Source organism: Camarhynchus parvulus, chromosome 7, assembly GCF_901933205.1.
Source record: "Camarhynchus parvulus chromosome 7, STF_HiC, whole genome shotgun sequence".
NCBI classification, from domain to species: Eukaryota; Metazoa; Chordata; class Aves; order Passeriformes; family Thraupidae; genus Camarhynchus; species Camarhynchus parvulus.
In genome coordinates this window covers 11,668,660-11,957,017 of record NC_044577.1, presented here as the reverse complement: position 1 = coordinate 11,957,017, position 288,358 = coordinate 11,668,660, and the positions used below count along the sequence as shown (strand labels likewise).

Here is a 288,358-nt window from a genome sequence, read left to right as displayed (position 1 = left end):
AGATCCGGAGTTGGTCACTTAAGACATCCCAGAAACATGATTGGGAGAGTCCCAGGATCCTCTCCCAGCTGTTGCTAGAATCTGATTTTGAGTTTCAAGGAAACATAAGTGATAAAAGAATAGAAGTGTGATAGTCAAATGTAATGCATTATCCAGATATCATGGAAATTATGGGAGGAAAAGAAAGACCTCAAGAGGCTGTCTTGGCAGAGCCACCAATATTTAGATCACTCTTTACAGCTGTATCTGCCTAAAGCCTTTCAGCAACGAAGACTTCACAGCTCCCATGCAGTCTAATCCAGCACACTTCTGTTCTCGCTGCTGGAGTCACTCCTAAGCTTTGACCTGAACCTTTCCTAAGAACATTTCAGTTTACAAAATAAGTTTACGAAACAGAGAAACTGTGAAATCGCACACTACAAGCTGCAGAAAAGTACATCACATTTCAGAAGTGTGGCAGCTTAGCATAAAAGTTAAAAGTATGCCAAAGGAACAGAAACTGAAATTTTCACCCTTGACTTATCTCTTTAACATAGGGGATGTCTACATACACCGGGAAAAGGATTAAAAATATATACCTGTCTGTTAAAAAGAAAAATGCATCAGGCTTAAATTAAAATTTTGCTGAGTTCAGATTCTCTTCTACTTACAGCACACATAAAGAGCAAGGTCTGTTTCTAATCCAAACTCTTTGTAGAGCAAGCAATTGTTTAATTGGTCAAAACTATGGGTGAGAGGTGGTTAATGATGGCATCCCAGTCAGCAAATGACAGAGGGTACAAAGCAGCTTTTTCTTCCTTAACTGGCCAAGGAATCCATCCCAACATCATTGTGGACACAGGGCCATGCTGATCACAGCTGTACCTGGAACACATTGGGGTACACTACTTGGTGACAACAGAAGGAAAACAGTTGTGTTCAGAAGTCCAAAGCAAGCTGTGACTCCGAATAGCCCCAGTGTTCAGATCAGAATCACTGTTCATGTCTCTGGATGAGGAAAAACATTTCTCTAAGCTTCCACAGGACAGAAAACCATGGCTTTGCACACAGCAGCTCCTGTGTGTGTCACATCAGGAATTGTATAAAAATACACACCCACATGTATGCACATAAAAGCCAGGCCCTGCCCTCAAAGCACTTACAATTTAAACCAGCAAAGCAAACACTGCTTTTTACAGTAACTGCCACATATCGTCCACCTGAAATGGGACAAGCTGTGTTTTGGAGGAGCCTCCCATACAGGCTCCCTGCCCACACTGCAGACCATCCCTCTGGCCAGAGTCTGGCTGCAGGTGCCAGGGCTGCCAGGAGGAGAGAAGAAACCAGGAAATCCAGCAGGAGCAGCTACCTGCCCCACTGCCCAGCCTCCAGAATGCAGCTTGAGAAAGCTCAAGCTGAACTGAAGAGCAAAAGGGGAAGGCAGAGAATTGTCTGCCACAATGGGAGAAACAAAAGGAGCAAAGTATCTGAACACATGCTGAAAGGGTGGTGGCACAATTATTTTAGATGACTTCTGAAACAGAAGCTTCTCAAACAAGTCAATATTATGAATAAAGGTAAATAAAACTTTCTTCTTGGTATATCTTTGTGTTCAGTTGGCGAGCAGTATAATTCTGAAGAAACAAATGCACAGAATAAGTGAGGTGAGGGGGAAATGCAGGGACTGCCAAACACTGGCAGACAAGGCAACGCTGGCAAAGGCTGCCAGTCTGTGCAGTGGGAAGGCAGGACACATGCACTGGGTTATGTGTTTCCTGATCCACCAGGAAGACAGGAGATAAAAGGCAGCAGTGGCTGTGCTACAAGTTGAAGTCGCTTTGGATACATCACATTAATATGATTATGAGGGCAATGTGTGATCAGTCAAAGCTTAACTATTTGTCAGGAGGGTTGCTTGCCCCCAGAGGTTTCCTGATCCTTCATTCAAAGACTGGAAGTTACTCATAGTTCCCTTGCTCTATCAAGGTGATGTTTTCACAAACAAATGGACAGCCAGCTGTCCCCAGAGAACAACACCTGCAAAGGCCTAGACCAGAGCATCGACCCAGCCAGAGGGGCCCACTATGTGCAGAACAGGGCTATTGCTCACAGACTACTTTCAGAAGCAGCACATGTTGCCCAGGGGTCTGTGACCACAGTCCCTGTGTCTGACCTTCACAAAGCATTTCTGAGCCCACAGTACAGCAGGAGAGGCAGTCCCCTGATCTCTGGCACACGCTGAATTGCAGCTCTGTCCTGACCCCATCCCTCATCCTGGCTCCCTGGGCTGGCAGAAGTCCAGCTCTGAAGGCCCCACTGCCCAGACCCATCTGTGCCTCTGTGCAGCACAAACCCCCAGCCCCCATTACACACAACAGAGAAGTCAAGTCACTTTGTCTTCCTGTTCGGTCAACAAAAACTCCCTGTATGAGAACCTACTTCCCAGCATGAAGGAGGGTTGAAACAAACCAATCCCATGGGAGAGCAATGTAATGAATGTGGTGTTGCAATATATGCTTTCATATTAAAAACCAAACTAGAAAAGTGGCCAAGGGAACAGTGGCAGAACTTCTCAAGTCTGTTGAGAGTTTTAACCCAGAGATGGTAACCTGAACTCGTGACTTGTAATAACTTTCTGTTTAGGAAACAGAGCAAGACCAAAAACTAGACATGAAAAAACCCTATTACAGAACTAGAGTTTGTTCCTGAGAGTTGTTCAAATTACAAAAGACATTAGTAGAAGGCTCTGGCTGGGACTAACTGAAAAGCAATCATATACTGATTAGACAAGGAAAGCATGGAAGACCCCTCCTAACTCAGACTGTGTCATTTCCGCAGATGTAATAACCCAACAACTTTAGCGGGAACTAGGGGAGAGGTGTGTAGAAACAGAAGGACAAATGAGTTAGCTGTAATCCACCAGCACTTCAAGTAACCCCTGCAACAGCCTTCCACCCACCCAGGAGATCAGGGCCACAGAAATACCCAAACTGTGCATCATGGCCACATAAATCAGCACTGAAGTCTGTCAGATATGATGAACTTTCTGGACAGGAAAGAAAAAACAGCACAGTTTTCGGACATTTCTGAGGTCAGTGAGTGTTTGTTTTGAGGGCAGGGCTCCTGTCAGCATTGCTAGGTAAGAAGCAAAAGGTACTGAGTAAGACCTCCATCCCTGCAGGAGTCTATGTTGTGAATTTGAGTGAGAGTCATCAAACTCCTACCCTGTCTGTGCATTTTTACCAACTTCTAAAAGTGCAGTAGATGTTTACATAGAATGGAGATCATAAATACCTTTGATCACCTACATTAGGACTGTCAGAACAGACAGTAAAAGGAATACAGCTTGCTGAGCTTTCAGATACACCGTTTTGCTCAATGTGAGAAACTGCAAAGGTTAAGAAGTCTAGATTCTCAACAGTGTCATGGTATATTACAATCACATAAAGTGTTTCTGGATTAAAATACTTTTTAAATTAAATTTGCCACTCTGAGTAATTCCTACCATATGATAATAAAAGAAAAATCTGACACAGTCTAAACAAAAAAAAAATCCCTTATTAGGATCCAAGATAATGGAGAATCAAGGATATTTTAACAGAAGCTATCCAGAATCTAAGAGTAGGAAGATAAACCTACACACATCTTTGGGTAGATATTCTGCCAGGTCTGGCACAAGGTGCAATCAACCAGAGGCATCATGTAACAGTGTGCCTGTAAACACTGTCAGTTCACGGTGGCTAAGTGAGCAGGGAATAAACACTGAGATGGGAACCTGTGAAATATCCCCAGCACTCCTGAATCCTCACATTAAAACCTGCAATTTCTTCAGGTATCAGAAGCACTGGAGGAAACTTGGGTTATTATCCTCATAAAGGAGAACCTGCTGCTACTGCTCTGCCTAAGAGCCTGGCCACCAGGGTTAAGTATTCCAGGTAAAGTGGCAAAAATACTGTAAAACTCAGGTTCTGTATTCTTGCCACTGTGAGACAAGCTAAATTTGCCAAATGGCTTTGTGACCTCACCCTTGTAAATCAGCTTGTTAATCATTATCGTCATAGAGGTGATAAAGTTGTTTTATGAGCCAACAGTGAAGCAGTAACATTAACTACTTATGCAGGGACTGGTGTATTTCTCTGCAGATAACATTTATTAGAAGGTACTCTCTTTAAAGACACAGGTTTGCTTCATAACCTTCTTTTGAAGCACTGAGCAAATCTGTTCCTCTTATTCCTCCAGTCTGATCTACGTGTCAGACACAAGTGATGCCTGGAGGGTATGGGTTAAGTGATACGAAATCCCTAAAACACCTTGAACTACAGGTTCAAATCTAAACTGGATTGTCCTGGCCTCTCCTCCTGACAGAACAAAATTTATGATTATTTCTCAAGGCCAGACACACATTTGGCTCTATCTGAGAGACAGACATAGACAGAATTTGCCAGGAGGCACTGACACAATGCAGAAGAGACATGAAAGGCCAAGAGGCACTGAGAAAATAGAAGGGGTGGTGGACATGAAACTCATTCATGATCCCCAATTACATAAATTGAAGAGATAGAAAGTACTTTAATTCACAGGACTAATGTCACAGGCATGTCTGGCAGAAGGAAGCCACCTGAATGAGCAGTCAACAATTGTGCACAGCTTTCCATCATCCTCTGCAGAAAAGGTTTCTGCCCCCATTGGCTGTTTTCTTTCTACTTCTCTAGAAACAGCTAGTCTGAATCATGCCTTTTCCTAACAAATTCAGAGGTAAGCTCCAGCTTTGCCTGGACTTAAAAGCACCACAGAGAACATGCTTCCTGGACTGAATAAAAGGCAGATAAAATATCCTGAAGAGACTTGTCTTCAATTCACCATTGGATGCTCCCTACCCTCCAAATTCCACCAGTGGAAGCTTTGTGGAGGAGGTCTAAACACTCAATAATCTTTCTTCACCTCCAGGACAGATGAGAAATATGCTTTTAAATGAACTACCAATTATAGAAGAAAACAGGTCTTGAAAAAACACCTTTAGAAACATCCAGTTTGATCCTCACCCTCCAGCACAACCAAAATTGACTGTCTGACTTCCTTAAAAACTTCTTACCAGAGAGACACCACAACAGTCCAGTGCTCAGAACTGGAAAGTTGTTCCTAATGCCTGCCTCGGATCTTTTGCTGCAGTCAGGATCTTTACTTTACACTCTACCTCCTATCCTTACATTGCAACATCTGTTTCAGAAATAATTTTCTGACAAATTCTCTTGTCTGACACAGGTAATTCTTTGTCACAAGTCAGGACAAGCAAAAGTGGACTGGGGGTGCAGGAAAAATACAATGATTGCCTTTCCCTGTTTGTTTACTGGATAACAAGCAGGTATTTTTTGCATTCATTAAACATGCAAATTGGGCATTAAAGCTGAAATGGTAAATGCAAGCTTTGCCCCACAAAGATTTCAGTGGGGTCAGGACTTCTGTGATAAAAACACAGACTTGGAAACAAGCATGCTACAATATGCTTAGCTAAGGATAATACAAGTTGCAGAGAAAATAAAGGGAAAACATTCCCTGGCTGGGAAGTTCCCAGTCATTTATATCTAGGGAACAGACAATGCTTGTGGACTGCTAATTTCCTTGAGGATTTTTTCTCTTCCGTTCGCCAGATTCTTAACATCACAAATTCTTGTTATAATTTCAATGCACAATTAATCTTTAGTTCAGAGGAAAAGGAAATGGAAGGAGGAAGGATGATCATGAGGTAAAAGTTGCAGAGAGGCAGATATCAGATCTTTTGTACAATATACTAATCAGCTGGCTTTCCTTGCTCCATTTTGACTCCCAGTCACCTCTTTCAGAGTGCCTGTCTTGTTTATTTAAATTACAGGTGATTTAAGGGAAGAATGATCTCTTACTATTTGTGTGCATGCACACTACAATCAGTCACTGTGCACTGCTATACAACAAATTAAAAAAGAATATAGCAGCAACTTCATTTGTGACAGGCATGCTATGGGCCACAATCCCAGCTCCCAACAGCAAGAGTGATACCACCCCACCCTCTCCCTCCTCTTTCCTTTACACCCTCCAGGTCCCTCTCTGTCCCAAAGCCTGTTCAGCCTGTGGTACAGGCGACAGCAGGGTGGGCAGGAGCAGGTGAGCCAGGGACTCTGCTCACCCACTGCTGACACCAGCGCGCATTGTGCTGCACCAACCCATCACACAGGGCAGAGAGCAACCCGAAAGGAAACCCTGCAATAAACACTGCAAAGAACAAAAAGAACCCCACAAAACCAACTGCCAAATAAATCAAACTAAAGCAGAGGAAACTGAAGGAGTGAGATTTGAATAAACAGAAATCAGAAGCCCCTTTTAACTAGTTTGCATCAGGCAGTCTGTGCTGATGGCAGAGCCATTTGCTGTTCACAGTCCTTCCAGAGCAAACCCCTAAATATATTTCACTTTAATTTGCTATTAGAGAGATACTCCACAAATTAGCCTCTAACTAAAATAGGCACTGGGAAGAGGAAGAATTACAAGGTCAAGAGCAAACACTGCTAATCTCTGACAAGCACACATAGGCAGGGGGCAAGGTGAAGATGGAGTTTTACATTGGCTGGGGGAGAGGAAAAACAAACTGGTGACAGTTCAAGTCAATTTATAGCAGGAGACAGAGAGGATGACAAGGTTCCTCCAAGCCCTCCCCCACTCTTCTCATTTAAAGGAAGAAATGCCAGAAATTTCAGCAGGTCTGTGGATGCAAGCTGACACAAGTGAAGAGGAGATGGAATTGTCTCAGTATAAACAACATGCCAGGAAATCACCTGTGCCAGCTCCCCCACCAGCTCTGCAGCAAGACTCATACTCACTGTGCTTCAATCCTCTTTCCTCCTTTCTCCTTCCCTCAAGGTTTCCAGGCGGCTACATGTCAATTTTGTCACACCCCAAGTTCTCCTGATCTTGTTGCAGGGATGAATTATAGGTTGTTTTAAGAAAAAGGTATTCAAGCAAAGGTTAAAGGCTGTTTTAATCAAACAAGGTTGAAAGAGTACCAGGAATTTGGCTAGTAGAAAACAGAAAGCACATTACTTAGCTTAAAAACATACGTGACTCTAAATACAGGAGCAAATATGCATTCAGGCAGAAAGTATATATACACTTTTTTTTTTAAGATTAAGCAAGCAATTGCATGCAGAGATATTGACTGACTCTACATGCCCACTGAGCAAGATGTTATTTCATGAGTGATAGCACAAAATTAGAAACTTTCCTGCCTTGCATAGGACTGCATATGGGCATTTTAAAGATCCATCTCTGAAGGATTTTAGAACAAGAAAGCAACATACCAAGAAAAAGGCTAGGGCTACTCTGAAAAAAACCTCTGTGAGTATACAGTATATTTAAAAGAAAAATCTAAAAAAAATGTTCTTCTCTCATCCAAGCGGGTAGCCCTGAGACACTATTTTATTTCTTGGGAAATCTGTTTTTTCAGGATGTTAGTCCTGAAGGAAGACCCAGCTGGCTCTCCCAAATCATCATTTTAAGTGAAGTAGAGCAATGAGTTCAGAGCCCAATCTTTCACACTGCTAACCCGCATTTCCAGTACTGGGCTTTTCATTCCGCACAGCAGAAAATAACAGAAGAAACCTGTTCAGCACAAGGCAGCAGAAAAAGAGTAACTTATATTACTGCTGCTGCTTCTACAGACTGAAAAAAAATTAAAATATCTCTGGAGATCTCAACTCAAAAGCTCCTGTGAATCCCTGGCACCACTACTGGGTCATTTTAAACAGAATTTCATTCTAAAAAGCTACACTTAGCCCAAGAGGCCTAGATTACATGTTCACAAGGAAAAGGACTACAAGTATATAAAAAGGACTACACGTATTTAATAAACCCTGTTAAAAATTCTGGTTTCATGCAGTGCTGGAACAGTCCTACTATTCAAAATATCTACTAACAATCTAGCTGGATCTCTAGACTTGCCTGCAATACCTAATTCAGATGAACTTGTCTTCCTGACAGCCACCTGCCAAAATGCTCCTAACCAGCTCTTCATGCCCTAGCCTGGCTGGCTCTGCCCTGCTCTCTGCCTGAGAGCCACTGTGAATGACAGCAACTCCCTTCCCCAGCAGAGCTGAGGCAAAAGGGAAACGCCAGTACCATCACTGCCATTACCACTGATTGCAACCAGAGCTGTCAGCACTTTGAGAATTACACACACTCAGGGAATATCAGCTAACCTGAAGCTTCCTGTTCTGCTGAAAGGCAGCTCAGTGCTGGCAACCTCCAGGGAGTGACAAAAATAAATGATGTGCCAGGTGCTTTAGGATGACCCTGCTTGAGCAGGGAGGTTGGACCAGATGACACACTGTGACGTTTCCAACTTCACCCATTTTGTGATTCAGTGATAAAGGAGCCACAGCCACAGGAAAGTAGACAAGCTGTTTAACTGCTGCTTTGCTATCAAATCTTTTAATATTTATGAAGACAGATATTGTATGTTTTTCCCATCTTAGGACTATTTTCATATTCCTCTGCTAATATACTTAGTTTAGAACACTGTCAATCAGGCACAGCTCATAAAGACAGCTATTAACATTATGCCATTGTGGGCTAAGGTGCATCCTTACATAATTCATGTAGGCAACTATCTGGTATTATTACAGTGGTAGTAACACACTGCAGGCTTTACACCTCTGTCACACATGATGTGTCAACCCTTACTTGGGAGGCTGGAGCTGTGAATCAATGTTTTCCCAGCAGTGCTGAACTCTCAGCTGTGGCTGCTATGGCACAGATGATGCGCCTGGCATTTTACTGCCCTTGTTGAGCACAGTCAATTCCCACAGAGAACTGTGACAGACAAGTCTTCAGTCATCTCAGCATAGCTAGGCCTGCCCAAAACCTAATTCCCCTTCTCATTTCCACCTCTTGCCCCTTAAGCAGAAAAAGAGCTTGCCTAAAATTAAAAGAATTTGCTGGTACAGCTACATAGGTAAACCTCTTTGGTAAATAGAAGCTTAAGATGATACAGCTTATATTGAATCACTGAATGACACAAATGACAGCAACAGACTCTCTCACTGATGTAACTCAGTTTGCACTCATGATTTCACAGGCTCAGCTACATACACCAAGAGCAGGAGGGCGTTTGTCCTGTACCTAATTCAGCAATACTTCTGAAACTACAGCAAGCCCAAAGTATGTCAGCCACACCCCATTTTTTTCAACCAACACAGCCACATGCACAGCTTCTATGTGGGTTAGATGCTACATCCCATCCTTTTACTGTATCAATAAAAAGGAACTGCTGGGCAGGGACACCACCACTGATGGGCTTGGAATTCATCAGGCTGTATGTTACAAATCTATACTAAGCATCTATCAGCAGTGATATGAGGACTGAGTTATCAGAAAAGAAGTTTTACTTCTGAAAAAAACAGCAAGTAAAAGGCAAAAGAAGTCCATATCTTGCATTCTTTGCTATTGTTGGGACTGATGAAACAACTTGTCTAAATCAACCTAAAGCTTTGCATGTACAAAAACAGTAGAAAGAGCATCTCTGATCTACTCCTTCACTTCTATCTAGGAGGTGCAATGAAAGTACCGTGTGGGTTAAAAGCCTGGAGGAGTGAAGGAGATCTAATGATTTCTTTGCTCTTCTAAGACTTTCTAATCCTAATCTAACAATATAGTAGGCTCAAATCAGGCAGAACTTTCGTTTCATTGAAGTTCATTTTTATTCCCCACACTCTTGTTAGGGAGCCTTATGTGCAGAAAAGCTCAACCAGAAACATTAAGATTTCCCAGTGAGGAATGCTTTTGTGAGACCAACAGTCCAGCAAGCCCAAAATGCTCCCAAGAGCTGTAATCAGTGCTGGGTGTAATCAGTGTTCCAAACGTCAGAGGAAGATGAAATCATTGATCTGTCTGTCAGTAGGGGAGACATCTTCCTAATCCCTTCAGTATAGTATGTCTAGTCTGAAATCCTATAATCCCTTTATTTTATGTACTGTAACTATGGATATTCTCATTATGGATACTTAATCCTCTCAAAGATGATACATTTCTGGCCTCAGTGACACTATCGTGGCATTAAACTCCTCATACTCATTGTGTTTTGCAGAGAAACATTTCCATTAAGGATTCCATTGGATTTTTATGCATCCCTCATACTCACTGTGTGATCTGTGCCATATTATTGTGAGAACAGGGCTCTCCTGTTCATCCTTTCTCTGCCCTGTTCTTCACATTATTTGTAGGTTCATCGACTGGTAGTCAGGAAAGTTGATCTGAAGTCAATAATGTTTTAACTAAATTTCAACAGATTAGTTTATCTGCAATGTTAAAATGGATAAATTATACTACATTAAATCCCTGTATGAACACACACATTTCAGAATGAAAATGGCCTTAATGCAATTTATGTCACTTTGCTTCCAAAGTAAATGGAGATAAACCAAATGAAAGCCACTTATATTTTGAATAACAGTATTTACACAGTGATTTAAAGTAATTCAACTCATCTTTTTAAATTCTCATATTTTGTCACCTCATTATTTTTCCCTGAGTGTTCCTGTATAAATAAGTCTTCAAATTATCATATGTTTAAATCTCCCATCTTGCTCACAATTTCCATCCTTGGCATCCAGTAATTTTTGCCCCTGTGTGGATCCTTTTCATTTTACTGTATCTTTTAGAGTTGGTATAACCAGGATGAAATAACTGGCATGGCTAAGAGAGTTTCTACAGTAAAGACCATCAGAGAATGACAGAATGTGTAAGGCTGAAAGGGCCCACAGTGGGTCATCTGGACCAACCTCCCTGCACAAGCAGGGTTATCCCAGAGCATGTGGCACAGAACTGTGTTCAGGCAGTTCTTGAATATCTCCAGAGAGGGAAAACTCCACAACCTGTGGCAACTGCACAATAAAATTCTTCCTCATGTTCAGGTAGAACTTCCTGTGCATCACTACAATAAGTTTTGTGCACTTGTGTATCTTGCTATTTAACATAAAGAAGAGGCAAGACATTAGTTAACTCTCTATGAATGAACCATCTGAATTTGGAAATCACCACAACAGTGCCTTCTAGTCTTTTACTTCAAAAGCTCCCATCAACATGTTATGTAGTGTAAGGAGCCAGAATTACTTTGCATAAGAAATACAAGACTCTTGTCCGAGTCAACTTTGGTCCAAACCAATATTTAACAGTGTAAAAATTGTCAGTTTTAATACAAGCAGCCCCATAATCTCATCTGTAAAATCTAAACGGACAGTTTTTAACTCCTGTTGCACAAACTCTATCCATATATGCACAGAATTATCAGTAATGTCAGCAGGGAAGAGTTCACACCTCCAGCAGGTTTAGGATGAAAATATCCTGGACTGTAACAGCACATCAGTCTATAAAGCAAATCCACTTTTCCAGTATACTGCGTCTGCTAACACCAGCAAATTCAGGAGTGAATACTTGCTTCCTAGCAAGTGGAGATCTCCCTCTTGAAAGCTTTAATTGACTGGAATAACCCTGGATAAACTGCCTTACAGAGATGCAGAGGGTTATGGGTGATGCAGGGCAGATGACACGAGGCTGCAAAGACAAACAAGTGCAGCCAGTGAGGCAGAACAGCAAGCTGTGGGGTTTGTGCCTGTTAAATCACACTTGGTGTTTCTGCCTATTCAGTCTGAACACAGCTCATCAGTTATCTTGTCTGCTGACACCAGGATTCTAAAAGCATCTACCCCTCAGGAATGCCACAGATAGACTTCTGTAAACTTTAATGTAGTCCCTGGGGCCTCAGGCTGCAGCAAAACCTTCTGGAGTCCAGGTATGCATTTGTATGTACATACAAATAAAATCTGTCACTTGCTGCCTCTTTGGTTACTCACATCTGCACTACAAGCATTTGTTAACAATACAAGTACTAGCAAAAACTGCTGCCTCACCAGGATTTGGGAAGTTTCCAAAAGTAAGGACACCTTGTTCCAATTTTTTTTTTTCCACTCTGCTTTTAACCTCACAAAAAAATCTCCCACTAGAGCCCAATCCAAATGGATCCAAGTGACAACCATCCCCAGACCACCAGATAGCCCAAGTATATGCTCTGCTAGATTCATAATACCTAGGCCCTGTTAGGCTTGGAAAGAGATTGATATTGGATTTTATTTTAGAGTAGTATTATAAACTGCTTCATCTACTGACAAACAGGCATTTCAACCTTTTTGAACTAAGAACAGACCCTCAAACCCCATTTTTGAAACTCAGCTGCTAGGTAGGAAACAACCATATTTTCTAGGATCTTGAAAGGGAACTTGGCTAGGAAGCAAATCAAAATTGAGCTGGGACTAACCAGGGTAAAGGTTGCTTATATCTGCAGATTACCCCTCTCTGCTTTTCTAATTCACTCACCATGCCTTATCTTTCCATTAATCTTTAATAAACCTTTTAGTTAATTCCCCAAACACATGCAATCTACATGACAGCAGGAAACAGTGAAAAAGCAGTCCATGGATATGAGGAAATATGCAGCAGAGGAATCAAAACGAGGAAAAACTTTCAGGATTAAAACTACCCAAACTGCAGGTCAGTGGAAAATGATGAGCAACTGGAAGAAAGCAGCAATAAGGGGCAAAGCAGACAGAAGTGAGGGGCTGTTAAGGGTATTAGTATTTATCTGACCATTGGATTCATGCTTTCATTGGGCCCTCCTCTTATCCACTCTGGATCCACTTGGACAAAAACAGGCAATCAGATTTCAAACTTGGAGCCTCTGAAATGTGGAAAACCCTCTCCATGCTCACAACAAGGATATAGCTAGATTAAAAGGTAAATGTAATTTAACCCACCCCGGCAGAAATTATAATCAAATTATATTGCCTCTAAATATGATAAGTTTGGGACTGGGCGCCTCAGGGGAAGAGAAGGTGTATTGCAAACACAAACACAAAGAAACATGTTATAGGAAAGTGCTAAATCAATGCATGAATTATGATTTCTACCCTCCTTCTCTCCCCCAGGGTGCTTGATAAGCTGCTGCTTGCTTCTAAAATATCTACTACCAATGTTAGGAACTGATTAAGCAGCTTACAAAGCACTGGGGGCTAATAGACAGGCCCACCAGGGAGACTGCAGCTCTGGAGTTAAGTAGCTCACTTTTTCATGGCTTGATTATTAAAGATGAGATAGCAGAACACGCTGAAAAGATGTGGAAGCAGTTTCAGACCTCAGGCAATTGGCCTTTTTATTTTATATATGGAATCATTTCTAGCCTGTGATTTTACCAGCCAACAAAAGCCACATTTCCTGTTGTTCTGTAGAATCCAGCTCTGAGGGGCATCTGAACTACCTCAGCCTAATGTGTCAACTGAATATCCAGAGCTGACTATGCTACTCTTATCCTGCAGAAAAGGCACCACTAGAGAAGGGAAACAGGTGAAAGAAACTTAAAATACTGTTTTACACACCACTGGCAGCAGCATTAGTGTGAACACGGAGGTGCCCAGGTCAGTCAGCACACCTCACCTCCTTGCTTCCTCCACTGTGCATCTGAGCATTGCAGCACACTCACCTTAGATTCCCTAGTCTCCCCTTTTCAGCTTTTTTTTCCCAAATTCTTCTTGTTTAAACTGTTACATAATAACATTCTGCTGTTCAGGTAAATATACTTCAAGGTTCCTGCTTAGCTGGATCAGTAACAACACAAAGACAAATTCTGCTGGCACATTACCTCTTCCATGGTCCCATCTGTCATGGTAACACTGCACGGCTCAGCTCTGTGTAGTAGGCTGGCTGAGGTTTGGGGGGAAGGGAGGGTGGGGGTTAGGTTCCACCCTGCCTCCTCCTCATGGCAATGCTCAGCAGATTTGTAAATAATCATGTTGCATTAGGGACTTTACAAACTTCAAAATTCCCAAACAACTACTCTTTCAAGCAAAGAAATAAATACTACTTGTTACCTATGGGCTGAGACTGATGAGAATTTATTGAGCAGATGAAAAAATTCTCATAGCAAAGTTCTCTTTACAGTTTTCTTTCACAGTCTCTTTCCATCCCTATTTGAACACTGATGCTCTAGGCTTTCATCCCTAATCAATGCCACTGTTAACCCCTTTTTATACGAAACTACAAACCACAGACACAGCTTGCAAGTACAGGTATTCCCTTAGAAGGGAAATGTACAATTAGCTCTGAAGGTGAGAATAGGCTCCACGTGTAACAGGTAGAATAAACCAAAGACACTCACCTGCTGAAGGTCTGCCAGAGAATAAAGATGGACTTGTTGAAGAAGATACTCTCTGGGAAAGATCCTGAAAAGAGACAAATGGGTATGTGTCACACATTTTTGGTTGGGAAACTCCTAAGCTTCCTCTCCACACCAAATAACAGCAGAACAGTGACGTTAGAGAGAAAGAAACGAGAATTATATCACTCTCTAAGCACCAGCTATTTTTACAGTTTTCTGCATGGGCACAACAGTCCCACAATAAGAATAATTTCTGTGCCAGTGTCATTCTCATATTGTCAGGTCATATACTGAGACATTAACAGCCACTGAAAGCTCTTTCTGACCACAGATGATGAGTCTTTAAACAATTAATGCAGCAATAAAAATAAATAACACAAACAACACATTAGAAGTATTTCTTATGGTCTCAGACAAGATTCCTGGTCTGCGACAAAGCTGTAACACTTAGTTTCACATGTGATTTATGGTTTTGTAACTGAAATAACTATACTGGGGAAAAAGGCCATGCAGATACTGGTCTTCCAACATCAAGTTGAGTGATATCAATTCCCCTTTCCATACAGAAATATATGTATTGGTATAGACTCTATAATGACTTACTTAAGAAAGCAGTATTACCTTACATAAGCCAAGGTTCCAGGGAAGACCATTGCTTATGTACTGACAGACCTGATAAGTAAAGCTAAATTACAGGAAACTGAAGAGAAAAGAGATGCCCTAATTAGACTGATTGGCAATAAAATGAAAAACTGGGTTAATATAACATCACAGAGGTAAAAAAAAGGACATTGGAACATTAAGTGGATATTAACTAAAAACATTTATGAAAATGTATGTATCTGCTATAAAGATGTCAGGAACAGAAAAAGAACATCTATCTTTCTGTGCATGCACAGAGAAGCTGCAACAACATAACTAGCTAAACCACAGATCAAGAGAAGAAGACTACCAAATGCAATCTTTCCAGAGAACATGGATTCTAAGAAATAATGAAAATACCTCTGTTTCTGGTATTCCATTAGTTGTCTTAACAGCATTACACTGATAGTTTTCAAAGCAGTATGTACTGAAGGGGCTAGGACCTCTCACTGCTGCTAAGGTGGGCAGTACAAATAATTCATAATTCTTTTTGTACTTTTGAAAAAAAATTTAAGATTTATTGGGGTGGGAGGAGAAGAGGCAAGGCACTGACAACTGCAGACCACCATCTCATAGCACTCTGCTGGAGCAGGACTGTGCCATTGCTCCTTCTCACTCACCAAGCATATTCTACTCTACCCACCCAATTCTCAGCTGCAATCTCACTAGGGCATTGCCATTTTCCCCTTTCAGCTCTCTAGGTTTTACTATTGCTCATTTTTCAGGGGACTGTGTTGCAGTGGCTCTGCTGCATCACACCTTCAGAATACATTTGGCACAATGTCAAAGACCACTGCAAAACAGTCAAAATCCAGACAACATACGAGACTGGAATTGCTCATTTGCACATAGCAGACTTATTAAAAGATAAGGAGTCAACTCCAAACAGCATTTTGAAGCATTAGTACTTTTTCAGCTCAGATAGAATTTCTTTCATTAAAATTTACCATCATTCTCCCCTAGCATACAGGCAGGCACTAAACAGCTTTGCCAGAAACTGTATTATCTGCTGATGCCCTTACAGCCCTGCTAAGGAAAACAATTAGCTAATGAAACATTTCTTGTTCAGGAAATAGCATGAATAGCCCATAATGCAAAAACTGTAAATGACTAGTATTGATGACTAACATCACACTCCCCTGCCTTCAAGGATGGCATTTTATTTCCTTATTTCCTGCAAGTTCTAACTCCTAGTAAAAAGTGTGCAGGTGAAAAGCAAACTCATGATCAACCAAATTCCTTCGTCAGACAAGTCTCAGCCAGCACAGGCCTGGTGACAAATCCCTATATCCGTCCCCTTCCTTAAAACATGCTGATTTGCAGCAATAGCTCTGCAGAGCTGGTATCCAACACACACCTCCTGCCTTCCAAATCTCCTTCCAGGAAAAAAAAAAAAGTAGGCATTACCCTCCCAGTTTTATGCAAAGCATTTATATACATATATATATACTCAGCACTCAAGGGAGGGGAGTGATTATTTCCATTGCTACAGAAATTGAGGCATAAAAAAGCCCCAGTAAGTAAGGCTGGTGCAGCTTCAGATGTGCAGTCCTTCTACTGACTTGAACAATTAACATTGGTTCTCTGTGGTAAGCCACAGAGGAACAGCCGGGCAGCCAAAGCTCACAAATGCAACAGCATTTACAGAAGTCATGAAGTAACCGGGCCAGTCCCTGCATGATTCCCAGTAAAGGCAGAGGTGCAAAATACTCCTTCAACATTTACTCACACCACCAAAGGTGGAAACCATAGAGCCCCATGGCTGTGGAACCCTGAAATTGCCTAAAAGGAAGCAGCTCAGGCCCCAAATGAAGTGCTTTCACCACACCTGTGGCAAGCTGAGCAACTCTACAAAAACAGGTCTTGCTGTGCTGCATGTCTGCAATTAAGTTCTCCTCCAGAAAATTCCTATTAGTCCTGTTTGGAAAGAAAAACCCAAAGCTCAACAGGTACTTGAATGTAACTGGTGAAGCCACCTCCCAAAAATGTGTCTGTTCATTGCCAGTTTTTGTCAGCCTCTAGTGGGTGGGGAACAAGAGTATAATAGGCACCAAAATACCAAACCCAAACACATTTTCAAAAAAAACCTTATAAAATGCAAGCAAATCAGTTGGGGCAGGAAATTCATTCAGACCAAGTCCTCCAGTGAGCACGAAAATGACTGATGGCCAGTTTCCAGCCGTTTGCTTGCCTTCACAGGTTCTCTGAGCCCAATGAGGTCATGGCTGATATAAAGTCCTTTTGAGTAAGAAGCACACAGGACTAATTCAGAGCTTCTAATTTTTGCTTCCCAACACAGAGGCCTCCTCCCATGCAGCCAGTAGGAAAGTAGTGTCTATGCTGCTATCTCTGTCCCTCTGTCACCTACAACTGAAATTGTTCAAAGGAAACCAAAGTCAGTAGAGAACAGCAGGTGAGATGGGGCTCACACAAATGCCACGCCACAGCATTCGCATCCAGACAAAGTACCACAAGGCATCCAGATCAACCTAAAATCACGCTCATGTCCAAAAATCTCACAGAGACTCAGAGCAGGCTAAGATAATGACACTTAGGAACACTTCACTAAAAAATATTTGTTCCATTTCTGCACAAGGTTGCATCAGGAGCTTTGAGCATGCTTAGATTAATACAAGGCCTTAATAGAAAAAGACCAAAACATGCCTGAATATTACTTTTCCCTTAATATAAAGATCTTTTATAAACACCAAATGGGAAATCTCTGATTAGTCATTTGAAAGCAAAATAAAATATGTCAGTTTTGTAAATCTTTTGATTGACGTGGTACAACTAACTAGATTTCTTTTTTCTAAATTGGTCAATTAAGAGCATTCAATAAACAGTGGCCTTTCAGTCAAATCTTAACACAGAAAAGAAACTGGAGTGAATTAGACAGCGGTCAAACGCAAGACATTAAGACTCATCACAATAAAAACTCAAACCTCTGCAGCTTCAGAATGTGACCTGTGACCCCTGAGAGGCAAATGGCATCAAGTGTACCTCCCACTAAAATCACCTCCTAAGCTTCCCCAGCTTGGAAACTCCCGGACCAGTTTCACCACTGGTGAGTCACAGGACTGCTGTGCTGTAAACCCTGGCTACCAGACAGGGCTTAACCTGCAATGAACAAACCAAGTTCAATGCTAACCAGCCTCTAGCTTTGTCAGCTACTGTGAACAATGAAAACCAAAGTCCTATTGGTTAAAGGTCTCTAAATTGCTTTATTGTTATATCCTAGATATAAACACAATCAATGCAAGCAGAAAAGAAACACATCATCCAGAACTTTTGATCCAACTAAATGAAAGAAATGAGCATTCTCAGTTTCTGATTATTATTCTTTTTTGCTTGATACTTTGTAATCTGAAGTACAACCTTCAGGCAAGCCAGAAATTTCTTCTGTTCCTTCTAGGATGATCTTATCAGGTAAGTATTTGCACAAAGGTTATCTTTTAGTGTCCTCCCGCAAGCAGAACCACTGATAAAAGTTTGCCTTTTGCATTTGGATAAAGTGTGTAGTCACGGTGCTTTGTTAGCACTAAGTAATTGCTCTGCATTGAAAGCCTGTTTATCACCAGCCTAGGTAATTTTTCTTCAATGGGTTAAATACCCTGACAGCTCTGCTTAAGCTACAACCAATTAATCTGCCTATGCCTGACACTATAACCAAAGTACAAACGTGATAAGCAGGGGGAACTCTTCTTTTTATAGTGCAATCAAAAGAAATCAAGTTAGGCGGCAGGTGGGCACAACCAAGTCTCTTTTATACCAAAAAGCCTCTTAAAACCTAGGATGTGAGGGGGGAAGGGAGGGAAGGTGGCACCAGGGTTTCATGTGCCAGCCAGGAGTGTCTGGTTTGACCAGGTTGAGAAGTGTATGACTGAGCTGTGACGCACAGGGGACGCAGATGACCTGGTCCAGCACAGCACTGCATTCAGCCTCCCCTCCAGCCTTGTGCAGGAAGCTGCTACACCCACAGCTGGCACAGCACCAGGGTACCAAGTCCTCTTCCTCATGCAGCACAGCTCATACCCTGGCACTGCAGCTTACACCTTTGGAGCTCTGCACTACCCTGCACAGTAAAGCAGCTGAAGGCCAGCACATGCTGATGAGCACTGTTCCCGTGGCTTTTTGGCCCTGAACAAGGGGCAAGAGCCCTCTTTTGCCCTGAGCCTGCAGCCATGCACCAGCTGCAGCCACGTGTGGGGCAGGCAGGCAGGACCTGTGTGCAGTCTCATCTCACTTAGAGCAGCTCCAAATTTTCAGACTAACTATTTGCTTCTAGAAGTACAGAGGGCTATCAGTGAGTTGCTAGTTATCCCAAATACACATGGCAAGGTAAATAACATTTCTTGTTGGGTTTTCTCTTGCAATTCATTTGATATGGACATTGTCAATTTAAGGTAGAGAACAGCATCAAAAGTGAGGGGGAAAGGCAGGATTTTTTCCAGTGTTGCTAATTCTTATAGCTTTCTTCAGGCTTTTGATTTTGTATTTCCTTGGAAATCTTAGCTCCTGTAAGTTTGCTGGGAGAGAAGAGCCCAAACTTTCCAGCCAACTAAAGTTATTCAGAAAAGTAGGGCTTTGGGAACTTAATTATTTTAAAGTCAAAAGGTAAAAATAAATGAATTAATTTTAACCAAACCAAAACACTACTCATTCATTTAGTTCTTGTGGCACTATACCAGATTTTTTTTCTAATTCTATGAGCTTATGCAAAAAAGCTTTTGTGAATCACTTCACATTCATGAGGTATAAACACTTCTGGTTACGTTCTGGGAACAGTCACTCCCACATATCTTCAGCCCACACTAAGTGTTAGATTTATTAGCAAGCATGTCCAGGTAAGGTATTATTTTACGTTGTTATGAAATTCCCCATGAGCACCCCTATGTTAAAACAGTTACTCTTATCGTCCATCAGCAATCCTGAACCAGTTCATAAACTTCCTACTAAAATGCAGTACACCAACTCCCTCTCCCTTTGTGGTTCCTTGAGCAAGGTTACAGTAACATTGTGAAAGACAAGAATTACTACAGATCTAACTCATGAAACAAGCAGCACTGTTACTAAAAGCAGAACAGAGAATTAGAGACGTAGTTTCATTTTTAATCGAAATAATTTAGAGCCCCTAATTAACTTGAAATTAAGAATAAGAAAATTGTCTCTGCTTTCGTCAGTCACTCTTGAACCTTTGCACTTTGCTGCTGGAAGTTCTGATATAAAAACATGGGGATAAAGATGCACAAACCATATTTAACATGGTGCCCACATCTAACAGGAACTTGTTTTTAAATAATTGGTTTTTTTGACAGCAACCTGGTATCAAAAGGTGAATGGAATTTACCAACGTAAAAAAGATGTAATATCACTCATCTCTTTGACAAGGAGATACAGGTGTGTGTTATCATCTTACTGTAAAAGTTCCATACCTTTTCAGCGATTTCTCATGGGCAGCTCCTCGCAGCACTGACTCCTCCTTCTTCATAGCACAGCCAAAAAAACTTCAGCTCCCTTCTGAACCAGCTAACCCACTCTTTTATAGCACTCATCCTCACTGGACACAGCTATGGCCTGTTAAGGGCAGGTCTGTTCCTAATCTTTGGTAATTAGTACAGCTGCAACCACTCAGGGGTGAGATTGCCTTTTGCACTATTCTCTTACATTCTAACCCTCCACAGGTGTGTCCTCTAGACCGTAAAACACTAACATGAACTGAAAGACCCACCTGTCTTCTGGAAGACTTACCATGGAAAGTTCTGGCAGGTTCCTCAGCTGATGCATACCATGGTAGAGCATTAGCTTGTGCTTTTGACCTTCCCTTGACATGAACAGACAGCAGCACTGCCTCCACCCTGCCTGCTCTGGCACACATCTCAATGCTTCAGCTGTTTCTTACCTCTCGTTGAAATGAAAACTCAGATTCCACCTAACACCATCCCCTCAGTTTTAGCCAAACACTTTTTAAGATGCTAATTTGCAAGATCCTGCATGCACAGTTACATCTTCCAAAAGAAAGACCCCTCACTTTGGGTTGTTGTTTGGTCTTAACACTTGTTCCTCTAAGGATATGTATATATCGTCTTTGAATGATTTTCTCTCTCACCCTCTTTCCAACCACCCATGCAACAAATTTTCTTCTTCTGTTGGTCTTGCCATTATCTCAGAGCCCCGAAACCACATCCTTCTGTTTCATCCCTGCTCAAACTTTCTTTTTGCAGTTTACTGCTTTCAGAATCTGTATCTTTATTCTCCTGCTTTGGAATTTTCCACTCCCCAAATGGCCTAAACATTGCAAAGAAAATGGAAAGTCTCCTTTGACAGTCTGGAGATGCCTTAATGACCTTCTGTTGTCCTTGGTCTGAAAGATGACATAGCTCCAGCTTCACATCCATGAGGTATTTGGAGGTATAGTGATTGCATTAGATCAATCAGTATTCCTGTGATGTGTTTAGACAGGTTCCCCAATTGCCACACAAATATTTTGAAAGTAATCTATTCCTGTGTCAGAAGTGTTATGTCTAAGGCCTCAGTGTAGGAACTGACAGGACTCTATTGTTCAGCATAACTGAATCTGGGCTTGTTCCACCCCGTGCTGACAGACCAGCAGGCTCAGCCAAGAGCACACATCTGCAGCACTGGAAGTGTACATTTAACCTCCTGCTGCTATACAGGAACACCAAACTAGAGCCTGCTAAGTGATGCATCTAGCACTGGAGTTTTGCTGGGTAAAACCGATGTATTGCTCTTCTGGAAATGATAGACAAATGGTATCAGACTGACAGGAGTAACAAGAGGGAAGTTTTTCCATATAGTTTCTCACCACCATTCAGATTTACTTACAGAACCAGGGCACTACACCAAGCACTAACGCATAGGGGAATGTGCTGCAAAACATTTACCTTGTGTCACTGCCATCTGTCTGAAGTATCTGGGCTAGCAGCACCTGAACTGCAAGTTTAGATGTACAGCTGAGAGAGCAGAGAGCCCAGAGGGCTCCCCAGATGGAGCTCCAAGGTTGGCCTAGGTTACCCTACACCCTACAGTAGATATGCAGGCATCTGACCACTACCCCAAAAATCATTCTGCCAGTTCCTTGACTTGAAGAATCTTCAATCATGACAAGAACAAAGCAAGCCCCGAACAGAACTTGCATCATTCAGCACAGTTTCACAGAATACCCTAATTATTTAATGGACTCAGGATTATGTTTCCTTCCCAGCCATCCATTTTATTGACTCCATCTTGGTTTGCCTGGGCCATTCATTCCCCATCTGCAGGTGGTGGTGGGATCTGTACAGCTCCACTTGCACTAATTCTGTTTTGGCTCTAGGTTTCAGTCCTGTATGCCTCTGCCTGAACAGCATCCACACGAGCAAGGCAACAAAAACAAGCAAGAACTTGTTCAGTAAAGACATTTTAGTCAAATTATGTGTTGCAATACTGACAGTTACAGCTAACTAGGCATAACAACATCCCTTGTAAAACAGGGAGCTCAGCAACAGGCTGGGAATCTCATCTGGCTAATATCAGAGGAACACTGCTCATACATGCTGGTGGAGGGCCTTATTTCACCTCCCAGACAAGTCCATGCTCCTTATTTTTCCCCCCCTTGCAAAAATAAAAGCATAGAATTCAGTGGAGCAATAGGTGAGAATAAATCACTATAACTGACGAAGACCCTTTTTACTGTGAGCCTTCTACCTACTTTAAGGATTTCTTCTGTCTTTTCTTTCCTTCCTTTTTTTCTTCACTTTTTTCTACTTTGTCACTTGCGTCTTCAAGGTTCATGACATGGTTTCAGTCCTGAGTTCCCTGCTAGATGCCAAGTTTCAAAGTTCCCAAAGTACCTATCTAGGCACACCAAACATTATAAATAACATTTCCACATTTAAGCTAACTGGATCCTGAGCTAACCTGGTTTATAGCCATCTGGAATTCTTCAGAAAAAAAGTGACTGTAAGCATTGTAAACAGTTTTGTCTTCACAGAGGACACCAAGAGTTTCCAACTTCATTGCCATCTTCATTTTGTGATCTGGGCTGAAGAGCAAGGTATAGATTTAAAGTAGATGATAATGCAAATAGTATTAATAAAAGAAACCTCAGAGTGATCTGCCTTTCCCTAATAAGGCAGGCTCTATCAGTGTCTCAGAGGCAGCAAGGTGCCAATACAATTAATCAGTCTGTTTTTAGTTCTCTGTAGACAGCAATATTAACAGTTTGTTTCAGTCTGTTTATATGGGCCTGACAGGTCTTCAAGATGCTGTGTTCACCCTCTTGTGATTAATAGTCATCCACATACTAAGGTGAAGCCCAAGCAGAAAAAGAATGTTTTTAGAGGAGGACAGATAACTGTATTCTCTCTCTCTATCTTTCACTTCTAATTAGGAAACAGTACTAAATTTAGGAATGCTGTCTCATCATATTGTTTAAACTCCTCCTTTTCTTGCAACTTGTCCCTGGGATGAGCCAAAGGAAAATTTAAAATCACCTATTTTCTTTGTTTACTTTTCAGCTGTGCTCTATAAAGTCATCACACTGGTAGTGAACATCTGCACACTGGGATACTGGATGAAGGCAGCAAAGCCATTGGGGGCATTTTGTGCAAGGAATAAATCCTTATGGGAAAAGAACTTCCTTCTTCTCATCTCTGCACACCTCTTAGGTGACATCTGAGGGAACAACTGAGCACCAAAATCATCTCAATAGAGACTGCACAAACCAAGAACGAGCCAGACTCTAAGGTGTGTATTGTGCATTCCTTCAGGGGCTTTTACACTTGTAGCAAGTCCTATCGAACTGGAGATGCTTCCCCAGTACAAAACCAAACCTTTCTTGGGCTGGGGCCCTTCTCTTCACCACACAGCTTTAACTGGAGATGGTGTGAAGAATAAGAAAAAGGAGCATCAGGAGCATTGTTTCCCAGTTTCTCCTTCTAGCCATTTCATTTTTAACTTGTTAGAAAAATGCAGTAGCAGATGAATGGACTAAGGTACAGCACTTCTAAAATGAAGTTCACCTTTTATAAAACTGTTTTTACCACAGCAAACTCAATATGAAACACCTTTTGCTGTGCTGTGACCATGTATTTGCCAATAAACAAAATTTTCAGTGCAGCCATCTCATGGATAATGGCTGAGCAAGAGACCAGCATAAATCATGTGCTGGGTCAGGTGCCAGGGGACTGCATCTGACCTCTGCCTTTGGCTGAGCTCATACCACAGAGGAGAGCAGAGGTGCTGGAAAGGTGGTTGACTCTGACCCCCTCATGCTTTGCCACAATGTGAGGCGTTTCAAAGGTCCCAGCAGTGGCTACCTCACTGTGATGCCATGGCAGGGGGCATGAGGTAGCAGATCCAACTGAAAATACTCACACAAAGCCAGGAAAGCCTGAGGAGGAGTTAAAGATGCTCACCACAATGTGTGATGCCCCGGGGCTAATAGCTGTCAAGAACAACTTCAGATATTCAGACCCTAAGACATCATTTTAACCCAGCTCCCCAGAGAAGTCAGAGCATAACATCTTTCTAAATGGGTAACGCCTTCAGAACCAGAGTGTGAGAGAAAGCAAAACAGGCAGCGGGAGAGGCAACATGCCAAGGAAGCTCCATCCTTGTGCTGCAGGCTGGCTGTGGCTCTTACCTTCTACGCAGATCCTCAGCCACTGCTGCCCTGCAGCTGAACAAGTAGGCTCGCAGGGACTTCAGCTGCTGTCTCAGGCGGACAACAGTTGCCAGAGGTTCAGCATGATTGTACAACATGGGATTTTCCTGCTGGATATCAATTAATGGCTCCTCATAAACATATTCCAGGAACTCTTTGGCTTGCTTTGACACCTAAAAAATAAAGCAGTTTAGTTAGGCTTTTCTGCTAACTCTTTTTAAGCAGATCTCCCCCTCTGTGATCTGTCAGCTATTCTATGCATCTGAAAACTTAGTCTGTTACCCATTAAAAATGGAGACAGAGTTGAGAGAGATCCAACTCTCTGCTTATAGCCAAGTCAAACTTCATCAAGCCCTTCAAAACTGAATGTATGAGATAGCTACTTACCCAAAGTACAGTGATATCTGCAGTCACATATGCTTTTACTGCACAGTAACACAGCTTACTAGATTTTTTTAAAGTCTACAATCTGAATAACCAGATTGTACCAGCTTTCTTCCCTGGTAGTATTTTTGTTTGCTCGCTGCTTTCTTTTTGGCAAAAGGCAAGTTGTTGTGCTTTTTAAAATACAGATAAATAAACCTGAATCTTAGTAGTATTACTCCCAGAGTTCTATCTGCAAGAAGTTTTTCATGCATTTTTCATGACAGTGCCCTGCTTTATCTCCACCTGCAAAAAGCTACTGTAATCTCGATAACTGAACAGGACTCTTGTTCCTTAAGTGAAAAGGCCAAATTCCCTCTCATTCCTGATTTGTGCATTTTATCACAGCTGGAAAAGAGAAGATGGGATTACATGAAATGAGCTGCAAATCACCTGAAACTCTGCTACAGAAATATTACTGCTTCCATGATTCAATTAGTCCTCCTGGACCTCTAAGTCAATGTTCACACTGAGACAAGGGAAGGATGAGTTAGGCTAACAAAAGTATAAAGGGCACACATGCTACAGCCTCTTGAGATTTAGGAAGTTATTTCCCTTCTGGGGCTGTAGGTAAGAACAATACTCATCCTTATAAATAGCACCACTTCCAAAAGCAGCACGAGTAACTAGCTACTGACAGGGGAAGCTAGCCCCGGATGTAACCTTTCCACAACATTTAATACAAATTTAAGAAATATGCCAAGGCCAGCCTTCCACCAATAACTACACAGATTACAAGATGTGCCATTTTAAATATAGCAGACCATAACTCCACAGGTTTCCCAGGTCCTGAAGCTGTATTAAATATCCCACCTACTTACATTAAACACCCCCCTATTTTTTTAATATCCTGCATGTACAAAGAACTGTGCCATCTGAGTGGAATCAGAACTAACACAGCAACACAAGCACCTCAGATTTTGTAGAACAAACTTCTATAAACTCCAAACATATCAAGTTTTTTAACACTAGCAACACTGATATTTTATTATGCTTATTGCAGTGCATTAAAAAACTGCAGTTAAACAACCTGCTTTTATAATCATTAACTATCTGACTGCAATATCTCAGCAATCCCTCGGCAACTTCCGTGTCTATAGTAATTATTAGTCCTCTTCCACCAATGAGCAAATTAAAGCATGTATTCCATGATTCCTGAGGAGGTGTGTGAATGCCTGGCACAGTGACCAGCTCCTCCCATCAGGAGGATCAGGTGCTCAGTTCTGCCTTTGTCCATCTCCTTGCTTTAAGCCTCTGTTGAGGTGATGGGCTCCTCATCCACCTGCGCTGCTGTCTTGGGAACTGGGGGGTGGTTCCTGTCCAAATACTGCACTCACACCTGTGCACACCTCTGCCGCACGTTGGGCATCTCTCCTGAGGCATCAGGACCACAGAAACAAAGAGATACCACAACTGAGGTCCCCTGACCAAGCACTACTGTGCAGCTGCATGGTCTGAATGCAGCCTTTAAAGGAGAGAAGGGCAAAGCAAACCCTTCCCTCTCCTTGACAATAAAATGAACCCATGGAGTGCTGATTGCAGGAAAAGCAGCTTTGCCCAGCATCATTGGCTGACAGATAGGTGTCAGTCCACTCTGCATGGCTGACACAGGCGCACACACACCTTGTAAAACATTAACTCACATTGCCAAACACAGCAGTGTTACAAGAGGCTGAAACACACTCTTGAAACAGGAAGGGCTGGGCAGTCACAGCAATTCAATATTTTAGTATGGATCCTAGCATACTCACAGTCCCCCAGTTTTACTGGGCAGTAAAACAATCCTATTAAATCAGCCAGGAGTGAGAAGATGCAAAGTGCAACAGGGTTTCAGCTTTAAATGTCATAAAAGGATGGATGCTAACATTTCCAGACCTTTCCTTTCTAAAGCCTGCAAACTTACAGTTCAAAATTCAATTTACTATAGGTCAGCTTCTCCTGAAACCTTCTGGCACAGGGAGTTCATTTCCTACTGTGTTTGTCTGGCATTTTGTGCAGGCTGAAAGCCACCTGAAACAAAGTGCAATATTTAGTGGGCTTTGCATGCAAACAGGGAAAACACTTGGCTTAAGCAAAAGGAAGAAAGAGTGTTCACAAAACTGCCTCTTTTCTTTTACCTTCACACAAACACATGAAAAATACAAATATGAAAACAGTAGGAGAAATGGGGAAAAAAGCAAACCTGGGGACTGAGCTGCAGCTTTGGTTTGACAGAAGAAACATGTCTAACTGCCAAGTCCTTTCAAAGAGCTTCTATTGCAGCCAAGAAGATTTCTCTTTTCCTACCCACGTGCTACCAGATGTTAAGATGTTAAGTGCATTGTTGTTTTTCAGGATCCTGGGTACGGGAAGAGACTGCTCTAGAGAGGTTCATTGTTTCTGATTTTCATGACCTGTCTTGCCAAAAGCAGACAAGAACCTCTCAATTTCCAAACTTAATTGATGTCACAGCTTATTTTACAGCTGCTGAGCTCATGTAACATAAAAAGAGAGATATACCCAGTTACACTGTAAAAGCTCATGTCCTACAGTACTTTTTGGTGCTTGCTTTACCAGAAACAGGACAGACCCCAGAAACACCTGAGGAGGCAGGGAATAAGTGGCAGTGAAAGGAATGCAGGTTTGCAAACTCTTCATTCAATTTTGCTTCCAATTTGGTGGACTGACAGACACATTTCAGACTGTGTAAAACAAAAATGCTTTTGAATCCTGGAGCCCTGTCTCAGTCCTGATCACCAAATGTGGCATTATTTCCTGTTAAATGTGTGCTTATTTCCTGCAGGACCTCTTTGGGGTGTGCAACCAGAAGTACAGCCAGGAGCACATCCCCCTCTGCAGAAGCTCCACTTGCAGGCAGTGCTGTGCTACCTACAAGGGGCAGGGCAGTGTGCTTATCTTCACCTTCCCTCCCTGCCTTAGTTCCTGCTCTAATAGGTGGGGATGATGTTGTTTTTTCCTACCTGAGGGGTTATGTTCCTTTCTTAAATTCACCTCTCTGAGCACTTTCACACAAAGACAGGTAAAGCAGCTGAACAGAATTTGCTTGTGTTCCCCAGGCACCTCATACCTGTTCTGTCTACAAAAAGTGCAAAACAAAATTTCTCACTATTACAGTGAGATGACAATAGATTAAGTTTTCAATGAATGCTTAAGCTTTAAAGTCCTGCTTCTTTTTGTGTCTCAGCTACCTATACCACAGGAAACAGACTAGAGCATAATTTTTATGCTGCAGGTTTAGAAAAATACCCTTCTAATTTTCTTGGCAGTATTACTGACAGCTTGATACGAGGTCTTTGCCTTGCCATCCACTAGCCCCATATCAGGTCTGCTTATACTACCATATGGTAGCAAGTTTAGTCCTTGGTAAAAGCATCCAAAACAAAGAACTTTTAAATATTCCTAACTTCTAGGCATAGGAGGGCTTTTTGTCTCCACACCTTGGAGCTTTGCAACTTTGAAGAATCTTGCATTTCACAGAGCAAGACTATAATTTTCCTGATAGCAGGCTCTGGCTACCTTTTAATAATCTCCCCATCTGACAAATTTTCTTCAAGAGACCTGCTTTTCCCCTAATAGGGCATTTACAGGTTATTTTTTCCTCTACAAATAGCACATAATAATAATATTTGCAGACACAAAACATCAAACAGCCTCTCCTAACAGTGGCTGCTAGGTCTGAAGCTCTAGCATGGTCTGGATTCCTTATGAGTTTGTTATTCTTTCAGCATATACTGCCTGAGATGGCAAAACAACACTGTTACTGTGTTTGCTGGTATAATGCTTTGAGGCATGTCATCAGGGCCCCCATCTAGCAACCAGCCACCAAGGCAGCAGCAAATAGCAGATTATAAAAGTTTTAGAAAAGCTCTTGTGTGGCAAGTGAACAACTGTAGAATTTTCTTATTATGTTACTTTCATCTGTTTGGTTCAATCAAGGGCTGCAGCAGTGTCCTTCTAGTGTCCTCAAAATGCTCATGCCAAGAGACAGGACATACTGGGCCTCACAAACATTGCATTTGGTAAGCCAGCTTCCTATAGGCATTCCCACAATTTAGCATCCATCAGTAAACTGTGCCAATCCTTAGTCCCTGGTGGTCATGAAACAGGTACTCCTCAAGGCTCCAATAACCACAAGAATTAGAGCTGTTGTTGTGTGCTACCTGTCCCTTGAACAGCCAGATAAGCAATGATGAAAAAGATGCCACCAGGAAGGAGGAGCATGGCTGCTCCTGTGGAGGAACATTTTCGATCTGGCCAAAGAAACTGTGATGAAAACAGGTCTTGTTGAGAGAGCGAGGCTCATTTTGTCAAGGGGGAGAAAGGCAACAGTATTAGCAGTCAGTGCCTGCAGCCTTCAGGCTGCTGTGTTTCTATCAGCAATTCAGTTCACTTGCTAGCACTCCAGCCTGCAGGGAGATTACCTTGTATTTGGAAGTGTCCCAGTTATGAACCAGTCGTGCAGGGATAAGGAAGTTGTCATCCACATGGCAGGTGCTGCAGTAATACCATCCACTGTAGCTGCACACCTTGGCTTTGCCATTGGACAAACCTATAGAGCGCTGACAGCCTAGAGAAAAGAGAGGAGCAAAAGTCTGGGTTTGTACACCAAGCCAGAGATACACCTTCAGGATGGAGTCAGAAAAGTATTCCTCCACTTGAGATCCTTTTATTTTATTTATTTTACCCTAGAGACATTTCTCATTCCATTTAAAAAAAAATCGAGAAATAAATATCAGTATTCTTGGACTAGCACTAAAAAAAATCACACCTAACTTGGGCATCTGTGACAAAGAGTTCAAACAGCAGTCAAAAGATACTTAGCACTTCTCAAGAAACAAAGGCAGAAGACTTGCTTGTGAGACACTGGGCATTTAAAAGCCATGGCCATCTGAAAACCATGGCCTGAAGCTTAGACAGGCCACATTCTACTGCATACTTGCTCCAAAGAGCTCCCATTTTCCCCATAAGAGAATGGGCCAGCACTGCCTGCCTGCAGGGGTGCAAGCCAGCTCCTGCTGACAGCCAGAAGGGATGCTGACTTGGCAGGTAAGACTCAGCCACAGAATTAGCACCGCCAAGGCAAACCATAGTCAGATCATGAATAATAACTGAGCAGCAGTCACACTGAGAATGAGTAGTTCTTGACTAGCAGTAGTGACACAGCTCAGCTCCCAGCAGGGTTTTTTTTCCTTACAATTGCATTACTCTGTGTCTTACAAGTCTGAGGTCTGCCTGACACTTTTTTCACAGCTAGATCCCTTGCCTCTTCCCATGCCCTCTTGCGTGGAGTCCCTGGGGAAAAACAATGTATTCATCAAAAGCTGCTGCTTTAGTTGGAAAGAACTAATGCAGAGATCTTCTTCACCTGACCACCTGTTTTCACAAAACACATAAAAACTCAATGTACTTGACACTTCTGTCTTTCAGTGGTGACTAAAATGAGCCAAAAGGTTCATATGATATTAGAGTGGATGGCTGAAGACAAACAGCACAGTCACATTAAACAACCTGCTCAGGAAGTGAAGTTAAAATTTTTGGGTAAGGTACATCAACATGTCTGTGGCTGTTAACAGCTCACATGACAGAATTTCTGCTTGTCCTTCAAATGCCAGTGTCCCCACATGACATTTACAGTTTCAGCCAGAGCACCAGAGCTCCACTCTGGCACGTGCTGTATGCTCAGATGGTCTCTGCTGCAGCTGGTTAGAAACACTGAGTAGCAGAATCTTTGTACATCACTTTTACTGCAAAAGCATTGGTTAAACAAGGGTTTTTCAAATAGAAGTCAACTGACCAATTGCTTTTGTTAACATAATTAATTTCATTTAGTGCAATTATGTGACTTCTCCAGCTGAAAGCATCTTTTCTCCCCAGTAGAACTTACATTGATTTGAGGAAAGATTGCAGGTCAGCTATTCTAGGCATAAACTGAGCTCCTCCTTTCCCACATCAAATGATGTCACCATGTCCCCCTCTGCTCTAATAAAAATCATTAGAATAACCTAACCAACACAATTAGCTCATTTCTGCCTCTTTCACACTCCAGAGCCATTTGGCCACTGATTCTCTGCAATACACCCTACCAAGTGAATCAGAATGAGACAGGTCCTGTTTCCATCTCCCTCTTCCCCTGCCCTCTTGGAAGAAGTAAACATATACACTGGTCAGTTGATAAACGAGATAATTATGTTCATATCTTCTCCTTTACTCTTCGTAAGAGCAGAGCATAAGTATTAATGAGTTCTAGTGGTACAGCTGTGTCTGAATGCAAACAGTCTCCCAAGTCAATCTCATCGAAACCTCCTAAACACTCCCCACTACCAACACTTACTTGTCTGGGGATGAGGATGGGACAGGACATACTGATTTCACCTAACAAGCACCATGCATTCCACTGGCTGCCACCTTGTCTTAATGCCCTAACTCCCGTCTGCTAGACTGAAGGTAAGAATAAGCAAGAGTCCAATTTGAACTGCCAAAATTCTAGATTAAAACATTTGCAGTTGAGAATTAACCACTTTAAGGCCTAGTTTCTTGCAGCCTCCCAGAGCCAGAAACTCATTCCAGTCCATGGAGACAGTTTTCTCAGGAGAGGAGTGACAAAGCAGAGAAATGCTGGGGGGGTTTCTCTCCTCTTCCCTATATCCAATCCCTAAGAACTGAAGTCTCCTCTCAGGGTGAGGAGAGTCTCAGCAAGCAATCTCGGATGCCCTCCATCTTCAGAAAGGGTGGTTTTATGAAGAGGAGGAAGTGGAAGAAATTTGTACCCAAGCAGCATGCATTGCTTTCTCCCTTGTTACAACCCTTTCCTGAGCCTGCATTTCCTCTTTACACCTAGTATTTTTCATTCCTCTTCATATCCTCAAGAAAATATGCTCTGCAAAGCTACATAACAGTTGTGTAGCTGGGGTTTGTTAGATGATAATGTGGCGCTGGCATCCACTTTACATCTTCCCCTACTTTCCAAGCTTTGCTGTTTGAAAATCACCATCTTTTCCATTCCTCTCTGTTGTGATTCATAATGATGGCTATTTCTACAACCCTTTCAAATCAAGTTATCAAAGCACTGATTTTCTTTGATGTTATGCAGTTCAAAGTGGTGTAGTGTGACAAACATATTTCTGTGGCATAGACCGCTTATGCTACTTTGTTTTTTTTTAAGATGGAAAAAAATAGATCAAGAATGACAGAGAAAGAAGAGGAAGAAGGAACAGCCATTGGCTTAATGACCTTGGAAATCTTGCACCTGGGCATTCAGGCACATCAACTTGCCATGATGTTTACCAGAAGCAAAGCTGGTACTGATTCCTGGCTTGAAACTCCTGAGCAGCTCTCCCAGCAGGACAATCAGATGTAGCTGACCACCTCCAAGATCGATAACACAATTCAACAGATTTGGGAAGGGTTTGGGAAGGGACCATGTTTGCAGAGAGAACATTTAACTGCCTACATAACTAGAGAAAGCACCTTGCAGAGGATAGGAGAAAAAAGCAGTAGAACTTTCACCAAACTTCTCTCACCTATTCCTAATGCTCACACAGAATATGATCTATATAACATCTGTACAAAGGTCTGGCAAACCTGGAGCCTAATGCAAAGAGATCATCCCTCCCTAAAGAATGTTACAGAGCAAGCTACAGAGGGAAGAAGTGCAGCTGTAAGGTATACTGTTAGCAAAGAGAGGGAAGGAATCATCCCAAACCTTTCATCATGGAAAATACAACAAAACAGCCTTGGAATCAAGGAAAGAAAATAGGGGTTAGAAAAAATAGCAGCAAGAAAGTGCTCTTGGGCACTGATGAATCCCTCTCAACATGTCTGTAAGCAGAGCAGGAGTATCAACATCAAGAGGCTCATGTCCAAGTGTGAAGCCTTCAGGAAGAAAATAGTACAGAAGGTGAAGTTAAAAAGTTGTAACAAAACTCTCTCCTTGACTTAAGGTGGTAGACTAGCATGGAGGAGGAATCCAAGACCTCTGAACACAATTCCTCTTCTCTGAAGCATGGAAAACACCACTTTCAGATTGCTGCATACTCTTGTGGTCAAAGAAGACACACACTACTATCCTTTTTATCCAGATACCTTTCTCTTTAATCTTTTAGCAAGAAAAGAGTGGAGCAGCTCCACAGTAAACAGAGAAAGTGAAAGACCAAATTAGAATCAAGTACACAACTGTTTTCCTTATTCAATAAAGTTCCTTGCTTGGTAACAGGAAAAAGCAAGTCCCTTGTGATTGTGTGCTATAATTAAATCTGTGACAGATTAGCTTAGAAGCTAATTCATTTAGAAACATCATACAATACAAAGAAAAGAAAATGATCCACAGACTTCAAAAGGCTTTCAGCTTGATAAGGCATAAAGCAGACTAAGCAGAAGGAGCACAGCAACACATTTTCAGTGTTAGATCAGACATACAACATTGCTCTATCAGCTCAGCACCAACAGAAATAAGGTGAGAATTACTTCAGTTGCTTACCTCTCTATTCCTGTGCATCTATTCCAATTCGGTCCACCATGGGAAAACTCAAATTCACAAGGAAGATACACAATAACATACATAACAATCCAATTCAGTTCTCTCTTATGCCTACCCAGGTTTGCATTACACTTTGTCCTTTTCCCACCATTACTTTCCAACCCTTCCAGTTGGCCTCTGGTTTGTTCTGCAATTTCTTTTATGTTGCCCCTGATTTGATCCACATGCAATAGTTCTGCAATAATACACTGCTTTGGCATGTGACAGAAGAGGGAAAGCCTTGCCAACACACACACAAATGCCTTAGTTTTGCAGCAGTGGACTGACCCTAAAGCAACCATTTTCCTTCAGTGTTTGTCCCTCAGGGCTGCACATCTGCAAGGATGTTCTGATGCCAAACAAATGCAGAGTGCACTTCACAGGATTTTTTTTCCAGAGCACCATTAGGAGGGGCTCCCTGTGATGCTGGCTTCTGTGACACCTCTGAGATGCACACATCTTTGCTACCTCTTCTCCTCTGTTAAATTTTGTTAGAACAGTCAAGCTCCAAATTTTATGGAGCAAGAGTAAAACTGAGCAAACAGCATTGGAACATAAATCTTTGCTTTCTTAGGAAACAAAATTAACAGCCATGGTCCAAACCAACTCAGGAACCTGGTATAAACTGCAACTGCAGAGAAGGTGTCGTGCAGATGCCTGTCCCTTTCTGGGAAGGTAAGGTCTTTACTAGCAAAAGCTGGTTTGACTGATTTAAAAGATGCTAGCCTGACAAATAAAGCTCCCTCTTGCACACAATTCACAGAGAAACTGAGTTCTCCAGAGAAGAACTGTGGGGGAGTGCTCGGAGTTTTCAGGTCTGAAAAATACTTCCTTTTGTCCAGATGTAGCTTTTTTCCCATCTCAACAAAGGTGAGACTTGGACATTTAGACTGCCTGGTTTGGGCATTCTTTTCTTTGAACTCTATTCCAAAAGATCCCTCAAGATTAGTTTCATACAACAAATGGTCCAAATACGTAGATTCATCAGCCAAGACAGTTGTATCAGCAGTTCCTCTTGCAGGGCTGAGACAAAGAAGTCAAACACCAGTTGATTGTAAAGTGCACATCAGGGCACAGAACAGGCACTGAACTGATCAAGTACTTATCTAAACTGCACTCCAGGCAGCAGCAGGCCAACTCCAAACCAAATCCCACGAAGAAGAAAATCTCACTCTGTGGAGGTGCCAGCCAAATCCCAGGAGGGTGAAGGACCCAACTTCTCCCAGACAAAGCTGACAGTTTTCACTGTCATTTCCTCTAGTCATGCCATCCTAGAACTGCACTGAGGAACTCATCAATGAAGATTAAATGGCCTCTATGATCATAACTGATCACTGATGAACAGGTTTAACCAACCCAAGTATGTGATATCTTCCAATCTTTGTCCAAAATGAGCTGTCATATGGCAAAGCAATGTGGCCCAGCAACCTTGTGTTTTGAAACATGCAGGTCCACTGCAAATAAAGTGCTCCCTGCCACACAAACTCCAGTCACCCTTGTTTGGAATCACTCCCCCCACTCCTCCCCCAATAAGTCAGTGACCTTGTTTAAACATGGTGCATTTTCCAAATACTAACTTAGACCATTTTTCTGCTCAGCTGGTTTAGAAATCCCACTGCTAGCAGTGGAAGTTTTACTTTTAAATTAATAAAAATAGGGCCTGAAAGTCACATGCAAGACTAGAAGACTAAAACCTAAAGTGAAGATACCTAAACAATAAAACCTTTACAGTGCAAAACATTCCTAGGGGATTTTACAGAGTCTCAAATACAGGGAAGGTAAAAAGCTGCTGAAGCCCTGGAAGAAAGAGATCAATTGAAATGAAACCAAGCACAAAACAAATACAGCACTTAGAAAAAGCACAGTCCTAAAAGCCCTGGACAGGTGAGAACAATGGTTATTCAGAACTAAAATGTGACAGGAGTGCTAAAAACCTTCCGAAGGACCTTATGGTATTTTATTTTTGTGCTGCATTTTCTAGATTTATCCTCTAGCATTTTTATTTCAGTGACATGCTACAAAATAAATGTTGGGTGTAATGATGGCTCACTAAGTATTTGCTAAATTCAAGGATGCTTCTCAACTATCTTTATTTGAAAAGTTTCAACTGTAAGGCTTTTTGAGAAGTTGAACAAAGTTGACATTGCAAATGACTATTTTGTTTTGTTTTTAAATTACACTTGGTGGCTTGCAATCTATTAGGAAATACTTTCTTTTCACTAAGGAAGGGAAAAAAAGGAATTTTATTTTTACTGCAATAGGGACCGAGATAGAGCAGAGGTTGCATGACTCGTGCATGTTGCACAGGGCCGTCCCCCAGCAACACACAGGATCACAGCACTCGGTGCAGAATGATTCCCTGAAAGACAACAGCTCTCCACCTGCTGCTTCATTTGACAGGCCTGCAAGCTCAGGAAATAGCACATTTACTAACCCTGGCTTCTCTGCACCTAGTGTTGAGCTCAGCCAGCCAAGTCATTCAAGCCCTAATAGCAGTATTTATCGTTTTGGCAAGTGAGGAGACATGGAGAAGCAGGGAGGCAAAGACAGAAGGCACCCTAGAAGAGGAGCAAGGAAAGCCACACAGACAAATGAAAGCATGCAGAGCACATTTTCCTGAAGGCTGAAATTCCCACATCCATTAGGACTTGCTGTCTAAGTAACAGAGCTCCTGGCAGACACAACTGACTTCTCTGGAAAAAATGTCTGTTTTAATAAAGGACAGGGGGAAAGAAAACAAAAGGTGAAACAGAAGAGAGCCATCAAAAGAACAGGAGCTATGCAAAAACAGGGGGCAAAGGCCATTTGTCTTACCCATCTATAGAAAGGTGACAAAGAAATAACGATAGTGAAGGGCACCTGGGGATATTTGCTCCTTACAGACCTCCAGGAGAAATGCCTGCCTTTCCCTAGAAGCTTTTCTCTAAGCCAAAAAATATAAATAATGGCCACAAAATTAAAAGGGTTTATCAACTCCCTGCCTCTCCATTGCTAGTCAGTGGTCCGTTCATTCGTTTTTTTCAAATTATAAGTAATGCCCTGCCCTCTGCAGTCAAACAAAGTTAGAAATGTGGAGAAAAGCTTTTGTGTCTGCTGATCAAGCAAAAGACAACTTTTTTCCAACTGCCCTTCTGACTCCAGGGTATCAACACGTTGTCTTCTCTGCCCCATGACTACATCTGACACCACTGCCCTGGCTTATATCACGAGTTGAAAAGCGCTAGCCAGACTCCAAGATAAACCTGTCAATAGTGAGGCACAGACATTCACATTCCTCCCTACCTGCTTGTGAATATCAGCTGTTTGTTTGGGACCAATTCCTTAAAAAGCTTTTACTGAGGGAGAAAAGGAAAGGGGGATGCCAAGAGCATTTTAAACAGGAAAAAAAAACCAAACCAAAACCAGGGAGGGGAACCCCACAAAGACTGCAAAGAGAAAATAAATTTTAAAAGCCTGTCCCCATCAGGTCCTCCCAGCAACCTTCTTTATCAGAGGTTCATTGTCAATCAATTAGCCAAGGCAGCAGGGGTCTGTAGGAAGGGGGGTAGCTCGAGAGACAATGGTCTGCCCTGTTGTATTACTATTTAATCGCTTTTCCTAAATAAATAAAGCAGCCCTGAGGTGCTGTCATGTCAAGGGAATTTATAACAAAAAAACCCTTCATTTTTCATTGGTCATTACTTTTCCTTCCCTCCCACCCCTGCAGGACTAGAGAGGGTTATTACTGTAGCCGTAAGTTCCATCTTTGTGTTGCTTGCCTTTGATTCCCACTCGGACCTTGCCACTTTCTGGCACTAATTTGTCAGGCTGAACAAAGGAGGGATTTGTACCTCCTGTAAGGTCTCAATTAGGAAAGGCTTCTGCTGTATTATGTGCCATTGGGACAGGACACAAAGACGGTAATTACAGGAATTTGCACTAAATGGCTGAAGAATTCACAGCAAAACTTTTCTTCCTCCCCCCTCCTCATCTTTCTCCAAGCTTTACCCCTCCCGGCAGCCCTGGGGAAAGCCGCTCTCAATGCCTGCAAGCCGTAATTACCAACAGCAGGCCCCTCAGGTTAAACAGCAGCCCATGCTGAACGGCACAACTGCCTGCAGGGAGCAAGAACAGCGAGACACGCTCAGCCTGCCCTGTGCCTCCTCTGCACCAACTTTTCTGAGCCAAACAAGTTTCCCCAGTTTCTCCCAGTTATAACTAAAATTACTTCTTTCTCTGCACCATGGTAACAGCTCCAAGCTCCAGCCGGCCCGAAGGGTCTCAGGAACGGCAAAGGAGTCGCTCCTGCAGAAAGTGCTGTGAATCCTCATCCTCGGGAACAGAGAATCCCAGGGACCAGCTTCCCACAGACCCACCACAACTCAAGAAGAGTTTCTCTGCACAAGAACATTTGTTCAGTTGGGCAGACTAAAAGGAGACCACAGGAGTACTGGGAATGCCTCAGGTGTATAAGGAAAAGACACCATACAACCCTGGTCAGAGCACCTCATTTTTGTGGGGAATACATGAATGAGTGGATATTAATCATCCCAAGTTTGGGAGAGGGAATCCACCCTTTCCCAGAGAAAACATCTGCTCCCATACTACATAAAGCAAGACTAAAACCTGTTTCACTTGGAGACATATATTTTGTTGCCATCTCAGGGCCTGATTTTAGAGGAGGTAATTGAAAATATTCACTTGAAACTCTCCTGAATCTCACTCAGAAGATTAAGCAAAATATGAAACGAATTATATCAAGTCATCCAAATGTGGCCAAGAACAGACCTGAATTCAGGCAGAAGCCCAAATACTGTGACCAAATCATTAACTGCAATGATGCCAACCTTCATGATGCTGCAGCAGCCATGTCGGTGCCATGCACTGTGGAGAGATGAGCAGGAATATGACCTGCAGGTGGCTACCAGAGAAGGACAAACCCAACTGCATCCACAGACAATTTTGAGGGCAGTCCAGTACTTCAAGGGCCCAGGTGTCCCCTGAAAGGGATTCAGGCCAGCCAGCAGGTTCTGGGCCCAAACAGATACTCCCTAGAGTCATGTGTGGTTCCAGAGCAACATAAGAACCACACCCCAAAGCAGTATGAAGAGGAGGCAGGACCATCACAGCTCCCATAATACAAGAGAAAAAGTCTCCAGAAGAGCTGCTTCTGCTTGAGCTGACAATTTCTAAGTGAATGTAACTAAAGCAAGTCAGAGACTACAGTTTAGGCATAAGGTGCCCAAACTTGCTCCACACAGGTGCCCTTGCTAAAGTAAAATGACAATGTACTGCATTCAGACACGTTCTCTCTATTTTCACTTCCTTCCCAAACTGGATAAAAACACGATCTTGCCTATAGGACCAGAGTCAGATAACAAATGAATTCAAATCCCTTTGATTCTGCACCACCTTTACAGTGTCCTGAATCAAGAAAACAGCTCAGCCACCCTACAAGGCAGCCCTGGCCCACGTAGTGGTCTATGTGCAGCACTGCTCATCAAAAGCAGATGAACCTCTGAATATCCCATAGGTTTTTCTCCACAGCTGACAGAGAGAAAGGCTAACTACAGCCACAGTGAGAGGCAGGGAACAGCTGTGCTGCTAAAACACACACATGCTCTTTCAAGTGATTTTCTTTTCCTGTAGAGGGGATGTAGGTGCAGATGCTGCAACCTGGCTGCTCACCTGCACACTTGAAGCTCTGAACTGTGAGCCCTCTCTCTAGGGACAGTGTGGTCAGGATGCTCAGGAAGCTGGTGGTCACAGACTGCCGCTTGCTCTTTCTAAGGTCATTTCCAAAGGGCCGATCTCCAGGCTTGTTCCTGAGTGTGACCTGTGGGTTCTGAGTCAAACTTCGAGTAGCATTGGCCGCTGCTTTCAGTGCCTCCATCCACTCCTGGGCCCGCTGCCGCGTCTCGGCACGCAGGCGCAGCACATCCTGGGGAAAAATGACCTGAAAGCAAGAGTCACAGCCATCCTGAGTATCTGTCTGCACGGACAGGCACACATCCACATTGTAGCTCAGCAGGGGATCTTCATCAAGCCTACCAGGCTGGAATGCCATGAGATAAGACCTGTTCAAGACAAAAGTAAATGCCTTCCAGTTATTCTGGACAGTTAGTCTGTAAAGAGTCCCTGATTTCAGAATATTTTGGTACTCTCTAGTGTTTTCAGTCAAATTCATGGATAGGAAGAGCTCCATAGGCTTCTCTAATAATCCATTAGTTTGAGAAAGGTCACTGTTATTTTCAGGCTTTGGCACATTCTCCAGTTTCTCCTGCTGTCTTGTAAAAGCTGGCCCAGAAGCATGCACTGCTTCCCAAAGTTTCTGTCCCCAGTCCAAAGTCTCCCAGGAGGACTCTGCCTTCAGCTGTAGCTGTGAGCTGTCTGACAGGACAGTGTCCACCACCTTGGTTTCCATGCCACCAGTAACAGCAACCCTTTGAAAACGCATCAGTGGATACACGGTGGGAAGGGTCTGGTTGCCACTGCTGTCCAAGCAATACAGGTACAGTTTGTACTGAGAGAGTTCAGCGTAACAGGTTTGCCAGTAGCTGTCATTGTCTCTTCTGATTTCCAAGTATCCCTTCTTCAGAAGATTTGAGAACACTGTCTTGTGTTCTGGAGGAAAAAAAAATTAGAATATTACTATTATTTTTTAAAATTGTCTCAAATTACTACATCATTCTGGCTTCTACTTCTCTACTACCCATACATGGCATATCTGAAGATAGGGTCACACAGAAAATCTTCATGTAATAGGTTATAATTATCAAACACAAGCACTAACTCTACTTTTGAGCCACCAAGAATACAGCACTTTTTTACCCAGAGGTATCAAAACACCTTACAAAAAGGAACAAAGAAACAGAGAGACAGAAAAACAAAGCAATTTTCCTGAGATATCCAGGACAACAATGGCAGAGCAACAAAACACTGCAGGTCTCCCAGAACCTAGTCTAGAAGTAGACAATACTATCAAGTAATCCACTGCCAGCTAAAGTAAGGTTTTAACAGTGAAAAACACATAGAAATTAAAACACCTTACCCTCTCTTTCCTGCTCCTTCCCAGGCTCAACTTCAAGTTTTCACAGACACCTCTGCCTCCCTCATCTTAAGCAGCTCAGAGGGAAAGGGCATAGTGGCATCTGGTCAGCTCCTCTCTGCTGCTCCTTCCTTCTCACACATTTCCCCTGCTCCAGCATGGTCCTCTCCAGGGGCTGCAGTCCTTCAGGTTAAATGTATCCCTGCATGAGCTCTCTGGGCCACAGTTCCTTCAAGGAAATCTCCACATACTCCAGCATGGGGTCCCACATGGGCCTGCAGGGGGATCCTGTTCCACCACGCTCTCCCCAGGGGCTGGAGCACATTCTCATCCTCTGACCCTCAGCTGCTCTTGACACAGCTGCCAGTGCTGTCCCTTCCTGGGATGCGTTCTGCCAAAGAGGCCCCACCTTGGCTGATGGGCACAGCTGTGTCCTGAGGAGGGGCTGCTGGAACAGCCCTGCTGCAGCCCTGCGTACAGCACCTGGCACCTGCACTGCCCCGCTGAATGCAGACCTGTGCCCAACACAGCAGTTTCCTACCACATTCCAGCATGACCTGGGACCAGAACATTTTGTGCGGCTCTGTTTGCTCCAGAGTTTTGCTGATTTATGAGAATCAGATTCAGGAGTAGCAGACATGACCAAAAATGAAAAGTAAGAGGCTGCCCAGAAGGATTCAAACACATACACCTGAGCATCTCAGCACTTCAGGGGCTTTGGAGCAGACCATTTCACAAACCCCAGCCCAAGGCAAAGGCAAGGGGAATCTTCTTCATCCACAGAAAACAAGTCACTCCAAGCATTAAAGTGATGCAAATTTAAAAGGAATTATCTAAAGCATTTCTGAGTTTTAAAAAAAAGTTTCCAGACAAAATTTGTTCTAATCTGATCTGCACCACTTTAGCCACCACAGGCAAGATGCATATTTTCACCTTGAGCTAGGTGCGTGGCTCTAGGCAATTTTTGTTGGTCCCTGTATAAATTCAGAGGGATTCACTGCTACAATGTAACACTTGGCACCCCAAAACAACGCAGGCCTGAGGAACAAGCTCCCATTTGAGTTCTACTTCACCCTTCCAGTAAGGGTACCTGTGCTGGATCTTGACTGACTTACAGTGACAAAATTAGCAGACACAAGTAAAGGTTTCTGCCTCTAATTGCCTATCTCCCTTAGAGCCTGCTATTCCTGGCACAGGAGCAAGGTAGCCACCTGGAAACAGCTCCTCATCCACTGCCCAGCAAATTAGGTCACAACAAAATCAGCATCAATTGACTTTAACACACAGCATTACAGACCACAGCAATATAAGAGCTGGTCTACTCTAGATTTCCACCCTGGGGCTGACAGCCTTTGAAACAGGGATAGCTGGAGGCATAAAACGTTTTCAGCATCTCAGCTTAACCAGTTACACTCATGTTAACAGGCCACACTCTAACAAGCTTTAGACATCATCTCTGAGTATACTGAGGATATCTACAACACAGAGCTAAGAGAACATAAAATATCTAGACTGGATGAAACTTGGAAACAAAACTAGACAAAAGTGTAGAAACTACATGCCCACGTGTACTGGGCTTCCCAGCTAATATGGCCAAGATTGCTGGCCAAACTGCTCTCACCACTGCTGGATAAGGGGTGAGTTTGTCTGTCCTCCTGGAGCACAAGGAGAGTCAGGGACTCATGAGTATTTGACGAACTTACTGCCCAGGGGCTTCTGATACCAACTGGGGCAACCTTGGACTGTAACCTTCATTCTAAGAAGATGCCTCTGCCTTTGGCTGCAAGTACTCCTGTAGCTAATTCTCAGTTTCTTCTGTGGGCAGAAGAAAGAATCAGAATAGCAGCAGTGTAAAAGCTTTTGCCAGCTCTTCAGCAAAGACCAGCTTTTAAGGATTTTTAAGGATTAAGCAGACAAGCTCCAGTTAAACTTAATGAACATACATGAAAATTAATTGTTTGATATACTTAATGTTGGTATGGAAATCTCATGGGGGTTAAAAATGGGGGAAGGACGCTACCTTGAAGCCACCCTAACAAAAAGGAGGCACTTAGGTTTCACCTTGACAGCTCAGCTTCCCCATTTACCCATATACTCAGAATGGAGCCTGCTTTTAACATCACACTCAAAGGACTCCATCTACAGAGATTTCCTGCAGATATGGCAAAAACCACAACAACAATTTCAAAAATTACTATTTTGGCACTAGGTCTAAAAAGGTCAGTATAACTATACCCTGCATATCAATAAACTACTCGAGGGTATTTCAGCTAAATATGAAAACTGAAAGCCTAATCTATAACCCAAAATGGTAGAGAAAAAGCACACTTTGATAGCCCAAATGGATAGATGTGCACACACATGGACACATTGAAAGAGAACCAATTTTGTTCACCGTATATCTCTGGCCCTGACATTCATTAGTATTTCTGCACTAACTCAAAAGCCATTAATTTCTCTGAAACCCACACTAATCCCTTTGTAGTGCAGATAATGGACAGCCATTCTAGAGTCATCTTCCCTTTCTATTAATCCAATCAGGGAGGCAGCACTTCTGCAGCTCCAACTGCAATCTCTCTCGCTTCCATCAAGTACAGATGACTGTTCAAGCTTCTCTATAATAAGACAACTCATAACCTTCCCCCAGCCACCCCTCCTTCATCCACACACAGGTTTGCTTGTCTTTTGTTGAGTTAGAGAAAGGTTATCTCTCCCTGTCTTTCACAGAGGCACCCCCCTCTCCCTCCTTCACCCCACTCCTTCCCTTCAAGCTCTGTGAAATCGGCTCCAATGGCTCTGCTCAAACTGGGACAGAACCAGCAGCCACCGTGATTAACATTCAAATGCCTCGTATTGTTTAGGTCAGGGCCATGGATGCTGGCAGAGACAGGTTGAATTCATATGCTGAACATACACACACATCTCACAGCTCTGCTCCTTTATCTCTTCCACATGCACTGTGCCAGATAATACCCTTTTACTCAGAGAGCAAATGGTACCATCTCTCTATCCACCTTCCAAACAGAAACTGCATCTCTTTTCCTCCTTATGGAGACAGGCAGAGTAAATTGAAGAAGAGTAAAAAAAAAGAAATAATTACAGTAAATGGCTCACATCTGAGCCATTTGGAGTTATAATTTCAAGGAAAGAGGTGGAAGAAGGCAGAGAAAAACAAAGAGACTCTCAGCAGCTGGGGACAGAGTAATATCTTCCTCAGCATCTCTCTCTCCATTGGGAAATCCCCCTTGTCCCAGATAGGAACCCTGCACACAGCACTGAAACCAGGCCAGCCTAGCACCCACCTACCACTGGCCACACTTGGGGCAGCTGGTGCAACCAGCACCCCTGGAGATGATGTGTCAGCATGTCCAGAAGATACACGCTCCAGAACAACTGACTGTACCTGCATCTCAGTTGGCATGGCAGGAAAGCTTACTCTGTTTTTCCGCCACTGAAGCATTTCTGACAACAGTCATTCCAAGCAAATTGGAAAAGAGCAGAAGCAGAGATGCCCAGTTCTTGAGGAGCTGGAGGGGGTACTCTTGAGGGGGCACTTCTCTCTGAATTCTCTAACGCTTACTAAGTGATGAGTGTAAGTTACAGAGTTTTTGCCTGTAGTTTTCCTCTCGGATTTTTAAAAAACTGAATATTTTTACAAAACACGTTTGGAACCTAAAATGCTCTCAAACTGGGTTGGGCTAGTCACCTTCTTGGTGGGATTTGCTAGATCAGGGACAAACTGTGCCTCAGATCCACAGTGTTCACTATCTTCCTACTTAAAAATACAGTCTTTTCCTCCCACCTGGGTCTGCAGATATGTATCCTTCAGTTTGTCAGCATGCAGGTGCTCAACACAGTGACAGCTCTAGTTCCCCAAGCTCACAGACACAGCAGGCAAACAAAACAGCTCCCTGGAAAAAGTACTGTAGCACCCACACTGTCAGGAGTGGCGGTGTTTGAATAACACCCACATGACCATCAAGCCGTGCTGTGTTTAAAACACTGTTTTAAAAACCCAAGCCAAGCTTCACTGTATATTACAGAAGCAGTATTCTCTCTTTGTCTGCCAGGCCACATGCCCAGAAATACAAGAGCCTGCCTTGAATTTGCTTACAACTTCTGTCTTTGCTAGCTCTGCTTCCTGCTTGTACCCCATAGCACAACAGAGATTATTTCTAGCACAGGAGCTCTTTCACCAACAGGCCAAAGATATTGCCTCAAAAGGCACAGCTTCTTTTCAGGTCCTTTTCTTTCTCAACACATGGAAAGGATTCAGTGACATTTTATTTGTATTATAGTTTAGGGGTAGAGTCGGCAGTGCTGGGTTAAGAGCTGGAGGAGATAATCTTAATTTAGGTTTTTTCCAACCTAAATGATTCTATGATTCTATAAAAGAGCAAGCAGCAGGAAGAGAGAAGCCCATAGTAATGGGTACACTATGACAGTAAGGAAAAAAAAAACAGTGAAGAGTTCACATAGGCAGCAACTGGGACATCTTTGGAGGACTGGGAGACCTCTGCAGGCTCCAGAGGGAAGTCCTTTACAGCAGTGAGGACTGACAGGAGTTGCTGAAGGTCCTCTCAGTATCTCACAGCATTCATTTAATTTGGATTAAAACCCTGAAAAGGGATGTCTTCTAAGGATGCAACCACTATGACCCCTTCAACAACTGCAGTAGGTTTTATCCAATCTCTAAATACATTCTTCAGTCTTTTCTGAAGAATAATTAGTAGCCACAGATACATGTCTGCAAAACCTACTTTCTTGCTTTTGCACTTCTTTTTTCAGGTCAGCTCACAGTAGCAGCAAACTCTTTGTGAAGTTCTCTTGTAAACACAGAGGGAAGAAATAGCACAGCTACCTTGTAAAATCTGCACAGCTGCTGAACAGAACAGGTAAAGGAAACAGGTTAAAAAAGTATATTTTCAGAGCACAGAAGCTCTCCTTCCTCAAAGAAGGTACCCCTGCCTTCCAGCATTCCAAAGAGAAAGCTCGTGGAGGGCACACAGCAAGCACGGACTACCTCGAGAAGTGGGTCCATGGGAATTTCATATCACAGAATCATAGATTAAGCTTAAAACACTATCAGGGACATGTACAGACCCTCAATGGCTCCATTTTAATGGAATTTCTGTGGGCATATGAAGTTGTTACACAACAAACCCAGGAGATGCCCAGGATACAGCTGACAAAAATGAAGAGCTCTGTCTCCAGACTTGTGAGTGCATTTCTGTTCTGCATTCTTTTCACAGAAAGATATAGAACAGAGATCCCACCCTACAAGAAGCAATATATCTCCCTAGACAAAAGTAACAGCAGGTGCACTTGCCTTTGTCAACCAAGAACACCCTTCTTTGGGCTACAGCAACTATGTCACAATGTAACCTACATGTTTGTACCTATATATACACTTATACATACTTACATGTTATATATATTTGTACACACACACATCTCCCCATACACAAACCTGCTTTCCATGTTACAATATAGCTGACTTACCTGGAAAACCCAACACAAAAAGTTTGTTTTAACCCTAAACAGGCCATCTATTAATAACTGGAGTCAAGCCACCGTATGCATACATGCACCCTTTCACAATCTCTTGATTTTTAGTTAAGCCCTGCCTTTACTTAGATTACAAAAATCTTTGTGGCACTAGCTGCTCTTCCTCTCCATAAGTGCCCAGCCCATTTCTGACACCTACAAAATAAATCATGGAGATGGAGACACTGGGGCAGTGTTTCCAAAGTCCTGAGCAGAACCTCTTCAGTGCAGTGCTTGGGAAAGGAAAATGAAGAATACCACCTGCTGAAACACAGCTTCATTTGGCTCACTGGAGATGCCTGCCTCAATCTGATAACAGCACTTCCTGTGTCCCACACAATGCTGGCAGGAATGCCTTCATATTGACAAATTGAGTGCTTTAGTTTCTGTTCCTTGCTTATGGACTGAAAATACAGCATTATTTAAAGAAAGAGAGCAGAGATGTTGGGCCTTACAGTAAAGCTCTGTACACACTCTTTTTAATGGCTGCTCTTTCACTTTATGAAAACTGCTTTTGTTTGGATTTGCCATTCTCCCAATAGCTTTAGCATTCAAAGCTTTTTTTAAGTTTGGGAAAATCATTCAAAGAAATGATCAGAAATATATAGCAAATAAATAATTTTTCCTGAGTCAAACCGAATAAGACAGAAGCAAAAAGTAAAACAACTTTAGATATTTAAACCATAAAAAGAACAGAAATCAAGGTAAGTAAGTTTAAAAAATGATCCTTAGGCAGGCAAACACACAAAGTTACATCAAAGACAAAAGAGCCATACTGATTTTCTTCTTTTCTTCACCTCACAGTTGGATTTTGAGTGGGCTTTTTGTGTTTTTTAACACTCAGCTCCTCTTTCAAGACAAATATTAAAATCAGATAGGAAACTCCTCATATAAACACAAACAAAGCACCAGCACAAACCTGTGTTTCCTTGGATATCCTCTCCCTTGGTTAGTGCCAGGTAGGAAAGCAGAGCACAGTTATTGTCCTGACCAGCTGCAGGTGGCTGCTGCAGGGAGGTGCCTGTGAAGACCACTCTCCAGTTCACGTGGCTGATGTCAGAGCGTGACCTGTTGTGACCTGGTTTGAACATAGAGGCTTCCTCATTCTGCACCAGGATGTCATTCACTGAGCGAGGCCTATCCCTCCGCCGCTGGCAGATCTTGAAGATATTAAAAGCTGTGGTGTCCCCTTCCCCTGCCCAGGCAAGGTTGTCAGCAGCTGTTCCCCTCTGCACCATGCACTGGTCTTTGGCAGGGAACACTGTCTGAGCTTTGCTTTCCAGGAGGCCATTTTTGCAGTGATCCCAGATGAGGCTACTTTTGGCTAAGGAGGCGACGTTCCTCAGGTTCCTGCTCTCTGTTATCTGATCAAATACCTCATGCCCAACCAATTCCGGGACCTCCTGTACACCATACACCTCAGAGGGTTGCACAATCTTTTCAAGCTTAGTATCAAAACTATTGAAAAAGTCTTCAGTCACTTCCAAGGCAGGGCTAATGTCATCCACTTCAAGAGCCTCCATGTCCTGTGCTGCTGTGGGCTCAAGGCGGCGCGATGAGTTAAGCAGATACCACATCAATATGGACCCAAAGACCTGCTTCACATCTATCCTTGGCACACCATTAACTTGCACATGGTGGGCAAGCACATTCACCAACTCCAACCCATAGTGGTAGGAAGTAACCAACTCAATTTGTCTTCAGAGGGAAGATCTAACACTCACTGATCAAGTGGGCTATGGTCCCTGTACAAAAACAGCTCATAGGATGAAGAGTACCTGTAAAGAAAAGCAAAACATCACATCAGTAAGAGTCTAACCCCATGTAAATATGTTTAATCACATAGCCCCTTTCACAGTCATAATCCCCTTCATTTAACTTTCTCCTTCAATTGGCACCAAAATTACTGCATATGAAGAAATCCTTTGTGGTTTCTGTTGTTCACTCTGTATGAACTCTGCGTATAATCACTTTTTGAACTGAAAGCTGCAGAGAGCAGGATGAGACACCAGATGATGGAAACCAAAGCAATATCATTTGTTAACCAAGCTTCAGAAAGCTGCATTGAGAGGTAGCCACCTAAGGAATGCTTCACAGAGTTTCCCTTAGGCCTTTCCCTCCCTTTATTTTTTCTAAGAAAAAGTTGATAAACTACAGGGTCATGACATAGGCTAACCGGCCCCAAATAGTTTGCCTTTTTGTCCAAGATTGCTTGAACTTGGAATTTTGTGGAGACCAACATGAGTTTTACAGCAGCTACCTTGCCTACCCATCTACATGAACAGAACTGTGACATTTGCCAAATAAATCAAGTCTGCTGCTGTCTTGAAGCTCCATCCGCAGTGCTGCCATGCTGAAGGGAAAAGCAAAGTAGGTATGTTTAAATTGGGGTAACCTGGCAAATGTCTGCGAGCTCTTGGGACCTGGAGACTGGGCATTTGTACTGGCAGGAAAATAGCCCTCAAGTCTCCTAAGACAAATCACAGTACCCAGAGCCTGTACATGCAGAACAGCTTAAAAGTCAGAGTTTTGAACACATCAGCTCAAGTCCTAGAAGCAGCAAAGCAGCATTAGCTCAGAGCTCTACCTAGATTATTACACTCCTAACAAAACTAATTAGCTGGGCTGGGCCAATAATTAGCAGCTCATTAGCTTGTAAATGCTGCTGAAGTGCTACCAGGACCCATGAAGATTTATGCTTAGCAGGAAAAAAACATCTATCAAAACCAGATAATACTTCTATTTAAGGTGGGTTTTTTTTTTAATCCTGAACAGTCTTTTAGCCTAATTTCTGTTAGGAAAGCTGCTTAAATAGGCACCCTTTACTATAGCAAGCCAGAAGAAGAGGGGAAGGTGGCCAGCAACCCCAAAAGGAGGGGGCACAGAATTCTGTAGCACAAACCAATCTCCTCCACAATCCCCACAGTGGCTTCCTCCCAGCCCTGCTTCAGTTGTAGCCAGCCATGACACAGTTGTGCTCAAAGGCAGCAGCTCACCCTCCCTCCCAGTGGATCTGCAGTTCAGACTATGACATCCACAAAGACACTCCAACTAAGTAACTTTCAAAAGCAATAACTAATCACATACACAACTCTGGAACATCAAGCCTTTCTGCGGAGATCTTTCTCCCCTTAACTCTTTGCAAGGAGTCACTTTACTAGTCTCATAGTGAATCAGGGGTAGGATCAGCTTCAATTATGTGAACACAGAGTAAGACACTGAAGATAGAGACAAAACCACAACCAGAGGGCTGAACAAAACAGACCTGGAGTTATTTCAAATCAGAACAGCCTGGGAGCAGACTCTTTGCAAATATGTGTAACTGTGCCAGTTGACAGCAGTGGGAAATTAAGTCATCCTGGGCACATCTGCATTGTCAGCTTAATGCAGCACTGAGTTTACTCTTGAAGCTCAGTCCTGCCAGCAGACCCAGAACAGTGTTCTGCTCCCTGCTACCACAGAGCTTGGGAGCTCAAGAACAGCCTAAGGGACACAGGTGGTGAAACCTGTCCACTTATTCTACACCTTTCTGTAGCATATTTTTACAGCAAGAATGATATTTTGAAGTTGCAAACTGCAAGAAGCATTCACTTGAACAAAACTAGCACCAACATAACCACAGGCCTGCAGTGAAGGCTACAGCCTGGTCCATTCAAAGATGCGGCCTCATGGAGTGGCAATCACTCCAGAAGGGCTTGTGACATGCCACTGCAGCACTATAGTGACAGCAAAACAATACTGGCCTGTTCTTTAAGTCCCTAGGAAAGGTGGCAAGCAAGGATAAAAACTGAACTTACGTTTAACAAGTTCATGTTTAAATGCCAGAGGCTTCAAGCAGCTGAACGTTTCTCTGGATCCTGCGAGACTGGAGCTGCCAGCCAGCCAAGTGTGGTGATGCCAAACTACAAACTGACCTCACAGCCAGGAGGATGCTGAATCACATGGTCGTGAGAAGATGACAGGCCCCTGTATCACATAGTCCATAAACTGCAGCATTCATATCTTCCCAGCTAGTCTGTTTGCCCTGCTCAATGAAGATGTGAAAGGTGACATCAGTGGTGGCAGGCTCATCCCCCCCTACACCACCAAAAGAGTTGTGCCAGTAATTCCCACTAGCACTGGGATCCTGCAATTACATATCCTCCATAAATGCAATTAGGCACTTTCTGACAGCAGCACTCAACAAAAATTTAATTGAGATGTCTGCATGGATTTGGTGCCAAATGAAAGGAAACTCTGACACGGCAGTAAACAGCTTCATCACAATCTCCTCCAGGAGGGAAGCAGTGAAAATCACTTCCTTCATGGGAATGGTAAAAAAAGGCAAACAACAGAATAAGTTAAACTCTTTTTAAGTTACTATAAAATGCATTGCTTTATGTATTGTTTCTTGAAACACCTTAAATTTTCCAAAGACATTCAGTCTAAGGCAATGAATATGAGAGAAAAAACAAAGCATCAGCCCAAACTATTATAGATTGATGAAGCTGTGGACAACCATAAGCTTGGATTTGTGCTCATCCAGGACCCTGGGAACTGGTCTTAGTGAAAAAAGGATGAAGGAACATGCTGCATTGTACTCAGCAAAAACTTTTGGACACAGGGATTGCAGCAGCTGAAAAACAGTTTTCTGTACATCTGCCCAGCATGAACATGCAGCAGGCAGATAATTAACGTGCACTTACAACACAAGAAGTCTTTACTATCACAAGTTTATAGCAGCCCCATCACTCACATGGCTGAGGTAAACAGCAAGGATTACTGGTCATAGCACATGAGACACTGAAGTTCAATTTACTAAAGATTACCTCCCTTGGAGAAGCCACATGGGCCTAACTTGGGTGACAGCACAGTCTGACACAGAGAAAAGTCATGAATGACAAATACCAAGGAACATACATTGGAAGAGATCATTTCACTTCCTGATACGTTTTCTGGATCCTCATGGGTTATGGAAAATACCCAAGCATTGCATGGTAAAATTTAAAAAGCACAGAAAATGCTGTGAAGCAGAGGGGAAAAGCAGAAAGGAACAATAGGAGACTTCACACAACTTGATAAGCAATCTTGTTGGTTTTGGTGCTCAGAAAACTTCCTACCTCTCTTCCAGATAATAGAGATGCTTAACACAACAAGTGATACACAAAAGATAAATAGAGACTTCACCTTTCCTCTAGCATTTGGAGAGAGAATCAGAAAGGAACTATCAATGATGTTCATGAGGAAATGCATAAATTACAGGAGCTCTCAGTCAGTAAAAGGTAGCCAGAGACAGGAAATATTAAAAGTCCCTCAAGTTTCACTGATTCTTAATGAGTCTTGAGCTCAGATTCCTCGCAAAGACCAGGGTTTCTGACAATTTTATCTCAAGAGCACAAGAGGAATTCTACAAGCTACCTGTATGCAAACAGAGAGCAGGGGTGCCTCAGGCACTGGGGAGCTTGCCCTATCCCCTTCCCAACACACTGGAACCTCCTGTGGGAACCAGCTCTGCTTATCTCACACTGCATTACAACTGTGGGCTGGAACTCCAAGGCCAAGAAGGAAAACAGAGAGAGATTCTTTCAGTTGTGTAACAATTGGGTAGCAGAGCAAATTCAAGCAGCCTAGGGACTTTTATTTCTCTTATGTTGTAGGCCTGGACCACTACAGTCCAGTTCATGGGCTATGTGTTGTCCAGACAAACCTGGTCTGAACACATCTGAAGAGTCTGATGCACTGTCTCTGAATGCAATCCACTGGGGCTGGCACAGCTAAGTACCTACTGAGCTTTTCTACCTGTCAGTCTGAGCAACCTCCCACTGTGACCTCAATGTCCTCCGGTGGTGCTTCAAACAATCACAACCTACAGGTTTTGCTGCTTCAAGATTTCTGACCTGCTCTGTAGCTCACATCAGACAAGTGTTGCCCTGAATCTAAACAGGGCACACTTAGGTCAATGACAGTCCCTGAAAACCAGGCTCTGCTGTGCAGAATCCTTGAAAGAAGCTATGAAGCTGATGACTTAGGTGCTACCTAGTAATTAAAAAGTTGAGCTGTATTTGTCAGGTGGGCACACCTGAGTGGACAGAAGAGAGAACAAGGATGCACAGGTGGCTGTCACACACATAGCTTTTAGCATTGCTTATGCAGTTCTGCACATCACTGGCACAAAGTGCTTGCACAAGGAGCTGAAGAGTCCTGGTTCAAGACACTTCCCCTCCGAATGGTTATGAGCCCCAGGCAGTGCAGTGACCAGCTCTCTGAGCAGCAACTGAAGGCTGCACTCCTGCTTGCCTGTCACACCCAACCTGGAGAGGCAACTGATGAGGAATTTCACAAGGGACAACTATAGAGAGTGAGCATCAGCTGGGACACAGTCCCTGTGCAAACTATCACATTCCCTTGGATCCTGGCTGTATTTGTTCCCGTGGCACACAAGGCAAGCCTTTTCCCAAGTGATTCCAAAACCCCAGATGATGTACTGCCATGTACATCAAGTGAGACAGAGCACACAAGCTTGTTAGATTCACCATTTCAATGGCTGGAGGAAATTGACAGTACTTCAAAAGGAAGAGAAAACTACAAGAAACTTTTCATATAGAGGAAACCACAATTTCAAAAGTTGCCATATAACAGTCAGTGGTTAGTTCAACATCACCTAGGCAATTGTCTTTAGATCACATTTTTAAAGCCTCTCTCCAAAGGCCTCTTTCCCCAACAGACAAACAGAAATGCATTGCTTACATTTTTCAGACCACTCCAACTTTAAAATGTCTTACATAAATATCTTTTGACTGATATTCCTGCACAAACCCACTGGCAATATTCAGGAAAAACTCACAAAAACTGTAGAACCCACCTGTTTGCCAGTCTCATTATCCTTAAGGATGAAATTAACTGCCAACGTTTATCAATGAAGAAGAGCTCCCACATCCTGTCTGCTAGACCCAGGGAGAGGCAAGCAGCAGTTACACTGCAATTAACCTGGGGCCTAATTACAGTCAAGCTAAAAGAAGCTGTGATCTCTTCTACTCTACAGAAAACAAAACAAAAAAAAACAACTGCGAAAACTTGAACTGAAGAAAGAAGTGAAATCAGGTAGGAAGAAGAATGCCACGTTCTGGGAAGGGAAGCAGACCCTTAGCAAGGACACGAGTCTGGCTCAGTGAAGCACAGATTTTCCCCAGCTGCTGATCTCACCCTTTAACAAGGAAGCTCCCCAGGCATCCTCCCTGTGTGGAGAACCAACCTACCACAGCTCCAGAACAGCTCACCCAGTCATGCACAATAAACAGTGCTTACAGTATACATTAATTTTAACTGTCATTTGGAAACACTGATCAAAACCCAAGAAATACTAAGCTGCAAAGAGCCCAACAGCCTGCACTAGAACAAACTGGGGCCAGAGACTGAGGAGCACCCAGGAGTGGAGGAAGACAGACCAGCAGAAAGATTTCTTGTCCTTCAACTGACTGCTGGACAGCTCTCCCAAGATCTTCATCACTCATTCGTTTGCCTTGCAGCAAATGACACACATCCCTCCTGGCTGGGGAGCACCACCAAGTAATGAAGGGCTGTGTCACTTCCTGGGGATGAATAACCATTAAAAATCTCAGCAGCTGGACTGTAAAGCTTTGCAGGATGAGGATCGTTTGTGGATATTTGCAGAACAGATCAGAGCAAGCCATGATGCCCTACACAAATGTACACCCGAGTTTCTTCCCTCACCTCTCCCCGTGCTGCCAGTGACCCCAGCATTCCTGCTGCTAACTCCAGCTAGCACACGTTCATTCCCACATAACACAGACTCCCTGCAGGCCTATTTGATCCCAGAAGGTGTAACTCCACTAGCTGTGTCTGGGTGCCTGCTCCTTAAAAGAAGCAATTTTACTGCAAGGTAAGACCACGGCATTATGTCACACTCGGGGCTATTAAAATAGAGAGGGATGTCAGCACCCTGTGCCTACACATACTGGAGTCTGACTCGAGGAGCACCCAAATTCCTGACGAGACCGTGAGCCGGGTGGGGAAAACGAAAGCAGGGGGTCTTTTTATGCAGAGGGGAACATGTCCTTCCAGACGAGCACATGACTATAGCCGTGTTTGTGCTAGAAATGCGAACGCGGCCGCGCCCGGGCCCTCGCACACAGCCCCGCACACTCGGGCGGGCAGGCAGCGCGGCCAAGGCTGCGGGAAGGCCGGTCCGGCCGCCCGCCCGGAGGGGCCGGGGAGCCTCGCAGCCCCCTGGGGCCCCGCCCCGCCCGCGGCCCGAAGGGAGGGTTTGTTTATTTACCTGCGGCCGGGCCGCGCCGTGCCTGCGCTCCGGGAGGGGCCCGTGCTCCGGGAGGGGCCCGCGCTGGCCCTGCCCGGCCGCCCCTCCCGCCGCCGCGTCCTGCCGCAAAGCCGTCCCGGCCGCCGCGGGAAACGGCTCCGCGCACCAAGGTTCCTGCCGCCGCCAGCGCCGCGCCCGCGGAGCGCGCATCGGCCGCCGCCCGTCCCGGCAACCCGCCAGTCTCGCTTCCCTTAAAACACGGCACTAGGAAAACCACGGATTTCCTGTATAAACACCCAGGGTAAAGCTACACCTTTCCAAGTTTAAAGCAGCCGAAGTTCTCAGGGAGCTGCACTTGGCTTCAGGAGAGATGGGAAACACAAATCCTAACGGGATTTCAACAGTCCCAAGGGCGGGCTCGCTCACCTAGGCACGAAGGCTGCAGGAGCAGCGTGGTGCATGAATCCATATCGCCACAGGGCAGCAAAAGGATCTCCAGCAGAACCTGTTGCCCAAGGAAAACAAAGACAAGACAATTACAAAAGGCTTGTTTCAGGTAGCATGGCAACCCACCCGGCAATACTGGTCTGTAAAAATAACCTCACGGCAAGAAATAGCCACCTCTGGATGAGGGATGCACCTGAATTTTGACGCCCCATGTACACAGACCACCTCTCACCAGCACCGTGCACAGGTCTGGGCTCAGGGGGGGCTGGTGTCTCGCTGGCTGTGCCGCTGGAGAGTCGGTGGTGCTGTGCTGAGCTGCAGAGACCAGGCTGGTGCTGAAGTGAAACCACAAGATGTGGTGCTGAACTGAATCCATCAAGCAGATTCACAATCCACAGCAAAAGGCAGCAGTTAGCTCAGCTTCAGTAGTTTTTCATCTCTTCACACATCAACCATTTAGTGTATACTGCAAAATGCAACTGGCACAATTAACTAAGTAGTATTTGAATGGGTTATCTCACTTCAGTGACAGCAAGGATAAATGAGAGCCTTTGGCATACAAAATACCAGTTAATCTGGCTGAAAACTAATTAATCTTGGCCTCCAAAAATAACATATTACTAGACCACCATACATTCCAAGTCCTGCTCCCAAAGATGAATGGCTTCTTCACTGGGTAACAGTCAAGGATTGGTTTTTTTTTAATTCCAATTCAGCTGTATCCACCTAGATCTCACAAAGGACAAGGCAGTATCATTACCTGTTATTTATCACCATCCATCCTTTTGTCAAATGGTACTTAAACAGTTATGTCTTGGGCCCCTCAGAAGGAAAGAGACTCTCTAGAACTCCTGTGTCTGACAATGTTTCAGAACTTTGCCTCTCTTCCAGTTACAAACTAAACATTTCCTTTCAGACCCAACCAGAGCGTGCACAGGGCATGCTGGTCCATTACCTGGGGGGGACACAGCTGTCAGGGGGAAAAAGCAGGCAATGTACACAGTAAAAAACCTCTCTCTTCCTTGCTTCTGATTGCTCTAGTCGATTTCTCTAGTAGATATTTTTCTTCCTGCAGCCTGTTTGCCAATGGAGAGAGGAAAAAAAAAAACCCCAAATATCAACACTATCTTTCAAAGTTGCAGAAAAACACTCTCAGTTCTGAAGAAATAGGGACCTTTGAAAAATTGTTGTTGTTGTTATTACTATCTATATCTTTCAGAATGTAAGCTTTACATTTTGCACTTTTCATTTTTAAGCATATCATTGTCCCTCAACATGAAATCACAAGCTGTTTCCAGTAAGATATACTGGTTAAAGACATAGTGGTGGCTATCTATCAGAACCTTCCTCACAGCTTGACTTCCAGCTTTGTCCTTGTTGCTCACCAACCATCAGCACATGGCCCAACGCTGAACTGTGCATGAAGCCATATGGTGGTTACCTGTATGAGTAAAAAAATTGTACATTGTTTTTCCATATGACAAACACATAAAGGAACTCATCTTCCTGCTACTGGGAATGTGTCAGATGTCATTTTTTCCTTAGTTTCAACAATGTGTTGAAAGAGGGAAAAAATGTCTCTCTTTAGCAATACTGGAAACAGCTGCTTTCCTTGTGGGACAGTTTGCAGGACCAAGTGCTCCTTCAATCTGAACATCTTCCATGAGTACTCCAGAATCATCTTACAAAGGCCAGATCATTGCACCATGTATTCCTAAATTTGGCTCCTGCTCACAAGAATCCAAACCTCCTTCTCAAACTGGGAAAGTCTCAACAACCCTCTGGGCACATCCTTTGCTGGCATAATGTGGAAAGAGCAATGCCCATTTATTGCGGCCATTGCCCGACTTGACAGCTCATACCAGCTGAGCATTAGACCCACCAGTCTTCCACTGCCTCTGAAAAAGTGGCCTTTTTTCACACGTTTTAATTACTGACTCCCTACATAGAAGCTATTTCCTCACAGAAAGGCCATTAACTGGAGCGTTCAGCACAAGATGAAGCCTTTCTGATAATTGTTGCTGGAGTTTGTGTTTGTGAAAATAAATATCATCAGATGATTAAATTAAACACCACAGCCAGCCCGGCTATACACTATTTTCACTTATCATGCAGAAGGGGAGATCAAAGAGAAAGGCTCAGGTAGAATTATCCCAACTCTTCCAAGTTTGGCTGATAGCTACCCATTGAACACACTAATTAGCTTCCTGCTTGGGGTGTGCAGCACAAAATTAACCCTCCCAAAATTGGGTGGTACACCCATTTTCATGCTCTGTAATCAACTACATGCAGAAGGATGAGTGTCTCTGTATAGTAAAGCAGCAGCTCTGCCTGATTCTGATTTTGGGGGCTCTTGGGCCTCCATCCCCTTAGGAATTTTGTGTGGGCACGAGAAGAGCTGTGCCTGGGGAGCATGAGGAAAAGCTGGAGGCACTCCAGTCCTGCGGGGTTTCTGCCTCCCAGCCCTTCCCTTCCCTCCTGGTAAGCAGCCATGCCCGGCTCTGCGCTCCTGCAGTGAGTAGCAGCGCGGCTCTCACAAGCCCCTGGTACGGGGAGATTAAACAGGGAGATGGTTTCTGAGAGGGAGTTTGGCCCAGCACTTGCAGGCTTTGCTTCCTTAGGCCCTGGAGGGCAGGGGAGAAGAGCGAGGCAGTGGGCAGCGTAGTGTGTTCCCACTGCGAGCCCGCTGTCCTCCCGTGAGCACACACACCCACACAACCAGAAAGCTCTGCTATTCTTCTGCTAATGGGATTGGCACCGCTTAAAGCAGTCTGCGAGGGTATTGTCTGCAACCACAGCAAGAGAAACATTATTCAAAGGCTATTCAGGCCCCAAAAGAAGCGGCAGAGCAGAGTAATTATCGAAGACTCTCCATTAACGAGGGCATCTTTGCTCTTTGTCTGTGTTGGTTTAATAAGGGCCACTAATGGGGCCGGGGGAGGGGTGCACTAATGCTTCTAAACAAACCTCCTTCCCTTCCCCACCCCCGCCCTGTGAGGAGAGCTGCCTTTATGGGCACTGACAGCCGGGCTGGGAGTTACCATATTGCAGAGTGACCTTCGGGAAAACTTAGTGAGAACCCAGCCGCGTTCAGCCCCATCCCCACCGAGCCGCTTGGAGCATCGTTTGGGTAGCTGTTCTCTTTTTAGCCTTTCCATATTTCCCCATGCTTGCCAGACCTTTTTGTACACACCCTGCCCGACCTCTCTCATGTCATCTTGTGACCCTTCATGGCTGGACACGACGGCACTGAGTGGCAGTAATGAGGGACGACAGTGCAGATTAAGTTCTCGCAGCAAAACCTGGGGCTGCTGTCCATTATCCAGCAGCTGTGACTGGGAGATGCTGCTGGGAAGGCACGACTGGAGCAGCCTCCTCTTCCCACCCTGCCAGAGAAGGGAGGCTGGGATTTAGCATGGGACCATGTCTCCTACCTTCTGGCTGTGAGCTGTTCTCTGGTGATGAAGAGATGGACAGAGGCAAAAGCAGGCATGAACCTCTATCCCGACATTCTTCAGAGCCACTTTCAGGAGCATGCAGCTGAAATTCTTTGGAGGGCTCCTAAACTGCCCCCATCTTCAACCACCAGCTCTAAGGGGCCAGCCAGTTTTTGTGGCAATTTGCAATATTACAGGGTCAGATGCATGCTAGTCACTAAAACACTGAAATGGGGCCAAGAGGTCTCAGGAGGTGTCTGCAAAAGACAGCACTGAAAGAGAGACCTGTAATGGTACACACAGATAATGAGTATTGAACAATACAGCCTGTTCCAAGGTGGTGTGGATACAAGGTTAAGAACTTCTAGACTCATTTTTAGCCAATGAGGAATCTCAAGAACAATAAAAGGAAATTATTCCCCCAGCACTTGGGAAGGTCTTTTACTGAAGCCAAGCTAGGGACACCATGCTAGTCTATCTCACCTTCAAGTAGATGGTTGTACTGCACAACCAGTCCATGGACTGCAGAGACAAAGCAATGCCTTTGTGCTTGTACATGTGCAGGGCAGCAGTCTTGGGAACCTCACTGCTGAGCTTCTTTTGTTATGATAAATTACTTCATTCAGCTGAGGTATGGAATAACAAAATTCTCTGCACAGGCATCACCCAGTCCTCTCCGCTTAGGCAAATATCCTGGTGCTAAAGGTTTATCACAGAGGAAGAAAGATATGTGGAGACAGACTCCTCACTTAAACCACCCACCTGGTTTGAAGAAACAGCCTCCACAAAGGAGTTTCCTCAGAGCTTGGTAGTTTTGAAATTTTCATGATTTTTGCCTTTACAACATTTTACCAGTAACTGCATCTCTTCTAACAAAAGAAACTTCTCTGAGGTGCTCCTCTGAACACCATCTCTATAGGATAAAAATGTCTCAGAACAATCTTGCAAGTCAAAGAAGGAACAATCACCCTTTACACACAGAGAGCTAAGCCTCAGTGAAATTAAATAATACCTGAAGTCATTCTTGCCATGGCAGAGCTAGGAAGTTGATACTGTTCTTTCTCCAGAGTCCTACTGCAGCATATCAAGATCACTGGTATTCCTTCACCTTCCTGAATCGCACTTCAGGATCAGACTCCTCATATAGCAAATCCATCCTGTTTTCAGAATTTCCTTCTTCCTGTTAATCACTTTCTGTTTATATTCTTTGTTTTCTTCTTAAAAGAATAATCATTAAACATGCATAAAGTAACAACTACTAGTAGCACAGCACCTGGCCTTTGGCATGGGTTTTGCTTTATAAGTGTTTTTAAAAGTCCTCTTTCTTTGCCACTAGCAGATAATACTGCCACCTTTGTTGCAAATGAAAACAATATTTGAACAAAAAGCAGTGACTCAGAAGAAGGAATTGAAATCTCATTGACATTCAAAGCAAGGGGAAATTAACAGAAAGGTGGGGAAAAAAAGTAGGTTTATGTTTATGGCTTAGACGATATGGATACCATAAAACAAGTAATTGCAGCATGTAAAGGAGAGATGGTCAAGCAGAGATTTGTCATGAGAAGGGGGAGTCTTTAGACTTCTCACGACAGAAAGCTCAGCGAGCAGCTTGTGCACGGCAGGCTGAAAGGAGGAGAGCTCACAGTATCCTATCTCCCGGTGACAGAGATAGGATGGGCAATGAGAGACTTGGAACTTCAGACACACTAGGACAGCTGAAGGTGAGGCATCAGGTACAAAACAGATAGAAACTCAGCAAGTAAGGTCTTGGAAGCAAAGCTTTGGTCTAAGAGCCACCATCTTGTCTGCAAGTCTTTGTCCAATTTATCCTCCTCAAGGTCTAGTTCCTGCAGTGAGCAGGGAATGACTACATCAGATATCATCAACCCAGTTCTGTTTAGACTCACTCATTAACACCTATAGTTTGGTACAGAGATATTCTCTCACCACCCTCCCCCTTTATTTGTTTTTATTATTATTAATTTTACTAGCACTTGAAGCTAACAGACAATGAGTGCAAGTGAATTCCTCCAGGTTGTTCTACTTCACTGTACTGCTGTTATCCTGTTACAGTAGGATAAACTATCTAACTGGGATCTGATCTGAATCCTACTAAAACAATGAAAAGGCCTTCATTGGCTGTGCAGTTTTGGATTTTGCCTCGAACTGTGTTTGATCTTATTTAAGGTAACTTGAGCCATTTATTCAATTGCACCTTTGTCTTGAAACCCAGAGGAAACTGGACTGGAGTAAGGAGGATTAAAGTATGCATTTCCAGAAAATCTTTTGTGCATGTTTGCAAGGAGAAGACATATTGTATGGGACAGGAAGCAGCTATTAATCTCTGCAAGTGCCATCCTGGTTTTGTTCAATGCAACTTCCCTGCTTTGTCTTTGTATCCTTAGAGTTCTTCTTTCTCTACTAAATAGGTCTTGCTCTGCCAGTTTAGCAAAAACCTGTCCCTCTAATGCCCTCAACTGGTGCTTCCTGCACCTCCTTTTCATTCCTGCAGGCCATTCTCCTGGATAACAGGAGTGGCACAGAGAAGCACTGGCTCACTCAGCAGCCTGGTAGATCAAGGGTTCACTAGAATGGGGGGACACTAGCAACTGCGTGACATTTTTACCTCTCCATGCAGCCCCATTTAGAAAGGTTTACAGGCAGGAATGCCACATTAGGGTGATGACTTTGTTCCTTTATTCCTCTGGTATGCCACAGGCTTCCTGTGCGAGTTTAAGCGAGCTGCTTTAGTCTACACATCTCCATTTCATTGTCCAGAAAGGGAAATGCTGCTGCAAGGGTACATTTGAGAACACTTAAACTCTACACTGATAGGGACTGAGAAATCTAGTTTTCTTGAACTCCCGTCTTGACTAGGAGCGGCTTCTGTATCCCTGCACCATGTTTAGCCTCCCCATCTTATGGAGGTATAGGCAGCCTTAAGGGATGCAGCTGAATGTTCAGTACTCTCATTTCCTGACATGTCTTCTGCTCTACTCCACTTGCCTATGAACTCTCCCTGCCTACCTCTGCTCCAAGCCCATCTCTCTCCTTGTCTTGGCCTTTTCTGGCCTGTTTTGGTGCAGTCCATGGTTTCCTCAACTTCCCCATAATAGGCACTGGCCTTATTCTGGTGTCAGGACATTGCTCACTTGCCCTGTGAGGTCTTTAACATGGCAGGAGAGAGGAAGATCTACACCATGGGAGGCAGCTAAGTGCAGAGATTCCCCTATCCAGCACCAATCCCGCCAGCTCTGGGACTGGGACGAACACTGACACCTCAGTGCTGTCTGTGCAACACCTCACTCACCTATCTGTGGGGCCCTGTGAGCAGCCATCCTGCACCCAGAGCCTGGGCCAGTCCCTCTGCATGCCAGCACAACCCTGTGGAGCCTCCAGCCAGTTCAGGGATGTCTCACAAGACACTGCTTGCATTCAATGTAGATACAGCCTATGTGAGCTCCTTGCTGGGATGCTGCAAATGCTGTGGGAAGGAAATATTGAAGCTGGAGTGAGAGGAGTGAACAGATGTTTTACAGCAATAACTTCCACCCCAATCCCCCTGGAAAGGTTTGGATAGAGCACCCTGACCCAGATCCCATCTAGAAAAAGTCTGAGATGCCAAGGCTTTCACAAACATAATCTATTGACTTCTACCTTAAAAAAAGTCTACAACAGCTGGCCACTTGTAATTGCTGCTGCTAGCAAGTTGCTTTTATTTTCTCCTATGAAGTTACAGCCAGACCTTCAGTGTCTGCCTCTGTACTTCTCTACAGTGACTCTTCATCTTAATGCTAATTTAATTAGCAAATAGCAGAGCAGGAGACTCTGGTTGATGTTTTAGCCTTTCAGGTGAGCTGCAGTTCCATGGAAGTTAGAGCAGCCTCAGGGCTCTTTTTCTTTCTGGTATAAGGGCCAGAGCTCTCAAGACCATAAATGTGGCCCACAGGTATAATTTTCCCATAGCTACAACTGCTAACAAATATTATCCTGGGACCTAAAATCCTCTTTACTCCATCTATGCATCATGCTACTCATGTTCAAAGTACATCCAAGAATATGGTCAGCCTCAACAGTATGGGTTGTAACAGTCTCAGCCTTTTTCGTTTTAACTTTTAAAGCTAGGACACAAATAAAAAGAAGGGGAAAAGGCTGATAGAATTAACAGGGAATCCAAGTAAATAAAAGCAATGTATTGGTGTTCACGCAGATTAACCTGTTAGGTGATAAAGGAACATAAGTTTGCCTTGGGCAAAGGAGTCACCTACAAAAGAGGAACCGCTTTTAGTACTTACTGCATCCTGTAAGAGTAAAGCCCAAGCAGTCAAGCTTTAGATAACTGTGTCACAAGATACCAAGGAGAAAAGGTTAGGCACTCAATTTCTCAGTATACCCTGAAGAGGACTAAAGTATCCTCTATTCCACAAATCAGACTGAGCTGCAAATCAAAACTGTAGTACTTATGCATAGGTATCTATGAAGTCAATGCCACTGTAATGCCTTCCCATCTTCTGCCCTTTGCAAGAGCCCCCATGATCTGGCTTCCTTATAACAGGATCTATATCCATACTGGGACTTGCATTTGAGTGATGATTTTGTGTCATATCCAACATGCACCTGTCTATACGGACCTTCCTATCCGATATATGACATTTTGCCCACCATGGCTACTCTGCCGGAGCCCGTGGCCAGGCATCACTGCCCTCTCCCGGCAGAGCTGCCCCAGCACGAACGCCAAGCCCGGCTCGCAAAGCTCTGCACTGCAAGCAAGCCTGCTTTGCCTCAGGCACTGGAGGGTATGATTGTCCTTTTGCTGTTGCCCTGACACTTCAAGTAACCTCACCGAGCAGTACAGTGACAGCTGAGCTTCTCCTGAAGGAGTAAGGATTAGCTGAAATATAGCTAAACAGATGAGAAGTGGTGCCCACTAGGATTGGAGGTACACATACCAAGAATTCTGAATGATGAAATGGATGCAATATAAATTAAAGTTTGTTCTGATTAGGGTAATCAGCTAATATATTTAAGCTAGGCCAGTTCAAGTGTGGTTGCATTTTAGCCTCCAAAGACCCCAAATTCTGGTTGCTAACGTGCTGTCAACTGCACTGATACAGTGACAGATCCCTAATGAAGAACGACAAGGAGATGGCAAAAGAGTCCGTCAGTATGTTTCACGATGTTACCTTGTGGTTTCAAGTCTCCTCCTTGGTGCTCTGGAGAATTTTGTGCATATATATACACACACATAGTAATACAGTGCTCCCAGTGTTACAGGTCCTGTGTATTCATAGGGATACAAGAGAGAGAGAGAACTTATTTCTTCAGAGGAAGTTGGGAAGATAAATCCAGTCACAACAGGGAGGTGCTCAGATATAGAAGAAATGGCAGCTACAGCATTTCAACATCTGAGTGTCTCTGAAAGCCATGTGTAATTTCCTAAGCAGATACATTCAGCCCTTCTAATTTTGCCAGTGATGGAAAAAGGTGCATTATAGTCATCAACAGCACTTTACTTTCCATCTGTGTTTCCTCAAGAATTGTGCAAGGTATCACGATTCATTCTGACTGCTCAAGCCATGAGCTCCCTCTAGCATCAAAAAGGATTAATGCAGTTGGTACCTTTGTCATCCTAAAAGAACAGAGAGCAAATATAAGGAAATATCAGTAAGATAAAGGAAATCTGACTCTTTTCTTCTTTTTTTTTTTTTGACAAAAAACCCCAAAACCAACCAACAAAACAAAACCAAAAAAAAAAAAAAAAAAAACCAAACCAAAATCCTTTAAGCTAGTTATGTGCACATAGGTAAACCTTGTCACCCTAAGAATGATGAGGCAAACACACTCCCAGGACAGGAAAAGGCAGGATATTAGTTTACATCCTAATCCATGAAATACAGGTACAGATTGTGCGAGTCCACTCTGGTTATTAGCTTTCACAGGAGACCACTATAAACTGGCAAGATGATGATTCTGGCCCTGGAGCTGTGCTTATTGTTTAGACAAGCATTGTCACCAGAAAATACATAAAAAAAGAAAACAGAATGAACTTGGATAATAAGCAGGCGAAATTATCCTTTGGGGTACCTCAGATCACAATATTCCAGTTGGCTATTTAGAGATTCTCTAGTCTTGCCTTCCATTTTACAGCATTTGGGAGCAAAACAGGATTGTTTCAGTGGTGTTAGAGCTCCCTTTCCCCAGGGGTACCTAAATGGTGTTACTTGAGTAAATCACGTCAGTGAGAAAGGCATCTTTGGGCTACGGTTTAAATCTTCTAGGGTGTGTTGGCAAGTTTCCTTTCCCAGAGCCAGGGAAAGAAGAAGCCATGTAGCCAGCATATTTTTTGGTCACATTTGGGAGTGGTTGTGGAGATGACAAGCACAAACATGCTAAAGCCTGTATGTCTCTGCTCCACGGACTCCAGTATTTCTGTTGTGCCTGGGGCACAGGAAGCCTCTCTCTATGGCACAGCAATTCTCTCAAAATACAGAGAGAGCAAAGAATGTCAGAGTGAGGCAAAACTCCTGACAAGATAGGAAATGTCAAATGGATTTGCTGCTACACACAGTTGCTGGTGAAACCTGCAAGCCAAACTAGTACATAGAAGTAACACCAACCTTTATACCAGTGCTCAGTAGTTTAGAGAGCTCCTTCTTCCATGCTCAGAAGAAAACCACAGCTCTGTAGGCCAGGCAGGCATTGCAGATTTCAGTTGTTTGTGACATTCCCAGTGATTCTGCACCAGTGTCTGCTGTCCTGTGTTGTTGTCTTATTGCAGAGGTTCCATACTGTTGTCTCCTTATCTCAAAAGTTTCACACCTTCTTGGTGTTTTCTCATGGGCAGCTCCTCGGAGCACTGACTCTTTCTTCTTCACAAAGCAGCCACCTGACTCCAGTCCCCTTCTCAACCAGCCACCCCACTCTTTTATAGCACTCTTCTTCTCATTGCTTACAGCTGTGGCCTGGTAAAGTCAGGCCTGTTCCTAATCTTTGCTAATTGGCCCAGCTGCAACTCCTTAGGGGTAAGATTACTTTCTATACTATCTTTATTTTCTTATTTTCTATCCCCCTACAGTCCTGTCTTTGACATCCAAGTCTTGTCCATCAGTGCCACCAATATTCCAGAAAGATCAAGCACCTAATTGAACTCCCTATGAGGCTTCAGTTTTGAAGCTGTTAATGCAAGAAGAATCTTTGTGTTAAATCCAAACTGGTCCAGTCTTGCTGGGATGATCACAGACTTCATTCAAGGTTGCAAGGTGCAGAATAAGTAGCACTGAAGTCCAGGAATCTCTCCTTCTCCCTTCATACAGTCTGAGATGCTTTAACTTCATGCACTCATGTTGAGGCCAGAGAGTCCCAGTGACCCACACACAAAACACGTGTTGTGGCTTTTCTTAGGAAAAGAAGAGCATTGTGCTAAGCAGGGACACTGCAGCCTCTGCCATACTCCTGCTCCTGCCAGGGCAGGGGGAAGGACTCAGGGTGAAGTGCAGGGCAATCAGCTGATGTGGAAAATCAGGCCAGGCCAGGCTGAGATAACCACATCTCTGCCAATGCTGATACTCCAGAAGTGGCTCCTAATGATGCTGGAAATTGCTTAGAGCTCATCTACATTTAGAACTTTGGCACTGCCTCTCCCTTCAGTGCTACTTTTTCCGATGTCTTACATGTACCACCTCATAGACCTCCTGTCTGATTGCATGGGCCACCCCACTGCAACCCCTCCCTCTCCACCTGTCTGCAGAACAAAGCAATGCTGGACACTGGCTGACAGAAGATATTAGTACAATTTTTCACTCCTCAAATATCTCAAGACACTCAGCTGTGTAAAAAATTTAAATATGCCAGCTGTTGTCTCTGTTTCTGGGCTTAAACAAAACATTTATCATGGACTGTCATCTTTTTATCATCTCACTGGTATGTCAGCAGCAAGACACTGAATAATGAGCACAAAGTATTCCAGGCATCTCAGAGCAGGCAGCATCACTGCCTCACACCATGCTATCCTTGGCTATGATGCCAGTCAAACGCCTCTGGAAATCTTGTTGATCTTTGTAACATTATGCCCAAAAAGTGGTGTTTCTCTGAGTGGCTCCAGAGTCTCTTCTTTTTGGAAAGAAAATGGAAATTCTGGGCATTCAAAATTAAATACAAACCTGGTTTCCCTACTTGAAACCATTTTAACTGCAATCAGGAATCTACAGTTCACTTCAAAATAGTAATTTCATTGCTAAAAACTCCTGACAACTCTCAAAGAAATGGGAATTCATCAACTCTGAAACACAGACAAATAGTGCAAATATAGCACGTGAAATCTCTCTCAAATGTCTCCTGATAATTATCAAGAACATGCAACTTCTACTATTTGTTAGAAAATATATGAAATATCATATCTTGCCATGAAGTACTTGTGTCTTATGCTCTAAGTATTAAATATTAACTTATTTTAACTTACTCTACATAAGAGATCAGATAAAACAGACCCTACAATGGATGCACAAAGGAATGAACACCAAATAAAAGCCTGACAAAGCCAACAGAAACCAAACCACCACAGACCGGCATTTCAGAAAGTGCTTTATTTCCCAGTTCTTTCTGCAATGGCTCATAAACATTATTTTTGTTTGCAAGATCAGAATAAACATCAGTGTACCATCAAAAGTATTAGGCTGTAGTTAATCTCTGAAACTTCTTACCTTACTAATGTTAATTATGCTGGCTGACTTTATGGTACATCTTGTTAGCACCTGTCCCCAGTGAAATTTTTTCCATTTTTGCAGTTATTAGCTAATCTCACTAGCAATCTCTCATTTTGCAAAGGAGTTCAGAAGTCTGAAATAAGAGGAATCGAGAAACTTTTGTTCATAGATTAAACTAGATGAATAAAACCATTTCTCTATGAAAACATCAATCTTTTTTACAATTGCAACTGATGAACCCTAGGTCATAGCTCCTGAAAATGCTAGATTTGGTTCCAGCGTAGTCTGCCTTTTTTTTTTTAAGATGTTAAATTCACTTTGCCTGATCTAAAGAAAAATCTCAAGTTTATGGAATACTTCAGCATAAAATATTTTTGGTAGCTATGAAGCATGGATAATCATGGACTTTTTCAGAGCAGCTGGTGGCTAAATAAAAAAAATTAAGAATTCCTTTCCCTTTTATAAAACTTAAAAAGAAAAGACAATTGCCATATGTATTACTTCTAGGGCCCTGACATGGCCAGAAAAGCTTAACAAATAAATTATACAGCAAATAAACAATAATACAATAATCAATAGTGAATGATACAATTGGAAGAAAATACTTGAAGTTACAATGACAATAGATTCTTTTCTGAAGCTCATCTAACTAATTATCAAAGAAGTCCTTTTCATCCAACTGTTGATAAACAGTTTTATGGACAACCAACAATTCACCATGTTCCCTTTAACAGAGACTCTTCCCTTTACAGTGAAATGTGAAGAGAGGATGAAAAGATTATTTTAGCTAATGTTAGGAAGCTATCCATCAATTTTATATTCCAGTGCCCCTATTATAAACCGGTAAGTGTGTCATGTCACCTAGTACCCTGTCTAGGTACCCTTGGTGTCCAGTGCCAGGTATTTTCCAAAGGTGGTATAAGAACATACATATAAAACTTACCCTCTAAAGGAAGTTCCCTTCTTATTCAGGAAAATAATCTCTGGAAAGCACAAGAATATAAATCTCATTGCCAAACTCTGCTTATTTCTTTTCCCAAAGTTAACAGCACTTTCACTAAAGATGCCACTCACCACAAACTTTGCCCCATTCTGAAGCACTGCTAGACAAAACACTGGGAAAATACCACACCCTTAGCACCTGTAAGAACAGCTTTACCAAAGTATATAAAGTAGAATCTACTGCTGCAGCATCCTCTCCTCAGAATGACTCTCCCATGCTCAAACCTGTAAAAATATGTCTGGTATTGTTTTCCAGCTGAAATGTAAGGGATGAGACGTGTTCCTGAGTTAATTCTCCACCTGAGATCTACTCTAGTGGAGTGAGTATGCTGGACTTGAAAGGCCTAACCAGAATACATCCAGAAATGCAATTCCTGATTCAGACAAGGTACACTACTTCCTTCACACAAAATGAATCTTAAAAATAAAAAATTAAAGGCAATAGTGACTTGCAGTTATCAAACAGACATCAGGATTTTCCACCGTGACTTGCATCCAGATGTAAATTGCAATATTTGAATCAATATGAGGAAAGCTAATTTAATTTATTGCCAATTAAAATGGATTAAAGCACTGAGAAACGAAAGCAAATTCAAACAGCACATTCCCTTCCTGTTGCCCTCTTTCCTCTGACTCAACTTCACACTTTGAACACCCAACTTCTCGGTCTCCCCTTGTCCAAGGCAGCACAAGGCACAGAGGAATATGGACATTGCAGTCAGTCAGTCTGTAACAGCTCCTTTCTGTTGCTCCATCATGGTCCTCTCCACAGGCTGCAGTCCTTCAGCAGAAACCTGTTTTGGCATGGCTCCTCTCCATGGACTGCAGTTCCTTCAGAAAAATCTGCACCTGCTCTGGCATGTGATCCTCTGTTGTCTGCAGGGAACACACCTGCTCTGGCACCTGAAGCAATTCCTCCCTTTCCTTCTTCTCTGACCTTGGTGCTGAGAGGGCTGTTTCACCTCCTTCCTCACTCCCCTCTGCCATGCAGCATTTTCCCTTTCTTGCAGACCCCTCCCCAGAGGTGGCCCAGCTTCACTGATATGCTCAGCTGTGTGCTGTGTCCATTGCAGAGCTGCCTGGAACCAGCTGCGTCCCGCATGGGGCCACCCACACCAGGGCACCTGAACTCAACACAGAAGCACAAACTCAAAGCTGAACATTAAGAACTTCCTGGCCATCTCCTGTGCTCTCTTTCAAGTTGTGCCCAAAGTGTCATTTGTGGGACACAGTGGGGCAGACCCACAGACTGATCTGGACTCACAGCAATAACTTTGTACTGATAAGGTGCTGGTGCACAAAGTGCGAGACACTGCTGTCATCACCCCAGCTCTGCATTTGTGCTGACCTGTGTGGAGATGCAGGTGCAGGAGCAGAACCTGCAGCAGGTGCTTCCTCTGAGGACTTCTGGAGTGAAGGGGGCAGTGGAGCTCACCCCAGTATTTCCCACTCCTTAAGCAAAATGCAACGATATCTTACATTTCAATCATGTAAGAAATCAAACTCCAGCACAATAAAGCAAAAACAAAACCCCAAGATAGAGATTTTTTTTTAAATGAGAAATTTCTTTCTGTGCTGTTCTGGGTATGAGAAAGAGGCAACAGGAGAAAGGCAGAAAAGTGGAAAATCAGAACATGTTAAAACTATTTCCCCACTCCCAAACAGCAATGAGTACAGCGGTAGGAGACAACAAAAAATATGGCTAGGCCAGTGAGAAGCAATTTTATGGCTTGTATTATGTGCAAAGTTAGAGATGCACTAGCACCTGACATGAAAAATCTGTACAGCCAAGAAATTATTGTGAGGATATTGATTTTAAACCAGTAAAGGCCTCTTTCCACAGATCATCTGTTCTCAGTAGAAGTCAGGTCAAGAAGGTTCCCACTTCCTCCATCTCCTTCCATGTACAGAACACCTCAGATGTGATAACAGCTTTGTCAACAGCCAAAACCATGGAGCTATCAGACCAGTTTGCATTCAGAAGATAACCAGCACACTGAAGATAAAAGTAAAATACACAATTACCATTCTAGCTTTTATTAGATGTGAGCTCAGAGCATAAGTAGTAACAAAATCAACAATTAAAAAGCGGTATATTAAAAAAACATTTACCATCTAAAGTGAGCCATTTCAGCCATAAGAAATTGCAGTCTTCAGCTGTAACTTTGAGAGCTTTCTATCTCCTGCAAGCAGTTTTTGCAAACTTGTCTTCCTCTTCTGTTCTCTGCTCTGGTCTCTTGACAGTTATCTGGAGTACTCTCAGAGGTAAGCGATCCTGAGAAAACAGCAAATGAACTAAGAGATAAAAGTGGAAGACAAGGGGGAAACACCTGCAACTTCTGACAACTGAAGTGTCCTCTGTTAGAAACAAAATTTCCACTTCTCTTTCACATTTAATTTTAGCTTTAAAAGAAACAGCTATGCAAAAAAAGTCAAATCTATGTAACTTAACAGTGACCTGATAAAGCAATACTGAACTTAGATCTAGGATAGATTTTTAGGCCCAACTTGTGATTAATTTGCAGAAGCACTGCTAAACTGGAAGCTGGCTGTGGGGAGAAATTGAGATTTGTTTTCTTCTCACTGCTGACCAGTGTTCGTCAAGGAACATATTTAAGAAAAAGTATTGTGTAAGGGCAATGCTATGTAAAGAACAGGAATGCCTACTTTCCATGATATTCTTCAGTTTCTTATTCCTTCTACCAGCTCCTATTTCTAAATTAAGGACACTTGAGTGTGACTGTTCTAGGCACTCCCAACTCTCTGTGCATTTTCCACCAAGTTTTCATACACAGAGACTTTATCTTCCCTTAAGCTGGAAAGCAGAATTCCATGAGCCATCCTTCAAGAGATTAATATCAGCAGCTTTACATCAGGCAGAAACACAAATGCAGCTGTTCTTGGGAGCTGGAAGATTTCTCTTCTGCTCAACAAGCACTGCAGAACACAGGGGCATGGTCTCAGAATTCGTCCCTAGCTCAGACAGAGCTCAGACTAAGATCAAACTCACAACAGAAGGCTCTCAGTTCATGAGACCTGACCATTTTTGACACCACTGGTATCACTAAACCAATGCAAATTCCATGCACAAAGAAAATTTGCCACATCTAGAACTGATGTGACAGAAGTTAACCAACAAAAGGTGGTTTGCAGAAATTGTTACTGACATGCTGTCAAGTGACCAGGTAGATCATGCAAATGAAAAAGTGCCCTCATGTGATGGGACAGGTGTTAACTATGGAGTCTGGTGTTAGATGCAAGACACTGAACACAGCACAGATGGAAGATCACCTACAGAGGAAGAAAAGTGCCAAACCTTTCAGGCTCTGAGTGTGGTGGTTTTGAGGGGTAGTTTGGAATGCTTCATGTTCTGGATAAAAAGAAAAAAAAAGTGAAAAGGCTTTGGTTATTTTAGGTTATTAAAGGGTTAGAAATATACAACATGATTAAGTTAAAGCTTACTCTATAAAAAGTGTATATCTGAAAGACTGGATAAAAGCTCTCTGGTGTTTCTTTATAAAACAAGCTTTCATTTACTTTAATAAAATGCACAGAGACAATAAAAAGATCAAGGAGGTGCCACTGGCCTATAGTTTCAGTATGACATGCAAAGATGGCAATGTATGAATGAGTATTCATTAACATTTTGGGAACACACTCATAAAAACATTGAGATCTGTCCAAACACTAGGCATTTTGTTGAGCAGACCAGAAAGAGTCAGCAATAATACTACTATTCTGAAAAGGAAGATTTACTTTATTCTCTATTGGAAAATCCTCTTCCTCCCACCAAAGAAAGTGCATTACACAGAAGTCATGTCATCAAACTTTAATCTCCTCTGTTTCATTCCTGCAGGTCCTCTCACAAGATCTTACACACCTTCATGTTCTTCCTTGAAGGCTTGTAGAACTTCTTGTGTGAGCAAGCAGAAAGAACAGCTATGTCAGCACAGAGACAATCACTGCTTGTCCAGGCTGCTTTCAGGACTAGCACAGAGAACGTTAGTCTGGCACAAGGACACTGGCACTGAACTCCCTCTCTCACTGATCTGCCAACACACACCTCACCGCTTCTGGCTCTCCTACTGCCATTTGAATACCACACCCAATTATGTTTTAAATAGTATCTACAGACAGAAACTGTTCTCCAAAGAGCAGAAATATTCCTATGATCTTTCCTGGAGCCATTGAACTGTCAACACTTGACCAAGGGAGAGAGTTGAAATGTTTACAGTATTTTAGTGGCAGTTTATGCTGTATTGACACTGTCCTGCTATAGAAATCCAAGTACATTAGACAAATGTCCAAATGGCAGATCCAATAGTATGTTAGCTTTTCCTCTCTAGCTCCTTCCTAGTGAGGACCCAGAAATCAACTCTTGTGAAAGCACTATACTACAAACAGATTTTCATGATGAGCCATATCAATCCCTGTTAGAAAAAAGATCAGGAAGAGTGAGAAATTTAATTTGCTTAGAACAGCATGCTCTTGTTTAAACAGGCAGAATGTCATTAACAGAAGCCAGTACATGCCAAATGACCAACTGAGCCACACTGCAGAGAGTGAAGGATGGTTGCAGTAAAAACATGAATTCCAATTACCCACATTAAAAGATCTGACTACATGTGCCCTAAAATATCTGCATCATTTCACCACAGATAAGTGTAATTAAAATGGTATTAAAGAACTATGTGCAAACAACTATAGTCATCTCCATTTTATTGTGAGCTACATACATCTATATATGTATGCATATGTATTTTAAAACTACAAAGTATCCAAAGGTAACTTGTCTGAGGGACTATCATATACATGCTTTTTGCAAGGTTTCTGCTATCTATCAGAGGCTAACTGATGAGAATTACTCCCACAGCTCCTATTTTCCTGTCCTGGGAAGACTCCTTAGGACAAGGACACTCCTTGTAAAGCTTTCCATGCTTTTAAAACCCCTTCTGTACAAGAACAGGATGGGGTCCTAGTTGACAAACATGTACCAGTAGTTTGTATGATACAACAGTACTATTTATGATCACTCCTTTGAAGACTCTCCAGAAAACACTTCAAATTCCTTCAGAAAATAAACATGTCATTTGTCATGTGCATCAGAATGGAATGGGATACTAAGATGTAAGAGCTTATATTGGAAAAAAAACAAAACACAAGCACACACACTCCTGTTATTTGCTCTTCCCTCCTTTCCCCCCCAGACCATACCTTAGCTGCTGTTGTTGGGTAGGTCAGCTGGATAGCTTCTGACCTAAAAAATTAACACCACCTGTTTTACACAAGGCTTGTTTCATTCATTAATGAGGTGCATTGTTTTGGGGAGAAGATAATTGTTACTGATGGAATGGGTCTGAAGTCTATTCCTACAAGAGCTTTGTTCAGAAAGGCAAGGCAGATCAAAGATGATTTTCTCATCAGAGACCCATAAAGAGCAGTAGCTTTTCCCAGCACCATCCTCAGCTGTATCACACTTTCTATCCCTAATGGAACAGAATCTTCCTACCTAAACATCTGAGAACCTATCTGCTTGAATAGGCTTAAGGGAGAAAATTCCACTTTTGCCAACAGATAGACAACTTAACAGGCATCTACTATCCACAGCCAGAATCAGGAATTCAAGTGGTATGAAAGAGGCCAGCCCTAACAGCTGGCAGAAAGCATCCTTTCCTCCTTGTTTTATCAAATCTTTTCAGTTGCTGTGAATGTAAATGGTCTGTGAAACAGGGCTCCTTCATACTCATCCCAGTAACGATGATAAACCCCTAAGCAGGCAAGTAAAAAACCTTAATGCAATTTAAAGGAACTTATGATTGTGGGGAAAGAGGGAGAAAAACTGATGGGGCAAAGCTCACCAGTGTTTACCTGTGCAGTGAAATCAGCAGGTCCTTCAACAGCCCAACAGTGAAACACTGAGAATTGGAGGGCCTGAGGGCATGGGATTTCTGTGGAAGCCTTAATAAGTCTGAAGAAAGAGACATTTGGGCAGATACTGAGCTGTAGTCAGTGGGATGAGAAAAGCAGCAGGTTAATTCAGTTGGAAAGAAAAGGTTTGTTTTCCTTGGTAACAGGTAAAGAAAAAGAGTCTACAGCCCTGGGCTGAAGCTCCAAGAGGAGTTCTTCTTCATATCAGAAGCTAAGAATGGGCACCTCAGACTATGGGGAGTCATTTATCTGCCTCTGGTGCTCACCAAAACTCAAGCAGCTTTTCTGTTTTTAAGGGCAGGGTAGGCTTCCCTTCTCTTTGTACCTTTAAATTCCTACCAGTAATTCACACTATCCACTACTGGCATAGAAAGGACTATGGATAGACTCAGGAACTACACTGAGCCCTTGGGCTCTCAACCCCAAAACCCCCCAGGCACAGCCCCCATCAGCCCTCCACACAGGATCCTTGCTTTTCAGGAACTTCTTCCACCTGAAGAAGTTCTTCCACCTGAAGCTTCTCCCTGAAGCTGTCTTACTTGTTCTCCATCATCCTTAAAATCCACTGCCCTGAAAGAGCTCTTGCATTTTTCCCCATGAGCCCCCATAGCCACAAAATAGACCAGTATTTTAAAAGAACAAGTAGCTTACACTTGAACAGGAATATTATACATTAAGTTACTATAGAAAAAAATATACATACACATACATACACAGACATTTGTGCCTCTAAATTTTGTGGAAACTGCAATAATTTTGTACCACAAAAAAAGCATTCATTACCAGTATTGGTTTCCATCCAAGACGCCTCCAGCCTTGAATGAGAGCTATAGATGTGTACCTTTTTACACCTTCTCTACATTTTACCAAAAGGTTATCTTTGCATGCACATACAGAAGCACATCTCTTGTAAAGCAACCAGTCACTCTTACAGACAACCAACAACAAGGATAACTGGAGAATCAGTTGTTCATTTACTGTACTGTTGAAGGTCAGGAATTCTAGGTTTGCAAAATAAGTGCTTGCACAAAACAACCACAAGAAAACAAAGTAAACATCCGCAATTCCAACACAAAGTAATAACCAAGTACTTTGCATCAAGCTACATAGATTACTCTGAAAAATCAGCCTTGAGTATTCTATTTAAACAACTTTAACCATTACAGATATCAGCATTTACTTCTGATTTTTTTCAGAAACATAACAGTCTTCTCTGTAAAATATAGGTGGATATTAGTGAAAAAATACATTAAATCAAATATAGAGACTGGACATGGGGGTGAGTTCATATTCCTCCTTCAGCAACATGCACAAAGCAAATGTAAAACACACTTTGAAAAACAATGATTACATTAAATTAAAATAAATGACACATAAATAAACTGAAATATATATCTGGAAGACAAAGAACTGAAATTCTGTGAAAATTAAGAAAACTGAAGACAAAAATGTGAGTACTGACTCAAGAATAATTTAAAATAAATTTTCCAATAAACAGAATAACAGAATTGCAAGTCTAATCCCCAGCTTTTAAGAACAACTAATTCTTTATTGCTTCTTTGAAATTCTTCCATTTTTTTCTTCTATTGTTTTCAGAGTAGCATGCAAATCAGGGTAGAATACAAAATTAATTTCAGAACCTGCAATTCAAGATGGTTTTCTCCAGCTGTGGCACTAGGTCAAAACCAGAAACACCATCAGAAATACTGTGTGGCACAGGATGAGACTGTAGCTCATGGCGGAAAGAACTGTGCAAAAACCGGAACTGTTAATGAGGGAACTAAGCAAGAACTGATATAACTTCAAATATAACTTGACTTTCCTTAAGCTATTACTCCAATCACAAACGTATTGTCTGCTTTGAAGAGAACTGAAATAGAAACAACCTCTTGCTGGTAATCTTTAGCTGTAATTTACTCTTTTGAAAAGAACAATTCTCAACAATGAGGAAAAATTCTCCAAAAAAGAGCAATATAGGGAAAGAGAATATAGGTTGGAATGCAATAGTTTAAACTTAAAGAAAAGCTGGCCATGATGGAATTATTGAACACAGAAGCATGGAAGGAGGTACCCATTCTGGTATGCAGTCTTAGAGCTGGAAAAGAGAAGGGGACTGCTGACTGAGTGCTCCAGAACTGACACTGCAGCAGACAACATCCATCTGGGAGATATTTTGACAATTAGCAAAACAACCTACCAAAAAAACAACCAACAAACAAATAAGGTAAGATTAAAAACCCCAACCAAATAAATAAATGCCACAGCTGAATCTTGTGGGATTTTTCCTACAAGGAAAATGAGTAAAGCATACCATAAAACAAGTCAGTGTAGATACTAAATATTAGGGGCTCTGAAAAAAACTGAGATTTTTTTAATGCACTTGCATGATAAAATACTGGCTCTTGTTTAATAAGAGCATAATCCTGTTGGAAAATTCTAAAGGGAACTAACCCATAAACATTAGCTTTAAACAAATAATGTTTATAATGTTAGTTAACCTCAGAGAAGTTGATATATGTTAAGACTAAGATATAGCACCTAACAGATTTTGCACATAAAGGCATTTGGAACTCAAGTTCAATGTAAGGGTTTTGAAAGTTTTAGCTTTAAATATGAAAAGAAAATTTAAAAATAATTTTAAATGGCCACTGTTTAGAAGATGTTTGTGAATGCTTGAATGTAAGGTAAAGTAACAACATTAAAATGTTAATATTTTGGTTCATATAATATTCACAAGACTTTCTTCTCTACATAAATGAACTAATAAATTTCCCTGGGGTTATTTGTTTGCCTGTTTTCAAGTCTGAAAAAGAGAGAAATCCTCACACTGGATTCTTCCACAGCATGCAGAAAAAAACTCTATTTTATGATCAAGCTCTCAACTACTTAGCAGGAACTAATAACAGAAAGGCTCCTATTGCTGTATAGAAACTACTCGGAATGTTGCTCTAGGAATTCAACATCTGAAGCAAACAATGCAATTGCTTAACTTGATGTCTATGTTGTTATCAGTTTCACTTCATTTACAGCTTTAAATTGATTTCAAATTATTTGTAGGTGCAATTTTTTTTCTAAAGGAAATGTCTGTCACACATTACACAGCTCAGTGCTTGTCACTTACTATGGCTTTAACTCAAATATTACTAAACCTTTATTTTTATCACATTCAATTTTCTAAAGATTCCTGGTAATTATTTTAATTATATGGACCACATAAGCCTTAGAATATGTCACCTTTAAAAACTATTAGTTTATTTTCTGAATGCTCTGGTGACAGCATACTTGGACATATTGCTTTGATTACTTCCTTTGTTTTCTCGGGCTTCTCTTTGTTACGAATGTATCCACAAGCCCTGCATACCAAACAACAGCAGCTTAAATCACATTTGTCTGAGCTGATAGCTTCAAGTGCACAAAGCAAGAGGTAGATAAGCTGAAATGGCAGCATTAATCATTTTACATGAGAAAGACTCCTACATTTAGTTGTTATGATCAACTGCAATTACAGTACCGCTGCAAAGGAAGGCTGCATGCATCAATGAACCTCATTATAAAGCCAGAACTTAAGTTCAAAGGTGTCAAGTCAAAAACATTCACTGTTACAATTCACACACTTTTCTTTATCACACAACCTTACGTTCACCTGGAAACCTCACCTTTCTCCTCTCCTTGATCTTCACACCATTAACATTATGATCAGGTCAAAGTGGCATTTTCTTAAGCATCCATGTCCTTTATCACTTTGAAGTTTAGCATCCTGGACCTTCCTTTTGTCACAAAACCATTGCCATACTGATCCACTTTGCTGTTGGATTCTGTGATCTTGGAGCTGACAGATTCTATGGTCTCTGTAGTACGATAAAAGTCAAGGGTCTCAAGCAGAAAATGTGAACCCAGCATTGTGATCCACATTCTAAAGCTAAGGAATTAAATTGTGGAAGACCTTCAGAAACAATGAACAAAATGGGCCATTTGGATAGAATCCAAATTACTCAAAACTTGAAACAGAAGAGAGAGGTGGTGTTCCACGGGGCAACTGAATGACCTGGAGTTGGCAGAGAGCCCCATCAGTCCAACCAAAACAGCTTTCTATCAGAAGTACTCTAAAATATGCTTAGTCTGAATGGCATACAGAAATTAAAAAAGAATGGCAGTACTTTGAGAGCACCTGCCTTTCCTTCCAAGCCATTTAGAGTTCTCCAATTTGAAAATCCTTCCAGGCTTCACAGGTGAAGGCGAAGAACTATGGTGAGGAACTGTGGCAGTCTCTGATTTTATCTGTTTCCATAGACAATGCTTTTTCTCCTGGTTCTTGTTTAACTTGGCTCACACAAGTAACAACACCCTCTGTATTTTCTTCAGCTTAAAAACAAAACAAAAATCAAACACTGAAGTTCAAACTCCATTGACAATGCTTCAGCCCCAATAACTGTGCATTTAAAAGAAAAATATTTCAGGAACTCAAGCTAATAGTTAAGGCATATATGAAGGTTACTGCTTTTTAGCTTGATAGCCAGTTATATCACCTACTGTACTCTAAAACATTGCAAGTTGACATGAACTTACTGCAGTAAGGGTCCCCTTGAGTAACAATATTTAAACCAATTTATAAAAAAAAACCAAAATGTTTTTAGATATAAAATCACTTTCACAAAGAAGCTCTTTCCTCTTTCCCATGGAAAAATAAAAACACTAGTTAGAATTGTCTGAAAGAAGTCTGTCTTGGAGTTCCCCACTATCAACACATTTGTCTCCTTTCTTCAAGACACACAGAACAAAATCCACTGTATTTTCTCTATTCTAATATTGACATATTATTGAGAAAACTACAACTTACTAAGTGCTGGCTGGCTGTCCACAATCCGTACTGGGATAGTCTGCACATCTCCCAAGAGAATCTGCTGCACTCCTCCTTCCAGGCTTCTGGAGTCATCCACCCCTTCAGCTGGTACCAGCTGGCCCATGGCAAGCAGACTCTGATCAGAGGCAGGCAGAGCCCCAAAAGCAGGCACAGCAGCACTGTCCTGTGTCAGGCCAGCACCTTGCAGACTGTGGCCCTGACTCAGTGCTAGAGAATGGCTGCCTATTGCACCCCCCAGGGAATCCAGGAGACCTGCAGGGCTGGGAGGTGAATGGTTATTTACAGCTAGAAGGGCTGTTGATCCATTTGTCGAGGTAAATGCTGACTGCAGCTGTAATCCCTGTGAAAGAGAAGGCAGAAGTACCAACCTAGCAGTATTTACAGCCGAAGGAGTTTGCATTTAACAGCATGTATTGTCTAGGTGCTTTCTGACTTCCTACTCATTAACTCTTCTGAACACTCAATCCCAGCAACTCTAGGCTCAAAATGTACTTGAAAACAATTTGGACAATGGAATCCAGCAGCATTTAGAAGATTGCTTATGACCATAAAGTTCTAATTTTGGATAGATGTTCAGTTTCAGGACATTCCCCAGTACTGTCCATTCCCACAAGGGGTGGGTACTACAAGCTAAGCACACTGCTTTAAATAAAATTATGTGAGATGGAGTCAGGCCATCCTCAGAAAGAGAAGAAACAGCAAGTAGAAGAGAATCTTACTACAGATCGTATTTCTAGGGAAAAGATCACGCATTTCGTTGGGGTTTGGGAAATATGAAGGCAGATTTTCAAAGTAGTTAAGGAAGAGGGATAAGAGAGCCAGCTTTGAAGGGAGATAAGCTTTAGAAGAAGCTCTTTTAGCACAACATTCTTATTCCCTCCCTCTCCAGCCTTTCAACCTTCAAGTTTACAGCTCTGAGCTAGGAGCAGTTTCAGGATTTTAAGATATTTTCTTAAGAGGCTGGAGAAGGATTTAAAAGGAATAAACAAGTCTGTCTTATCTCCCTGCAGTTTTGCAGCATTTTCATTATGAAATGGCTGGACCATGTGGAAAATGAACAGGTACTTGGTTTGAGGTACCTGTTACAGGTACTTGGTTTTGATACTTCAAAGTGTCAAAAGATGGTAGTGGGATCCCCTGCACCACAGCTACATGGTAAGTGTGACATGCAAGAGCAACCACAGTAAGAGCTGACAGCTACTTCCAAGTGCATGTTACCCAGCTACGTTTGGGATCTGCTGAGAGGGAACGTGCTGTTCTCAGCTCGCCTCCAGCACTTCCAGCACAGCATGTTTGATGTTCTGTACATGACCTGACTGTACCTGAAGCTGTGCAAATATCTTGGGCTGAAGTGAGGAGAGTGAAGACAACAGCTGAGCTGTTTCTGGTATCAAGGACTCCCCGCTCTGGTTGGATTCTGCTTTGGTGATGACTGACTCCACTCCTGAGCTCCCTGTGGTGCCAAAGTGAGGAAACAGACAGTTATGATAAATCTCTTCTTCCTGTTTAATAAAAGCCTCCCCTGTGAACCAAACTCCCTTCAATCTCAATACAGATATACAGAAGACATATATATACGTATATAGATGCTGTTCTCTTTGCAGAACTTGGATGCTAAAGAAAGAAGACTGGGTATGACAAAAAGGCAATACTGCAGGAAGTTTGTATGTATCTGTACAGAGCAAAAACCAGAGGCACCAAGAAAACTGTTCTTGAGAGCAAAGTAATTGCACCCTACACTGTGCTTTGAATTTGCAGTCATAACATAAAAGCTGGAACATTTCTAGCAAAGCAGCAAATAATTTGACAATATCTATACCTGAGTAAGGGCTTAAAAACACACAGGTATCAAAAGAAAGGGTTGTCTTTCAAAATAAAAATCTACACAGGAAATTTTCTAGTGGGAGTCTCACCACTCTCTTCCCATCTTTGTGAAATTAGCATAACTTCTATGCAGTATCACCTAAAATCCATTCATCTGGAGGTCTTTCAGCCTACAGATTATATAATATCCTCAAAATTCTTATTTAGTGCAAGAATGATGGACTTTATTTCCAGAAGTTTGGCAAAAACTGAGATTTGCTTATAACAATTTCCGCAAGAAAACTTCTCATGAGATCATTCCATTTCCTGTTTGAGCTGCCCAGAAGATTTTGGTTAAGCTTTATGCAGACACGGGCAGACAGTGCTCAGCTTCTTATTTCTCAGCTCCATGTTATGGAGGTAATAGAAGAACTTGCCCTGTGAATGCAGATTAGTCTGGTGAATGCAAAAAATTGAAAATTATCAATTGCAAAACATTTTCTATCAGAAAATCACAGGAAAATTTTCCAGCAATCTGAGCGGAGGTAGATTTTTCAACATATATAATGATCTGCAGACTCTTAACGATCACAACTGACCAGAAGACACATACAAACCTATAAATCTTCTTGAACACAAGTACTTCAAATATTTAAACTATTTTGAATATTATACAGAGATCCCATATGCATATGTGAATGTTCATATGCAGGAAGAGATAGCACTTCTCTCCCTGGGTTGTATTCTACAGTGACACCCCTGGGAAAAAAGGTAATAGTTAAAATCTCTACTTCCTACAAAGAAAATTGTATCACATGGAAATAGGAGTTCTGCACAAGCAAGTTCTGTTACTGCCTGATTTCTTAAATGTACAGTTGTCTCCATTTGGGACAAGTTGTAATTAAAACAAATCTGTATATTAAAACATATATGTATATATTATGTATATATACATATATGTTGAAATTAAAACAAATACGTATACAGAGTTGATATAAAAGTTCACTAAAATTTCTGTTTGCTTGAAGATGCTAAATAAAAGCCAAATTTATAATTTTAATACTTCTGCCAACACCATCATGACTACGCATATTTTTTCCACACATGCAGTCAAATACAAAAAAAAAAAGTAAACCAAAATAGTTATAGCAAAATAATCCTTCTTAAGTTCACCTGAGTGACAGGACATAACAGCAACCTCCTGGGAAGGAAAATGAACTTGGGTGACTCAGCTAATAAAAGACATTTGGAGACACAGGTTATACATGCAATCCTACCATCTGAAGGTGCTGAGGCAAACGCAACCGTCACTGTTTCTGTGAGGACATTCCCACTGTCTGTGGTCCATTGCAGCTGAAAGGAAAAAGAACTCAGTTCTCAGAAAGGGTGCAAGCTTGACTACAGGAACACAGGCTCAATACAGGACTGATAAGAAAACAGTGTCTAAAACTACATTTTCATACTTCTGTATAATTATGCATTTTAGGACCTCTTGATTCACAAAAAAAAAAGTACTGCAGAAGATTTTTAAACATGCACTGTGCATCAGGAAGATTATCTGCTTCATCTGCTCATAACAGTTTAATAGACTTTAAAATAGAAGATAGTCAAACCATTTGGCTAATAACAAGCACACTCACTCACTGGGCTACACCAGTGTAGGGGGAGGGAAAAGACTGATGACAGCATGATTTAACAGTACTGTTTGTCAAAGCTGATTTTAAATCAGCCATTTCCTAGCAGTTAGTCTCATAACTGGGAAAACTAGGACCACTGTGTACCCTTTATTACTCAATACATGGAAGAAAATTAAGGAACAAGATTTAAGAGTTACTGAGCATTCAGAAGATTCAACTCCAACCTCACTGCAGTTACTATAAAGTGCATTTATTACTATTAACACATTCACAATGTTTATTAAGCCCTAATTTAGACAGCACCTGAGACACACTTCATCCCCTTAGTGACTTCTTCAAAACATAGACAGTGACAAAGCCACGAATAAAATTTTATGCCACATGTCAATTTTTCTACACCAATGGCTTCCAGTTCACGCAGTCATCAAGAAGTGCTAATGTTGTGTAATTTGTCAACCAACTAACAGCAATCTAATGCTGACAAGATAAATACTGAATAAGGTCAGAAGGTTTTATTCACATTTAATCCAGTCTTACTCAGCCACAGATTCCACTGAAAATATTGCTGCTGCAAATATAAAGTCACAAAAAATTTTGGATGAAATACAGCTAAGTGGTAAAAATTAAGATTTCCAGTATTGAACTCCAAAAATCAAAAAGATACACAAAGGCCAACATACCGTTGCTGGGATACTTTCTGAATTATACACCATCTCTCCACTCCTTAGGGACTTCTGCACTTCATGAATGTGGTTCTTGATGTCATTCACAGTGGGGAAGAAGGACAGGTTATGTCTTTCTGGCACTTCATCAGGTGTGAACAATTCTCTTTCCACATACTTTCTGTCATATGTTAAAGGACATTTATTACCATAATTAAATATATTCCACTATTTCCTGCTGTTAAGAGACCCTGTTACCTTCTCCCTCCCCTTGTTGCAATGACAAGACAAAAGCAAGCTACATGATCTACTGAGCCAGTTCTTTGTGCATTGGCTACAGAATTTGGAATTTAAAACCTCCATTTATTCAAGTAACTGTAAAGAGTACAGCAGCTCTTAATAGCTACCTACAATGATATGAAAAGATATCAAAAGCTGGGAAAAACAGATTTATGACATCTGGGAATTAGATTCAGTAATGCACCAGCACTGTCCTTTAGCTGCAAACCAAAGTAATCAAAGACAAAAGTAGATATAGCACTATGGACTGAGCACTGCAGACATTTCTGTACCTTAGCTGCTTCCTCACTGCATAGACCTGCTCCACTCCCTGAGACACCAGCTCTCGGATCTTGTCTGCCACTTGAGGATGAAGTCGAGAAGGCAGAGTACTGTTCTCATCTCTAATGACTTCCTCCTCCTCCTCAGGAGAAGACACAGAAAGATGGGACGGTGAAGGAGGGAGGCAGGAAGTTTCCACTTCATGATATTGGTGGGCTTGCTGAGTAGGTAACTGTACATACCACCTAGCAAGAAGGAGAGAGGTTATACACACAATTCTCAAACAAAGGCAATAAATTAGTGTCTTGCGGGAAGAGTCTGAGGACTACCAACAACCTAGTCAGTGTGACAAGTTTTTACAGCCCCTGAGCAAGAAGATGTCTTTCAGAACTCAGGGCCCTCTCATACCTTTCAATGCAAAACAAACTAGATCAACCCAAAAACAAGACAACTATTTCTATCAATACCCTGCATGGAAACACCTGCTGAAGTTCCATAGCTTAGCACTTAACACATTTACCAAATTAATACTTCACTGCCACAGAAGTCTTACTGATATAGTGGATTTTTTTACTATTAACAAGTGATTAAGTAAAAAAAAAAATCAAGTAAAATACTGCTCTTTCTGCTTCATTTGTGAAAATAAAGAAAAAAGTGGAAGTTTCACCTGAGGACACCACCAGCATCTATCAAGTTCTTCTTCAGCATGTTGAATGCTTTCTCCTGCTCCATTCTTATGATTTTCTTGTCAATTTTAGGGTCAGTAGGAACCCTGTATTCTGGAAACTTTTGGACCTTTTTAATATAGATCCTTCCAAGGAGGAATAAAAAAAATTCTCCATCAGTATACTTTGTCCTTGGGAAGGGAAAGGCAAAAATCCCACTTACTTCATATCAGGCATTAATATAGAAAAAGTTCAAGCAGAGTGATGTCAGGTGTGAGGAGTCTCTAAAAGAACTGTATTCTTAAGGATACATTAATAGATATGGATGCAGACAGACACACTTCTGGTCTGGTCTGGAAGCCACTCAGCCAGAGTGATTTTACTCCTCAACAAAAGCCCTTGTCCCTCACTAGAGTAAAAGCACAACACCAGTTGTGAACAAGCTGCAGTTCACCCAGCTATGCAGAATTGAGCACATACAGACCTAGTTGCAACTATCAGCAAGCACACTCAGCTCAGTAAAAACTGAACAAGCACCCAGGAGAATGCTCAAGGGTGAGGAAAAAAAACCATTAGTGTTGAAGAAGGAGAAAATCCCCAGTGAACTGGAAGAACTATAACTCCTTCAGCACACAGGACATGTGCTATATTAGGATATTTGACTGATATCAGTGCAATTAAAAGCCTGAAGAAGAAACGACAAATAACATGACAAAGTTTTAGAAGCAAAAAGAATTACCACAATAACTTGTGAATGCTCAGGTAGATAATGAATCCCACTTGTATTTCATAGAGTGATGTACTGCTACTTTGCATTCAGAGGACCTATCAAATTTCAGCCTTATTCAGTCAGACAGGACAGCATTTCCTCCTTACCTCTAAATGAGTGTTAACCTCAAGTTATCAAGGAGATAAAGCAAAAGAGCTACTGTAAGTATCAGCTACCATCCCAAACCAGTGCTCTGTCATGGCTCACAGAAAGAATGCTTTCTTAGGATGCTCAGTCACTCTTACAGCTTTATATATAATTCTTACCTTGCTGGACAAGTGGCTTTGTACAGCTGGCTAGAGGTGCTTTCCTGCTCACCAGCTTTTTTGGGCTGAAATCCTTTTCTCCTTGGCCCATATTGGCACTCCATTACAATGGCTCTGCTTCCTGGTAACAGGAAGTAATGCACTCTGTTCAAGCAACCACCTAATTCATTACAGTAAAATACTAACTACAGAAGAGATGAGAGTTCTGAAGCAGTCATTTCTGCTTGCCATCAGACTCTTCAGAAGGCAGAACCCTCAGGAACAGCAAGCAAATAAAATGTAAATGCTTCTCTCCCAGCATGTAAGAACACAAAGCACTTTAAACCACTTCTCAAACTTATTACACCTCACAGCACTCCTCACCATATGTGAGGGCAAAATATTGTACTTTGCCCTGGTGAGCATCAACACTTTACAAGATCAGAAGTCTTGCAAGCTACCAAAGGAGCACAATACTGGTAATAAACATAAAAAGCAGAATCCCCAAAACAACGGAGAAAATCCCCTGCTGAAATCAAAGGTGTGATGGCTTTGGCTGGGATAGAGTTAACTTTCTTCACAGCAGCCAGTGTGAACCTGTGTTTTGGATTTGTGCTGGGAACGGTGCTGATAACACAGGGATGTTACTGCAGAGCAGGGCTTACACAGAGTCAAGGTCTTTTCTGCCTCTCACCCCACCCCATCCCACCAATGAGGAGGCTGAGGAACACAAGAAATTGGGACAGAACACAGCTGGGACAGCTGACCCGAAATGACCAAAGTCAAATTCCATGTCATATGGCATCCTGTGCAGCATATAGGGAAGCAGGGGGAAGGGAGGGCATTCAAAGTTAGAGTGTTTGTCTTCCCAAGTAACCATGACAAATGTTGTCCTGCGGATGGGAACCTGTGAATGAATTCCTTACTTTGCTATGCCTGTGTGTATGTGGATTTTCCTTTACCTTTTAAACAGTTCCTATCTCAGCCCATGAGTTTTCTCACTTTTACCTTTCCAATTCTCTCCCCATCCCACTGGGGGAATGAGTGAGCAGCTCTGTAGTGATTTCCAGCTGGGGTCAAACCACGAGACAGGGTCAGCAGACATTTCCAGCCTCTTGGCTTAAATCAACACTTCAGACCATGCTGTCCCATAAAAGCTCAGCCTTGCAGTTAAGAAATCTTAACTGCTAAATAACAGTTTCAGCACAGCACACCCATACAAAACCAGACAGGCTCAAACAAATATTGCTTTGCTCTAAACTCAAATTAAGTGACTTCTTCCAGTCAGACCTCTAAGAAAAGGGATTGACAAGCAAAGCATTAAAGTGGTCAAGAAAGGAACATCTTCCAAACTTCTTCCACATCATGTTTAGTTATATTTTGTTTATAGTTTGTGTACTCAAGTATGCAGGCAAGGAGCTGCCTATGCCACAAGTGATATACCCAGAAACTTCTGAAGTATTATATAACAGCAACATAATGTGTTTCCATAAGATACCAAATGATCTAGATGAAACTAAAGATGTCTCATACACATGTTGGGAAAAAAAAAGAGTAAGCTGCTCTGATTTTATTTCTTAGTTTTCTTTTACCTCACAGTTTATGGCTGAAGCTTTAAAACTGGTGCTAACATTTCCCTTTTTCAGTAACTTAGAGGGAAAAAAAAAAGGAAAATCCCCAAACATAACTTACATTCCTGTCACTCCTTTTCTCTATGTAGCAAGTAAAGCCCATTCATTTTATATCCAAATTTCACATATGTACTGCATGAGCTAAATATGTAATTACCAAGCTGTGAAGTCTACATGAATATTTCAAAAAGAACCCCAAATGCCAAAAGTCTCTCTGCTGAGGTCTGTTGATGTTTATCTTGCTTGTTTGTTTGGCATTTTGAATTTATTTATTTATTACTTTAAGGTTTGCAATTTAAATAGTTTATTGACTCCTGTGGAACAAACTCTTCTAAAGATCTTCAAGTTAGGCAAGAATAATGGAACAAGCTCTTACCCTTACAAGAACTTTCAGGTTCTAATAGAGCAGATGGGACCTCTCCCTAAAGATCTCATCACAAGAACCCCCATCAAATGGTATTTAGGTAATCTCTAAAGGACAAAAGGAAATAATCACAGCAAAACATAAAAAAGGAAACAAGCTCCTTCAGACTCTCACAGCAATGTGCAAGCTGCTCCTTTTTTTATGTTTGTGTCTTGACCTTATCAGAACTAAGGAACAACATAAAGATTCTTCTTTGTGGCCAGTTTGGAGCTGATGTTGAAATTTTGCAAGTAGTTATTAAAACAAAAGTTAGTTACCTGCATTGACAAAGGGGATCCCATCATATGGGACATACTGGGATTTCCACATCAAGCGTGTGGCGGGTTTGGCGGGGCTCGGAGACTGGCGCGTGCCCCACACGCTCTGTGTCTGCTGCTTGTGGAGCGCCAGGACGCTCTCTAACTCTGCCTCGCTCACACAATAGCCGCGGTATGAGTCCCCAATTCTCTGCGTGGAAAGGACGGGAAATAACAGCATTATTCACCAGCTGACTGCTTACACTACACAAGAAAGCACTCAGGGACTCCAGCAGGTGAGAACATAGGCCCAGATTTTTGGCATCCCATGTTTTTTGTCCCCACAGTAGTATCCTCATAAAGAGATTTATCATAGGATCTAACAGAAGAGTGGTCCCCACTGAGGTCAGGAGTTTGTCAGTCATTCAAGATCCGAAGAACACCAAGAGCCCCTAAAAAGGTTACAGTCACTGTCAACTCTGATTTCCAGAGGACAACTTCACTCCTGTGGTTTACCCCCAACGTACACTTCAGTTGCAGTCACTGACTAGACAAATTATTATTAGATTAAGTTTTTCACTTGACTGCCAATAATTGTCTCTGCATCTACTGCAACACACACACTGCACTGAGCTGGAGCAGAATGCACCTGCCCATACCACCAGTAACTGTCTCACGTACTTAGTGCACTAACTCTGAAATCAATGTCTTACACAACATCCCTCCCAACCTTTGAGGCACTCTTGATTCTCAGCATTACACAGAAACTTACTATATCAGATTTGTCATGTGCAAACTGATGATAGTTTCATTAATGTCAGGGCATTAATTTCTGCTAATGTCAGGGCAACGCCACAAAAACTGCATCTAACTTGACTCAAAGAAGTTATCCAGCTACTCAGTAGTTGCTGCTCCAGCTACTCAGTAGTTATCCAGCTACTCAGTTCCACTGCAGTTGGTTCGGTGCTGGTCTGCCAAGCCCAGCCAACAAGCAACAAAATTACTGGAACAGAGAAGAACTTTTCATCCAAACTCAGAATGCAACACTTGCTTCTGTTCATATGCAGCTGAGGGTTAGGCTGGCCAAGTAGCTGTAACAGTCAGAGTAGTTTGCCAGCTCAGTCTTAAAGTGTAACTGTGGGACAAACACATGGTGAATGAGTACTAAGGTGTGATAGATTTGTTTTGCCACCTTCACTGACAGAACAGCTAGAGGTTTAAATAATACTCATAGCAAAAGAGCAACAGTGTCTCTCCAAAGTTATCAACAGATACCTTAGCAACAACTGCTTAAAACCTGCCTCACGCTCATCTAAGAAAAACAGAATGTCTGTGGTTAGCAAGACCTGAAATCAACAATGAACCAATGAAGATCTTGTGAATGAACTGGGCCAGCACAGTGCTGCAGCTGGTGCAAAGGCAGACACGGAGGGTTGTGTGTCCACTGGGACACGAGCTGTTCACACCACAGAGCTCACTGCTCTGCAGGCACTGCTGCAGCAGCTGACCATGTCTGCACAGGCTGCACTCACATGCCTGTGGGAGCAAGAGACATTGGCAATTGTTTAGCTAGAAGTTATAAATAATACTTCTGAACAAAACTTGATCTGAAAAATTCAGGAGAAGCAAAGTAGCGTGAGAAGTACCAGAACTTCTTTCTTTCCAGAAGTCTGAGATGTTGCCTTTCAGAAGAGGGATTACAGCACCACTGCACATAATAATGCTGCAAAACCAGCTGGGTTTTTTTCCCATACTTTATACCTGTCAGTAAAAATAGGTCACTGACTTTATTCTGGGGAGATGAGAAGACTGACAAAACCGTTGTGCCGGAAAAGTAGCAAAAACAGTTAAGGAACTCTCTCCTATTCTGGCTTTTGCCCAAGTTAGATCATTTTCCCTAAACTGGTGGAAGGGGAGGAAAAGGACAAGAAGAAAACCATACAGCACGTAAGCTCCCTGCTTTCCACAGGCTTCACAAGTAGGAAAAAAATGGACAAACAAGACTACCTTCCTCAGACAAATAAATTAACTTAATTTTGTATGGTTAATTAATGCAGTTTTAAATTACATTTTATTTCAGTAGGCTGATACACGCAGGAAATGGATTCTGATCAGACCACTGAAAACTAAATACAAGTTATTAAAAGAAACTGTCTAAATTAACTCTGCAACAATGTAATTACCTTGAAGTAATCACATATTCTTCAGCCTTTTAACTCCAAGATTCAAGCAAAAAAATTGAGTGATTCCTTCTTTCTCCCCTGGCCTTGTCACAGCAAAGTACATAAAAGCTAACCTAAAGTACACACACCAAGACTGCAGTTTTTCTTGAGGAAACTCACAGCAGCAGGGTACAGAGGCACTTTGCAGTCCAGACACAGCAAGTGTAAGCTGAACATTTTGAGGCAGACAGCTTTTACTGCTCTGTGTTTGCCCACAGTCCCAACTTCCAAAGGAGCCACTGGCCTTTGGAGTGCAGTGGCTTCACCTGCTGACACCTTGTGTGTCACAGAGACTGCAATGCTGTTTTAAGCTTGTTTCAATTCCGGCAGACAACTGAGAGTGGAGTTGTGAGCTGACATATTTATCAGCATCTCTCCAAACTGATCTCCAAATTTCAGTAGGATCCCTCAATTCTGTTACTAGTAACAAAACATTTTGACACCTGAAAGATAATTGACACCTCAAAATCCCAGTGTCTGTGCCCAAAAAAAGGCACAATAGATCCCAGCACACTCTGGTGGATCAGGGAGGATTAATGCATACAGCCAACAGTTCTGCTGAACAGCAGAGGGAGATGTTGGTGTCCTCAGAACATATTCAAATAGACATTATTTCTGTTTCCTTTTCTTTAAAAATAAGAACTTTTCTATAAATGTCACTGTGATTTTTAAACACAGCAGGTGACATTTCTTGTAATAGAGAGACAAAACAGATCCTAAGTCCTTTGATACTATGATACCAATAATAAATGATTCAGATATGCCACATACAGGAAAGAATCTACCACCTAGTGCTAAAAACACAGTGAATTTTATGAACTAACTGGCCAACTGATTTAAGCAACTGATTCTATAAAAATGGTATCTCCACCATGGAAGAATTCAAGCTAAGAATTTTCTGACTTCTTAACATTTATGTGGAGAGAAGAGTACCACCTGTATTAAAGTACCATCTGTATTAAATATTAGGGTGTGTTAAGTCTCAGACTTGACACTGGCCAATCACATGGATTTTGATTTCCATGTGATAACACAAACCACATGGACAATTGCAGAAGTCAGCAAAGTTTGCAGTGTCGTTCAACAGCAAACCCTGTTAAACAACACATGGCACACAATGGCTCTTCCCAGCACTACAAGGTATCAGGCTTTCAGCAGCACTTTTAATTCAGGAGCAGTTGATGGTCAATTATTCTAAAATTCTCAAAATAGAGCAGGATTTCACAGCGTTTTATGTGTTTAACTGCACTAGCAGTACCAGTGCTATATGCCAAGAAGCTTGAACACTTCTACAGCCATGAATTATTCCTTTCAAGGAATAGGAACACTGTCTCAGAGGTAGATGATAGAACATTAAGTCAGAATTCTTTGTGGCCCACCTCACCTCACAGTTCCTGAGACGGCGTGCCCATGCAGGTGTATTTAGTGGCAGTGGCTGAAGAGGGACAGGAAAAGAATCTTCCACTGCCCTGAAAAAAAAAATAATAGAAGTCTATACAGACATTCAGAAAAGCAACAACTTAGTCTAAACTACAGGTAAGATCAAGTCAGTGTATTTATGTATAACCCTAGAGCATGTGATCAAACTATGGATATTCTATCAACATGCCTTGAAAACCTATGGTTTTCATTTTCATATTCTATTTCACTGTTAAAATAATTTACAGTGAGTAAAAGTATTTTAAAAACCCATTGGTTTCTACATTCAAGTCCTCCAAACATTCAGTACACTGTGTGTTCATAACCTCTTTTCCATGGCAATTTTATGATAACCATTGCAAAAACAAACTGCAAGAAAAAAAGGCAGTGCTAACAGTGGATCAGAGTAATTGCTCATCCTTTAACCCCTGACCTACCTGGTGGTTGTTTTTTTTGATACAGTGAGAGATGCCTGTGGATGTAGAATGTAACTGCTTGCACTGTCTGCTATGGAAGCCACCACCACAGTCTGCAGGTTCCCATCACCACACTTCTCTTCTGAAATATCTTCACCAAAAAAAAAAAAAAAAAAAGTAGAAAAGCAGCTTCCTGGTTAAATACTGAATGTAGAATGGAGAAAAACAAGCTATGATCAAACTTTGTGTGTTGTTAAAGCAAGCCTTTTGATGTAGGAGAGAAGTTTTATAGATGATAAAGTAGTCCAGTAATTGTGAATCAGTGCTCAAACTCCTGGCACACATATGAAGATACACTTGATAAGGCTGCTTATATTTAAGAACTATGGTAATTGTGCTTCTACTTATGAATCCTTCCACAGCAAGGCAAATAATCGGAGCAATTTGCAAATTACTCTGCTTTCAGGAATCCATATAGGATTGCACAAGTATTTAGTTCAGCTGCAAGTCACATACTGGTTGCTTTTAAAACAAGAAAAAATGAGGTAATGATATTGGTTTGTACTTAGAAAAGAACACTTAAACAAGAAAAACAGGCCTCTTGTAATTGAATCTGACATGCTGTTAGAACAAATGTTTTAGCCTTTCTTGGTAATGGGGAGCAATCCACAAGCCAAAAATTGCTCTTAGATTGAAGCCTGTGTGTACAGTTAAACAAAAACATAATGGAAAACTGTGAAAGCAGACATTCAATATTTTGGTCTCAACATAAACACATGAGGTGTCTTTAGATGAGGGATTTTTGCCCTTCAGTTATGAAAGCTTCTTTCTCTCATCCAGAGAGAGTGGTAAGCCATTGACACAGTACAGAAATGGATCCACACAAAGCTCCATAAGAAGATTCCTAAGTGTGCACTTGGATTAACACCACTCTGGCTCAAAGCACTGGTTCCTCCTGCAGAGACGTACCCTTAAGACACTACAGGCTACCCTGAAGTCTGCACCATTCTATGCATAACCACCATGTGCAGACAAGTGAAACTCAGGAGCTGACAGGCCACTCTCCTCTCTCTTTCACCTCCACAGTAAACTGCTGGCAAATCTTCCCAACTGTCTTTTAAAGACCATATCACTACAAAGTCTCTTACACAGTCAGTGTCTAGGAAAAACAAATAAACAAACAAACAACCCCCCAAATGACACCTGTAGCACTGTTGTAGAACATGTATTCAAATACTATGACACTGAGCCTCATGTTGAATGAAAAATGGAAATGCAAAATTACTATTCAGTATTTCAACTTAGTGCTTACAAAGAGTAGCAGCAATTATTTTGTAACTAAAGGCTCCCCATCAGCTTTAAAGCAGAGTAAGACCCTGTAACCAAACTGTAACCAAACTTGGTTTTATCCCTGAAAGAGCTGGAGAGAGAGGGAAGGTTGAGCATTAGGGTAGGAACAAGTTTTTCAATGCAAGGTCAGGAAAACATATTGCAACCCTAAGTGAAAAGAGCTAGATCACTACTTGAATCCCAAATCTTTCATCTATCCACGCAGCACCAGGACTCTATTCTTATTCTGAGCTATCATTCCACAGGAACACTTAACCAGTGCTCAAATCTTGAGAACTTTATAGAGAGAAAGAAAAAACTGTTTAAAAAACATTTGAGAGTTTAACAAAATGAGACCACCTCGTTCTCAGTCTCACTCTATGAATGCAACCTAGTACACAGTGTTTTGCCATCCAGCAAGGATTGCAGATAAATAATCAATGCTTTCAGATTTCAGTATGTCCATTTTCTAGAGAAAACCTGAAAATTTGGCTTCCATTGTATCTCAGCACATGCTTAAAATGTGACAACTAACACATCCCAGTGAATGGAAAGTTACATCTTATTTTCCTTGACTGGGAACTGAATTTCTACCTAAATGATTCATTCCTGGCTTCACAGAAGATGCATCATCACCAGTGATGTCTGGAACAGAAGATTTAATGTTCTTCTGGCCTGTCTGCACTACAGGAATTAATTACTTCACTCACAATGAAGTAAACAAATACTGAAAATTTGAAGCCAATAGTACAGTTGATGGCACAAATATCCTTATTAAAGCTAAATAAGGCAAGAAACAACTCTGTGCTTTATATGTCAATCTACCCATCACATGCCCTTCAAAAAGGGGGCATAATAGCTCTCATAAGCTTTCATTATGCTTTTGCCCAACAGAAAATGCGGTGTGTGAGGCACCAGATTCACAATCAGAAAGAAGGTTCAGGGTGCATTTTGTCTTACAACTAAGGAAAGGAAACAAGGTGCTTAAAAAAGAGCATGGAGGATGAGCTTAGTCCCAGGAGCACAAACCCTCAAGTCCCACCGGTTAAACTCACCCTGTGTGCTGGTCACATCCAGAAGCTGACCTGGAGGAATAATTACTTGGGTCACTCCTGGCTGGGCAGAAGGAATGACATGCAGCACCTGTCCATTTTCTGACTGGCTGGCAACAATCATCTGTAAGGCAGTCACACAGAAGGATGAATGGCTCCAGTTTGTATGGTGATCATGCAGCATGACTGGGTTTGATTATTACCAGAATAGGAAATATTTTGCTTAGAGTTAGGGACTGTATATTTACTTGACTTTACATAATAAGAAAACTGTCTCTTTATTGTCAATTTCTTAAAATTACTTTCCCCTTTCAAAATAGGCCGTTAATTAAAGAAAGAAAAAAAAAACAGTACTTTACCTGATTCTACAATGAATGACACATCTATTTGAAACTGACAACCCCATTATTACACACAAACACCTGAAAGCCATGCATAGTTGGATTCATTGTACCTCCATTCATGGACTAGCAGAACTAATAATAACATAAAAATTGTGAGCTTTACTTCTAAGAAACTGACCTCTATGGGCAGCATTTCATGCAAAAGCAGAGACAAGAAAAAAACAATACCAATTAAATCACCTGGGATCTGAAAAACTTGAACAACTCCTCATGGTATATTTACACAAGACATAATTACACAGGACTCTGGGTGAGAGAGTTACCTTTTTTACAAAATAGGTGCTACAAATTACGAAGCAACATTTTAAGAAAATTAACTGAGGGCTGGGGGAAAGGTGAAACATAGCGACTTAGCTTACTGCTAATGTTCTGATTCCCCCAAAAAACTATAGATTTATCCAGGGGATATAGAGAAAGTAGCAGCAGTAGAAATATAAGATCTTGTCAAACTGCAGCATCCAGGCTCAATACTGACAAAAAATATCAGTTTAAAATTCGTAATGGCTGCAGACAGGATTTCCCTCCCTGAAGAAGGGCAACTGGAGCATGCACTGTACCACTGAAAAGTTCCACCTTGTTGCTAGACATAAAGGCTGAATCAGCTGTTGCTACAACAAACCAGCAGTAAGAGAGTTCTTCAGAGAGCTCCCTGATGTGTGAACACAGCCCCAGGCCTGTCTGCAGAACACTCACCATGGGTGCACTGGGCCCTCCCAGGGGCTGCAGCTCACACAGGGGCTGCCTGGGCTGCTCTGCCCCGTGCAACTCCTCGGCAGAGCGGGACCGTGCCTGGGGAGGACTGCCCGACAGGGGGACTGTGATGGGCAGGGCTGGGGGAGAGTCGCTCTGGCCAAACAACAGATCCCTGGAATCCATGCACCTTAGTCGCTTTCACAGAGGAAAAACAGTAAAATGTACTTTGAGCAGCAACTCCTATGAAGAAAAAAAAAACAAAACAAGAAAGAGAAAAGAACATTTAAAACCAGTGTGCTATAGTGTATACTCAGAGGAGCTCTTGTCCTTCTGGACCGAGAGGCTAACACTAGCAGTTCTACTTTTGTTTTCTACTTCCATGCTGAAAATTATTCATATTCCTGCTGCCTAGAATGAAGTCTCTCTACTAAGACAAAATAAAATCCCTTTTCCTCAAAATCTGCTCCCCAAAACCATGAAGCACCTCAAGTCTGCCCAGAAACTGAGACTTATACCAAAAACAAAACTGTAAAATATTCACCAACTTGATTTGAAATCCTAGATACTATTCCACTTGGCCTTTCCATACATGCACTTAGATATGAAGAAAAAAAATCTCTCCACATTTTAAAAAGTCTTTACCACAGAAGAAACACAGGCAATACAACCTCCAATTCAAGGCCAAGAATTGTACAGCATAAGGCCAAAAATCAGATTTTCAAAATCTTAAAAAAATAGAGTGTATCTTCATCAAGTTTGCAGAACCAAAGTCTTAGAGTACATGCCATTTTCATTAAATTTAAGAGCATAGGCACAAATGCTTGTCTTGTTGAAACTCTGACAACACAAACATTAAGCATGTTAAAATGATGGAAAAATAGGCAGTCCTTGTGACAATAACATGTCAAGGTGTCATTTGGCTAATGCAAGAAGGGCTGCAATTTGTTCTCTCTCTTGCAGCAACTGCACAAACAACTCTGATGTTTTTGCAACAAAATGAATACACTACAAATCAAAGAATGAGGAAAAATGTTTCTAAGTTTTATCTAAAGTCAGATTTGATCTAAATAACCCCGTCAAAAATTCTGCAGGTATAAATCATCTGTGCTGAAACTGTCTGTGGTGAACTACACCAGAAAAGCAGCACCAAACAAGTGGTATCTGTTGTGTTAAAGACATTGTGCAGAGACCATAAGCACACAAGTAAATCACTACCTGAATGACATCTTATGTCAGAAAAACATTCTGCAGAAGAGGATTCATGCACAGAAATCTCCCCAGAGAAGAAGACCTGGCAATATCTGATAAAAAATACACGAAAGACTCCTCTCCCTCAATACATACACAGGTGTCCTGAGTCCCTGGACTCTTTATCTGTCACATTTGGTCACTAAGCAATGCCACCTCATTTTCACCTGTTCTGACCCTCTCCTACTCCAACATATGTCATAAAGCATTCTTTTTTAAAGAGTTAACAAAAGAAAACATGCATTTCTTCAGCACCATAGCAGGACATAATTACTGAAGGTTGTCATTACATGTAACATCTGGATATTCATCAGTTCAAAACTGAATGGCACAGGAATCCAAGGGAAGGATGTACATTCTTAAAAGACATGATGTATTACTCTAAAGGCAAGAAAAAAAACCCTGCATTGATGAAATAGCATATTTTAAATCCATCAGAGTGGATGTAAAGGAAGCATCTACAAGGACAAAGCATTCATAACTCACCTGAAAAATCTGATCATTTGTTTCTGACTCTCCTGTACCATTACAGCTGCCTATGAACAAATCATTAGATCCTTCCATAGCAATATCATGGCCAGCTCCACTCTCTTCCATTACAAGGTGACCTGAAAAGGTTATAAAAGTTCATTTTAGCCTTCTGCCAGGAGATTGCCGCAGGTGTTGTCTTCAGGTCTTACAAACTAAGTGTTACAAGTTCTAATGCTGTTGCAAGATAACAGCAAAGCTCTCCAGAAATCCTTGCCTCCTTATCACATTATTACTCACTGCAGAAAAATTCCAGTGTGTTGCTCCAGGAGTAGAGCTTAGCCTTTTATATGAGACAATTTGCTTGATTTGTCATTGCATACACAGATACAAAACACACATACACCCTCCCACGATTTTCATCTGAATATGTCCAAAAGCACTGAACTAACAACCACACACATCCAGAGAACACTTGATATTTAAGCACATGCCAGCAGTGCTTTATAAATACATTAGTCACCTTCTTCCATAATCACCAGACAGAATTTGCATTATGCAACTCTGTCATGCAGACATCTTGAAGTAAATCAATTTGTTTTAAAGGCTTATAAGAGAGCATGTAAAAGAAATAAAATTACTATTGTTAGTCTACAGTGGTATGCTTTGGGCAGAAAAAACCTCCAGATATGTAAAACAAAATCTGGCATTAATCACGTGGTGAATGACAAAAAGACAGAGTTCCCAGCACTCCAGAGATCTACCTCCTAGCCCAAGGAAGCTTCAAGACACTCAACTGCCCATTACAAACCTTCAAACAGACAGATAATATTGGGCAGTGAATTGCCACATCCACAAGACAATGCTCTCATGCACACAGCACACCCTTTAAAGCAGCAACCAATCCCAAACATTCACAAGCAGCAGGACAAAATGACAATTAACTTGGCCCCTGCCTAACAAGAGTTAACATATAAAAGACTACACACACAACATACCCAGCTGAATAGAAGAAAACTTAACTCCTGAAGTTTGGGGTGCAGGAGGGGGAAGGGTGGTCACGATTTTTCCCTTCAGTATTTTATTTTAAAGGCAGGCTGCATTATATTAGCATATGACTCCTACCAGCTGTATCTTCTTCACCACACCACGCAAGCAAATTCCTCAAGATGGACCCTCTTGGCTGTGGTATTTCAACTGTTTACAGCTTTTGCAAGGAGACTGTAACAGGCTAGAGAGTAACTTCAAAAGAACTGTACAACTCTTAAAGCACAGATTTATTCTGCTTTGCAGAGGTATAAAGGACACAAAGGCAAAGTAAATCCACATCTCCTTGGCTTTTGAAGCTGAATAAAGCATCCTGCTGATACAAACAACATTGAGAAGTTAAGCAGCTCATATGCTCAATATATTAATACTTTAATCTAAAGCAGATTTATTTTTCCATTCAATTTTCAAGTGATGACACTCCAGACCAAGTTCCAAATGAAGTTACCTCATGTTTACCAAATATTTTTGAGCTTTGGATCTGAGAACAATTATAAGATGTTTCAGTTAAAATGTCTGAAGCATCTTAGCAGCAAGTGGAAAAAAAAAACAGAAAGCTAGATTTCATCATCACTCAACCATTTCCTCTCAGTTCAAAGATGTAAAGAAGAGACGGCAGTTTTGCAAAAGCAGCACAGTTAGTTCTCTGAGATAAACTGAGGTTGTTCCAGATACTGATAACACCGACTCTGAGCATGCTGGAACCCAACAACAGAACACAAGGACAGCTCTATGGGGACAGACCAATGACCCCAGCAGCCCAACATCCTGTAGCTAACAATAGTTAATAACAAAGCTCAGGGGGAAAAATCCAGCAGTAAGGTAAATACACAGTGATATTTATCCAGCTTCCTTTCATAAGCAGCCCATATATTTTATAATTGTGTTTAAAATAATCCCTGTGGTACAATTTTGCCCCATGATTTTGTCTGATCACTGTTGTAACCCAGGCAAACCACTGGCACACACATCACTTGGAAAATCAGCTTCATGGTTTAACCATCCAGGTTTCGTTAACCAAAGTGCTTGTGTGCAACCACAAACAAAAATTATTATTTTTTTCTTAAAGAAATATGCTTCTACAGAGGTGTACAAGTACATGCACAGTTAATAGATCTTATGGTTGTAAAAATATTGCCTACCAATTCGCCAAACAGGAGAGTTAAATCCTGTATATTTATGTATACATAAGTATAGGGATATTTTGTCAGGAACGTGTAAATAACATGTAAGTATCATTTCATAAACATTAAGTGAGCGCCACAAAAATTCCCACTGTAACACCAGGGTATCACACGTTTAACAGCTGGCTGAAGGAGAAATGTGGAAGTTTAATGTTAGTGTACAGTGGGAACAAGAGCTGCATCCTCAAAGCACACAGGCCGCTCTCCGTGCCTCAGCTTTAGCCTTAACACAACTCCACTCCCCACCACTTTAATAGGCTGCTTCCCGAGTCCAGCATTCCAAGGCCATTTCCAACACGTTAGTGTATTTTAGTGCCACAGGTCTATTTCCTTCACCGTGCTTCCATTTAGGAAGCACTTTTCCCAAGTAAAGGGAAATCTACGGCCATTGTTGTCCCAGGTTCACCTTTACAAAGACAGCAAGCAGCCACAGAAACTCCTACCAGAGGCAAACATGATAACCACATGAGCACTGTATGCAGGGTGTTGGTTATACTTAACAGAAAATACATACAATTGAATGCTTCACCATCAACCTCTTTTGAGTTTTCTGCAAGATGTTGTAGAGGTTTTATAAGACTTCAGATAACTGCATAGCAATCAAAATTTGCTGTCTGAAGAAGCTGTCTCTGAGGGCATTTCTCTACAACCATTCCCAGTGGCACAAATTCACAAGGGCGTGAATCACAGCAAAATATATCAGGGAGGAAATTAGGGCATAGTGATACTCCCCAGTAAAGGAGTTACAATCAGCTTTGTCAACTTGTACCAGGTTTGAGATTTAGCATTATCTCTATCATGGAAGAGGAGGCACATGCTGTTAAGAATACAGAGAAGATCTGGGGACTCATATATAAAAGGTTTCTCAAGTCAGTTTTTGGTAGACAACGCCAATAACTGGAAAATGCACCTGTGTCAATTTCTCTGACAAACAACGCTAGGTCTGTGAAGTATGCTTAAGAAATAGATGAGATTTCCGAGTCTCACGAAACAGCAAACACCCAGCACCCGCCCGCTCCAACACCGAGTCACCACTCAGCGAAACCCCGGGTGTTCCCCAGAGGCCACGAAGGACTGTCAAAAAAGTGGGGGAAAAAATTTATAAACAGCGCCGCAAGCACACAGCATGTCCTCACACAAGCAGCCTTCTCCCAGAACACCAAACTCACTTACAGCTTCTTTTTAAGTCCACCGCGCGATGGGTTTATTACATCTAGTAGGCAGTTTATTGTGGGTGTGTCGCTTGACATGCAGAGAAAAAAAACCCGAGTGACTCCGAGCAGAGACCACCGCTCCAGCGACCCCGGGTGGCACACGGGGCACTGCCCGGCCCGGGCACAGCCCGGCAGAGCCCGGACACAGCCCGGCACGGCGTGGGCACAGCCCGGACACAGCGCGGCACAGCCCGAGCACAGCCCCAACACAGCGCGGGCACAGCCCGAGCACAGCCCCAACACAGCGCGGGCACAGCCCGGACACAGCCCCGGCACAGGGCGGGCACAGCCCGAGCACAGCCCCGGCACAGGGCGGGCGGCCGCCCTCAGGAGCGGCCCCAGGAGCCGCTCCCGCACCTGCGAGGGACCCCGGAACGCGCCCCAGCCCTGAGGAGCGCGGAGGGCGCCTCAGCTCGCACCCGTCGCACCCCTCGGCACCACAGCCCCGCGGCGGGGGCGGCGGGAAGCACCGGCCGGGGGCCCGTCGCGGCGGCCCGGGGGGAGATGCCGGAGCCGCGTTACTCCACCTGGGCTCGGCTCCCGCAGCCCCGCCGCCATGCGCGCCTCAGCTCCGCGCACGCGCGCCCGCCCTCAGCGCGGAGCGGGGCGGGGGGCGCGCGGGGGGCGCCGGGAAGGCGGCGGCGCGCGGCCTCTCGGGAGCGCGGCGGGCGCGCGGCACGCGGGCGGCGCGCGGTCCCGCGGGGGGCTCGGCCGGGGCGCGCCGCGACACGTGCTCGGTGCCGGTGCCGGCGACAGCGGCGGCCATGGCGCAGCTCACGGCGCGGTTCCGCACCGAGAACCGCAGGTGAGAGGCCTCCCCTGCCGGGCCGGGGGTGGGTTCGGGAGCAGGTGAGGCGGGGACGGTAACGGAGCGCTGTGCCCGCAGGTTCGCCGTGGAGGATGTGCCCTTCTCGGTGCCCGCGACCTCCGAGATCACCGATCTCAGCCACCTCATCAACAAGCTGCTGGCCGCAGCGCACGGTAGGTCCCGCGGCCGCGGCGGCCCGTCGGAGCCCGGCGTGCCCCGTGTCCCCAGGCCGGGCCCGGCCCCGCGCGGGCTGTCACAGCCGGCGGCACCCGCGGGGCCCCGAGCCGGTCCTGCCCCTCTGCTTTGGCCTGGCTGCCTGCGGTGAGGCAGTCCTGGAACTGATCTGAACGAAACGCTGCGGTACCGGCGCTGCTGGGCATTCCCAGAGAGATGGACCAAAGGCTGGAATGCTGTGTGTGCCCGGCACCGCAGGCCAGGCTGCCGCAGCAGATGGGAATGGAACTGTTTCTCCAAACCTGGCACAAGAACTAATAAAACCAGAGGTTTCGTTTTTATAACAGCCTTTAAGAAAACCGCAGCTATTCTGTCGGTGCTGAAATGGGCCGACTGACTTGAAAGCTGATCTGGGAAAGACAATTGTCTAACGTTGTTGTAAAATCCCATTTTCTATGAGAAACTGGGTCAGTGGTATTATACCCTGCTTCTTGAACCTTTTGCAAGTTGCTTTCAACCCATGACATTGCAAACAATCCTGAACAGAAAACTGGTCCACAGTGCAGTGCCTCTGCCAAAATGCAGAGCCTTTGTCATTTATGCCATTACAAAGGGAGAAATATGAACCAAAAGTTCTTAGGATTTTCCTACTGTTGCCACAAATACAGGGCTCTAGCTGGTGGTAATGAGAATGGCAAGATCCCTACAGAACAGTCAGGAAGCACCACTGGGGCTTGATTACACAGAGCTACAGAGAAAATACAATAAGAGGCAAACAACTCTTTGAATCCCAGCAGCAAATTTTCCTTCCTCTTAAATAATCCTGTGGAAGTAATGGGCTGCCCACCTAAAACTGGGAGAAGAAACTAATTGGTTGAGGTTTTTGTTCTTGTTGTCATTTGTATTGGGGGTTGTTTATGTTTGGGTCTTTTTTAAACTCTTCCTGGCTCCGTTTCCTGAACCATTCACAAAATTAGGCCATTCTTCATGGTGACAAATAAATAGTGATACCTTGGCATTGATTTTCCCCATTTGTTTCAGAGGATCACAAGTATGTGGAATTTGACTTCCTTATCAATGGCCAATTCTTGCGGTTGCCGCTGGTCACACACATGGAAATGGAAAACATTTCCACAGTAAGTCATACTCAATGTCTCTCCTTCTTGGGCAGTAGAACATATTTCGCCAGTTTATTTCAATCTGATTTAGATATTACACTGTTGGTGGGTAGATTGAACTGAACAAGATTTCCTTGTTTAGTTTCATTTATTTTTCAGGAGAATTCCCTATATTTTTAAATCCATTACGAACTGGAGTGATTAGAGACTACAGACAGGGCAGTGCAAGGATGTTATCCAATCTGTTGTCTGTGTACAGTTCAAAGGGGAAATTCTTCTCTTATTCAGTTCATCATTAATACATTTTTGTCTCTTATGGTGGGGGATAATGGAGATGTTTAATATTACCTCCAGAAAATGTTGCAGTGTTTTAGACACCAGTTTTGTATTAGTAAATATAGAAGAGGAATGTAAGAAGACTGAAATCACTTGCTTTTGCTTCCAGCTTGCTATTAATAGTAATTTGATAAAAAGATGGAAAGCAGTGTAATTCACACTTTTTTTCTAAATACTTTTGTTCTACTGATGTGGCGAAGGACTTGGATACCAAGTCCTTTGCTCAATAAACTTGATATATTTGTGCCACACTACAATCAAATTTTACTGTTAGTGATTAAAAAAACCAAAACCACGCTACTAATCACTAAATAAGTATTTTGTCTGTGAGCTCAGGAAGAAGTGGTGGAAATAGAGTATGTGGAGAAATACATGGCCCCTCAGCCAGAAGAATGCATCTTCCACGATGACTGGATCAGTTCTGTTCAAGCCACTGAAGAATGGTACCACACTAAGCCAGTTCTAAGTTTTGTCTTGCTTATTCATGTTCCTCCCTGGTATCAAATAGAGTGGTATTTTCTCTTTAATACTCCCTTGGTGTGTTTTTTTCCCCTCTTTGCTTTATTTTTTTTAACCTGTCAAGTCAGTCAGCTATTTGCTTTTGTAAGCAGTTCACTTGTTATGCTGTCACAACAGTGACTTTAACACAGGTAGAAAACAGCTAGAGACACTGAACATGAGATATTGCTTATACAAATGAACAAAAATGCTGTTTAGTATCCTTTTTCTTACAGGAAAACAAGTTTTCCTCATTACTCTTTTGCTTAAACCCTTGACTTCCAACATGACACCCATCAGCAACAAATAGAATAGCATACCTTTCTGCAGAGATTTTCCTGAAAAAAAGCCAAAGAGGCATAATTGCCCTTTTCTACTGTATTTTCACGTTTATTTCCCAATGAGCTAGGTAATGTTCATATATTAAGTAGAGATTTGAAAATGCTTTGAGAACCTCTGGCAACATGCTAAAACTAACAAATTAAGTTTTGAATTATGTAAATTATAGAAGGGATCTTAAGTCCCACCAACCAGAACACGCAGTACTCTCACTGCTTGTCTTTCTAGCCTGTACTCTTGGCCCCCCAGTTGCAAGGCTTTAACGAAGCTTTGCTCTGTAGCAAAAAGATATTTTTTCCTCTTTCATGCTATTTCTTTTAAACCAGTTACTCTGCTAATAGTTTTGCCAAGTTTTTGGTTGAGGCTTTATTTCATAAAAACATTTATTGGTCTTAAAGATGTTTCCAATGCTGTACCTGCAGGATATTGACTGGCTGCTACGACCAGACTGCTCGGATCTGGTCTGTGGAAGGAAAATCCATCACCACAATAGCTGGGCACACAGAAGTAGTGAAGGATGTGGCATGGGTGAAGCAAGGTCAGTATATATAGCAGGGGAGTAGTAGTAGTTTGACTTACTGGGGGGGAAATGTTAGCATTCCTTAACTATGAATATTTAATTGTCTAAATGTAATTATTTCAATCTCTGTCAGTGGTGTAAGAAATGAAGTCATGGTGTGCATAAAATCGTCCTTTGACAATAATGAATATAGTCACTTTAAGATGGTTGTTGTCTATCCACCTTGCAGTCTCCATCAGCAAATATGGTGTATATGTAGTTACAGGAACTGTACTTGCAGGTAATGTGATGTAAACTGAAGCACGTATAAGTTTCTGTCTATCTGCTATTTCCTCTAGGATTAGAATAATTATTTATAAAGACTTTGGAAAGCTGAGTTGGGCATGAGTGTAACTTTTTTCTTCCTCAGATAGTTTATCATGCCTGTTACTCAGTGCTTCCATGGACCAAACTGTCCTGCTCTGGGAGTGGAACGTGGAGAAAAACAAAGTGAAAGCCCTTCACTGCTGCAGGGGACACGCTGGCAGTGTAGAGTCTGTGGCTGTTGATTGTACAAGAACCAAAGTGAGTGACTTCTGGAAAGAAACCTTTGGGGTTTGGGATTTAGCAGCATGTACCTCAAAAATCCTGGTTTTGTCCTTGCATGGGTATTCATCATCATGATTTTATGACACAGTGATAATTTTCCAGTCTTGTTATAAGTGGTGGTTATCAAGGATTAGGAGTGTCATGTCAATGCTAAGCCATAGAATCACAAAATAATTTAGTTTAGAAGACAAGTTAAAATTTAAAGTGTATTTTACTTTAAATGCATGAGAATTGTATGCTATAATGAAATATTTTCAAATTTGACCTAAATTTTTGTGGGAAAAAAATTCCAGAGTTCTTGGAAAAAGCAGGTGGTAAAGAGGTTCTTTCCCTTCACCCAGGAATTCAACAGTTATGAGCACTCCTACCTAAGGTGGAGTCATTGCTCCCAGCTTGACTCAATATCAGACAGTTTAAAGTCAAACTTTTTGGTGCTGAAGGAAATAGGTATTTTGTAGATATTTTTCCTACAAAGGAAGTAAAAAGAATAATTTGATGCATGCCAGACATTTGGGGGGGGATCTTAAGAGCCCAGCACTGTTATTTGTGTGTTATAACCCATTTTTCAAGCAGGTCTCTCTTCCAAGGTCTATCTGGATCAACATTTAAAAAAATGTTTCTGTTCATACAGTTCTGCAGTGGATCCTGGGATAAGATGTTAAAGATCTGGTCTGCAGGTAAGATGTAAGTTTGTAAGGTTATACGTCACTACTGAGTTACCGGTTTGGGTAATTACACAGTTTCAGATCTTGTTATCAGCTGCATGGTGGTTGTAGGCACCATAAATATGGGAATTTACTTAATTACTTACATGGAGATGAAATTCAAAAATCTGTAGCTCGAGTCTGCCTGTCTTCTGCCCCAGTACCTACAGATGAAGAGGATGAACTGGAAGAAGCAGCTAACAGGCCACGGAAAAAGCAGAAAACAGAACAGCTTGGACTAACAAGGGTAAGATGAGCTCTGGGTTTGTCCAGGATGTTTCTTTGGAAGTGTATCCACAAGAAATAATTTCTCTTTGCTAAAGGTGACTTTAAAACTGCTGGTATGTCTCAGGATAATCAGACTCTTTTATTTGTTTGATAATTTACTCAGATCTGTCCCCACTAAATTCTAGACTCCCCTGGCAACCCTCTCTGGCCACACAGAAGCCATCTCCTCTGTGCTGTGGACAGATGCTGAAGAAATTTGCAGCGCATCATGGGACCACACCATTAAACTCTGGGATGCTGAGACTGGAGATCTCAAATCAACTTTGGTGAGATCATTATACTCTGGCTGTAGGTTCAGCTGAGTCCAGCTCAGAGAAAAAGGAAAAGCTGTGTAAAATAGTAGCTCCTGTCTTAGTTACTATTTTCTTTCCTGACAGACAGGAAACAAAGTGTTTAATTCTGTCTCCTACTCACCCCTGTGTCGGCGTCTTGCGTCAGGGAGCACTGACAGACATATCAGACTGTGGGATCCTCGCAGCAAAGGTCAGCTTAAACATGCATGGTCTCAAAGATGTTCTTCAGAATCAGAATTTTGTCCTGTCAAGAGACATCTCACAAACTCTTCTGGTCCCTCTGCTTGAAACCAGCCATTTGGGGGCTTTCATTAAATATAAAGTTTACATCTATTTTCTGTATTCTGATGCAAGACTTGTTTTAATGTCTTGCCTAAGAATTTAGAAATTATTCTTTTTTTTTTTTTTAACTTACTAATGAATGTTCAACTGTGCAGTTGCAGAATGGGGTTTTTTTGGTAAGGTTCAGACTGAGGCTGGTCTGATAACCATTAAAGTGAAACAGTAGTCACTTGGACATGGTACCATATTTCATAAACAGATGGAATTACAGATATTATGACTGAGCCTATCAGATTTATTGTCATAGACACATTTCATAGAATGGTCTGAGTTGGAAGGGGCCTTAAAGATCATCTAGTTCCAATGCTCCTGTCCTGGGCAGGGGCTCCTTCCACCAGAGGAGATTGCTCAGAGCCCCACCCAGCCTGGCCTTGAACACATCTCTTTTTGTAGGCTCTGTTCAGGTACTGAACAGGGAAAGCCAAAAATAGTAAATAATATTTACTTGTTTGACTTCTGTAAATCTAATCCGAAGTTCACCAGCATATTACATGTTGTTAATAAAAGTAATTTTTTTGTTTGCTTTTAAAAAAAATCTTTGAACAGGAAGTTTAGTGACAAGAAAATACATTTTGAGTGGTTTCAGGTTGGTTTCTTTTTTGTTTGGTTTAGTTTGTTTTCTTCCCCAGAACTTCTGTGGCTTACATTTTTGTTCATTTTATTTCGAGCTCACTTAACACTTAACTTGAACTGCAATTGCACTGGATTTTATATACATTTTCAAAGTGCTGGTTTCAGCATCTGCTGATGTCTGTATTTTTTCCTCTTTCTATTCAGATGGCTCCTTGGTTCTCCTGTCTCTGACTTCTCACACAGGCTGGGTGACATCTGTGAAGTGGTCACCTACTCACGAGCACCAGCTGATCTCTGGTTCTCTGGACAACATTGTGAAGCTTTGGGACACAAGGAGGTAAAATGAACCTGTGTTTCTTGCTGTGTAAAGGCATGTAAGCTTGCAGGGTGAGCTACCCCTCATAAAATGGCAAAAGCAGTCAGTCAGTGGAAACACCTGTGGCATTTGTGAAAACCCTCTAGGTTTTGGAAGTCAACCACGCCGTAAAAGGGAGAAAAATACATGTAGTACCATAGGGCTGGAAAGCATATGCTGTCGAGCAGCATCTACACGTGGAAGAAGGAAGCCATAATAAATTCTTCCCAACAAGTGATTGAATTTCAGTCTCAAAGTTGTTTGCAAGCAGATGAAAAATGTTGTTGCTTTCCTCTTTGGGAATGTAGGAGAGAATAATACTGATGTGATTGGCTCTGGGGAAAGCAGAGGAAGCATCACAGATGGTCAATGTCTGTACTCTCTCAAAGTGTTTATAACTGCTTGATCACATCTGTTTGATAGCATTGGGATAACATTTCTCCCTGGGACCAGTTGTTGTCTGCAATGGTCACATAACTTCAAACCTGTTTTTCACCAGTTGCAAAGCTCCTCTGTATGACTTGGCTGCTCATGAAGACAAGGTTTTGTGTGTGGACTGGGCAGAAGCAGGGGTAAGAATCTGAAGAGCAAGTTACTTGATTTATATGCATGGTGTTTAAGAAGAGAGCTAAGAGCAGTCGGGGCTGTTACCTCCTTATGCTTAAAGCTAGAGGAGAACAGGCAGCTGTAGTTGTGCTGTGTTTGATGTCGGGGTGGTGATGTCCCAGGCACTGCAGCATGTCCCCACACTCTGCAAAGAGGAAGGGTGGGAGCAGGAGCTCTGTGGCTTTAACTGAGCATTGTAGTGATATTCCAGACAAGGAGAGATGAGAACAGCACTGCACCTTACTCAGAGAACACATGTTCCAAGGTAACCTCCTGCCATGGGGACTAAAGCTGGGGCGTGGCAGTCAGTATATGTAGAAGAGGAAATTGTATAATCCTCTAGAGCAAGCTGTTCTGCTGCTGCAGTGGTACACACATATTTAAAATTACCAAAAACCCCCATTCTGTGAATGTTCAAGATTCTCAGTGTGGCTCCCGTTTGCTGTAAAAGTCAGGAAAAGCTTTAGCAGCTTTCCTACTCAAGTTTCACTTCTAATTTTAAGAGGAGAGTAAGAGACAAAGTTGCTTTTGCACTCTGATTCTGGGATTTACTCATGCATTAACTGTTCATTATTCACTACTACTTTATAAAAAGAAAAATTGAGTCCTTAACTTCTGTGTACTTATTTTGCTTAGTTCTGATATTAATCACAGTTTCCTTCTCTCATCAGTTGTTACTGAGTGGAGGAGCAGACAACAAACTGTATTGCTACAGATACCCAGCTACAGCCTCTGATGTTGGGGCATGAAGGTCAACAGCCAGAAGACTTTTTTTAAAAAAGAAAGATTATTGCAGCAGTTGCTCTCTATTAGCATCTCTACACAACCAACTTCTGAAGAAGGGAGGAGTTTGTTGCTCAGAGAGCTGTTCCTGGTTTTGTATTGGTAACCTATATCCATATTTGTCACAGAAAAATAGCAAAGCCCAAATGGGATTCATGTGAAACAAAGCAAAGGTCATTTCCTCCCTTTTGGATGGCTTTGAATTAATATCTTTTAAATTAATATTTGTATAGCCCTTTTAATAAGAAGTAAACTGTTTGCTGATACTTACAGAAAAACTACTCAATGACTAAATTATTTTTTGAGTTTACCTGCTTTATGTTGGGAAAAAAAAAATAAAGCTTTTATCAACAGTTCATTGGTTTAGTGTGTCATTTCAGATAAAAATGAGATTTCAGCTCTCCTCTCAGTCTGGCTGTTGGCAGTTCTTGTGATTTAGTCCTTAATTAAGAACCCAGGCTTCTTTCTAGGATGAAGACTTGGTATGTGCGCAGTATAAATAGCATACATTTATATGATGATATACAGGAACTTGACAGATTTATTGGCAGATGAAATATTCCATATTTTAGTAGCTCATAAATTAGGGTTGTAGATTATAAGAATGCCAGCCTTGCACCACAGTACTTGTGCTGCAGTACCACTGATGTGGTGTCTTGGACCTAAGGATGTGTAGAAACAATGGTGGATCACACAGAGAAGGCAGAAGTAGAAGGAGTTTGTTCTTACAAAGAACAGATACAAAAAGGTGCAAAAGCTTTTAGGTTGATGGAGAATAAGCACTATTCAAACATGCTCAATTTCTCTGCTGGTGGTTTTGCTTTGAGTTCAGCATTCAATGCAAAAGCTTTGCTGCAGTTTGTTAGATTACATACATGTGACGTTCAACCAGCACACTGTTACTGTGTGCAGACCTCACTTGAATATCATCACCAGTGCCTTGGCTTTCAATCAGTGTAACACCTGTACAGCACTAACAAGTCAAATGCTTAAATTAATAACTTTTCTTTGAAGAGTGGGAACTCTGACCTCCAGGTTTTATGATATAGACATATATATATATATCATTATATATAAACTATATATATACTTCATATATCGTTCTGAGTAAGGAGTTTTAAGAAATAACAAAGAGCAAAACTGGTGAAAATGGCAAAGGACAGGGGAAGGATCTCTGATCCCTTTGCTCTGCAAGTGAAGTACTGTAACTGACAACTTATATGCTTATATCTAAAGACTCATTAAAGCAAGGTAAGTAATCCTAATATGGTTTTCTTGCCTTCCCAAAAAGATTTACAAAACACTTTTTAAAAAAGATCATGTTACCCGAAGTGTCAGCTTCTCTTAGACTAATATTATTTAGATTCAGGCAAACCCAGTGGCATGAGTTGTTTTAGTTCCAGTGAATCCATCAGATCTACTGTTACCTGTAAAAAAATACACAGAATGTATCTAAAAAGGTGGGTTTTGATAGACCAGAGTGAAAAGCAGGACCGTTTTTATACCCTCCTCTAGTCTGGAAAAGTACTGTGGCAAAGCAACAGCCAAAGAAGGAACTAAGTAAACCATATTAACGTGAAGTGATACCAGTGTAAGTACAATGTATTTTTGGAATATATCTGTATTACCACTGTCCATAAATTATCCTGAAACTAAGGCATTTTACATTTGGCAGACAGTTCTTTCAATAACCTGTAATCTTAAATAAAATGTTTTAATAAGACTTCCCTTTTGAACATGCATTCCTTCCATTTAAAATAATCATGTGAAATTACAGTGATCAACATGAGTTGATTTTAAAACTGCAGAAGAACTGAGTCAAAAACATGGTAATCCAGAGTCAAGGTGCTGATGGTGATTCTACTCACAAAAAATAATTCTTTCCTCCTCTAAAAACCATTTCTGCACATTCCTAGTGCCCTAGTAGCATAATACAAAACCGTAAGGAATTTTTATGTACTAACTGCCAATTTTGCTTAAATATAAAAGTGATTCTACAAGGGAGGGGAATAAAGACAATAATCAGCTACTGCAAGACTGACCTACATTTGTTTTTTATTGATGGGAGGTGGGGGTTGGTTTGTTTTTGAGAGGCTGTGCAATACACATTGTTCTATTTCTATCCTTTCATTCTGCACTGATACCTGCCATAAACTGTCCACCAGCACACATGTGCTGCCTCTAAACACAGCTCAAACACCAGCATGCACTGACACACACTAAAAGCATTAGCTCAAGACAAGGTTTCACCTGCTTGGTCCCTGGTTTAGTGTCACATTTGCATTTTGTCTTCATGTGTTTCCTTTTACCCAGCTGGTTCTTTCAGCTTTCTTCTTGCTTTGAGAATTTTGTCTTTGCTTCTGGATGGCTGCCATCCCTTCCCTACAGCCAGCCCTGGCAGAGCACTGGTTTTTCTCTCTTGTTGGCATTTGGTTTTTTTAATCCGTCTTCTCTCAACTGCAAGATTGAATTACAAACAAGGGAAGGGGGAAGGAAACATTAAAGTAAATATTCCAGTGACACACAACCTGAATGTGTGTGTGTGGATAATGTGGACACAGGAGTTTGGGCCAGCAGTGCAGATCTCCAGCCAGCACTGCTCTGCCTGTCCCTTTCAACCTACAGTCCAGAGCCTGGGGTGAGGTTTGTCCGTAGTGAAGATAAACTTACTGAAGTTTTGATTGCTTTTGTACAGGCTGATACATTTCCAGGATAAACTCAACATACTCCTCTAGATCATGCATACCTTAGGAAACAGATCTAACCACATATGCTTAAAGTGACTTCTGCAATTTAAACAAAAGTGTTTCACTGAGTTTAGAAGGCAGCACAAAGATAAAGGAACACACTTCTAATGAAAACTTCTAAGATGTGAGGTTTTCTTCTGAATTTTCTGTCATTTCTGCAACAGAAAGCACTAGAGAGGCACATGCACAAATTCCCCAAAGGAAAAACATACTTTTTTTTACACTCCTATGTTGATTTAAGTCTTATTAAATGTGGATATAACTTGAGGAATTGCAGAATTTTTAAAGGCTTTCTCATTACTGAATTAATGGAGGGTACAAATTATCTCCAAAATTGTGTGATGATAAACCTGATTCTTAAAAAAGCAAACAACCCCCCCAAACAACAACAACAACAAGCAAAAGTCCCAAACAAGCAGAAGATGTGATTTAGGCTGATCTGTTCCATGACCTCTCTGAAATTTCAGCATGTGCTCTTTTCCCTTGCTGTGGAGAAGGCAAAAGGTTTTATCAGAACAAAACTTAATGAGAAATAGGTAAACACACTTCAGACTTCTACTCTCTGTCAGAATGCGACTGCCAAGCTGGCCCTGCCACACCCCGGTCCAGGGGTAAATGCAGTTTATGGATTAACACCCTGTTTGAATTTGAGAAGAACAAGGCTACAGTGACCTGCACACACACTTCATTGGCTAATGACAAATTGCAGCAGCTTACATTGCAATTTATATGCCAAAACAAGTCCCATCAAGTTTGAATCACCAATTTTGTTTGATGTAAGCTCATTGGCAGAGATCTCAAATTACAGGCAAAACTTGGGATGAAATTGGTTGTCATGAAAACCAATATAAATTGCCCTGTAAATTGCATTAAATAAGTAGCTTTTCAGCTGCCAGTGAGAAGTTGGCTAAGTCTGGTCTAGGAAAGACAGCTGCTCAGTCTGGATGAGTCTATCAAGCCATTCAAATCAAGACATGTACCGTAGGGAATGCTGGAAACATAACTCAAACCACAAAAATGTAAATTTCTGTAGCAATTTCAGTATTCATACTTAAAACTTCAAAATGTTGATTTTCCATGTCTTTGCAATCTATTCCATTGGACAGCTAGCAGCCTGTGACCAACAGGGGATCTTGGTAGAAAAATACAGTGGAACTAAATAAACATTGAAATAAATGCTCTGTGATTAGTACTTACACTTTCAGCCTGTAATGTATAATTTAAGCAAAGAAATTTCTTTAAATGCTTGAAATTACCTCTGAATGCAAACCAGAACTCACAAAAAGCTGTATAGAGAAACATGATAAGCCAGTTATAGCAAAACATCCCAATAATCTACATTGCTTATCCAAAAGTCCCCCCCATCACACTTCCTACTGTCTATGGTCTATAAATTTAGAATAGAGAAGTACTGATCTTCAGTCAGTCCACAGCTGTTCTAAACTGCATGTGAAAGACAGCTGAAATGCCTTGGAAGAGCCTTCAGGAAGTGCTCAGTGAATTCATTCCTCTCCTTTAAGTCTCTCTCTATCCCAGTTCTTGAAAACTATTCAAGTCTGTTATACACACATGCACAAACCAGAAATGTCTCACGGATTTCTGCTCCCAAGACAGGTCAAAAAGTAGCTGACAAAGCACAGAAGAAATACTGGAAATGGAAACATTCACCAAAGAATGAAGATGATTATGTGGTAACATCTGATGCAGAGCTGGATGCCAAATCAGTGATAAACCTATGGACCATGAGGAGAGACAGCATGAATTGATAGTTGGAATATGAATACATGAATACATGCTCCCAGCCAATAACAAGTACTAGGTTACTTTCAACAGGGCACCCTCAGTTGCCTGTATCATTTGAAAAACCCAAAAAATGCTATCAAGTGTTAGAATGACATTGTTGTTTGCTGAAGCTGTTCAGCACCAGAGAGGAAGGCAATCTTAAGCTGTTTTCCCCTCTCAGTGGTGTCAGCACCATACCTGTGTACACATCCCTGCACACACATTTGGTGGAACAGCTTACCAGGTTTGAGTTTGCTTCAGTAACCAAAGTGGTACTGCAGAGTCTGGCAGCCAGGCTGAGAAATCTTTGTCATGTGGGCTTGTTGGGGGATCAGCAGGGTGACAACACCAAATAAGCTACACTCTCCTTTTTTAAAATACTTGCAGCATTGAAGGCTACCAGGTGATATAAATTCCTTGTTTGTGTCATTCCAAGCCTTAGGCACACTGCTGATTGAGCAGTGGATGTGGACACCCAGAGCCATCTGCTCAAAACACAGAATGAACCAAAGTCTGAAAGGTGTGGCATGGCTGTGCATTTGTGGGAAGTGTTGTTCATACTATGATGCTTGGGATTCACAACAAACTTGTTTTCTAATGTCCCCTGTTAAAAGCCACTAATTAATTTTCTAATTTAAAGAGCACAAATTTCTATCTCTCTCCCATTCTTTTCCTCTCAGGTGTTGCATAAACTTTAGCTCAAGTGTGAAAAGATTTGTGCAAATCTGCAAAAACTTTTTGATATTAAAAAAAAAAGAAAGGAAATCAAAATTTGATAGAATTTCTATGAGTTCCATTGGAGACATCTTATCTCTCAGGTCTCAGATTGGTAGTTTGTTGTTCTGGTGGATTCTGAGCATAGGATGAGCTGTTAGAATTCACTGGCAGTAGGTTCTGAATACGTAGAGTAGAAACCAAGGCTACTTTTGATGTTACACAAAAGATCTTGTTTCCATCTTACATCAACATGCAAATGGTCCTCTTGATATAAGCATAGGATATGGAAGAATAATGGATTTTAAAATCATAATGTTTTGTCTTTAGATTTAAGAGTATACAGAGATCTTCAATGGATATTCTCTGCTGCTTCTCAGAACATAGTACTTATCTCCTGCAGCTACAATGCTAAACAAAGTGTTTCCTAGATCTAAACAGCACAAATTTGAACAGATCGTGGTTTCAGCTAACCTGCTCTAATTCCAGAGCATGTCAGTTAATACAGTGAAGCCTACCCAAATCAATGGCATTAACACAGATTTTAAGAGAAGCTTACATGCAGCCTACCTGTGTGCAATTTACAATAATTAGATCTTGTATCTTAACGTAGCTGAAAACTGAGTCAACCCAATCTCCAAAAAATCAAATACTCCATGTCAGTGAAGGCTTTTCTGACAGGAAATAAATAAGATTTGTCTTCATAGTAACTAAACTTTGGAAGAATGGTGAAGGGGAGGAGATGATGGTTTTTCTCCCCTTCTAATCCAATCTACTTAAACAGAGGAATCAAAACAACAGCTGTTTAGTACAGTGCTGGCGCCACAGAACCAGCATGAACTCACCAAAGATGAGGCGATACAGTCTCCCTATTTCAGCTTTGCAGTCTCTAGGTTGCTGTGACTTAAAGGTGCAAGTCCAAATGGCCCTGTTAAAAAGTAGCCATGACTTTTGCCAGGAGAGCTGTTTCCAAGCTGGGCACCATCCCACCATACACCACTCTGAACCTCTGCAGTATCCATAAGGATTGCTTGCTACATGTAAACAGATGATTATGAGACAAATCTGACCGGATCATTGTTGAGAATAATATTATAATACATGCCAGAGAAGTCTGTCTTAATGAAAGAATTATCTATTTCTAATACTTTCTCAGCCTGCTGCAGTATAGTGCAGCAACTGAAAAATATTTTCACTTTTGGGATGTCTGAATTGTAATCTCTTATATCTTGGCCGACATATTTGAAGGTAATAATTTTGCTTACCCAGCTCAAGTATAGCATTTGCCATTTCCTACCATCCTTCTGTATTTATTTTTTATAATTTGTGATACAACAGTTTGTAGGGCTGGTATTTAAAAAAAAGTTGGAGAGAAACAAACTTTTTTCATTTCCCTCTGTAGCAGTGTCTTGTCATTTACTGTTATTTTGCTATCCACTCCCTGGTTTATAAGCAAAGTATCTAGTTTCTTATTCCTCACAGGAGCCTCAGGATCAAGAAGGTAAAATCCTCCTCTCTTTAAATAGATCTTTAGGTTAACATTCCAGTTTAGCAGACCCTCTGGACTCCCAGTGCCATGTCACCATATTTCTCTCCCTACACACATTTCTGAATCCCTTGTGACAGAAGAGCAGGGGTGAGTTCCAAGGAAGCACAGCCTTAGCTCTGACGCAGCCCTGGCTGCTGACATCAGCCCTGCAGCACCAGCAGGCCCTGGGAGGGACCACTGCCCGCAGTCAGACATCTGCACACCTGGGGCTGAAGCCACCAGCCCCTCCCCAGGAGCTAATCCTCCCTCCTGGCTGTGCTCAGAATTACTCTTGGTGAAAGGCACAAGGAGCTTGGATCATCACCCTTCTGTGACTTCTGTCTTGGTTGCACTTCATAAACTGCCTACAAGTAGCACTCAGCACTCATCAGTAGTTAAGTTCCACTCTTGTTTCTGTTCTTCATGTTGCTGGGAAGCTTGATTGCTATGACATAAAAGAATGCTTCTATATTTTAAAATTTCTACTTTTACATTCATACTGCTCATTTACATGCTTATGTAATTAACAGCAGAACTGATTATGTCCACCAAATAATAAATCAACAATTTCCTTCTAAAAAGTGTTATTTTTTTAATGTTCTTCCATTCAAATGGCCTGTACAGATATCTACTACTGAGCAGTAGAATACTGCTGGGGACTTAATGGTACAACATACATCAAAAAGCTTTTCCTAGGTTCAGATTATTCTTTCTTCTCTCCTTCTTTCTAGCATTCTTGTTATTTAAATAAGTACTGAATGTGTAACATTAGGGATATACATCCTTAGATATACATTTATACCATATAACATCAGGGCACATTAAAACAGTTATGGCTCCCTGAGGGAGTCACCGCTTGGGATTGACCACAGAGATTAGGTTTGGAATTTCTTTTAAAAATACATTAATGCTGCATTTTCACAACTAAAAGAATAAAAAGTCCTCTGTTAAATATTCAATCCAATTATACTTTGCAGGGACTATTACCAAAGCTATAATTGTAATGAAGAAAGAATTTTAAAATGCTTGAAAACTTCAATAGCACATTATACTGAAAAACAGTAATTATGGATTAAAAAAGACTTTGTGTGTCTTTCCAATTAAAAAATTAAATTCCAGCATAATAATATGCAATTGCTCATGTGCTATTATTTATAAATCATACAGTGTAAAATAACAACTAAGGTGGAAAAATTGTAGAAAAGAAACTCCCCCTCCACTACACCTTTACCTCTTAATCCTTAAAAAAAAATCACCACCAAAATCACCTTGGGATAGCAAAATCAATATTTTACAGATATTTTTAAAATATTTATGGGAAATGGGTTGGAAACAAATATTTTAAATTACATTACAACTGCATAGCCTTTTAAACTGCTGTTTTCAATGAGCATTTCAAAAATGTTAATCAAAATTATCTAAAATGCTTAATAATATACACATAAAATCATTTACACATGTGGTTTCTCATTTATTTTTAACTTTTTGCATTTGGTGTTATTTTGGGAATTATTTAGATATACACTATAACTTACATATAAATCTATTTAGATATTATAATTTTTTTATAAGCTTCCGTCAGTTACAAGAAAAAGAACAGAAAATTTACCTTATAAAGTTTCTGGAAACATTACTGGGAACATCTTAAATCCCTGCATTCAGTTAGAGACATTTTAGTAGAACCCAGCAAACCCCACCATGTTTAATAACATGGTAAAATATTTACATTTATCTTCCTTTGTAACATGCCTATATATCCCTTAAACATTTTTTCTTCCCAATGCCTATCATGTCACCATTGCCTCATATGAAGTCTGACAGGTACAGTAGTGACATTTTTTTAAAAATTTCATTCTTCCCCCACCCCCCAGGTACCCCACATCTAACTGCAAACATTGCCAAAATCTGAGGGTTGTTTTACGCACCTCAGCAGTTTGGAGCAACGTGCTAGTTCAGCCACCCTCAGAGCTCTCATGATGAAAATTGTTAATAAATTGGAATTGCCACACATTTTATTTTTCAATTACTTATTTTATAGCCATATCTGCGGAAGAAAATAAGGTAGAGCTCTTATCAATGTCTCAGATTACAATGTAAGTCAATCTGGATGCAAAGACATGTCATCATTAGCTGAAATACACACTGAGGTATTTATTGTATCTCAAAAGTGAGCTCAGCAAACAAAATAAAACTAAACAAATCCCCTCCACAGCTGGAGAACAACCAGCTTCTCTATATTTGTTATTAAAACTGAAGACTGTGCTTACCACCAGGAACAAGCCACCATAAAAGAAACCTTGCAATGACTTTGTTACTCATTTAGACAATTGCCTTCCAAAAGCCTCTCCTCCATCTTCTGTCCCTCCAGCAGTTACTCTTTAAGTGCTTTTTCTGAGCAAACAAAAGGGAGAAGAACTTTCTTTTCTGCCTGAAACACTCTCCTCCAGGATGACAGTGTAATTACATGCAAAGTGCACAGTTAAGTGTGGAAGATGTAACAGGGACTTGGTAACCAAAAAGATTGTGTTGCTACGGGAACAGGGGCAAAGGGGTCTGAGTGGAAAAATTTGTACAGACCTTTGAGATCTATAAATACTGTGATTAGTGTAACAAACTGGCCTTGCTTGCACTGCATGGCCTGTGTGTCCCAATCCCCACAGCCAAGATTCTGCAAAATAAAATGGATATAAGCCAAAACTGCACATCTACTGCAAATAGGTTACTGTAAAAGATTACCTTCACTCCTCAGTTTTCCCTTTTAGGAAATGGTTATAATTACTATCCCGTGTTTATACATTTTTCTCAAATAGCTGGTCAATGTCTGCACAATAGACATGATTACATCACATAAGCATAAAAAAACTCATAACAATAGAGATCTGTAGGACTGAGACTTATTCTCAGTTGTTTTAAATTCAGATTCTCTAATCAGAAACAGTTGCAGGTAGTATACCATAGAGTAAGAGTCAAAGACTGAGCTTCTTTTGCCTTTGCATGTTCCACCTTCCACAGGTTTAGATGCAGATGGAAGGAAGGGCTACTAAATCTGAGTTTGAGAAGCTGAAGGGCACAGGCTGGAAGGTGAACCTGCTTTAAGGCAGTCACTGTACCAGTTGTCACATTTCCTGTCAGTCTATTGGGTATCTGCTCTATCCAGACCCCTCCTGCTCACCTGCCCTTGCCAATTCCCCATGATTTGAGTGTGCATCTTCCCATGGTAGGCATGGACCTGATGCCTTTGTCTGTCTGCCTGCAAGATTGACCTCTCCTGAGCTGCAGTCTTGCACACTTTACTCATCTTATTCAATGAAAGAGAGCAAATGTAACTTCAGAATTTAAATTTTTTTTTCAACTAAGAAAAGATAATAGAAAGAATTCTGCAGAGCTTTCTGGGAAGCAACACAGGGAAAGGTTAAGCCCTAATTCCTTGTCTTCTTCCAAGCAAATAGTTTCTGTGCTCATTCACCCCTGAATATTCCAATTATCCTTCTATCCAAAAACTACCTGCACAAGTACCTGGACATGAGAACTGCATTCTCAGTAGTGAGTTTTTCAATTTTAGAATATTTGAAGACTTATGAAGAAGTGGCTATAAGATTGGATTGTATTTTTCAAGCTTGGGATGAAGCTTTTTTAAAAAGTTAATCGAATAGGAAGCCAACTGTTTGAGATCTCCATACTGTAGAACCAAACAGTTAAACAAAATGCAAATAGCAGCCAGCTTTAAACTGGTTCAATGAATTCTTCACCTGTGGTTCTGCAAACTGATTGAGCTCATGTCCAAAGGCCTTGAACAGCCTGTGGACTCCCATCTGCATCATTCTGTTGCAAGCAGGCAAATTTCTTTTATACTAAGAGAGGCTTTCTTACAGATAGGAAGTTTCAGAAAAGGAGACTGATGAATTCAGCACACTCAAAGTCATTCCCCATGGTCATTTGCCAATGTATACAGAAAAGCAGAACATTTATTCTCCTTCACCCTCACTTTTTCCTCTTTCAAATCTCTCTGGCCATATTGTTTATTAAAATTCCACCTATAAAAGTATTTTTAAGGAATTAAGAAACCAGATGAAATTAGTACATGGCTGTACAGCATTGTAACTTAGAAAATGGAATCTTAACTGTGACCAAAATTTTGGCATACCATCATCTTCCTGAGGAAATACAAACAGTCCTCGTGTTATGAAGTACAACCAAAATTTCTGTAACAGTTTCTAAACACATTATTGAAACTATTTTTACAAGCAGAAACTTGAGAGAACATCATCATCACACATTGTGCACTGGAAGAATCAATAAATTGGAGAGATGGAACAAGAGGTCATTGTGTTCTTTCTTTCTCAAGAAAGATTTTTTTCCTAGCCATTAGAGAAGTCTCCCTTAATCAACCCCAGTGAGGAATGTGGAGAGGAGAAAGATGACATTTCCAGAAATATCAGTAAGCAACAAGCACAAAAAATAAACTACACTCTAGAAGAATCATAAACATTCTGTACATGTTTCATTAGAAAGGAAATAGCTGCTTCCCAGAATTCTTGAAAAAAAGCCCTCAACTAAAAAAAGACTAATTTCAAATCTTCTTCAACTTGCAGTCTTTCATGTTATTTCTTTTTCATGTTCTGAACACACATTTTACAGTGTGTCTAATATTTTAGCCAGCTAACTGAATTACCAGGAAGAGGAAAGTTAACACTTAGATTATTAAACCCTTGAAACACCTAAGATAGTTTTCCTGCAGATTGCATGGTAGAGTTTAAAGGTCCCAGGACCATGGTAATGGGGTCACAAATGATTGCTCTTTATCTTGGGCCACTCACCCACAGTGCCAAGCAGTCCCTCTGTACACAGGGCTCACATCTCCAGCCCTTAGAACTCCTTGTTTGTCCTCTTTAAGTGCAACCCCATCTCTCAGTCTGTCCTTGAAGCACATCAGAGCTGACCACCCCAGCAGTGGCAATGCAGCACTGGGGCAGAGCTGGCACACACAAGAAATTGGCTCCATTTTCACCTGATCCCCCTTTGGGAGGAAGGCAAAGCAAACAGTTTTGTTTTTATTCAGATTTCAATAGCAGCTGTTGGAAAGCTGCTCAGCAGTTTGGAATGTCAGAAGTAGTCCCTTTGGAGCTGGATTAGAGGGAGATGGAGACAGCCAAGAGCACTGAGAAGATAGCTGTGCAACCATGGAGTAAAACTTACTGCATATTCACAGACAGAAAGAACCCATTCTCTGTCACATGCAGCTCACCCTCAAATCTTGCAAGCAAGGCCCAAACTAAACCTATTCCTTAGGCTTGTCAAATCCATTTTCATTAAATAACTGTGTAAGATGTACTGGGACAAGAACTCTAAAAATAAATCTGCCAGCCTTATTGGAGGGGAAGCTGCAATGCCTGCAAGCCAACAAAAATAACGATTTTTCATTCTACTCACAGTTCAGGAAAAATATTCATGTTTGCCAAATTAAAAAAAAAAAGACAAAACTGATGGGAACGGAAAATATTTTCATGCTGAAAGAGGATATTACAAACAATGGAGACTCAAAGTCAAATGTCTCTTTATCCTTTTTAAAGGAACTTTCTGAAATACAACACCCAATTTTTGCAAGAATGATGTAAACTTTAAACAATACTACTCCAAATACTTTGTCATCTAACTTTCATATAATTATTTAACAAATTATGATGAAGTGGACCCACCCATGCCTACATATCTGAGAATTTCCTCTGGCCTCCTGGCTTTAATTTTCAGTCCTTCTGGAAGTACTGAAAAAACTGAAGAGCTGAAAATCTCAGGCCTACTTTTATTTTAGAAGTTATTCCAGAAGTTCAGAATACAGAAGTTCAATGAAGAAACAATGTGCAGATAGACAAGCCTCATGATTCTCAGATTTAAGTCTAGAAAATGTTTAAAAAAAAACCCTAAAAAAACCCAAGAAAAGTGTCTATAACACCTCTACTCAAAACTATTTTTTGACATTTCTTACTATTATTCTTCAGAAGAGAGGTAGGTAGAACAGCTTTTCCAAGTGATCAGCCTAAATATACACCCTAGGGCTGATCTAGACAGCACCTGGAAGTACCTGCAGAAGCATCAGTGGTTTGGGGTCACTTGGCCTGTTCAGCTGGACAAGAGGAGGCTGAGGAGAGACCTCACTGCAGTCACAACTTCCTGTGAGGGGAAGAGGAGGGGCAGGCACTGATCTCTTCTTGCTGGTGACCAGTGACAGGACCAGAGGGAATGGCCTCAAGTTGGGTCAGGAGAGGTTTTAGATTGGATATTAGAAAAAGGTTCTTCACCCAGAAGGTGACTGGGCTCTGGAATGGGCTCCCAAGGGAAGCGGTCCAGCACCAAGCCTGACAGAGCTCAGGAAGCATTTGGACAACACTCTCAGGCACAGGGTGTGACTTGGGGGATGGTCCTGGGCAGGGCCAGGAGAGGGACTCAGTGTCCCCTGTGGTCCCTTCCAACTCAGCTTATTCTGTGATTCTATATCAACCATAATTCCTCTCCTCTAGCTGAGATGGTTTGAGAAACCCAGCCATTCTGTACTGAAACATGGTAACAGCAACATTAATATTTTCCACACAAAGCTCTGCAAGAGGAAAAGGAGGAGGGAGTGTTTCAGCCTGAAAGACCAGGAGTCACCCAGCCTAAGACAGCAGTACACATTTTCAAATGCTTCCCAGTCAGAGGCACGTGCATGATAATCTGAAAAAGAGAGGAAGAGTTGGCTAATTAACACATTAGCCACACACAATGTTAGGATCAATCAATCCAGCTAGAGCCTCAGAAATCCCAACACATTTACAGAGAGGAAAAGCTTTGCTCTGTCCTCTAACAGTGGCCAAGAAACTTCTATGCCACCTGCAGAATCAGTTACTCCAAAGCATGAAAAAATTTCTGCAGACCCTGGACTTTCAAATGAGAACATGCACTCATTTAAGAAATGCCAGTTGAAATCTACAGTAACCAAATGAAAACTTCACTACTTATAGAAATTAATTTTTCATCTTGAAAGTAGGTTATGATAGTTATCTGAATAAGTTTACACATAAAGACATTACATCCCACTGTCATCCTACTTCACACATTGCAAAGTTTTGCAAGAGAGAAGACAACTAGAAAATTGAAGGAAGTAAAATTCTGTTGTGCTTTGGCAACTAGAAAACTGAAAGAACACAATTAGTCAATTCTCAATATATCACATTAATATTCTGGGAATCTGGATCCCTTACTACGTCCTGATTCATTCAGCATTGAAGAGATCAGCCAGAAAAGTGAAAATACATTAAGTATTGGATTTAGAATTTCATAGTTTGAATGCATACTCTTCAAATATACATTTTAAAATACTCAGCCAAGTTGCTTTTGCTAAACAAAGAAAATAAGAATCAGAAATAGACTTGGACTGAGTAGATTAAACTGAATTCTTGTAGACTTTCCAGTAAATCCACAAAAAAAAATTCATTTTAAAATTTAGGTGTAATTGTCTTGTATGCAATAAAGACAGCTCTAGTGTTCCTCATATCTGTATCAGTAATTCAGCCCCCCAAAAAAGTAAGAACCACCATCTCTAATTTTTACAATAACCATAGGTCTTGTAAAGCATGATTTATAATGTAAAGTATGCAGTGTTCAGCACTACAATAAAATCAGAAAGGGATAATAGCTGATGCAGTTAATAATATCTACTGGAGCATTATTTCCTTAAGCAGCTCATAATTCAAACAGCTAGAATAAGTACTAATTCATAATAACTGAGTCACCACAGGGTAGCCTGTGCCTTGTACTGAATCCCATAGCTCATACTTTACAGCATCTTAATCTTGTAGTTGACATCCAATCCACTACTTCTCAAAAAGTTTTTAGCAAAAGTGATAACATCTGAATTTGCAATAGAAAAATGAATCAACATATGACCTCTTGTCCTATGGATCTTTTAGGCTCCCACAAACTCATTTTTCTCTCTTTGAAGAGGTCAGCTACATTTGGCACTTCCCAGTGGAAGCACACACTACAACATTGGCCAGCAGTACCACACTCTTGGCTCAGGGAGAGAACTTGTTCTTTACTTTGCATGCTCTAAGCCCACTACTGCCAGAAAATGTTCCAGTAAGAGAAGGGGGAAAAAAGTAACAGACACTCCTATCAAGCAGCATTTGACACTGGTTGCACCCAGTCTCAGTAATGGACTCAGGCTGAAGGATGGAGAAAACGTTCAAGCAGATTGCGTTCTATTGGATTATTAAATACTTTTTGTAAGAAACACCGAGTTTGAGATCCTAATCGATTACAATTCTAGGTGATCTGAAACATTCTTTGAGCTGCATTCAGCATGTAAAGTAGCTCAGTCTACCACTTCATTGTATGGACCAATCAATTCAAGTTAGGCCAGCGCTTCTAGTTTGTTGAGACAAGAACATACTTCAGTTATTTTTTGTTTGTCTACAGATATATCCTGAGGTCAATTAAAATATTTTATTATTTAAAAAGGTCTTATTGTATTTAACAACAAGCATTATCTTTTTTTTCTAGCTGTCTAGAATAGTATTATAACTATATCAACATAGTTCAGTATTCTTGCAGATCTGGATCTCCTTTCAAATCCAGATGCCACTGGATATTGAGTGAACTGCTTAATGTTTAGACAGTTATCCTATGGCCAGATATTGACAGTATTTTATTACAGTGGTCCTTAAAACAGACTTATTTCCTTTTACTATTACAAAAGGGTTTAACATCCTGCTACAGACACATACCATCATCTGGTGTGATGGTGAACATTTAAGTTCCAAGAAGAGCATTAAAAGAATCCAACTATGAGTTTTAAGAGAAAAATCGGTCTCTAACACCTTGGGTTTGGGACATTTTGGAGCTGTTTGAAAGCCTATTAAGCTGGTATGGTTCAATGCAGATAAGATTTGATGTGTGATGCATCACAGAGGATAAAAAGGGGGGGAACTAGATCTAGCTAATTATTTTTTATCCCACGGCCATCTAAAAATAAAATCCCTGGGGTTACAAGGCAAATAGTAGTTCCAGGAAAATACTCCAGGGCATACAAAGGATTCTTTTTAATTGTTCTATCTTCAAGGAAATCACATGCTTACTACTCACACCTGAGACAGCAAAACTGTATTTGGGACATAAAAGTGGATGTGACAATGGTATAATTTCCATGAAAGCCATGAATTTTGGTTTTTCATAGCATCATGTAACAGCTTTGGTTGTTAGAGACCTTAAAGATCATTTTGTTCCAACCCCCCTGCAGTGGGCAGGGTCACCATTCAGGAGACAAGGCTGCTCAAAGTCCCATCCAATCTCACTTCCATGGATGGGGCATCCACAGCTTCTCTGGGCACTTTGAAAGCTTTAGAATTGTTCTGCTGTCTGCAATTTCACAGGACCTTCTTTGGCAACAAAGGTGAGACTGAGCACAGGTTCTGCACTGTTTCTCCTGCAGTTATAATACATTTGCGGTATGCCAAAAACGAGGCACAGTTGAAATCTTGATATTGCCAAAGAAACACATGAAACACTCATCCAGACTAGCCAGGACACAGCCCTTTCATGAAATTTGCCCATGAAAAGCCTCTGCCTTAACTTGCAATTAACTTTTTGCAGCACCAAAACCAGCATCAACCCTCTGTGGGTTCCAGTAAGGCCAAGACCATGGATAATCACACTGCAAGACAGAGTTGGAAGATTTCTTTTTAGTTTATGCAGACTCTAACTGCTCTTGCCTTTCTGATCCTGTCACTTCTGACTGCACAGCAGTGGGTTTTAAAAGCTGGTTTGACTGGGGTTGTGGCTCTAAAAAGAGATATATGGAGCCACTGGAAGTGCTATGGAAGAAAAGAACAGATACGTAGGTAATACAGCTTTAAACAAGCAATGCACCTGAACACACATTTGTGAAATGATGCTCTCTAAGTGGCTGCCTGTGATGCTGCCCAGAGATCACAGGGTAAGATCAGAATCAACCTCTGACTCCTGCGCTCCACGACCTGCTGCTTCCCGTGGGTTTGCCTTACTGTGTGGATGGATATGGGTGATTTGGGATGGCAGCTGTCACACACCTGCAGGAGAATGCTGCCATCCATCCTACTCTTGGAGCAAAGACAGCTCCCTGCAGTCCTACTGCAAGAAATTTTTGGAACTTAGCAAACATCTCCCCAAAACCTGAAGATAACTTCATGGGCTGAAGACATTGCTTACAACTTGAATCAAAAATCATCACAAGAAGGTCATTTTTTGTGTGAGGAAAGGAAATTGTTCCATTGAAACTGCAGGAACATGCTATAGAACAACATCTTAATGAGGAATTAAATATCTACAATTCACAAAAGGTTGAGAATGTCTAAAACAAAACCCAGAACAACCCTAGACCAAGCTGCTCTATTTAAACAGGAAATAGAAAACAAAAACTTTGTCTCAAGAGAGAAGTAACTCATAATTATCTGACTTCTTAGCCTAGTTTGTGGTGTCCCAGCTGATGTTAACTGTATTCACTACAGCAAATACGGGTAATTTTGCAAAACTGCAAATCATAAACCAAATTCTGCTGTAGCCCTTCATCTATTCTACACAGCACCTGACTACATCTTGCAGCTGAGTAGCGGTTTTATGACTCCTGTATATAGAAAAATACTTTTCAAAAATGACTAACATCTTGCAAAAGCCACACAAAAGATTTGGGCTAGGCAAGGATGTACCTTCTTTGTTAATTTGTCCAGTACAAGATGTTGTAGGTCAAGTTCTAACTTGTAATTAACTTCAGAGATTTGGAAGGATGAAGGGCAAAGAGAACACACTCTTACCTGCTGCCTGCCTGACATACACAGCCAGATGAATTCTGGCAGTGCTCACTGTTCAGCTACTTGCAGTGGACACCCACTGGGAGAAAACAGAGAAACCTCCCTAACAGCCATTTCCATCAACAGTGAAATTAGTGTTTACAGTGGTCAGCTACACGTCTGTAGTTGGAAAAGGCATCCACAACAAACTGCAAACAGTTTCTTAATCAAGAGCTTAATCACAGCAGTTACATCCCCATGCTCATAAGTGTAGGAATTAATGAACAGTGTTCTACTTTGCTTGCAGTAATGAGGTTTTAAACTACTACTGAATCTTTTCTTTACTACAAGCAATGTCACCACAGTGTGAAATTGCTATTGACCACAGACATACTCCTACATCAACACAAGCATCCGTTACAGGGCCACGGCCCAGGTGACGTGAAACAAGAGTTCTGTAAATAGACAGTGCAGGAGGAGATGAATCAGGCTTGTTTGGCAGGAGTAAGACTTGAAAAAAAGTACATGCAGTGGTGATGAATCCAGCCAATTTCAAGTGTGGGAGAGCTTCATCCAAATTATCTCCTCCATCCTATTCTAACTTATGTCTGCACTACACAGCACTTAACCAGGACATGTCTGGCAATGAACAGTGCTTCTGTAAATACTGTATAGAGATGGAATAGTGTTAGACAGCAGCATTTAAAGTTTGGAAGTCTGGCTGGGATGACTATCTTACACGTTTTCCAAATGCTGAGTGAAGAGCCAGGAAAAGGACAGCAAGCAAATATGATAAAATATAAGAAGCTTTGGCTTACAACTTCTATAGTAATTTGCTAGGCAGTCAGATCTAACCCCAAGAAAAAACTGAGATACCTGAGAAATCCTCCTAGCAGTCTCCTGCCTGATTATCTCTTACAACATGAAGAAAAAAAAAAGAGCAGCTATTTAACAGAGGAACATAAGTGCTTATAATGCAAACAGTGAATCAAGAACTGGAAGATGGTCATTGCTCACCACAGAGATGCGCTTTCCATTCTCTTTGTCTTCATAGATGATCTTTATCAGCATTCTAATGTCTCAGGCAGTTTTCCTATATGTAATGCAAGGTGTGAAGGTATTTTGAACACCAGACATATTTACAGTAAAATCATCCTTACATGCAAAAAACCAGAAATACTAAATTTGTAATCAGTGGTGAAGAAATAGTTTAATGAAGAATGAGGTCACAGCCTATTTAATAAAGAATCAGATCCTGTTCATCTGGCAACAGGTAAACACCCACAGACAGCTGAACAGGTGAAAAAGACTAAAATCTGAGAAAGCACCAAATACTCCAGACTTCATTGGCTGTGAATTACTCTTTTACATTTCAGCCAAGCAGTTTTCCTATTTGGATGCAAATTGACCCATGATCTCTGGCTGTGAAATGCACAATGTTGGGAACTTGATGTCATATTTATTGTCCCAAACTTTTCCACCACTGGAAAACCACAGGCTAGAGCTCTGGCTGGAGGGACACGCACTAGTAATCCTTAAATTCTTCAAGATTCCAAGAAATCCACCTCTCCATTCTGAAATGAAATATAGCTGACAATGATTTTCCAGAAGGGGAATTGCTCCAAGCCTTTTAGGCAAATTAGACCAGAATTTAATATAAGAGCTAGCAAAAAAACCCAAACCCAATAATTTATCTAGTTTACCACTTCTAGTTTAAAGAAGTTTTGTCTCCAAATTTTGTTCATGAAGAAAGATGCTTGTTTTGAGTAAACAGACAGATGCAGAACATGAGACTATTTTAACAATCAGCCTAATTGCCTCCTCAGGTAGGCTTCAGCAATTGCATTCTACTGAACAGCAGAATGAACCTACCAGCAGGATTCCAGGGCTCTTCCTCAATCCTGTTCTCATACCTTCACTCCAACAAGAACACATGCTGAATCCTTCTGTTTCCAAAATCCAGGACATTATACACCTTACCCTAATGGTGGAATTGTAGTGTCCTCAGGAACTGACCAAACTTACTGAAGATGAAGACAGGGAAAGGTAGAATTTTCAGGACTGTTCTCCAGGATGCACTGAAGGAATGACGGTGTGAATTAAACAAATATTTCCATTCTGATGAATTTTTTTCCAGAAGGGTTTAAAAAGTGATTATTTTATTTGTAGTAAATGCCCACTACCTCGGGGCAAAGCTCAGGCAAATCTCCAGACCATGCAAACACAAAAACCCCTTGCTACTAAAGATAACTCCAAGATTAGCCCATAGCTTCAAGTGACAACTTTTTATTTTAGGCAAAAACAAAAAAAAAAGGCCAAAAACATTCCGCTATTGCAGTTTGTAAAATTTTCACTGTTTTCAGTAGAAACAGTCCACAAGTCAGAACGCAATATTCAAATAACATTGTGCAAAATTGTACTGGCATAACTACACATAGCAAAAAGACTAGTGTAAATCAAGAATTCCATTGAAATTAGTTGAGCTGCTCCAGTTTTACAACAGTGTACATCACCTCAGAATAGGCCCTTTTTTACAGAACATCCCTGGAATTCCTCTTGCTTACAAAAATTGCTTTACATGCAACAAGTAACCTATCAGTACAACATAAGCAAGAACATCTCCACAAGTTATCACAGTGTAACAGAGGAAAACATGTCAGCCAATTTCATACAAAGGCAAATCTAATGGCAGTTTTGAACATCCCTTGACAGCTACCCTCAAAAATTGCACATTTCAATATAAGAAATAATTTAGAATGAAGCCAAGCTATGTTCTTAACTATCAGTACATGGACAATTAGGATGGATGATGGGGTTTGTTTTCTTTTTTTAGCTTAGTAGATTTTTCCAAAGAGAGTTGTTCCAAAAGTTTGTGTAATAAATGCTAATTTGCAGTGTTATCAGACCAAGTCCTCTTCTGCTATTCAAATAGATCTGTCAACACTACAGAAGTCTCTGTAGTCAAATACAAATCCCAATGAAGAACTATTAAACAAAGACCATACCTTAAGTATTTACTGATGACATGCAATGAAACCAAGCAAGCAGTAACAGGACTCCACTTCCATTTGGAGCATTCAGAATGAGACGCTGCAGTTCAGCTGGGGTACAGGACTGGAATGTCACAGAACACTTGTAAGTAGTTAACATCCTCCCCCCACTTGATGTGCAAAGTAACAGTTTCCAAATAATGTATCTAAGTCATTCTTTGCATAAACAGAACACTAAGAGTGGAACTGATTTCCAGAGATGCTGAATGCTCACAAACTCACATCAAGAAAATACACAGGTACATCTGGCAGTGATTGGTAACTTTGTTTTCCTGTACACCCATATTCAGAAAAACAATTCTAAAAAGAACTCCTTGATCACAGTAAAACCAATTGTTCCCCAGTGCTTTTCATCTCCCTAGGTTATGAAGGGCTTGCCTTCTATTGCCTTTCCTACGAACAAACATTTTTGGTTTAACACATATCAACGTGTCTTGGGTCTAAGTCATCTGATGAAGGGCACACACCAGAACTATGGAATTATATGGAGAAAGCACAGTCCTGATGTGCTCAAGTGTGTGGGTGCTTTTATTTCCTTTTTGCAGCTTATATTAATCTCATGAGGACAAGTAATAACAACACACAAGCTCTGCTCTGGAGATGCATGGAAGTGTGCATCAGTTCTGGAAGAAAACAGCTCTGCAAGTCTGTACATGAGAAAAAAATAACAAAAGGTTCTCAAAAATACCAGCTCTGTCTCCAACAGCACAAATTAAAGCAGCAGACCTGTGTGCATGCACACAGTAAGTTAAATGGAAGTCAAGAGACTCAAGAAGTCACCCTGCAGGAATGATCTCTGTAACTGCAAGTCTCTGGTGACTTCCTACGCTTCCTCCTTTGCCATCTCAGCTTGATGGAGGGGTTGTCAAGTACTCAGCAAGGAAACATTTGGCAAGGAAATACGGACATCACTGGCACTGAGTTTCTGTGAGGACACCAGTCAGCATTTTAGAGATGGCAGGGAGAGAGAACAGATAATACTGCAGCAGAGAATTACTGTGCTACCGCTGAATTCTCTTAATGAGCAACAAGAAGTTTGGCCTGAGGCAGAGGAAAGGTTAATGGATATGACTTTGTTTCCTTCTTCCCAAAAAATTCAGTCTCAGTGTTTTTCAACAGTCCCAGACTCTGAATTCCAGGAAATTGTATTTTAGAACAAATCAAAAAATAGCCCTGAGACTAAACATACTTTATAAGAGCTGCTATTGCCTTATGTAAATCAAACACAGCAATCATTTACTGCCAGAGTAAGCAATATTTAATTTTCACTCCCTTTTTTGCTCACCTGGGATACCTACCTGAAACCAAGAGTTTCTTTCCATGATATATGTACTTAAGCACTGTCTGTTACTTTACCAAGTACTTAAATGCTACAGGATTATGGCACCAAACAAGGAAAGAATAGCTGATGCAGTTCAAACTTTACCAAAGGAGCCCTCTTCTCCTGTGCCTTGAGTTTTTGAAAAAACAATTCTAATAATCACAACTGTCGCCATGGACTTTGTTACAATGAACTCCTTCCTTGTGATTTAAGTAGAATTTACAACTGGAGTAACAGCATTTAGTATATCTCAAAATCAACTGCCAGCGTTATTGAACACAATCACCAGCCTTTAAGTGTGGCTACACCAAGAAAACAAGAATATCAAATGCATCAAGCTGTGCATAAAAACAGACCTTTACTCTTTCTTAAGCTACAACTTAGGTAATCGGGGAACTGATTAGGTCTATGCATAGTTAGGATTTTAAGTCAGCCAAAAGAATTTTAACTCTTTCAGTAAAACTGTGCTTGTGTAATGCACAGGTCAGCTCCCTCCAAAAATGAACTTCCCATTCTACACATAAAAGAATTTTTTAAAAGTTCCATGCACTCTCAAAGCTATATGCAAATCGATTTAAATACTTCAGCTAACAGCTATGCTATGGCACAAGACAGCACATAAAAAATTTAAGGCTAATTTTTGTCTGCACACATCAACGTTGGTCTCAGAACAAGAGCTGTCATATTTTCTTAACTCTGAGTGTTTAGTGTGGATTCGTAATAAACTTGAGCTGCCACAGCAATAGTAGAGTTGTCCTGCATATAAAAAAGACTGAATGTTGTCCTGAATGCTATTCTTTTATAAAAAGCAAAAACTTCACACATTTACATTTGGTTTTTATCAGAGCAGCTCACTAATTTGTACAGTACATTGTCCAATAACATACAAGGTAAACTACCAGAGAGATACTCGAGTCCTACAACAAGAGGTGCAAAAGAAAGTCCTACGGTAAGAAAGCTCACTGCTGTCTGGGAGAGCCACAATGTGATGAAAACAAACATCAGAATGCATTTTGGTGAAGTCAGTTAAGTGTCAAGGCTGTAAAAAAGGCTGTTTGTTAACTTTAGCCCTTCTTAATGGTTCTTAACCATTCGGTTAAGATCTCCTAATAAAGCACTAGGCAGTTTGGCAACAATGAAGTTCTTTACGTGCTACTGTTACAGAAATAGAAAACAGACTTAAAAGCACTTCCTTCACCTGAACATGATCCGGATCAGTCACACCAGGTTTAAACAAACCTATCTAAAGCAGTAAATATTAGACCTCAAATTGCACTGTAGTGTTTCAGAAGAAACAAATTAATATCCACCAAGCCCAGAAAAGAACTATCAGCTGGCAAAATTACACAAGTTTGATGCACAAATCTGCTTATTTTTAAAGCTCTGTTCCTCAACAACTCCAGGTGACTGACAATGTCGGCGCAAATCAAAACTGTTACTTCAAACAATCCTGTCCATTTTCATGGGAAGACAGATAGTAAGCCAAATTATTCTTGTCTGCTAATTTAACAGGTGAAAGACTTTCATACCTCCAGGTACAATTTTAATTTACTGATTTTTTTGCATAACATTTAAAAAATACTATAAATAGAGAGCTTGCACATTCTAGCATGATTTACACTTACTTGCTGAATGAAGTACACTGCAGTCATAGTTACTAATACAGGACATAAAGGAACAGCAAATATGCATCAAAATTATGATTATCTGCACACATACGCAGGGATTTTTTCCCTAAATCAAAATGTTTGCAAGCAAATTCCTCATATTACGCACTGAACAAGACTGTTATATTTTGCAGTATCATCTTTAAATAGTTGCCATTATGAGGAGACCTGAGAATACAATTGATCCATGGAAACTATGTCGATGGAAGTTGTGTATATGCAAGCCAGTGGACCTGCTTGCATGTAACAGACCAATATTCAGACCCAGAGACTGTCCACAATGACATTTACTTTGAAATTACTGAATCTAACTCTGTTAAAGAGATACAAGAGCAATTTGCTTTATAAGTGACTATGACACTGGTATTCAGGTCATTGGAGCTTTCTGTATATCTCTAATTGTGTTAACTCAAATCCAAGTAATGCACTCCAGGAACATGTGAGAAACCTCAGTGAAGTTCCTGAACAGTTTCTGTTTGCAATTGCCTTCCCCTCCCCACCCCCCCATTTTTGCCTTTCACTGTAATTTCAAAGCAACCATTAACTGCCACATTATCAGGACAAACCAAGTATCAAAAAATCCTGTTTTACATGCCAGCCTAAGCTGCTAGTCCAAAAGAGAGAACACATCTGCTGCTGTAAACTTCTGCATAACAGATATCATGCCTGACAAACCATCACCTTCAACAGACACACAAACACCACTATGACAAAAGGGAGGAAACCATGCACAGGTATTTCAGTATTATGTGGCCAGGGTCTATAATACAGTGATGAATCACATCAGAGCAAATTTGTACCAAGAGTGATTAATGATTCAGGCTGACTCATAAGGATGCAAGCAAGCCTGTAAGAGCCAAGTATTTTCTGGAAGAAAGAATACTGAGTAAGAGGATAATATGTTTTTTCCCTACATCTGCACAAAAGATTCTATGGACAAATAGAACAATAGCAGGGCAAGTGCTTTAAAATGCAATTTTCCGGCCAATAAACCAACACTAGTAGGAATTCTGTGAAGGAAGGAATTTTAAGAATGTGACTTACCAGAAGCACAGATTTTTGATATCAAAAATTTACACAATACACTAACACTGTTTTTGCATACTCTTTTTTTTAAAAGTTTCAAACGTATTAACTTGTTTTGCTTTGTTCAGGTCTGAGGCTGTTCAGCAAGGTCACATAATTTGAGACTGCTGCAATAGTTCAGCAATCCTTTGGTCCCATCAGCTGTAAGCCAGCCAAGTATAAAAAAATCCTCCCCTACCAAAGGAAAAAAGGAAAAAAAGGGTAGGGGGATCATCACCAGGAAACACCATCTGCTACAAACCAGAAAGGCAAAATTTTGTTACAAAATACACATTTTCATACAAAAGACATCTTGCAAAACCATCTGATTGCCCCTCCCTCTGCAGATTACAATGGTAAATGGGATCAGCTGGCTGGTCTTGAGACTTGTTTTAGTGGGGAAAAAAAGTCAGAGGACACACACCATCACAACAACTGGTCCTTTAAATGGGAAAGGATTATGATAGTCTTTGTTTTCACCAGTGTTTAAAAAAAGCAGAAGAGAAACAGAACCAGAGTCTTCAAAAGCACAAAGTACAACAGCTTATCAGCTGCTGCATCCTCCTGAACTTCTCAATGTGCTACAAACTGTCAATTATACAAACAGTTTTGATTATGGCAGGGCCATAAATTGTTAAAACAATGCGTGTGTGTGATTAGAAAGGTCCGGTCAACTGGTTCCATTTTTTTCCCAGTAGTTGCTCAGAAAAATGTCAAAGACAATCTAAATTATTCTTCAGCTTCCTCAATACATCCTGACTGCTGGAGCAGAGAGGTCTGTGGTATTACTGTACTTGTTCCACGAGAAATCCTGTCTTGATCTGTGCTTGTAGTCAAGGAGGCCATAGAAATGGGCTGTAATAAACCAGGCGTCATGCTGGAGGAGACAGTCAGGCTGTGTGTAGTGCCCTTAAGTGTGAGATCCTGGGTGGGAAGAAGTGGCTTGAGGATGCTGACAAGACAGAAAGCAGAGCCACTTTTCGGAATGAAATTCACTTTGTTCTTGTCAGGGCAATAGAAGGCTGGAATTTCGTGCAATGGCTTTGGCCTAGAAATAAAATACACACAATAGTTTTATGGAACAATCAAATTCTGCCAATGGCAGGGATGTATTGCTGAACACATCATCAGAAACAAGTCGAGGTTTCAATGTGAAGTATTTCAGCTACTCAATAATGCCTTAATGACACCAACAGCAGACAGCAAATGACAAGATGGTTTAAAACGCTTGTTTAAACGTGCTGCAACTAACAGCATGTTCTTAGGGCAGGCTGCTTCCAAACCAACTTCATGCTTGATCACAAACCCTATTCCATGAATTAGCACATTCATTATATGAGAAAGTATTTTCAATCATGTTCTCCAGAAACTTTCACTGCTCCACATACAGACACTATTTATACAGCAAGCCCTGTGAAAGAAAGCTAGTATAGCAATGGTCCTAATACTGCATATCTCAAAGGAGTTCATAATCATCTGGAGTTCTCCTTTTCTATACTTTTGCCTTCTTTGCATGTTCACATGAGCGTGCTCTGACTCTCTGCAGAAGATGACCCCAATCCTACTAAAAAACTCAATGCAGAGAGTAAAATGTAGTTTTCCTGATCAAGTACCTATAATCTAGGAAAGAAGTGCGGAACACAAATTTAGATCCTGACTTGCAGTTTTGCCATCTCAGCACAGAACTCAGACCAAGTCATGCTTTAAGAAAAACAGAGCTGGAATGGAAATCATGGATAGCTTAGGAATGCCTTCTGTGTTTTAACACTGCAATGTAAATCTACTTACAGTAGCCAAAGTCTACTTCAAGACAGAACTATAGAAATCTGCTTTAAATTCTCTCTTTACTACTTGAAAATAGCCACCAGAAATTTTTATTCACTTTTTGTTGTTGCCAGCATTGTCCTTTAGCCTATAACCTCTCCTTCCCTTCCTTGTGTTTGTAAAAGAGCCATGTTCACTTCTGTTTTCGTTTTACTAAGCCAAGCAAGCCAGTGTATTTTTGTAGAGATATTTTATTGTGAAAAGAAATCCTGCTCATAAGATAGGGTACATTTCCATGCTAGCTGATTCTCCCTAGTGTCCAGAAAATTCAACCCCAATTGTAAATTTCCTTCCTAAATGAAAATCCTGTATAGGATTTCCAAATAGAAATTACATTAAACAAAGGTTGAGCTTGAAATAGTTACACTCATGTATTCCACATACACATGGAATTCAAGTAACAGATGTGAAAATATGTTTTTTCATCAGACTGCAGTGTCTGAGGACTACTATGGCTATGTAGAAACTTCTGCAGAAGTTTGTTTCACTCTACAGCAGAGCAGTTCTACAGTTACGCAGAGAGGACTTCCAAAAAGAAATGCAAACGTGAGTCAAACTGCAATAGAGTATGCTCCTATAGCAAATGAATACTAACTATCTGTCAGTGACATAGTTAACAATATAATACAGACAGGTAACTTCAGTTACTGTAACCCTTCCCACATCGCCATGGGACAGGCTGTAGAGACCTCTCAAAATCCATTTGCACAGGTCAGCCAAGCTCACTTCCTTTTAAACTAACATTTATAATAGATGGCATTCTTGAGATAATATAAGAGAATTGTAACATATCTATACTCCTTGTATACTCCATGTGACAATATGGAATTTTTAACTGTAGGTTAAGATTCTAGTATACAAGTGACATAAGGGTATAAAAACTACTCTGAAATAATAATAAAACGTAACATCCCAAGAATATTCCCAAGTCACAAAAGTTGGCATTTCCAGAATAATCAAAGCATCAAATATTCAGGGTCAAGTTCACTCCTCTGTCACTAGAAGTTTCACAACTACATTGATTTAGCTGATTTAGTCTTCAGAGTCTAGATGACTGGATGTGCCTGTCAAGCTGTGACATTAGCTGATGTTACAGCCTGTTATTACCTCTCCCCCTATCTGATTATTTGAGCTCTTCTCCCACTGTCTGCCAGGTAAGAGACTCCTCTCAAATTATGCTGGTTTTTAAAAAACATCACTCAAGGTTTTAACACTAAATGGCAGCAGTAACATACATACAGATATGCCAATATATAGTCACACCAAAAAACAGACATCAGGTTGGTTAGCATGGCTTTAGCAACTGGACTAATAACTTTATCTGAGACAAAATCAAAAAAGCAATAATTAATCTTGGATGTTATTTCTTATGTAGCAAAAATCAACTTACAAGTTTTCCTCAAAGACTTTCACCTTTTCACAGCCCTCAGGAGGTTCACGCTTGAACATGTAGCTGTTGTTGGGTTTTGGCGAGGTAGCGTATTTTGGCAAGGGAGAATTATTCCCGTTTTCTGCAGGAACAGAGTTGCTCATTATATAAATGTGACACACGATTAAAAAAAAACCACAAGAGCTACCTTTAAACGCCCCCTGAATTTAAAGCCACTTCATTACCAATGTTATGAAATTTAAAAACATTTTCATTTGCCTTCAAAGCCTTCATTTGCAAATAAGCTTTCTTATCTCAATTTCTTTCCTTCTTTCTGTTTCTTCTTATAACATTTTCAGGCTTCTCTGCAATATCTGATCATTTCTGGACATTTTCAGTTTTCAACTGCAAACCTAAATCTATGGTTCTGTACTATCACCATCTAGCCAAAAGAAATGGGCAGAAGCCATATTCTTTAAAAAAGAGAACAGGTTTATGTTGAATTATAAAATTCTCCTAGGATATCTCAAAAGATTCCAGATGAAAAAAGAATAATTAAATAAACCCTAAACACTTAAACTTTTATGGGTATGTCTATGAAATGCTATAAGGTTGCAGATTTTGGCCAAAATCATAAAAAATACCGAACACAAGCAACAGGACTACTGTGCTGTTTCACCTGCTACTGTACATTCTTGCTTCTCCAACCTGCTTAAAATACTCGAATAATCTATTACTTAAAATAAAAGCTTTTTAGGAACCACATTCCTCAGTCACATCTATCCAGCTTTAATTAATATGTGTGCACATATATGGAGCATTTGCAAAAAACCTGATCATGTACAAAAAAACTACATTCTGCCATTTTTCCACAGATATAGGGAACAAACCCTCTCTTTTACCAATATAGTTGTGCACATCGCACAAGTTCAGCATTGTTGAACTTCTAAAGTGACACTCTACCTTTATCTCTGGAATCACCAAGCAGATCATCTGCAGAACACGGGCTTTCCTCACTGCCTTCATTACAGATGGTGAGAAAGGAGCTTGGAGACACGGACTGGGAGCGGCTGCTGTTGTTGCTGCCCTTGTCTGCCCCACCGGGCGTTTGGGTGTCAATGCTGCGAGTGCTGCTGCTGCGCTGTGCCAGTGGAGGCGGGGCACGGTGCCCGTCTGGAATATCTTGAGGCTGTTAGAATTAAAGGTATCAGACAGCTGCTCTTGTCTGGATAGCAATTTCTTTAAATCCAGTAATAGTGAGGGTCTTTTTGGGTTTCATATAACCATTTGAGGACGAAAATTTTCTTCGTTACATGAACTTCATAAGAAACTAAAATGTCAGGTTCAGGAGCTAAGGACAATTTTGAAAACTTCACATCATCACAGAATTCCTGAGGCTGGAAAGAACCTCTTGAGATTATCAAGTTTAACATCTCTGCTCAAGCAGACTCAGGTAGAACAGTGTATCCAGGACTCTGTCAAGTTTTTAATATCTCCATAGACAATTATTCCACAACGTTTCTGGGCAACTTGCTCTGGGCTTTACACACCCTCACACATTTGAAAAAAACCAAAAAACAAACCAACAAAGCCCTAAGATTTTTAAATTTATGCCCACTGGTTCTTTCCCCATCACTGGGCACTACTGCAAAGAGACCAGCTCCCTCCATTTCTGCACATGAGATGCTTATGCACATTGATAAGATCCCCAGAGCTGTGTCTCAAGGCTGAACACTCCCATCTCTCTCTTCATATCAAAGACATTCTGGTACCTTAATCATCTTCACAGTCTGTATTTCTGATACCTTATTACTAAATTCACCTCTAAAAACCATTAAAATAAAATGAACAGTAAAAATGGGCAAATTATGGTTTACCTAGAATGGGGATAGCTCAGCATGGGCAAAAAAGAGTTCCTACAAAAACTCTCAAAACAGACACTTTGCTTTTCCCTGTTTTACTGAGATTTCTTATTTAGAGGAAAAGGTTCAGATTCAAGCTTTAACTCTTTCATTCTTTTTGCTGTCCAAGAGACTTTTCAACTTAACCTTATTAAAGAAAACAATAAATAAAAATATAATTAAAATTAATTCCTGACAAATTTAATTCAAAAATGGTGCAAAATAAAGTTTATGATCTCAAAGCAAAACGAAAACAATTATATAGAGCAAACATGGTGGCAAATACATACAACAAGTTGTTCCTCTTTGTCTCCTGTCTCCTTAATTATTATCTCAATCTCTTGATTCAATCCCTCTACGCTGTTTCTGAACCGTGACCCCGTTGATTTGGTAATCGGTATCACAGGAACGAGAGCACTCTTTGGGATGTGAGCCTAAAGAACCAGAGACAATAACAAAACAATGTAGATTTATTTACAAAACGAAGTTACTATTTCTACCCAAAAGTGACCCTTGAAACAGAACACAGCTACGCTCGAGTATCAAGGATTTACACGAAACCATAGCGATTGTGTTCAAATGGATGCTTGAACTGAAGGCAGACATCCTGAATTTTGTTTCAAATCCAATTTCTAGCAGGAAAAGCTACATAACCTAGTCTCAAAATCTCCCTTGATATGGTCTGCCTCTAGCTTGCCATAGCTTTACAAGTGAAAATGAAACAGTAAACATTTAAATGTAAGTAATTTTGAAGCCTTTAAAATACATTTCCATTTCTCCTAAAGTGAGCTATACCACAATATCAAATCACTCATTGTTGGATGGTAACCACATTAAAATGATATTTTAATGGAAATTTGTGGCCACCTGCAATAACATGACAAACGCAGAAGGAAAATTATTCCACAAATGCAAGATTGCACTATGTTAAAAATTAAGACCAATGTATTAACTGTACTAAGACAGAATAAAACCTTGACAAAACAACTTAGAGAGACTTCCACATAAAGGATAAAACCCAAACCCAACTGTTAATACTTAGTTGCTTCAGAAGGAAGATTAACAGTTTAAAAATCCAGTGCTTCAAAATATGCACAAAAACTTCATTCTTAGAAAACACATTACTGAAATTTCCCAGAGTTCCCTTTGGTACACCACAACTTCTTGAGATTTCCCAGTCTCTCCATTAGCATCTGCCCTCCTGTTAAAAAAGTCTCCCTGCCAGAATATTAGAAGATTCTGTACTCATTAAGCAGTGGTGTACTGCAGGTAATGTAATACTTTCTGCAAACATTCAGTTCAATTTAAAGAACTGCATAACACGCTTAAGTCACAGTAGAATTCCCACATAAAATTCCTGGACTCTGTGGTCCAGTGTGCCATAATTGAGAGCAACTCCTCTAATGAATGAAAGACCAGCATTATCTGGTCTTCAAAGGCTATTTTTGTGAGGGGATTTTATTTTAATTTTTCCTTTAAGTAACAAGACTACATAGACAGACAGCAAAGCATTTTAATTTCCTGTGTACATTCTCAGAAACCACACAAAGCTTGTCTGGCAGAAAATCTACCTCAGAAAAATTAATGTACACAAGACATTTTAAGCACAGATCATAACGGAGACTTCTTGTCACAATCACAAATCTCTACAGCAGCAGAACTCATGAATTATATTGGTTCTGCTTTCCTGAAACATTAGGTTAGCCATAAAAAAACCCAAAAACCAAACATCTTAAAAAAGACTTGCACAAAAACTACAAAAGCTTCTGTTCAGGAAATGCTTGTCACTCTGTTTCTGTCAACAAAAATAAAACAGTCTCACAGTGGCCAAACTCATAAAGAGTTTCTAAAGTCTTGCCTGAAGATGAAAACAAAACACTGGAGAAGAGCACCAAAAAGTCTGAGAAAGCAACGCTGCTAATTCTGTTCCAAGCAAGGCCTTGGGTCAACAATCCAGTAAACTAATACAGGTTGATATTCACAAGTTCAGGCACTAAAGGCTTTATGTACCCAGTTATTCAACATACACATTCTTAGGACAAACTGGGCTTGTTAAAAAGTAGAACACGAGTATGCTTTAAGATTTCAGCAGCTGTTAGCAAAATGTGGGAACTCTTCACCTTAAAATATGATTGCCAACCACAAAAATTCTTAGGTTCATGCTACTATTTGAAGAGCTCATAGTAGATTCAGTAGAGTTCAATATAGTTCAGTACAGCATGTTTCACTTCCAAGAAAAATAATATTCTGTACCTGACTGAGGATGATTTCTTAGCCCAGGGTGCTAGAGGGTGGAAAAGGAAGGAGGTATCGTGACAAGGGTGGAACAATCAGTCTCAAAACAAGAAACCTTATTAAAAATACTGCCTTCACAGAGGTCTGCATGGACATGCAGGAATAGGCCACCAGCTCTAGACTACTCATCTGAATACCCAGGAATGGTCACAAGGAGGCAAGGTGCCAACCACAGGATAATAATGACTGTGCTCACACAGTAACACATTGGCACAGAATTTTCAGTTCTGAAACTTACAGGTATGACATACACTCATGAGGAAGGAAAAAGGGGTGATGGCAAATCTAAATTGTTCACAGACAGTTCAGGAAAAATGCTCTAAGCTCTTCCAATTTTTCACAAGTAACAAAACTCTAAACAGAATCCCAGGGCTTGTGATGCTTGTACATCAAGCCACCTCCAGGTTGAACATATCATGGTAATTCTACTCAAAAAATGAAATGTTCCACCTAGTGAGCTGGTAAGAGTGACACCAAAAAAACCCATGCCCCCAACACTGTGAAATGCATGCAGCTGATCTCAGTATCAATCAATTGGTCAGACACTGGGGACACAGGGTTGCTAGGAAAATTAAAGGAGCAGGGGCCTTGATGGTTCAGAGTGCCAAGTAAAAATGTAATATCAGCCAAGTGCACTGAGGAAAAAAACATTATGTTGGAAAAAATAATCCATTTATTCTTCCATCTGTTTTCAGTTCTGGTCTCAATTCTAGTTTCTTCCTTATACCAACACTGAGAATATAAGAAGATCCCATTGTTTTGACGCCTGTTCACAGATTTAGCACCATGCAATTAACTCAAAATGTTCTCAGAAGCATCTTGAGATCACCTGAGTATGCTATGACCTTTCTGCAAACTCCTCTTCCAGTTAAAGAGAGACAGAAAGGAACACTTCCTGAATAACGAAAAAACCACACAAACAAAAAACCAATCATTCGTTCTGAAAAAAACCGTAGTCAACAGCAAGGACTTGATCCTCCCCAGCTATTTCCTGATTGTGAGCAGAGGGTCAGGAACAGCTAACAAGCTTATCCTACAGACATTGTGTGGATTTCTTTCTTCACACAAAAATCATATTAGAAAGAAGCACAAATAAACAACCAATTAGAAGCTTAGCTAGCAAGAACCACTAAAAGTTTTGCTATAATTCAAGAATTGCAGTAAAGTTTAAGTAGTGAAGGAAAGAGGAAATAAATCCACTAAAATTTCTTCTTTTAACTAGAAGAGAATGCCATTTTCCAGATGTTAAACAGAGTTTACCTGGTCTCTGTAAAGGAACTACTGACACAATTTCCTAACCCTTTTTCTACCTTGTCAGGAATCCAACTCCTTGAGCTCAGAAATCTTTACATGACCCTTTAGAGTCAACAAACACAAAAGTTTCCTTCAAGCTAGGAATGTAAAAAAATAATTTCTAAATATTCTAATTACTAAATTCTGGTTTCCACGCAGTCCTTCCCAAAAATCCCGAAGGAACAGAGCTGCTGCCAAAAATTCTAGTTCAGCAGTTCTCCAAAAAAGCGATCAGGAACTTTGCCCTTGATGACTACAGTTACAGATTTTCACTGAGTTAAAAAACAGCTGCTAAATGCCATTAACCTAAAAACTTCACTTACTCTTTGAATCCTTCTTTAACTTCTTCCCTTTGCAAGTAGCTTGACACAGCTGGCACAAAATTCACCAAGAAAAACAATGTTTTGTTTTGTAACACAGTCCTGGAAAAGCTGCTTTTCTTTAATTTATATTTTATAGTTTGTTTCACAAGCCCAAAAACGAATTATCCATTGCACAATATTTTATTCATGTACTATGAGATTTGGCAGAATGTAAAGACATCCATACCAGAAACAAAATAATAAAATTAGTATGCTTAAAAAGTTGTATACATAATTTGGGGAGGTATTTTTCAGAATAGCAGCATAGCTGTTCATTTTTGAAATTAAAACTCACTAAGATCATCTGTGCTCAAGTAGGCAATACCTTAGCATTCAGAAACCCACAGGTTTGTAGAATGCCAAGCAAACCTATTAAAATGCATGTAATTCTCCAGTGTACTAAAGGGCCCACATCAAAAGTTCTTCAGTATACTTTTTGGTTGAAAATGTCCTCAAGTTCTACAAATTCAGAAAAAACACCTTAATCAAGTATGCTGGTCTGTCTTTTGTTTTGGTTTGGTTTTTTTGAGCAAAATTTTGACACATTTTGTGTTGATTTTCATCAACATTTCATGTTGAACTTTCTCAAAACCCCCTAGAAAGGGATTGGGTCAGTTGTCTTTCTTCATTCATAATTTTGGGCTGTTCTGACTTGAGCAGTCAGTAAAATCAGCAGCACAGTACACTGCACCTGCACTTCAGTAATTCCTAAATTGCTATGTCAAAAAATGTAATTCTAAAAAAAATTCCTAAATATTTCCAGTAGCAGAGAATTCAAACTACCGATAAACTGAATTCAAGAGGCATGCAAATTCTGAAAAGCCATGACTGCTAACTAAATGTCCTACAGCAGGGATAAGAAGTTAGGGTCTGAGACAAAAGGTGCTTATGACTTTTATACAAAGTAGGAGTTAAGAACAGCAGAGTAGAAGAAATTCAAAACACTATTTTCTTATTTTCATTCTTGAAGTAGAACACATTCACTCAGACACCTGACTTTGAAAGAAAGAAAGAACCTGACCTAAATTATTTCCAGAAGGACAGAATGACAGAAATGAAAATTTTTATTAACTGTTGTCAGATTATGATATTTGTTGGAACAATTAATGGCATTTCAGGAGTAATTGGCAATGTAATTAGATTTTCAGAGAAGTTTCACAGCTGAACTACTTTCTCAATTCATAACACTGACAGTTTCCTAGTTTCTTTCAACTACATTGCCTTGCCAAGGCTATTGTGATGGATTTGTTCCTTTTGTAACTGTTAAAAAAATTGTGCGTATCAAATGTACATTCATGAGATATCAGTAGGGAGAGAAAAAAAAACTTTCCTTTTGAAAAAAAAATCACCAAACTTTTCTATTGGTTTTCTTAAAGTTACTCAACAAAAACACACTTGAAAAATGATCTGTGTTTTTGAAAGCCTATAATTTTTTTACGCCTGATATGAATTGAGCTAAAAATATTACACCTCTGTCAACCTGACCTCATTAGAAGCCTTGAAATAAAACTGAAACTGCACACAGAACATGTGGTGGCCTAACCATCACAATTTTTGCAGAAGGGATTATTACTTTAAGTCTCAAGGCAGGATAAATGCGGAAAAAAAGACAAAATCTTAAAAAGGTTGGATGATGTTACAAAGTGTGTAAACACTTAAATAATCTCATGGAGTAGCCTTTTGTCAGGTAAGCTCTCTATATCTCATCACAGTATTAGATGAGTGTTTGGCAAGACCAACAAAATGTGCTCAGAAAAGCTACCTTTCATTTGAGTACACAGTTTTACCAGCAGTTTGCTCCATGCCATACTCTACGTGCAAAGCCATAACAGTCACAGCGACATGTAACGAAGAAGATGGTCTGTAGTTTTAGATTTAACTTATCTGTCATCCTTTTGTGGAACCTGCAGAATGCACTTTAAAAACCTTGCTTCAAGGACATATTTAACTACCTGAAATTATTTGAAAGTGGGAATTCAAAGCCAGCTCACCCAAGTAACAAACAGATTTGGGCTCCCATTCAATCAAGCAGCCAAAAGAAAGAGCTCTATTTCATAGAATTCACCTGTAGCTATCACATATTGAGCAGTCTGTGGTATTTCTAAGTTCCCTCTAAGACAAATCACAACCTTGAAAGGACCTGAAAGTAGTATTAGCTACCCAATATGGGCAAAAAACACTCAGCCTTACCTGGCTGTGGTTAATGGCTGCATGGTTGCCATGAAAAGGGGACTGTCTGTCCTTGTCCCGATGATGCCTGCTGCTGTGTTTGCTTCTCTGCAGCTGTTGACGCAATTTTGCAATCTAACAAAGGAAAAATTCATGTCAGATCTCAACAGGTGTATTCAGGTACACAGGTAATTTCACCCATTTACTCCATCACTTCTTTAAAATTATTTACTACCATAACATTCATAATTACTGCCAGCACTAGATTACACTCAAGTTCTTGCAAACCTAGTACGCTAGCTAACAGTTCAGCTGATGCTCAGAAGACACCTCTAGAGGTTTAGTAAAAGAACTTGAAATACATAAAATTTGAAAGTAGTAAGGTCACTGCTGTTACTTCTCTCTTTGATAAAAAAAGTCACTTGCATTTAACATTTTCTTTCCCACACATTCAGATTGAAAATATTAATTGACCTGCATTTTTATATTAAAGCAATAGCAAACGAAAAGCAATTTCATATGTTTTACCAAGCCCACCATCTGTATAGTTAAACAAAGTAGTAAAATACTCCTGCCTTCCTGAAGCATCATGGTAACAGTGCATACCAAAAAAACATTTAATCCAAAGTTCTCAAGTAATTTCTGACCTCCTTGAGCTGTTCATTGCTGCCCCATGATGATGAACGTTTGTGTGAGCTTCTCTTCTTTTCTAAATATTCTTCAGCCCAGGCACTTTCTGTCTGTAGGAAGAAGATTACAGGACTAATTAAAAAAGGTAATTGCTACTTTCTGGCAGAATATTTTGAGAGAAATTAGAAAAGAGAACACTTAAGATATGCTAGATTCAGAACTGAAAGTGAACAGTAACTAACTAGAAGCCTTTCTCAAAGGTAAGGTACAAAAAAGCAGAGTGAAACTATATAAATAAAAAACCCCAAACCCACAACTTTCAGACCTAGTGTAATACAGGGATGTGCTAGTTTCCCTTCCAAATGACTGAACATAAGGCAGTACTCACAGCCAGATGTACCACAGGCTGCTACAGAGCTCTGAAGAGCCACTGTGAGGGTGCTGAACTGGGGGAGATGGTACATTTCATTTCCTGCACAGATGCTGACCTTGTTATTTCTAAAGCATTAGCAAGGGTGGCTTGGTGTAAGCACTGTGAAAAGCCTGCACCAGCACAGCTTCAAAATCACGTTCTTGCTCTCAAGAATGAGAAGGAAAGCAAGGCATATAAGCACCACTAGAGCTATTGCAAAGTAGGGAATAAATTTATTAATATCTCAAAGGGTTCCAGGTTCACAGTTGTCCCAGGCCAAGCAGAAAGCAACACAGATAATACTAAGCTGGTTTCACTGAACCAACAGAGCCATTAGTGTTTAATAAAAAAATCTCACAAACATATTGTGGTGAAGGAGTTTTGAGAAATGCAAAGTATCATTAAGACACGCTGTACCTCACATAAGAAAATGCACAGGCAAGCCTGTGATAATACTGCATGATAGTGCTTTATGGGCAGTTTGTATTCCCATCTAGCCACCTCCAGGAATGTCTTCAAACACGGTGAACTGTAAGGGCTCTAAGATGACAGACAGTAGCATCTATCAGGAATCTCTGAGCAGTCACAGGAAGTAAGGGGAAGAATTTCTGGAAGCATTTTATACAGTGAAAGAGAGCAAATTCGTTGAAATTCACTCTTGCCACCAAGCAGTACTTAGCACACAGTGGTGATCTAGCTAACCTAATTTTCGGGATATCTCACTTTCTCCTATAGAGAACTTTGATTTCCTCAAAGTCTTCACATCTACAGTGTGCCATGGTTGTTCTTACACATGAGACTAACAGCTTGCAGAAGCCACATGCTGACCTTTCCTAGCCCAGCTGCATTTGTGTCAGAAACTCAAGTCTTTTGTGATATTCCCTATTTTGCAGGGAATATGGAGCCTTAACTGCAAATATACAGGTTGCAACCCCACCAGTTTCAGTTACAGACACAAGTTTCATACAAATGAAACCTCCACTATCAGTACTTTTTAATCTTCATCATTTCAAATCAAAAACTAACTAGGACAAATCTGAATAATAAAGTTAATAGGGTTGCTTTGAAATTCCTATTTCATAGCAAAATCAGAATCCATTACAATCTGTTTTTCTAGAAAAGCACTCACTGATCTTTATAATAGAATAATTGATAACCCCCATTCCCAAGTACTAATCTTTGTCTAATCAGTTCTCAAATGTCAGTCAGGAGTATCATCCTATCCTCTAACTCCTGGAACAGTAAGCTTTAGCTACTAATTCTAGCTTCCCAACTCAGCACAACCATTACACTTGCCTACAGGAGAATAATTAACACTCTAATTAGTCTTTGCCTTTAATTTATATTCAAGACTTTGACTCAAAATTCAAGAATTATTTAATAAATTAATATCTGATTCATTTTAAAGCAATAAAGTTGCTTTGATGCTCATCCTCAAAACAAATAGAAACCTTTTCAGATTCAACTATAGGAAACAAAACAGAAATGCAATACTATTTTGGCAAGTCTTCTCCTATTTATTCCCCAAATTTTGATTGTAATATTTATTATCAAGAAATAGACCAAATAACCAATAGGCAAAGTGGGATTTATATTTCTCTGGTTTCTTAAAGTACTGCTACTTGCTTATTAGTTGTTACCATGCACAACATCCTCCCTGCTTTCTAGAATTACCAAGAAATTAGTTTAAGGCTGAATTTATTACAGACAGTAGAACATTTCAGAAAAAAAAAGTCTTAAGAGGGAAGAAATTTCCAGTCAAAATGAATTATTTAAGAATTAATAGAATACAAAGTAATTGTCTCATTTTAACTGCTAAGACAAACATGTTTCATTCAAAGCAAAAAAGATGAGATTATTAACATCTGTTTTATGGGCACTTAATAAGTGCAGGTATGAATTCTAGCCAGACCATTGGATGCTCAATAACACACCTATTCATCATCCAACAACTATTCTCCACCTACACAATTCAGTCTAGTTTTATAGACAGCTTTCATCAAAATCCTCAGTTGCAGGAGGAGTCTGACAGAGAGACAGTCTCTGCATGACCCGGGGTCCCTTACACAGCTCTCAGCCATGACCCACGGGCACCTCTAGAAAGGCCTGCAAGCTGCAGTGTGCCACTAAATGCCATCTGTTCCCAGCCTGCTTCCTGAAAGACTCTGCTCCCTATGCCATAACTCCACACAATCAAGACATCCTCAACCTGAAAGCCTTTTATAACATTGCCAATTAAATTCCTGTTCTTAGAATCAGAACACATTCATTTCTTGTCGGACTTTGTGAAATCTGAAGTTACACACACAGGAACCAGAGCATCTCACCAGTGAAACTTCATCCAAATACAACATTTTCAGAAAAGCTGAACAGTACAAATGGGCAGCCTGTATTATCTTGGGAAACTAACCATTGTAAGTCACATTTAAAACTTGTCCTTAGCTCCAGTGGCTGCTCTCAGGAACATTAAAAGCAGTAATACCTCATCAGTGTCATATCAACATCAGCTTTGGACATACAAATATGTGTCTGTAGCCCTAAGTTTTCTACTGGTTTGATAAATTCTAAATTAGGAAGTGCAAACAGATCATTCTAGTTCTCTTAGAAATACACTACCACAAATCACCACTAAATGTACTCATTCTGCAGAAATATCTAATGCCCTTTACAGTCTTCCCATTAACCTTTCAAACACATTTCCTCTACAAAAGCCCCACTACCCCAGCAGTTAGACGTGTCAGAATTGGAAGAGCAAAGCCAAAAGCAAAATGCAAGCCAAAAAGGATGATATCTGGCAAATACAGATTATAAAAGCCCAACCATGATTCAGAATATATCAAAATTAATCTGAATGAGATCAACTGAACATAGCAAACACTTTGGCAGCAGTACAGAAATACAATTATTTTGTAAAAATTATTATTCTAAGGAATCAAATAAGAAAATTAATTGTTAGGACAGCCATATGGGTTTAGTTCTGCCCTTTAAAGAATGCCTTTTAATAGCTAGGCACAAGCAACCACTCATACCTTATATCACATACCTTTCTTCATTCTCCTCCTCTTACTTCAATTTGCTTACTTTTTTCACCCTGTCTAACCATTTTTCTAATTCATTTTCCTGCACAGAAAACTTGTTCCTCAAGTCCTTTCTTCTTAACCAGCTCCTAATTCCACCTTATCCACACGGGCATATTTCCCTACAAAACACCTTCCCTTCTCCACTGATCTGCTCTTTGAATTGTGGTTCTTCCCACAAAAGGCTGTGGATCTCAAAAAGGCCTCACAGATCTCATCCGCTCAACACCCTACACGTCCTTACACACTGAAGACTATATGGACACATTTTTTCTACTGTTACCAAACCTAACAGAAGTTCAAACACAAGGATGTCTCATATGCTATGAGATCCTCTTCCAACTGCATTCTGCTTATGTTCTTTGGAATTCGTGGGCACTGCTTGTTGAAACCATGATCCAGGCATAGGGATTTCATTCAATTGCTTGTTGGTTCCATTTTTACAGGTGGCACATGACTGAACCTTTAGAGCTTGTGAAATTTGGTTAAGCAGGTGATGTTTATTGGCAAATCATGTATTTTTTAACACTTTTCAGTTGAGCTAGATTTCAACACCATTCACGGTTCAAGGAGGCAGCTCTTCAATGCATATAATTCTACACTTGGTGCACAAAACCCAGGTGAACATTATGGGGCTTTTACAAACAGAGGATGAAGAGCTGGAGACAGACATACATATAAGGATACTTCACTAAGTTCTCCGTATAAATCTAAAGTAAACAGTATTAATTCCAGCGCTATCTAGCGTACTGCACCCTGTAAGAACAATAAGAATACAGATGTACAATCCACTAGTGTTTTCCTGAGGCAAGAAGGAAGTGGAACACCTAAAAGATACTACAGTTCTCTGCCTTTACTTAAAGAATGCAAATAATTCACATATGCAACAGTAAAGGTAGGATTCCTGCAATTTGAAAGTGAATAGGAACTTGTGAGCAAGAAAGCTAAAGTGAATGTTTTCAAGGGAAAAGCTTCTTACATTTAAATCCTGTCTTCACACTTAAGTGCTCCAAAGACAAAAAAAACTGTCCTACCTGTGTCGCCTTGTCTCTCATACAGGGAGCAGCTTGCCCGTGATTATCCCGAGGCCACTGGCCAGCGAGGTATGGAGCAGCCAGTGTATCCAGTGAAGAGGTGCGGCGAACAATACTGGAAGGGCTTGATGAAGGGGGTCTTGATTTGTCTGTTAGAGCAAGAACATTTGATTACAAAGAAATCAAGAGAGAGCTTATCCATTTAACAGTCTACAAGAAATCATATCAAATTGGAACTACGTTATTATGTACACAACCAGATACTTTTAATATGGAAATTAAGTTTGCTTTTCCAGGCTCTATTCTGTTTGAATAAGCTTGAAATCTGTTTTTATGGTTTCCTTAAAAACATTCTTATGCCACCAATGTTACATTAGTGCTTACACACCACTATTTACTCCTTTAAAAGTCTAACAGTCATCTCTTAAATGATGAAGGTGTAGAAGAAATAAAAATGGCTGTGTTTACACATAGATAAAGGTTAATGAAGAAAAACTGGGTTGAACTTTTTCAGTTTAATGCTGAGCTTACAGTTCTTCCCACTATTCCTTCACCTACTTTATTTCAAGGGACACTATAAACCTGCATGCTTTAATCGCCCAGCACATGACACATGGCATAACACATAGATTCAGTAGTCAACTTTGATACGGTAATGATTTACATTTTACAGGCTAATTGAGACATCTCTTCCCTTTACGTGGCAACCACATTCATATTTGCCTGCTGCTCTATCTTCTGCAACACCTGATCTGTAGTGTATATTCTGGCATCCTATTTGAGAACAATTTCAATACTAAGAGGGATCCTCATTAAAAAAGGTTAAATACAACAACCACTGGAACTAATATGAGAAGGAGGACTACTGTTAAAAATAAAAATTTTTATCTATTCCATCTGTCAATTATGTCTTAAGTAAAGTGTCAGTAAAAGACTACACCACAAGCTATGAAGAATACACAATGCATATAATTCTATACTTGGTGCACAAAACCCAGGTGAACATTATGGGGCTTTTACAGAGGATGAAGAGCTGGAGACAGACATAGATATAAGGATACCTCACTAAGTTCTCTGTATAAATCTAAAGTTTCCTCCAAACAGTAAAGTGAGGTTGGTAAATTTAAGAGATTGATAAGCAGCGAAGACCCAGGGTTTCGATATACACACCTGATCACACATTTTGAGATGAAAAATGCAAATCCTGAGATCACAATGAGATAAGCTTACTATCATCTCATCTACTCCCCACAAAAAGAATTTTATTATACATATGAAATAATTGTGCATGAATCTTACCTATAATTAATAAAAAAGTCCTAAAATACATGGCTACAATACAGCAAGCATGATTCAGAAATTAGATGGAAGCTTTATAAAAGGGCACTGGAAAAACTCAGTCATCTGTCCTCTCTCACTGTGCCTTAACATTAATTCTGTACTAAAAGTATTTGTATTAGACATAAACTCATTTACAGGCAAAGAAAATTGTGCCTGATTAGTGTCTGAGTGCTAGTCAGAAAATAAAACCACTGACACCAAAAGTCCAAAATTCACTTTCTAAGCTGTTGCAATCTACTAAAAATACATATGAGAAATACTAATAAAACCTGTTGGGTATAGATTTCAGTGGAGTGGACAGAACCTAAGTCTAGTGACATTCTACACTACATAGCCTTATGCAAATTTATTAGAAATGTACACACTAAAAATGTGGGAAATATTTCAATTCAACTATAAGGAAACAATTACTGGCACACTCACACAAAGCAGTCAGGAAACCTCACCTCCTTTATTACTTCTACAAGTACCAGCAATGATACAATCTTACTACTGAGCTCATAGCAGATTTGCTCTCAGGGTGTAGCAGCAAACATGTTTTGGAGTTTGCACTTAAGACTCCTGTATCAAAGAAATTCTCTGATTACTACTACCACCACACAGCACACTGAAGGGTCTGTTTGTATCAGATGACTTCAAAACTATTCCCTTTGTGTGTACTATAGGACAACGTGGCATGCACAATGTGCCATTCCTTAAAAATTACACTCGCTTCCAAAGTTAAATCAAACATGTTATTTGTCTTAGAATTAGCTGCCATATTCTCCCTGTTTGTTTTTCTTCTCAGTTATTATTTTCCTCTCCAAGAAGCTTCTCTCTTCTTACCAAGGGGAAACAGAAAGGATGTGAAAAAAAAATTACAAATCAGGAAGTGTACGTAGACAGCCACATCAGCTGCAAAAGCCACTGCAGCAGACAGCTTCAAAAGTGGAGAAGCAGAATCTATTACTCTCTCCTCCCTGCCACAAACAAAACAAAAAGCAACTGGAAGACTATTTTACTGAACAAACAGAGAGAATGAGAACTGAAGAGCCTGTGTACTATTTAAGTTCAAGGGAAGCTGCTCATTTCAAGGCACAAAGCCTGTAAATACTCTCTTTTCCTCTGATTTAAAGAAATTCTGTTAAGAAATTCTGTTTTCAAATTATTTATATTTAGATGGGGGCATGATGTTTGGATATGTTTTTACTTTTCCACCTTCACAATATGTCTTTATGCGAATTCACAAAGTCTACAATTCTTACTGTTTCAAAACATTTCAATGGGAACATATATAATGTTTTCATTGCACTTTCCCCTACAATACTTGAAGCAAGTGTTCAGCTGCTATTTTTCCTTGATGTGACCTACATAACAAGAGATCTGCCTCCATAGAGATAACAGTTACAACAGCTGTGGCTGATGAAAAACAATGGAGCTGTTTCATCAAATAGACGCCTCTTAAATATTAGATCTCTTTTAATTGGCCTGATTATCTCTCTAAACCAGTATTTGTGATAAATATCAGCCCTCCTATCCATGCGCCCCTAGTATAGATTTATTTAGAAATTAAAATCTTTCTGCAATCCAGTCTCAAGCAAAGCAAATGAACAGAACAAACCCAAGGCAAACATACAGAGCACAGATCAAGGAAGTCCACAACGTGGGGAAATAACAAGCAAGCTGCCACATCTTCACCAGTCACTGCTGTGCAGGTGACCAACACTAGTTGCTACAGGTGACCTGGTATCACACACACCACCTCCTGCAGAGTAAAGGCACCTCCAAAGGCAGCAGAAGCTCAGGTATTGTAACAATGGGACTGAAGAGCAAAATTGAACACATATAGATGCTTACCAATAATTAATTAAAAGGTATGAAAGAACCCAAAGAAACACAGTCTAACACATACTGTGAGAAAACAAGCAGCAGAAAAGCCCAGGATACCACTGAACTCACAAAATTCCCTGACAATTCCACTTGAGGCTTTCTTTATACAAGCGGACTACCCAAAGTAGTGAGAAGGGGTGAGACCCAACCAGCTCCTCTGGCATCAAGGCATACAGCTGACCTTTTTGTTCTGTTTTGGTCAGGCTTTTCCCCAGGAAGGACATTCATGGGATCTCTCCCATACACAGCTGGCACAGCCATCTTTTCCAGAACTGCAACTGATCTCTGAGGCTTCACCTGCTTTTCATGTTCCATTAAAAGAACTGAACAGACTCAGTGCACTAAGAACAGACACACCACCCAGCTGTGTATACTCCCTTCAGAAGATAATCTTGCCCATCATCCTTGCATAAATTTAAAGAGAGCTATTCACTAGTAATTCAAAATTGTTCCACTGTAGAAGAAAGACAGAATTCGTGGTGTTTTACAAAACCAAACCTCAGAAAGCCCATGATGTTCAAGTTACTTAACTCTAAGAAATTAAAATATTTTTAATCCCAGTAAGTGCACTTCCTTAAAGTGCTTGCCACAAGAAATGTACAGTATGATGCTGCAAAAATGAATTCACTTTCTTTACTCCTACCATTTGTCAAACAGCTTAGGTATGGAGAGAAGGAATATAATGGTACACAAAGTCTTCTCTTATCCTATAGTAATATCTTTCAAAACTACTGCAAAACCTTGGTCATTAAGGTTGACAGGTCTGCAGCTATTATTGTGCCACTCACCAGATTATTAAAATAAATAAATTCTGTGGTGAAATTTAACAGTGTAATGGAGTTCTATTTCTTCCTCTCCACCTCCAAGGAAAGGTTCACATCTAACTTCTTTAAGACTTCATATATTATTTTCATAATTTCCATTCACACAAGTAGGCTTTAATATTACCCTTCCATAGACAAAACAATTAAGTTTTCCTCCAACTAAAACTAACCAATTTTTCTCCTTAATTTTCAGACTAGGTTTAGATGTCCAATACAGTCAACTGGAATATACCAGAAAGTCCAGCACCCAGCAAAGAACTCTCTCACAACCTCAAGGCACCTAAAAGTAAACAACTGCTATGGCTCTGGTCTTGAGGTTCGTCTTTACTCAGCCGGGTACACTGTAACATTCTTGCAGCTGAGCAGCTCAACTCCTCTAAGATGTGTTTCATATAAGGACACAAATAACAAGATCCCATTAGATCTTCACTCAGTGAATAAACCAAGGCAAAAGCAATGAAGACAGGGAAATGTGTAAGCTCTAGCTCATGTAACAACAGTGTACTAGTAGGTCAAAACAATGGCCTCTAATGGGAGGCTCGCAGACAGCTGAAGAGGCATATGGGAAAACTGAACCAAAACTGGAGATTGCAGGACAGACATTGCAGTGTAGAAACGAGGCCTCAACAGAGATGGGAAGGGCAGAACACATTAACAGGCAATTGGAAGCTGAATTCTGGGAAAGAAGTGCTAGAGACTGCAGAAAAGCAAAGTAAAAGATGAAAAACAGGTAGTAGGCAAGATCTAGATTTCTGGCCATATTTAGGAGGGAGAGAAGTGGCAAGAAAAGCATAGAAAATTAGAAATTGTATGACAGAATCTTCCATTTGTAATTATCCCATAGTCAACAGAAAATTCAGTTGAGTATTTCCAATATTTAATTGCAATTCACATCAGAAAGCAAGGGCTAAAAAAACCTCCAAAAACCACACCCAAACCCCACAAAAGTCACATTTGTGAATTCACACGTTAGGGTTCTCAAGTGTAAAGCAGATTCATGAAAACTAAGTTCAAAACTATTCAACTGTTTCCCAGGAAAGAAAATCTGAAAAATATGAAACTGAGTCTGAAGTATACAACTTATATTTAGATACAACTTAAACTTAGATACAACCAGTATCAAAGCTCAGAAAAAGCTATCATTTGTCTAACCTCAAGGTTCATTTTTATCTAAAGAAATACGCCTGCAGCTGTAGGAATGAACTAAAGCCATCATTAACTGAGAGCAAGAAACAGAAAAACCCAAGTTATTCTGCAGCAGATTCTCACCAATAACCTCAAGTGTCCTGTGTGTCTGCACAACCATTCCCTCATTAGTAAAAAAAGTTCCACCTCCATGTTCTCAGCTAACACGGTTTACTCATTTAGGGGAAGAAAAACCTGAAATTAACTCAGCCTCTATCAAGCACTGGACTACACAACACAAATGTTAAGCAATAGGAAAGAGGTTTAGCTTGCATTTGGGGCCAGTACAAGTACTGCTCAGGAACTGGAACATGTGGAAGCAAATGAATGGACACCACTCTTCTGTTTTCACACGTCTTGTAAAAAGCTAGTGGAGTTATCTTAACAGAGGAGAGCGATCAAATGACTTCTTTCCTTATACATGTTAATTCTTCAAAGCAGTAGAGAGGCCAGCATGGTTTCAGCAGGCTTCTCCACAGTGACTAAAAGACAGTGCAATTCTTCCACCCTAAGTGGTCTGACACATGCCTTTACAAACAGTTTTTGAACCTGGACCTCAAGGCTAACCACACTCTTCCTCATTCTCCAGGCCAGCAGATTGCATCTTAGGCAAGAGTTTCATGAAGTACACAGGAAGAAGACAGGATTTTGTGATATGTATTAAGTCTTTCAGGTTACTGATTAACATGAATCTCAAATGAAGAATACACATATTCCTCAATCCAAAGCCTTAATAAAACTCTCATTACTCTTATCTGGAAAGCGGAAAATCTAACTCAGAACCTTATCAGTCCTCTCTTGCACTAGCAGACTAGGAGGCACACAGTCATCTTGTACCGACTGGTTATGATTGTCTCATTTGGCAGTACCACTCCGCAAAAGCTAGGACATGAAAAAAGAAAAAACCCAATGTGGTAGTCTGGTTACAATCGCTATTTTAGAAAGGGGGAGGAGTATTAGGAGAAGCAGAAGTGTTACAGGGAGGGCTAGTTCTAGATTTCCACATGTACACTTCTGCATATTAGTCAGCTTTACTCTTTAGATTACCACAGGCAATTTCACGGAAATGAGTAGCTGCAAGCTTTGGTATCCGAAAAGTAACAGATTTGAGGACATGAACACAAAACCTCACTGATGCATTTTTAAGTAAACTTTTAACCCAAAAATAAAAAGGACTGACATATGTCAGCCTCTATTATCCTCAGCCTGATGCAATATATTACTTATATTCAAGCATTCCCAGTAAGATTTAATTATTCAAGAAGTTAAAATGCAGTTTGTTACAACACGTATGCTATCGCCACGCTGTTTTCTCACAAGCTTGTCATCACTCTCAAACACACACGTTCTTCTGCAGGGTTCATGTTGAAAGCAACTACTAAGAGAGACACTGAATACTTTTGTTGTACACCTACGTGCCATGCCTACAGCACTAGTTAGTTCTTTAATTACAAGCTTAGGGACACTGTTTGGATAACAGCCACATACACCATCTGGCACGAGGTGTGCAGAAAGGGTAAATGTGAAGGCTTCACAACAGCCCCCAAACACCAAATTCACCTTAAGTTTGTGCCCAAGCACCCGAAGTACATCTATCCCCCTGAATCCGAGGCAATACTCGCGGTACTACAGAAGCGCTCACAACCCCCACATGGCACGCTTGGCTCTCTATTCCTCCTCTGAAAGCCAGGGCGCAACAGAGCTGCAACAAAAGCAACGAGTCCTTCCACGCACACACACCCGGCAAGCCCTGCCGCCGGCCAGAGAAGGGGCAGGGCGAGCACCAGCCCGGGCGCAGCCCTGTCCCTACCTCTGCCCCGGGGCACCACACGCTCCAAGGCACCGCCGGCCGCAGCCCTGCACCCGCGCCCGGCCGGGCCGCCCGGGACGTGCCCTTTGCCGCTGGCCCGGACCCCCCGCCGCTCACCTTTGCAGACGGGAGAGCTGGGACTCTTCCTCTCTGGGGAGCTCCTGCCCGGCTCCGGCGACTGCCGCCGGTGGTGGTGCCGGACCCTGCCCTCCGGCAGCGGAGGCACCGGCGAGGAGCAGGGCGAGGGCCCGCTGCCCGGCGGCGGCGCCGGCAGGTGGTGGTGCCGCGGGGGGCTGCCCCGCGCCCCGCCATGGCCACGCGTGGGGCTGCCCGCGAAGAGGCGGCGCCGCCGCTGCTCCCCGCTCCCCCGGCGGGGCCGTGGCGGGGCCGCCGCGCCCGCCGCTGCTGGGGGCCGCCGCGCGTGGGAGCCCCGCTGCCGGGCCGCCACCGCTCCTCGTGGGGCTGCCATGTTGTTGCTGCTGCTGCTGCTGCTTGAGCTGGAAGGGCACCGTGGCCCGCATGGGCTGGAGGCGACTGCTCGCTCCCGCTGCTCCGCCGCCCGCCGCCGCCGCGCCGCCTCCCCCCGCCAGGGAGGTGGCGGGGGTCGGGGAGCCGCCGCGCCTCACGCGCTGGTGGGACATTGTCCGTCGGGAGCTGGGGCTCGCGGAAGGCGGCCTGAGGCGGGGAAGAGAGGGAAGGGTGCGAGGCGCTGGCCGCACCTCGCAGGGTCTGACGCCTCAGGTGGTGGCTCCGGCCACCCCAGCCCCGTCCTGGCTCCCGTCCCGTCCCGCTCCCGTCCCCTCCGCGCCGCGGCACCCGCAGCCTCCGTGCGCCTCATCAACAATAGTGCCCCGGCCGCGCGCCCCGCCCACCGCGCCCTCCCATTGGGCGCGGCGCCGCTCGGCTCGCGCAGCTACGGCGCGCCCATTGGCTGCGGGACGGGCGCCTGAGTGGCCGAGCCCGCGCGGGGGTACGGGGGGGGCGCGGGGCGGGGGCAGCGCTTAAAGAGCCGCACGCGGGCGGTGGCGGGGTCGCGCGCTGCCCCCCGCACGTGCGGCCGCGCAGCCCCGGCGGGAACGGGGCGCGCTCCCGACTCCCCCTCACGCCGGGCCGCCACCGCCACGGGCAGAGCTGTGGGCTGGAGGAGGCTCCTCCGCCTCTCGGTCCTGTTCTGAGGGACCATTATCCCTACTCCATAATTTCTAGCCCGAGGCGCGCTCCAGGAGGGGACGGGGCTCCACTGCGTTTATCCAATCGCTTTGCCACCGGCTCGGTGTTAGCGATGATGGCACCAGAGACGTGGGCAATATCCAGGCAGACTTGACCCTCTTTTCCCTTAACTGCTGTGTTTATTTACTCTTCTACGAAAGGTCAGATTAGTTGCATCTCCACTGTAATCTTTTAATAATATTTGTTAACTGCTGGTATCCACTTAACCGAATTTATACATCAGAGTAGTGAATAAGTGTATGGAACAGGCCTTATTTCATGTGTGTTATTTAGATGCAAGGTAAACACATGTTAGTCCCCTCAACACAAGAAAGAATCAATAAACATTTTTTCTGTCTTTATTGCAAATGCCTTCTGAGCTACCAGTACTTACACAAATTCTTTTCAATACTGCTCTACAAGTTGCATGTTGCAACTGAAAAGCATTGCTATGATACAAATGGTGTGACAACAATTTACATATTGGTCCCTGTTTATCCTGGTTGTGCTTGGGTTTCTTTTTTTCCTCTCTCCTTTGCTGTTTCTGATTGAAGTCCACTCAAAAATCCCTAATTCCCCTTTGAAGAGGTCCATCCTTGCGGCTGACAAATTAAACAAACCTGAAAATCAAGACTCTGGCCCTTCTTAAGGATGCCTGGATACTGGCCTTCCTAAAGCCTTGAAGGGCAAAGCTCTTGTTAGAGTCGAGAGCTGTTTGTGAGGAATCAGACTGGCAAAATAGAACGGGACAGATGTAGTGGTGAGGTTGTTGTGAAGTAAGCTCTTGCATTCTTTCATGATTAATTACATTTATTTTGAAAGGCATTAAAGGCAGTATGCTCTCTCACAGGTACTGTAAATGCTAGCAATATGGCCCGAAGGAGAGCTGCATGGGTCAATCAAAACCTTCTGCAAAAGGTGCAAAAGGCTGTGCCCAGTCTCAAGAATTGCCCTGTGCTACCTCTGAAAGTGGCTGCCAAGTGAAGGCACCAGAAGCCCAGCAGATCACCATCAGCCCTATTGCATCCCTTCCTTCAACTGTGCAATTTACTCGTTGCCTTGTAAATTACACACAAGGACATTTCCCAGTCATTTCCCTGTAGCCATCACCAGCACTGCTGCTACAATGTGGCAAGGCATCAAAATCCCAGATTACCTATAATTAATGAAATATCTGGGAGACTGTGTTCTCTTCACTGGGAATGGCTGAGAGGCAGAGAACAGTATAAGCTGTGTACTGCATCATTGGGGATGAAGGCATCTTGTAATTCCCTCGGTGACTCCATGTATATATTGAAAAAGAGAACCTCAGTTTTAAAGCTCTCCACAGGTAAACACCCAGGAGGTAGAAAACCAGCACCTAGCATGTCTGGAGAAATAAATGGAACCTGTCTGCTGCTTTGTCCTTTGGTAGTTTCAGTGACTCATCTGTGGGGCAACACAGCAGAATAAATTTTTGAGAAAGGAAAGAAAATAGTCCGAATCCTTCTGAAAGCCAGTTTTGCCATAACACAAAGCAAGGTCAAGCGACAAGGAGAACAAGTTTTTAGGAACTAAATTGCAGGATGACATCACCAGAACCCAAGGGATGTAATCAACAAATAACAGCTATGTTTTCACCAACTAGTAAAACACGACAGCTAGAGAACAGCCCTACCTGGAGCTGCTGGCAGAAAACACCAGGGGAAATTTTGACTTTTCAGCTTCTCACCCAGTCCCCCCAGCAAGGAGGCTGGGGGGCACAAGAAGCTGTGGGGACACAGGCAGGACAGCTGACCCCAGTGGGACAATGGGATGTTCTGCACCACACAGCAGCAAGTTCAGCATGTGACTGAGGGAGAAAGCTGGCTGGGGGCTGCTGCTCAGGGACTGGCTGGGCAACTGCAGTCTGCATCACTTGCTTTCTGTGTTCTTCTGTTATTGTTATCTATATTTTATATATATGTAATATCTACTATATTAATATCTATTATCGTCATCTTATGCCCTATCAAACTGTATCTCAACCCACAAATTTTCATTTTTTCCCCCACCCACTGGGAAAGAGCAAGTGAGAGAGCAGCTGTGTGGGGTTAACCTGTCAGCTGCCTGACAGGTTAAACCACAACAGCAGCCCAGAACAGTGCAGTTATCCTAAAGAAGGTTAATTCATGCAGCATTTGTTTCACTTCTTTGCTGCAATTTTCAGTCAAGAGCAGAAGAGCAGAAGACACAGTTCTTCCCTCTGAGTGGGTGACAGCACCCACTCCCAGAGCCTGTACAGTTGTGCAGTAGACTTTCATCCCAGTTTACACTCATCAGAAATACTGGGAAGCAGTATCTCCCAATACTTGCAAGCAGTGTGCCATAAAGATACTTCTAAGGCACAAAATATTCTGCATGCATTCTTATTCCTGTTACTGTTTTGAAGAGGCCAAAGTGACAGGTACTGATTCATATTTATTTTCATGCCTCATGCTATGGAGCCAAGTCACGACTTTGATAGCAGAAGACACCTGTTACAATTATAGATAGTACTTCCCACATTATCGTCACACTGCAGAGATGACACTGCTCCACAGAGTAGCTGTGAGAATATAAAGCAAAGCATTTATGTGCACTGCTCATCATCAGTTGTGTTGCTCTGCACGCAGCAGACGTGAGAGCTCGACATGTAAAGTCATGTACTCAGCCCTACTCAAACACCGTGTACTTCTTACGTTCATTTGTTTAAACTGTAACAAATGTGTTACAACAGGATCTTACTCCTACACCTTATGGAAATAATGGAAAGAGCTAAAGCAGGATTATGAACTTGAAAATAGTTTTGAAACTCGTTTTCAATTACAAAATAACCCAAACCTTCGAAACAAAACCCCAGCCCCAATTACCCTGGATTCGGATCCCCCAGACTCTCCTTGCAACTCACACCTCTCAGGCTCTGGGTTTCTTTCAGCTGTCGCCTTCCTTTCTGCCTGCACACTTTGCCAAATGCTGTCCAGGCCACCTCTGAGCAATACATTTCATATGGTTTCATGTGGAACCTATAGGCTGGGGTTTCTTCAAATCCATGACACTGTAGCTCTGGCCATAACACTTAATGGTGCCAACAATGATCCAATAAACAGGAATGAAACTCCTCATCATCACAGAGGCTGTGAACCTTCTACCAGCTGTGTGCATCTGCCTTTTAGCGACCACAGTCACTTCAATGACTCCAAATGCCCTGGAGTCACATGTGACCCCACGTACACAGGGCCCATCTCAGTGTCTCCAGCTCCTCCCTGCCTGGAATTTTTATCAAACCACTGGCCCTGGGAGCTCAGCAGATACTGCTGTGCTCACACAGCAGGCTGCAGTGCCACCCCAGGAGGTGGTAAGCACTCCCATATCCCACTGGCTTGGAGGCCCTCAGCACTCATCCAGAGTCCTGCCAAAACGTGCTGCTCTGTACTCAGTGCAGGGAGAGGAAGCTTGGCTACGGCAGCCAGCCCCCTGTGTGCGAGCTGTTGGCTCTTCCTTAAAATATGGCCTGTGGTAAATGCTGCAGATCCAAACAAATCAATCCAAAGGCTGAAGCATATTGAATGCCCTCAAGGGCAGACTGATCAAACACTCAGAGCTGCATGAACAAATCTGGAACCTGCTGAAAGCAGGGATGTAAACAAGTCAGGGAACTGTTCAACTGCTAACACCAAATGAAAAGCAGAGAAACAAGGGTCAAAGAGGTTTAACTAAGCTGAGAGGCCCAAATCCCACTGCACACCTAATAAAACAGATAATACTTAGGGAGTTTTCTGGTACTGCAGACTGAAAATGTGTGAGTAGCACTGCTCACTGCTCATAATAATACAAATGAAAAATGTTCTGTTACAATAATAGTGATAACAGTAAACCTTACAGAAAATGACTCTACTTCAAGCAGCTTCAAATATGCTATTGTCTTATTCCAAAATTAAATAAATGCAAAGCAGCACATGTAGAGGAGCAATCTACTGCCTGAAATTGTTTTTTTTAACCTACAGTTAATGTAAGTTATACTGGAGGTTGAAAGACTAAAGACTCTGGGAGTCTAATCTAAACATTGGATTATGCCTCAGGATATTTCATCACATTTCTCATCTCTCTCCTGCAGAGTGAGTTTGTTTTGCTTGTTTATGTGGGTGTTGAACATCAACTGGAGAAAAAGACATTTAAAAAATAGGACAAATATAATAGAATTTACTTCACACAAAACCTGTAAGAGCCTAGTTAATATTCCAGAATATCTGTGGGGATTTGAGAAGACAAACAGATTGAAATAAGGTATTAAGATTAAAACAATAAAAAACAACAGATGGGACCTTGGACATAAATCAAACTCCCTGCAATAAGAAAAATGCAAAATGCACTTCTGTCACATTTTATAAGGTACAATCTTTAAGAAAAGTTGTCATAGAAATAACATTCAGAGGCTTCAGTGCCTCACTGGCACTAAGATACACACATTTTTGACAGAGAAACTCAGTTCTCAATGCAACACTTACATGCAGGCTTGGGAGATGCTCCGACTACACATTCCTGGCACACGTAATTACCTGGGAGAAGCACGAGGTAAATTTCTTTAGAAGCCAGTGCCAAGCTCACCTACATGTGACATGTTTTTCCATGCATACAGATCTATTTTCTGAGCATCTGTTAAAAGTCAGCAGCTACACTAAGCAAAAGCCCTGTGGTGAGTGTCCAGCTGCTGAAGGAGCTACTGAAGTCTCACTTTCTTCAGTGATGGGACCTGAAACTGTTCTCAGATGGGGATGAGGGAAGAGAATGAGCAGCAGGAAAAGCATGTTGTCCACCACATTTCAGAATCTTTTTTCTCAGAAACACTGAGAGAAGTGGCCTAGTCCACAAGAGACAGTATAATCTCCCCCAGGTACCCTACAAGATGCTGAATGATAATTTGCACATGATTCCTCCAATTCAATAATAAAACTTTCCTACATTTTAGGAAGCAAGGAATTTTTTTTCTTTCAAAACCTTAGCATTTTTAGCTCATATTTACAGAGCTTGCAAATATAATAGATTTTTCTATATTTGTGTTGTGTTTAGACGTGTAATGTATTTCTGTATTTCTAGTCTCATGTTAGAAGCACGTGCAAATTACAGAAGAAATTCTTCATTTACAAACATTAAACACTGATTGCTCTGGCAAGGCACCAGCACAATTTCTGTACTGTGAGGACAATGGAATTACACACTATAAAGTATTTGTTTCAAATGTTGACACTATAAATTAATTTGGTAAGTGACAATATTTCTGTACTGTAGGTTTTATGACCATGTTGTAGGATGATAAACATCCTGTGTAAGTGATGAATAGGCATGTAACTACAGACACTTAAGAGAGCAGAGAAGAGAGTTCACTCTTTCTCATTCAGGCCTAAGATCTTATTTTGCTTCTACTTGTTCATATAACATTTAGAAAAGGTAAAGAGTTGGTGGAAAGCATGTTGGCATGGTTTATTCATGCACTGAGAGGCAGTGACAAAATGATTTTTCTTCTCTCTCCATAGACATATACTAGCTCTGTAGTTAAACTAATTGACTCAAGCAGAGCATATGATGAAGCATGAGCATGTGATTCTCCAATTTGGGAAAACACTTACTAGGAAAGAATAGATCATGCAGAGTTCTGAATCCTCCCTTGCACTCTGCCATGGGTGGCAGGGGAGCTTTTAACTTGTTTGGTCACATCTGAAGCAGACATCAATTTGTCTCTGTGGTGCCATCCTGTCCTCATGCACTGTGCCTCCCCTTCAGCCTGAGTGCCTCCAGGAGAGCCAGAGAGCCACCACTGAGAGACAGGATGTGATCTTGGAGAGGAAGAAAGCACAGGTGGGCAAAGCCCCAGCTCTGCTGCCATACACAGCCAAGTGCTCAGACAAGGTGTCAGCCTGATTCTGCTCAGCAGGAGCAGGCAGACATCTCCAGCAGCTGTGGCTGGCATGGCTGAGCTGGAGCTTCATCATGGCCAGCCTGCAGGGTGTCCCTTCTCCTTGAGGCCCACCCTGAGCTGTGCTGGGCTATCCCACCTCCCCCAAGGAGGGGCACCTGCCTCAGGCTGCACGCCGAGCAAGAGCTCAGCCTGCAAGAGCTGCTCTCCGCACTGCCAGCACGGAGCCACAGCTCTTCCAGCTGGCATCCCACCAGGGGCTCATCCTGAAACAACTCTGCCCTTCCTCCTGCTTCCCTCCCCCCCTTTCCCAGCAGAGTCCAGTTCCTCTGCTTGCCTCCTGCACCCCCCAGGGCAGGAGAAGGATTCCCGAGGCTGTTGGTTTGCCACAGGAGAACCTGTGAGCCCTTCCTGTGGCTGGCTGCTGAGCTGGGGTTAACACAGTGCCCAGATCAAGTCTTCTTGACACTGCTGCTTGCTTCTGCTTGGTTGAAAATACTTCTCGTGTCACTCTCAGTTCACATGTAAATGGATGGGAACTTCTGCGTGTCTGTGCCTTAAAAGCACATTTCCATCCCTCATGATCACAGGGTGAAGGTCAAACACATGATTTAGTTGCATCCTGGTTTTCCAGAAACAAACAATAAATGAAGTTAGCCTGCTTAATTGTGATTTTAAGCCAGCCACTTCTGAGGCCTGATTCAGAATTGTTATTGGTCCTGCAAGAAAATTCTTGGAATGGCAAAAAAAAATACAGGTTCCCAATAAAGTGTTTCCACCTCAGCAGAGATCAATCCTGCAGGAAATTTTCTGGTCATCCATACACATGCTGGCTGCACCAGTACAGCTGATGTGTGCATCAGCAATGCCTACCTCCTGGGCTAGTCACACCTATACCCTGCCACAGTGAGTTGTGCCAGATCTGATGTTTTAACCAATCCAGAGACCTGGAGGTGCTAGAAGTTACTCTTTACAACATATCTGCAGGGATCAATTATTACCTTTCCAATAAGGGGAAAGAGGGAGTGCGACAAAGGGAGAGAAAGGGAAGGGGATGGAGAAAACAGGTGTAATTTCAATATTACAGCAGACTGGCAAAATACCAGTCACTGCAAAGCACACAGACTGTCAGGAACAAAACCAGGAACAGGGCCCAAGCCAGTCTCGCTCCCCATGCACACAGTCCCTTGCGCACAAAAGTAGCTTAAGAAAGCGGTATTTCTAGTCATTCTGATTAGGAAATCTGATAGCTTGTGGCATGAACTTCTCCCAAACAAAGGCTGCAACAGGTGACAGGGGAAAGCAAACAGGCCTGTACCTTTCCTAGGAGCTGCTTGCAGGCCTGTTACACTCAGTGGCACAGGTAAAATGAGCTGTACAACCTCTGCACCCTCTTTATCACAACGCCCTACACTATCCTTTCCTGTTAGCACTTGGCAGCAACAACAAAGAAATTGGGCCAAAGACAAATGCTGAGTTCTACAGCGTTGCTGATGCCTGAAACAAGTCGCCCTAGCCTCCCTTCATGCTTTCTCCTTCCTCAAATCCACCTCGTGTACTTGAGGTGCTGCCCACTGGCTTTTGTCCATTATCTGCCCAAGGCACCTGCCTGCTCTCTACTGACTGTGTGTCCTTGTTCTCAAAAGGACTTGATGGACCGTGATGGAGGGTGCTGGAAAGCTCCTGTCCTGTGAATTGAAATGCACCTGGATCAGTTGTTTCCAACATTTCTCAGTATTTGCATCCTTAACATTTTTCCAGTGCTCATGTGAGCCCTGTCTGGAAATGCCATTTGCTCAGACACTGCATAGTAAATACAGACTTGCTTTCCTTAATCACCTCCCACAGACCAGCTGTCCTCAGGCAGCCTCATTTGTTGTCTTTGTAAAAGAGGCATCAGTGATCCCCAAAGCATGACTTCAGCTCAGATCACCATTTGTGGATTTCTCACAGACTTTCCCCACGGTACTGAGAGCTGAAATAAGATCCCCTGACATAAAAGCAGAATACCCAAGTGTGCCATTTAAATTCCAGGAATTTAAACTTTTCCCTGGATGGAGAATGACAATGTTTCAGGTTAACATGAAAGGCTGAATTTATAGAAATATTTTGGTATAGTTGAGTTTTCCTGCCTGTGGAAAATTAACCTTCTTATCCAATAGAATGTGGTTTGAGTCATGGCAGTGAGCAGATGTGTATAATCTCCTGCACGTGGAGAATTTCCATAACATCAGAATTAGCAAGACGTAAATAGGGAAAAAAACCCTGAATGGAAACAAATGGAAGACTGACATGGCTGTGTTCCACAAAGTACGTTCTGCAGCTGCATCACTGCTCTGGAACAAAGGGGAATATAATTATTGTTGTTTTACTTTCAATTCCCATTAGCAAAGCAAAAGCAAATAAAAGTGGTTATTTCTGCAGGGGAGAGCTGGCAGAGGTCACACAGGGAAATCATGAGGAGACTTTCTTTAGTCCAAGTAGCTCAGGCACCCAAAGAAAAATCTATCAGTAAAATTCACCATTCACACTCTGTTCCTGCAGGGCTGAGTCAGGCTTCTCAGATGCCCTGAGGATAAGGCTCAGCCACACCTGCTGGGGTAGGGCAGGACTTGGCTGCTCTTACTGTCAGCCAAGCCAAAAGCGAGAACTGCTTTTGGGGACACAGCTGCTTTTGTCACGCTGGCCTCCACTCCCAGTGTGCTTCCTGCTTCCAGGGAAAGCAAGGCCTGCCATGGTCCTTTCCAGTAGCCAAAGGTTTCTAGCTTCACTTGTGGGGCTGAGATGATTTGCCATACAGGCAGATACTCAACCGTACACTACTTGCCTCAGTTTGTTGTTTCCTCCTTATTTATGACAGCAAGAAATGAAGCTCCTCATTCTGTCTCCCTTCTTTCTTTGAATTTTTGAATTAGTTCTTTGGCCAGAGACTCGCATCACTTACTTGCTTGCAAAAATAATCAACGTGGACAGAGAAAAATAAATTAACAATAATTGAGGAGGAGAGATAAAACAACATCCAAGCTGCAGAATGGATGCCACCAATCCGTGTATAGTGGAAAAGTGTCAGTCAGTGGAAATTAGCAGCATCCTTCTACTATAACTTAATCCATCTTTTTCAGTTCAACCAACCCACACGTATGCAAGGGGGGTTTCTTCTTCCTCTCATTCCTGGAGCATGTTCATACTCATGGCCAATAACGATATGAACCACCAACAAAAGACCATGCTTTTTGTCATTAATATGATCTTTAATAAATGGAATAATGCACCATTTTTACAGCAAGCCTTTTCTCTCAGGCCTAAAGAATAGCCTTTTAAATGTTCTTATCCCATGTCTCTGTATCAATACAATCTCTTTATTTAGGTTTATATATAACAAAGCAATTCTTACAAGTATTCATAGAAAACTCTGTAGTGGCTTTAACAATGTCAGCTTTCATAGTGGCATCCACAGATGATTAAAAACCAAAAATTAGCTTTTTATTTCATACTCACACTGTTCCATGAAACACAACTTATACAGCATAGCAAGGGTATTGCGCAGCTTATACAAAAGAAATAACTGAAAGCAATTATTTATAAATTCATACATGATATTTCCTCAGTCGTTTGAGAGGAAAACCAAAAATACCCGTTAACAAAAGGGTTCTGATGAGACTCCATATCTAGGATTTCTCCCCCTCTTCCCCCAGAAAAGCTCGCTCAGAAAGTAATGCTCTCTTTACAGTCTTTCATAAGGAAAATGGCAGTTTCACATCTTCTTACTTCAGCCTTTACAGAAGACCAAACCCTAAAAATTCATTCTTGCCATGTTTATTTTCCTCTTATACTGCATTTGGGGGGGAAAATAATCAACAGCAATTGTAAAACATTATTCCAGCTTATATAAATGTGAATAGAGCACGCTTTCCTCTAGAGACAAAAAGCAGACAAGAAACATACAAATACAAACCAATTTAAATACGTTTCAACAGTGTGAAAGAGAGAGAAGAGTCACCAATCAGGAAATTCAAAAGTGACAAATGAGTCAGCTATAACTTGGACTTGCCTGTTTGTTCTTGTGACTTCTTACAAACTACAAAGACCAGAAACGTTAACTATTTTCTGAATAAACAAGATTGAAGTGTGAAACTTCATGATACAGTTCTGAAGCACAAAAAAAGAAAGTGAATCAAGTGCTCTAAAAATAAACCTCACACATGTTTTCTGTCTTAAAAACAAGTGAATGGGCTACAAAAGTGGAGGTTTGGGAGACCTTGGAACTAGAAAGTTATAAAGGCTAATTATTTCTGCTTTAAAACAGTTACCAGGTGAGGTGCTGTGCCACAGTGGACACACTCCAGTGATACATCTGCAGAAGCCTGTAAGGACCGGGAAGAAATCCTTCCTTCCTGTGCTGTGGAAGCATGGTGTATGCATTGAAGTTAATCAACTGAATGACTTGCAAATTCAAACAATTGCTGATGAAATCAGCAATAGGCTTTGAAAAATGGCTGATGATTACACTAAGAATTAGCATAACTCCAACTAGTTCCTGCTTATTATGCACACGTGTAGATTAAACCACAGTGAAATAAACAGAAATGGCCATAAGAAGTAACTTGTATTAATAATGCACTGCTAACACAGACCTGCATGGAGACCAGATCAACATTAAAGGGCCTTGGTGTAAATGAGGATTTATTTTGAACCCTTCCACTCCTACTCCCCCAATGTAGTTCCACTTCTTGACAAAGCCACAGCTGCCCTGTGCTGACCCAGCTGCACAGCTTGAATCCCCAACTGCAACACCCAGCAAGGCTCAGGAGCCAGGGCTGCCCCTGCATTCCCACCTTCCACATCAGCTTTCCTAGGGCTAATCCTCCCCAGAAACCTTTAACAGCACAGCCACCAGAACCCACCCCTCCTCTGCCCACTGCCAAAGGCAGACTCCTGCTGGATTCCAGGAGCATTGGGCTCAGCCATGAGCCCTGGAGGTGCCCATTCCCTCAGGAACACAGGTGCTGAACATAACATCCTTTCGCATTTGCAGGAGCACAAATCTGTTCTTGCAGAAATGGAAGTTCTGCCTCCAATTTTACTCGGTACAGAAGAATCCCCAAATGAGAAAACTGATTTGTTACTCTTTCATGTCAAAACTGAACCTACTTGGGGGATGGGTGAGATCAAAAAGGGATGTATTTCTATAGCTACAGTTTCATATGACAATATAGAAGCCTAAAATGCAATTTGATTTAATGGACTAAAATACTACGTTTAAATGGCAACCACACATATAGCTATAGCTACTACATAAAAAAGCCTTGTAAAAATTATCATGTTTTAAGTGTTTTGGGTTATTTTTTGATCTTTGAGAGAGGCATCTTAAATTACTCAACTTCAGATAAAGCTTGTCATGTGCATTCCCAGGCTTTTCTCTTCCTCTCTCTCTCTCTCTCTCTCTCTCTCGTAAATCCATTTCACCCAAACAATCAGTGACATGTCTGTCACAGGAGATCCTGAACTACTGGACTGTGTGTCACAGTCTGATCCCAGCTTTACTGTGATGCACTACAGACAATTTTAAAATGGCATATGAAACCCCCCCCACATTATACTTTCTACCAGTGCTACCATCTGAAGCTGTAACTCACAGAATTAAATCCTGGAACTTACACACAACATACATATGCATCTAAATACACACAGAGTTTACATAAAAATATATATATCTGGCTGCACTGCAATATGTATAGTTTTTCACTGAAGAAAGGCTTGAGGTTGAACAAAAATTAGTAAGCATGTTTTAAAAAGAAGGTTAATAGAGTTACCTGTTAAAATGGGTACTGGGAGACCAGACAGAAAAGTTCAAATAATCCCAATTTATGCAAAATATTGTTGTCCAGTCTATGATCCTTCAAAGACTGATCAATCCAATTTCATTTTACTTTGATGAGCTGCTAAAAATCTTCCAGTTAGATATCAGGTCATTTATATGCTACTGTGCTTGGCAATTATTATTTTTATGGCTTAAACCCAGCCTATTTCAGCAATGGGAGCAGCCATCATTTTTATACAAGTAAAAACTACAGCATAATTCATTTCTAATGTACAGATTAAATATGTCAATTTTAAAATTCACCCTAATTAGGCAAGAAATGTCCACAGTAACATTTCAGTGGAAGAATGATTGGGAACTTCTGTATTTTTCATTTAAAGAAAATAACGATCTGAACATAGACACAGTAATGTTGTATTAGTGGATATCTTTTAACATTTAAAAATGGAATATCATGAGAGCAAAATGTACTGAACACTGGAACTAGGGCATATACAATGTATACATATATATTTTTAAGTAAGAATTCATTACTATTAAGTTTGGGGCCAATAATTTATTCCATACAATTAAAGAACTTCCTTATTCTCCTCTCTGAGGCAGGTAGGATTCCAGATTTCTTTTAGAGAAAGCTGACAGGTAGGAGGATGTGAACTTTCTGAACATATTTATGAGGTGGGAGGTTTTTGTTGCTTGTTTCCTGAAAATTGCCAGCATCTATCTTGCATTGTTTTGTGCCCAGTGCACTGAAAAAAAATCAAAATGTGTTGCCTTTGAAAATCAGGTAATTTTCTATATGAAAACTAGAGACAAATGAGTGGCACCAAGAAAGCAAAACAAGAACGGAAATGTTGTTTCTGAAAATATTCTAATTATGATACTATCAGATGGTTTTCTTTTAAATTAGGAATACCTTTACTTTAGCTGTGCAGTGTAAGTGCATCTTGGAGTTTCAAGAAAGGCCTTGGTAATACTAACTGGCTAGCATATCAAGCTGTTAAGCATTATAAGTAAATTCAGGGAAGTGTTGCAGATAATCTGTCCTGCAAATACCAATTTTAGAAGACTATGAGGCCTTCATAGTCTGTGTGTTCAAAGGGTTAGAATTCAAAAAACCACGTTATGTTGGTATCTCTAATACAGGAAACAGAACAAGAGACAATGCATTAACCTAAACAACTCTCCTGCCTTCTGCTAGTAAACCATTTTCTATACCCAGCAAGACGTTGGATTTTGTCTTATATAGACAAACATCAAAACTGTTTGCTCTATCATTTTACATGAATTCTCCATTATAAATTACATAACAAATATTCTACTATTGCCTACTTGACAGTGGCACAATTAATAGGTATTTGCACTACCATTCTATTTTAATTTTGCTGTATTTATCTTGTCTGCAATATACATGAGAAATTTATAGAAAATTATCAACTTTCATAACTTGCCTTTTTTAAAAAATCAAATAAGCAAAATCATAACTCACAAGGAAATAAATCACATTTGTTTTCCTTGTTTCTTGTACAATAACAACCATCCCCCTGTGTTTGATTTGTAGAATTCTTTCTCTTACATGTATTTTGTTTGGTTAAGGACGATCCCCTGCAGCATGAAAATTCAATTTCATTTAACTTACAGAGATAGTATTCTATGGATACTGGATTATGTGCTGTGAGGAGAAAAATGGCATTACTAAATTAAACATTAAAACCAAACTTCTAATCTGATTTCACCTAGCTGTGCAGAATTACAGTATTTCGGTACCTACTTTAGAGTTTGCTTTGACTGACCTTTAAAAAAGAATAGATTTTATCTGTTTAATCTATAGGGTATTTCCTGATAAAGTACATTTTTCTATAATGTTACAAATTATATTTATCCATGGTAGATTGCACAGCCAATCTTGCTACTAATTAGAATTAATTCCAAAGGCCCTCCAGCAAGTAACAGAAATAGACAAAGGAAAGAAAAAAAGTATTGTTTAAGAATGTTGAAGGAAAACTGCAGAACAACATCTTCATCTGGTACTAAAGTTATTTTGATTGCATTGATCACAAAAAAGTTGGATTTCTTACAAAGGCATGGCTTGCAAAGAAAGGCTAAAAGACTGGTGCAATTCTGTCTCAGCAGAAGGAAGCAGCAGTCAGAGAAGTAATTTTTCTCTCCCCAGAGTAGTCTGACTTAGAGTCCTAAATATTGTTTTCAGCCCACATTCTGAAATGCTGATGGATGATACATGCAAGGCAAAGAAAAGTCATTGGGATAGGAGTGAAGAATCCTCAAGACTACGATCAGTGCTCACCAAAAAACACCACCAAGCACTCCAAATGGAGACTCACAGGAGGCCAGAGGAGAAGAGAGCCCAGTGAGCAATATGAATAGAATGCCAGAAATTCTGATTCAGGTCTTGAAACCCAGCTGAGCAACTGGCAAGTTTTCAACATCTGGGATGTGAGACTGCAGCAGATGGGAAACCAGAGAGTGAATTAAAAGTCAAACCAGAAGAAGGCTGTGTTTTTAAAAAGGGGTGATATGACTATTATACAGGGGGAAAGCATAATTATGCCTCAGAGACAAGAGTTACTATTTGAACTGGTGCTTAAAGAACACAGGGAGCTCAAAATGTGCCTTGTGGCTTGTATTTCTACAACTACCCTTAAAGTCTGCATTTATAGCACTATCTCTTGGAGATATCTAGGAGAATCTAAGAAATGTTAAGAAGTGTTACAAGAGAAAATCATAGCAATCAAGAACAAGCAAGGAATTTTGGGGAACAGCAAGAATCAGATGTAAGCAAGGCATGTATTAGATTAGCTGTATCAGCAGATAGAGAAGAACAGGGTTGGCAAAGCCTACCTCAGGGGGAAAAATGGTAAAATGGCAAGGAAACAAATGAGCTTAAAAGCAGAGAGCATCTGCTTCAGTCAGCTGAAAGGAGACAGGCTGGGGGAGGCAATTGTTTGCTGCCAGTATCCTGCCACAGGAGTCTGGCAGGCTGACTGAATTGATTTTCTTTCTTTGAACATCACCAGTTTTCAGATGAAGTGATAAATCTTTGCTTGTTACCAAAGACTGATGTGTTACATCTTTTTATATCCAAATAGTTTTTACTGAGGTGTTTTCAATTGGAAAGAATGCTTCTCAGGTGGAAGGCTGTTTCTTAGGTGGAAGGAGGTTCTAACTAATAAGAAAATTATTTTCTTTCAGTAGACAGTAAAACCAATCATTCCAAAAAAAATGAAGGGTTTACATGAGATAGTGAATAAACAATTTATCTCAATACATATTACATTCACATTCACTGACAGCTAAACTCAATGTGCATACCAACTTAAAGAAGGGACTAAGCAGAGGGGAAAAAAAATCCCCAACCCTCCCCCACAAACACCCATGATTTTTAAAAGCATGCAATAAACTTTACCAAGATGAATGAGGGCCTCTAAGAACTCTGAAGGGAGGACAAGTTTCAACTCAACTTGGCAACAACAATCAATTAGGATGCACCTACCTGCATAAGTAATCAGGCTCATTTTTACCCCATCCTGTCTGTAAGGAGGTAAATCAGGAAAGACTTGTGACTCATCACCAAACTGTTTTGTGCCAAGTAAGATCGATGTTTTTTTCTCTGTGTAAACAAAATACGTTCACAACCTATCTTCACTCAAGCTTTTAAGTATGACAATTATTAATATTTCTGAATAAAATGCATTTTTCAATGTACACCATTAGTGATCTAAATAAGGTTTCACATAAATACAGGGGGTGAAACTGCACACAAAATAAAATGGAAAAAATGGCTGACACTGTCTCCTTACATTTGTTCAACATTTTGTTACTCAGCTTCACAGGCTGGCATCTACTACTATAAAGGAAACACATTTTGATTAGGGAGGATCAAAAGAAAGGTACGGAGCTCAGATTTTTTTTTTTGTTCCTTTTTTAAAGCCCTTTCAAGTTGGGGAAAATTCATGCATTGTCACCTCTGAGCACAATGTGATATTGGCAGCTGCTTCAAGCTGGCTACGATGTGCAAAGTTCACTGTCATGACCGGCTGACTGCTCAACTGTCAAGGAAAAATTAACAAATACAAAAATGGGAACATGTGGCAGTTTTAGAAACACACTTTTCAATAAAGCCTACTGTGAACTATAGACTATTGCACATTTCAACATGACACAAGGAAAATAAGGGGTTCAAAAGAGAATACACTTTGTAACATAGAAATATACAGACTAGCTTGTGCACAGAAATCAAAACATGGTTACAAGACACCACTGCAGTCAAACCTGTCTTATAGTCTGCTTATGTTCTTAGTGACCTTAAGAAACTGGTCCAAACTGATTATCAGCAATACTTTTTTTTGTTACTTTTTTTAAAAAAATATTTTGAGACCACATCTTTGATACACATATATATATTCCGTGGTCAAAACAGACAGACTTAACTTTAGCGATACTAAATAAAAGTGCAAAAACGTTCAAAAAATAAAACAAAATAAAAAAATATGGAAGCATAAGCTAAAAATTTTCTGCATAGCTGAAATCTATTTAAAGCGAGTCCTTGGTAGTAGGGGTTGCTGACAGGAGGAGAAAGCAGTTTTTTAAAATGTCTTCTGCACGTTTGTTTCAAATAACGCAAAACAAAGGTCGGCTTTTGAAGCACTTCACAGGCAGTTCACCCCTGCGTCCTTAGAGACCATGGTGGTGGCAGTGCCGCCCTCTGCAAGGTACACAGCAGTGCTGGATTTGGGGGGCACTGCCTGCTCGCTGCCGTTGTTGTTGACCTCGCAGTGCAGCGGCTCCGTGGAGATGACCCACGTGGACGGACGCCACCGCTTGAGCGAGTACGGAGTTTTCACACGTTTCTTGATCTTCTCTCCTGAGCCCGATTTGCCATCCTGTGAGGAGTCACCTACTGAAGGGGAAAAAACCAAACCAAAACAAGAAAACAGAACAGAAAATAGTATTATGAGGAAGGCGAGATTAGACTGGAGTCCAGGGTTGTTACTTATGTGAAACAGAAACAAAATAACAAAATCTATAAGCACAGAAGCAACCGTGGGGCAGAGGCATGACAAGTCTATCAACTACAACAGCTGCCACTAAAACAAGGGCTTAGATTCTGTTCTCTGTCAGAAATTACTTCAGCGAAGTAATTTGTGTTACCTGGAGTGCACACTGGCATCAAACAGGAGAATCAGCATTTGACATTTGAGGGGTTTTTGCAATCATAGTATCTTATATTACCTGTAATGGGAGGTACAAAAGAACATTGCTACTACAGGACAGCAAAGGCTAAAATTTAAATAGTGCAATGTTAGGTTCCCTAATCCTACTCCACCTGGCAAAGCATTTCACCTGAAAACAAAACAGTCCATTCTCTGTTAAGACATTAAGTCAGGATTTGGAATGCTGGGTTGCAAAACTGGCAGAACCAACTTTAACCGTGATAAAACTTCTGCAGTCGAAGTCTGATTGTTAAAAAAACTTTACACAACCCCTTCTTGTAACTAAAGAAAGTCACTGCAATAATACTTTTTCTTTATATTGTTAAGATTTCAACTCACATCAACATGTTAAGACAAAAATTAAAGTTTTCTACTTAAAAGGAAGGCTTAAACATTCCACTGCTGAATATTCAACTACATTTCTTGAAAGGCATGTTCTTGTTTGGTTTTAAACCTTTTATTTCCAAAGATGCCTGGCATCCCAGTTTACTCCACTACTATCACAGCATCTTCCTAAACACAGTCACGAGATTTGCAAGCACCTTTCAAGACTACAGTGACTTCTGGAAATACATTTTCTTTACAATGCACACCAGGAGGTCTTTCCAATAGCTCAGACAGGCTCAAATCCAGAGGATGTACCTAATTTAACTATAACTACATGATTACATTCTTACTGTAAAAAGGAGAGCCCCATTGTAACCTCTTAGACCTCTGGCCATAAACTCTCAAGGAAGTTATTCTGAAATAAGCATTAAAATAAATTCCTTCTCTAATTACATGGATTAATATTTATGTACATGGCAAACTGATGAAGAATTGCTCTAATTGCTGGAGCTGGGACAGCAAAATAGAAAATGCCAGACCCTCCATTTACGCTGGGCTAATACAGTAAAATCAGTTGCTTTAAAATCATGACGCATATAAGTAGTTACTATAATAAATTATTTTAATCAATGCATCTTAGAGACAGCTACTCTTGAAAGAATGAGGAAAAGTAAGGGAAAAAAGGTTTAAAGTGCCCCTGCAGAAAAAAAGGGACACTTATTCAATATGCTTTGCATCTACCAAAGGTAGGAGCCTTGCAAGGAATAATGAAAGTTAACCTAGAGACAGAGTGCATGGGTTAGAAAGAGACAGATTTATTCTGTGTATGTAGAAGGATGATAATGATCTAATATACTGGAAATGATGGAGACAGGACTGTATCAAAAAGACTGAAGCTGTGCTGAGGAAAATTACATTTATATGAGATTTAATGAGTATGCTTTGAGGAGAAATGGGAGACGGAAATAATTTCTGTTTGAGCAGATATATGCAGTTATTAGGTAGAGAGGTGTCAGAGAAACCGTTCAGCCCTGCAGGCACTTACACTGCATACTACTGCTATCCAAACTACTTGTGGCTGACAGATCCAGCGAATTGGGCCTCTGTGCTCTTCTGCTCTGGGTCTGCCCAGGATTTCTCACTACGCTCTGGATACTGGCTGCAGCAGTGTCTGGACAGGGATTACTGTTGTTGTTGTTGGCGTTCGTTCGCCCGTTGTCCAGCGGCCGCTCCCTCCTGTCCACCAGGCGGTCCAGGACACCTTCATCGTGGCCAACCTGCTGCTCCCGCCTCAGCAAGGGCTCGTGCTCGTCGGGACTGGAGTTGATATTCAGCCGACTGTCCTCGCCACTGAACTGGTTCTGAAGCATTTCCTGGGCCCTCTGCGCTACCGAGCTGCTGCTCTGGCCAGAGGGCACCGTGCCGTTGGCATACTGGGCTGTGCCAGCGTGAGAGTTCATGCCGTGGCTCCTCCCGGCCACTCCGTTCATGGTCACCGTCACCACATGAGGCTCTGCAGCATTGATAGTGTTCATCTTGGCTACGCCTGTTTCCACTTGCTTCAAGTTTGATTTGTGCTTGCCACCAAATTTTAACCGTGGCTCCTTGGTTGAATTTTTGGTGTTTAGAGGGAGGCTAGTGGGCCTCTTCGGAAGGTTCTGCTGCTTGGGTAGAGGGTAGACCTGAGCAGCTGGGACATCCGGAATCAAACACGCCTGACCGTTGGTAGCCTGTGTGAAGTCCTGCTGCCCTGTCACCTCTACTGCAAGTTTTATCAGTGGGTAAAGCAAGCTGGAACTAGTGCTGCTCAGTGGATCTGGCCCACTAAACTGCTTAAGTGAATGTTCCATCAGATTCTCATCAGAGCTTTCTTTCAGGTTCTTATCCACTTCTTTTGGATCCAATTTATTTGTCTCCAAGTCCTCCTCTGTTAGCTGCAGACAAACAGGGGTGGGCCCACCCGGCTGCATGACATTTGTAGTGTGTAAGTTTGTTTCATCCGAGTAAGGCATTTCGGATATGGTGGTCATGCCAGTGCTGGGAGTGAGGCCAGCTGTATTGGTGGTGGACAAAGTAGTGACACTTGTCTCAGGACTGGGGATGCGAGCCTGTGCTTGCTGCCGCTCGTAGTTAATGGAATTTCTATTCTTTTCCCCTGAAGTCAATGGTGTAGTGGACATTGAATGCTCAGAAGAAATGTTCTTTACTATGCTGTCTGTGTGGTGGATTGAATCTTCAATGTAGGAAGAGGAAGAATAATCTGGATATGGCCTTATCTTTGATACACGTCTATGATGCGACAGATTCCTTTAAGAAAAAATAAGAGGTATTAAGATCATATATGTAAAAATCACTTCATACTATAACGCTGCTCATTTAAGAGAGCTGAGTGTCTTTCTGTTCATTTTCATGCATAAACTAAGGATAGACACTGTACAAACTGAGGTATTTCAGCAACTTCCTTGAAAAGAAAATTTGTTTTACTAGGGCAAAATTTCATCATGGATGTTACTTCCTAGCAGAACAGTAATGTTCTATTTGTCCAATATGCTGTTTGTCCAGTTGGCAAAGTACTGCTAAGGTTCTGCTCTAGATGCACAGAAGTGATGTTGAAGAAAGTCAACAAAAATGCAACAGACTAAATCAGGAAAGTGATTCTGGGAAAATGTCACAAGGTCCTAACCCATGAAAACTCTACTTTTTTGACAATTTAGGTATTTTATGATTTGAACATAATATTTTTTTCATGACAATGAACAGTGTCATATACAGCAATATTATTCTTCTCTCAAATCTGGATTTTTAGAGTATACTATTAAGCACTAAAGTCAGCTCTGCAAATTCGCATTCCCTCTGGATCAGCAGAGAACATGCAGCACTTCTCTTGCTGAGGTCAGAGTAACAACAACTTAAACAATGGCCCTGCAGTTTGTTAACTGAAAAACTACAGGTTTGAGACTTGGTAATTTCCTAAACTCACACTGGCTGCAAATTCACAGTTTTTAGCAGAACACTTTAAACAGAACTTTGATGCATCATTTAGCAAGTGTACTTAAAGACAATTCACTTTGTCACTTCACATCATGGCAAGCCTGCTGAGACAGTTTGTCTAAGCTCAGTTTAAAAGGCCCCTCTGTGAGAAATACAGCTGTATACATAAAAGGCACCTGAATTCTGGGGACACACAGGAGATCTTAAGAACACATGCAACTGGGATTATGTCATGCAGACTAGGTCATGTAACACACCTCACTTAATGGGTACAGCAAGCAGTAGCTTCTGTCCTGAAGTGAGCGGAGCACTGCATTGGGCATTTCCTGCTGACTAAACCCAAGTGTGCTCTCCTCTTACCTCTCATTTTGCATGGCAGTTGACATAGGATTGACTGTTGGACTAACTGATTTATTTCTCTCCCAAATCATCATGAGCTCTGCCATTCTCTCCTCAGCACACTGTGCTGTTAGTCGAGCTTCTGCATCTTGATCCCAACAGTCTTCAATTGTTTCTTTAAGTGACCTCACAGCCTGCCAGGAGACAAAACCCCTTTAAGTTATTTTACCTTTATACTGTGCTTCCAATTTACTGTTTCATGGCAGCATTCTGCATGCCTGAAAACAGTCACAAGCTGGTGAAAGAGAGAAAAAGAAGAGACACAATTTCATTCGAAGCTAATTTAACCTAACACTAGCAATGTGCAATTTAATATTATCACACCTCACATACATACATCAACTGGGAATACACTTAGCAAAAGCTACATACACCAATGTCCATACAACCTTCAGCCAGCCCTCTGATGGATGCATGCTCTGCTCACTCTCCTTGCCTTATGAGAGCTGTGTACTAAGGATTGCTGATATTCTGGAAATGCTGCCATGGTTATTCTCACAGCTCTGCTAATGGTCACTGCCTTGCTCCCTGGCACTGTATGCAAATAACAGCTGTGCTCACTTCATCATCCTTGTCTTCCTGTTTACCACATTGACACCCAAATGTCTGGTAAGTATCAATGAATTTGTCTGCGCCATGGGAGGAGATTTTTGTTGCACTGGTTTTACAGGTGGAGAAACAGAAACACACACGTGTTCCTGGCATCACACTGTGGGATGAGCTGTACAGTCAGGATTAGAGCTCAAGACCTCCAAAACATGCTGCCATATGTTCAGGGAACTGGAGAGGAAACAACTGAAATTACGAGCACTGAACACTTCTGTTTGCACTCTATCTGGAGTACAAAGGCCAGGCAGACATTTATGGGCCCCTGCTGCCAGCCCATGGCCATGGAGAGGATCTGGTCTACCAGCACAGCTCACATCTACAGCCCAGCTTTAACCTCTCCAGCACTGAGGACTCTGCAGAGTCCCAGCTGGGCACTAAGGCATTCAGTGAGTCCTGCTGACTGTCTGTGTGCCAGAACTGCCTTGTGCCCTGCTGGTAGTGGAAGCCAGGACCAGCTCTGAGTACGAGCCAAGAGCTCCTCGCCCACGGAGTGAGCTCCTGGCATGGCTTGCATCTGGCAATCACTGCTGCTTGGTGATGCAGCTCTGGCTGCACAGGTGGGGACCGGCTCCCCCACAAGCAAACCTTTCATCTCCCTTCCCACAGCAGATCACACTGGAGATAAGCCAATACCCTCCCCTCAGCTGAGGCACATGAGTCAGGGTACTGGATCCATTTTCTCTCCCACAACAAAATGCCTTCATTCAGCTTTTAGGACTTGATTTTGTCACCATTCAGACTAAATCAGTGGATATCCTAATCTCATGCCTTTCCACTTTGCAAGACTTTTCAACCAGTGTTTAATTGAATACTGTCTGTCCTGTAGCAGATCCTTTCCTTTTGATGTGTTAAGGATCATTAAAGGACACAGTAGTGACTGTACACACAGTTATCAACACTAGAGTTCTTCAGCATCACATTTACCACAATTATGTGTTTTCTGTTAGTTTCAGGTTGAAAGACAACTATGCTAAAATGAACTATTTGCAAGTACCAGCACTCATCAAGAAGACAGAAGGGACCAGAAATCTGCATAATTCTATTATTCTGTTAATATCCTTCACTGCTGACCTCTGAAGTCAAGCGTGGCCCCACTTTGGCAAGTGAGACAGAATATAGTAACATCTCAACACAGCTTAAAGCCTTTGAATTATTTTATGTACATCCTCTGCTCAGGTTGTTACTTTATACTACGAAAAACAATACTGCTAATCAAGGTCTGTAACAACATAGATGCTTCCAGAAGCAGACTAAGACTGCATAGGTAATCACAAATGAGGATTCCAAATCTTTTGAGTACCTTAATTATGTGATTAAAAAAGAAAGCATTATTTTTTATTTGTATTTCTCAAATGAAAAGGACAAATGCATTTGTTTCAAAGATGAATTTGCATGAAGGTATTACAACCCAACATAACAGCAGAGGTTTAAATAATGGAATAAAGCTTTTATCCCATGTATTAGATACAGGAGGTTAGGATGCGGGTCCAGAGTGAGGTTATCTGGAGCTTAGTTTTCTACACTATCTGCTATAGAGTACTCACTCAGATATTATCCTAGACTGGCATAGGGTGGAAGAAGTTGTTTGACCCCTGTGATTATTCTTCTTTTCTCTTAAAGCAATGGTGTAGATCAATTCTTAAAGCTGGAGCTATCATCACCATTTTAATTATATAGAAAAAAAATAGTAACACCACAAAGAATGTGCTAGGTATTTTAAATATGGGGATCATCTAATAATGCTGGAGTCTATCAGCTTGCTAGAACAGAATTAACATTTAAAATGGCAATCTGCAAAACAAAACAAACCTTGAACTGTTTCAGTTTGTCTTCAGAAACAGCTGTCAAGCTTGGTTCTTCCAACGCCACATTTGCCAACATGGCTATAGTTAAAACAGCTGTTGTTTAATTTCCTATATAGTGTGGGCATTGATCTCTCTTTTTTCCTCTTCCCCTTTTGCCCCGCGACTGGGTGGCCAAAGTGTGTCATAAAAGCAGCTCTCTTGGAAGCTCTCAGCTGGGTTACAACATGTTTTACTGCAGTGCACCACTGCAGGCTATGCTCCTCTCTGAAAGCAGGCTCCTACCCATTTACAAGTACCAGCACCAGGTCAGGCCTTGGGCTCCTCCTTGTCTGCACAGTAGCTACAAACTTATCAACCACCAAAGCCTCTGAAGATTGAAGGGCATCATTCAATATGGGAATAACAGGAAGTATCTTTCTAAACAAGAGCCAAACACACCATTTTCACACTTCCAATTCAGCTGTGTTACCTTGTATCAGGTGGAACCCAGTCACCGTTCACATTGCACTTCGCTTGTAATAAAAGATAAACAGCCCCCTCTAAGCCAAGGGGATTCACACTGCCTGAACTTTGCTGCAGATGAAAGCAAGCACAGACTCTCACCAGAGTTCAGCTGACTTGCTCTAACTTGTTGGCCCACAGCAGCAAGGTTCTAAGCCATAGCTACACTCACTCAAAACAACATGCAATGTTATAATGTCTGTAGTCTTGAAAAAAAAAATTGCAGATCAAATGAAGCCATATAAAATCTTTTATGTAGTTAAAATGAAATTATTTCTAGAAGCTTTAGCCTCTGCAAATCCTGACGTCTATATAAGTTCAAAAAAGTTTATTACAATGTTTACCAATTTTAGTTTTGGAAGAGTATATTGATGTTTTTACCAGCTATTTTAGTTGGTATCCTAGTTCAGTTTTATTAGTTTATAAGATGTCAAAAGGCAAAAAATGGCTTTGTGTTTCTCATTCAGCACACAGAGAACACATGGGCACTTCATGCACAATACTACAGCCAATGTCTAAAATGAATGTAACAGGTTATCTTCAGTAATCACACTGCAGCATACAACAACAACAACAATAATAGTATTTTTCCTTAAATGAAATCTGGCTTTCATGTCAATAACTTTTAAAAACTGAATTCAGTATTTAAGAAGTCCATGCAGAAACAGCTCTCAATCCTTAGATACTAACAAAGAGGAAAAAACCCCAAAACCTAAAAAATTGCTTTTAAGAAATGAGTACACCCTAAAGCTGGTTAAATCACTTTTCTTTGAAAATATTCTCTCTTACCAAGCTGTTCTCCTTCCATGCTTCAGGGAATTTTGGTCTTTGCTTCTCTCTAGACACCAAGACTTGCATATCTTCAAAAGTGGGATGGTTTCCGACTTCAGTCTGGAAAGCCATCTGGTACTCTGGCACAGATTCCCCTGTTAGCAAAAGAAAGAAAGGGAAAAAAAATCAATCACAGATTAAAAGGCAGAGCAAAGGCTTTCAGCTGATGAAAGGCATTATCAAAGCTGCTGTCTATCAAGATGTTCCCCACTTTCCCCAAAGTCTAACTTCCAAAAAAAGCTGAATTAACTGCAAATTAATCAAGTGCTGTTCAGCAACTTTTCGAAGGATAGCATCCTGAGACTGTGCTGATTCAGTGGCACATTTGGAATGTCCTGGAGCCTGAAGATGACACTGACTTTCTGTGAAACGCCACTGACTGACGATGTTCATGTACTTCATTTGGGAGGAAGCCCAGCAGGATTACAAGCCTCTGCACACAAAGTACAGCTGCTTGACTGCATAGAGTATGCTGCATTTTAGATCCATTCTGTATGCTGCAGCTTGGGCAGAAGATGGTGCATGTGGCACAATCTAACATGTAAATTTTAAGTCTACTTCCTTTTTGTTTATGTTACAGGTAGGGAGAATTTCCCTAAATTTTCAATGTCCTATCATAAATAAAAGTACAACTGACTAAAGGCTACATTAAGTCATGGCATTTTTTCATGGTGAAAAGTCTGAAAGACACTTCAAGCATGTCTATCAGTTCTCAGAACTGGAAACACTGCTTTTGCCATCAGCCTAACTCTCAGTGTTTTTAAACTCTGGACAATAATACTAACAACAATAATAATGCTCAAATGGCAGCTAGCATGAGGCCTGCAAACCGCCTGAACAGGTCATACCGAGCCTTTGGGCAGGAGCCACACCTCGCCCCCAGATGCACCGTCCTGACAAGCACCACCTCGAACACTAGATGGCACCGACTCAATGGCAGAAGCAGCCGAGGGAACTGCTTCCCTTCTCCACTCTCAAAAGCTCGGGCTCAGGAGTGGCTTTGGGTGCTGGTGCCACTTCCTACTGTTACGATTTTCTGCAGTTCTTTTCCTTACCTGGGAAGAGGTCTGTACATCTCATGAATATCTCCCAGTAGATCAGGCCCAGAGCATACATATCTACTTGTTTCAAGGCAGATTCACAGTCCCTCAAGTTCACTGCTCCTTCAAGCACTTCTGGGGCCATATAGCGGATCGTACCGACCTGGGGAAACATCAAATCCAAGCTTCACATCAGGAAGGAATTTCCAAATTCAATTAAGATTTTTAGTGCCCTATTCTGCTTGGTATTCTCTACAGTTAAGGAAAACACAGCTCATTCCTAATCAATGTCCCCAGTTTCTAGATTCCTACCAGTCTAGTCATAACAAAACCTTTCCCCTACTCTGTCACTGTTTTGTATGTACCAAAACAAAGTTATTTTGTCCCTTACTTAATGTTCTCAAATGAAATACGATATAGCTGAAGTGTTTACTTTCCCAAGTTGCTCTGTAAACACCAAGCTATGTATCATAAGGAAGAGGATCCTGCTGAATAGCAAACTTGCTCTCTATTCCTGGACTGTCAGCAAGGTTCCACCCTACAACTCCCACAGTCAAAGGTTATTAACAGTCTTGGAAGATACCTATTCATTTTCACTAGGACATGTGGTAGATTAGAGCACTTACTCATCAGCACTTGTAGGACAGTATTTTGTCAAAGGTCTATTCCACATCCCCATATTTTAACCAGCAGTTTCCCTGTTTCTTTGTTCAGTATGGGAAGATCTAGATGGAGCTCTTCTGCACTAGGTATTTTCAATTTAGCACTTGCTTTCTAGGGGAGAGTGATTAGCATTGTGTAGCATGTTCTTTGAATGACATGAAGTTTTTCTGTAAAAGCACAGATAACAACTACACTGAACTATTAGGCACTATTTAAAACAGTCTCACTGAATTTCAGTAGCCTGTATTAGATGTCAAGCAGGAGATGCAGAATGTGGTATGTCACCATTTCAGAAAAATTAACACCAAAACCAGAAATTAAAAACAAAAACAAAGAATGCTTGGTCTTCAGTTAGCATTTGCAGTACATAACCAAAGGGACCTGTACCACATAATCACAGAGAACGTGGCAACCCAACTAATCCTGTGTCTTCTCATATCTCACATAGAAACTTCAGTCTGCCAATCTATCACCTTCCAAAGTGGCAGGTTTGTGATGAGTATTTTGAAAATAAAACCAGTTTCTTCCTGTGGAGGCTTCAGCCCCTTCTCACCCACACTGCAGTCATTCCCCATTACAGAAATTGTACCCCATGAACATTCATCCAACCACTGTACTCACCTCACTAATGGCTGCATTGTCTTCCTCGCCAGGTCGTACCAGTCTGTTCCCAGTCAGCTTCATGGAGAGCCCAAAGTCACTGATGACACAGGTGCCATCGTTCTTCACCAGCACATTGCGGCTGTTCAAGTCACGATGGGATATTGCAGGTTTGTAATGCTCTGTTTGGACACACACAAGTGCCTGTTACCATTTGAGCAACTCTACTGCTTGGCAAAATGAGAGAACCTCGTTATGTCTGCTCAGCTACTATGAAAAGAGAATCACCTTATTCTTTAGAAAGCTAATGTTTTTGTTTCTTTACAATGAGCTCCAGAGGAAGCTTCCTAGAGAAAACTGACTGGCACCCAGAGTTTCACTGTATCTATATGACATATTAGGCTACTGCCATACACAGTTCTGATGTTCACCAACACTCTTCTTCCCAAGGCATATTGCAGCACGACTTTGGCAGTGGAGACATTGTACACTTAAACACAGACCTGCTGTCACAGCCCCAACAGCCATTCCAAATACTCTCTATCACTTCCACACTCCTGTGTCAAATGCAGCACCAATTATTTACATTACAATTGGAATTATCATTGCACTTATTCAGAAAGTATGCAGACAATATTATTATAGAGAGTCTGAACATGTTCATCTTGCAATGGATCTGACCTTTTCCAAAGAATAATCTCAGTTGCTCCTATTTTTTATTTATTTTGTTAGTAAAGCAGCCAGCAGTACAGAACTCGTTTTAGTGTGGAATTTATTCTACTCCATGTGTTCCTGCCTAGCATTCACAGACTGTGGCTGTCTCTCCTTTATCATGGAAAGCTTACACATTTTCTGGTTGCTAATGGACACACCTGTCTGCACATCTCAAAATGATGAACATAAAATGATAGCTGCAGCTTCAATGGCACATAGGAATACTGATTTGGGTATTTTCAGCACTTTTAATAGCATCTTTAGGTGTCATTCTCTGCTAGTGCTCATGCTTAACATTTGAGATACATAGTTTGAAATTTTAATCCAAACATTAGCACCTTAATGTAGATATAATGAAACCAGCCTTTTATTTACTGCCAAAACCCTAACATTTCAGTGCCAGGCCATATTCTGCAGCCTGACAGATCTCAGAATATCTACTTTATAATTATGATACTTCAGCTGCTGAAATACTGGGTGTAGCATGCACACAGACACAGATAGATCCCAATCAATACATTGTCACAGCCAGTACTCTAATAAAGTACCAGAAAATCCAGCAGTATTGCTTGTACACAGCAAAGACTAGGCCCAAACTCTCAAACAAAAATCCAGAGACATGATAAATAAAACTACAGTGGGGCTAGAATATTTAATTTGATAGCATACGGTTCACACACAAACTAAAAATTGCTATGGTGATTTCTGAACTGCAAAAACAGACAAACCCTCATCTGTTTACCCTCTGCCAGAGAGGCAGGCAGTGCTTCAGCTCCTCAGTAATCTGTTGCCATGATACAGCAGCACTGCACAGCTCTGCCTCCTCCTGCCTCTCCCACCTCGGACCCAGGGCTGTCACACAAGGGCCACAGAGCCACAGCATTGTTCCAAAGGAGGGAACAGAGCAGAAGTTCTGAGCAATCTTTATTTGCATTCATCAATTCCTGCTCACAGTAGGATAAAAGAAAGGCTGGTATCTATGACCTGACAGAAATAAGAATATACTGAGATCTTTGCATCGCTTCCTGGCCTTACCTCCTCGAGGCAGCTCCGTGTGCAGGTACGCCAGGCCCCGCGTTATCGAGTGAGCCAAACGGCAGGAGCTCACCCAGTCACTTGTGTGGAGACTCAAATATTTGCACAAAGAACCCTGAAAAGAACCCCAGAAAAAGACAAAACAAAAAACACGGATTAAAATCATTGTTCAGTAGAATAACTCAAAATCTTTTGGAGACTCATTTTTATCCACTGCTTCTAAAAGGTATAAACCTGCAACTGCTTGTGCGTTTACCCACATGTTTTAAAACACAGTATTTGACTGAAGTTTCATTCCAGTGCTGCCATTTTGTTTCTCTAAAGTGAAATATGAATTTTATCACAGAATAACAGGGACTGCCTCTAGAAAAAAAGATAGTAATTATAAAAGTCTTGTTGTAGAACAGAATAAAGGTAACTGCTGATGTAACAGCCTGGGTTTCTAAAATGTGGGCTTCAGACCATTATTACTTACAGAATACTCAATGTCTCTCACAGGTCTTGCTAAAATCTATTTATGTATCAAAACAAAAACACTCCAAAAGCAACTCCAAATAGGAGTGAGTCCACGTGCACTGAAGAAACACGGGAAAGAAGAATGTCATGTTCCCCTTTTCTTGAAAGTGAAGTTAGATGTGTAAAATGAGGGATCCTCTAGTGATTTGTCATGAAATCTCTAAGAAAACGAGAAGGAAATGTGTCCATTGTGATCTTGAGATATTCTAGAAACTGAGACTGCTAACCAAAACAAGACACTGCAAACTGTGACAGCTTTGATGCACAGTCCCCAATGATTATATACTTAGTTTAAACAAACTAAATCCTCCAGCATAAAGTGCAAGTAATCTGCCCAAATAATTTCTAACAGGAATTTCACATTTTCCTTGGTTTTTTTCAGTTTTTAAGAAATATAAGCCCTCTTATTAGCTTCCAAATGTAATCAGGTTTGGTTTTTTTCTTGGCTTAGTGGGTTGAGATTTCAACTCATTCTAATGGAGGCCACAGGACTGTTGTCATGAGGTGACTGGCAAACGTTCACTGTATTAAACCAGCTTCAAGATATTTCTGCTGCAGAGCCTGCCCACCCCCAGATGTTTTTTAAGCTAGCTGAAGTCTGTGATTTTATGCTTTTAGTGAAGTTAAAATGATAACCAGGAAAAGTTTCAGTCAAGATTTAGAGAGATATATTGGTATTTAAGACTATCTTGTCAGTCATAAGTTACACATTAAATTGGAGATATTTGTTCTGACTATAACTTTTATCAAAAGTGATATTTTTAACAATTAGAGACTCTGTTTGTGTTTTAGAACAATTTTTCTGTTGTTCTAAAGGGACAAGAGTGTCTGACCCTGGGGTGATAATTCTGTGGCTATTACATATTTCCTACCACGTCATGCCTCACAACTGACTCCCTACTGACCTACTGCACCTCAGAGGCCCATCAGAACAGCATGCTGATTGACAAATGCACATATCATTCCTTTTACTTGCCTATTTCCTTTGGTCTGAAGGCATGTTTGGATCAAAACACAACCTGGCTCAAACCTATCTGTCTTGCTTTCACCAAGGTAACACCAAGAACAATTTTATGTGTAAAAATGCCCTGGCTTGTGTGTTCTTATTTTCAGGAAGGAAAGTATTATGAGGGAGAATGATGTTTTGGATGGGGAATATTTCATCTGCACATCTTGTATTGGTTAGTCCTTATTGAAATCAGATTTATGGTTCCAGTTTGAACACTGGAATTCCCTTCTAGCAGGGCTACCACAGCAGGCTCCCTTTTCTGCTGCTAACTCCACATACAACAGAACATCTGCTCACTAAAATACAGATCACACTGTGCATTAATTACACCTGCTGTGCACTTTTTCCAATGACTTCTAAACAACCAATGGATTGATTTTAGACTAATCTTGCTGTTCTTAATACCACATTGGGAAGGAATCTGATAATATGAAGCCATCAGCTTCATCTGTACATTTAATCAGGTCATTAACAGAGCCTATTTACATAAGCAACAAGACACAATTTTCAATCAAATTACATTTCAACTGCAAATCCTTTCATTCAAGAAAATAGCAAAACCAGATCACCTGTGAAGACAGTTATGCTGCGCCCTCCTAGGAGCAGAATACTCACTTGATTTTACTTAACTTTCATTTTATTACATGAAAACATGCCAGTTTGGTCACAATCACATGCTTTGCCACTGTCCATCTGGTATGGGTACAATTGACCTTTTTCATGGTCACTTCCAGTTTCTGCAATCTCTTCTTAGATGCCTGTCTTACAAGCTGACATGATAGAGTGTGTTTTCACTTACAAGTTTCAGTTAAGACACTCTTTTTATATTTGTGCTTTGCTGCCTTAAGTTTGTATATAGTGCCTAAGTGTGAAAATACATACCTATGTTTAAGGTGTGTATTTACATGGCTGCATTTAACTTGCAATACAGGCATATACACAGAGTCTAAAAAACCCTAAGACAGGCCATCATTACTGCTATGTAGCACTGTTCTGCTCCTTTTTGCTATTCAAATAAGCAGCTGTTGTCCTACTGTCCCCATAAAAGATCAGGCTTCAGCCATTCCCTTCACACCCTGCAGGAAATACAAGTTTGCTTACTTGATACTAAAAAGCTTGTTAAAGAAAATTGTTTAATTGAATAACTAAGGTTCTTTCCCATATACAGGCAAACCTTCCCCCTCAAGATAAATTGAGACACTATTTTTTGCATTTTCATACATATATCCCCCACATACATTTTACGATTTTTCAGGAAAGATATTCACATTTATACTGTGTATTTTTTAAATGTTTCTGTTTCTGTATATGTGTGTACACACACAGAGCATGAAGTACCCTAATCCATGAATCTGAGAAATACAAGCCTTCAGTTAGCTGAGGAGATTTGAAGATATGGTTCTGGAAAGTAAGGCTGCCTTCTTAAGACATGTCCTACATCATCAGTATATGCCACAAAAAGGTTTAAAGAAGGTAACAGGATAAAAAGGCACCATGATTTATAGTACCATAAACTAGTTTGACAACAATCTTGTATCTATTACATTTCACTGTAAAAAACCCCACCATTTACAGCTATTGAGCGATGTCATAAGACAGAGATCATGTCTTAATATTAAGAAGTTTTAAATTTATTAGATTACTTCTAAGTAAAAACAACTCTTCAAATTCTGTCATTGAATAAGGACAAAATTGACTAAAAAAACCTTGCACCAAAACCAAGACCAAATACTCCAGAGCTAGGAATTTGTAAGACTACATTTGGTAGCACTAACCAGGAAGTCTAAAAAGGTATTACAGTAACCCACAATAAGATCCATTAAAACTGTCATTGATATGGATTATTTTTACATTACTGTGCAAGAAGCACCACCAAAACCTAAAGTACATCCTTTTCAAGTGGCTATTCTTAGGATTCTTAACCAACCCAACTGATTTTCTTGAAGCACTTACATTGGGGTAATATTCCATCACCAATAAATATTCCATCCGGCCGTCTGCAGTGAATCTCTCATCCCCCACAATGAAGCGGGCGATGTTCTCGTGTTCCATCAGTGGAATCCTGTAAATGTTCCTCTCATTGACAAAGTTCTGACGATTGGCAAAAGAAAAGACTTTCACAGCAACTGGACGTTCATCCAGGGAACCTTTATACACTGCTCCGTATCGCCCACGGCCAATCAGCTGCAAAAAACAGAAATAATTTGTTCACAAAATAACAGGTGAAGACAAAACCCGAGTTTACACTCTACAAGAATTGTATGCCAACTTTTACCCTGACTTATGCTATAATACAGCGAAGATAGTGAGTATTTTGTACCGAAAACCAGAATTAGAATGCTTTCAGAGAGGCTATTTTGGAGTTAGAAACCTCAGCAAAGGCCAACATAGGCTTTACTAAATTGATTTATAATCTGAGTATCCAGTACATATATCATAAATAATCTATTCAGACTTTTATATAAAGAGTCAATAAAACACATGTGTTTTGTGCTGCTAATTCTATTACAACTTTTGCCTACTAAAGATTTATAGCGTTTATGTGATCAATTTCATTTCACTCCAGAAATCACAGACTTTAAGGGAAATATTTTAGGTTTAGGACAGTTTATAAGCTGTACCTTTCAGGTTAATAGTAACAAAATATGCATTTGTAGTGCAAAGTAGATGCCAAAAGAGGTAAACAGATTTTAAGAGAAGGAAGTTATTTGTTCCTGATTACCTGTGAATATTTATTCTAACCCCCACTATATTAGACAGTCTTCAAGAATGGCCTTTCACATCTCCATAGTAACTCCAGAAGAAAGAAACGATCTCTACTCTAAGCCAAAATGCAGGACCACCTTCAGGAAGAGCTCTCATTTCTAAAGCTCAAAAAATTCCAACTACGTAAGAATTTAAGCACCTGTTCAAAATAATTTTCAGGAAGACCCATACATGAAACTGTAAGGATTGCAAGAGCCATTTTTTTAACTTTTAAATACTTACAAATAGAGGAAGAGAAAACAGAAGGGATAACAAAAGTAATGTTTCTAAAGATTATAAAATTGTATTACAGGAAAGTTTTCAAAAATAAATAAAGTATCATTTAATGGAGAGACTTTCTGTTTCTCAGTCCTTTGGTATCACTGGGTTGCAATGCAGTAGCGAATCAGTTCAAGGGTATGAATGTGGAATGTAATCTAGCCACAGAGATGTCCAAAGGCAAGCACAGGTTAAAACATTTGTCCTGGAACACCCTGTGACTGGAGGCAAGGGGTCAGCTCCTTAGGATACAAGAAGCAGGACAGAAGACACCATAGCATTTCTCTCTACCAAGTTTCAGACTTGGAGAAAGTCACTGCTTTCTCAGAGACTGCATTATCACTACAAGTGCTTTCATCTGGGGCTTTGCACACTTCTACACAATACATTGTTAGGCTCTCCTAAACTTTGCCTCAAGCACTTTTTTGGTGTCAGAAGACACCCAAGATTCTTTGCTGATCAGTGCTGTCACCATTAGAGCAACTCACACTGCATGTCTGCAGTCTGCAACTCCAGGTGGGGTTTCTACTGGGAAAAAGAAGAAAAGCACCACTCTGCATCTCAGTCGTCCTACTCATTTTTTTCCTGGCTAAAAGGTTTTAAAAATTCCATATGCTATATCAAGCATACCAACTGGAAGCATAACATTTTGCAGTTTTGTGACGATACATCTAACACCAAGCTGAGCAGAAAGTTCTGGTTGGCCTCTAGTTGCCATGGAGTTAGATAGTGCCCCACATGGAAGAATGACTACACAGAAATGCACCACTACTGAAATATACTGCCCTATCTGCAGTAAATTCTATTTTCCAAGAGTGTTACTAAAGAATTTCAAATTCCTACAGTAGGACACTGTACTAAAAGCAAGCAGTGTCAAGCAAAACAGATGGATCTTTTGATGCAATGCTGAAATACAGCATCTTCTAATTTTCCCCACTACCTCCCAGTGTTTCTTTTTTTGTTCTCAAGGTGAAACATGTTCTAGCTAATGCCGACAACATTACTAAAAAATTAGACAAAATGTACCTGCAGTAACCCCTTTTTTTTATTGAAGCTGTGATTTAGAAGAAAATATTATAGGAGCACTGATACATTCATCTCTGTAACTATGCCTGGAATATGACCACAAGCATTATATTGAATAAAAATGAAGATTAATAACTGAGTTGAATATTTACCTCTAACAACTTTAGATTATCCAGATCCAATGAGGGCTCTGATGCTGCTGCCTCCATCATGTTCATACTGTGCAAACCTTGTTTACGGTCTCCTGGGGAAGAGGGTGAGGAGGAAATCAGCCGGTTTCCTTTCTGGACATGCTCCAAGTGAAAAAAATGCAACTTACCTGGGACCTGGCAGAATTACATATTGTAGGCAAGGATGAAATAAGTAAAAAGGAGTCCTGTAAAATCTTCTCAGAGTCAGCAAAATGAGCAGTGAAGGTGCTGATAAGCTACAAACTACAGATACCTGCTACACAACTATTTTGATAATTCAAAGTCACTGGCAATAACTATAAAGCATGTTCACCACCTCACTTAAGCTGTGCTGAGCAGAGGATTTGTAGAAGAAAAATCGGTCCCAAAATGCCAGCTTAGAGAAGTCATAAGTCTCTCCAAACTGTTATAAAATGGATATAAAATGTCAGAGAGGAGAAAGGAGAGCAACATTATGTACAAGCATATAACAGGGACTGGGGAGAACAGAAGACCTAAGTATAACTTTGAGCAATAGACAAATAAACAATGGAAAAAAACAAAGCCAGAATTGTCAATCCCTACCTGCAAGCATCCTGTATCCAAAGAACAGAGCAGCTATGAGAACAGCCAGTACAGACACAGATGCTAGGGCAATAACGATGGTCTCATCTCGATGAAAAGAATGAGAAGAATCTGAAAGCAAACAAGATTAGGACTCTTTAATGGTAAATTTGAAAGAATCAACACTATAAAACAGGTAATTGTTATTACAACAATGAGAAGAAAAATGTACTCTGGATTGTCAAACATTCCACATCCTTTACCCCTCAAAATCTAGGGATGGCAGAAGAGCTGATCAGCCCAAAACTAGCTGGGCACACATCCATCAGCAGCCTGGCCCAGGCTTCCCTTGCCCTGCAGCGAGAGGCACTGACAGCAGAAAGTGATTCTTCTTTCTATCTGGCAAAGTTCAGCACAGCCATACAAGGCCAAGTTGATGCAGTCCTCATCTGTTATCTGTGCCTTAATCCAGTTCCCTGGTATGAATGAGGTTTGTCACCTTTACATGGTTTTTTTGTTGTTTTTCCCAGGACAAAAATCTCAGAGTTTGCAAACTGGGCTGCAAATATGATGAAAATTGAATGTTTCACATTCACTCAAATACCTAAAACATACATAAGTCCACTGAAACAAATATTTCAAAATACTTTGGGGTTTTGATTTGTGTAAGTGCTCAGATAATTTTTGGCATAATTCTTAATACACAAAAAGACAGAAGCATCTCTACAGACTGAAGCAGGAAACCTGAAACAAAAAAAAAAAACACTAAACAAAATTAAATTAAACTAGTTTTATTAAGTCTGTTGTAAAATATCATTTGACTTTTTGTCAAAATTAGTATCTTGCTTTTTCAGGTTTTCTTGGTTGGGTTTTTTATTTTCCCAGAGAGGAAAAAAGATTTCCTGAAAACATTTGTTAGTGCCTTGAAATATTCCTCCATGTCAGAGTCCAGTCTTCCTTCTTGCAGGCATATAAAAATCCAGCCACTTTAATACAAAAAATTATTAGTGCAGATACTCTTCTGGTGTCAGAATCACTGGAATGTGGCGCTACAAGACCTCATTTACTTTGGCTTCAAAACCAAGTTTGGGAACTATGTTTAAACATGTCTTACATACTGCAAAAAGTCCTCCTTAAAAGACTGTAATGAGACCTAACTAGGCTAAAACCACAAAATATAAAATGCACACAAGACTTAAACATTGAATAAACTTTTAGGTGAGACTGAAATACAATTTATCCCAATCTGTGCTAGCTGAATAAACTGACACATTCACTTTTCTTGAATTGCATTTAAAAGAAATTTAACATGATTCACTACTTCATATTCCCAGTATGGACATACACAAGAGAATCATGTAAGAAGGAAAAGCAAATTTAAAAGACAACAACCGTCCTTTTTACATAACCACAACGGTAAGGGGAAATAATGAAAAGCTGGTAAAATAGAATGCCAGAGAGAATTTCAGCTGTGACAGAACTACGTGAAAAATCACCTATCAAAACAAACACGCAGCTCATATCTGATACTCCCCTTAAATAAAACAGAGCTTGTGATAAATCACAATACCATCAAATTTAAATTTGTTCTGTCAAAAGAAATACCATCACTACTGGTTTTGGTAAAATAACTTTCGCCATGAAAATAAGATATTGGCATAGAACACTAATGTGGAATATGAGCTGTGACTTCTGCAGTGAGGAGATTAAAAGATACACATTACAACTGTCATCTAAACTATGTATTCAAAACAGAGGCATACATATATATTGAAAGTCACAACATGATAAAGGAAACTGTTACATTATACAAAGCTATATGAAACATGACACAAGTGCAAGCAGATGAGTAACTGCTGGCAGGGAAATGGTAGTTTTGACTTTCATATTTTTATGAATGAAATTTACATTTTATTGGGTTATCTTTTAAAATGTATATTAAATGTGGAGGGTTTTGCATCAGTTCAAGACAGTCCCTAGCACGTACTAAGGAGTAGCAGGTTTGGAGAGACTGACCCTTGGGTTATAATCCCAGCTGTGTTTTCCTTGACTGTACAACTAGAGCATAGCCATTTGCTACCTTCCCACTGCCAAATAACCAGCAATCATTTCCCCCATGGTTTGCCAAATGATATCTGGTGCTCGAGTTTGATTGCTCTTCTTTAGTTTTCTGTATAATCAAAGGTTTAACAACATGCCTCCAATCAGGAGGGCCCTCCTCTACCCTGGAAAGGATTTTGCAGTTCAAGGGCACCCTGAGCAACACGTTCTTCCACAGCTCTGGCTGTCTTGGCACACTCCCCTTAGAAGCCTGTGAATGTTGACATTCTGCAGGCTGAAGAGATACCAGAAAATCTCAAGACAGCATTTTGCTCCCATCAGCAGCTGAAAAACACACCAAGAAAAAGGATCATTTCTCTCTCCTTCCTTGATAGATCATCCACTCTGCAGCCTTTTTCTGTTTAGTGGGTAGCTGTGCAGCCACCAGGTAACCTCACAGACCTCCCTGGCCTTCCAGAGGAAGGAAAGTTTTAATTTTTTTTTTTAAGCAGAGTTGTTTCATAAGAATTTTAGATTGGCATATCTTGAACTAATTTTCAATTCTTACAAATATTTAAAAATAAAACTGCCAACATTCCAACAGCCAGATCAGTCCTACAATGCAAGTTACTAGTGTCAGGATGATGAGCACTATTAAAAAATTTAAGAATAAGCACAAATTTCTTCGTAAGGGTAAGTGAGCATCTCAGTGGAGTGGTAACATGCAGCTCAAAACAGCATGAGTGAGTAAAATGCTGTGACAGCCAGTCATTTCCCAGCAAGGACAACTTTACTATCTTTTGCTTGTAAATCTACACTAAAAGGAAAGCACAAAAACCCCGCCATGACAAAAGGTCCAGACAGCTCCAATCCCTCCCTCGCCCCCAAAAGTGTTATTTCTATCAACCCTCTATCTGCTTTGTAAAACAATTACTTTGGATGTTGTCAGATTATCAATCTTTCTTAAACAGAACAAAAAGGGTATGTCACTTGTCAACCCAGTTTCAAAACCTTCCAAAACTTAACAGAACTCTGTTTTTATTAATCCTTGTCTGGATATATTTAATCTTTAGTCTTTTACACCATACTCACCTTTAAATGTCTAGCTAAGAACCATACAGGACCTCTCAAGGCATATGGAGAGGTTCACATTTGCTCTTTTATATACTTCTAAGTAATTCATACAAGTTTTTTATATGCATATGCACAAGAGTCATATTTCTCTTGGTATTATTTGGAGATATGTTTTAACTAACTCACCAAAAGACACATCAGTGTAGGTCAATAAAAGTAATCACTAACCTTTAAGCAAGGCACTTTTAAAATAAGCATGTAAAATGCACAAGTACAGAAGTTTCTTTTCATGCTTTTGTCCATGAACTTATGGCCTGGGTGAAAACAACCATGACTCATTGTGATTAGGACATTCATTATGAAAGCTATGATTTGATATTACATTTTTCTGAACTAACACTTGGTTGGTCTTCAACTGTTGACCACCCCTCCCTCAAATCAGTGGATTCTGCTCTTCAAGTTTATTTACAGGACCAGACACGTGCCCTACAGCTTCAGTATATCTTCATCATGTCATTGTACAAACTGATTTTAAACATGTCTAACAACCAATCAATAATCTCATTTGAATTTTTGGGATCATTACCAATATTTGGGAACATAGTGACAAATATCAACTGATTTAAAAACACTGTTCTCAAATCTCAGACTGGGAGTGCTGGTATCTCAGTATTATTCCCAAACCAATGTATTGCATAAAAAAAGCAATGCCATAAAGAGCAGAATTAGCTGCAGACTGTAGAAAATCCAGTGATTAAGGAGTTGGCTGCTAAACTCTGCCTACAGTTGTACACAGAAGATCCTGTCAGAGCTTTCTCCTATTTATGTTACTGCAACTGAAAGGAAGGCTAATGAAGGTGCTTGTTTCACTGCTACTTGTGAGGCTTTTATTTCCAACTTCAACTTAGGCTCCCTGATCTACACCAAATGTGCCACAACGAAAATTTGAAACCAATGGAAACTGCTGTAAGGCCCAAACAACCTTAAAAGCCAATTTCTCATCCCACTTGAATGGGAAGGGGAGCACTGCTGACAGATCTACTGACTCTACAAGCAGTAGTGCAAAGATTCCACGTGGAAGACACCCAGCATGTACACACTTCTGCCTTGAAACATTTTGCCAGTAATTCTTATAGTCTACCAATCCCAGCACAAAGAAATATCATAGCAGACAGTGTAAATTGTTTTTTCTTTAAAGTAAGAAAAAGAAACAAAGCACAACTCATCAAAACAGAAGGACAACCTCCTTCTGGCTGGGGAACAGCTGGTAGTCAACAAGCTACTATTCCCAGAAGTGTCCTGACCTCATCACCAATAAAGGGCTTGTTTTCAGGTTCCAAAACCCGAGTACAACAACTCCTGTGTATGGAGAAGGTACACACAAATAATTGGGAATGTATTTCAGAGCAAACCATGAAGAGGAATGCTTCCAGTATTCAGTTAGAAGTGAGTCATCTGGCTGAACCCAGCCCGGCTCTTGGGACACTCCCTGCAGGCACTTCTACCACATTAAGCATTTCTCTCCCTTTTCTCAGACATGACTGCCGTAACAATTTCCAAGCACTTATACAGTATCTTTGATGAATTGAGGTTTTTGGATTAAGCTTCCACACTTCCACACATGGAAGCTGTCAAACTGGAGCCTTCCTAACCTTCCCCAGGAATGACATACAATGAAGAATACTGCCAGTGGTAATGGCATCAGGAAGAACAATGTTTTTTCTTCAAAGTAACTTTTCCACTATAAGCATAAGCTTGTAATATTAATTAAGGCAAAAGTATTTCAATCTGCACCTATGCTTGAAAAAAACTTTTATTTCTCTATAATTTAATTTTCAAAAATTAAAGCCTCTTTTGTAGGCTTCCTGTTTCCATAATTCAAAATCAGCATTTATCCTATGACTGAAGAAAGTTGTGAGAAATGAGAGAAAACTGAGACAAAGCCAGGTAACAAGAGCCAATGGCAAATGAGTCTGTAAACATACAGAACTCCTTCCTGGGAGCCACAAAGGGGATGCACCATTCTTCTATCTTCCTTCCCCTTCAGCAAATACTGTGAGACCTGCAGACAGGAGGCTGCTCTGGAAAAAGCACCAACCAACCCACCACTGCCAACACCACGGCATCAGGTCAAGCACACATGCCTGTGCTCTTGGAGGTGAAACATTCCAGCCTGGATGATGAACTGTGAGGAAGCCAGGCAAGTTCTCGTATTTCCCACTTCACCATTCAACACATTGTTTCTGCAGTACTACTACTGAAATGAGAGGGTATGAAGCAAATGGAATGGGAAATGAGGAGAAGGAAGGACAGTCTCTTCCCTGTGGCAGCTGAAAGTTGTCCAGAAATCTTCTCTCTAACCCTACACCAAAGGTGCTACACTGCAATGGCCAGAGAACTCCCCGGGACACCAGAGAGGTTATTATTACAATGAGACATCTAAAGACAGCCATGAGAAGAGGCACTAAGTGTTAACCAAAAAAAAACTAGGAATCCCAAGGGGGAAAATTTGATTGTGTAATTAAAGGCTGTATCCCAACACAAACGCACAAAAGGATACGGCCTTGCAACTGTGCAAGCAATGACATTGTTTCCTTCTAATATCTGAATAGGAAACCTTGGGCTTTGGAATGCAGTTTCAATGCTATATATTTACATGGTGGTGATCATATAATAAAGGACATTTGCACATAAATTTCCACCAGATCTCTATATTGCTATTAGAGCTTTTCATTCCATTTTCAGAAATCTGCCTGCTCTTCATGTAAATGACTCACAGCTGTGTATCTGCCACACACTAGTAAATAATTCTAGAAAATATATGTGTGTATTTAAGTTTAGAGAAGCATTGTATAAAAACATTTTAGACAAACATACAATTATTCTATATAATCAAACCCAGTTTTAAAAGTAATTACCTATGTTCCCACAGAATTTCTGGTAGCTATATATCAAAAGCGAAGTGATCTTAAAGCCGATCAGTACCAAAATATTAACATTTCTTTAATTTGCCATATCACACATAAGTAGCAACATTAGTCTTAACAAATAAGGATAACACCATCCTTTAACCTTCACAGCACAACAGTAACATCTGATTGTTCAAAACAACTACAGCTGTATGGACTCTGATCAAAGTCAGTAAAATTACACAGGGATTCAAAAGATCTGCCCATACAGATCACTTTAAAAAGAAGCAGAGTCTTCACGCCATCCTCCAACTATTTCTTTGATGTGATAGATTCAATATGTTCATAGCCAATCTGGTGCACAAGTTGCTCTTCCATGAAGGAATCTCAGTGATAGCGAGGATGAGATCAGAAGGAAGAGGGAAAGCTTTTGGTTCTGTCACCAGCACAGTGTGAGATGGAGGCTGCAGGGTGGGGACAATGTGGCCTTCAGCTGCAGAGAACTGCAAATATGCTCTGCACATCAGAAAGAGGCCTTTCAAGTATATTTAATTCAACTTGCTTTTAAAGTCACATTTCTTTTCATAGTAGCCCTGCACAATTTTCATGATACTGATAAGATCTTGATCCTTTGAAAAAACATACAATTAGCAATCTTTTCCAAGGGCTCACAGACCTCAATTATAATCTGTTTATCTGTTTTGTCTACACAAAGCTTGTATCAAACATGTCCTCAGAATTCTCCACAACTAGTAAAACATGCATCCCTTACTGCATTCTAGCAGCACATTCCAACCAAACCAAAACACATCATAAGGTCTTTTTTCCTCTCCTCCTTTCTGGACAGTTATCAACATTTCTTTCTGACCAACTGACCATTCCTGATCCACTGTCCTGCAGCAAGAGAGTACAGTATTCATCACTTTAGAGCAAATGACAAGAAAGTCTCTGATATAAGCACTGTGCCAGAACAACCCAAATTGTTTTATGTAAATCCTAAGATCATTCAGTGCAGGGAACAAAACATGTAAGGGGAAAAAAAAGTACAAAACTTCAACAAAATAAAAAGTTAGTAGCCTTTTAGATACCAGGGATACAGGTCAGACTATCATATAATGAAAACAAGAGTCCCATCTACACTGATTTAATTAAAAGCATTTAAACCTATATTTTTAGTTAAGTTGGAGTTACAAGGCTGGAATACCTTTAAAATATGGTCTACAGACATTTACAATAAACTCCAGCAGGAGCTGTTCCCAATTTTCTGTTAAATCTATGTATAGCTGAGAATGATGAAAGGAAAAAATAGCATTTCCTAACAACTTCTGCTATTGACCTAAGCTTTTATAGATGCATGTTTTAAAACAACTGTTACCCTAATTCTGTTTTATGAACCCATGTATAAGAGGTAAGGTTGCAGCTTTCTGTAAGCATTTGACAAATTATTAATAAAATTAAGATCCATGTCCAAATTTTGTAGTAGGACTACAAAATGTTATCAACATGACCACCTTCAATACTTAAACCAAAGTTAAGGTAAGGAACTACTCTTTCACATAAAATTTTGGAGGCACTTGAAGGCACAATGAAGTTAGCAAGAAAACTTCTATGGAAGAGGACAGAGCACAGCGCACACGCAGATGGAAAACACAATGGGAACTGTATTTTTTGTGGGAGATGGTGCAACATTCTTTAACAGAATAATCCTGCCAATCCATAACCCTAAGGCAGTTTTCTTTCATAACTGAAAATGGATGTTTTCCCTGGACTTAACAGCAAGTCTGGTTTCTAGTCTATTGGCTTAGATGAAACAGATAATTTGCACTTGCTTCCAATCATTACAGTGTTTGAAGAAAAGATTTAAACAGTCACAAATATGTTTCCACTTTGCACTAAGCATCATCATATTTGACTGATTTTAACTTTTTATATAAAATTTTATACACTTATTGTCACAAGGTGCCCTTTATGACAATCTTTTCATATTTTTCTCCACACCGGGAGAGCTAAAATTTTAATGCACTTTTCACATAATCACATCACTGTGTGGAACCTGGATGTCAGAAAGCACCAGTCTCTCATGAGACTTGCAGTAACATCAAAACCTGGCACTCATGCATCACAGATCCATCTGCCTCCTCAGTGAATGCCTCAAAACATCATACAGCTTGGGCTGTAACATTTATTTCCCATAATGTGCTCCAGAGGAATCCTCTATAGCTGGAAGTCAGTCATCCGTGGTGGCAGAGTTTCAGTAGGCAGATCTCTCTTCAAAAATCTGATGCTGGAAAATGCAATTAGGATGTAAGCTTTGTCTCTAAAAGCCCTCCTCTGTCCTTCTCTGGTGTACTGGCTGCCACCAAGCGCCCAATCTGGAGCTAGGCTGGGGTGTTCAGATTGGGTTTTTTTTGATGCTGAAGATTGCCATGATACATCAAAATCAAAAATGAAGCAAGAGTGGTAATGTCTTTGGCAGGAGAGCGGGTTATGAAATCCCTAAGTGTTCTTTCTTTGATGACTAGATACAGAGAGGTGAATTAGCAGCTTGTCACATGTGTGCAGAAGAAATTAATGAGTTCATCAAAACCCAACAAAACTTCTCTTCCTGCCTTTTCTTCTGGGAGCTCGGGGATCTTCAGTATAATTTCTAACTCTACTGAATAGAACCTTATAATCATGATGTATGTAAAATAAATAGCAATCCTAACACAAAACTAAATCTAGGCTATTCTTTCTGAAGTTCCCTGTATGCCAATAAATATTTGATTACTACAGAGATAAAAGAAGTATCTTGCTTCCATAGTCAAACTGTTTTTGAGTACACCTCAACCTTACCTTCAGCTAAATGGAAAGCTAATTTGAGCACTTAACAACATACTGGGGACATCTTCCATATTGAAACAAAAGTCAGAGAAATGTTTTTTAATAAAAAGTCTGAAAATAACATTTACATTATCCCCTTATATTCATCTTGGACCAACAGGACTTCCTGCTTATCAAACCAAATGGTAACACCAGCTTTAACATATGGCACACTTCCAGGCTCTGCAATGCACTGGATCAAAAACTACATGTGCTGCAATGGAAAAAAATGGATGCTTCTTTAAAGAAAGCCTCTTTAAAGATATTTGAAGTTATTTTAATTCCAACAGGCTCAATAGCCACATATTCCATGTCTGTAATGTTCCCAGGCACCAAAAATAGAGCCCAAAAAATTACATCAAAACACTGAAATGCCTGTTTTTATATGGATGAGCTAACAACCAACCCCTCAGATCCTTCAGAAAAGGCAGCTCAAATCCCTTGTGCTGTATTTTTCATGTCCCCAAGAGTGCTGAAGCCCAGGAATGCTACCTGCCAGGCAGTCAGGCTCCCCTGCTCCTAGAGAAACCCAGCCCCTCTGGTCGGTGGGAAGGCGAGGCAGGCGCAGGCAGTGTGGGATGCTGGGCCTGCCCCAGCAGGTTCCAGCTGGGCACACCTGAGGGAGTGGCAGTGCCTCTGTTCCCAGGCACAGCACAGAGCTGCGCTGCTGCTCCCGCGTGGGCAGGGACACCGAGCACTCGTGGCCTGTCAGCACAGCTGCACACCTCTCAGTGCCTTTCAGCAATAGCTCTTCTCTCTTGCCAGCCTTAGCAACAGGCAATGAAGAATGAACTGAGTTAAAGAACATGATTGTACAGGGTGTTTATTCCAAAACATTTCCCTAAGCATGCAATGAAATCTGAATTATAGCACAATTTTAGGTAGCCAACCTGTTTCAAGTAGAAGCCCAAGATCAATACAAACAGGGTAAGAATGAGTTCTGACAAAATCTTTCCTTATACATTTGGTTTATGTCCTGGTATTCCAGATGTAATACCCTAAATCAGCTTAATATTGTAATCCTCAAGTGTAATCCTCAAGTATAGCAAGTATTTTAGTACTAAAACTTAACTTCTCCTACTCTCTTTAATTCAAGAACATATTTCTATACTTCTAGTACAACTCTGTAGCGTGTACATTCTTGTACATAGCAGGTTTTGTGAATTCAAATTTGAAGGCCGACACTACAGAGTTGTGAGTTAAACCTGTCTGATATTTTAGAAACATTCACAGTTAGTAAAAGTTTGTGTTTGTCTGGCTAATACAAATTCAGACAATGCCTGTATTTTGCCAAAAGGTACACATCTGCTCCAGCTCTTGCTATCATGGTTTAGAAGGAAACTGCAACATGAATGTACATGTCCTGTTTTCCCATTAATCCTACTTACTTACTCTCTTATTTTCCCCAATCATCATCTCTACCTGGCCATATTCTAACTTTAGCAAATGCTTTTTCTAGGACTTGAAAAATATTTTAGAAGTCTTCTGTAATTTGAAGATGACAATAATCATTACATTTCTCTATACTCTAGCATCGTACTGGTTGGTCTTACCAGGTGTGTCCCAAATGAAATGGTTATCAGGAGGAATTGAGCAATGAAGCAGAAAGTTGGGATCAGACAGAATTCCCCCTCCTGCCTCGCTCCAGGGTGCCTGCAGAATGCTGCGAACAGCATCTCCCCTTCTCCTGCCCAGGACTGCTGGCAGTCTCACTCAGTCTGCGTCGGTGTCTCAGAGTCTCAGTCCTGTTCCTCACTCGGTCCCACCCAGCACAGGCCATCCCTGAGGACACTGCTCACCCTGTGTCCCTGCCGGTGAGCAGAGAAGAGTGGCAGAGCAGCTGAACCTCTCCTGGTTCCTGCAGAAAGCCACCTCCCAGCTGAGAGGCCTTGGCAAGGGCTGTTTCCCTCTATTGTCCTTGCTTAAATGGAGATTCAGATGGTTTCCGGTTCTTCTTCTCTTTCTCTTTGAGAGAAGAACCTCTCTCTCAAAGATTCTGCACAGATAGGAGATGCAGCTATCTGGGGACATCCTGAAGCAGAAGGAAATAAAGGACAGAAAAGGCTATGGGAACCTGACAATGCCTGTGGGGAGGAGGCAGTGGCAGGGCCAGCATGCGGCAGGGCAGGAGCTGACACAGTGAGAGGCCCAGAGAGGAGAAAGGCTTTAACCTCCCGAGGACCCCAGCAAAATCAATAACCTCCTCCACCACACAGCTTCTGTTTCCAAGGCACCAGCTGCAGTGACCTTCTTCAAACAGAAAACTGCATCTTGTATGATGGCACACAAGTGCACCTTAGATATGTGTAAATGCATTTTCTTTTCCTAAAGGAAAGAAAAAAAAATCTAGAACTTGAAATATAAAACAAAAAGAAACTTAGATTGTGTTTCTGGCTCTGACACAGAACAGCCCGATCTTAGGTAGGTTACTTTGCTTCTTAGTGCTTTATGTTAGCTAGTTATATAATGGGAAAAACAGTACCTCCCCTAACTTCAAAGGTTATTCTGATTACTTTAAAATAGCATGAAGATGAAAAAGGCAATAATGATAAATAGCAATCCTTAGTTTGCACTTATGCAAAAACCCTCTACAGATCTAAGTGCTTGATTTCAGATGAAATACAGACACCGTTTGATGTTCAGCTCTTGCAGCACAAGTGCCAGCTCAGGCATCCCTTGCCTCCTACTCCCAGGTGCTGTTGCAGCCCAGCAGTGCCCAACAGCTGTGCTGCACAGCCACAGCTCTGCTGAGCTACAGCAGCCAGCGGGGAGACCAGGGGAGGAGGAAGGACCATATCTGAGGCAACATCCCTGCCAAAATAAATACACATCCATCAAGTACAAAGGCTGGCATCAAAGCTATCAATTCGTGTTACAGCTGACTTCACTTGTATAACATGTTCTGTCTGCCCTACAGTAACAAACTTGTTTCAAACCGGGAATAAATATTTCAACACAAATCTGAATAGGTCATGAGGAGACATTCCATAATCCTATGGAAATGACTTGCAAACGATGTTGGAATCTGCATGATTGCTAGATGAACTTCACAGACTGAATAAAACAAATTGAATGATATGGCTTCTGTAACTCTTCTACTTTAAACATATTTTCCATAATAAAAACTTTCTTAAATGAATCCCTGAACTGGTCACAGCCCTGAGTATTGGTTTCAGCCATTTTAATGATGCTGTACAATTAAACTGTAAGTCTAAAACCTTCACAAGACACTTATTTACACAGATACTGTAGAAATTAGAATGGAAAAAGGAGTCTTTTTGAAAATGAATATAAAGAAGTCTTCTGTCAATCTAATTTACTCAAATCCTGACCATACCATGAAATCCTATTAAATGAAAGGCAAAAACCTCAAGTCCCATTAAGTAAGTAGAAATCTTTTTTTGCAAAACAAAAAAAACCAAAATTAAACTTGTGACAGACTCCTTTCTGACAGGTGTTCCTGCTTTAACAAATCACAAAACATATGCAGTCACAGGCAAGGTTCTCAAATGCTTCTTCTGGTTCCCAAGTGGTCACCACCAAAGCATTTCTACACTTCACTGAAGACACTTTTAACACATCCTTGTTTGGTCACTTGAAATTTAAGACACCCTCAATCACTAATCTAGATTTAGGAATATGCAACTCTATAAGCCTCCTCAAAATGAAAATACATAAGGAGGACAAAAATGAGGATTTATGATTGCAAATCAACTCCATGCTTTCAGCCTTAACTATAGTTTCATAGTTGGGGTTTTTTTTCTTTTTTTTCCTTGCTTATTCCTTCTAACAACTCACAGGTAATCACACCAGTTATGCCTCTAAGAAGATATTGTCTTATTATTGTTTTAGACAAGAGTCCTGGTTTCCAATCTATCCTTTAAAAAAGGAAATCCAAGTGTTCCCTGAGTTCCATGATGCTTACACAACACACCTCCTACTTTTCTTTCTAAGCTGCCATTTCCTGAAAGGTTTCAACAGCTGGAAAGGTCTGTCAGGAGCCCAATTCACTGCAAAAATGTATGAAGTTGTCAAGTACTTGACCACATTTCTACCAAACAATCAAAAGATAGCTCCATTACAGGCGGTAGCTGATGGCATTTGCAAGAACACATCCGCTTCTCACAAAAAACTCACCTACCTGTAACTGCTTCATTCCATAAGCATCTAGAAAGAATGGAAAAGCCTGCCTTCCAATCTCATTTCAAGGGCTCTATCATAACACAGACTGGCATTGTGGCAATAGCACTTTTGGGAATAAGACATAACCCACTACAGTTATTACCAAGACAGTGCAAGAAATTCATGTCACGCTTCTGGCATCAGATGTGCTAGGATACTCACCAGGTTTGGCCTAAGCACTATAAATGCCTAAAAAGTGGTAATTTCAATTCTTATACAGGTAGCAAAAACTAGAAGAAGTTCTAAGTTTACCTGCTTATGTCCACCTACCAACTCACATGTAAGTGTGCAGGCACAAAATGAACATGTCCTTGATGAACATTTAAGTGACAGATGATCTTAGCTAATCAAATACTTAGTGCTGTGTCCCCTTATACAACAGGAAACGTTTGTTCCACAGCAATCATGGCACAGTGACCACACAGCCAGAGTCTTCTTAAATGTAGGACTGTGCTCACCTCCACTCCCTGCTCTGAGTAGTCTACTACAGACTATAATATTACACACCAGCTCAGTGTAGGATCAAGCTCAGCAGAGTTGGGAGAACCTGCTCAGACTGTTATCTTTAGTACCTTACTTCACTTGGTCTATTCTGGAACATCTAGTGAAATCAAGAATTCACAATTTATGAGTTTCCCCTCCCTTAGCAATATTTAATTATTATTGTCTTCATCACAGGTATCTAACATTTTGAGACTATTATGAAAATTTTCCCCTCCAAACACTGAAATCTCAAATTAGTTTCAAACTTTTTCCTTGATGCACTCCCTCCCACTGCTCTTACTCACTATTCTCTTCGTGCCAGACAGAAGTGTCCCATTTAACCCTCCAAAGCTGGCCAGGGAAAGCCTGCACCTCCCTGGGCTCTGTGTGCCTGTGCCAGCCCGAGCAGGGCTGGCAGGGCCTGGGGACAGCAGCCCCAGAGCGCCTGGCACAGTGCTCAGAGATGTGTAATGCTCCTGCCTGCAGTCTGCACTTATTTCACCCACACACAGCTCCAGTTTGCTCCAGAGAAGCCATGAATGGCTCTGCAGCTGGGAGCGTCTCACCCAGGGTGGGCAGGGCTCTGCTCACCCAAACCCACAGTGGGGGGCACAGTCCAGCCTCACCTGCAGGTAACAAGGGCAGGAGGGGGCTGCTGACCCTGCTGATATGGGCAGAGAAACTCAAGTAACTCTTCAGACTCACTGAAAAAGCTTCTCAAGAAACCAGTTAAAATATTTTCTACATGTTCATCTGTCATTGATTTCTGTGGCTTTCCATGCCTTAATTTGCAGTAAGTTTTCACCACGTTCTCTCTGCTTGCCCACAGCACTGTGAAACAGCAGTGTCCAGACCTGCATCCAAAGGAAAAACACTGCTCAGTGCAATTCACTGAGGCTCAGCATCATCCATTTTGCCTTAGTCACTGCAATTATATCATCAGAGAACAGAAATGGAGAAAAACAGAACCACAGTTTGAATATAACCAATTTGTGTTTGCTGCAGTTTGAATGTCTACCCTGTCAGGAGTTCATGTTGGTGTGAATGTGGGTATTTTCTCCATGCTTAGGGGTTATTTTGTCTGGTTTTTCTATTGGGGAGCAGGGGGTGGATTTGGGTTTTGCTTCTTTTTGAAGTTTTTATGTGTGTATTATATTGGTTTTAGTTTTCTTAAAGAGAAAAATCCCCCAGGTCAAAGGAATACGTATATAAAAACTGTGCTTCTGTTTTATTACACTAGTACTAATTTATTGGGGTTTAAAGCTCTATTTCTACATGCATCACTACTTTTAGAGCACGTTAATGCTTTAGCAGGAGAAACAACCAAGCAAAAATGATCACAGTGGCTCCATATAGTTGGTTCAGCTGTTTAGAGCACCTATCAGCAGTGTATTCCTTCAGACAGCCACATCAGCTTGTGAACAAATCAACAGACAGGGCACTGAACCACAACTCAAAGAGAAAAAGAAATAAGAGAAAAAAGAAATATTTTTATTTGGCATAGGGGGGGAAAAAATCACTTTCAGTGCTACAGCTCCAACACTCGTATTTCCTGTTCTAGCACTATGAAAGTGAGAAGTGTTTTCACACAGGATGCAAGGATACCTTACACCCTTGCTCCAACTATATATAGCTTGAAGTCAATACCAATGTCTGGAACAAGGAATTTTTTGCTAGTCTCAGAAAACACTTACAGGCCTGCAAGCAGATTCTAAATGAGCCTCATGCCACCAGGCCAAGGGAAGGCAAAACTCCAGGCCAAAGTCAAAAGCTGTATGATATCACTCACAGGTACTCCAGAAGATTTCAGGAAATAATAATGCCAAGAAACATATATGCAGTATTTTGTAGGCTCAACCTTTCAAATAAATGCATTAAACTGTAGTGATTAAACATTTGAGTCCACCTCACTGGAATATCAAAGGAATTTAAAAGAACTGGATCACAAAATCATATCTCACTGCAACTTGATATTAATGTCTTAGAAAAAGAAGTCCTTCCTCACATCTCTCAGAAGACTACAACTCTTTCTACTTCAAAATAAGAGAAAAAAGCTAAAGCACAATTTAAAAATAAAAAAGCAAAGGTAATGGAAAATCTTCACACTTCCTTCTTTCAGTACATTCCTTGCCCTTAAAGATTGAATTCCTAACTCTCCCCGCTCAGACATATCTATACAGCAAATGTTTTTCCATTAATTGATTCTGCATGGAAGTATAGAACACAAACTGAAACAGGGTGAAACTCAGTAAGTTATATTTTAAGGCTAATTAATACATTGACTTCTTTCAAGTTAAAAAATGTGTTACAGAACAAAACATCTCAGTATCCCAAAAATAAAACACTGGTAAATAAACCAGAACTTCTGAGAAAGAAATGTATGGACTATCTAAATAAATCTGATGTTTGGTTTTTGAAAGATCAATAACCATTCTGATATTGAAAACATGGAAGCTAAAATACAACAAAAAAATCTGCAGACCTCAAACAGCTGACATGAAAAATGAGATCTCCTACCACACAATTCAGTCCAAATGAGAATTGCAACAAGGGAAAAAAAGGTCTCTGTTGCACACAAAAATAGACACAACACTTGGTGTCCCAACTGGAATGCTTATGTATTAGTGTCCATAGCAACACCTTACCATTCATTTTATTTATTAAATATAAACCAGCAAAAATAATAATAGTGAATGGTATACATCAACAACAGCTAATTCAATACATAAGGAAGAAAGCAACATTCCCAAACCTATCAGAGAAAACAAAATTGCAACATGACTAAGAAAAGTAACACCGCAAAATACCAAGATAAAATAAAAAGACAAAGAAATACTCAGTATTGGTATACAAAAGTAGTTATGGATTGAGGAACTCTATTCTTTATAACTTCATTTAGGTCTCCTTATAACTTTTTCAGGAGCTCAGCACACCCTAGTCTGACCTATTAGCCACAGTAAGCTTTCTTCATTATACAACCAACACAAATGTAAACAGACTTTGGTATCAACTTGGATCCCTGTTTAAGTACAATTACATCCACAGGACTCTTCACCAAGATTTTAGTGAATACACTGCCATCATCTTCCATTTGGACAGCAACAATAGGAGTTATTCCATCTTAGAAATTGCAGCTTTGCAAAAGCCTGCAATTGGTGTATAATCAGGGGTAACACGACCAGGAGCACAATGATTGTACTGGCTCCCCTGGATGCTCTAAGAACTCTGTTTTTCAAGCACGAGTGTTCTGTTAGCCAGAAAGCAAACAGATCACCTCAGGCAACTTCAAAACAACCCTGACATTTCAGTTCTTCAGAAATAATGGAGATATCTATAGCCAAGATGACATATGTCAGGAGCTAGATGCCCAGTTACGAAACTTCACATTGAGAACTCCAGAGTTAGTCACACGTTCACGATCCAAATACTTGAGGCACTTAGCTGATTTGCCATTCACTCTTTAAATAAGGATGTGAGCCTTTCCTTGTAAGGAAAACTAATTTAAAACACTGATCCCCAATATCCATCCACATGCAAAGATTTTGTCTGATATGATGAAAGGATGAAGGGAAAGAGACAATCCATAGCTTCTAACAAGTATAGCTCCTAACCCTTTTTACACTCCCAACAGAAGGTGGTCCACCAGCACAGCCGAGAAAGAAATCAAAGCCACAAAGAAGAGTCTTTTAGTGCACATACACAAAGATAGCACAGTCTCAAGTTCAGGCTCTGGCTGCAGCACCTGCAAGCCAGATCCAACCCAGCACAGGGCTGCCTGAAGCTCTGCTCCCTGCTTTGGGGGCAATGCTGCCATTTCCACCCACAGCCTGCTCTGCACCAGCCTCTGCTCCACAGGAGCCACCTGGCAGCTACCTACATAACTCCAGCTCTTTTGTCTAAAAGTAATTCAAGTGTCCTTAGAAACAACATCACACTGTTAAAAACCAAATGCTTTATTTACCTAGAGCTCCTAGGATCGTGCCAGATTGTCATTAGCATTTTACCTCCAGATAGCACTCTCTCTGAAGATACACTGAATGCTATATCACAAGGCAAGGAGCCAGAAATCAATGTTAAGTAATGTATTGGATTTTCTGGACCACATTATTTTTCAGATAAAGGAAAAAAATCAAAAATGGCTCAATAAGGAAACGTGATTAATGAACAATTTTGAAGGGCCAACATATTTTAAGTGTCTGTCTGGACTTTCAGTCTCCTCTGAGGCACTGTGCTGAGCTATAGCTGCAACTCAGGTAAGACTGAAAAGCAGCTGGGCTAACAGGTTATTCTAAGTCAAATGCCAAGAACCTAAAGCTTTCTTTAAATTGTATCTATTTCAAAACCATGACAGAGAATCAGATTTTTGTCAGCAATCTGGTACATAGGACAGAAACAAGTGAGGCTTACTAAAAATGTCTAATTAAGGAGCAAGAAAAAGACATGGAAGGTTTTCCATGATCCAAACACAGTTCTACACAGATGAGCCCAATAGCACTGAACACCAAATGACCCAATATTTATAAGTGATCTTCTGTTTTGCACTTAACAGCTCCAGTCCCAAGTCTGCCTCTTACTATGCCAGTAGTCTGAGGACAAAGACTATTACTGTGCTGGGCATAGGGTAGGAATTTATTTGTAGTAGCTGGCAACACCTAGCAGTGCTTTATAATCAAACTTCACAGAGCTCTTGTGCCTTTTAATCTTAACTCTATTCATTGCAAAACTGTTCAAGAAAACCAGAGCAGAGCCATGCTAAAAATCCTGAGGAATGCTCTGTGGGTAACATGGCAGGACAAAGGGGGTTGTGAGAAAGTGTTCACAGCAAGCCCAGCCGCTCCAGGCTGCCCAGGGAGACACAACTGCAGTACTTTGAAGCTAATGCCCTCTGTCAGGAGCTGGAGCCACAGAGCAGCCTGTGCACAGCCATTTCTGCCATTCCGGCTCAGTGCAAGGAGCCTTTAGCATGACAAGACAGGGAAAGCAGGAGATCAACACAGCCAACGTGAAAATAAACATTTGAAAAAGCACAGGGACACAGACAAGCAGAACATCCACAAAACATAAACAGTGTTTCCATTTTGTTTGGCAATGACTTCAATGTACACCATCTTGGCTAATTCAGTGAGTATGCTTTGTTGAGCAGAGTTACCTAAACAAAATTCACAAGTCTTTAAAGGAGAAATGCTTTCACAGAGGTGTAGTCTTAACTCCCACTGAAATATTAAAATTTACAGCACCCAGCTTTAAAATATTTGAGGAATAGCTACTGAAGCCTATCACCATTGGAAAGACTGTTGATCTATGTCACCCAAAAGCGCACTGATACGTCAATTTGCCTTCCAGAGAGCTCCTACCTATTTCTCAAATTATTTGTATTAAGTAGCAGTGTAGGGTTTGTTTAGAATAATGATGATATGGCATACATGTATTACTGCATATTGCAGCATGTGAATAAAGACATTAAAAGTGTAGCACCCTTGTCTTTGCTCCACTTTGCCTTGAGATGAGGTGAAACAATTCCTTATCTGCTACCTTTATTATTTACAGTCCCGCTTTCCACTAGTGCATTCTGAAAGAATATCATTCCTAGGAGCCTTATCTACTTTTACCTTGTGTCTGTAAGCCATTCACAATAAAGCCCCAATGCACACTGTCACAAAAGGTATCAGCTAATAATGACATTGAATGTATTATACAACACATCAAAGTCTGACAGTACACAGCATTCCCAGTAAATGGAAAGAGTATCTTTACTGTATTTGTATTACCCAAAGATATTTGCAGATCTTTAAACTCTTAGAAGTGCATAAAACATAAGCAAGTAACTTCCAGCTGAGATGCAAATTAGTGCCTCAGGAACTGCACATGATAACAGACTGTGAATCACTTATTTACAGATATTTGTTAACTTAAAATGCACGTTTTCACTATTACTGAAGATGGCAAAACCAGTGATTACATTACAAAAAATTTTTGTTTCCTTTCTTAATTTTAGATCTTAAATATGAATAAAATATTCGCTGTGGAGTACTAGAAACAAACAGGCTACTTCAAGGGTGACAAAGATGCAGATCAGACAATTGTACCAAACGAATAAGCTAGAAGTTATGCTCACACGTACTTGAGAAATTGAAATCTCTAAGGACTCAAGAAAAATACATTTAGCCCTCTGAAACAAAGCACAAATATAGCTCTAGCATTAACAAACACACTGCAGTGCCAAGATATAGAAAAAATCTCACCTCACATCCAAAAAAGTTTAGATTCCAGCATATTTTTAAGAGAACTTTGCTGAAGATCCTTGCTCATGGCCCTCCAGGTCACAATGCACTACTAATTCCTGCAGCTACCTTTCCCATCAAGTGTGCTCCAACAGGAGGCTGACAAAGCAGTAAGGAACGTACTCGTAAAAGGAAAATAATTTTAAAAAGAGTGTTTGGGTCTTGGGTTATTGGTGTCTTTGTAAAAATAATATTTGAAATGTTTCTGCTTTTTCAAACAAACATGTTTGCTCTTTTAACATGGTTTTCAGCATTTTGTGGGTTTGGTGCATAGCAGAAATTTTAAAACATTTCCAAAACATTTCTATGTCAGTGCAAGTAAAACACTTCAGTTTCATCTTCCTGATTAAATGTTTCTGTAAGAGAAAAAATTTACACATACAGTTTTCTGCCTAAGTATGTTTTGCCTTCACAGCTAACATTTCATATGCAAGACTCCAACTTCACATCAAAGCTTTACTTTTAAATTCAGTAAAGATTCAAATTTAATCTCAGGAGACTATGATGTCTTAGAAGTTAGAACAGCTAAGTGCTGCTACCAACAATCTTTAAGAGATTCTGTTTTTGATAGATTAAGTTTTAATGGGAAACTGAAGTTACTCGACAAGCATTACCAGTTATCTTGAGAGACTTGCAAAACATTGCACTGGTTCTACAGAAGTTAAGGCTTTCACTTGAATTTCTGAATAACCTTCTATAGCAATTGCTTTAATACTGTGCTTCCTGCAAAAACTTTCACTTCTACTCTTTCTCCCCAACCCCAATCCACAACATCATCACTTTTCCCTCAGTTGCAATGACACAAGACATAGCCTTAATTAGCCAACATTTCTGAAATCTTATCACTAAGCATTTGTAGCAATGTGTGCCCAGAGTCACAGCCCCCTCCACAATAAATTAATTTCCTGTAACCAAATAAACAGCAAAAACCACCCCATGAAGCACTAAATTTTAGACAGAAAGGCAACTGAAAGTTCAGGAGGATACACAATTGTTAACAGCTGGCTAAAAATCCAATTATTTCATAATGAAGCCAGTATATTAAAAATTGCTAAAAAAAAGTCCTATATTTCACTTTCCCCCTCTATCAGTTGCTCCACATACAATCTCTTAAGAGAGAGACACGTACTAAGAAATCTCCATGCACATTCACCTGTATCTCCTTCAGCAGCTCGGCAACTTCATTTTCTACAGCACCCTAAACAACTTCCTCAGAGGCACAGTACCACCCTCTTGCATCAAATGCTTAACTGTCTCAAAGTAAATTTTATTTTTGTGGAGATATTTAGGCCCTTAATTACTGTCTTACTATTTCCTCCCCTGCCTTATAACACAGGGAACGTGCATTAACAACATAGAATGCCTCCTCACTGAAGGAAGAGGTGCCCCACTGACTCCCAGTCATTTCAAGGGTACAAGTTTTAATCCTTGTGTAGACCACTCCCACCTTCATCTTTTAAAACCTGAGATCTGCCACCTTGCAAAGGTTTGTCATTTCCTCTTTACATCTAAATCACCTGAAAACAAAAAGAATAATGCACATGAAGGAAAAAGTTTATTTACAGAGTGGTTTTTTAGATTAGGCAGATCAGAAATTAAAGACCAGTTTACACATCAGCTACAAACTTAGCTGCTCAGGTGCTGCAACCCAGCTGAAATAAATGCATTTCAATTATAAATTAATATTGGATGCTGTTCTCCAGAAAAAGCAGTTCAAGACAACTGAGAGTGAGGAGGGTTACAACTTTCCAAAATTAGCCTGACATGATCTAATTCAGTTTCAGTGGGAGTTAGATTGGGCCACGTGCCCACAGCTACAGGAGTCCAACTGCTGCCTCTGAAAAACAATAGTTAAATGAAAACTGTCTCATTACTACCATAATTAACCTGTCCTAGCCACATACATTTGTAATTACTTCTTTTTTTTAATGGTAGCTTGTGTCAAAGTTTCCACACAAGTCCATGAACACTTCAAGACAGACTTTTACATCCCTATTTCATATACAGAGCAAGAATGCTGGCAAAGAGAGGCAAGAAGGTTACTCTGGAAAGATAAGCTTGTTATCAGTGTTTCAGAGTGAAGAATAACTTCCTTGACTGTGTGAGGTGATCTCTTTCTCTCCACAACTCAGTGCTCTTATTTAACAGAGGTTTCCTAAATCCTCTAAAAATTGCAGCCACCATTTGCTGTTATGAGATGAAAACCCTATATAATATTCAACCACATGTACCACTGCTCAACTGTTGCTGCGAGGGATTTTTTCCACATATCACACAAATACATCACCTGTCACAGAAAAATACATTCTTAACACTCAGTTGCTGCTACATTAATTTGTTTGCAGCACCAGGAAGCAGCCTTGAGGGAAAAAATAATTAAAAATTGCTCTTTCATCTTGATGTTATTTTAATGTGAATGTTTCATTACAGCAATACATCTATGACCAACAAGAGAGATCATTTAAGTCTTTAGCTACATAATTTCTATTTAACTGGCTATTATGAATGATTGAAGAACTAATAAATTTGTCTTCAAAACAGTCTCAGAATTTAGGAAGCATTCTGTAGTCATAACAGGCAGATATTTAGCATGTCAAACTAAATATTTGCCAAGGCCAACAAAGTAAACACATCTCAAAACACTGACCCAGGAAGCCACAGTTGGCCCCTTTTAGATAGGGTTAAGGGGTATATGAATATACTGGCTGAAGTTCAGATGGAATATTTTTGGTCAATTTTTTTGTGGAAATATAAGATGGTAAAACCAATGAATCTATCCATGAGAGATTTATCACAGAAGAAGAAAGCACATATTTCCCTTGTCTTGCAAAAGTGCAAGGTAAAGACAGAGGATGAGTGGCTGTTTCTGAACGTCTGCATTTGAGCAGCTCCAGACTCCACAGGCAAATCTTGAAATGAGAAACAGACACCATTCTCCAACCACTACTTCTCCTGGTCTCAGGAAACAGCTATCTATCTTAATCTCTGCCTTTTTAATACCTCCAGACTGTGGCTTCTAGACTATAACACATCCTACAGTATTTGCAAAATTCTAGCTGGAGGGATTAGCAACCAACAGCTACTCAAATCTTCCTGGATTATCTTTAAGATAGAAGAGATGAATATTATGACTACTTAGATGTATGATTGTTTTAAATTACCAGCTGCACAATAGGAAGCAGTAAGGCTCAAATTTCAGGCTTCAAGAACCTGTTTGTCCTCAATCTTATATTTCATTTGTATAAAAATTTTGTTACAGGACAGCTTGGATTACACCCTAATCAAAGATAAATTTTAAAAAACCAACAAGCTGTTCTGTTCTACACAGATACAGTTGTGAGATAAATGTTTTGACATGCTAAAAACAACATTGACATTATCTTAGATGTTACACTTAATTTTTCTAATTGCTATATGTCAAGACCATGATAGTTTGATATATCTAACATGTATTAAGATCTTAATTTTGTCTTCTTGAATCATTTATAGTCTAGCTGTATCTTTCAACACACCACTGTTAAGTACCATAGAAAAATGGCAACCAAAAGATTGTATAAAGTAATTGGTTTATTCCATTATTTTTCTGGGTGGATTTGGCTCAAGGGCCTAACAGTATTTTGCTGTTTCCACAGATCCTTCAGACAGCTGCAAGGAAATATCTTTAAAAGAACAACTGCAATTTTCCTTAAAAATTCAGCTTTAAATTGATTAGGGTCATCAGCAAGGTCTTCGAGTTCCATTAGTTTTTAAACTACAGCTGAATTTCTGCTCGTCATTCCAGGAATTTTTTATTTTCTATAATTTTACTGGAAATGAGAAAAAAACCATTTACAAATACTTAGTTAACTGCTGGATACATTAATAATTGTATGAATTCAGGTTTCACATACTTGTACACCAGTCACCTCCACCTCAACATTTCCAGGATCATAAGTACAGTTCTAGGAGGTCTCATACCTTACTTTGGGCCATTCAAGAACCTCATTTATCAAAAATACAGATGAAAAATATTGCTCTTACAGTTCACAGGCTATAGTGAAATAACCTTCTGCAGAAGATTTCCCATGTGACTGTGACCTGTTCAATTTAATAATCTAAAAGGTCTGGAAACACAGATTGCCACAGCCTGTGCAGCTAACCTTGCTAATGTCCTCACAGCATTCTGTCAGCTATAACAGAAAGGCTGGAAGAGTGCCCCAGAAAGGTGTCTAGTAGCTAATACAAAGCTTCCCAACAATTCTGTAGAAACTCAACTTTGCCAAAGTAAGAATTCTGTACTTAACAGCCAAAATATAATCTTACAGCACCAAAATGGGTTCTGGAAGGAGCTGAGAGACCATGAACATTCCACCATTTGGAATGTGGGTCAGTAACACTGCAGGGGTCTTTGTGCTGCTGCCTCCCTGCTTTTTCACCCCTGCAGCTTTCTCAAGTATCCTGTACCTCCAGAGTGCTACCAGAGTGCTGGATATGAACAGCCAGGAGCAGCCTCATCTCTGTCAGATGCAGCAATGGTAGAGCTTCACAAATAAAACACCAGAGTGGTAAACAAGGCCATCCTTGCTGCTGGAATGGCCCATCTCCATCTCTCAACCCAGTCAAAGCAGACAGACAACTGTGCTCTGAAGCAACCTCCTTTGCTTGTGCTTATGCCTAAAGCCAAATTTGCCTATTATGAAAATGGAAGATGACACAATAACACAAACCAGTTTGACTCAGTAGAAATGTATGCTGCAGCACTCAATTACAGCTGGGTGAATTAAGGACTGTGTTACAGATTTAATCCACCCCATCCCCCCCATCCCTTTGCAAATCAAGATAGATCTTCCGGTATCAAAAAATCCGTTTAAAATTATTTGATGGTCTTATCGCTCAACAACGGAATCAATTCAGCTTGTAATTTTTATCCTTTGAGAAGAACAAGCACAAGTCATTTTGTAAGAACCTGGTCTTCCTGTTTTGGGGGCACAGAAAGGGACAAGGAATTACCTTTACAGCTGTTTTTCCTCCTGTCTAATTTCCCTGCACAACACTAACTCCAGTTACATTTGGGGATGACTCTTACCAAATTCAAGCAGAGTCTGTTCTGCACTGCACAGTGACACTGATGACAGTGACCATGGTGACTGTTCACTGGTTCTACAAACAGTACTGTCAACCAAAAGGCAGCATGTTTTACCAACCTTCTTTACCCATTCATACTGTACACACTTTCCAAGTTAAAGACCACTAGTTTTTAGCACACCAAACCAAACCCTCATTTTGATCCAACTTCCTTACAAATACCAGACCCTACAGCCCTTCTTGAAAGCACCCATGATAAGTATCAGCATCTTCACACTGAAGTTAATTCAAACACACTCATTCCTAAACACAAGCTATTCATTTGGCATTCTACAGCTGTAAATGTTATCCAATTACACACCTTCATCTCACAAAATACTTTCCACTGATAAAGAACTCTTGACATACAGAACAGTTGCGCCTCCATTTACATACCTAACTTTATTCAATTTCCCTTTCACAATTCTTATTTAGAAAAGGCTATCCAAATGTTTAGATTAGGCCACTAACTCAGCTTCTTTAAAGGTTAACTTTTGGAACACAGTGTAACAGCGTACCTGCTAATTATGATCTTGCTTCTCTCATGGGTTAAGGGGTCTGATCCCTTGCATTTATATGGCTGATTTGATAATAAATAACTGAAAAGAAAATTACATTGCTCAAACTAGTATTCTTTGAACATTATGTCAAAGTTAGCCCTTACCAGAGATATGCAAAATAAAGAAGTCAGATTTCAGAGACTGTTGGAGAGAACTGTTGGAGAGATACAAGACCAGTTCTACCACTCAAAACTCCCTGTGATTTATGATTGAACAGACAGGCCAAACTTTCCAAAGGTACCATAGTGTTAATGAAACCACTGGCCTCTTCTCAACAGAAGTCCTGAATCTTCTGAATACCTCCACAGGCTTATGAGGTCGAGCATCCAAATATCAAAACACAAGATTAGAGACCATTTTGGAAAATATAATCTATATTCAGCAGTTGCCAATACAAACAATCCTCTTGTAAGCATTTCTTTGTGGAGCAATGTGGAATATGAGTGTGACAAACTTCCTAAGGGAAAGCTCTGTTCTGTTTGCCATCTCTGTGACACAGAAAGGTCACAGGTTTCACATTTAACAGCAGCACAAAAAGAAGGCTCTTTCCCTAAAATCTTTATACCGTGAAAAGACAGAAACACAAACAATCTGACTTACTGTAAGGTGTTGTATCAGTGGGGTCAGGAGGTGGGAAGTTTTCTGTGAAGTTGACATTACACAAGTCTGTACTACAGCAGCAGAAGCGGTATGTTCCATTCTGAATCAAGGAAGGGGTGGTTGTAACTATACACTCTTCAAAGTGACACTCCTGTGGGTCTCCTATATGAGACCAGCAACCTGCAAAAAGAAGCAAATTACTTTTTTTTTTCCAAGTAAGTATAAAATTAATTCTACTGACTGGATAAACACACCTACAGAAATCCATACATTACCTGATTAAACATTACAGAGTGGGTGAAAACAGTTATCATAATTTGCTTGTCTGACTTTACTACCATATTTTAAACCAAAACCTGAAGAACTTCTTTTAGAACTCCCCATAGCCAAGGAGAAGAAAATGTGGACAGGGATGAAGGCCAATGTTCAGCTGTTGCCTTACTATGATAAAACCTGAATTTCTGAGCCTTCTAAGCAGAAATAGGCTTTTTCTCATCTCTCTGATACCACAGACCATATCACCATTTTCTGGTCCACAGACTATATGAATTGCAACCTAATCCCTTCCTTAGGCCACAAGACTGCATCTACAGCTTGGGGCTTCTTGCATAATTTTCAAAATTCTGCTCTTCCTCATTGTCAGCATCACTGGTCTTTTCTACAGGACCACAACTTATTGCCTGGTTCATACCAGGTCCTTTGTCCCTGCAGCAACTGTTCATTCCCAAGCATGGTCAACAGCAGTTAAATGTCATTTATCCGCAAATACCTGGAAGGGAAAGGGGCAGCAGTGGGGCAGAGGTGAGGAGTCAAGCTGCTCCCTTCAGCAGATTGCCCGATCAAACAGGAATCATGGACTACAACTCCACAGGCTATTTGTAAATACCAGCTGCACTTTCATTCAGTATTATACTACATTAACTTGCATCCAAGTAAGAAAGAGAAGAATCCCTGAGAATCATAATCAAAACATGTCTCCAGAAACTGCAAGGCCCTCCTCACCTCCTACCTTCATTCTCCCCACACAACAGCACCGAATTACAGTACTGATATCTGAACTAAAGCTGCAATTTCCTTTGTAAGCAAACATCCAATCAGTATGAATATACACTTTCTACTTAATAAGACACTTACTGTTATATTAATCATTACATCAATAAATATACTGAAATTCAAGAAAGCCATCTTCCTCTGGACATCCTATGTAACAAGAAATTTTAATGCTTCTTCTTTCAACTGCACATTGATGTCTTTGGTCTCTTTCAGAAGTCATTAATTTCAAACAAACTTTCTGTTCACATTTAAAATAGTTAAATGGAAAGTTTAAAATTATGCATTTTAACAATGTGCAAGAAATCTAGTTCTGCAGCTGTGCAGCTTTGGATGAGCTGGCTAGATCACAAAGAAGGGAAATAAGTAACAAAACTACTGCACTATAACTGAACTGTTACATACCTTGTTTTACAAGATGTATGTCTCCTTCTCTTGTTTTTTCCCAAAGTCCATAGCAGGTACTACCTTTCATGCACAAAATGGTGCCATTCTCCTGGGAGATTCGGCTCTCACTGATTCCATGGTCCTGCTGATAGGGGTCTTTAAATGCACACAGCCGCTCCTCACTCTGGGTAGCTTTAGCCAAAGAAAGAAAAATAATTTTTGTCAGTGATTCCATGCATAAAATATTAACTTTAATAAAGAGATTATTAAGGTCTTCTGAAAAGATACATTCAAAAAAGCTAGATGTGTAACTACAAGGCACTAGGAAACTATTCAGAAGTACAGCTCAGCAAACATCCAATCACAGTAAGAATTTGTAGTACATTTTTCAGCAACTAGATTTCATCCAGTTCTTTAACTCTCATCAAAGCATTGGCAGCAAAAAGATGCAAGATGAAGTAGATTGGTCTTTTGGGTAAAAGAGATTTTGAACTTAAAGTAAAATTATAGCATATGTAACTGTAAATTATTAAAAGATACTGTATAAAATATCTTCTCACAGATGGTTTATTTCTTTGATCATTCTTCAGCACTGGCCCCAAAGAAGCCATGTTTCAGCAAGGCAGACTTACTGCAAGAACACTGCTTCACTGTGTCACCAGCTGGGGTGATTGGCTAAGAAAAACCAAGAGGCTTGGATACATGTGTCTCACTTTTAAAGCTGTTATTATTCATTAGGAGTCAAAATTTGTAATTCTCTTATGCTGAGACAACTATAGATTGCTCCACTATTCAGGCCAGCATTCTGTCAGTGTTTCCCAGTTTATGGTGTGGCAGCAGTAATTAAAATAGCACAACCTAGCTGATTTTTCTACTAGTCTGGCAGAGCACATGTGATCAGTTGAGCTGCGTGTCAGCTCAGTGGGGGCAAAACTCTCAGCTGAGGAGAGAGAAACTTCTTAAGCCAGTGTAATTCAATCCCTTGCAGCTCCCCACACTCCAAGAACCTGGCTGGCAGTCCATGCTGCTCACCCACCTCTCTGAACTCTGGTCAGAAAGTCAGTTGCCTAAATTTCACATCTGATTTTTTAAAAAATCTCTCTGAGCAGAGTTAGTCAAGTTACTGAGTACAAAAAGGTCACACATGAACAGCCAGCACATGCTGCCTGCAGCAGAACTTGCCAGTTGCACGCTGCAGTTTTATTCTCAGAACAGCTGAGTATGCCAGGCGTGAAGCATCTGTCCTGCATTCTCTGCTCCATGACACGGGACTGGCCAAGAGACAGCGTACGAAAGGACAGCACCCCACTGCCGTAAGGGAGCTGCATCTGACTCACTTTTTGAAAAGTCAAAGGAGAAAAAACTATCACAGAATTATAATTTTCAAGACACAATGGGACAAAAGTATACAGCCTTGTGAAATAGGACACATCTGCTCTGAGGGACAGTAAGAAGGTTTTAAAATCTCTTGCATATGATAGCTGAGTGGGGCTAAGGCCATCCAAGATCTGGTTGTTTACAAAATGCTCAAATTGCTTCAAGATAAGCCCTTTCATAACTTGCCTTTGTGAAAAATTGATTTAAAGGAACAGAATTTATGAAACAGCCACACAAATCTGGTTTCCTTGTTTAAAAAGAAAAGTAATTCCAGGAAAGTCATATTGTCATATTATTTAATAATACCTCAATATGTTAAAAGAAGAAATCTTTGAGCCCATGAACTAATAAAAGAAGAAAAAAGACCAAAACAAACCAAAACCTTTTGAGTTTGCCTTGGACTCAGACAAAAAATAATGACATGTATCATGTCTGTGCACCACTGATTGAGACAGCTTTAATTGCTCACTTTTCAGGACGCTTAATCTTTCTATAAAACTCCTAAGATCAAGATTGAGAGGTAAGAATATGAGAAGATACTAAAAAAAAGAGAAGTTGTTAAGAGTCATGCTAGATGCTGTCCAACCATACATGTACTACAGAAAATAAAAGTAACTACCAAAGGCTTTTCTGATTTAAAAAGACTGCATTGCCCTATAAGAATACCTGCAGAGGGGAGGATGGGGCAAGCATGAGAAAATACAACACAGAGCTAGCAACCTGAGTGTCTATCCATTTTCTTGCAAAGTAATAAAAATACGAGTGAACTTGACACAATTTAATGTCAGATGATCTCAGTGGGAAACTTTTCCAAAAAAAAAATAAAGGTTACTCATCCAACAAGTAGAGTTTTCATGCTGATCACTGCACATTCCTGCTTTGATTATAACTCGGAGAAGCACAGCCCCTGTGGGAGCAGTACCCACTGCAATACTCTGCTGACCCCTGCCCCTTCCCTGATGGCATGGAACATCTGGAGAACAGGGGACATGGAACAAAAGCGACTTTATTTTTCTCTGTGGCCTCTGTACGTTCATTGTTGAAGTTGTAATGCCGAAGAAAATTGGGTAGGGCATTCAGATGTACAGAAACCATCTTGCAGAACAACAGAATAGATGAGCTGCTTCAGTTACTGCTCGTGATTTCAGTACATTCCTGCTCTGGGATTTCTGTCTTCTAGGCATTGGAAACCAGTCAGATTTAAAAACTTTTAGTACTGGAATACTTCTAGGTCAGGTCTTGAAAGCAGCCTCTCGCCTCGGTGAGTACGCTTGTATGCCTTAAACCTTGCCCAAGAGAAGTACTACAAAGTACTACTACAAAAACCACACAAAAGTGCTGGAGTGCCTCTTTATAAAAGCTGACCTATTTCAACAGAAATCTTACTCTTTAAGGTGAAATACCATTGCTCATTTAGATTTCCACATGTTCCACACGGATGATGTTTGTCAGTTTTCAGTCATCAAGGAAGGCAGCAGGCATGCAGGGTGCATTCAGAGCTGGAACATCTCCCTGCCCCTTGGGAGCCGTGCACCTGCAGTGCTTGAGGGCAGCCACTAACACACTCCGGAGCAGCTTAGCTGGAAACAGTTCCAAAGCTGCTTCTCCATGCTTGGAGATAGTTAAAAACTGTCTAGATATGGTCCCAGGCAGCTGGCTCTAGGTGACCCTGCCTCAGCAAGGAGTTGGACCAGATGACCTTCAGAGGTTCCTCTCAACCTCAACCATTCTGCAATTCTTGCATGTCTCCAATGTGCAGCAAATAAGACACAAAAATTATTTCTCAGCTGGGCTCCTTTGTCTCCAAGGCAGGCAAGATGGTAGGGTAAGACTAGAACTACTGGATTCTCTTGCTTGTCCTCAATTCAAATAGATCCAAACAGACCCGAGGAAATACCTTAATGTTAAGATCCTCATTAAACAACATGAGAAATTAAAATAAATAACTTAGCTTATGAAGACTGAGGCTGCTGAGCCAATTTATTTGATACATCCAGTTCATTTGCTACCTGTCAGAAACATGAAGGGTAAAGTCCCTGCAGACATGGGTGCTTGCCAGATATTAGGGAGCCATGAGCAGTTCACTGTGCAGTGCCCTTTTCCTTACAGATTTCACAGACCCAAGATACACCAGCAGGGTATCCTCAAATCAGCAAAATGCAGAAGCCAATTACAGATCAAGCTATGCAGTGTATCTGCCCAGACATGAAATGTCCCAGCACACAAACACAACCAAGACCTAGCACCAAAGTGGCAGCATAGGTTTCACAGGACATCTGCTGCATGGCTGAAGCCATCCTTTTCAAAACCCCAAATTTACCTTTATAAGGTAATTTCATAGTAAACTCTGTTCATCACATTGAACTCATTACACATTCAGATCTTTTCTAACTAACTCTTTAATGAAATTTCATGAAAGATTTTGAAATAAATAAATGGCAATTGAATGCCTACATGTCATACACCACTGAAAAACTGGCTACTGGAGAAACTGCAGAAGCAACAGATAGGATGACACAGAAGAGGACAAAAAGTAAAACTTAAACAAGAAATTATGAAGGATTTATAATGAAATGTCAATTTTCCATTCCTCTTGTATTTGCATCCCAGACAAACTATGTCAAAATACTTAAATAGAAATAATAAAATGAACTCAAGCTTCTGTTCTCTCATCCTGCAGAGATTGCTAACAAAGTCAAGAAGGAAGCACCATTCCCAGAAGTTCCACCAAGGAAAAAGCCAAGAAGAGCACAGCGATCTCTTCAACTCCCTATCGTAAACCAGAAAAAAAACCAAACCGCAAAACGAGTTTTGCTGCTCTCCAGCCCATTTTACACCTCTATGTATACAAAAATACACTTTTATATACAGTTTCAGAAACAAACATGAGTGGCATTCGGATTGAATATGGGTACTCCAAGAAGTCATCTAAGAATCAGTAAATGTTCTCAGCTTTCCTGCTTGGCTGCCACTACTGGTGAGTCTGATCACCACATGCACTTGTAATAGACTTCACTTGAATCAGACTGTGAAAACTTACTGTCATTTTCCAAAAATGGGTAAATAGACTACAATAAATTACTTTCCTGGAATCACAAAGGAACTGGGAACTGCCCATTGTTTCCAAGTCCATCCTGTGGCTCACGCTTACTGTCTCAGTGGTCTAGGGGCGTAGAGTTCACCCCCATACCACACAGCCCCAAAAAAGAGGAGCAGTGCTTCAGGAATTTCCTTCTGGCATACAGCTCAGGTTTTTATGTGATTTACCATCTTAGAACTAGTCAGTTCTACTGTCAACAAAAAAAAAAAAAAAAAAAAGAAATCTGAACGTTATCACAGAAAAAATGCTATATAGATTTTTTCAGTATTTTCTCCCTGTAATCATGATGTTATTTCCAGCTGCTCAGAAACAGAGAACTGATTCACACTGATAAGTGAATTCTGTCTGTCCACTACAAAAACACCCTGATATGTTTACTATCTGAGTATTTGCCTTTTTTCCCCACTAAAGATATTTCTGAACAGCAAAGATCAGAAAAAAGTTCCAAGTGCATCTACTATGACAGAAATGCCGTACGCGACTAACACACCATTCATCCATACGAGGAGTTTAAACAAATGAATACATTGCTGTTGTTTTTTTATAGTAATTCTTTCACGATCACTGCATGTACTAGGAAAACAACTACTGAAAACAATGAAAGAGAAATACCAAAAGTTACAGCATCCAACTGCAAATCCTTAGAACATGAGTCATATTTTCATTAATAGCATCGGAAGTCGCTTCCATTAGTACTTAACTGAGGCTTCCTGAGCCTGCATCTATCCAATGCAGTACACAGAATTCACATCAAGTGCGAAGTGAGGGGGAAAGGAACAGAGAAAAAGGACTCAAATGTTAGTCGAATGCTACTCCATGGTCTAATAATTGGAATTAAACATAAATAACACAGTTGCCACTTTATGATTAATGCCAGGCAAAACATTTTGTGACTCAACAGTGACAAATAAAAGAATGAGAACAGTCTGAAGACAAACCTGCATGCAATCTACAAGAGCAGACCTGCCAGCGTCACAGACCACACACAGGGGTACCTTGTTGGTAATTACACCAACTGCCTTTAAATCCATAATGGTGGTGACTGAGAAAAAAAGGCAAAAAAAGAAAAAGGTTTCTGAGCATGTTTGCCTGTAATGGAATTTCTTTAAATACAGGCCACCACACATTCAACTGGAAATCTCTGTAGGCTGCCACAGATTTGTTTTCAAAGATCGATGTTTTTTCTGTAACTTGTCCTGTCAATTAGTGAGATTTTCATCAGAACAGCCATAGACACAAAACCTGTTTTATTTTGGCTCTGTCAGCTTTCTGTGGAACTCTTTTATTTACACAATAGAGGGAAACATCATTGCCCTCGAGACAGGGTTATGAGATAGTTTGCATCATGAACACATGCTGTTCTAAGGAAGGTATACACCAGGAAGCTCCTCTGAGTATATCTTTTCAAATACTGATAGCTGAATTCTCGTGTGATGTACAGAGGAATAGAATCTTGAAGAAAACATCACTTAGCAAATACTCTGTTGCCTTTTTTTATCTTTTTCTCCTTGGAGGCTTTAATTACAAATTTTTCTAAATGTGTATCCACTTATATTAAAATGTATCATAAGCAGATGTCCTTTGAAGGAAGTCGTGCTTCTCCAGACAGCCCCCCTCTCAATACCAACTAGAGTGGGAGGGAAAAAAGCTAAAGTACTGGTAATCTTCCACATATTTATACTTCCAGTATTCTGTTCTGCAGCATGTTTGACCAACTGAACAGCAGGGCTCTGCACTGACTGGTCAAAAAACCAAAATAACTTGTCTGCCTAAGGATTAGGCATGAGGACATGAAGCTCTAAACCAACCTGAAATGCCCTGGAGACTTTTTGAGCAGGTCAGGAGCAGCACAGTGCAACACAAAGCCTGGGAATGTTTGGTCAGGCAGGCTGCACAGCCTATTGCTTTACACAACCACTGGACTAATATTTTAAAGACACGAAGATGAAATAATGGAAATTTGCACAAGAGAATACAGCAGAACTTCTAGGAAGGAGGAAGGAAAGTAAAGAAAAATGATTCAGAAATTTACATCTGCAGTAAATTTACATATTTTCCTCTCCTCCTAAGAAAAGGAGGGGAAATAAAAACCATCATAATCCTTAACTATTTTACACGATATAATATGTACCTCAAGATATACTGTAAAATATATTTTGACAAGAAACCCTTTACAGTTTATACTCGGTGTTAAAATCTGAAATAATCTGTTCACAGTACACTGCATGTCCTTAGCCTTTGCTGATGAAAATTATTTTGGTTTTGTCTGCTTTTGCTGACTAACATCACAGTTTCAAATGCTGGCAATTACACAGAGCCAGGCTTTGATTGAGAACTAGTGCCAAAACTAAAATGAATGCTTGTACTGATACCCATTTCAAAGTGATTGACTGCACGTGCAGATGACAAAATAACTTATGTTCACTACAAGGTCCTTTGCCCTTGAAACAGACTAGAAAATTCAAGTGTCTTTTTTCTGTACATGGATATACGTGGTCTTTCCTTCTCAATCTAGCCTGCAAGCAAGCAAGTAAATTTGAAATCTGTTTTCCTTTCTTGCTCACTTTCTAACACAGAGCTGTGGGCTGATCAAGGCTACCAGCAGCAATGGAGACACCAGTGGAGCCTTATCCTGTTGAGTTTTCTTTAACAGTCCTTGGGTATCTTGGCGTTTCAGCTTCATTCTGAAGAACCAGGGGTCTGCTAGCACTAAATAAGTGCAACAGAGCCAGACCATGTGGCAACTGTATTGAGTCATGCTGTGCAAAAGGTTCACATTTTGCTTTCCACTCAGGCACTGCTGTCTCAGACCACTTTGGTACACAGTCCATGGCTTCCTCTGGGACCAGCTGCCCCTCCTGGCACAACCTCACTGGCTCCTGGCTACCAACACGTGCCCCCCTTGCAGCCTTACATTAGTATACAATACTGACCAGATGCATCCACCACACCAGCAATCTCACTAATTGGAATTAACATAAATAGCCATGTATGGAGAGGCCAAAAAGTAAATTGTCAACTCAAATTCTGTACTGAAGGCCTTGTTCTCCTTTTACCCAATTCACTCTCAAAAGAAGTGTTGCCTTAGAAGAACCCAGCTTATGCAAGAGAAGCCAGGCAGCAAAGAACCAGGATGGCAGAGATTTACTGCTAGCAGCTGATGAATTATGTCGTTCCCAAATGCTGCCAGATTTTATGAAAAAATACCTGAGTTTACTGCCAATAAACCATGTCACTGCCTTATTGCTACAACTTTCTGAATGTTTCTGAGGACCACCAGACCACCTTGCTATGCAGACTTCATGAGAACCAGACATTACCACAGATGTAGAGTTTTATCTATCTAGTAAGAGAACAAGACATGGTGGCAAGAAAGCCAGCAACACCTATGTTTGGGGTCAAAATTCAAGAATGTCAAGTGAATTTGAACAGTTAATACTGCTTTACATCAAAAGGATGAGAATTTTTCAGCTGATATGGGAAGAGATTCGAGCTGAATCTCGAATGAGGATATTGACTCAGCCAGGGTCAGAGAAGGACAAACTGCAGAATTAAACCCAAGTGTCCTAAAGTCTCCACTACAGCCATAACAAGTTGACCTTTGACTACACGGGCCACTAATCAGAGCTTCCTCCACCTTACAATATCTCCTCCATAATGTATACAACTAAACAAGAAAAAGAATCTACCTCTCACAGTGACGCAGCATTTTCCTTAACACTGTTGTATAGCTGTGTTCAGCCAGTATACAATAAAAACAAATGTCCTAAGTCTGTAAGTCTGTCTAGTTCAGCAGGTTTCTGCCTTCCATCTTTTTCCCCCTCTGCTAAAGTCCCCCTGATTTTTAACAAGACAGAATTAAAACAAAAGGCACGTAACAAAAAGGTAGTGGAAAAAGGTTATCAATCTGACCAATATGAAATTCCCAAATATATCACCTGCTAACTCTGAAAAAACCCCTCTGGTATGTTTAAAAAAAAACTGTACCAGTACCTTAGTTCAGTGATTACACAGGACTGATGACATTTTATCACACAACTTGGCACTTCAGAAGGCTTTAGAGAAAGAGACTGCAGCAGGTTCCTTGGTGTTGTAAAAACAGTAAAATGTCACGGCATTTTAGCATTCACTTCATTAAGCTTTAAAATACTCATCTTTGTCATCAGACTTCAATTTAGAGTCATTTCCAAAAACTTTTCATTTCGTATCTAAGCAAAATCCAGTCTGTGTGTTCTATATGGAAATGCAAGGGTCCAAGCACATCCAAAAAGTCTTCTGAAAAAGCTGTTAAGCTCAAATACTCCTAAGTAGAAGCAAATTAGCATAAAACATGATTAAACCATTAAATACCATAAAAGTGTCAAATCACAGAATATATTTAACACTTACTTAAGGGAGAATCTAATCTACAAATCTAAACACATTAGTGGAGGACGAGTTATAAAAAATTACCCTCAACTCCAAGTGCTTGTTTAAAAAAAATCTTAGAGTTTCCATGAAATTAATAGAGTTGAAGATGATGATTTTCTGGGAAGATTCACATGGCAAAAGCATCCTTGCAAATCCACTGACTTGTTTGCACTGTCTTGTCTCTAGATGAAATGATTTTTGCTTATTTTACTCCATGAGCAAACAGGAATTAAAGTCTTTACACATAGCTGAATCACCTCAGAGAAAATCTACTCACAGACTCACAATGTAAAGCAAAACAAAACTTTCAACAAGTATTTTGCACGCCAGCTTTAAGTATACCTTCCACTTTATTCAAGAATTAGTCCAACTTGCACTAAAGTTCATTTAAACCCAGATTTCTGGAAAAGCACAGGAAAGGGAGTAGCTGGCCTTCACTGACTCAACAGGATTTTAGACATCCAGCTTTTCAAGGTCTCCCTGAAAAATCCCAGTCTACATTTAATCTGAAAGAGTGACTAAGTTACAGGATTTAAACAAGTACTGCATTTTTCCATTTTTTAAAATATATTTTCACTTCCTAAATGACTCTGTCTCCATTCAAAGAAAAAATAAGTAAGTTCATGTTACTGTTTAGCAATTATGTCAGAATAGAAATCACCACAGCCTTAGTCACACATAATCTTTTCCAGTGGCCAGTGTCTATTCATGGAACTGAAAAAGCCTGAATTCTTTATCTTTGCCCTAGACTGGAGTTCAGGATTTTTTCTGGGTATGAGCGTCTGGCTTTTGTTTATCTGGGCTGTCAAAGTAAAGTATTTGCATGGAATAACACAGGAAACTCTGCAGCAAAAGCAACAGTAAAGCAAACTAATGATGTGATATTTATCCCCCAAACTCAGACTTCCCACAGCAAAATTGCTTCTTTCAGAGTCTGCTTTACCTTCCCTCTAAAAAAGATCTGCTACTTGGTAATCCCCCAACACATGTAATGCACTCACTTTTCTACCTAGCAGGGATGCCACTTCTACTGCAGATATTACTGAAACACTTTCTGGAGAGCTTTTCAGTACCTTAAATCTGGGAAAAGATAGAACCCATACAGCCTGGGTCTTACAGCATATTACAAAAATTTTTCCTATAAACATTTTCAGGACGCTGTGAATACGCTACTGTGAATATGCTGAAACATTCCAAAACTGGCAAACATTCTTGGACCTGAAGCTACAAGGAAATTAAGCTCCAGAATCACAATCATATTTTGCCCTCAGACAGAAGCATAATCTATTTGGCTTTGAAATCTTACACCCTGAAGAAAACGACAAGAGCAGCAAAAGTCAGAAACTAGCTTCTACCCAGACATGCTTCACGAGGGTTTGAAACTTCTCACCTTTCCAGAATTCCTCACAGAATACATGTTTAAGTTCAAAACCATCTCAAGTCTTTTTCTTCAAGGCATTTATTAGTATGCCACAGAATACCCCACAAACCGTTGTTATCTTGAGTCAAGAGCATGGTCAACATGAAAGCTCCTGAGGCACCGTACGGCAGCCAGCACAAGGTGAAAGGCAGCTCACGCAGAGGACAGGCTATCAAGCACCTGGGAGAGATTGTGGGCTGCTACAGGAACTTGGGACTTACTTCAAACACTTCTACTTTGTGTTCCTTAACTGAGACTAGGAATGGAAAGAATTGTCAGCTAAAAGTATTTATGGTGTTTGTTGAACTGGTCAAAACCAGAAAATATTGACTTTTGCTTCTGTTAGACTTCAAGGTTATCAGCCCACTGAACAGAGGTCACTGTTCATGTATTTCTTGATGTTATGGTGCTTAAATTGTTAGAAATTTATGGGCACAGCACTGCACTATTTAAAATCAACTCATATATTTTCTTTATGCATTTATTATTTTTCCATTTAAATCCTCATTGTACCAAAACCAACTTCATTGGCTAAGAAGATGATATAGGCAAACTTTTGCAGACTTTGTACAATCAGAAAAAAAATCAGTGTCTAGTCAAGACAAGCTCTTCATTAACTTCTGATTTCTAAGCATATGCAGTTAAAAAGGGCATGGTTGGTACATGCAGACAAGCCCAGGTTACTGAATACACTTGTTTCAAGGCCTGGCTTTCACATACTGAAGTACAGCACGTCACACCAAGGAAACAACTTCTGGGGACAAGGAAACAAAAAAAAATTAAACAGAAGAAGATTGTTTTTAATTATCTCTGTTGATGCTAATGACAGGAAACATGGAAAAGGGCACTCCCAAAATAGACACTCAAGGAAAGGACTGCGATCAACTTGCTTAACATTTTGCATTACACACCTGATGATGATGATGATGGCTAGAGCTATGCTCAAAAGACCATCTGAACTCCTCATCCTGCACAATTACCTCAGGTAGCACAGGTTAAAGCATCTCCCAAGACACATCAGAAGTGTGAGCAGAAAACATCAGGTTCTTCAGGTCCCAAGGCAGCCTAATCCACCAGCCAGCTGCTGCAGGGGTGAGCACAGAGCCAGACTGTGGGGGCTCCCCCACACACTGCAGCTCTCTACCACAGACACAGACAAGATCAGCATTTCAGTCCAACAGAGTTTGAACTTTTTCTGATTCAGACCTACTTAAAAAGCAGGAAACACGCACAAACAGCATCTTGGCATTTGGGACTTGTAAGGAAGGAACAATGCCAAATCTCATTATGACAACCAAAAAACCACAACAGCATAGAGGCTTTACAATGGCAGAATTTACCAGCAAAGAGGTGGTTTCCTCTCTTTTCACTTTTTTTTCAAGAGTTTAGTCTTTCAACACCACAAAGTGTTATATACCCTTATTACAGGGACATTGAAAAAATATTACTTCGTTGATTTGGTGTCTTTTGAAACAAAACTGTGACCAAACACTTTGTTAGCCTCTCCTGAGAACATTTTCACTTATGACTGGGGACATAGTTTAGTGGTGAACACAGAGGTGCTGGGTTAATGGTTAGACTTGTTAATCTTAAGAGGCCTTTTCCAACATTAACAATCCTATGACTGCATGAACTGATAATTTTTTCTCTTTAATTTGAACTAGAAACATTAGAAAGCAATATAACTTGCAACAAACATTTAAATAGCAGCTTGAAATAAATTCAGCTCAGGTTTATTAAATGTACGTATTTCCTAGAAAACTGGCTCTAATTTATGAAAATTAAAGTGCAACATAAAAAAAATACTCATGTTTGCACACGCATTATTCATGCTTTTTTATAAAAAATACATGGTTGTACAGATTAGTGCATATTTTAATCAATATGCACCTACAAAGTAGGTTTTCTATTCTTTTTAACAGATTTGTATAAAGGAAAACTTACTTGCAATCTCTCTGTAAACAAGAGATCCTGATCCGAGCCTGAATTACTTGACAGGGTGATAAGCCAGATAAGGACAATTTCTGGCGATTAAAATACAAATCCTTCCAGTGTTAAATGAATTTAAGTTCAATATTTTGCTAAGCAGTTTTATGACAGACATGTCTTTTTTTTCCCCTTTAAACATAAACATGGGTATCACAAAAGGGAAAAACCCAGAAAATACACAACTCATAACCTGAGTATGTGTTTGAGAGTCTTAAGGCAAGATATAATTTATTCTAAAATATTCACTAAACACATTTACAGGATCAGACAGGTTTTCAGAATCTCTGAGACAAACTAATACTGCAATCAAAGGATTAACAAACCAGCTGCCTATGTGCCATTACAGCTGATTATCATAGACTGTAGACAGCTAGCTTACTTGGAAAGTGCTTTCAGGAATACTCCATTGTTGCCAGAGAGAAGGGTACAGAAGGATAACGTGATAATAACTCGTTATTTTATTTATGATACATAAAAAGGGAATGTATGTAATAGGAATTGCATGAGGTTTTTGAAAATCTTGTTATAAACTACATTTACAGTAAAACCTAGCAAAATGAAGAACTGGAGGCTTAATAAACACTGCCATTCAGAGCTAAGGATGCCATGCAGTGAAGGTTTGACTTTCCAGCCTTCTCCCCCAGTCTCACTCACTAAAAACTAAACCAATGACAAAACGAATCTTATTATGAGACTTTATTACCTTATAAATGCTAGAATAAAATAATGAAAAGAGAAAAAACTGAACAATTTGGAAGTTACAGGCTTATCTTCAAAATATTTTCAAATATCTTTTCAGTTCACGTGTAGAAAAAATTGTGAAATAGAAACTTCCAAGAGCCCTCAATAAAAAAAAAAGTCCTTGCTATTAAATAGTCCTCTAATAGTTTGTTATGTCCAAATATTTTTCCCTCCCTAAGGCTGTGAGAAAGAATTATTGTTCTTAGTGGAGACTGAGTTACTACCAAACAGGAAAGCAGCAGAACTCAACATATTTTAAAAGATACTGATGTGTTTACAGCATTGCTTAAAAAAAGCAAAAAAAAAAGGAAGTGGTCTTTAGTTTTCTGCTGACACTAGTAACCAACTTAGTTCATCCCTCAGGTAGTTGGTAAGAAAAAGAATGTTTTCAGAGTAGAGCTGTGTATCTCTATCAGAAATATGGACATGGCATTCTTTTTGCTGCATATGGTTTACTTTGATTAAGACTGGTTTTAGTCTATATAATTTGAAATTAATATTAAATCCTAAGATTCCTGTATAGGGAGCAAAACCAGATCTTCTTGATCACAGTATCTAGCTATTGATATGGCTTCTATATCTCAGAAGAGGAAGCCAAAGTCACAATTTCACAGCCAGTCAAAAGAGTACAGACTGCCTAGGGGGAACTACACAAGTATAAATATGCACCAGTTATTCAAAGTACAGCTTTCCAGAAAGCTTTTAGATTAAATAGATTATTCTTTCCTACTTGCTTCTTCTCTAGTTTGTCTTTTCTCCCTCACCTTCTGGGGATTTAAAGGTCTTTGAACATCGTGTGTCGGAGATGAGATGAAACAACAGCCACTCACAGTTTTTAAATGCTCTGTCTGAACAAGGCAGAGTAGTTAAAGAAAAGCAGCTTATCATAGTTTTATCCTCAGCTTCTTTGTTTACAACATGGTTATTCTCCAGATCTTGCTTGCTGTCTCTATCCCATAATACTGAAAGGTGAACCTCTCAGGTTTGCAAGCTTTTTTCACTCTTACATAAAATCTCTTGAAATCCACCTCCCTACCCTTTCATCCAAGTAAAGATGTCTAAGAAGGTCTAAACAAAAGTTCATCCACACTGCCTTTGTCTTCTTTATTTTTAAAAGCTGTGTTTTCCATTACACCTTTTTTTTCTAAATCACAGTTGCACATCATTGAGGACAATGGGGATGAGAAAACAGGAGATATTTGATTGATATTTGATTAATGCTACCCAGCCACTGTATTATTCAGGGACCAGAAAACACTAACAGAAATTAAAATGAAGAAGATTCCAACAACAGAATCAGTTGGATCTCAGAGGAAATATAAAAGGAACTCATGCTCAGCTTCATTAATCCTTTCCCCCTGCCTCTAATTAGTATGTTGTAAGTGCTCTCTGAGAACACTGGACCATAAGGATGTATGACACAGGTATCAACACTAAACTGAAATTAAAATAATGAAAATGTTGGCAGATAAATAAGTCTCTTCTCTGTGAAGAGGAAAACAGAACACAAAACACAAACACAAAAATCCAGGCCAGGTCATCTTTGTAGAGTAACAGCAAATGAAAGTGAAGAATGTCCAACAAAGGCAATGTGCAACTGTTACCATCTGACAATAAACCAGTGACCACCAGTTACAGAAGAAAAGGAGCATTCCATGGATCAAAAAAAGAGAGGGATTAATTCATTTATGCTTGAGCTTTCTCTACCTAATAAGCAGAAAGGCACCATTACTTTCAGCTGAAGCTCTCTTTGGTTCAATACAAAGCCAAACGAGGAAGCAAAATACAAATGTAAATAAAGTTCTGAACAAAAATAATTGTTTTTTTCTGTATATGAAAGTCAAGTTTCAGGGTATTTTCAACATTACAGAAAAACGTTAACAGGACATGACAATTCTCAAGCTTTGCAAAAATACTAACTTGTAACTGAAAACACAGGCAAAATCTGTACAATGAATTTCAGCAATCTCTGAACACACTGACTAGCTTACTCATAAAATACTACCATTGTAATAGTAGTATTTGGACTTTAAAAGCTAATGAAACAGTGAGTGCAGAATCTGCCCCATGACATTAAAAGTTCCAGGTAGGTTTTACACCACCACAGGAGTCATTGTTATGCACCTTTCCACCTCCCTGCTGCACCCCTGAAGCAGTAAGGTTCTCTCTTGCTATTCCTCCCTCCCCTTGACGCTTAACCTCGTTATACCTTACCTTTCAAAGTCCCACCACATTCAGTCCCTACTGATTTTTTTTTTCAATCTGCTTATCATTTCCATGCCTGCTCCTCCCCTGATGCATTTGATAGCAGCTGCCAGTTTCTCTCTTAGGCACCACTACACCTTTTCTAGGTCACTCTATACACACAGCACAGTTCCTGTGAACAGCTGCCAAGTCACCGTCACTCTCACCTAATTTTATCCAAGCTTGTGCAGATATTAATTCCTACTACAATATAATTTCACATTGAAGAAATTAGTTCCTCTTTTTTAAACCATTAAAAAAGTATCAGCAGCAAAACCCCCACACTAACAGATGCATTAAGTTGACACGACACATGGCTCTGTAGTGACTGTCTTTGGCATCCTTCAGCCTGTGACCTGGCCTCCACACTTCAGTATTTTTTGCCCTGAGTCATTTCACTGTGTCTTTATTCTGATTATTAATAAACTGAGACAGGATCCGACTCAGGCTGTCATCCAAATAAATATCAAAAACGTTAAAATAAAAAAAATATAATCCATCCTGGTTACTATCATGTTGCCTGTTACCACAAAGTTCTTATCAAAGTCCCTACTCGGGAGAAGCAATTTGTTCTCTCATTTTATGGGATAACACACGTAACTCCAGAATCTGAGGGAGGGAAGGTGAGGACATTCCAGAGACCCCTGTGGGCCTCGGTAAATTGACTGGCACAAGTACCTACTGTGGAAGACTCTCTTGGTGACCCCAGGTGAGTCTGCCAGCCAAACCCACCAGGTGACCCACAGGAGCTGCACTGATTTGCACCCACCAGAGGATGGGCACAGCACTGCAGTAGCCATGACAGCAGAGGAGATTTCCCCCACTGGTTTGTTCCTACCCACACAAAAAGGAGTCCCTTTCTTAACCCTGTGTCTGCTCCATAACCTAGAGACACCAGATGCCAAGACAAGAGAAGTTCGTTTTTACAGACTGTCCTCCTCTCCCGCACCCATCATAAAACATTGCTCACTCACAATTTCCAATCAAATCTGACAGAAAAGTAAACATCTCATGGATACTCGTTTCTGCAGAGTTCAAAGAAAGCATGCTGAGTAGAGGTGAGCGGCACCAGAACCACTCTAATGTAAAGAAAAGGAGGCACAAGAGATTTTTACAGCCAAAGGAAAGATTACTTAAAAGTGCCTCCTACTTAATCCCTGCACAGCAGCTCTCAGAGGGCCTCTGGCAAACACAGTGCTCCCAATTTGGCCAGAAGTTTTCCCATCATCAGCTCTAATCCCCACTTCTCACTTCCATACCTTTTTAGCATACACATGTAACCATTTACACTTTACTTAAACGGTACTGAAGTTCCGGTCAAGTGCCAAATGGCAGCGTTAGAGGCAAACACCATGTCAGGGTGGAAGCTGAGAAACACTGCAGAGGTCTCTCTGCCCCTTCTCAGCAGAGCAAACAGCTTCCCAACCAAGACACTTGCAATGGAACAGGGAGAGGCACATGCAGTGTCCCGCTGTGTTTTAACCTGAGCTCAGCCATACGCTCCTCACAGCAGTGTCTGTTTTTCAAGCAGCACAAACAACTGAATCCCATGGGATCTACACACACCACCCCCATCACCTTCTGCTGAAGCACACACTAACATTAATCCTACACTGGCACAAGCAACATCTTAAAAAAATCAAGAGTTTTGTCTATTAAAACCCAAAACTTATACTTGGCAGTAGGATGAACAGAGCAGACATTCTTTTAATTTCACACAGTTTTCTTGACATGCATAAATTGATTTAAAAGATTCCACTCCAGACACCATTTAAAGCTAAATGAATATGAGGCTGACAATTTTTTATTTTCTTAAGCTTTACTTTTTATATGTGTTCAAAGAAAAGTATTGAAAAACATCACTGCAAGCATCACTATAGCAACTGCAGCTCTTGAAACTTCCTTGATGCAAGACACTCAGATTCCAGATGGAACAAAATGCCATGTCTATTTTGCTTTTCTAAGGAGCCTCTCTTTCCTACAAAGCCTCCAAAGACTAGCAGGGACATCTGCTGCAGAAGTTGCTCTTGCAAAGACCACACAGACTTGGATAAATTCACCTATTTTCACAGTTCTGAAAAGAAATAAAGCAATCAATATCTGCACCCAAATGCCTGCAGGAAATGCCACTAGAACAAGAAAAGAGTTATGCAAGGTATTTATTTGAGTCCCTTTACAACCCAAGGGTTGACCTCATTAAAGTCAGAGGCAGTTTTGCCACATATTTCAGCAGAGCCAGAATTCCACATTTACAGGAGACTTCTCTGGCAGCCCAGCTCTTTGACTCACCATGCTGCATCCAGGGTATTTTGTACCATTTCATTACATCTGCTGCAAACCAATTCTGCCTAACTACCTGGGTGCAATTTGCAGAAAAGGTTGTATATCCTTGAATCAAAATCTTAGAAAAAACTAACAGCAATAGTAATTTTTTAAAAAGCACTATGGAGACTTTTTAAGATCCAGGGTTGTTTTACCTCTAGGAAAAGACAGAAGACTGGAATAAAGGCACCATTGGCTTATCTTTTTTAGGTAGCCATCCAGGGGTGAATAACAGACAATCATGTATTTTGTTCATTGGTTCCACCGTTCCACATAAAATTTAATGTTATGGAAACAAGAAAAACCAAAAGATCCTTTCAGGTGCCAGTGCAAACTATCACTGCCATTATAATATTCAAGTAAAGATTAGAATACCATCAGAATGCATTAGTTCTCCACTGTATTCCCATTGCCAAAACCACATGGATTTAATGAAAATTCTGATAGATTCTCTGGTTTGGCTCCTAGTCTGAAAAATAATTACCAAGACATTTGCCAGGCTCTGGTCCAATCAAATTTTTGGAAGTGGCCCCTCAGTTGCAAGGTGAACTTGTGATATTTTTGTACCCCCTGTGCCAAATGAAGGCCCTGGGCAGGACTGTGGAGCCAGGCAAGATGAATAATTCACCACTGCTAAGGGCAGGCACAATGCCAGCATCTACAGGGAGCTTGCAGGCCACCATTTCCAAATGGCAGCATGGTCCTGTACTGGTAACATCCTTATGCCCTGGAGATTCAGCCCTGTGTCCTCCCATTCACATAAATGAAAACAAGTGTTAACACACCAAAGAATATTGCCTATAGTTCTTATTGCAAGTTTCTGCTATAGCTGACAGATGGCTCGGTTCTTATGAGTGGAAGAAAAAACATTTCTTAGCAGACATCAAATATTTGTGCTTCCTTGGCACACCTCTCAAAGAATTCAAGAGCAGGAAAACAGGGACAGTATGAATTCCCATTCTGAAAGGAGAATAAATAATGGAAAGGAATATACAGGCCATGAAATTAATTAATATTGTGCAGGCCATATTTGAAAAATAGTAGACTGAGCATATATCTGTACTTCCCTTCTAGAGCCCTGGGCATAACACTCAAAACAACCTCAGCCACCAATTAACTGCAGTCCCTACAAAATCCAACTATTGCAGCGAAGAATCCGACAGTCACTAGTGGGGAAGTACAATAAAAAGGTTTAAGTTACCACTGTCATTTGACAAATGTGTAAGTAATAATTTACATTCTTTTTATGCAATAATTTTTCATTCTAAAAATCATAAACTAGGGAGTGTCTACAATTTCTAATGGGTATCTTATGCATAGAGTTGAGGCCTGAGAAAAAGTTCAAGCAGTACCAGTATCTAACCTGCAAGCAATGATGAGAAGCTACCATCAACAGCAATAACAACTGAAAACATTTCTTAAATGGTTCTCTAAATTCTTAAACCAACTACCTAACCAAAAAATATTTTCTAAATTACATACATGGAGCTTTAGGTACTAAATGCAAACCGAGACATGCAAATTTGATTACACATTTCTGGCACACTATCAAGGCACAGAAAAACACCACATATACTTGTCTGCTTAACTTTAACAAGAAATGGTTTTGCTCATAATTATTCAGAATCTTTAAAACTTTTTTTTTTGTGAGTTAAACAAGTTCAAGGAGATCACCTCTCACTTGTGCATATTTTGTGGGGAAAAAAGGTAAAACTTCAATGAAATTACTTCCTTCTAACTATCTCAGCTACTTTTAAGCACAAAGATGGCATGCAGGATCTATGGCTGTAGAGCTCCCATGCCTCAAAATATGGCTCTAAAAACATCCAGCATTACTTAGACTGTGTCAAGGGAACCTTCTAAATTTGCAAATAGATACATCTTTCACATCTGTCTCAAAATACGTCTTTGTCAAGCTTAGGGGGGGGAAAAGTTAACAACAAATGCTTCTGTGAGGATTTTTACATTTGTTCTTCACCCATTCTAGCATTACTAAACAAATAAGCTGCAGTGGTCAGTTACACTTTTCCTGCACACTATTATCAATAGCTGTGTACTATTAACGTAGTAAATGTTCAACTTATCTTTTCCAACTGGGGGGGAAATCTGAGTTTTCTGCTTGGTCAGCAATATTTGCAATATTTTTTAGCTTTTGACAGTGTTGTTTTAAATATTTGCAGAACTACCATTTCTTTAAGAAGAAGTCTACAGAAAGTAATAGCCATTGGTAGATCCTCCTCTCTCTGATGCTACATCCCCTAAAAATTAAATCAGTATTCTACAAGAAACTGTAAATCAACTCCCTTGAGGCTCAAGTACCAAGTATATGTCAATACTTGTGTATCAACTCAGTGATCACTCCTCTCTACACATATAAGATTTACTAGCAAAAGACAACCACTACACTGACTTAACACCAGTTTGTTCAATCCTTACAGTAATTCTAAATCCCTGTGAAAAAGCAAACAAAAAAAAGTACATTTTCTTTCAGAGAACATATCTGCATTGTAAAACAAATGTTGGTTTAAAGCTAACTGTAACCACCCAGCAGCACTGCCCCTTGCACTGCCCTGCTCCCAGAAAATGATTAACACCACCGCATGGGCCAGGCTGCTTCCCTCCCTCATAATCAACCCTGCTAAGTTTTCAGACAATACAGGACTATTCAGATCCCCATCCTGGCCTGCTTCTTTATGTCTCTATTAACTGACCTGCAGCTGTACAAACAGCAGTGTTTCACCAGCATACTGTCTCCTTTACTACAATTTATCTCATTCAATAGCACTTCCTAAAGCTTAAGTAAGTCCAGTGTCTGAAAAACAGTAACCAATACCTTCAAGACATACTCCCTAGTCTACAAAATTATACATACAGGTCCCAAACAGTAAATTGCATGACAGTCTGTCTACTGCATCTCCACAAAGGGGTTTTGCTGAAATCACAAGTCCTGGAGAGTCTGAGGGGCCATGTGTTAGTTTTATGAATATTCTGACTCATTATCAGGTTCCGTTCTCAAAACAGAAAACAGCACCGTATAAGCTTTGCCAGCACAGCCATCAACAAAAGCCACCATTTATTTCTTCAGGTAGAGGAGGTTTCCCCAGCTGTGCTAAGAATGCCATCATCTTCCTAAATAAACTATTAAACTGATGAGGGGACTGTAATTTCTAAAACAAAGTCTGGAAAGAGTTGTTTTTTCAAATTTGCAAAACAAGTCAGCTAACACCAGCAAACAGTCCCTCTCACAGCTGACATCCCTGGCTGGCAGCAGGTTGTAACTCATTTTCATGCTTCCCCCTGCTCCCCCTGCAATCTTTCTGGGCACTTCTGAGTAAAAGAGAAAGACAGAAGAGAGATCCAGACACATCCACCCAACACACATCCAATCCACTGTTAAAAGCAATCCACATTACAATGGCTCAGCTACACTAAATTATTCTGGATTGTCTTTGCACAGACATCTCAGGGCACAGTTTTTCGTCTTAGTTGTTCAAAACATTCAGCAGGGGAGCACTTAAATGAAAAGCTTTTTATATTGGTGCTGCTCAGAGCTACTGTGTTTTTTAGAAAGTCTTAAATCTTATCCACATCAAAATCATAGGTTCAATACAGAAGGAAAAACATGGCATCAGAGTTGAAAATCCATCAGGCAGAACTTAGAATGTGTTCTTTCTTGATCTCTTACAACAGTTCCCTCAGTTACTGAGTATTTCAGAAAAGTTACAAATTACCTGAAGTTTTTGCCAAAACTGATATAGAGGATTTACTTTTAGTATTAGCCAAAAAATAGTTTTATCCCTTATAGAAAGTATTACTTTAATCAATCACAGTTTAAGAAAATGGATTAGAATATTTTTTTTAAATAATTTACAGATTGCAAAGAATGGGACATGTGAAAACAAGATTGTCTTTTTCTAAGGTGGTGATGTTTACATCTTTAACACATTATTTCCCATTTGATTTCGAGTATAGAACAAGAGCAGGGGAAAACCTTTGAATGTCCTGTTACAGCTATTGTGTCTCACTAACGCCAAGGAAAAAGGCCAGGGACAGGAGGGGCCACATTCAACTTTTACAAGAGCCAGCAAAAGTTACGGCCCGGAGTTTATTTCCAAGAACTCAGCTAACCCCTTCAGCACAATAAAACGCAGCAGTTGATGGGTGAAGCGCTCTTTTCTTTCTCCCCCTCCCTTTCTGAGCTGCCTCTCTTGGCTGGGAGAGAAAGGCTGAGGCTCCCCTGCCCTGAATGCCTGGCTCTGCTCCAAGCCGCGCTTAATGAGGTCCTGGCAGCTCCCGGGCACTGCAGACGCCTCTGAGCGCCACAAACAGCCCCCATCAAACACACGGGCACCGCGGGCAGAGCCGCGCCTGACAGCACGGCTCTTTCTTCCAAAATAAAGAGACAGACACACATGCTAGAATATCACATAGCCCGGACTTCATCTGAGCTAATCCCATGTCACTTCAACTCTCCTCCAAGAAAAGCGGGCGCTAATACCTTCTAACAATTAACAAAGTTTACATATAGTGCTGCTCAAGTCACTTAACATTTGATGCAAAAGAAACCCTTAACTCTTCTAATTTCAATTGCTAGAAACTCAGTTATGTATTCAATATTTGACGGGGAAAAATTCATTGGTAGAGAAGTTATGATTTCTTTTCTAAGCATCACTAATAGGGCAAATAACTACAATAGGAACCAAATTCTACAAAGCAGAAGGAGATTCATTCTTTAAACAAGTATCAACTAAGGAAACACCTCAGTAATACATTAGTGTCACCACTAACTCAATTTGCTCAAGAATGTAATGGTCACTCATACTTCCACATTTTTTAAATGACAGTAATTTTCATGCTTCATATCCATATTTTAGATAATCTTCTTTTCTGACTGACTGCAAGCTTGGTTTAAAATAAAAAATATTACAATACAACCTAATTATACAAGAGAAAGCAGTTTCTCTGCTTCCCAGTGGATCTACATTAAGTTTCAAGTTAAAAAACAAAATTAGCCACAATACAATGAATTGTGTACAGAAAGTGCTGTCTGTTACCCATTTATGGAGTAGGATTTTCTTGTTTGGCTTAGGGGTTTATTTACTTGAAAATAAATGTCACTTTTCTCTACAATAATTTGGAAACTTTATTAAAACTGTAATTTGAGTTTGACTGGCTATCATATTACAGGGTATAAGCCAAATCCTTGCTAACAAGGCCCAAACCACATCCTTTCAAAAAGATCACTTGTGCACAGGAGGGACACCCTGCAAGAAAACACACATTCAAATTCTACTGGCAGCCAAGTTCCATCTGAACAGGGTATAACTTCTGTAAATCACCAGCAGTGAACCAACAAAGAATCCCATCTCCTCAGGGTCAATGCCAGCACACCCAAGCTCAAAAAAAACAGCTAGGAAGTTTATTCCCATTACCATCTTGTGCTGAAAGCAGTTCTCAGCCCTAGCCTTTTGTTTCAAACATAAAAATTACATACACACTATTTAGGCAAAGGCATTTACTCTGCAAATCTTACATCATAGAGATTCTGTTTGTAGTATCTAATGAACATACCAAGTACATCCTAGGTTAGGACCAGGCTCTCTCCACCCAGAATGGAAGAAGCTTTTCCCAAAGGGAAGGGAGAAGGTTACTGCTTGATCATGTACCACTGAACAAGGAACAGCAAGAGACTGCACCCAATAAAATACATGGATGAGCTTTAATGAGCACAAAGTGAAGTTGTAATAAATGCAACAGATTAAACCTACTGCCTCCTCACTGCTGAGAGGAAGAAGAGGATGCAGGTCTCTCCAGAGGACACTTGGCAACAAGACTTTGCTCCCTGAGACAGGCATTTCCTAGCGTGCTGCTCAGTAAAGCACTGCACCTGGGTAATTCTGCTAAGGAGAACCATTTAATTGAATACAGTACTAACAGCACACACAGGCTGTGGGAAATACACACAGCAAACAAAAAGTACAGATAAGGAGGATTAAGGGTGCAAGAGAAAGCATTCTGGAAGACAGCAGGTAAGTCCATCTGCCCAAGAGGGGCAAAGCACTGGCTGGGTTACTATTGCCATGACAATCCACTCCCACATTCATCACAAATTATATATACATTGGTCATAACCCAGCTGAAATGTAAAACCATTTTTATGCCTAAATAATGATTTAGTGTATTAGTTATCACTTAATTTGAAAATTACTTAGCAATCCACTATATGGTATTGAAGGAAAGGGTTGCAACTAACATCATGCTCTCACTTTGTTAATTCAAATTATGAAATACATAGAAATGAATGCCTGTGAAATGCAAAAATAAGAATTTATACGTAAGAATATTTGAGAAGAGACACTGATTCTGCATAATTAACAGGATGGAAGAGATGGAAATGTTTGCTCTTCAGCAACCTGTAATTTAGCAAGCTGCTATCACGAAAAACCTGTTATTCCATTTATCATTTTCTCACCAAACTGGACTAAAATTTCAGTCTGGATTCCATTTAAATCTTTCTAACAGTGCAGCTGAACACGGCTCCATAATCACACCACGGAGTATTTGCTAAGTAGGCTACATTTTGAGAGAGAAAGAGGTAAAAGACCTTTTCCTTTAGATACACTAAAGTAGCCTTTGAATCAGACTGAGGGACAGAATGAAAAGGCATCAACAATGCCCACATCAGGGTAATGAAGCAGAAAAGCAGCAGGATCAGCAGCAGCAAGGAGCTGAGAGGACACTGGACCTCCCCCACCGCAGGCAGGATGGCACCAGTGCCTACGTGACAACGCGGTGACAAAGCACACACAGCACAGTAAGGATGAAGCTTCAGATTAAGGCCATTCACCTTCCACACACTCCTTCAGGAGCCAGTTATGTGCTTTGGAAAACCACACTTCTGATTTATTTGTACCACCAGCGGTGCGCAGCACAAATCCCCTGCGTGATGCTTAACAAGGAGATGGGAAAATGCACAAGATTGGCCTTTTGCCATTCTTAATGTATGGGCAAAATGATCAGAAGACCTTTATTTCCAGTATGAGAGAAAAGGTTTTTCCCAATGACCAAATACACATCATTTACAAGGATTATCCTGCTGGTTAAAAGGCATTTCAGCAAGCTCACTGCTCAGGGTGTGAAAAGGTTTTAGGGTGTTACATTAGTTTCCCTCCAGCAACTCACTTGGCGCCAGTAACAGAGTACAGTACTTTTGAAATCCAACACTTACATTGCATATGTTTTTTGGATGATTTCCAATTCTGACCAGTTTCAGATGTTAGACACACAAACATACAATATTTTCCAGAACACTTTTCTGGTTTCTAAGCAGCTGCAGTTTAGGGCTCTCTAAGTCAGAGATTATAGCATTTTAAAAAAGAAAAAAGAAAAAAAAACTCTAGAAATTTTTCTTCTACAGATATGAAATGAGTATTTCTCCTTTTCATCATCCTGTTTATCCTGCACATCTACCAACTGTCTTTAGAAAGAAACCAACTATATCAAATCACAACTTCCATAGAAAAGCAACAAGGGGCTTTACCCAACTAAAATGCAAATATGGATGTTAAGCAATTCAAAATTTTAAATGCAATTCAATACCCTTTAATGTCATTAATCAATATTGTTTTCAGGAAGGTAATGGCATGAAACAGCTTGCATTAAAAACAGCAACAAAACATTTTGCTAGCAATGACCTCCTTCAATCTTGGTAAGATTTACATCTTTCTCTAGCGTTGGAATAGACAATTATAGCCTTAGAACATGTAAGCTGACATTTAAAATGTCCATAACTGTGTACCAAAACCATTTGTTTACCAGGTCATATAAAAAAATGAATTATCCAATTGTGTAAAAGTCTATTATAAAGTATTACTTTATAAAAAAGCAATTAAGCACCAAGAAAAGTCTGACTTTATGCAAACCCAAGCTGTTTATTATGAATACAAGATAAATGTCTTTGTTTGGCTTATCATTCAAGACCAGTATTCAGCAGAATAAATGTATCCTTAACTTTGTGCTTATCATTAAAGATTTGTTCATTTTCTGTTGTATACGCCCCAAGAAAATATGATTTTGAACGTGGTATTTAGCAAGTTTGCAACAGATAATAAATACAGTGGTAAAATCAATAGTCTTCATGTCCTTCTTTTCTTGCTCATGCTAGTATCTCTAAAAATCATACAGCTGTCTAACATCAAGTATCCATCCTGTATTTTCTTCAAAAATGAACATTACTTTCTAAAAATCTCAAGCAATATACACATTGCACATTCTTCTGCATGTTGTGCTTACAGCTTATCCAAACACGATGCAGAACCCCACGGTAACAGCTTGTGTCCATAATGCAGCTATCACTTTACCAAATAATCCAAAACAGAGCAAGATGAAATGAGAGAAGAAAAAAAAAAAGACCCCAGTCATAATCAATTCTTCAGTATGAAATATTTAAATTGTAAATAGGTTCAGTACAACCTTATGCAAAATTGTACTGATGATTTATTTAAACAAGTAGCTTTTCAGAACAGCAACAATTATTTTAATATTATAATAATTTAACAGTTATTTTATATTATTTAATATTATTTTAAAAGATATCAAATGTGATACAGTAGCAGAACTAGAAACAGCTCCTCAGAGCTCTGCAAGTTTTCTGTTTCAATGTCTCTCATCTCTGTCTCTCCCACTACAGAAGTCTCTCAAAAGCCAGCTATATCTACAGAATACTTTTTAGACAAAAATATCCACGTCATTTACATATCTTTATTATTTACATTTTCTCATTATCTTAAGTAACCAAAGGCTCACAAACCTAAAAAGTTCATAAAGCTTTTACCCTCCTTCTGCCAGGGATTAGCATATTTAAGCATTCTAGGGAGGCCCTCATGAAACAAAAGATAAGGGCTGGGAAGTACCACAAAGAAATGCTTCTCAAGTAGAAATGGGTGCTCTAAAATAAAACAAAAAAAGGGAAAAACCCCAACACTTAAGCATTCACACCACTTGCTATTTACCCAGTGACAGAAACAGAGGTTAAAAAAAATCACTGCAGAAATTCAAAAGATGGTAACAAAAGCTGGTGTATCACACACAACCAGCTCAAAGTTATTCAGTTCCTTTTTCCTGGCAGCAAAGGTCAGCTCCAAAGATCACCAAAAAGCAAAGCCCCAAAACAGGCCTCCATCTCCTATAAATCAAGTAAACTATCAAAGGGAATAGCAGAAGAAAAAAAAAAGAAATCTCTCCTCAGGCAAGAAGTTCCCAAAACATCAACACTTAAGCCAAGATTTTCATTGAGACAATGCAGTTTGAAATTGTTTTATGTGTTTTTTTACACACCAGTAGTGAACTACTGGGTCTCTTGTGCTCCACGGACCAATTGTGGTGAGACAGATTTTTCTCCTAATCGGCTGCTCAATAACTCTAGACAACCCTGTTATTCAGTAATCCAGGAATAATTCTCTCTTTCCCTCCTGGGGCCATTACACTGCCTCTCAACCCAAACTGAAGCAGGATTAGCACCATTTTGCCTCTTCCCCTACACTTGCTGTTTCTCATGAGACAGAGCTGACACTGATGGAACTGCACAGAGCAGCAGTTTGGAGATGCTCTGGGCAAAGAACAAGCTGGGAGCAGGGGATGTCAGTACTGAGCAGCTGCTCTCAGAAGAGTCTCAATGAACCCTGGGGCTGGCAGGGAAGAGAAGGCAAGGCCAGCTGGCTACCAGTGCAGACTGGAGGTGGGTGGAAGCCCACAAAGGTAGTCCCTGCCAGGTCAAGGTTCAATCACCACAGAATTGCCCCCACAGGCTTCACTGCTTCCTTCAACAGCAAACCAAACATCTAACAATTCTACAAATGCAAAGAAGCCAGCATTTCTGAGCCAGTGGTCATATCACTAAAATAGAAATTGGTACTCATCAATGCTGGCTGCAGGCATGTTAGAAAACTGCTATTGTTGTCTGATTGTTTCAGTATTCCAGTGTGTCATTCCTTCCACACATCCACAAATTAAAACGAAGAACTTTATCATGGGGAAATTATTTTTTAAATCATTGACTTGTCACAGTGCCTTTATGGGAATTTTACAGAAGTTAAAGCTGCAACCTCATCCTGCACCAAGTAAATAACAGTATAGAATTCTGCAAAGAACAGTAAAACACTAAACCTTTGAGCACTAAATGCCACTGCACTCCATTCTTTGACCTCTGTGGAGCTAAAATGTAACACCATCTATTTCCCAGCAACCTATTACCAAGTACATCTACCAGTTGATGAAGAAATTTCAAATTTCTTGGTAAAGAAATGAGAAATGGAAACAATCTGCTATGTTACTGATAACACTTCGGGATCACTTGGTTCAATTTTTTTGAAGTGCTTTCATACATTTTTGATAGGACAGTGAATAAACTTCTGGGTAGTCAATTTGCATATATTTTGACAGAATATGCAAAGAGGTTCTCTGAACATTCCTTTAAATAAACTATAGAGAAAACGTTCATTATTTCAGTTGCTACAAATGATCGAATTCTCTGTCCCAGAGAAATCAGACACCCATACATTCCCTGCATTAAAATTTAATTGGATTATTTACTAACAATGTCATTTCCTTCCTGAAAACCATTTTATACTCATCTCTAACAAGCCTCTAGAAATCTCTACAAGCCAAGCAAAAAAGTTGAAATATTTACCACAATTATATATTTTAAAAACAGATTTTTTTGAAATAAAAATAAACAAATCCACATTGAAATACCCAAAATCAAAAGCAGATTGGTGGACAACCATCACTCAAGTTGAAGAGCGAAATCAGCAATGAACCTGCTAGTCACAGGTGCCTGGGTTCTCCCCAGATTTTATAACTCATCAGTTTTGGCTTTTCAGACTTCCTATTCCCATAGGGCTTCCTGTGAATAATTACTCCACACGGACATTTCCGAACCATCTCTGAGCAGTAAATCTGGTACTTCCTTCTTTGTGCTGACCCTGAGGAACTTCACTCCTGGACAAATACCAGTGGAATTTCAAGCATTGCAAATAATCAGACTTGCCTTTCCTTACACACAAGTATTCATGAAATTCAAGACTACTTGTCCAATGCAAACATCTCAGGTCTTCCTCTAGGATAAGGCAAAGGCACTGGGAAAAGGGAATGTTTCACAGAGAGATGATGTATAAAGACAGGTTAACCACACAAGACAACTGCACTGTATCACAACAAAAATGACCTTAAATTAGTTTGATGAGAATGAACTTTGATAATAATGGAAGACAAAAAGGTGTTTGATTATTCAGAATATCCTTTTATTTTCCTTAACGTAAATGGTTACTAAAATAAGGAAAGATAAGCAGGCAAATAGCTTCCAAGTCTTTCAGCTTGGAAGGCAGGTGAATGTATCTGCAGGTAAAAAAGTTCAAAGATTTGCTGTTAGAAGAAAAAATACACAGCAACAGAGTCTTAAAAGTTTATATCTTATGAACTTTGCTAGTTAATCACCCAGATCTTTCATAATGAAGCATTTAACTGCTTAGAGCTTGTAAACCATTTTGTACAGCACATAAATACTGTATTCTTCTACAGAATTCTACAGCAATTTTCACATTTGAAGTATTGTTGTGACATTATATTTCATGTTGTTAGAATCATTCATCTCCTCTGCAGAAGAGTCCTGCTTCACCAACAGACATGAATTATGTTATCAGTCTGATACAGAAAGGGTAAGTTTAGATAGCTAAATATGAAACCTTGCTCCAATTACATAAAAGAAGAAACACAGACCATTCTGTACCAGAGGGAAGTGCCACAGGCTCTTCAAATTTAGATTTACAATAGGATATAGATGCGGGTTATTAAGAAACCCAGACACTCACAGAATCTAAGTACATACACAGATTGTGTTTCACCATCCAACAGCCCAAAATTCCTGAATAAATAGTGAGCAGGCAGAGCTAAATTTCTTTCGCAGAATAATTGCCAGAAACACTGAAAATTTGAAAGGAGGATACAAAAGCAGTGCACACTCCCACTATTTAACAAGTGTTGGAGCTGACCCACAGCAGGAGACCCACAAGCTGCAGTAACTCACCAGTCTGGCAGAAAACTAGGTCAGTAGCCCCACAAAAACACTGTTTAAATTTCTGCCAGTTAGAGACTTTAAGCTGCTTAATGAGGGGTTCCAGATGAGTACAAGGGAGAGGAAGGACTACATGGCTAGGAGCAGGAGAGAAGCTGGGAGAGATTTCCTAATGGATTGCTGCTGTAGAAGGATGACTAAATCATCAGCTCCAGAAAGCTGAGTCTCCTGCCTAGCTCCTGAAGGCCCTTGCCAGAATGAGACAAATGGGACACAAGTAAGCAAAGAACTCCAAGTACCCCTCTGCCTCTGCCTACCTCAAAGGACACTCACTCACCAAACCTCAACAACTATTAATTGCACACATTTCTTCAAAAGCAATGCAATGCAACCCCCAAATTTGGTATTCATAGTTACAAATTTATACATCATCTTTAAAACACATTAAACACCATCCCCACAGAGAAATTACTTCTGTTTGCCCCAAAATGAAAAAGAAGAAGGGTGGCAGGGGAAGGGATAAGGCAGAGAGAAATGTATTTCTTGATAAAGTTATCTACATAAAAGAAGTGCAGCTAGAATTTTGTAGAATTTAGAACAGAATAACTTACTATCTCATGGGTTACCTATTTTCAAGGTAACAAACTGTCCACCAAACCAAAAATTGTAGGAAAGGTGACACTGTAGCACCATTTGCAAATCCCAATGCACTGACCCTTGCAAGCACCATTCTGCATCAAATTAATGACAAGTGAACATTACCCTTTGCTTCCAGCTGCCTAGCTTACATACCAATCCCGAAGTTTCCACTTTGTCCTACCTGCTCCAAGACCATCAGTAACACAGATTACATTTCCAAAGCACTGAAAGAAAGAGTACATCCCACCATATGACTATCTGCAGCTGAAAGGATTTGAAGTATCTTCTAGCTATGGTGCACTACTTCTGTGTATATTCAATGAACGCTGCCCAGTTGCAGCTGTTAACAACAGATAATTCATTCATAAAAGGGTAACTTACTCAGAACTCTTCAAAAATTTACTATCTAGCCTTACCTAAAACAGGAACCATGAAAAGTCAAAAAAATGTATTTCTTACAGTGGTATATATTAGCTCTGAAACTGTTTCCTGTGGGATAATGGCTTCCTTCTAATGAAATAATAAATCACAGGGAATAGTTAAGAATCAGGAAAACAAATGAGACATCTATTATGAACAATATTTAGAAAGGTTCAGAGAAATTGCCTACTAGCTTCACTGACCATTGAGGGTGTGTTTGGGGGGAATCTACCTTCAAAACTCATTTTTCTCAGTCCCACACAACTTTTGAAAATGTATCATATCCATAATCACTGTAAACACTATAAAATTAGGCAATTAAGTTACAGTAGTAAATATTGTAATATAGTAGTAAATATTGTTGGTTAGTATTTGATATTGGAGTTGACACCAAACACACACCTAAAAATTCTCACAGACGGCTTTTAAAGATGTGCTGACATAACCTAAAGCCTGTAACAATAGTATTTGATAATAAATTCAAGTTTGTAGTAACAATATTTGAAAGCAGCAAGGATTCATGAGATACTGAAATGTAAGGTGTTCTGAAATTTCCCTTAAAATGCAACTGCTTATTTCTGCTGAAATCCTCCCTGATGTCCATCCAAGGCAGCCAGCTGCCTCTGTCCCATGCTTTGTTCAGATGAAGCTGTGGACCTGGGAGGCCTATGCAGTCCATGCTGGATGGCCATAACAGGAGTTTACCATCTGCTAACAAGTCTGTCCTCAGTCAGGTTTTCACCTGGGATGTGAAGGGTAGGAGTAAGTTTGGAGGTAGAGAGAAAGAAGTGTAGTTTTGTTGCTATTGTTTTAAATATACTATTTCTGCCATACCAAGAGTGGTCAGCATGCTCTTCTCAACAAGCTTGAACTGAAGTGACCTTGTCCACCCAGCCTTGCTAACAATACCTGAGAAGAGGATCTGTGAATCCCCTACAGGTTCTTGATAAGCAAAGCCATAGTAGCTTATCAGAAGACGCTATGCCAAACACACATTTTAGTCACCTAATAAACAAAACCAGAAAGCTCTACAAACTTCCAGGGCTGCAGTATCAGATTACAGAGACACACCCAGCCACTACTTCAGAAAACCCGATCTGACCTTCTGACTGGCTGCCACACAATCTTTACTTCCTTTAAATTCTGCTCCAATTCTACTCACATTGTTTCATTGCTTTAGGGAGCTTTCACTTCACAATGAGGGCACCTCTGCCAGTGCAGCCTTGCCTCTGTAAATAATTTACTGGTTACATGATTTCATCATAAGCAGTGACTGGAACTGCAGCATTGGGGAATTTAAAACATGAGTGTCAAAACATGCACTTACCAGAATCCCAGAATCCCCCTATTATCTGCAATGCCTGGCAGACTTGGAGCAGGTCTCTCCTTGCTGCAGGAGCCACCAAATATGTTTCATCAAGATGGGGATAAAAAATTCCCACCAAGAAAGGTAACTACTTCAACACAGCCACAGTAAGCTTCACCTGGTGTACACAAAAGCAGGGGGTACTGTACACTGATTCCCCCCTATACCTTTCAGCCAGTCTCTCATATTCCTTTTAAGATTTGACACATCTCATGGCCACAGAAAACAGTCTTGAGTCAATTAAGAAGCATCAAGCCTCTTGCTGGCCCCATCAGAATATTATACTGCCTCATGCAGGCTCTCCAAACAATGGAGGGTGTGATAAGGTGCCTCATCCACACCAGCCAGCTGCACTCCTACACCTGTGCGGCCATTGCAACGCTTTCTTCACAAGAGGGACCATGACAAACGGTTACTTCTCCTGTAAAGGCCTTTAAAACAATCTTTCATACATACATACAGTTGTCAGACACACAGTTTATGCCACTGAGACTGTCCAAGAGACAGAACACAAAAATTTCTTTCCATTGGGATACAGGTTTTGTTATTTGAGAGCCTGATTGTAAAACCTGAGCATGTGCAGCTCTGAGGAGTTTTATGCCTTTGTGAATAGGTCCATTAAAAACACTCACCTGAATACACATTCTTTTGCTTACAGAGCAGAAAACAAGCTTGAGCAGTCACTAGAATGCTGTCCTCCACAGATGGTAGCTTGTTTGAGAAGCACCAGGAGTGCAGTGATGTCAATTCTCCATCATTAGATAATGGAGTGCTTACCTGTCTTCTTCAAAAGTTTTTGCTAGCAGTTACAGATTTCTCCATGCAAATTTCATTTCCCCATGAAATCACTGAGTACTGAATTGATATTTTTTAGAATTTGTTAATAATGTAACAAGACAAATTCAAGCAGAAGGAAAGTTTCCATGAAAATTGCAAAACAGTGGCAATTCAGGTCAAATAGGTTACAAATATTTACATTAACACACTAGGTCTGTTTTGTCATTGGCTTTTTATCATTATTTGGTTTTGTTAAACTGACCACCACAACAAATACTCCTGCTCTCGTTTATTTTCACATTATTTCATCTCAGTATGTTCATACACATAACCTGAAATTCAAGTTTTAGGACCTCTTCTAAAAACTAATTGCACTGTTAGCCACCGTTCCAATGTTAGCCAACTGAGGACAGCATTGAGGGACAGTTGGATTGACATTATTTATATTTACTTACTTTTAATTTAAATTGAGAAAGAAGGGAGTAATTACATTTATTATAAGCCAGCCTGGAATTCTGCCTGTAATTAAGGATCTGACACATCTTAGAAGAACTCCATTTTCAGTAGCTTAAGACATTCGCCAAACTATCAGTGAGGTCACAGATTTCATACAGCAAGCACTCTTCTACTGAGAAGTTAAAAACAGACTCTGTTAAAATGATGTTGTCATGACTGCAGCAAGACTAGAAAAAATAGGTTGTGAAGTCCATATTAAAATACCTTTTTAAAGTATTCTGTTGACGAGTTCTAAAAGTGGAAGAAGCTGAATTTAAGCTGTGGCAGACGGGCTGCCTCATACCAAGGGTGTGGCTCCTGGTTGGTTTGTGGCGAGCTTTTTTTTTCTCTTGTGGGGAAGTGGAAGGGGAACAGAGAGAGGATTGCTCATTTTCTTGACAAAGTACCAAAATTATAGGCCTCTGAAAAACTTCAGAAGGGGTTGTTAGTTTGGAAACTCAATTTTTCACAGACCAGCAGCACTGGACGTGCTCTACAGCCTCCCTAGGACATGGGATCATTGCACATGCTGCTTCCATAGGCAGGGAAAAATCTGGTGCTTTACAAATAAGCTGAGGTGAACTTCAGCTCCTCATCCAGCAGCCAAGCACCTACTTTGGTAAAGATGGAACTAAAAGCATGACCCTGTCTTCTAATCTTGCTTTTCCCAGGGAAACATACAAGATAGAAAAAAAACCCCAAAAATATGAAGAAAGCTGGTATGTGGAAAACTGTGAAAAGGCAGAACACAGGTCAGTGGAAAAAGCAGCAGTGGTGCCACTGCTCAGAAAAGCAGACAAAAGCAAAGGAGGTCAAAACCAAATGAAAAGGCCAAAAGCCAGGGAGATGATGCAGCTGCAACAGAGAAAAGAAAGACTGGAAATGCTTGTGGTCTCCAATAAAGAATAACTCTGCTTTGTAGAAGCAGCTTTTTATTCTTCCCTTTCCCCTGCTCACCCTCTAGGTCCCTGGCATTTTTTCTGTGATTCTGATCACAATGTTGTGCTTAGGAGAAAAATATTATTGTAGCAAACAGTAGGAAATAAACTGCTCACTTCAAAGCATACAACAAGAGATCTTATTAAAAACATATTGTTTTCACTATATGAAGTTTTGAGTTTGTGGCTGTCTTTTTTTTTCTCATTTTAAATTAATTTCTTCCATAACCTTACAGCAGAAAGCTCTCACTGGGGTTTCTGGATGCAAGACTGCATGTTTGTACTCCATAGTATTTACAGAATTACATCAACAAATAAAAATTGTAAGATACAATGTATTTTTAATTGGTTCACTGCAGATTCCAACAAGACTACATACTACAAGTGAATATTACCCATCCTGAAAGAAGGAACACGTTCCTACTATGGCAGAGACAGACAATTATGTACAAACTGTCTGCATGTGTCACCATCAGAAATCCACTGCTTAGTTTATTTAAGAAATCTACAAAGACTTTAAGCAAAGAACAATTCCTCTCTGTCCAGTCTTTTCTGGTGACTAACTCAAATATGGGGTTTTCCCCACATGCTTAAACAGATCTTTATTCCATGGCCCCTGTGAAGAGGATTCATTCTTCACATGAGCCTAGTGCCTACCGGTGCTTCAGCCATTCAGTCACAGGGGAAAATCAAGGCAGAAAAAAGTTAATCTCCAATTATGTTATCAGTATTCTTCCACCTCACTAAATTTTCATGTGCTTCCAAGTAGTAAATCATTGAAATAACTTTTTCTGTTAGAGATGTCTTATCTTTCCATCTATTAACCAATACTCTACCACACATTCATCTGTATGCCACAAAAGATTGTGATACTTTAAATTCTACTATACTTTTTCATTAATACAGTTTGAAATCTGTGCCTAGCTACAATGTTTCTCCCACAGTAAAGAAACTATAGCTCAGCGTCCATGTCCACTTTCATAATGGCTTCATGTGGCCATAATGTAAGGTTTGGCAACTAAAGCATTTTAATTCAAGAATCTAATAACACTACATTGTCCATTTTGGAATTTGGATGCTCAGAGTTCCAACTGTCCAAAGATTACTTAAAATGTTGTCTCCTAATTCCAAAGCAAATAATTTTAATTAAGACCACAATCATCCTGAGCTTGCTCTCTCTCTCTCACATACTGAAAAAGCCTTAAGAAAATTACAAAGCTCACCATTAGAAAAATAAGGGCTGTTACAAATAGGAAGGGATTGGAAGTCAAATGATTACAAGTAAAAAATAGCCACAACTACTAATTAAACTAATTAAAAACTTATTAAAGTTTCACCATAGTGTGTGTATCTTTAAATTCACCAAACTACACTGAGAAGCTGGCAATATCTGGGTAAATCCATGTGATCTGCTTTTATTGACTCTCAGACACAAGCCCATTGGATTCCCTCTTGCTAAACTTACTACTTGAGATGCAAAAAATTAATAACTTCAGAAAAGGTTAAATGAAAACACTCTTAGGGTTTCATCTGCTCATTTAAATGTTCTTTGGGTCTAGGAATTTCTTGGTATCTACAGAGAAAGCAGGACTCAGAATAATTCCACATGTACTGGTATTAGACACCAAAGCATTCCAGCACCCTAACTGGATAACGCCAAGGCTCAAATTACCTCCTCTCTCTTCTACACAGGCAGAACAGACACTTGAAGAACACTGCGCAGAAGAGAGAAACAAAAGTGAAAAAAACCAAAGGAAATGCTCAAATATGAAAAAAAAAGAAATTAATGTAATAAAATTTTAGCAATGTGTTCACGTCTCTACATTTTGTTTTTTCTCGCAATATAAAACCCCAACTAGATTCACTCTCAAAAGACAAGGAAGAAAATAAGGAACAGGGAACATTCTAGTTTCCTGCTGCTTCTAAGAAAAGCAGTGAAAGCATGTCAGAGTAAAGAGACTTGGAACTGCTAATTTAGATGCAGCTTAAGATTAGAAATTCACTTTCATCTAAAATAAGGAACATCCACCATGTGTCTACCAAATAAACACTTTTTGCTGAGTCATTAAAATATATTTAAGTAGTTGGGCAATTGTACACACTACCTCTTTAGTCATCTGTTTCTTAGCTGTTTTATTAAACATCTCAGAAGCAGCTCAATCAAAAAGACAAAGAGCATGAGTGGATGATACAAAACTACAGATATTTGGAATCTGTGGCCTGCTTGGCATAACAAGCTGAAGAAATGTAGTGGTCAGGAACGATTATAAAAAAATCAGTTTAACTAATCAGAATTCAAACAGCAATAGGTTAAGGCACAAAGTAAAACTCTCCAAAATATATTTTAAATGACAGCATTTTCTCTTTTGAACTTTTTGTAGAGAACTAAAACAGAGCAGCTAATGTTGGTGAGTAGGTAATAAATTAATTTCTAAACCTTTTCAAAACAAAAATTTCTTTTAAAATTACCATCTCTAATAGTTGCATGTTTTACAATAAAGCTGCTACTTTTCTCTCTGAGAGCAGTTTTACTTAGTACAAAGCTATCACAACCAGCTTTCTACCATGATAAATCTCAAAAAATCCATCAGTTTGGGATTGATGGATGGATGCTGAAGTGGATGACAATGCACTCCAAGGCAGCAAACCAGGTATGTGTTCTCTTTGCTGGTGGCACACTAAGCAACAGCAAGATACTTCATCTCACTGTGGTCCTCCTCTCATCCACTGTGTATGTATTTTTTAAGTACTGGCATGCTTTTGCTCCTTACAATCACATTTGGGCCTCAGTGTTTGTTTTTTCCTTTTAAACATTTGTCCTGCAATAATCAATGTGCACAGAGCAAGTTCTCAAGACACAACTGGTGTTTCAGAACAGAGCACCCAGGGAATGAGACTTGTCTCCACATCCCAAGAAAAAACAAGATTTATGGCAACTTAGACAATTGTTTAGAGGGGAAAAGAAGCTATTTTTAACTATCCTTCTTAGTGGCTGCACTTAAGGGAGGCTCCCATTTCCTTTCTTCATCTTACACAGCGGCCGTAACTACTATTTCCTTTTCTCTCAGCTGTTTTTACAAAATATCAGGGCTTGCAGCTTGCAACTATGCACTGACTCCAACACAGTCACAGGTTCAAAGCAAAAGCCAGATACTGCTTCCAAACCAACTTCTGCCCTGAAGGGCAGCAGGCAACTTTACCTTTGAGTGTATCTATTTCTGTTCCACACAGAAATAGCAAGCCTGAATTAGGTAGGGCCCTGAGGCCAGCCAGGGGATCCAGATTCAAGCTGCTGTGTAAATAAGCGTACAAGGGGATGCAGATCTCACACAAACTACTACAGATTGTGATTGTGCTGCTCAAGCACTGCTGCTTGGTGTGATCATTTGCTCTTGGGACAATTAAACTCCAGTACAGGAATCTGCAGAGACAGAGAGCACTGCTAAAACAAGTCTTCTGCAGTTCTTAACAGAACTAGAGAAATGCTACCATATGCCAAGTATGGGACATGAGAAAGGAACTCTGTCTTTGTCCTCAGATGGAGACATTTGAGACGAAGACAGTATTTGTGTTCACATTTGTATACATTTGGTGAATAAAAACCGGAAGGATAGGAAGGGCAGAGCAAGCAAAGGCTACAGCAGTTCTAAGCTAACTTCCAAAGACTGATCTCATCAGTCTTGCACAATACAATTCCAACACAAAGATGAAAATTCAAAATAAATCCAGCAGAACTGCAAGGTATCCACTATCACACTAATGACTAGATACAGATCTCCCAGAGAGCATGATCCTTTTCTTTTTGAACTCTCATACCCACCTTCCCCTGCCACACAGGAGTTTACAATGCTGAGAATTATTTTGGGTTTTGTCTATGCAGTGACAGATTATATTACCAGTTTGTCTCTCAAAAGTCCTGGAACCTTTTAATAAAATGCACCATAAGAGAAACAGTTTGGAAATCTGTGGCATGGAACCTGTATATTCCTCAAGGACTAAAATAGCCCTTCCCACAATTTTACCTTAACTGCCCCTCTCCCAGATCTTAACCAAAGCTTCTTATGATTCTTCTGAAAGCCTTATTTAAATATATATCTGAAATCACTTCCTTAATTACTCACTCAAGCTCATGCATGTTTAAAAGAAGTTTAGTAGGTGAGGCACCTCTTGTGGGCTATACTGAGCCAAGTTTAGGTAGGCAATGACCGTCCTACACTGCCTCTAATCTCACCCCAACAGCATCTCCCCCAGAACAAATTATACATCCACAGTGCATCTGTCAATTAACAGTCTCAGAGTTTGTGTTCTGCAAGACAATAAAAGTAGAAAAATAAAGGCGCCTTACTTTTTGAAAGCATATCAGAAGAGTCAGAGAAGCTAAGCATTCCTCTAGGGAAGAATAAACTTCAGTCTCTTGCACTTCCTTTATGCACCCATTGATCTGAGCACTTATCAAAGATCTCTTTTTAGAAACATGATACAACTCGTTTCATTAAAGAGAAGAAATGCAGAAAACAGCAATGTTCAAGTGGAAATAAAAATGTCTTTCTACAATAACTGAAATAAGGGCAGTAAGTGAAATTTAAGAAGAGAGTATCAAGAAAGAAGCACACATAAAGAACCACCTCTGGGCTGGAGGATATAACATCCATGGGGAAGGGAGAAGCAGGACAGTGTGCAACTGTGAAAGTCTATTCCCTGCATCTGAATTAAGGTCAGATAGTTGCTATAATGATAGTTTAGGGGTTTATATGACTAATTTCATGTTTATTTATAATGCTCTGTTCTAGGTAACTTTGATTTTGTGAGTGAAAACAGAAGTACAGAACTGTGCTCATTCTCTGCTAAGAACATTTGCATCTTCCCTTCTTTAAATGCTCCACTTGGATCTTAATCTGCAGGATTACAATCTCCTGCTCAAGCAGAACAATTGGCAAGGGAGAAAGAAGGATGTCCACAAAGCCAGATAACATAAAATATGAAACTACAGTGTTAATTTACTTAATTTATCCTACAGCAACTCAGCATCTGCATACTCACAACTTCTTTCCAAGAGCTGTCTTAACACTTACCACAGGTTAGGAACATGCACAGAGTCAATCAAAGCACAGCAGTTGGCAAACTCGTTTCCATCTGAACTCACTCTCCTCCTTTACATCTCTTTGTTAAGAGTTCTTAAGAATGATCCTCAAACTGTTATGGTGCATCTCACTCTTTGTGCCTCCTGTGCTATTAGGGGCATCTGCTATTAACTGTTTGTCCTCACATAACCAAGAAGACTTGAAAATTCCTTTCCACACTTTCCTCAATAGCTCCCACATTTTTCCACTCCTAACTCCTCTCCAACTAATTCTGGTAATGTCCATGTAGAGATAAGGCTACCAAATCCAGCAGAAATATTTAACAGGGCTCACTTTGTGCCACATCACACTTACCTCTTAATTTTGCTATGCCTTAGAAATAGACACCATCCAACTTCATAAATAAAATACAATAAAAAAGCCCTTTTCCTGTAAATGCTGTTCGAAAAAGACAAAGCTCACTCTGTTCCTCTTCAATTAAAGGGAGCTGAGTTTCTACTGGTGCTTTCTAATACTTATTGCTATAAAAGTGCACTTCAAACTCTCCCACCTCAACTAAATAATAAGCTTTTCCTTCAATCAAACATAATTAACTGTACAGCAATTCATTAAACCATTTCTTTCAAAAACCACCACCCCTATAAAATGAGGAGGAGCCAGCATTCTGCTTTTCTGACCACATCCCTTCAGGTGAGACCCTCAGCTCCAGGACCTGTGCTGCTGGTGATGGCACTGAGCTCTCCAGTTGCCTTTGTGCCCACCAGAGCACATTGTTCAGCTGCAAGGTCACTTTTAAGGCGGTGATTAGCCTGCCTTGTTTGCTGCAGGATGAATGATGCTCTCGTGCCTGTCTAGACTGAGACTCGCTGGAATGCAGTTACCTCTGCACCTTGTATTCCCACACCTCAGGGAAGTGAGGTAAGCTGCAGTGTTATCAATGAAGCACTGAAACAAACTGCTTTATGTCATTGCCACAAAGGAATTTACTATCAGATTCCATCGCATACGTCACCCCCCTGTGCCATTAAATATTTCAGCTCAATGCAATAACTGTTTGTTTGTGGTACCCCTGCATTTTACACCAGTTGGCTGCAGCTACATGCTGAAAGCACATGTCAGTAACATAAAGGTAAATTCGTGACATGCTTATTCTAATCATCCTAAAAAGAATAACAAAACCAAGGGTGGAGAAGGATGGACAAATCTAGGAAAGAATCAAGACACAAATACCTTCTTCTGTAATAACACTGGTAAACATCCAGCCAGGATGTCTAGTTTTATCTGGAGAAGCCAGGATATTGCAATAGGCTTACTTCTCTGTATTTCCTGGCAGTCTCAATGAAATGCCTGATCTCCAAAACCTCTGTCAAGTTGAAAGAACTACCTATAAATGTGTACAAATGAATAAAGTATTCAGAACACAGGAATACTAAAAAGGCTTCTGGGATTACACCAGCATCTTGTATAAGTATCTGGAAACAGAATATAACTGTACTGGACTTCATTGTCCCAAAGTGATTCTGGGTTTAAGCTTACAGCGTGAACACAAAAACATGAAAAAGCAAGACTGAGAGGCTCAGAACTGGCATCACATCAGCACAGAAAGGGAAAAGTGACTTACTTATTAAATTTCCATTTAAATAGAGAACATTCACATAAATGTTCATGTCCCCCTCAGCAAAGATATAAAAGACAAGTTAGTTGATACAGTAAAAAAGTTCAGTATGTAGCATTATCTTGATTTATCTTCAATTAGAAGCCTGTCTAAAGGCTGTTGATGTCTTTGGGTTTTTCTTTTACATTATATTCATGAACATATTGCAGGAAGATTGGAAATTATATACAACAGTGTAGTTGAATGTATGCTGAATTCTGATGTCTGAAAACTATGGATTTAACTACATTTAAAGATTTCAACTTGGCAGAAAAGATACCATATGCACAACAAATACATTAAACCGGCACCAAAGAGAAGCCATATCTCACCTAGCGGTATTAAAGCAACACTAAAACACAAACTCCATAGCCTTTCAGTCACTTCGATTCAGCACTGGTTTTCACGAATATAACAACAAATTTATGGAAGATTACCCATAATCAAAACGACAAAGACACTAAAAAGGTTGAGATTTTAAGCAAATTCTTATTTCAGTTAGTAAAACTGTGGATTATTCAGGATCTCTGGAAAAAGGTTCTGTAAATGTTTGCATTATATGCCACATAAAAACTTTTTTTAAATGTTCTTTAAAAGTTAAAATTTTGCTTTTAATCTGTTTCTTTACAGGTCAAACAAAAACCTGTTGCTGCTACTATCATGAGCATTGGCTACACACAGTGCAGTTCAGACAGAGTTCTAGGGCACAGTCTGGATTTACTGGCAATTTCAGATGCTTTCTCATTTAGCCAGTGCAAGCTCCCTTCTGAAACAGGGCATCCAGGAGTGAGAGGACAATGCACATTGCCCTGGTGCTATACACAATTCACTCTTCTTCACAATGGGTCTCCTGGTGTTTAATGAGAACCTTAATTAACTGCAGAGCTTTTTTTTCCCACCTATCTTCTTCCCTCGTTATTGGATCACCAAGTCTGTTCCTAGTTTTGTTTATACCACATTAAAAGCCCATTCTTTATTTTTCTGCATGCCTTATTATGTTCTCAGCTCAGCTCTTTTGTTGCTAACCCTTCTCCCACTCTTCCAAAACCAGTCAAGAAAATCAGCTTGCTGGCCATGATATCACTTTGGCAATATTTGCTTCCTTCACAATATTTGCAGACCTTCACTTCTTCAAGATGAAAGACTTTGTTTTGATAACTACTTCAAAGTACATAACATCTGAATAGTTGTTTCTGCATTTAACTCTTCCATTCCTCAACAGAACTCAATGCAACATCCCTTTCAGTACATTCCCTCTTAAATGCCCCTAGATTTCCTCAGTGAAGTGACTCCTGCTCACAATATTCTTACCAATCTCATATGTTATGGCACCACTTATTATTCAATTGTCTTAGGACCTCACTGATTTTTTCCCCTGCACATTGCAAAATGAGAAGAAAATATTCTTACATTCTCCAAGTGAAACCACAAGGCTGAGTTATTATATTATTACTGTATCACTAGCGCTCCTTACTTTAAACAACCCACCTTCTCCCCATTTTTAAAATTAATTTACTCTGTGATGTCATATTTAGACTGTGTATTCCTGTGCACCCAAAGGTCACATCTTCAGTTTTAAGTAGCTATACAGTCTACATACAGTCTACATACAGATTAGTAAAATAATAATTAGGGGGTTATTTGTTTTGCACACAAACATTCTATTCCAGTATTTCTTAAAATAAGGGAAGCTAAATTTGCTGACAGCTTCCTTAATGGTACTATTTCTCTGACAGGAAACAATAAAAGACAACAAAGCCTCTCTATTTGCCACTTTAGGTATTTCTAAGTCTGTATGGAAAAAATCAGGAAAAATACTTGCTAGATTTTAAATTCTTAGCTAAAACAATGAGGAAAAAACTGTGACCAAATAATTGTGTTCTGTTGCAACAGCATTAACTACCACAGTTTAAATTTAACTAAAATTCAATTAGGTCAGATTCATCTTAGCATAACTAAAAGAGAAATTATTTAACAGGTCCTGATAGAATCTGGATGTAATTAATAAAGTGTAAAGTTTACCCATCCCACAAAAGAAGCCTTTTATGCAGACTTTTTGGAAATTAAGAACACCATGCAAACAGTAAATTTTCTAATATTAAAAGTATTAGGTTTTAGCAGAACGTACTGGTAGAATTTTGGTAACACAGTGAGTATGTAAGGATACACACAGACACACACACTCAGATATACATGTATGTTTTACAATTCATCTTCACTGTATCTACGTCATACACATTATAATTGAGAATTTGCATATTTTCTATATAAAAAAGTTTACAGAGATCCAAATAATACCGCAGTGGGCACGAGGAATGATTTATCCTACTGTTTCCACATCTTTTCTTCACTCATTTAAATTCACTGAGTCATTCATCCCTGCCTGCAGAGCCGAGTAAGAATAGCACAGAGGGCTGGAACGAGTTCCTGCACTCCCGAGCAGCGGCGGCAGCAGCAGCAGCCCGGGAGCCCCGGGAGCGGGGCCGAGCCCGGCTCCTGCTCGGCCGCACAGCCCCGGCCCGCCCGGCTATTTCGGTCCTGGCAGCTGCAGCTCGCCGGCCCGGGCCATCGCAGCCAGAAATAAAGGAAAAGAACTTCAAACATGCAAACATAAGAAACCAACACCGCGGTGGCATCCAGACGAACTTCATTACAGGGTTCCTTTTATCCTTCTCTGATTGCAACTGAAATTATTTTAATAAAGAAAGCTGCTTCTTGGGCTAAGTGCCTGCTTTGCATATATATGGCAGTGCCACTGTCGAACTAAAAAGACAGCTGCTACAATTTTCCTACAACAACCTTACTTTTCTTCACCTTACTATATTGGTTTTACATACCACTCATATCTCAGACAGGTAAATATAATAAAAATTTATATTTAAGAACTGATAATAATTTAAAAACATCTTAATTTTCAGCTAAGTCCCTTCTCTACAAATAAATATAGAAAAACAATTTTTAGTGTTTAGGTTTTAAACAAATAAAAAGACTGACAAAAATTCACAGCATACAGCACATTATCTTCTGCAAAAAATACGTCCACACCAAGATTTTTGCAGCTTGGAAGGTATAGGAACACTAAGCCCCCCAAAGAAATCAGCTTTACTGACTTCTCTGCAAAGGACAGCATCAGAAGGAAGGACTAATTTTCAAGTAGATTCAGCAACAATCTGACTACAACAGAACCACTCCACTAAGAGAAGCAAGCATTTTTTTACATGGATAACTAAGCATGCTGCTGCGAGATCATTTATTTAATATAATCACTACTAGAGAAAATAGCTTTTTCCGATACAATTTTGTGAAGTCTAACAAAAGATTGTGGATTAATTTTAATTCTTGGGAAAATCTAATTAAGGTTCTTTAACATGGATGGTCTAGGAGTCTCATATCAAGTATCTGCTGCTTTAATTGTAGAAATAAAATGTTTTACTTTTAACAGAAACCAAACCATACTGAGGAAGTCTCATAAGGGAAAAGCAAGAGCAGTAGATCACGTTTAGTCAGTTGTTCTTGTCCTTGAACTACATTAAAGATTCTCACACCAGGTAAAGCTGACCTTTGTGACTTATGCAGAGGGAAGTGCGCTTGATGCCAAGAATGACAAGCTTGAGATGACACTGCCAACGCCCAACACTTTGATATTAATTAGGTGCAGCATTCTCCAATGTATAAACTAAGGAGCCAATTAACATACGTGACCTACGATCATACAGCCATCTCACCACCACCAAAAAAACCCAAAAAAGCCTCTTACCCATCTTTTCTTATGACTCAAAACAGTCAAAGGATATATAGCAGAAATGTCAGCTTTTGGCTGGACATAATAGTAAGAGCTTCTGTACTGACTTGTTAGTGGCAGGTGGGCAAGGTAATGCAAGGTTCCCTGGACCACTGCCAGTGTCATTGTCTGCCACTTACTCCAGAAGGTGACAGTACATACCTTCCCATTACTCCTGCTTAAACAAACAATAAAACTACTTTTCATGAACTTCACAGATTGAAGCAAGTATAAATATATGCATTACAAAAACATTCAAAGGGACCACTGGAAAAGCCTGAGTTACAGCACTGTTGAAAAGAAGATCATAAGGAAGCTTGATGTGTGGGATATCTGAACGACAGAATACACACAGGACAATCAGCTAAACGCAGTTTTCAAAGTGTGAAAAACAATGCATACCATTTAAGTTACTCATACACACTGTGAAGTTCATAAATGGATGATAAGCATTCAGTAAAATGATTTGGGCATTGTTTTGCAAGTTCAGTCAAAAAAACTGGCTACTACATTGTCTCAGAAACACCAGTTGTTCCACAAGCAGCAAACTAATTGCCTAGAAATGTGACTCTTCTCCCACACTTCTTAGCCAACTCCCACATCTCCCACAGAGAGATCCCTCATTCTCCCCCAGATCTCCTACAGCATGCCAAGTGAACAGGAAAAAAAAATATTCTGTGCATAGTCCAGAGCAGTGTGTGCACCAACACTTACATCCTGGGCTGAGTTATGCTCCTCTTTTCCCTTGAAAAACCTCTACCTTGGAACATTTTCCTCTATTCCTCTATTCAGTTCATAATTTTTCATGAAAATGGTAGCAAATTAATCTCTTGAGACTTTTCTCATCTTTCACATATGGCTGAAATTGGCTCGCAGATTACGGAGTTAGAGGTGGAGACAGAAGGGTTCACAGATGTCAGTCTTCTGGGCCCATAATGCATATTTTTTCTTCCTTCTCTCACAGAATAAACCAAAGAGACGATACAGAGTACTGAGAGATACAAAAGGTAGACACATTTACAGTTCAAAACAGAACACAGATTCGAAGCAAACTCAGTAAGGCAACTGACAAAACTGACACATCCCGGTGACTTGAAACAAAATGCCATCACCACCCAAAAGCTTGTGGTTTTGAAACTTACAAGACTGAGGGGAAAAGAGAAGGGCAAAGGCATCATTTGAATGACTGTGTGTCTCATTCATTCTCACAGGAAAGAACAGAGATCTTCCAAATGCTACCTATAACTTTGCTTTGTCTCCCTTCCCAGTGCAGAAGGTTCATTCCACTCATTCTCCAAGCAAGTCTGACAAATGTTCAGACACTATCTCTGTCTGGCTGTCTCACACGCCTTGGTTCTCATCCCACAGCAAACCAGACCCAATTCTTCATCCTTTCAAATCTCTCCTGTCCCAGCCTTTCTTCCTGCTCACCACACCCCCTGACTGACCTCTCCTATCAGATTCTCAGCTGCTCAGCCCAGCTCCCAGCTCTGCAATTAACACATTAACAGACATCTCCAGTCACGAAGGCACCATCAGGAATCGAAATTCTGGGAAGAGCACAGTTCTCAAAAACTGCAAAATTGCATTTTAAAACACTGATGATCAAAAGCTTAAACACGGGAACTTATCTAAACTGGTATTCCCTGGCAATTGCCTGTGTATGTACACTACGTTACATTTTCAGGTGGATTGCCACATATTAATTATGGCATATCTTAAACAATCTTGCATTATAAAAGAGGCAAAAAAATCTACTACTGTTGCATTATAAAAGCATGATAATTAAGCACTGTAACAGGCCAGACTACCTAGACAGGCTGTGAAATCCCTCTTCACTGGAGATTTTAGAGATGTTAGACAGACATCATTATCTGTACTTACACAACCAGGCCATGAAGGAAACAGAGAAACAACTTCCAGCCTTATGCTTCTGTGAACTTGTGCTTCAGGAAAAAAATAAGAGGGAAAAAAAACCCAAAAAACACTACACCACCAAAAACCACAAACAAGTAAAAAAGAATCAACCAAAAAAACCCCACAAAAAACCCAAAACAAAACATCATAAAATCCACACTGCAGAAAATCAGTTTGCATACTGAAATGTTAGTCTTTTGGGGAACAGTTCCTGTATTTCACTTATTCTTAAATTCAAAATCAAGCAGTGAGTAGCTCCACTAAGTCTACAATCTCAATAAAATTAATAGTTACTGCCTGTAAGCTATGCACAGATTCCAGTCTTACCCAACCTAAATCATCACCCAGACTGTTTTATTCAGGGCATAAACATTTTGTTCCAAATGAAACTTTACCCTCAGCTCACAGCCCTGGCTATAAAGTTATATTCTGCCCAGAAAATGACAGCACATATTCATAGCACAGCCAGACTGAGTCCAAACAACAATGCAGCTCCAGTACCAGGCACTCTGTTTTTAGGAATAAAACATTCCTGAAGAACCCACTATAAATTTCTTGTCTATCTAGCGAGAAAGGCAGAGGAAAATGGTATTTACCAAGAAAACAATGCCACTGACTATACAAACTACTGATAAATACTTAATGAAATATAAAAAGGAAGAGGAACAACAACATAGAAGTCAACATATATTTTTTTACAGAAATTTGTAATAAGTGCTAGGGAGCTGCCATCAAAATAACCACTTCAACAAACTTCACTGTAAGAAAAATTTCAAGAAATACAGTTATGGTTCCCTCTTTGTCCAGGGTGAAGTTAGGTTGGCATGCCTTCATCAGAGAAGGATAGGCAGACAATCGAGCCAACTTTTTATACACAGTTCCTTTGAGGGTAAAACCATTCACACTGGAGCAAGGTATCTGTGTAATGTCTCAGGGCTTGAAATTTGAGTTCCTTGGCCACCAGATGAGCACAGCTTCCATCTCCTCACAGGCTGTGCCAACACTGCACAGTGCAGTACCCCAGCACTGAAGTCTGCTTGGGAACTGGAAGCACCTGAGTAAAAATATCACAGAGGCTCATACAGGCTGATTTACCTAATGAAAAAAAGGCTCTTCCCAGCAGGGTGAATGGCTCTGGGCAGAACCCTGCGCTTGCACAGCTACACAATTTCTTTATCCAAGCACACAGGCCATGAAGGCCCAGCCTGGTGTCCAGGCTGCACTTGTGCTGTGGTTATCCTTCAGGCACCAGTGTGCACTTCCAGCCAAAAGCCTGGCTTCCATTTCCCAGGCTAAGATTTCTGAGATGATCCCCAACACAAACAGAAAAATAAACAGAATCTTTAGGTTACATTTGAAAAAAAAAAACATAAACAATGGGTGTAGCTCTAGTAAATAAGCAGAAATCGGGATGCAGATAAGTTAAAAAAACCCAACTGTTTGATATGCAAGATACACAGGGTCAGTTACTAATTTGAAACACTGAATTAGAAGAACTAAGTTGAATATCCAAAGGAGATTATTCCTCATTTCACCCAATTCACATTTCAGACAAATTATGTTGAGATACTAAAGTAACTTAAACAAGCAAGGCAGAATTAGATAAAGATACTTCAGTTCACTCATTTTAATTAATAATTAAAATTATAATTAAAAAAAAATTCAACCTCTATCCAGATCCTTTCACGCTTTAATTTTTGCAGCCCTGTTGAACCACACAGATACAGAATTATGAAAATACTCCCAAAGATAAAAGGATATTCTGTTTGCTTTAATTTTCACCTTATACTTTCTGCAAATAATTTACACATTAGACAATGGAACGCTGTCTACCCTGGACATGTATGCAGAAGGAAAAGTGGTTCAGTATTGCATATCACAGAACGTAAGCAAGTGAAATGAGGAAAGATTGTATCTTTAATATCTGGTCCACATGAACACCCAAACAAAATTATTTTGCAATACTGGGGAACAGCTCAAAGGTTCACCAACCACCTCTTCAGGCACAAACCCTCATGATTAACACACCAGAATCCTCTACAATATAAAGACATATTTATATATGGCTCACAATTCTAAACAAAAGATTTAGAAATAAGTATTTAAAATAATTTGACAAATAAAGAATAAAATGTTGCAAATCCTTTTTGCTCTATACTGCTTTTTAAACCTCTACCCAAGACTGCTGTCAGTAAAATGTCCTCACTAAAGCATTTCTGTTTACAAAGACTAATACATTATCTAAATGCAGACTTATCAGATAACTATCAAGATCTGTATTTTATGAAGGAAGCCAGTAATATTTTCCTCCTAATAATCAGCAAATATTTCTGCATCTAGAGCTAGTTCTTTATTATATCTTCAATTAGAAAGGGGAAGGAAGAACCACCTTCTTGCTTCATTCATATTTCAGATTATGAGTGGAACTATCATCTACAACCCCATAGAAACACTTTTTTTGTGTCATCTTCTTTATTCATTGTTTTATCTTTCCTTGCCTGTCCATACTAAGCCCAGGTCTTTGTGGAGCTCTCCCCAGACAGGTCCAGATATTCTCCTCCAGACAGAAACTTAAAAACCTGTTATCAAAATACTTTCCCTCTGATGTCATGATTTTGCATTTATAGGCACTCAATTCTATCCACTGCTGAGATATAGTATCTGTTCACTAATCAGAAGAAAGAATTAATAGGGGTTTCAAAGCTACAAAGGCAGCATTTTCACTCTGATGGGAGTTCATACTTTGGGGGAGGGGAAGAGAAGAAAGAGTGTTGGCTCTTTCATGAACATAAAAGGGCAGAATTACACATTAGTGTAGCTTCCCCATGTATAGACATTTTTTCTAAAATGCAGTGTAAACTTAAAATCAGCCATTAGCTTCCTTAACTAAAGCTCAAATCATCCATGTAATTACTTTTACAGAGGATTATGACCAAGTTTTTTTTTTTAATGTGAATTGTTAAAATTGCACAATTAAGAAATAAATCACAATGGGAAAATAGGTTCCTATTCACAAACCAACCGACCAAGCTGGCATCGTTAATACCCTTTTAACAAGGCAGAACTGAAATACTGGGAATGCTGTTGCCAGGTCAGAATTGAAGTGAATTGGGTAAACCGTGCAAATGGGCTCTTACAGCACCTGCCCAGCCCTTGGCCTGCCACAAATCTGTGCTTGCTTCTTCAGTAACCCTTCTTCATCAGGGCACAGAAATTACCAACTCACTGAAGTTTTCACAAAGACAAAAAAAAGCCTACACTTAAAAAAAAAACATTTGAAAGAAAAGTTGAGATGCTGAGCATTCTTGATTCATATATGCTTTAATACCAAGATTTTTGACCTTCAGAAGTCCCTTCACCCAGGAAAAAAAAAAAGAGGGGAATAAACCAAAAACAATCCTCAGAAACGACCACAGAGAGACGCTGCAGACATCCATCTAAAATAATGGCAGTCAAAGGTCAGGATGATATAGGGAACATCGAGCTTTTCATTTATGAATCTTCCTGAAAGAGACCTCTTAGTAAGCAGAAGCAAGAAAATCAGGGACTATCCAGTCAGAGAGACTTAGAAACTGCCTAAACATGTGTAATGTACAGGATTTTCCTAATAATGGCACCAAGTATCTTCAACTTTGACAAATTAATTTTAAGACCTCACTGAAATGTAGCATGGAAACCACCATCAGCTTGTTGGGTCATCTTAGCAACATTCAGCAATTTTCCTCTGAAGAATGGCTTATGAACTATATCCAGAAAATTACAAAATATCACGAAGAAAAGCAAGCACTGCAGATTGGATCCCGATCAGTAAAACGACAGAAAAGTCGTAGGAGTCTTCCAAAAGTGCTGGAAAATGCATACTGTAAGAACAATTGGTATTCCTGCCTAACAAAGCTGGGTTACACTCGAAGGCTCCAACATGCTCATCTGTCACCGTGACAGAAAAGCAAAGGATGCCAGACCAACACATATCTCTTTTCCAACACCCTGCACATCTAACACTGAGCTTCCGAAGACAATTAAAAATAGGACTAGAGTATCCAAATATACGAGTAAGGATGCTCTTAGCATTTCTGCTTCCAACTTCTTGTTATAAAAAAAGAGTACCCTTCAAGACCTTTCAGCATTCCTTAATAACATTTTTTGTGTTCTATAATCACAAGCGACAAAAGAAATAGCTCCATATTTGCTTCAGATCTCTCCAGGGGGGAAAAAATACACATTACAGTAATTCTGTTACAAAACTACAGCACATGTGTAAGGCCCCGAGAAGCACCGATGCTGATAAAATTAAAAATGGCTGTGCCCGAAGATCCCACAGCGAAACAGGCACAGCTCTGCTACCGATTAAAATATATATTAAAAATTCCTGCATTACCTTACAAAGGGCGAGGTATGCAAAACAAAAAGATTATATATATATTTCCAAAACTGAAGTAAGTTATTAGACAAGAGATGCAGATCTAAGCAAAGCATTCTTACTAAGTGCAGGTCGAGCTCATTTACACAATAAAGCAGATTTTATTCCCCGAGACACTTAACGTATCGCGAATTCAAAACTTTTATCAGGCTTCTCCGCTGAAATAGATGCCCAGCACTTGGTAAGGAGGCACAGATGTGCCCAAATACCAGCGGACCCCACCCCCTTCCCGCTGCCAAAATGGCCAGTTCGTTCCACCCAGTGGCTACTCACCAGCCGCAGTGCCGAGCAGCAGGGTGGCACTGGAGAGCAGGAGCACCAGCTCAAGGTGCTGCAGTGAGGCAGGCATACCTGGGCAAGCCACGGTTCGAGCCGGCAGCAGAAAAAAAAGAGGTAAAAGAAAAAAAAAAAAAAAGCCAAACCCCGAAGAGAGGAAATTCCTCCTGCTTTCGCACAGCCTTCCTTAACTCTCTCGGTTTACAATCCCGTCTGGAAGGGCAAATGGCAGATGAGACGAGCCGTCTTCGCTCTTACTCCATTACAGCCGCCCGCCTTCATGCCTCGGCAGCCGGCAGCGCTCGGCGGACACGGGGGAAGCGCCTGGCTCTGCCTCCCAGCCCCGCGGCATCTCCCCCGCCGGGGAGGACGGCGGCACGCTCCCGACCCCGCTGGGAACCGGGCTATTTCCCACGCAGCTTCACGACATCGAAGAAAGCGCCCGGTTGGGAAGGGAACATATCCAGACGCGCCCACAGCGGTGTCAGTCAGCGCGGGCCCTGCAGGCTGGCCGGGGCACGGAGAGCGAGCTAGGCGCTCACGGCGGCGGCGCGTCCCATCCCGGCAAAGGTCTCTGTCCTCTGGCCGCCCCTGCTCGCTGCCTCACGCTCCGGGGAAGGTGGCGGCGGGGCCTTCTGTTCTCACGGCGAGGGCTGCGGCTGCATCCCGGCCCATCTGCCTCCCGCGCCGGGCGGGCTCCTCCGCGCTGCCCCGGCCCCCGTCGCAGCACCGACGCCACCCCCGGCCACCCCGACAAAGGTGGGGCCCGGGGCGGCGAGGCCCCTCCTCGGCGGCTCCAGCTGCGAGCGCACCCGGCTGCTCTCCGCGGGCGAAGGCCTTTCCCGTCCTCCGCCTCCCGCCCCGAGTTTCCACAGCGCCGGGCAGCCTAGCCCGGCCTCCTCACGCCGGTCTCCGCTCAGCCCCTCCGCGCTGCCAGCGCCTTCCTCCCCCCGCGCCGGGCTCGCCGGCGAGGGGCCGCTCCGCCTCCTTCCCCTGCCCGCCGCCGGCTGCGGGCGGGAGCCGAGCGAGGGCCGAAGCTCCGCCGCCCGCGCCCCCTCTCGCCCGCCCGCCCCAACAGCACGGGCGGCTCCAGACACAAAGGGGAGTCGCTGCAGCCGCCGGCCCGGGCGCCCGTCCCGCCGCACCGCCCCCGCCGCCCGGCTCCGCCCCGCACCATAGAGGTGGCTCCAGGTAGGCAGAGCGGGGCCGTCGGGCGGAGCTCCGCCGGCTGAGGGAGGGGGCGCGGGGCCGAGGGCACCGCCGCGGGCGAGAGCTGCGGGCGAGGGGCGGCTCCGTGAGAAGGGGAAGGCCCCGTTAGACCTTCCCGAGAAGGCCGCGAACGGCCCCCCCATCCCATGCAGGCTGCCTGTGAGAGGCTGTCAGCAGGGAGGCGTGAGCTCAGGATTCACTAAAAATGCCTGTAACAAGAAGAAAAAAATGTTTAGCAGTCTCCGAGATTGCATCATGTTTGAACTCGGTGGCCTGCCTGTCAAACACCCGGAGCTTCTGCCTTGTCCTCGGGTTCAAGCCCCCGTTATCTCTGTCCCTGTGAGCTCCCCGGGAGCGCTGGCCGTAGCACCTACTGCTCTCGCGCGGTGAGCCCAGGCAAGTCACGGAAACACGCATCCCTTAGGTTGGAACAGACCTCAGAGATCATCGAATCCAACCTGTGACTGACCACCACCCTGTCAGCTAAGTGCCACCCCGTCTTTCCTTAAACACCTTCAGGGATGGTGACTCCACCACCTCCCTGGGCAGTCCATTCCAATAGCTAATCACCCCTTCTCTGAAGAATTTCTTCCTAATGTCCAATCTGAAATCCACTCAGCTCCTATGGCTTCAGCCACGTGACTCTCTCAAGCAAAACCATTATCTACCTCTTAAATTAAAGAGATTTTATGATTTCAAAACAAAGATAAAGTGAGCCCACTCAGCTGTTTGTATGCTTTAAGCTTTGCTGTATTGCGCAGGACCAAAGAGCTGAGGGCAGAGCTGTGACTGGAACGTAGTGTCTGATGTTCTGGCCTAGCAAGGCTCTTTCAAACAAGTTTTACTGGCTGTGGCATAGAAAAAAGGTTCTTAACACCCTGAACACCAAAGGCACCTTCATATCTGGGCATCACCAAAGGTTTATGGGAAATGCTTCCCTGTGCCAAAATTCCTATACCAGTTTCAAGGGTCTCCTAGAAGTTCAGGAATCCAATTCCACACCTCAAAATATTGAATGCTACTACATAAAATGGTGTAGCTGCAAGTCAGAGTTACAATTTTAGTGATAATAAAAGTTTTCTGCACAATTCCATTCCTCTTCACAAGCCATAATGGATGAAATAGATGTAATCTGATACTTTGATTATCAAGAGAATTATTAAATAAATTGTACTAGGATTTTCATCATTGCGATGCTTTGGCCAAGGTCATAGTTTGACATTCCTAGGGTCAAGGTGAATTTACACTGATAGTTATAAAATGTTTTTAAAGTTTCTTACAATATTTTTACTTCCAATCTATGCAGCTCCAACATGGATATGGGTGAGACAATAAAATATAGAATCACAGATTGTTATTTGTATTGCCACTTTCCAGAATTGCAACCACACGTTAACCACAGTATCCTTCCTGTTATTTGTGAAATATGAATGTCAAGAAATAACCTTTAGAAGTAACACCAGCGCCAACTCTCCCCCTTCACCAGCTAGAACAATTTTACCTCTGAGAGAGGAAAAAAACCCCAACACTGATTATTTTTCTGCAGCATCAAAATCCAATGTTCTTTTCTGGTTCCACAGACACCAAGCTATGCAACACACCTTCTGCCCTGCTGCAGCTACCAATAAAAGAAGCAAGATCTACTTTGTTCAGAGAAAACAAGAACCTTGCCATGTGGGTTGCATAGCACTGCCACTGTTTAGATGGTAAAAGAAAATTACTGTAATTGTTTATGATGTGTATGAAAACCTGCTCAGCCTGAAGTAAATGACAGAGGTCTCACTTGTTTCAGTAATTCTAGTTTTGGCCCATTAATTAATACTAGGAGTCCTTCTCCACAAGAAAATGTACAAAAACATATTCTGCCTTAAAATACTTCTCTTTTTTTCTCTCCACAAAACAGATTTGAATTTTGTTCTGTGTTTTCATAAAATGAAGGAAAAAGACATGTCATTTTTAATACAATGATTTCCTTTTAGTTTCACAAAAAGGAAATAATTGTATGAAAAATGACATGTCATTTCCTTCATCCAAACCCAATCAAGAAAACACCCTACTGAAGAGCCGGGGGCTGTGCATCTGCTTTGCTGGAGTTTCTATCAGGCCCTTGGACTAATCTCACACACTTGCAATCGCAGCAGTTTGCAAGAATTTCCCCTGCTTCCCTAAGCTACGTTGAGTCCTGCAGCTGTTCTCTGCAAGGGCCGGGTCCCCCCCGGCCCGGTGTGGCTGTGCCAGCCCCGGTCACACCCCGGTGCCAGGCGGCAGAGCAGGAACTGCAGAGCAGGAACTGCGGCACCCCGGTGCCCCCGGAGCTGGCAGGGCCCAGGAGGGGCTGGCCTCCTCGCAGACGTAGAAAGCAATCGCTGCTGTCTAAGCACAGAACCAGCTTCCTTTTCCCACGGTGGTGGGAGGAAAACAGAGACCCAAACTGTCACAGTCAGGCTCGCTCATTGTTATGTGCTTGGACAAGAACATATTTATAATTCTTCCTGTGATATTGTTTTATCTATAAGCTAGGATTTCGCTCTCCTAATATTCAGCAACACCAAGTAAGACCTACAGAAAAGTAGTCAGGATAATGAAAAATTGCAGAGCTGCAGGACAGTAAATCTGGGGTGCAGGTTCAGATAAAGATGGGGAGACTAGAGAAAACACATCAAATTTACCAAGATTTAAAATATTCTGACTGAAGCACTGTATTTCCACCAGGAAGAACTCTGACCAATGAAACAACACTATTGAACTTAGTGGAGATAAGACTGTTAAAAAATATGAGGAGGAAAGACTCTTAGGAAGCAGATGGTCTTTTGCAGCTGTGTTCACTGTTCTCCCAGCCAGGCAGAGGCAAGGCTGCCCCAGCAGCATGGTCATGGGGCAAGGACGAGGAGGACAGTGGCACAGGAGCCAGGGTCTGTGGCTGGAAGCTCCCCAAGATGAGGGTCAGATACAGCAGGGGACGTGTATCTTGCCCTTGGGTGAGGGAGCTCTGAACAGCACAGGCACAAACAGCACGTGGGGGTTGCCCTTTGCTTCAGTGAGACACAGAGAGGAGAAATGCAGCTGATAGGAGGCTCAGGAGTGTCCCACTCTGGCTCCGACTGATGCGGACACAAACATGTTGATATCACTGCACGTAAGAGAAATTAAACATGTCCTTGTTAGCAGCATCTCCTTTAAACAACACATATCTTTATTTTTAATTAACTGGAATAAGGGAAACTATTTTCATGCTACCAAGAGAGTATTCCAATCAGTGGAAAATAAGATGAACAAAGAATGAAGAAAACTGAAATGAACTATGAAACAATAGCTTGAGTCTCATTTCTTTTCAGAAAATCCAATGCTCAGGCACTTAAAAAGATTTCTTAGGGTAGGTTCACTGTTATCCAAGAGTTTTTCAGCGCTGATGCAATATAACTGTTATCATTGTTAGGACTCATGGGACTGTTCTTTTTGACAGGGCCTTTCATGAAGTCAACAAATCAGTTTAAAACAAGCCATAAATTATATTTGGCTGTCTGTCAGCTTGGCTAGGGTGTTCTCCCAGTGCTGCTGTAAGCGTTGGGGAAAGAATATAACAACACGTCCAGATATTTTGCTTTTAGGAGATATTTTGTTCCTAATTTAAAAAGATAACATCCCCCTAGCATTGACTCTGATGCATAAACATATGTTAGAACAGCCATCAAGATTTTTACAGACTTCCCTACAAATAAATACATCCGTTCTGGATCCTAAGTGATAGCTTAATAAATAATGGACTCGCTACAGATCTCCCCAACAAACGCCTGCCACTCATTGCTAAATTAGGGAACTGTCAGCAAGATCATCACCCCACTTCTGCTCCTGTATGTGGAGAGAGAGGTGGTTCCTGATAGATGGGATCCAAGCCTCCTATAGCTCTCTAGATATTATTAACATCCTGAATTGCAGCCAGAAGTCACAGAAAAGACAATAGTGTCTACTTACAGTCTGCTGAGTTAGCAGCTACAGCTTCAGCCAGTGCAGCCAAACAAGAAATCACACCCAGACGTCATTACCTTTGGAAGTGTTTGGTTCCTTGTTTTATATAAATTTTCCCATCAGTGTCCAATCCTGGCTGCTGCAGAGTGGCATTAACACACCCCCATAAGTCCCCTTGGAGTCAGGGCAGGGAAGGGGGCTGTGGGAAGACCGCACTTACAGGGAAGCAGGCACATATGCATAAGGAAAAATGAAACCTCTGGAGCCCTCAGAAGCAACCTGAACACAGAAGTACCTTCCTCAGTCATGGACATGTTTCCTTGGGAATAGGGAAAGGCACCCTCTCCTTCAGAGCCTTTTTACAAACTACCAGCAGCACTTTCATCTTGTCTGAATTATTGTTGGGTTTTGCTCCTCTTACGGGCTTGGTATTATCTTGGGAAAACAGATTCTACAAAGGAGGGACAGAGGCACACCAAGCCTTGACTCAAATCCCAGAGAAGTCCTTTATGGGGTAAAGTCTGTTTCTTTCTGTTCTTTCTGGCAGGCAGGAAAAGCCCTATTCACAATGGTCGGCCTGTCCTGCCAAGATGTGAGAGTGGCAAAAGCTCCTGTGGCATCACATACCAGACCAGGCTCTCGTGCTCCCAATTCTACCAAAAGCCTTAAAGAAATGGTAAATCAAATTCCCTGCCTCAGAGGGAATTAATTTCCCCTTTAGTCCAGTTAAATAATCTGTGCCAGACATTACTTTTGGCCTTTAGACTCATAAAAATCTGTCTGAGGGCTGTTATGACTTCATTTTTCTTTGTCTCTGAGGCAAATAAAAGAGCACCTACTGTTGAGCTTTTGAAAAAAAACCCAAAACATTTATGAGTATGAACTAGTAAATGTTTTCAGACTTGAGTTTTCTAACTCTACCAGGCTGTTGTGTAATCTACTACAAGGTGAACCACACTGTGCAATGAAGTCATGACAGTCTTTGACACTAACATCCTAAATCAGAAGAGAAGTTTTGTGGCAGCTTTGTTTACCTTTTGATAACAGACTCTTAATAAATTGAATGCAAAAATTAATTGCACCACTCTTGTGGCAGTCCCCAGAAAGATCTATTTTGATGTTTTGCTTCTTTTTTGTGTGCTGGTCTCGCATTCCCTGATTTTGGTGTAGCAAGTGGTTTCCTATAGGGAGCCCATAATCCCATGATCAAAGGATCATGTGTGAGGATCAAGCCTGGAAACATAAGCAGGTGGGTGTGGGACAGGTCGGCCTTGAGTATGCAAGGAGAAGGAGGAGGAGGAAGATGCACACTGAGGGATAAAGGGATTATTTTGTTTCTAAAAGGATTAGCAGTGAAATAGTTAATCATCATTTTTACATTTCCTAATACATTATATTTCCCTGTGATAATGAACTACCAACAGTGTCGGTAGCAGCTGCTGCCTTGTTTTAGAGATAACACTGCTTAGTCTGTGGAAATCTTATCTCCACTTTGGGGGTGGAGGTGAGAGAAACTTTCAAGTTAGCTTTGAGAAGCACCTCCCACTTTGAATTAAGTCTGCAATCATATGTTAAAGGCCTTTTACAGCTTGTCTGAATCTCTTGGCTTGTTCATCACAACATAAAATGGGAAATTTGCTGCAGTGTTTTTATCAGTTCAAAACATCACTTATTCATTAAATCCAACAATGGACGTAGTCAGAAATAGAAACGTAATGAGTTGTGTCAGAATCATCTTCTGGTCTGCAGCAGATGGGTATGTCATCACCACAGACCTGCAGGGTTTCATTCCTGAGAGCTACCTGAGCCTTCTCACACTCACGACAGGCAGCTGGGAATGGAGCTCAGGGAATCTCCAACACTCTCTCCTGCTACTGTTACCTTCCTTTGCCTTCTGGTTCTGGGGTGTTGGGATTTTTTTCTTTTCAGTTGTTGGTTGGTGTTTTTTTAATTACTCACTACCCATGATAGTTAGCAGTGCAAGTCAGGTTGGTTTCCAAAAGCCACCTTTTCCTTTTTGGTCTTCAATGTCTTGCAGACAATTAGGATTTGACCTAAAAATATTTCTCCCATCAGCTCAATACTATCAGGAAGCTAATAAAAATGCCCTCTGAGAACAAAATGAAAGCCTCTGATAGACCTACACTCAGTTTTCCATGGTGGGGGTCCAGAGGAAGCAGCCCCTGTTTGTGCTCATTGCTGGCCACCCTTGAACTTCACATCAGCTTGACAAGTGCCAGGCATTCATCTAAAGGACAGAAGTGGTGTCTACAACATGCATTTGTTCCTTGTTATTTTAAATGACAGTGTGGAGGAAACCCTTTTTGCTCAGACTTCTTAGAACTGTTGCCCTTTGCAATGAGAAAGGAGGTGTCAACTACGAGCCCAACAGCCGAGCTTCTTCAGGTTTTGTCTTCTCTTGCAAATGTGAAAAAGAGTAAAAACAGAATTGAATTGAAGCCCCTTTCAACTCAGATTTTGTTGCCACTGCAAGGACAATGTCAGAGGGCTGACCACTCTCAGATCCATAGCTTCCAGAGAAAGGTGCTGCTGAGTGTGCCTGCCCAGCATTCCTCTCCTGCATGCAGCCAGCTCTGGGAACATTACCTGGAGGAAGATAAAAATAAAATTATTACCTTTTACTAAACCAAACAGGAGATTTCTATCCCTTCTGCTTCTGCCTGTAACATGACATCTGTTGCCTGACAATTTTGAGACATTTTTATCTGAGAAGATTGTTCCTTCAGATCAAGAAATGAGTCAGTACCTCTGCACACCCTGCTTGCTTCTCATGGATTGATTTGGAAACATGAACCCAACTAACTGCTTCCCCAAAGCATCCATCAGGAGCCCTCTCCTTGAAGTGATACAGGCCAGGACACCAACTCCAGCCACCAGCATCAGTCCTGCTTGCTGGGGCCTGCAGGTAACATTGAGAGCACAGTTGCTTCCTACCCCTCTGAGCTGAGTAAAATCAATGTCTGAGCAGGGTTTCCCCTCTCTAGCATTTTTGCCAGTTTCACTTTTGTATTTATTTACTTTCAACAATCCCCTCAACTTTGGAGAAGTTGCATTTAGCAAAAGGAAAAGCTACCAGCCCTACAGCTCTGCTCTCGTAAGTGCTGAAGCTCTCATATTCCCAGCAACAGAAGGGTGGAAGGGGTATGAAATGAGGGCAAAGAGAAGCATGGACCCTGGACTAAATGTTGAACACAAAGAGGGAGGAAGTTGTAGGCAGGAGAGAGAGGATCTGAGGAGTGAACGGAGGAGAGAAAATGTTACAGGAGAAGGTTTATGTTTGAATGTGGATTTAAATGAAAATGCATTTTGATTTAACAGAAAGGAGGGTGCTAAACTCAGATCTCTGTTATGAGCCACACTGACAGGGACACTGGCTTGGAAGTTTCACAATGCTCATCTGCAGGAGTAGGTCCCTGGGACAGGCTGGCAGATAGTCCTCGAGTCAGAAGGAAGCAGCAAGTCTCAAGTTTCTCTTGGCTTAACCAAAAGCTGTAAAGCATATTCTTCCTGCCCTCCGCTCGTATTCAGAGCTCCCCTGTGTATTTTGTTGATGAAATCTCTCACCCCAATTCAGGAGATAGCAGCATTTGCTAAACACACTCTGCCTTGCTACCAGAAGAGCTTCTGACCTTGTCCTGTCTTCTCCTTAGCATTTGGCAAATACTTATCTGTACTCACTGTGACCTCCAGCCAGCTGGGTAAAAAGCTCTGGAGTCAAACATGTGCACAAATAATTCCAGGGGCAGCTGTTACTACTGGATTATCTCTTCCTGTGGTTTCTACAGATAGAAATAGTTAATATATGTTGCAGTTTGCAGCTCCTTTCCCTTTAGCAGACCAAGGACCATCTTCCTTCAACTCAGGGCCACTAAATCCATCTCAACAAAGAGGGCCTTCAATCTGCTACTCCCCTCTTTTGCCAGATGTATCCTATCGGATGAAATGGAGCCCACAACAGCCAAAATCACAAATCACAGCCCTGCCATCTTTAGCCAAGAAGGTCTCCATTTAATCACTCGTCTCAAGTTATGTGTAACAGTGGCCATTCTGTGTGTATCCAAGCACAGCACCCCCTCTCTCCAACCCCTCCAGCCTCCCACAGCCCAGACATGAGGTGTTTTTTCACCCTGACGCATTGAGGTCCACGCCTGATCAGAGTTCATTCAACCCGAAGAGCAGCAATGACTCGCTTCCAAAAAATGAGACTATTATGGCTAGAGACCATTATGAAAGGCTGTGTGAAGCTGAGACCAGATGTGTGCTCAGCTCACTCCAAATATTGCTTAGAGCAAAGCCCTGGATTGTTTTGGGTTTGTTTTTTAAACAAAACAGGATTGACAGAATCTCCTCTGTAACAAGAAAGATTTTCTGATGTTTTTCTGCAGTGCTGTTGCAGATGTGTGGCTGGGCTGGGAGCTCACACCCACCAGGAGTGACCACAGCAGCTCTCAGAAGTGGATGAAGACATGGAAGGAGCCCTTATGTGATAGGATGGAAGTGATGGCGATGCCAGCCCATTTAAGTTCAGCTCCAAGAATCAGCTTGTGGTCATGGGACCATGTTATTCTTTCAGTAGGATGTTCTGTATGAGCCCCTGGAAGTGAGAGTGATAACATGGCTCTGATCACTTCTTGCCTTTACAGCAAACCTTTCATCAGAGGAACCTCAAAGCAACTTGCCAGCAAGAACAGGCACAACCTCACACTGCGCCTGTGAGATAAGCGAAGGATGGAATAGATTAACTGCTTAAAAGCACACAGCAGCTCTGTGGGATGAAGGAAAAATAAGAAAAAAACCTTATATATATACATACACGTTTGAAACCATACAGGGTTTTATGGAGAGGCAGCCTGGAAGGCTGCCAGGATACTGAAATTGCCACCCCTACACAACCACGAATACCATGGAAACCAGTGGGGCACTGGCAGGCAGGAAAGGAAATCAGCTGAAAAATGGCTTTCCATGAAATGCAGCCAGGCTGGGACACTGCTCCCCTCCTGACTGAGGGAGGCCTACGTGCCTAACCACCAGTGCTGCTGCCGGTGGGAGCTGGCCTCCAGGAAGGACCCATTCCCAGTAATTGCCCAGCCTGGGGTAACACTTTCCTGGCAGCGGCCAGTGGATGACAGCAAAAAGAGGAATGGCTGAAAACTGCTACATCATGTCAGCTGTGGTGTGGAGGTAATGGAAACCCTGAGTGCCTAGTAAAGCTTCAACACATGCTGGGAGGTATAGGAAGATCAAAGTCAGTTGACATCTGAATGAGGACAGGGAAGGAACAAGTATGTGCAAGCTCCTGCCTGCCCTGTCTGGTGAGGCACGATTAAAAAGCACAAAACACTCGTCAGTTTTCCCTCAAAATACTAAGAAAGCACAAAGAAGGATTCCTTTAACCTGAGTGAAAGTAAGTAAAGAGGCCTGGAAAACAAAGCCAAAAATAACAAATGAAACTGAATATAACAGGAATAACAGAAATAAACAAACTCAGACAAGCAGTGGAGGAGGAATGAACACACTATTAATCTGTCAAGTACACCGTGCCCACATCAAACTACAGAGTAAGCCCAGAGAAATACCCAGCCTCCTAGCTGAGCAAGGGCACCTGCCTACTACCAAACAGCACACATCCCTTAAAAAGTCATACTCCTGGTAAGCCAGGGGAGGAGGAATTCAAGCATTGAACAGCTGTACTCATTCCAAATACTGCTAAGAGGAACAGCGGCATCTTATGAGTAAGCTGGATACGGCGCGACCAGCACCAGGGTTGAGCAAAAATAGCCCAGTGGAGAAGAGAGGCAAGTAGAGACACCAGCACACAGCTCTCCTTCTGGCTCTCAGCAACTGAAGGGTGCAGAGGTGATCTCCTACAGAGCCTAGATTGAACAGAGGCAGGGGGACATTTCTACAGAAAAGCAAAGAGGGCTGGAAAACCAGAGAAGCAGCAGAGCAGCATTTCTGCCGCGCTAAAATGCACAGAGCTAACAGACCTTCCAGTGGCCACAGGGGAGAGCTGGAAAGGGATGGGAGCATTGCCATGGCTGGCCCTGATAAGGCTCTATCTAGGAACAGGAGAGGGCTGTGCAGCCGAGAAACGGGTCTGGAGGAGTGCGAGAACAACAGGATAACATCAGGCACTTCTCACACAGCTGAAGGACCGCCACTGGTCATCAGGAGACAAGTGCAGATGGGAGACTTTAAAGTGGTGCCAGAAAAAACAAGCTACAGCCAGGGTCGAGGAACATGGGATCCAACTCCTAGTTGTCAGCAATTGTGGAGTATACATTGCTGAAAACAGATGCAGTGCCAGGAAAATTCAGCTCCCAGCATGAAAAGAATAACTTAGGAATGATAATGAGAGAAGCCAAAGCAACTGCGACTGTGAATTAGTGATTACATAAAAGTTTTTATCTTAAAGTTATGTTAGGCCAAATCCTGAAGTATTTTTTTCATCCAAGAATACTCCCTCGAGACCCTGTGATTTGGCCACAAATTGCTACATTAGGAAAAAAAAACCAAAACAAAACAAACAAAAAAACACCCTCCCCCCAAAAAAGCACAACAAAACCAAAGATTTCCTTTTTATGCTGGTTGGAAATACATAGCAGGCAATAGCTTTGACTGCCATCAAACAGTTCTCCAGCAGGTAGCTGACGTGCCACCATCCAGCATCACCCTGAAGGATGGGCCAATCTTCAGGATTTGCTCCCTTATGTGGCTGCTACCCAGGGAAGTAGGAACTGTGACTGTTTGGTATGAAGACAAGTACATGTTATTCAAGCTCCCTGAAACAAGTCAGGTACAATCCACATCACAGTTCCTCCCACTTGGACCAATCAAAGCTACTCCTGGAAAACTGAACATACAGTAGCCTGGGTACTGCCATAAGGAAACATAGCAATCATCACTGCCCACCATGTGCTGAACAGCAATAAAAATGTCTTTTAAAAATAGCTGATCTGGAAAAAAAAAAACGATGTCTCAGTGGCAGGCTCAAAAGAACAGCAAAAGGATTCTCCCTATCCCATTCCCTGGGCATTACTGAGCTCAGCAGCAGCTCTGGGCTTCACACCTGGAGGACTCTGTGTAGTTTCAAATGAGGCATCTGCAAATCCCAGAGCCCAGTAAGTCCAAAGAGATGCAGCCACAATGAGACACCTCTCACGTCCCAGAACCTCTCCCCATTCCAGTTGGAGATCATCACACACATGAAACTTCCCTGCTCATTCTTTGGACTTGGCTTACCAGGAGTAATATGCTGCCAACCTGCAATTGCTAAGGAGATATCAAAAATAACATGAGAAAGTGAATATTTGGAACAGGAGACACACCCTTCCCATGACAGAAGACCTGCTGTAAAAGCCCTTACAAAAGCAAGGGAATGTGCTCAAATACCTGTTGTAAAATCTGAAGCTTGAATGCTGTGCAGCCAAAAATCCTGGAAATAGTTCTTTCAAATAATGCAAACACTTTGGAGATTCTGAGAGAAGAAATAGCTGGAAATAGTTTTAGATAAAAGAACCTTTCATGCCAGCTGGCAAAAGGCAAACAGATGGATCAGATAGATGGATAGATGGGGCTTAAAGCCACTTTTGTCTCAGCAGTGGGCTGGGCTTGTGTATGCAATGTCTGAAGGCAGGATATCTCATTATCTGACCCTTAAATGTTAGTTTTATGAAATCATATCAGATGAAGCTGCAGCCTTCAAAAGCATCTCTCAGCTTGGCAGGACTCTCGCCTTCCTCCCAGCAGGCCTTGGGCTGGCTTGGTGCTCATGCACACCCCTCAGGTTCTCCCCTGCTCAGAGCATCAGCCCAGGCTCTGACAAAGCTCAAGGAGGTTTGTTAGGTGCAGGGAGTTTCACAAATACTTGGTCAAAACTCTTATGTTTCCATAGTGCAACAGCAGCAGGATGACCCCAGAGGGTGAGAAATGAAGGATGCTGTGAAGGCTGAAGGGAAATCCCCCAAACTGTGTTTGATATGAAACTCACCAAGAGCAGGATGTGATCCACACAAACAAACCACAGTAAGCATTCTGTATTTTTCATAGCCTGAGTGCAGCTTGAGTAAAGGTGATATTTAGTTTTAGCTGTGCTTTTGATGCATGAATCTAAAGAGGCCAAACTGAGGCACCTCAGAAGGGGAATTACACCTTGTTTGGTGGGGATGGGCTGGAGGCACAGGTGTGCAGGAGCCCTTGCAGTTTGCTTAGAGCCAGACACCTGCTCCTCATCCCTCATGTGCTTTTCTCATCGGTGACTACAGTGTGGGGTAGGGCTGTCCCCAGCAGTGGCAGCTCTGTGATGTTTGTCACAAATTGCAAGGACCACAGTCCCCACAGGCTCCTTCCAGCATCTCATCCCCTGGGACTTCAGTGGGTCACTGCCAGTGAGACATCCCAGTTGTGCTGGATCACCAGCCAAAGCAAACCAGGGTCTCTGCAGCATCTCAACTGGTGTGAAGAGATTACAGAAATCTGGAAAGACTAAAATAAGTACATCGACCAGGAAGAGTTTAACTTTCTTTTAGAAATGCAGTTTTTGCTGTATTTGAACTATGCATCCCAGAAGATTTCATGTCAAAATGGAATTGTGCAATGAATATTAAATGTTTATCAAGAAATTCACAGTTGAAAGTGGTCTGCAATGACAGATCAAAAAAGAAAATCCCCTCTGCACCATTTCTATTCTCATTTTTATGACATATTAATTCATCCAGAAGGACTTTAATACTCACCTTTATAGATATTTTTGCTTTTCACATCAGACATTAAACTTTGCCATCTTGTTCAAGAAGACACTGAGTTGCCAAAGACATGGCAGGATTACACCATCAACGTTGCAACATCAAAGGCCTGGCATGACTAATCTCCATGTAAATGGAAAAAGACCTAAGATGGGCAGTCTGTGCAGTGGGTAGGTGCAGAGCCAGACAGTCTCCAGCCCACAGGTGCATGGGAAGCATGTCCCATCCACACAGGAACAGCCTTGAGTCTCTGCACCCTTTTCCTTGGCTGCCTTCATGGGGACAGTGGCACTCGTGGCCCTGTGGCACAGCAGGGCTTGCCTTGTGGTTGTGCCCTCACATCAGGAGAGTGGCTTAGGATAAGGGGGTTGCTCTCAGGAAGAATGTTGGATTCTTTGTTTGCTTTCATAAGCATGTTCATGGGAAAAATCCACCTTTGCATAAAGCATAAAACCACTTTTAACTGTGGTCTTTGAAAGACAAGCGAAACTGTCTTTCCTGTAGAAATGGCACGTGAGAGAGCACAGAGAGTTTGTGGTCCATCTTAGAGAAGTAGCTGCCAGAAGAAGACGTCACCAAGCTGGTTCTCTTTCCTGTAGGCATCATGTTGTGATGATTCACAGAGCCCAGCTGAAGGGCATTGATGGTGTGTCTGTATGATGCAATGGCAGAGCTGTGTCAGATCCAACACCAGAGCACTACTTTCCAGAGTAAGGACATTCTTTTTTTGCTTGGCAGGACAGTCTAACCAAAAACTTGTATGAAGCCAGCCCAAACCCCTCCCTAGCAGAGAGCAGGGGTGCCTGATACAGGCTCCCACGAGGGTCACTGTGGGCTCCTGTCTCTCTCCATCTGAATTCATTAATTAGGGGAGATGAAGGCAGGACTTGCTGTTTCAAGGGACTTGCCCTCACAGGGCAGCATTTCCTGTGGTTTCTGCCATTGAACTGACAGCACAGGGACCAGAAACAAGAGATGTGAATTAAAAATAGAGAAGAAAGACCTGCATCTTTTGCAGACATGAAACTTGACTATAGGTTGGCAAAACAGTTCATTGCAGCAATTTCTGAAGGTCAGAGCATCATGAGGGGATAGCAATCAACAGCTGACATCCAAAGGAAGCCCAGATGTTTAAGTTGCATGTTGAGCAAATTTGATTGAGAAATCAGAGAAAACACAGATTCTGTTATTCTACATCCAGATTATTTTTTTAGGTGAAAAATGCACTTGAAGCTCTTTTTTTGCAGCTTTGACCTCAGCAAAGGGCAGTTGTTCAACTGTCAGAGTTGTGAGCTCCAGTGATTTATTAAACTCTCATGCTAGCTGCTATTTCTGACAGCTTGGAGACTCATGTGAATAAATCAGCATTTCAGCTATTATCAACCTAAATTTCTACACATTCTGCTAAAACAAAGGAAAATAAACTGGTCCTACAAATATGTATACCAGGAGTCAGCCAAACCCCAGAGGCTGCTACCTGAAAAAACACTGTCTTTTTTGTTCACTTGGTGGTACGGTGTGGGACATAATGAGTCTCGTTTCTTACTGCCTGGAGTTACTTTTAGATGATACTCCAGATTATACCCTCAGATTGCACAGGCACACTTGGACTGTGTCGTTACGTTGTCACAGACTCCCGTGCTCACAGTACCTGCATTGTGACTCACGGCAGCACCACGGGGCGTTGGAGGATCATCCCCCACCTCTGGCATCCAGTCAAGCCTTGTGCAAAACCTTCACCAGGATCAGCAGGAGATGTGCCTGCTCTCACTGCCTGTTGCTGGAAGCTGTCAGGAGTCTCCAGGAAATGCCAGTCAGAAAGGGCTGGTGGCAGCAACAAAGGAAGAATAAATCTCAGCCTGGTATATTGGAAGATATTTAGTACAATGGAATATTTACAAGTCCTGCTTTGTGCTTTAGGCACAGCATTTGATAAAAATCATCTTCTCAGCCTCTTTTATTGGCAAAATGATGCACATTAGTTGGACTTTGGAAACAAAAGGTGAACAGTCTGATAGAAGAGATGCCTGGTTCCTGAACAAGGCTCTGACCCTCACTCCAGAACAAGTGTCTTGAGCGTTTGCCTGTAAGACTGAGGCCATTTACCAGTGCCCTTCAAAGCAAACAGAAAGGTCACCACTGGCCACAGTAGGAGTTGGATCCAGATGAAATGCTGCACCCAACTCAGTTTTCTACTGATTTTTCAAGAGATAATAAGCTTTTACAAACCTTTGCAGATAGAAGACTTTCACTTGTAGCTCCACTGACTTTACCATCCTGCCCCAACAACATAAACAAAGCAAATTACCTGAGACTTGCAGACTACCCTGGCCCGGACAGCACAGTCTTCCTGTTTCTACATGAGAGGAAGTATTTCCTGGTTTGCAAGGTGTGGTCAGGCAAAAGGAACATCTCCTTTGCTTAAATTAATTTTGTTGCTATTTGTATCTGCACTTTCTTTCATAGTTCCAGGTGCACTAGTTATCAGGAATATCTGCTGAAAGGCATATGCAGTGACAGTTCTCAATTCTGCCTTCTCCTGCCTTCTCTCCCAAAGTAAATGTGAGGCACTTTCCCACAGATGCTCCAGAGCAGATCTATTTTGATCACCAAAATATTAAACCTGCAAACTGGGGGGAAGGAAGGTGAGGGGGAAAGCCTTTCAAATCAAGTGAATAAGCCAAGGGGGAAAAAATAGACTCAGTCATTTCTCCTACCCATTTCATTAATGGCATAGCATTCCACTTCAGAAACAGCACACGCAGAGCCAACCTCTCTGAGTGCCTGTGTACAGCCCAGCCCCCGCAGTGCCCCTCTCCTGCCCTCCCTGGCCCTGCCAGGGACCAGAGCTGGCAGTACCCAGGCAGGGCTGTGTGTGGGGCTGTGCTCCCCAGCCGGGCCTTGCTCCAGCCAAGTGTTGGAGCAGGCACATACCCTAGTGAAAGGAGCAGGACTGGTTGTGCTTCGAGATAAGATTGTCTGCCAGGGCTTTGTTGGAGGCAGCCTTGCAGATGCAGGAAGGAAAACAAGCTGTAAAGATGGCAAAAGGAGAAGGAAAAAAATGCCCCAAGGGAAGCAGC

The 288,358-nt window shown here is 40.9% G+C and overlaps 5 protein-coding genes across 10 annotated transcripts in view; 1 reads left to right on the top strand and 4 right to left on the bottom strand.

Annotated features, from left to right (window-relative positions):
* Positions 1–54,950, bottom strand: part of PLEKHM3 (pleckstrin homology domain containing M3) — a 73,971-nt gene extending 19,021 nt beyond the window's left edge. For 2 of the 4 annotated variants that reach the window (XM_030952356.1, XM_030952359.1), the window contains exons 1-6: positions 54,303–54,412; positions 46,947–47,805; positions 39,121–40,056; positions 29,360–29,505; positions 24,495–24,688; positions 14,210–14,273 (exon numbers count right to left, since the gene is read on the bottom strand). In XM_030952356.1, coding sequence (XP_030808216.1) covers positions 14,210–14,273; positions 24,495–24,688; positions 29,360–29,505; positions 39,121–40,056; positions 46,947–47,604 — 1,998 coding nt within the window. In that variant the 5' untranslated portion in view covers positions 47,605–47,805; positions 54,303–54,412. Of the gene's footprint in view, positions 1–14,209; positions 14,274–24,494; positions 24,689–29,359; positions 29,506–39,120; positions 40,057–46,946; positions 47,806–49,824; positions 50,052–54,302; positions 54,413–54,707; positions 54,787–54,902 lie in introns of those variants that run through there. The other 2 variants (XM_030952358.1, XM_030952357.1) reach the window with 2 other exon arrangements.
* An 11,784-nt stretch (positions 54,951–66,734) lies between these two features.
* On the bottom strand, positions 66,735–100,569 carry CARF (calcium responsive transcription factor). 3 transcript variants are annotated; one of them, XR_004060883.1, is made up of 18 exons: positions 100,515–100,569; positions 96,561–96,682; positions 94,827–95,066; positions 93,733–93,853; positions 91,370–91,499; positions 90,898–90,982; positions 87,313–87,502; positions 85,022–85,142; positions 83,989–84,132; positions 83,333–83,566; positions 82,779–82,941; positions 81,739–81,814; positions 79,981–80,111; positions 78,635–78,998; positions 77,454–78,159; positions 71,186–71,239; positions 69,982–70,144; positions 66,735–69,865 (listed from the first exon to the last, which is right to left on the bottom strand). XR_004060883.1 is itself a non-coding variant. In XM_030952503.1 (15 exons), exons 3-15 carry the CDS (start codon positions 95,007–95,009, stop codon positions 78,041–78,043), a joined length of 2,061 nt encoding a protein of 686 aa, XP_030808363.1. In that variant the 5' UTR covers positions 95,010–95,066; positions 96,561–96,682; positions 100,515–100,569; the 3' UTR covers positions 74,585–78,040. The 3 variants fall into 3 exon arrangements, 1 of the variants encoding a protein (XP_030808363.1); XR_004060884.1 differs by lacking the exon at positions 83,989–84,132; XM_030952503.1 differs by lacking the exons at positions 66,735–69,865; positions 69,982–70,144; positions 71,186–71,239 and having other exon boundaries at positions 74,585–78,159.
* Positions 100,570–100,604: 35 nt separating this feature from the next.
* On the top strand, positions 100,605–108,666 carry WDR12 (WD repeat domain 12). Its single transcript, XM_030952782.1, has 13 exons — positions 100,605–100,792; positions 100,874–100,968; positions 102,011–102,105; positions 102,760–102,866; positions 103,683–103,798; positions 104,190–104,344; positions 105,000–105,045; positions 105,234–105,319; positions 105,486–105,626; positions 105,738–105,843; positions 106,773–106,905; positions 107,423–107,495; positions 108,201–108,666. The coding sequence occupies exons 1-13, from the start codon at positions 100,752–100,754 to the stop codon at positions 108,276–108,278; spliced, it is 1,272 nt and encodes a 423-aa protein (XP_030808642.1). The 5' UTR covers positions 100,605–100,751; the 3' UTR covers positions 108,279–108,666.
* Positions 108,667–125,348: 16,682 nt separating this feature from the next.
* On the bottom strand, positions 125,349–157,228 carry FAM117B (family with sequence similarity 117 member B). The gene is given in 10 exon segments (XM_030952248.1): positions 125,349–134,030; positions 136,197–136,317; positions 137,139–137,364; positions 138,367–138,510; positions 144,217–144,330; positions 144,843–144,935; positions 149,349–149,497; positions 156,495–156,710; positions 156,713–156,745; positions 156,748–157,228. Coding segments are annotated over 10 exon segments (1,686 nt in total). The 5' UTR covers positions 157,019–157,228; the 3' UTR covers positions 125,349–133,711.
* Positions 157,229–166,727: 9,499 nt separating this feature from the next.
* On the bottom strand, positions 166,728–272,402 carry BMPR2 (bone morphogenetic protein receptor type 2). The gene is made up of 13 exons (XM_030952500.1): positions 271,336–272,402; positions 219,920–220,093; positions 218,465–218,644; positions 192,392–192,502; positions 191,789–191,880; positions 189,540–189,770; positions 186,062–186,176; positions 184,334–184,494; positions 183,065–183,212; positions 181,968–182,104; positions 178,225–178,397; positions 175,919–177,180; positions 166,728–174,233 (listed from the first exon to the last, which is right to left on the bottom strand). The coding sequence occupies exons 1-13, from the start codon at positions 271,409–271,411 to the stop codon at positions 173,983–173,985; spliced, it is 3,111 nt and encodes a 1,036-aa protein (XP_030808360.1). The 5' UTR covers positions 271,412–272,402; the 3' UTR covers positions 166,728–173,982.
* Positions 272,403–288,358: the final 15,956 nt, after the last annotated feature.

Bases quoted from the DNA above. Each gene is read 5' to 3' on its own strand.
- BMPR2 (XM_030952500.1), bottom strand. From the start codon at position 271,411: ATGCCTGCCTCACTGCAGCACCTTGAGCTGGTGCTCCTGCTCTCCAGT. The intron at 184,495-186,061 runs GTAAGGCCAGGA...GTGTCCAAACAG, and splicing joins CACGGAGCTGCCTCGAGGAG to AGCATTACAAACCTGCAATA. The intron at 178,398-181,967 runs GTAAGAGAGAAT...GTCTCCTGGCAG, and splicing joins CATGGAAGGAGAACAGCTTG to GCTGTGAGGTCACTTAAAGA.
- WDR12 (XM_030952782.1), top strand. From the start codon at position 100,752: ATGGCGCAGCTCACGGCGCGGTTCCGCACCGAGAACCGCAG. The intron at 102,106-102,759 runs GTAAGTCATACT...CTGTGAGCTCAG, and splicing joins AAATGGAAAACATTTCCACA to GAAGAAGTGGTGGAAATAGA. The intron at 105,844-106,772 runs GTCAGCTTAAAC...CTTTCTATTCAG, and splicing joins GTGGGATCCTCGCAGCAAAG to ATGGCTCCTTGGTTCTCCTG.
- CARF (XM_030952503.1), bottom strand. From the start codon at position 95,009: ATGGATTCCAGGGATCTGTTGTTTGGCCAGAGCGACTCTCCCCCAGCC. The intron at 93,854-94,826 runs GTGAGTGTTCTG...ACTGCCTTACAG, and splicing joins GAGGGCCCAGTGCACCCATG to ATGATTGTTGCCAGCCAGTC. The intron at 91,500-93,732 runs GTGAGTTTAACC...TTTTTGGTGAAG, and splicing joins GGATGTGACCAGCACACAGG to ATATTTCAGAAGAGAAGTGT.